Source organism: Opisthocomus hoazin, chromosome 21, assembly GCF_030867145.1.
Source record: "Opisthocomus hoazin isolate bOpiHoa1 chromosome 21, bOpiHoa1.hap1, whole genome shotgun sequence".
Classification (NCBI taxonomy): Eukaryota; Metazoa; Chordata; class Aves; order Opisthocomiformes; family Opisthocomidae; genus Opisthocomus; species Opisthocomus hoazin.
In genome coordinates, this window is record NC_134434.1 from 5,424,712 (window position 1) to 5,680,836 (window position 256,125).

The window sequence follows — 256,125 nt, forward strand, 5'->3', positions numbered from 1 at the left end:
GGAAGCGGCATGGGGCCCCTGGTGGGATGCAGAGACAGAGCAGGCCGGGGAATGCAGCGTGGGAGCAATGAACTGCAGACCCAAGCAGGGGAAGATGAGCCAAACATCTGGTCCAGCATCCGTTTAAGGTCTGCAGCCTGCAAGCGGATTTAGACTCACCGCAGAGCAATGCCAGTGGGCTGCATGGGCTCATGAATTCCCTGAAACAAGCTGATGTTGTGGCTCTAGCTCCCTGTGAGAAGCAGGAACGTCAGAGGTGCTTGCAGCCCACTAACGTGATGTCCCACCTGGGAGGGTGGCAGGACAGCCTGGAATCCCCCAGCAATCCCAAACCATGCATGTGCTTTGGATTCCTCTTGCTGGGGCACAGCAGAGGCGCCAGAATGGGAACAAAGGCAAAGGGTTAGGCACATGTCTTCTGCTGAGTGCTCCATATAGACCCAGCAACACCTGGTATCTCCCCATACCTCCAGGAGCAAGGCTGCTGCTTTGTTTCAGCAACACAGGCTTGGCTGGCCGGCCAAGGGATCTCCCAGCAGGGCAGAGACCACAGAGCAGTATGGTATGGGACCTCCTGGGGAAGCCAACCCAGCTTAGCAGGAGCTAAGGGCCAAGAGCAGCTGGGGTGCAGCCGGCAAGGATCCCGTGAGGCTGAAGGATGGGCTAGAGACATCCCAGCCTCTGCTGTGGGTCTCTCCTAGCTCTTTAGAAGTTAAAATGGGAGATGAGAAAAGCAGTGGCAGACCTTGCTGTGCAGCAGGGCGGGGAGCCCGCTCAGAGCCAGCCCACATCGGGGCCCAGCAAGGCTGTGCTCCCCTTCCCCAGCAAAGTCGCTTGGAGGGTCACAGCCCCAGGTCCTGCAGGGCTGGGTCCTGGCTGGAGTGCCCAGCCCTCCTGAGATGTGGCCAGCACCGCAGCAGAGCCAGGGGAGCCATTGCACATCCCTGCATCAAGCTGCAGCTCCAACGCTGTTTCCTTGCTCTTTTCCTGGGGATTTGACACAAAAATGTTGTTATGCTTTGTCCTTCCCCAACGTCTGTTAAACAATGTCTGTTTTATCCGTTCTCCTGAAAATCACTGGCACACCAGCAGAGCATTGGGCTCAGGAGCCTTCATCTAAGCACTTGGGCTTATAAACCTGTCTGCAGAAAACTGGAGCTGCAAATGTGGGAATTTCTTACTGGGAAGCAGTTGGGAGGTGGCTGCCAGTTCCTATCAGCCATCAGTTGTCAAGGGCATGTGCAGTAGATACTGATTTCCTCCAGGACCTTCACACATCAGCCTGGGTGAAGCAGCTCATTAAAATCAACTAATTGCTGCAGTCAGTTGTGACATGAATTTTTCAAGGTTAATTTAGTTTAGCGCTGAGAATCCTCCATTTATCTCCGAAGAGGGTGAACTGCGCACGCTGCACAGCCACCCCTCTGCTGCATCGCTCCTCTGTGGACAGACTGTCCAGCACGGGGACTTCAAAGCCGGAGCATCCTCAGGGACTGCTAAGAGAGAGCACACTGAGCTGTGGTGGAGAAACCTAGCCCAGAGGATGCAAAGTGTTGGTACCACGCTGGCAGGGTGACCAACAGGCCAGCTTGGTTTGTGCTTGATACAGGCATCAGCTTTGCTTTGTCTTGAGATGAGCAATTCCTTCAAAAGGCCTTTTAACCATTTACCTGAGCTTACAGGATTACTGGGGAAAGCAGAGTCCAAAATGTGATGCGTTCAGCAAAACTTTCCTGTTCACCTCCCTTCTCCCATTTCCCCACGAAACTTCCGTAAGCAAATCTCCCTGTCTGACCAACAGATAGTATTAAAGATAGCACTAACTGTCTTTGGGGGCAAAAAGAGACATTTGCTGGAACTGTGATGGTGCTTGGTGTTGGAATCATTTTCTGCTCCCTGACAGAGTAAAAGCAAGACCAAGGAAGGAAGCAAGCGCAATGCCTTTTTCTGGCCTGTGCAGGGGTTTTGGTATTGTGGGACACCAAAGACGAGGCCTCTGCCCGCTGGCCACGTAGGAGCAGTGGGGACCTCTGTCCATCTGTCTGCTCACCATGCATCAGCAGCCATGTCCCCCATGGAAGGAATCAGCTGCAGAGCCCAACCTTGCCCAGTTTTGGGTGTGCCAGGGCCGAGAGTTGGTGCACAGGGAGCACCCTGAGCCCCAGCATCCCCGCGCCCTGTAGTGGCATGGTGGGGTGCCAGTCCCATGGGGCTGCCCACCACCAGATCCCCTTGGCCAAGGCATGTGCGGCCCCAAGGTGCAACACTGCAGGGCAGCCTGCAGAGCTTCCCTCATCCCACTGGAGCAAAGAGTGGAAGGGAAATAGGCTGTTTAATGAATGTATCCTGTGTTTACAGAGGACCCGCCAGCTATGACAATGCAGATGTTTCCTGTCTCCCTACATCTGCAAGCAGCCATTTGCTGGCTGAAGGCAGTTCCTACCATGAATCTGTGCAGTCGGGCTTTGCTTCTGTGATCGCAGACAGTGACTGACCTCCAGCGAGCAGGGACGTGTCCGGGCAGTGACCGTCTCACCCTCTCCAGGGGCCAGTGCCCGTCTGCGGCCGGTCTGGTGCTGCACCTCCAGGGAGGAAAGCCCAGCTCAAAGCTGGCGCAAGCTTGGCTGCCCTGTGGTGTGACGCAAGCCCTCCTGGGGAGGGATGGAGCCATGTGAAGTGTGCAGGACATGGAGCTCTGCAGGTAGGCAGGAAGATCCCACACGTGAGCAGGATGGGAGGATGTGGCTGTATTTACCCCCCACCCTTGTTGAGTCTCTGTCTTTTCCTTGTCTGCCTGACAGCCCTCTGTCCCCCACAACCTGAACCCCTGGATGGAGTGTTGCTGTGTCTTCTGGCTGAAGACCGCAATCAGGAAACAGATAAAAGCCAGGTTTGACTCCTGTTCTGTCTTGAGGACAGTTTCCTTGTGAGGCTAGGTGGAAACACTCCCTCTCTTTGCCTGCACAAGCCACTGTGCAGCAAAGACACCAAAGAGCAGCTGTAAACACACAAGGCAAATCTGTTGGGAAACTGAGGAAGGGCTTGGCTGTAAGCCAGCATCAAGGACACTTTGGCTAAATGGGAATCCTGGGTGCTGGTCCCTTCTCTCTAGGACGAGTCATGTGAACAAATTCAACAGTTTTTCTAGCCTCAAGACCAGGATCTGGTCTGGGGCTGTGCCTCTGACTAGCCAGATACACCGCCATGGAGTGAAGGCCCAAAGCTCCAGGCGAGGTGGCATTGGTCTGGGCTTTTCCACCCAAAGGCTGTTGGTGGGAAGCTCGCAGAGAGGACTCCCTGCTTTGCCACCTGCCTGGCCTCTGTGAGGTTCAAAGGCCATGGAGGTCAGTAGGAGAGGCAAATCCCTGAGCAAGGCTGGTGCTCTCAAAACACAAGATCTGAGGTTCGGAGGCAACCCTGGAGGTCTCTCGTCCAACCCCTGCTCTGAATAGGGACAACATAGATCGGTTAGATGAGGGCTGTGGTCGGGGTACTTCCAAGGATGGAGATTCCTGATCCTCACTGGGTCCCTATTCCAGAGTCTGGCCACCCTCAAGCTGAAGGGGATTTTTTGTTAAATCTCATCAGAATTTCCCTGTTTGTGACTTGTGTTTGTTGCCTCTTGTCCTTTCGCTGTGCATCTCTGAAAAGAGACCATCGCTGTTGTCTCTATACCCTCCCATTAAGGGTTTGAAGACAGCTGGCCACCAGACCCGCTCTTCACCTTCTCCACGCTGAAGAAACCCAGTTTTCTCAACCTCTTCTTGTCTGTCCTGTGCTCCAGGTCGCTAACCGTCTCAGAGCCTCATCACTGGGCTCTCTCCAGTTTGTCAGTGTCATTCGTGTATTGGGGGCCCCAAAATTGGACACAGTTAATTCAGAACCGGCCCCCACAAGTGCCATATACACGGGAATTATTACTCCCCTCTCTTGATGCTCTCGAGTCTTCGTCAATTATGTGTGTGGAGTCTCTTGGGAACCACAACAGTGCAGAACACCATGATGGGACCATGGCACGTGCCACTCAGAAGCTACCTTCTCTGAGGAAGGGCATTGGGGATGGTTTGCTTTTAACCAGTTCAGCACCTCTACACTTTTCTCTAAATAGAAACGTGTGAGAAGTCTTGCAGCAAAGAAGTCCTATTTTCATCCCAGTTTGTGATGAAAAGCCAGGCCGAATGAGCAGGACACAAGTGGAATGGAAACACTGACTGTTTTGCTTTGCTTTCATATTTAATAACAAAAAATCCAGTGCTCCCTGCTCTCTTGCATCTCCTTTTCCTTCCCCATCTTGCCAGCTTTCCAAGAATCTGAAGCTGTTTTGGAGCCTGCAGTGGAATTTCCCCTCTCTGCTGAGGGGCTCACCACCGTGTCCACCAACTCATTGCACGGGGCCCCTCGTGTTGTGTCTCCCTTGAGGTGTCTGAGTTTCTTGGGCTGTTGCCACCTGGGCTTCATTCAAATTGCAGAGCTGCAGCAAGGGAGAGGCCCTGGGCAGGATGAGGGGGTCCTTTTTTATCGGCAACCTCAGAAACGCTGGTGAGCAGGCATCCTGCAGCCCCAGGGCAAGAGAAGGGGTTACCAGATCCACTCATGGACATGTCATCTGGGTCAGACTGCCCAGGCTGAGTTGACCCACCGCAAAACGAGAAGGCATGCAAGCCCAGGGCACATGCGAGTCTCATCTCCAGCTGGGATATCCCATCCCACAGGATGGGAGAGCCAAATCCTCCCCTCTTCTGAGAGAGGTGCCTATTTGCTGCCATGGAGCTGGGGCAGAGCGAGCAACGAGCCTGCTCCCACCCATCCATGCAGGACTCAGGGCTGCTCTGGTTTCTATCACACTGTGTCAGAGCCCCTCCCAAGGGAGGAAAACAAAATGCAGTGCCAAGAGACGTCTCTCTCCCATCCCTCATGTGGGAGGAACCTTGGACAGCTGATTGTTTTGTTTCTGTCATGGCTTCTTTGCCTCCTCTCATCAAAAACCCAGGCAGATACTGCGAAGAGCTCCTGGTCGGAGCAGAGCGTGGCTGGTGGAGCCCTCACAGCCAACCTTTGCTTTGCAAAGCTGCTGTCTTCCGAAGAAACTTCTGGGGTTAGCCATCTTTTCTTATCTGCACTGCTTCACTGCTAAAAAAGCTTGCCTTTTGGAGGGGCATGGTCAGCCCTGAGCTGATGGGGGGCTTTTAGTTCCAAGTTTTCCTCTTGTGCCCCCGGAGCTACAGCAATCCTCTTCTTGACTCTTTGGTTTCTCTCTCCAGTGACAAACCTCTGGAGCAGGGAGTGTCTGAGCATGACCAAGTCCTCACCTGGGCTGACCTGTACACTTTCCCTAATGCAACGCACCCAGAGCAAGTATTTCCTCTGATGTCTCATGCACTGCGGTGCTGGAACAGGTTCTGGGTAAGGATGCCACCCTCAGTGAGGATTTCTACCTGCGCTATTTCAGATGAACTCTCTTCCTACCAGCATGGAAACACGGAGTCCCCACAGACTGAACAAGGGAATCAGTCTGCCCTGTCCGGCCCCAGTCAGGAGCACCTAACCAGGAGGCCAGGCTGGTCTGTGGGCCACAGGCAAGGCTGGCTTGTCACCAGCAGACCCATGTGTCACTTGGGACAGCCTCTCCACTTCTCCATGCCTGGTTTCTCTAGGCCCCGGGAGGACACAGGATCCAGAGCAGGGTGAATCCCCCCCAGCAGTCCCAGAGGAGGCATGTTGGGTACTTGGTGGACAGTTTCAAGCTGTGGCTGAGCCCAGAGAAACCTGTCCTTGTGGCCCTCTGTGTCTGCAGGGCACTCAGGACCCTGGCTGGGGATGCAGGATCCCCTGAGAGCAGAGACTGCTCTCTACCTTGGTGTCCTGGGGTGAAACACACCCCTTGGGGTCCTTCCCACTGGGGAGGGGACCACTGGCTCCAGGACACCTGTGGACCTGCACTGTGCATCTGGAGCTATGGAGCTGCAAACAGTAGTTGGATGCTGTATGGGTGAAGATGGAGAGGGCCAGGGATTTCCTCCCAAATCGTTCATTTGCCTGCCAAGCTGTGGGACAGCCTCAATGACCTCCAGCCCTCCCTGCCTGCCAGCCGTCGTGCCTGGAGGAGCACTGCATCGTGGTGGGAGCAGAGCCTCAACACCCTGCCCTGGCGCTGTCAGACATGCGGGGCTGTGGATGGAGGATGCCCCAGATGCCTCAGAACCAGAGGAGGTGAAAAACTCATGGAGATTGAAGCCAAAACTGGACAATTTAGCCACTGTTCCTGGAAATGCCTACTTGGAGCCAGGCCTCTGTGCTGGTGGGCATGGCTTCAGCCCCCACCTTCGTTTCCCACCCTTAGCCATGCAAACCCACACGCAGTGATGAGAGATGTGGCAGCCAGGGCTCTGAGAGAGCACTGCTGACGCATCCCTGAGAAAAAGGGGGGTTAACCTCAGAGCACAGGCCACAGCGAAGCAAACAGGAGGGAATTAATCGGGAACGAGAGACAAAAGCACAAGCAGAGCACTGTGGTCTGGCAGCAGGACTGCTGTGCTGGGAAAATCCCCTGATTTATTGCAAGAGGTCTGGCAGGAAAGAGGGGAGCAGGGCCCTGAACAGAGCTTGTAAGAAGTGGCCACTCCCCAAGTCTTTTCCCCATGAAGTTTTCTGCGTGATGAGGCAGAGAGGTGTGGGGACACACGGCGTGGGAGCCTCGGGGCTGCCCTGCTCCCGGTGCTGCAGCCCGAGAGGGGATCCAGCACCCCGTGGTGGGTGTCCCTCGGGAAAAGCCAGCTGCAAAAGCAAACCAGCCATTTGTGGTGGGGAATTTCAGAGGCGGACAGGTGGGACAGCAGCCACGCTGTTCCTTGGCTTGCTGGGGCTGTGGCAGCCAGCGCACCCTGACTGTGCCCGGCTATCCCAACCTGAGGAGCACGGTGGGTGTGAATGTCCAACCCTCTCCAAAACAGACCAGGGACCGCAGGCAGCCGAGTGTCCCAGTGGAGGTAGGTGTCCTGGCCTGGTGGATGTCCGCATTCAGGGTGGCTTGGCTAAAGCTGCTGTGCAACAGGGAGTGACCCTGGAGACCCCTTTGGAGAAATGTGCAATTCCCGTTCCCAGGGAAGCCCATGCCCTCTCCAGCTCTCAGAGCTCCTTGCACCCCTCCTTGGACTCATGCTGCTGTGCAGGGAGGACCACAGCAGCCCCATCCTGTACCTGGATCATCTCCTCCCTGCTCCATCCTGTCACACAGCCCTGTTGAGGCTGAGATGTGCTGTGATGAAGCCATGGCCGTGCAGGGACTCCTCCGTGCCCCGCAGAGGTTCCTCTTGGCAGCACAGTGAGGGTGGTTCTCTTCTGCCATCCACCAGGACACCAGCAATGGGTCAGCGGTGCCACGTACCCCTGGCTGTGGGACAAGGCTGAGTGACAAGGCTGGGCAGGGCTGTCCTCCTCCCCAGAGCCCTGCGGCACGTGGCTGGAACGATCCCAGCAGCCTGGCCGCCGTCCTGCACAAGCCTTGCGCTGGGTCCCGTCCTCCGGGCTGCTTGGGCCCCTTCCAAGAAATGTGCAGTGTAAATGTCACTACTTCCCCGGGGAAACAAGAGCGTTGATTCAGGCTTATAAGTGACATTTTCGCTTAAAAACAGCCCTCTGGCTGCTCCTGCTCCCATTCACCCAGGAGCAGCAGGGCTCTCAGTGCAGGCTCCTAGACCCAGCAGGGCTGGTTTTGCAGCTGTTTTGGCCAAGCACCTTCTGAAAGTCAGGGAAGGGGCTCCTGTTTCTTCAGATGGGCTCCCAAAATCAGTGGGAGTTTGCTGGAAGTGTGATCTCAGGAGTTCAGACTCCAGCGTGCTTCACCCCAGCCCAGGGAAGATGCTGGGGAGATGTCTTGGGTACGAACGGGCTGTGGTGGTCCTGCTATGGGTCTGTTCCTCAGCGTGCAAGGGGACCTGCTGCCATGCCATCCCCTGGGGCTCTTGGGTTCATCTCCAGTCCCACTACCCGTCCCTGGAGCAATTCCCTTCCGAGCTGGGGAGCCAGCGCTGCCAAGCAGAAGGGGCACAGAGCTGCCTGCTCGGGAGAGACAGGAACGTGCTGTGGGTTTTCCCCTGCCTGCCTCCGTGCGCGGATTGCTCCCAGCTCTCTCAACAGGCTCAGCACTTTGCAAACAGGATTTAGCCACAACCCAGAATGTATTACTGAAAAATTAAACAACAAACACATTCTTGTCCTGAATTCCTGGGCTCCTTCTGCTTCTGACCTCCCAGACGGACCCTGCTCAGGGAAGGGCTGGCTTGCTTTCTTGCAGCCTCTGTGCGTGCGAGGTCCCACCCTGGTATGTGCACGGCCTCGCGGGGTGGCCGAAGGTTGCCCTGCAGAGCTGCACGTCGCGTGACCTGCGAGCCGGGCCGTGCTGCCCGCAGGCAGCCCGGCGCATGAACCAGCTGCCAGGAAACCACGGGCAGCACCACCGGGCAGGTCTCAATTCTCCTTTTAAAGGTAGGGTGAGGCATGACCCGCACTCGTTTGCCCTCTGTTCATTCCTAGGCAAGTCCTTTCTTGGCCGGCTTTGCAGGTTTGCTTGAAGGATTCAGCGGGTTTGAGGGCTCTCATGCTCAAGATCTCGAGTTGCTGAGCCCCAGTACCTGTCCCTGTTCCTCAGCTTGGGAATAGTGGTCTGCCAAGCTCTTTGCACTGCATCTTGCTCCTCATGAGAGCCTTCATCCCGCAGAGGGGATGCAGCCACAAAAGGGATGGTCACAGCTGAGCCATGGATGCATGGACCTGTGCCTCCTGTTCCCCCCTGGACCACCTTGATGTTCAGGCTGAGCTCTGGCTTCAAATGTGTCCCAGACCCTGGTGCCTGTGGCCGGGTAGGAGCCCTGGGAAGAGCTTTGCTCCACAGGGAGCGGGAGGGAGTCGCCGACCATCCAGCCCAGGGCTCCCACAGCCGAGGCAGAGCCCTCCTCTCCCGTGCAGGTGATCCGGGGGGCAGCCAGGGAGCGAACAAGCCTTGGAGAAACGGGCGATTGCCTCGCAGGCAGCCCGTTGCGGCAGGTTTTCACACGCTTTTCCACTCTGAAAAGCTGCCGGAGGTTTCCATCCCGGGACGCCCATTTGTGAGCAGCAGCTGTACATAAATCAGAAGGGCAATTGGTGGGTGGCAGGGAGTTCTCACGGGGATCAGGATCGCAGGCCCTGGGGACAGGTCCGGCGCGGGGGCTTTGCCAGCACCGCTCCACCCTTTGCACCTGCTGCTGCGGGTTGCACACAACTGCGCAGTTTTGGGGGAAGGGAGATTTTCCAAGCCTGGGGCAATCCCGAGCAGCCAGAAGACCTTACATCTCAGCATCAAGAGAGGTGGGGAGAGAGGCAGCAGGGAGATGCAGGACCTGCTGCCCCAAAGCCAACTCCAGCCATCTCCCCTGCTTGGGCTCTCCTCGACACTTTCCCTGGGCAACCTCTGTCCCTGTATCCTGGGGATATATCCTCTATAGCCCCTCCAGAAACCCTGTGGATTGAAATCCAAAGGAATGTACAGGCAATATCAGCCCAGGGCTCTCCATCCATCCTGGTCTTGGTAAAGGCTGGAGGGGGAAACACTGGCTGCGTCTCAGCACCTGGTTCTCCTCACAGAATCACAGAATGTTAGGGGTTGGAAGGGACCTCTGTGGGTCATCTAGTTCAACCCCCCTGCCAAAGCAGGGTCTCCTACAGCAGGCTGCACAGGACCTTGAGCTCAGCAGATCACTGTCATGTCTCTACCCTTCACTTGGCTCTATCCTAGCCTTGACCAGCCGGTGCTGTGGGCTGCGGAGGGATCTCAGCTGCCTGCACCAACTCAGGAGCTGAAGTTCCCATGCAGGACCTTACAGAGACCCACCATGGGATGCCGGGAGGCTGCAGCTCATTTGGGAAGCAGAAGTGAGCTGACGCTGTCTCCAAGAGCTGCTGTGCTCCTTGGGATCCATTGCTTGCCTGGATGTTTAGTTTTTGCGTTGCCTCATCTTGGCCAGACTTTTATGGCCAGCTGGGGACTTGGGCTTGTTCTGAACTCTTGCACCCTGTGCATAGTTTGAATTTCCTTGCTGTGATTCAGGGGACATACTGAACCCTGTGGAAGCTGGGGGATGGCAGCTCCTTGCACTCCGTGCTTCCCTGAGCAGCACAGGCACTTCCACGGGTGCCTGGAGGGCTTCCTCAGGGCCCCTTGCAGTGGGAGGGTGGCACGGTGGGCAGCTGGTCCCACAGAAAAGCACCGCAGAAAGTGACCCAGGGCCATGTATATCCCCACATTCCTCGAAGCCTTCAGATGCCACCCCAGAGAGACCACAGCAAGACTTTGGGGGGTTGCAGGCACATCCTTGCCTGCTGCCCACCCAGTGGCAGGGGGACAGCACCCAGGGTGATGGCAGCAGCCCTGGGGTGACTGAACCACATCCTACCCCCATTGCTACCCTCACCTACCCCTGGTGCAGCCTGACCTACTTGCCCTTCCCCAGCACAGGCAGCAGTCGGCTTACCACCGAACCCCTAGATTTTCGTGAGATGAGAGTCACAGAAACCCCAAATCCCATTGTCCCTTGGCCAGCTCAGACCAGAGCAGTTCCTGCACCAAGTGGCTGTGATGGAGAGGATGTGCTTGGGGGAGACAGGACACTTCACATGGACTGGGCACTGGTCGCTGCTCCCAGCCTCCCCCAGCCCACCTGCATCCACACGGCCGCTGGCACACCATCCAGGCTGGGTTTCTCCCCAACCCTGCCTTTTCTGTTCATCTCAGGACTAACACTCAGAGTTGGCTGGTCCCAGGACAACACAGGCCATTTCAACTCTTTTGGCTCCCTAACATGGGAAATGTTTTGGTTTTGGGCAGGATTTCAAGCCCTTGCATCTCACAGACACGTCCGTCCTTCCAGTGGAGAGCTGCTGAGGAGGGAAGGCACCGATGAGACACAGGGAGCCACTGACCAGGGGCTTTGAGCATGGCCCCTGGTTTATTTATGTGTGTAGTGATCAGAAATTCAGAGGCAGTTGCCAGCAAAGGCCCTGCATCCTCTCAGCTCTAGCCCCATGGGACCCCAATCCCTGATGGAGCTGAGAAGAGTGTGAAACACACCACAGAGCCCAGGCAAGCTCTACAAAATCACCCATCATCCCAAGATGGTGGGTAAGGGGTTTTCCAGTGACCAGGGCAGTCACCAAAGACTTGCTGCAGTTTCTTTCTCTGCCCGGGGGATGCTCAGCAGGGACAGGCACCCTTCCTGAGCATCCCTCCTTCCCTGCCCTCCTGGTCCCAGGATTCAGGTTCGAGCATGCTCACAGACTCCCTGGGAGCCTGGGGACTGCTCGTTTCAGAGGCCCAGGGCTTGGGGGCCACGGTGAGGGAGAGTAAGGGGGGGCTGTGCACCAGCCAGCATCAGACGTGCTGCATTGCTTCGGAGGCTTTCTCAGCGTTTCTGCCATCTGTCCTTTCCTGAGCCAGCAGCACAAAACAGCTCGCTCAATGGAAACTTCTCTTTTTTGCAGACACCTTTATGATGAAAAGGTGGTCCTTGGGGAGAAGTGATGCTCTGCTAACTGGAGGGCAACTGATTTTGGTGAATTCGGAGGCAAGAAAGGAGCAGCCTGCAAACCTCAGACCAGCGATGCTATTAAACCCAAGTCAGCCAAGTTTTTACCCCAGGAGCTCACGGCATCCTTGGTCCCAGCCACGGAGACCTGGGCTGGAAACGGGTAACAAATGAGATGCGTGAAGTGCTTGGTGGCTGCCAGCTGTTTGGTGACACTGTCCTCAGCATCTGACCTTTTGGGAGAGCCACTGCTCTCTGTAGCCTGCAGGCTTGCCAGGGTGAAGTCCCAGTGTCACAAGCTCACAGTCCAGCACAGATAAGCGCAAACCAAGGCACAAAAGTCACTCTCCACTTCTACTCTGCCCCCAGCCAAATCCTAGTCCAGTTTGGACCATCCTGGAAATCCCTGGTCTTGCTGTTGGCAACGCAGGACCAGCGAGCAGGGAAGGTCCTCCCAGACTCCAGAGGACTGGAGCCACTTGCTGCAGGATCTCAAGAGCTCGATGGGATGGAGGAGAGACAAATAGGAGAGTCCTGACAGCACCTGGGAGGGCCAGATACATCTGCATCTCTCCAGGTGGAGGGAGCAGCTCTGTCTGTGCAAGGGGAGACAGCCTGTCTGGAGAGGGACCATGCCCTGCCATCAGACCCGCTCCCCTGAAGCCCTCGGACCTGTGCATTTCCCAGCACAACTCATTGCAGTGGAGATCATTAGCAATACTTCCAGCTAATTAATCTGAGCGCTCAGTGTGAGCTCCCATAAAACTGCCTTAATAGACTTCCAGCTGTACACTTGCTCTGCAAAAAAGACTGGTCTACGTGTCTTTAAATGCGAGGAAAACCCCACACCACCCTCGCCCTGGAGGTCCTTCCCCCTTTAAACACTCCAGTGGGGTCTTTAACAGCCAGTGAAGGGATATTGTAGTGGGAGTTGCTGGCTGTACCTGCCACTAACTGGAGAAATCACCAGCCAGTATTGGTTCAGAACCTCAAGATAAAGGGAACTGAGGTAAAAGATGCCTAAACCTCAGGAGTGGGAAGAGACCCCCCATGCCTGTGGAGCACAATCCTGTTTAGAGGGTTGGCCCCAGCCAACCCAAATCCCAGGGGACTTCCCAAATCCCAGAGGCAACCTGGCCACCTCACTGCCAGGGTTGCTGGGTGGGGATGGTAAGGCCTGGGGACTTTAGAAGTGGAGGAAGAGAAGGAAGGGGACAAGAAGACGGAGGGGGGTTTGCAGCCCTACATCAAACCAGCATCCTGGTCTGCCCAGTTTCCTCAGCCCCATCAAAGAATGGTGGAGACACCCGTGGCCAGTGACCGCCCCCTCCTCTGAGCTCCATCCATTAGGCTCAGAGCCCTGTTCACACCAGTAAAACACATGCAAATTGTCCAATCTGGGACACATTCTTCCTGATGGGCTCTGAGACCTCAACTCTGTGTGCAAAACCCGTGCTCTGACTCTGTCTGGGCAGCCGTGCTCCCCCTGGTCTCCACGGATCATAGTGAATCAGCCTACCTTCCCTCTCCATCTGCAGGGCAGGACAAAGCCCTCCAGGTCACACCTCAGCCTACAGCCCGGCAGCCTGAACCCAAGACCTGTCCTCAGAGGCTGTGCACAGTCTCACAGACCTATAGATGGTTTCAGGCATACTAGGGTCTGCTGGGAGGGCACAAGCCTGGAGCAACTAGTGCAAGAAGTGTCCCTGCAGACCAGTACTGCTCTGCCAGTGCTTCTTGAAGGGCACCGGCAGCTCTGCAGAGAGCGTGCAAGATGCTGAGGGATGCTGAGACCCAGGGCTGTTTGGTGGAGAAGACAGCCATGGAAACCAGCACTGGTTCCTCACCCCCAGGTGCCCACCATCGCTGGGTGTGTGCCCCGCCTGCCCATCTCCTTCTCGCTGTTCAAACGCTCTGCTATTTTTCTCAGAGCCTGGGGATGGCATCACCTCCTCATTTTTCTGGATGTCTGGCGAGGAGCTGGAGGCACACAGCTTTCCCACATCCTCCGTACTGGATGTGCCGCGCCCTGCAGAGAGCAAGACTGTGTGGATGAGGCTTGTTTTGGTGGAAAAGAAAAAGGATATGTCACATTTAAATCAGAGCTCCTCACTCATTTTCAGCCCTCCAAGTAAGGGCTGAGCCAGAAAAAGGTACAAATGCAAATTTCAGGGAAACTGCAGCTGGAACATGAAGATTCAAAACACAAGCACAAAAGCCATGCAATATGGATGTCAGTGAAAACAGCAGGCAGCAGCCCACGGGGACTTTCCTGGCGGGGGATCTGTGAGGGCAAGGAGGGCAGGAAAGTCATCAGCATCCGAGCGGGGCTCTATCTCAGCTCCAAGGGGAATGTTCACAGTGCAGAGAAAGTGCACAAAGCTGCACAAGCCCTCGAACACCGGAGCATCAAACACAGAAGAATAAGAGCACACAAGCAAGGCTGAACCTGGAGGGATAACAGGAGCGAGCGGGATGTTGATGGGAAAGCAGAGCCTGCTGTGTGCAGGGGCACAACAGGCAAAATGATGAGCATCTGCAGGGAGGAAGATGAAGAAGAGTTTCAGCTTGCTGCTCAGCAGGAAAGAAGAACAAACACAGGAGGATGTAGGGAATGCAGAAGAGTTTGGTGGTTTCTTTATTTTAGCTTTAATCTTCATAAAAATCCAGTCGTGACCAGACAGTTAATGAAAGGGAAGGTGAGAAAATAGGCCAGGATGGTAGAGGTAGGCTAAAGGAGCATGTAGATGCATGGGATGTGTTCAGGGTGGGGGTCTGGGAAGGCTTAGGGAGATGCTGGAGAAAACAGGAAGATGGGGCGGAGAGGAACAAACCTGGCCGGAAAAAGCGGAGGGATTGTCAACCCGTCATCAGAGTGATATCGGACCATATTGGCGTGAATTATTAAATAGTTTATCAACACTAATACAATCAATTCACACCAAATCAGCCTTATGTCCTCTTTTCACAGGACTGATGGCCTGATGGAAAGGAAGAAGGGATGCTACGAGGTGTTATCAACACTTTGGGCTGCCCTGTGTCTCCAACAGGGACCACAGCCCCAGCATCAGCCCTGCTCTGGGGTGATTTGGTCCAGGCTGAAGGGATCAGCGTAAAGCATTGCCACTGGGCGACGAGCCATCTCCTCCCCTTCCCCACGCACTGCCCCACTTCTCAGACACCCTTCCTTTCCTGGGCACAAGTTATCAACCACACGAGTGCTCCGTTGGCTCTTGAAATGGTCTTTCATGTTAGTCACGTTGTTTTTCAGGCAGTTGGTTACCTGACCCAGTCCAGGGCAGGGCTACCCAGGCACTTGTGCTGGCACGGGGGGTGTGAAGGGCTGGGAATGAGCAGCTGGGAACGAGGGACCAGGCTGCGTCTCCAGGAGGCACAGATGGATTATGGCAGCTTAACACGTTCATCAAAATCCAGCGCCCCGAGGCGACTGTCAGGCTGCAGAAGTGGTTCAAGGGAGGTTGTTGGGGATTTCTCCTGCATTTCTGGGCTGTGTTTTCAATCCTAATTCAGGTGGTGTGGCTCTAATGCACGAGTAACATCAGTGGATTTGGGATTTACAGGTTTGCAAGTGCTCAGGGTATGAAATGAGTGTCTGGAGGATACATGGGCTGCATGAATACAACATGGGGACGTGTAGGGGTGTGCTGTGGGGGTCACAGGCTAAAGAGGAGCTTGCAGTGCCCAAAAGCAAAAGTGAGCAAATCTAGACTGGGGCAGGTCTAATCCTGAAATCTTCCTGTTGTTCACTTGGTACTGATTTCAGCAGGATTTGTTCATGTCTAGGAGTGAGGAAGGATCTGGTGCACCACTACGGAGCAGTAGGAAAGGACTTGAGAAGGCTTCTGCACTGTTGCAGGGCTTTGTAATGAAAAGCTTCATCTCCCAGAGGGTAGCAGATGCCTGAGCATCGCCTTCCCAGAGGTGATCCCAGTCTTCAAGCAGCTCCCATCTCATTGCATCAGCCTGCCCCTGAGGTTGTGTCCTGCGTGGTGGGATGGAGTCAGACCTACGTCAGGCTGCAACTAAGGATGAGGCAACACCATGGAAATGGCATTGCTGGCCAAGCTGATCATGATGCCGGCTGTGTCAGCACTCAGGAAAGCCCCAGCTGCATGCAAAAATGTTCCCTCTTCAGCAACTGGGAGCGGCAATGGAGCCTCTTGGCTTGTGGAGATATCCTGCCTGGCACATCTGTGCTTGGGCAATGTGACTCCAGCCCAAGGCCAGAGCTAATATCGCTTCTGAGCCTGGTCCTTGCTGCAGCACTGAGGGTTGGGAGGCTCTGCCCCGGCTGCAGGCTGGGATGGCCGCTGCCTGGTGCGAGGAGCATGAGTGAGCAGCCTTGGAACTCATCCACGCTCTTTGGCCTCACTGATCTGGGTCTCCCCACAAAGACTTCATGTTTCTCAGGTCTGGTCATCTTCAGGAGTCATGGTCACAGCTGAGACATCCAGACATGCCTCTGTAATGGTCTCTAGGCTCTGACCACACCAGGGTCCTGTTTATCCTCCTGCCCAGCAGCTCTGCCATCTGCCTGGTGTTCACCACCATGATGCCACCTCTGCCCAGGTCTCCTCTGACAGGCTCAGTGGAGTCTCATGTGGGGTCTGGTGCCACCAAGCCTGGCAGGAGGACTTTCAAAGCCCAAGAGCAAGAACCAAATCAGGACTGAGCGCTTGAAAAAGGCTTTGAGATCATCTTGGTTACCAGAGAGCTGTATCCAGCCCAAGAAATTTGAAGACTTCCAGCTTTGCAATTATCCTGCTATGCTTTTGAGCTACTGTGGAGCCGAAATCAAACCTTTGACAGGAAAGAAAGGGAGAGCAAGACCTTTCCAGCAGCTGTGGCAGATGAGGCAGCTTCAGCTGATGTGAGTGCAGGAAGCTCATTATCTCCAAAAATCTCCGGTGCACAGGAAACCAGCTGAGTGCTGGAGCTGGGGGCATTTATTTATGGCAGGTCTCTCTGCAGCTGCGACTCTTCCCAGATGCACCTTGGGGACCAGGTCACTATCTCTGTTCTCTGGCTGGGCAGTATGAGAACAGATTCAGACTGGTGCCACATCCCAGGAATTGGCTCACTACAGAAAAAAAAAACCAAAACACAACCCTAAGATGAAAAAGGAGGCAATTTCTTTTCACCTTGATGCCTCCTGACGTTGCCACAAGGCTGGCTATGCTTGTCAGAGCTTCCCTGGGAAACAACCGTTCATTTGATGCTTCTGGGTTTGAGATCCTTTGCACCCTGAAAGATGAACTCAGATGGTTTGGGGCTTATGGCACCCCTGGGTGTCCCTGTCAGATGAAAAACCAGAGCCATGACAGAGCTATTGCTAAAACCCAGCCAGGAGAGAGGTCCTAGAGGTGTGTGTACAGCAAACACTGCATTGCTATAATTGATGTACGACCTCTGACTGCCTGGGCTAGTGCCACGTCCCCAGCTCTACAGCCTGAATGCTCCCACAAAGGACCAAGTCTCCATCATTCCTGCAGAGGACACAAAGCTGGAGGCAGGCCAGCTTCAGGGCAGCTTGCAGGAGTACACTGAGGGCTGTTCAGAGATAGTGGGCTGGGTTAAACCACAGTGCCCGAACCGAGGGGCTGGTCACCTCCAGGAGCCTGCTCCACACATGCAAGATTTCAGGTGGCTTCTTAGAAGGGGTCATTTTCGTTAGGCTGAGGAAGTCCAACTGGAGCATGAAAATCTACTCTTGCATCCTTGGCAGAGCTCACAGCCAAAATAGGAATCTCAGCAAGGACTGATGTCTGGGCAGGCGTAGTGACCTGCCTCCAGCAAGGCTAGCCATGAAGTCTACCCACACATCAGGGTATCGTTCTCCCCTGCTCCACAGCTCCAGCCAGGCAGATTTCCTCTCCTCATGCTTAGACCTCTTGTTTACAGGTCAATCCCAGGGAGAGCTTGGGGGACCAGGCTCAGTACAGCAATTAGGCAGGTCCCAGGTCAAATGAGGGGTTGCAGGGCCTGGCACGGATACTCAAGGTGGCAAAATTGGATGTGTCTGTGTGAGCTGGTCATGGCAAGTGCTCTGGATGGTCTATGAAGAGCAGCAGGATGCTCCAGAAGTTCATTCAGCCTTAAGGGATCAGACATGTTACGCCCTGCGAGTGCTTATCCCTCTCTCTCACCAGCTACAGTGGGAGCTTGGGATGGCCTGACCCATGGAGATGTCTCCATTCAAGACATCTACCATGAAGCTGGATAATGATCCTTAAATGTGCTCTTTGCAGACACTATCCAGATCCCAACTTGAACTGAAACGGAGTAAGGGCAGTTTCCTGCCCTGATGCCCTTGGGAAGGGGTAGCTGCAGCTGCCTTGGGGCAGACCTGAGAGCCTTCACTATAGTCTAGTAAGAATCCATTTTCTGAGCAGCTCAGGCTGGAAAAAAAGGAACATCAAACTATTCCTAAGAAAAATAAATGTCTGCTGCTGCTTTGATTTTGTATCCAGATGTGTGGGCCTGGGGACCAGCTCTCAAAGCTGGAGAACAGGCAACATCTGAAGGCTGGAAGCAGATGCACCCCTCCTCCTCCAGCTATTGCATCCTCCCCATTGCACAGCAAATGCATGAGCCCATTTTAACACAGTCCAATGACTGCTGCTGCCACGGGAATGTCTGGACACTGAGTCATAGTTTGCTTCGTATTCCTGCTGCATCATCCTTATTTTTTGATTCATGAACCACTCTGTGCATGAAAGAGCAAACTGTCCTTTTTGATCTCATTTACTTGCTGTAAAGATTTGCTCAACAAGTGAGGTCTTAAAATGGAATAATCCCTGGATACCTGTGTTGAATTGATCTTATCCAATTGGAAAGAGTGTTCCCTTTTTCTCTTATTCACCCAAATATCCAGGCTGCTGATCTCTTGCACTGAGAGCTGGCAGCAAATACTCCTTCCTTCACTGCCACACGCAGGCACCCTTCTTCTAAACAGGCTCAACCACACCGGCATGGGAATGAGCAGGTGAAGGACCAGGGATGTCAGGGAGGTGTGGAACAAACCTTTCCAATGAAGCCTACACACCTATTTCATTAGTGAGCTCACCAGTCTATTTCCATTTTGCAACCCAGCTAAGTGAGACCAGAGGTAACTTCTTGCAAGAAAAAAAATGGGCAAATTGAGGGGAGCCTGATGCACACAGAAACCCACCGCAGCAGCCATGGAAGCCAAAATCAACCTCTCCCACTGACACAGGCAGGAAGAGCAGGCAGCTCTGCTGAAAGCCATGTGGTGAAGTGGGATTTCAGGAGGCCCTGCAAAACTGATGGCAAAACCATAGCGTTCGGGGATGGCTAACCTCTAACCTTGTGTGATTCAGGTCTTACAAAATCAAAAAACTAGGCAAAAATTCGAACACAAAATACTGCATCCTGACTACCTATGCACTTGCCTTTGGGGTTATCAGTTTTCAAGGGGTTGTTCTTTAATTGGAAACTGCTGTTTAATGGAGATTGAAGAGCCTTGCATAATCCCACGACTCCAGGAGGTCAGGCTTTAGGAGTTCCTGTAGAAACACGCAGGGACTGACAGTGAAACCTTCATGTAACAGAGAAAATTCCTGAAATCACACCACTGTGCTGGTGAGGTCTGTGCTCCCAACTCACTCTCATCTTCAGCATGTCACCTGCTCTTGGAAAAAGCAATAGGCAGTGGCTGCCCTGCGGGAACCCCAAGGGCAGGCCTGGGGCCAGGGCTAATGCTGGAAGCTGAGTCGCCGTGCCAAAAATGTTCAGCCTGACCCAAATGGCAGAGACAGAGGCACGCAAGGATTTCCCGTGGCCACACAGCTGTCTGGGTGGCAGAGCAGAGCTGCCCTGTGCTTTCCCTTTAGCCCATGCTGTCTCTCAGGTGCCTGGAAATTACTAAGTGAATTTAAGGGTGTGCTAGTTTGCAAATAGGTGGAGAGTCTGGTGTTTGGAAACCAATTCTTAGCTCCTTCTGCTGCTTCTTGCATCAGCCCCCAAGCCCGAGCCTCCTCCTTCCCCAGGCCGCGATGTGGGAGGTGCACCCAGAAGTGCCCTTGGGACTGGGGTGCAGGTACAGATGTTGGGACAAATCCATGTGAGGGAACCCCAGGAGAGCGAAAACATCTGCTCCACAGAGCAGAGCCCAGCCTGCCCAAGAGGCGCAGAGGTTCTCGGAGGAGATGGGCATCTGCAACAGCCTTGGCTTTCTGGGGGTTAAGACAAAATCCTGCTGTGCTGGATGACTCAGAGCAGGTAGCAGGGAGCGCAGTGGCATGGGGGGAGAGGCACCGAGCGGTGACTCAGGCTCCCCTACCCCTTCCCCCTTACACAGCGGCACGTTTAGCCTGCCTTGCCATCAGCATCAGCTGCGGTCACATCGCAGGGACAGGCTGGGATGGGAACAGGGCAGAGGAAGGGTATGCTGTGCAGAAGCACCGGAGCCTTGCCCACCACCAGAAAGGCTGCCTGGAGTTATCCCAGGGCAAGGAAACAGGGCAGGACTGCGACTGCATCTGGGACTGCACACTTGTTTAATAAGTGCTCCCTCTCCTGGGCCATGGCCACACTGTCCCAGAGAAAATTCTAGTGCTTTGGCAAACTGGAAGGTATCTCAGGCTGGGCAGACTCCTAGAGTGGGCAGTGACCTTACCTCGGCTCCAGATGGTCCCAGTTCTACATGGCAACTGCTGCCCAACTCCAAAAAGCACTAGGCACTCAATGAAGATATCATGGTTGAACACCCCCATGCTGTCTCTGCCCACCAAGATACAGTGTCATGCTCTCCCTGGGTAGAAGCTCATCTTCTCCCTTACGCCTGTCCCTTGGGGACCTAAAAACTGGGGAAGGATGCTGGGAAGAGATTTGGCCGTTCAAAATCCTGCCAATACAGAGCCCAATATGATTTAGAGGAATTGGCTGTCACCAAGGGGGTTTTGTGCTGTGCTGGGAGCTTCTGAAGGCCAGAAGGGAAAGCCTGTGTCAGCTTCGCATCAGCCTCCAACTCCAGGGGCTTCAAGAGCAGAAGAGATTTAAAAGAAAAAAAATAAATAATGCAGTTTCCTTCAAAGAGTAAAAAGGTGCAGGATGTACCCAAGGGATGAAGAGAAAAGGTTTCTCCAGGGTATGAATGACTCAGAAATGGCATTTTCTGTATTCTAATAAGGGAGTCAAGTCAGAGGTAATTTATTCATGGCAAGCTGATGCAGTTGCTATGGAGAGCATAATAGGAAGAAACTCTTTATAATGCATAGTGTATTGAGGAGGAAAGCATTTGTCAAAGATAAAACCTTGGTGTGAGGATAAAAGCGGGAAATGGTGATTAGGAACATTAAAAAAAAAAAAAAGCTGTCTGCAAGCACTTTCACTGAAGCTGTGAAAGGCAGGGTCTGATCTCATCCTGCTCCGCTTAGCTCCAGGTGGGGAGAGGACTAATCCCTGCTCAGGGCTTCCCATCCACCAGACATCAGCCCAGGAGGGCCCAGCACCCCAGGAAGCAGGTCCACTGGAAGCCATAAGCCCGTAGAAGCTTCATCAGTTCAAACATGGAGGAACTTAGAAAACAACAGCAAACGAGGCATCCCCGGTAACATACCCAGACAAACCCAGCCACCCTGTCCAGGCTTCTCCTGGGGCTCTCCCAGGAGAGGCTCAGCCCCGTGTGCCACATGGGAAACCCATCAAGGTGAGTCCGTGGGAGCTGCTCTCCAAAGCACCTTCCCAATATCCTAGGAGACATCACTGGTGCCCTGGTAATGAAAGGGCACCTCACACCACAGCTTCTGGGTTTAACAGTCCTGTTTTCAGCAAGCCCACTGTCTCATACTGAAGATGACCTCCCCTGAATAAAGTTTTGGGGACTCCCGGTATCAGATGAGGATATCAGACCCTTTCGCTGCAGTGCACATATTTTATGCTGGTCCTCGTGGCATTGTTGTGGTGACAAGGAGCGAATGTCACAAGGTGCTGTACAGATGGGGCATGCAAAGATCTCCAATCCAAGCTCTGCTGTCTGCCAAAACAGGAGAGGTGGAGGCAGGAGCAGAGGGAATCTGGGAGATAGTGCTGGTGAAGGCTGGTCGGTGGGGTGCTGCACAAGAAAGGCTGAGAGTAGCACAAGCGGTTTGAGCTTGGCTTTCTGCTCTGCTAAGCCAGTGGGCACTGCAGCTCCCCGCTGCCAACGCATGGTGAAAAGGCTGCGCAGGAAGGGGCTTTCACTGGGTGCAAGAGCGGTGGGAGATCCCCCAAACCCCCCTGAGTCCTCTGCCGTTTGGTTGACCCTCCTTGGGCTCAGCCACTACTTCTGCTGATCAGTAATAATAAAAGCCGGTGGTGTCTTCTCCTTCACTCACAACCCTGCAGGAAGCAGTAGCTTTGCTCACAGCATTCGGGAGAATCCCACAGCTGCCTACGGGGGAAGGCAAAACCCCAGGGATTTTATTATGGGCTGCGCCTTCTATCCCTGCTGCGGAAGGGCAGCACCTCCTCGGGAACGCCGAAACACCGTGAAGCCGAAGGGACAGGGGCAGCCCCTCGCCGTCACCTGTGCCTAACAAGCAGGAAGATTACTGATGACTTCACTTGCTCCCTGGAGCCCCTCTGTCATCTGTGTGACAAAATGTCATATGATGGAGAATTCTCAGTCAGACTGGGAAGTCAGCCAGTGCTTCCCCTTGGAAATGTCTGTCTCCAGTTATTCATAACGATAATAAACTTTAATTGCTTGAAGTGCTGGTCCTGGTGCCCAGCACCTGCCTCAGACTGCTCTCCCCAAAATGGTGGGTTTTTTTTTTTAATTCCAGGCAGCACAGTCCAGCCACTGGAGGACAAGGGGACACACAGCTCTGCAGCTCTGCTTGTGGGAAAGAGCTGGCCACTGTCACTTCCAACACAGAATCTGCCCCAGCTCCCGGCTCTGCAGCAAGTACTTGAAATTCAGACATGCTGAAACCCTCCTGGTTGCTCATCTGGTGGGTTCCCATGCTCTGCTGGGGACCAGCAGCTCCTCCAGCCCAGGGGATGCAAGGGTGGACAGGACTTTTCCAGAGAGGACCCTTGCCTGCTGGAGGAAGTGCTGAGCTCCCTCACCTCACAAGCAGGTACAAGCCCCACTCCCAGGCAAGATTTGTCCCACTCCCAGGCAAGACTTATCCTTGCCAAGGTCCAGAAACTGCTCCAGAAGACCAGGTTTAATCTGCCCGACCTGTCAGGGTGGGAACAGCCCCATGAGGACCTCGGGATGGACAGAGGGGAAGTGACCCATCACTGATGTGACCAATTTGAACCTCATTAACAGAATCCAGGCTATTCACCGCTTTGCCTTGGGTCATTTGTCTCTAAATGAAGCATCTCTCATATAACCAATGGTCCCTTCCTGGGCCACACATCTTCTCACAATTTAAAGTGCCAGATGGCTCTGGCAGACTTTCCCCAGCTCCTACTAGTTTGTAACAAGCAAGCGGTGACATCTGCCTGAAAACAGTTTCCCTGATGCAAGTCAGGGTTGTAACAAACACGAAGACTTCCACCCCCCCCACCCCCCCACCGCCTTCCCCGAGAGAGTCACACCCTTTGCCCCCAAGCAGGTCACCTCACTCAAATGCCTTGTTCCGGCGAAAAACAAAAATAATTTTAAAACCCCCCAGTTTTTAGGGAATGGTAGACCTCAGTCCCACACAGAGAGGGAACCACGGGCAGTGCAGTGATCAAGCATCCCTGAGGATGTGCCTCAGTTAAACTCTCTTTCCATCTAGTGTTTTGGGAAAGAAGGAGCAAGCTCCTGCCCTGAGCTCTAAAACAGTGGGATGTGGATGTCGGGGGGCTGAAAGGACAGCAGAGGTCACAGGGCACAGAGGCTGATTTTCAGCATAGGAAGAACCAGAGAAAATGAAAGGAAGGGAAAGAAATCGGCTTTTGTTCAGGTTTCCTTCAGTGCTGATGAGTCCTGGTCCTCGACATGGTAGTCAGCCCCCCTCATTGTTGTGGGGGCACACCCAGCTTCAGTTGCCAAGTAGCCACCCAAGAATTTTCCAACTGCCCCTGGCAACCATTCCATGCCAGCTGGCCACCAGCAGCTAGTGGCCACAGGTACAACCAGGGCAAGGAGGGTCCTGGCAAAGAGGTGGCAAGAGGCACCCAGGGGCTCTTTCCCTGCCTGACTGCCACTTGCCCGCACTGCAAAGCCCTCCGGCTTGCAGGGCAGCTCCTGGGCTGACATGGGAGAGGAGCAGTGCTGGGAGGACCTGGGCTCTCTGGGCTCCTCTGGTGTGATGGCCACCATGGATGATGAGGACCTGGAAGCCTACTACCTCACACAGTACAGGCAGAAGCTCCTGCCCTTGCTCAGGTGAGGGGGATCCTTCATCCACCTCCATCCCCTCCGTCCTCTTCCCCCATCTCCTCCAACCCTCCTTCCCCCACTGCGGCAAACTCCCATCCCTTATTTCCACCACTTCAGTCTCTGCTTGTACTTCCCTGCCCCAACCCTGTTCCTCCCTGCAACACCCCTTGCTCTATCAGTGGGGTCCCTGCTGGGGAGAGGTGGACATGCCATGCTACCAGATGGGATCTGAGACAGTGCTGGGTTGCTCTGCCCCATCACCCCACCCAGGACACAGTCAGGACAGGGCAATCCAACACGCTGCCAAGGTACTGGACCCAGCGTGTAACCTCAAGGAAAACTTCTGTGGCAGGAAACTCAGACTGACAGAGGAGGACTCCCCGTCTACACTTGTTCACCTCCAGGAGACGAAGAAACAACTCCAACAGATGGAAAAGGCTCTGGAGGAGAAGAAACTGGTGAGAAAGATGGGAGGGTGATGGGGCATGGTTGGGAGCTCTTGTGGTTTTTTGCAGGACATCAGCAGGCAGCTGCCTGGCTCCAGGTGTGGGCAGCCATGTCACAATCACTCTGCTGCTGCCAGGCCTTCAAGGAGGGGATGAAAGCCATAGCCTGCCGGTGGAGAGACCTCCATGACAAGGAGGCTCAGCTGAAAACCTACATAGAGAAATCTGGGACGATTATAGAGGTACACCTGCTCCTGATTAGCTTGGCTGACATGATCCTGAGCCATATCACCACCTGCTCCTCCTTTCCCTTGGGGAGACAGTCTTGGGCCACTGCATCTGTCCAGGCCTCTCTTGAGCCTGGTAGTGTGAGGAACAGGACTGGCAGGACACAGGGTTTCATACCACAGATGTGGAAAGCCTGGTAGCACTTGGGTGGGGGAAAGCTTGTCCTGTACCCGTGTGATCTCCTGAGGGCCCCAAGCATCCCCTCAGAAGGGTCTCAGCCTGTCCTCACTGTTGACACCCAGGTGTCTTCCTGGAACAGATATCAGTAGGTCTGAAAATCAGAGTGCCGTCCTAGGTGCCTGTCTTCAAGACAAAACAGTCAATGCAAGAGGCATGGCCCTGTTATACGGGGAGTGAAAATGCTCCCAGGGATGCACCAATACGGGTCTCTCCTCTGTGAGGGTATCTCCTCCCAGTGCTGTTGAGTGACCTAGATCCATCTTCCCTTGCCTTCCTTTCTCCCTGTGTGTGTGTGTGTGCACATGTGTGTGTCTTTTGGTGGGGGAACATCACCAGGAAAGGGAAAAGATGAGAGTCCAAGCTCTGAACAAAGCCATCAAAGAGAGAGAAGTGAAGATGCAAAAGGAGACTGAGCTTTTGAGAGCTAAGAGGGAACTGGAAGCCCTGAAAAATCAGCATCAGAAACTCTACAACAGAGTGCAGAAGTACTCCATCTTCAAGAAATATCTGGATGATGTGGTGAAGATCTCACAGGTGAGTTTGGACATGAGAGAGACAGGTCATGGCCTCAAGGAGGGCCTTATGTGGTTGTTAAACCTAGAGGAGATAAGGTAAGTCCAGGGAAATCATAACACAGACGTCAGGTGGGATGGGAAGAGGTTCCCTGCGACCAAAGTGAGCGAAGGGGACCAGAATTAGGGGTGGAGAACTGGAAAAGCAGGTGAAGGCTTGAGAAAAGCAAAGAAAAAATGTTCAAAGGGGGAAAAGCACAGGGCTGAGGGGAATGGGGACCCCTGTGTGTCACTGTTTTGTGTCACTTTGATGGTTTGGGAGAATTGAAAAGCTTCCTGGCAATCAAAATTCAGGCAGTTGTCAAAAAAGCTGTGCCCTCTCTCAAGGATGCCCAAGCACCACTCCATGCATCGCTTATACTCCTGCAGTCCCAGCTGCCCCACTCCCACGTCTCGGGGACTCGGCGCTGGCAGTTGCAGTTGTGCTTTGTGTTTTTTCAGAGCACTGCTCACCTGGGGAAGAGGTGCAATATCTCCCCTTGCTTATGGCGGTGACAGCTCTGGGACTGGCACAGTGAGATGTCATCACACTGGGAATGTGGCAATGCTCACAAAACAATTGGGGCAATAGTCTCATCAAGAAGGGAAGATCCTTCAGCTGGGGGAGGTGTCACTCCTGGTCAGGGTGGGGTGCCAAAGAGCATGAGACTTGCAGTCATGGTGAGGGGAGGGCAGGGGGATTACTAACACCAGGAGCTCTGCGCTGCAGTTTGAGGAGATGGAGGATGTCATTTGGCGCTACAAGACGCTGGTGAAGATGCACAATGACCTGCTGCACGCACAACATAAGAACAAGGAAATGACTGAGCAAGCCAAGGTGCTCCTGGACCAGTACACAGCAGAGAAAGAAGCTGAGATCTTGCAGTACAAAACTGAACTGGTGCAGCTCCAACTACATTTTGATCAGGCTCGAAGTGACGTCCTCCTCTGGGTAAGGAAATGTGGGGCGGGCAGGCAAAGACCTCCAAGGCCTGGCTGTGTCAAGACAAGCTGATGGCTCGTCTCTAAGCCATGGGCTCATGGCAAGGCCCAGCAGCAGTCTTTTTGATTGGAGGAGATGCCTAATTTCATCCCTCCAAGGGGTTATAGAATGAAGAATGACAGACAAGGTCTGGAGCAGGTTACATCAGGGGTTAAAACAAGGCCCTCGCAAAGCCATCATAATCTTTCACTTCTTGCTTGAAGTCATAGTCAAAAGAGATCAGCTAACCAGGCTTTGGGGAGGTCTGCCTTGGCACAAAACCCAAGCATACTCCACCATGTGCCCACTGGTTTTGTCTAGCCAGGTCCTACTTATTTCCATTCACTATTCCTTGCAGCATAATCACTGTAATGGGGCTTCAGCATGGCATGCCTCGTGGTCTCCACTGTTCACGGCTCAGGCCTCAGATTGAAGTTGGTTTTGCTGAGTTTTGTCATTTGTTTTCATCCTTTGCACAGCATCTGCCCACCAGGGCTCACCCCTTCTCCTCCCCCCTTACCATTCCAAAAGTGACCAGACTGGTGGTAAACTAGGCTGTAATGAGGCACATCAATATGTAGCCATGGCTCGGTGTGCAGGAATGCCCTCAGCTCTGCTGGCCTCTGCTCCCTTTGCATCACTCTGAGAGGGCCTTGACAAATTCCCGTATTGTACACTCCAGGCTTCAGGAGCTGGGCCCCATCAGGCAAAGCTGGAAAGCACCTGATCTGCAAGGGTGGCAGTGGGATGTGCTGCTCCCAGGGTACCAGCTATCACTGCTAGAGTGAGGGCTGCAGGAGCTGGCAGAGACATGGGGAGGTTCCTAGGGCAAGAAGCACCTGTGGTGGTTCCTGGATCTGCTTCCACCACACCAAGCTCAACCACCTCCACCATAGCCCTGGGCAAGGACAGGTTCTTCCGAGCAAAACAGAGGAGTGTGGAAGTTAAGGTCTCCGAGCCAGGGTCTCTGGTGCTGAAGCAGCATCTTTACTAGGGCATGTTCCCATGCTGCATGTCTCCTCTCCTCTCAGGAAACTCGCTGGGCCGACATCCAGAACATGACTGCCAAGAAAAACCAGGAACTGGCGACCATCAAGTTGGCCATCCTCAGCCTCTCCCAGTGCATAAGCATGCAGCTGAAAGCAAAATTGAACATGCCGGTGGATGACAGCCACAGACAACTGGACATGGTAGACGTGGTAGAGCCAAGCCAGACCCCTTCTCCCTGCCCAGAAAGAGGAGCAGTGATGACCCTTAGCTGCCCAAAGGGAGAGGGGAGCGCAGTGAAATCAATGTGCCCAACACACACCTGCCTTTTCACCTGGGCTCTCTTGGGCATGGGGAATGGGCAGACAACACCATGCAAACCCGTCTTTTCCAAGGAAGCAGAGCAGGGTGTAGGTCCCCATGGAGGCAGAAGGAGTGAAACCCAGGCAGGCTGGGGCACGGGATGCAGGGCGTGCAGATCAACCCGTAGCCAAGGTTTGGTTTCATTCACCCTTGCCCTGAACTCAGACTCATCTATGAAAGCCCATTCTGGTGGTGCAGATCCAGCAAGGCAAATGCCTACCCTCCTGCTCTGTTTGATTACTGAAATTTGCCCTCCAAAAGGGCCAACAAGCTCCCCTCTTCCTCCTGTTCACACCCCTGCTCTGAGCTCTGCCATCTCTCTTCCCCACCCTAGATTCAGCAGTATATCCAAGACCACATAGACATCCTTACGGAGGTGTAACGGAAGGAGAGGCAGAACCACCAGTGAGCAGCTATACCTACGGAGCTGTAAGGGACATGCCAACATGACATGCTTTGCCAGCAAAGGCTCAGCAGGTTGGGAAGCGAAAGAGGAGGACAGAGGACACGACAGATATTGGAGACTCCACTGTAGGTTACACCAGTGAAGCTTCATACCTTTCTGGCTCTTCTGTCACACACAGTTGCTAACACGTTTATGCTATTAAAAATAACCAAATATTTTAAGGTGTCTCTTTATCTCCTGGGAGGACTGGAAACATCAGAGCAGCTCAATCCCACATCTTCACCCAGACGCCATTGGGGTGCCTTCTCTGGTAGATGGGATTATGGTTGCAGGAGACAGTGTCCCACCAAAGCCTGCAAGATAGGGAGCACAGGCTGGGACAGGAGCATAGTATCACATAGGCATCAGTACTAGTGTTCACACTGGGATGTCCCGCTCAGCCTAAGCTCTGAGATATCTGAGAGGGATGTTACAATGGGGCAGGGGAGACTGTGCTTCGGGAGAGCTTCAGAAATTTTCCACTACTGAACCCAGCACATCCCTGGATGCGGACTTCTCTGCACAGCCATGTACTACGTACTAAAACTCACTTTTCCCCTCAAGCTGCTAGGGAAAGTGTGGAGAATGGATATAGGTGAAGGGTGAACCAGCCAGAGCTATTGCACTGAGCATTTAGCTGTTCATGGTGAGTGCTAACATGATGAATACACAACAAGAGGACTAAAAACGGCTCTGCAGACACACTGTGGAGCTCCTGCCAGGCTCAGCGTCTTTTGAGGAAGACCTTTTAATGGACCAAGGGCCCAATGACATAAGATTACAGATTTTGAGGCAAGACACCATTAATCACACGCTCTTGCTCCCTTCTCTCCAGTAGTTACTGCTGTCTGGAGCCAGTGGATCCAGCTAGTGCATCCTCCAGAAAGTCTGAGACCAGTTGGCCCATGTTTATAATGCCTGGGGGTTGCTCAGGCACCTGACCCCTACCTTCAAGACTAAGGAAGGCCCAGATTAACCCCCTCCCTTCCCCAGATCTATGTTTTCATGAGCAACAAGGAAAACAGATGCACCCCATGCTGGTGCTGACTACTTGTATGGAAAGCAGAGGAAGGAGGGGTTCAGGCTGCGAACCCTCGGTGCAGAGTCTGAACAGAGGATGCTCCCTCTGTGTCTTTACTGTTGCTATCTGTGCAAGCTTGAATTCATAGGAATAAACTAAATTAGAAACCCAGTAACTTAGGTCAGGTCTCAGCAAGAACTCATCCAGGAAACCCAATTTCCCTCAAGCCCCTGGGCTCAGACCCATGCTGGGTCATTGAAGCTCAGCAAGTCACCATCCATCAGCAGAAAATGATCCTGTGCAGTGTCCTCAGCGTGATGCCGGTGCAGAAGAAAACACAATAGTGAAAGCCTCCATTGCAGAAGCAAGGGCAGTAATTGCTTCTCAGCTGCTCACGTGGAAGAAGAGCTCGTTTCTTTCTGAAACCTTGACATGAAAATGCAGTGTGGGCCACGACGTGGCCTGTGCTATTCTGAATAGATCCCCAGAGCAGTGGGAGGTGAGTGGCAGTTTGCATTTCAGCTGGCAAGGAAAAGTAAAAGCTGTTGCAACTTTATGCAGCCACCATCTGCCTACACGTTAATGATTATATTATGCTCGTTCCGTAAAGCAGGGATAATAACTGGTAGGCAGGGACAGGAGTGGGCTGCTCCTCAAGGGAAGGAGATAAGGTGACAGCAAAGCTGGCAGGAGGATGTCCTACCAACAGGATGCAGCCCTGTGATATGTGAGCAAGAGCAGAGAGGTCCATGGCTGTGTCCAGTGCTTGACACAGAGGTCTGCAGTCATGAGGCAGGTCTAAGGTGAAGCCAGCAAGTCAAGTCAGCAAGGCAAGGTGAGAATCAGCCAGGTACAAGGCTGGGCACAGGCTTACCTGCAAGGCAAGGACGATAGTCAAGGATCTAAGCATAAATGCAGCACCCGAGCAAAGCAGAGGAAGCTCCAGTGAAGGCTCCACACAGCTCCTTCTCACGCCTTGCCTGTTTTTCCAGCAGTCTGATCCCAGGTTAGATGGCCATCCCACAGCAGGGCTGGCCTGGAGTGCAGGCAGCCTGGCAGGTGGGGGTCGCAGAGCCCGGGGGTGCACTGAGAGGCCAGGCATTCATACCCCTTTGCAGGGGGCTGCCAGCCCCACGGTGCTGACATTTGCCAAGGGCCATGTTACTCGTTGTGGCGACAGCCCAGGTTCATGTCCTGTTGAAGTCACAGTGAAAGCAGCACTGTGGTCTGGGTTCTTCTGTACGTGGTGTGTACGTACACATCTTTGCTCCAAGGACTGCAGGGTGCAAGGAAGCAAGAGATGCCCGGTCTGGGAGCAGAAGCAGCGCAGAGGAGCCCAGGGTCACCCAGGGGCTGAATGAGAGTTGGGAAGAGGTTGCTTTTGGGAAGGTGGGGTATTTAGCTGCCACATCAGCAGAGTGGACCATGGCTTAGGGACAGGAGCTGAGGGTTGTGGGGGGATGCTCAGGGGCATAAGCGGGATGAAGAAGAGGTGGGGTAAGGGTAAATGAGAGGCTTTCCCTTGCCTTTGGTAAAGACCCTACACGGGGGCTGTGGGTCTGCAGTGATTCCCTGCATGGCAAGAACTTCCCACAAATCCCAAATGGCATACCCTTCCTGCTGCCATGCCCAGGCCTCCTTCCCCAGCAAGCAGACACCGTCAGCCTGGCTGCGCTCTCTGCCATGGCTGCGACCGCAGAGGTGGCCTTGCGAGGCAGGCAGTGCAGAGCACTTCAGGCCGGTGAAAAGCGATTTCTCAATGGGAAGCAAACATATTTCTTTTGGTTTCCATGGAGTGATCCAGTGCTCAGCGCTGGGACTGGGCCTCATGAGGAGCATGTCACCTCCTCAGAGACAGCAGCTCTCTGTGCCAGGGTTGCCTCTGAGAGCCTTCGCCCCACAGTCAGCAGCATCCTTGGATGCTGGCCTTCCTTGCTCTTCTGTGAAACCAAATACACAGCAGCAGAAGAGAGAGAGAAGAAATCAAGCAGGAAAGAGTGAACATTGCCAAGGCTCTCACGGGTCCCAGAGGTTGGTAAATGTCTCGTGGAAGCACTGGTGATGGTACCAAGAGCTGCTGCCTGCACTGGAAAACTCAACTCATGACTCACCCAAGCAGCGATGATGCTGCACATTTGTGCCCTTGTGTCTCATCTCAGCAGTGACATATCCAAAGGGACCAGGAGCATTTACACCCATCCTGAGAGGTGACTCAGCTGTCCCCTCTCCTTCCATCCACAGCCACCCCCTCACCCACTTTGATGCATCTCACTGGTGGCAGCTGATGGGACTTAATGGGAGCGAAGGGGAGAGGAGCAGCTCTGCCCAGCTGCTGAGGAGTGCTGAGCCTGCCACGCTGCAAGTGATGGTCTGGCTGTCTCCAGGCTCGGCTTCTGGAGAGGACAGACTGATGGGCCAGGCTTCCTGAAGTCTTTTGGACACTGAGTGCTGGCCAGTTCAGAGACTTCTCTCTTCTCTGGATGCCAGAGCTGAGCTCTTCTGAGGAATCATAGAATCATAGGTTGGAAAAGACCTCTAAGATCATCAAGCCCAACCATACCTTCAGCACAGGACACAAAGACAACAAAACACATTGGCCCAACCAGGCACTTTCTGATCTGTTTCAATGTATTTTCTTCCTTTCATTCCGCAGACTGGGCCTGGCAGTGTCTGTCTGTCAGCCAGTACATCGTGCTCAGCATGTCGCTTGTAGCTCTACTTGCAGACCGAGATGAAGTCCTGTGCTCCTGACTGGTCCTGATGTCCTGTCTGCTCCTGCTCAGCCCCAGCAGCCCCTGCCATCCCGAACATGAAGCTGCAGCACGTGTGGATGCTGCTTTGCAACATCATTTGCTGGAACTGCTTGGTTCTGTGGCCTCATCCATGCCTCCACACAGTGAAATGCCTGTTTTTAGAAAGCCAGAGACCAGCAATCGAAACTTGAGGGCAGATTTTGCCTTTTCATATGTGCCATTCGTGCCACACCAGCAGAGCAAAGATAGCAGATACCATATTCACACACACACCCCCCACACCCCGCCCCCCGCCAGTGCAAAGGCCCTACCCTAGCATGAGTAAGCCATACTCAAGTCCCAAATTACTGGGAGGCATTGTAACTAACACTTCCTCCTCCACAGAGCTGGATGGATGGCATTGTTCCTCAGATGCAGCATTGTGACCTTCTGGCCAGCTGAGCAAGCTCTTGAGAAGAGACTATGTCAGGCTGTCTACCACAGGGACCGCAGACAAGCTAGTGGAGGGAGAAACCAGGAGCCCAGTGATCTCTATCTGTGGGCACGTCAGGGGAAGGGAGGTATCCCCGGAGACTTGCCAGATGCCTTTGTCATGAGCAGATGTCTAATACCAGCCTGGATTAGTCCCAGCCAAGCTGCTGGCAGGACAGAGAGGGGTGACACACAAGAAATGCTGTCCCTGGCCTTCTCCTAGGTGAGAAGGCATGACAAACAGGGATTTCCCTGACTGCTCCAGAGGATACTTGATTCCTGTCTGAGCCATGTCTAGTGGTCTTCATAGCGAGCAGCACACTCAGAGAGATGGGACCACCACAAACTGAAGCATAGGAAGTTCCGTCTGAACATGAGGAAGAACTTCTTCCCTCTGAGGGTGATGGAGCCCTGGAACAGGCTGCCAAGGCAGGCTGTGGAGTCTCCTTCTCTGGAGATATTCCAGACCTGCCTGGACGTGGTGCTGTGAAGCCTGCTGTAGGTGACCCTGCTTCGGCAGGAGGGTTGGACTGGGTGACCCACAGAGGTCCCTTCCAACCCCTACCATGCTGTGATTCTGTGATTCTGTGAACAGCACTTTCTGACTTTCCAGCCCAAACGATTCAGTGTCCTTGTACAGATGAGTCTACTGGAGAGGCTCTGGCCAGCCGGGAGGACAGGTTGTGCCTTGGATGGCAACAATATGTCTAAACAACCCAAGTTCCCCACCTCTCTTCACATGACTAGGAGCCCGAAAAGATGCCTCTTCAAGAAGCCTTGGCAAGAGATGGTGCCCATGGGCTAAAGCGGACAAGGTGGCACCCCAGGTGTGCACTGACACTGATATGACTCGGGTGAAGAGATCCTTGGTCAGGCTTGCCTGGAAGGGGAACTAGGGGTTGTAGGGGTGTGGGGGACAGATACTGGCTGCTCCAGCGTATGAAATAATTTCATCCTTCCTCTTCCCTTTCCCTGGGGAGCTGGGAAGGAAGGAAACCCTCTCATCTACGGTACGGCAAAGCCAGCCAAGGCATCCCCAGCCTAGCATAAAGACAAGCTCTGCTCTCATCACTTGTGAGATGCCAGAAGACGCCAAGGTGGAGCTGTGCTGGTCCTGGAGTCCGGCTCCAGGGTTTCCTGGACCATCCACCACGCTCCCCTTCTCCTGCCTGTTGGAGCCATCCTGCTGGCTCAGGGACCTCAGCACCAGCACAGTGTGCTGAGCATCGCAAAGATGCAGCTCCTACCAGCTCTATTCACTTTCTTAGGCAAAGCAAAACTGATGTGACTCATGATGCCGTGGGATATGGAAGCAAAGATTAAAATTATCTAATCAGGTATCAGGGTTTCAGTTCTGTGGTGCTGTGTATAACAAACAACTTTTTTGTGTTAATAGCCCGCCTTCTCCTTCGGGAATTGCAGGGTCTGGATTTGTTTGCGTTGTGTTTTTTGGGTTTGGGTGGGGGTTTTTGGAAGATTTCTTTCTCTTGGCACAGAGAAGAGATGATTAAAGTATTGGCTAAATCTGCAGTCTGTTTTGCCTCTTGTTGATGGGAAATCCCCAGCACACTGAGATGTTGTTATCGGTTTAATCTGGACTCTGCCAATATTTCCTCTGGAGCAGCCTGCTACTCCATCGGTGTGGGCATGAGCTAGCAATGCCGGTACTCACTGCTGCACGCCCTGCTCTGCGGGGCATCTCAGTCCCAGTGCCTGTGGTGGGATTCCCACCGGAGGGGCTTGTGGCTCAGAGCGGCCAGATGCAGAGAGGCCACCACGCAGTCCATGTGACAGGGACATGCTCTGACACCGAGCACGGCTCTACGGAAGGGCACTGTCAGCTCCAGACCCTGTAGGATGCTCTCACCTGGAGAACCTGCTACCTCCCCTTTTTAGGCATTCTGCAAGGAGGCACGGGGACATCCCTGTGCTAGCACTGACCACTGTCTCCAACAGTGACTTCAGAAGACACTGCTGGCCTGTTAACCCCATGATTAGCACTTACCCGGAACTTGGCATGCCAAGCACCACTGGGTGCCAAATGGCAAAGACCTGGAATTCATTAAACTCGAATTAGAGCATTAGTTTTGCACGCGCAGTTTCCAGCCACCTGATCCAAGAGAGGATGTGGATGCCAGAGCTTCCTGGTCACCTCTCAGCAGTCACTGGCATAAAAGCCCCTCATCTCATCTGTGAGTGACTGCAAGCTTCCCTGGTCCTACACAACTGATGAGACCCAGCAAAGCACAGACTCTGGCCTGCCTCTCTGCTCCTACTCAGCCCATCTACCACCTCCTTGTCTTCTCTAGCATGTCCACCATGAGGTGCTTCTCACATACTCTTTAATCATGCACTCCAAGGACAGGAAACACCAAAACCCACAAGATCCTGCAGTTTGCAGCCTGCCAGTCTTGAGAGTACCTGAGGGGTGGGATACAGGAGGGCGAGACTTGGGGGGCTATGAGAAGACATGGTGCAGCCAGACCCCCTTCAGTGCTCCATTAAACAAAGTGCCACATACAGAAGACATTTGATGTTCCACAGCTCCTCTACAAGTGGTACCACTGAGGCTTGGTGAGGACAGAAGGCTGTTCTCAGTGAGCAATTATATCAACAGAGTTTAGGGCTTTGAGCATTAAAGGATATTAACCCAGGGAGGCAGTTTCTTGCCTTTCCAAAGATTTTTTCAGCCTGGTCCAAAAGTGAAATGTTAGATCAGGAGCCAGAAATGGAAGGGCTGGATATCTTGCTGCAGCAGCAGGAGCTGCTCTGTACTGCTGCAATACCAGGGAACTCCAAAATCCAGCCCGACTTTTTAGGATCTTGTTTCTGTTCCGCTTCAACCACCCTGCTGTGACACAGCCTGAGGCCTCTCTCTGCAAAGCTCCCAGGCGGCGAAAATATCTACGAACCCAGCTTCCAACAGACATTTATTTGTTTGGGTTGAAATCAATGCACATGAAACGGTGTCGCTCCCGCGTGCTGCGCACCTTTGCCATCAGTTAAAATACAGGCCAAATAGTATCGCATGACCAGGACAGCAGCCTGTCTCCTTCTCCACGACCAGCCACACAAACACAGCCAGCAAACACAGAATGAAACCTTGCCTGTCTGCCCCCGGCCATCCTCCCTGCCCGCCCAAGCACCGCTCAGCAGCTGAACTTTGGGTCTTGGGGCGTTGTAGCGTGGAGGTAGGGATGAATTAGGGGAGCAAGTTTTGAGTCAAGGGCTCTTCCTTGCCTTTGGCTCTGTCTGGGTCCAACCAGACAGACTGGCTTTGTTACTCACTCTTCCCAAGAAGACCCTGGGGAAGGTTACTCACTCTTCCCAAGAAGACCCTGGGGAAGGTCTGGACAGTGAGAGGGGCCTTCTAGGTCTTGAGCCTTTGGTCTGTGTGGGTGAAAGCAAACACTCATATTGCACCACATGCATGACTGCACAGTGACCAAGCAAAGCAAAGCATCCCCAGAACAGTTTCTGGCAGAGCAGGGAGTGAGTGGCCCAGTCTGTTCCATCAACTCCAGGATGGATGCTACCGATGAGGGCTGTCACCCCTGCTTGTACAACAGCTTGGACTATGTACTGCCCCTCACTCCATGATACAGGGCTGGCAAAGCAGAGAGGAGCTCTCTGTGACTTAATTTGACCCTGTGATCGACAGAGTGTTCCCTCCAGCCCACGCTGAATCTTCACGCAAGCAAGGAGAGCACCAGGAACTGGCAGGTGGTGGCTGTAGGATGCTGTAGGACATTAACAATAAGCAGCACAAAGTAAGCAGGCTTCAGACTGAGACCACTGAAGTCAACTCAGGTGACAAGAACCAAAGTGGAGTCAAGTTCGCTAGAGATGACCAGGTGTCATGTCAGCCCATTCGGGCCTTCCACTCTGGTCTGTGAGTGTGCAGAGGGATTGGTTTAGTCTGTGGACTTTTCTGGCTGCTGGTAAGATCCATATGGGGAGGACATTGCTCAGGAAGGACGAGCGGAAACCCCCTTGCAAAGGTTAGAAAACAGGTTCCTACACACTGGTTTTTCTGGCAGTGCTGATAAAGAAATGCAGGAGGAGCTTGGACGTGCTTACAGCATTGCACTGGGAAGGATCCCACCTGCACTGTGTTTTATAAGGATGAATGTGCTATTAGGTGCAATGGAAAGAGCCAAATGGGTTGTGACCATCTCACTGGCATGGGTATGTTGGACAACAACCCAGATAGGACCACCATCTCAAGACCCTCCAGCAAGCTGCAGCTGGACTGAGCTGGAAGAATCAGCCTTTTGGCCAGAGCCACGCAAATGCAAGGCCATCCCAGGACACCCAGTGAAGCCATATCAGCCTATGGGGCACAGGGGCAGGCGGGGTGGGAGAAGTGAGGGGCCTTCGCACCCAGCAAGAAAGGGAGACCCTCTCCTGCCACGATGGGCATTAGCAGCTCTGGCTGTGCCACCTCAACACGGGTGGATGCTCAGCAGGGACAACAGGAACTGAGACACTGAGTGACCTCAGGGTGCCATGAGTCTTTTGCACAAGACTTTATGTCTAGCTCATGGTGCCAAGCACAGAGGCTCTGGCCGGGGCACTGGAGTGCAGGACCGAATGCCCTCTTGGAAGTGAGAATGTCTCTCATCAGCTGTCTCTGCCCTCCCCTGCCACTTCTCCAGTCTCCTCTTTGGTTTTCATTTCCTTCTGCATGTTGCCCTCTTCTTCTGAATTTTTCTCCTTTTCTCTTTTGCTCTAATTTCCTCCTTTTTCTTGGAGCTGAAAAATGAATCCAGTAATAGTGAGGCGGGGAAAACAACTCATCTGCCTGTAGTTCAACACACCAGGTCTGTACTCCGGTGACATCATCACAAGAATTAGCCCTTCATTCAGCCGGCTCTGGGGACTGCCCTTCACACTTCACTCAGCTCTACCCAGAGCCATAGAGCACCTTGCAGTAAAAGTGATGCAAACACAAGGAAACCCAGACCAGAGATATTCCCCACCAAGGGTCCTCAGGAGACATCCCATAGAGACTCACAAGGTGGTACAAGGCTAAGGATGATACATCATCTGTGGCCACAGCATGTCTTGGATGGTGGAGCACAATGCTTTCTGAACATTAGTTCCCAGTGCTTTTTTTATCACTCTGTCCAGGTGAAGGACTGTACCAGTCCTCTTTGTCACGGACTTGCTTACTGCTGCTGCACACACCTCTTCCAAGCTGAGCTCAGGAGGAATTTGGTGTTTGTTGATGTCATGGAGGAGATGACCATTGATGTAGCACCAAGGACACATGCCATCATTCAAGCTTGCACCAGCCTGCTTGGTAAGTCTCTTCGGTGGTGGTGCTGCAGTGGGAAGCATGAACAATGACGGGAAGTTGAAACTCTCGGAGGAGAGCAGATTGTGGACTCTGGCTGGAGACCTGGGGAGGAAAGGCAAGAGAGAGGAAACCATGGGTTGCGACCTTGGGTTCCCCTTGGTGCCCCCATTCTCCAACGGTTAGAGAGCCAACCCTGCTTTATAGAGTGTCTAATGTCAATGGGACTCACTCTCAAGTGTGAGGCCACCTGCCACAATGGAAGTCTCCAGCAATATTAAGGAGAAGATGTATCCTCCCACAGAGACTACAACCCACTGGACCTCCATTACCATCATAGTCCTCTTACAGAATGCTTGTCACACATGCTATCAGTCAGGACCTAGCACTCAGCTTTGGCCATGCTCATCACATACCGGGTGAAGCCCAGGCACAGAGGAAGGTGGGAGCTCAGTGGGCGGGTGGTTTCACCTCCTTGCCAGCTGCCCCATGATAAGCTGTAAGGTCTGGACTCAGATTTGGGGTGCTGGGGCACAGAATTTCACTTCAACTGTATTAAAGCACATCCTTATAGACATAACTTCATCTCAGCTGTGACTTGTTTCACCTGTGTCCTCACCACACTCTGGCAGGAGTGAGTTCAGCTCACCAACTATCACTACTTCAGCCTTTGCTCCATCCCATACCAAGCTGTTTAGGCCTTGCTTGACTTCTCTGCACCCTACAAACACCAATTTGGGCAGCATGTGCCGTGAAGCACTGTCACGCATAGGCATATGAGTAGGGAGGCAGCCTGAGCCAGGCAGAGGTGGTCCCGTGGGGATCCAACCACCCACCTCGGTGAGCCTGGTCACTTCAGCCTCCTCCCAGGATAAGGCAGGGGAGTCCATACCAGGCTGCACTGGCAAGAAGCAGCTCTCTATGGGTCTGCCACTCCCTCAGACTTCTACAAAGTGACAATGCTTAGAATGAGTTTATGATGTCCTGAACCACTGGTAAATGGGTGGGGCTGTCTGGTTGTCCCTCGGCAGCCAGAGGATGGTCCTGTACAACTGACACAGCCTGGCCCTTAGTATGCTCTGTTCTAAAAATAATGGGCACATCACTTTACGGTTGGCACCTATGGCTGTCAGCAGATGCCAGTGATTTAACCACAACCTGCTGAAAAAGAGCAGGCAGGAGAAGGTGTGTGAGGATCCTAAAGGACAGGAAGGTCTGATGGCTTCTCAGGTTTTCAAAGACGACATTACGAGAAGACGAAGTCGTTGGTGGTGTAAGTCCATGAGCACCAGGTGTGCATAGCAGTGATACTTTTGACCAACAGCTCCCTCCTGTACATGCTTACAAGGAGATGCCTGGGTGCCTGGGGTACGCTACCCGCAGCGTGCCTGGCCCTGCTCAGCCCTGCCCTCCATCTCTCTTCCCACCCATCTCCATCCCCTCGTCCTCCTCCCAGCCACAAACAATGCCGTTTTCCTTCCAGCCCCTCTCTCAGATCTCGGTGGGGCCCCGGCACTTTTCCCCGACGGCAGCCCCCCAGCACAGGGCTGCAGCCTGGTGGTCCCTCACACCCCACCCCTGCAGCACCGGGAGCTGTGCGTGTCCCAGGCATCAGTGCTCACTTGGCCATTTCAGCACCCCAAGGAAGCCCCTCTTGCCCGACCCAGCTTCCCGGGATGTGTACGCTACCTTGGTCATGTCCTGTGCAGAGGAGCCCCAGCTAGCCTACATGATGGAGCAGGTGAAGCCACAGCACTCCTTGAGCAGCGTGAGGCCCGTTTTGGTCATGTACGGTGCGGAGGTTTGCTGTCCCCTGGAAGTCATTTTCTTCTCTTTGACAGGAGCTACGGAAAGAGGAACTCATGTCTGCCTGGTGATAAAGGCACAGGCCCATCGCTTCTTCTTAGAGCTCCTTTCCCTGTTAAGATGCTGACCCTCCTCACAGGATGCTCCTGCATCCAAGAGGCACACCACCATGTGTACCTTGTGGGTGTCCATAGGCAGGACACAGGCACAGGGACCCTGGGCTGGAAATGCCTCCCACCACACTGGGGAAGTGTTCATCCAACCATGATGGAGGCACAGGGAAGAGGGTGGCCTGCTGTCAGAGGCCATAAAGAGAGGAGGACTGGATGGATACCACAACTTGTGACCTCAGGTAATGGTGTGATGAAATGTAAGAAGCTGGTTGGAAAGGGTCAGATGAAGTATATTAAACATAAAAGGACACCTACTCGTCCCCATTCTCATTGGACATGGTGGCTGGGAAATGCCAGAAGGGAAGCATAACATCTGTCCCGATTCAGGATGTTTCCACAATGTGATCTCAAGAACCACCATCCCCCGGCTGCCATTTCCCCACACCCTCCTCCAGCAACAGATGGCCTCCAGGTAAGCTAGCCCCATGCAGAGCAATGAAATCTTGGAGACAGAGTGCTTAGGAAAGTGGAGAAAGAGCCAAGGAGGTTCAACACAAAGTATAAAACTCATCAACCACCTACTTGCTTTCTGGAGGTAGCTTTTGGAGAGCTTACTTTGCAGGAACTCTGCCATTTCCTTGTCTTCTTCCCTTTCCCTATGATAAAAAGACTGGTTACCACTCAGGAAAGGGCCATCAAGGCATCCAGGAGCATCTGGCAAGGCACGATGCCGATCAGAGAACAGACTGCACTGTCCTCAGTACAAGGAATAAAATGCACCCAGCTACCTGAGCCTCTCAAATTCCACATCGTCCACCATGAAATCCCGTGTTTCCACCAGCTTATGTATCTGCTGTACCAGCTCCTCTTCCCTCTGCTTCTCCTCGTTGGACTTCTCGTTCTCTGCAGCACAGGGAACACATTTAACACACCAACAGGGGCCACCCCACCCATGCCAAGGCCAAGCTTCCTCTGCTTCTGCTCAATCCAGGAGCAGATATGAGAGTGGGAGTAAGAGCCAACTCAAGGTAAGCACCTGGATCCAGAGACAGGCCGCTAAATAAGCAACAACCTCATCCCAAACCACCCTGGCTGGGAGGAGACAGGTCTGGTGTCATCAAACTTTGAATTTTTAACTTATCCCAAAATTTCATGGGGCTGAGCACTGCAAGATGCAACTGTGGGCTTTGCAGAGCAGAGAAAGGGCCCCTCAACAAGGTGGCCTTTTTGGTGGGAGACGACCATGGCTCCCCCGGCACCTTCACGCTGCACTGCTGATGAGGCCTGGTACTGGGTCTCAACTCCCCATCGTCCTTCAGCCAAGATGTGCTTAACCCACACTTCCCACGCTGACACACGCCCAACCAGTCTCAGCTGGCCCTGAGCTGGGTAGGGGTCCAGAGACCTCGAGCCAGGACCAACATGTGGCTGAGGAACCGGCTGGGGGTTCAAGTGTGTAGGGAACTGTCAACTATCCCAGATGCCTTGGGAACACCTCACACCACCGTTTATACCATACGTACAGAGACATGAGAATCAATACGATCCACTAGTTTTGTAGCCTTATTCCCTTGCTGAACACAGTCTCTGTGATCCCATCTTGTACATCTGACCTCCCAAACCACTGTCAGCCCCATTCCCACCCCAGCGACAAGGATGACCACAAGTGTCTGCCAGGCTATTTTGAATGTGTCAGCCTTGGTTGCCATCTGAATCCCCAGACTGACCTACCTTGGACACAGTGGGACCCACTTGTGCCGCGCATCCTTGGGCAGTGAGTTAGTGAAGACCTGGAAAAACCCCACATCACTGTGAAGTCATGGCTTCTACAGATTGGTACATAATGGTAAGTGGGATATGTGAAGATGCTAGAGACAGGGCTAAGGAGTGTTAAATACAAATGAAGAGCTACCTTTAGGTGAAAACTATGAGTGTCTGTGCTGCAGCTATTTAACACCATTTCTGAATTCAACAGCCAGCTCCAAAATCAATCCAGCAGAGGATGGATCAATCTCCAGTCTTCCTTCAGCGAAATAAAAATGCAGCGAAATTCACAATATGGAGCACACCCCGTAGGCTGGGTCTCAGCAGTCACCTAAACTACATATTGATTTGTAGTTTAAAGTCTGCTCTATATTGATTACAGGAGCTCTTGCAGCGGTCTGAGTAGGAGGAGGAACTTCTCGTAATCATCATATCGTTAGAAACCTCCCCAGCAAGCAAAGGTTTTTCCTACAGTTATGGTCTTGGGCAGGGAATGAGCTTGAGCTTCCTGGCAGAGAAAGCTGATCTGGACTGAGGTCTGAACCACAGCTGCTGGTCTTCTACCAGCTCTGAGCCACAGCTGCTGGTCACCTGGCCGTGGGCACCATTTCTGTGCCGCAGCTCCCATAGGAGCATTTTACAGTGTCATTTGGATGCCTCGCAAATCGGAAACCTCAGGCTGTGCACAAGCACACCAGCGATCTGGAGCTCATCAACCATCTGCATTCCTGAGTTGCAGCATGTCAGAGGTAACATCCCCGCTGTATGAACACCGCACGGTTTTTTTCCAACTTGCTGATGTCAGAGTCCATCATGACCACGATCTCTCTCTGAATTATTCAAGGCACCTCGGTCTGGTGAGATTGCAAGCCACAGGTCTGGCTGAGCTCTGAGTAAGCACTGACGTGTTTGCATCTTTATCCGAACTAAAGCCCGTTTTTATGAACGATCTGCCGCGACAGTCTCACAAGACCCGCAATTTGCAGGATTTTTCTGGCACAGTCTGATTTAAGCCAAGTTATACAGAAGACAAAAAGAGCAGCCCTGATGCAAGCAACATTTTTGCTATCAGCTGAATCTGAGAATGCTGAAAAGGCTAGAAAAGACCAAAGCAGATGAAGGAAAGTCAGCCACATTTCTGCAGTTTCAGAAAAGGCCAAGTTTATCTCTGGTCCTGGGCCATCGTTTAGGTCAAGTCTTGTTTTATGAACTAGAACGTGTTTGAATTAAAAGCCCACATCAGATTCAGGTTTACTTCACGCAAGCAGCTTGCGTTTTCACGGCAGAATGCTCCCCTCCCCTGTCTGAACCTCCCTCTGGGTGCCGCCAGGTTGTATTAAACTGATCAAGACCTGCATATTAAGCAGCAGCTGAGCTCTGACTGCGTGCTGAGGATTCACAAGCTCACACAGCACAGCGACACTATGGCGTTAGAAAGGGTCAAGGTTTCTTGCCACTTTTGGCTTTGAGATAACCTTGGGTACAGAGCTGATGAGCTGAGGTGCTGCTTTGGGAAACAGACGTGTGCGGCTGGTCCCTCGTCTGCACTCAGGCATTGCCCCCTGCTACACAATTCTTGGTCCTAGCGAGTGCAGCATCTTCAGAGAGATACTGCTGGTGGAAATAACTGAGGGCCAAATCTTAGTGCTTGGACGGGTACAACTAAGAGGGGCTATGTCTCCCACCTCGTTCCAAAAACACACATAAAGTCCTCACCAGGGGCGGAATGGGGATGTCCTAGGAGGAGGCATAGCCTAACGAACAGTGATGGACACAGCTTGTGGGGAAGCCTTTCTTGCTCATTCTCATTCAAACCCTGAGCTGTTTGGTGTGTGCTTTCATTTCAATACTTTGGCTGAGGGGGATCCTTTGGAGAAATGAGGTTTGGCCTTTCCTGTACTGTGAAGGGACAAGGGTGGCTCTGGCTGTGACAGGGACATGGAAGGTCACTGGTCATGGTCAGGGGGGCACAAAAGCAGCATTTCCTCCCAGCTGAAGTTTTCACATACGTTGCCCTGGCCTGTTTGCCTCTTTTCAAGATGCTGAATGGTGAATTCACCTAAATCAGGGACATCACTGACCCCCTTTGGCATGACATCACCCCAGCGCCCATCCTACCCTGGCTGCAGCCAGGAATCCTTCCCTGGCAGCTGCCACCATCTGCCCCGTCACCGACACACAGTTCCAACACAGCCACAGCTACTCCTGCACTTGAGGCCCTTGAAGGCATGTCCCCTCCTGCTACCTCCAAAGGGGCCCCTTCACGGTGTGGTCTGACAATGTCCCCTGGTTCGCCTCTCAATTTGTTTGGGGCTCCTTCTCGGTGTACGTGACAGGTCCCACTGTACCGGCGTTCATTACCACCTAACTCAGCTCCCGTCCTCCCCTTATACCACACCGATGCTCCTCCTCAAAGGACTCATATTTCTTCTCCTTTTATTTTTCCTCTGCCCTTCAGCCCAGGCCTGGACAGGGACTCCCTGGCAGTCCTGCAAGCAGCAAAGCGCCCAGGAAAGATCTCAGGTCAGACCCAAGGAGCCATGCTTCTTGATGCTCACACCCTGCCTGCAGCAGCAGTGCCTTTAGGAGCATCTCAGGGTGGGAGCCGTTCAAGAGCTTCTTGTATCTGATGGATTTTAGCAGCAGGCTGCAGCGCTCTGAAGTTTTACAAAGCCTTACCTGGAAGGGCTATGAGTTTCTGAAGCTCCTTTTTCAGCCGGCTGATTTCTTTGCAAAGCTGAATGTCATCCATCCTGCAAAGACACAAACGAAACCGCTGAGGGAAAGACTGGCAGAGCAAAAGTTCAAAGCCTCCAGAGCAACACCCAGCCAACACCGGAAGGCAATGCACTCAGTGCCTGCGGTGGGGAGCACAGATCTATCTGCCTTCCCACGGGAAACAGCAGCCCACTTCATCTCAGAGCTTTTGTTGGAGCTATATGGGTTGTGTCACTGGTTGTTGGCAATGAAAAAGTTTCATCACTCTACTGTCAATGAACCTTTATTAAAACCCGGCACATCCACCATGCGATAGAAGCTAGGTTTCTTCTTCTCCCAAAAAATTACCCCTAAACACCAAAATCCAAAAACAAATTGAAGCTGCTGCCACATAAAAAGATCTGATATTTCTATACTGCCTTTCTCCAGAATCAAAAAAAGGTAGAAAAATGAAACACCATGGGGGAGGTGGGAGCTGGAAATGTGCAAACTTTGCAGGTGTCCGCTGAGAAACCAGGTCACTTCAACAGGAGGAAAGGAGCCTGCCGAAGCCAGAGGCAATGAAATCATGTGGCTCAAACCACACGACAGCAGCAAGATGCCAGTCAGGACAGGCTCAACTCAAACGTTGGCAGCAGCTGATGATGGAGCAAACAGGGGATGTGTGGCTGTAGCCATGCTGGAGGCAGTTTGATGATGTCTCAGAGGCACCACAGACACTCAGCCCCCTCCATGGGTCTACCACCTCAAGTGCTGCTTGCTGCTCACTAGGGCTGGTAGAGAAAACTTAAACCAATTTATTTATTGATTTATTTTAAAAAATCACTTGCCTATGCCCTTGCTAAAGCCCTGCTTGGACAAGTCCAAGGAATGATGGTGTCTGGCCGTGATAAGCATCAGTGCTTCAGTTTGAAGAGCTTTATGCACTGATCCACGGTGAGGGAAACCCCAAAAGCAGACAGTGCTCATAACTGAGACCTTTCTCCACCAAGAACCAAGCCATCCTTGAGGATGTCCCCTGGGTAGGTGACACCACAGACGACAAGACACAACTCCAGTAACCCCCAGAGCTGCCTCTGGTCTGCCTGCCGTGCTCCCTACCTCCCAGCCTTTCTCATGCCAGCAGCCTCGGCACAGTCCAGCCAGCCAGCAGCCAGCAAAGCACCATTTCCTTGGCATGAAGATACCCAGGAACCGAACTCCCTGACCGAGGATTTTCGCTACTGGCTCATTTGAAAAGAATTTTTTAAAGACCTTGCACCCTGTCGCAAGGCACTGAATGTCCTGATCAGGGCTGGACTTTGAGGTGGGATCTGGGATGCTTCTCTTCTTTCTCCACGCTTACCTTGGTGTGGCTGAGCCACTGACCAAACCATATGGTGTCTCCCCACCTCTTGTTACCTGGCCTGACGCTAAAAGAAAGTGTCTCCATCCAAAACCCAGCTCCAAATTTTCCCACGCCCCCAGGACCAGAAATTGCTCAGCTGGTGCATCCACAAAGCAACCCCTTCTTTGACACGAGTCCTCATGCTCTCAATACACATCTTCCAAGAGCCTGAAGCCAGCAAAGGCACCAGAAGCCCCAAGGCAGAGGGTCTGGGGTCAGGAAGCACATTCAAACGGTGCTGAGCAGCTCCACCAGCAGAAGTGGGGGTTCCAGTCATCACCCTGAGGTAGATGTGGACCCTCTGACCAGAAGCATTTCCTTATCACCGTGCAACTAATCCACTGATATCCTAGGAACACCTGTATCTAAGGGCTCCCCAGATCTCAGAGACTTGTGACTGCAGCCCTGGCTGTTTCAGACAACAGATGTGGGCACTGAACCATGAGCAGTCTGTGCTGGGAAAATATCTGGTGCCACAAACCTCTCAGCTGGAGACCAGATGTGTCCATACAGGATTTGGTCCTGTGCTGCTCTGTGCACGGTGCCTTGCCTACATGGGGTAGGATGAGAAGCATTTGCCCATTAAACGTCCTGTTAAGTGACTGGTTTCATGAAGAAGCTGGTAAGCACCAACACCGCAGGGCACAGTGGTCGACCCATCTGGACTGAGCCTCCAAGAGCAGCAGCATATCCAAACGTTGACTACAAGCAATCAGCCAACCCATTTTCCACATAGACAAAGGCACCATACATCATCCTAAGCCCTACCAAGCACCCCAGCATCTTAGCACAAGGTCATCCAAGCCTTCGATGCAGAAGGACTCCCTGGATGCTTTGCAGGGCACACGGGGAATCGTCCCACCAGGAAGAGCACAGCTGAGATTTCTAGCAGGCTCCGTGGCCATGTGTGATGAGAAACCCAAATACACGATCTGTGCCTACAGATAATACATGACTGACTCACGAGCTGGTGCCACCTTCAACAGATGTGCCTTTGGTTCCCTTTGAAGTGTGCGTTACTAAAAGCCCTGTCTGAATCTTCAATAATCCTGCTGGCCCTTCCACTGACTCACGCCGTCCACCCCTTCTGGGATGAGTCATATCAGCTGGAGCTACTGGAAGATGCAGCTTTGTCAGCTGAGCCGAGAACACCAGGAATATTAATTACAGGAGGGAAAATAAACAGACTGACAAAGAGGGACCCTGTGAGATATCGCTGTAGGAAAAGAACATCCCAGGTGGGGGAGAAGACTTCCTCTTGGCTTTGTTAGATTTTTGCTCCATCTGACAGTGTCTTCACTTGTTTGGACACCGCACTGAGCAGGTCCACTGACGCTGATGTCTGGGAGCTGCACGTGGACAGGGAGGTCTGTTTGTCCTTTTATTGCCTGCTCGTAGTCCTGTGGTGGCTCAGCCCTGAGCTTGTACAAAGAGCATGAGTGGGGAGGTCTGCATGGGACACGTGGGCAACAGGCTGATTGATGGTGACACACTTATGACTGCTAAAATCAACAGACAAATGATAACTGAAATATTATTAAAATGAAATTGGAATTTAATTCTGCAAAAACTGATAATGAGAATCATAAATGGGCAACAATAAAAATTCTCATTTCAATAAAGCTTGGGAGAGATTGCAAAGACAAGCACTCAGGAGGCTGCTGCTGGAGCTGAGATTACTTCTGCCACTGGTGACAAAGCTTCTTACAGCACCAGCCGCAGCTGGGCCACCCCTGTCCGGCCCCACGGAGCAGATCTGAGTGCTGAGCAGGTGAGGTGCAGGGCCCAACCTCCCACGGGAATTTCAGACCTTTCTTTTTGTCCTGCAAGAGGAGGAATATTGGGAGTTTCACTGTTTTCCACAGCACGGACATCTCAGAAATGCTGGAAGGTTTTAGTTTGACATTTCCAACAAGAAGAAAATACCCATGGCTACTGATGACCGGCTGGGTCGCTCCTGCGTTTGGCAGCGCATCAGTGGAGCTGTGCATTGCCCTGAGCCCCACAGCCCAACCCATCCTGAACATCACTTCTTCTTCTTCCGCTGGGAAAAAAGCCCCTTTCAGCCCCAGGTCCCCAACCTTTTGAACCCTGTCCTGCCAAACCCAGGTCTGGGGATCCCTCTTCTCCAGCAGCGATGCTGAGGGAAGCCCTGGGCTTTCCCTGCCTTGCAGAGCCGAGCTTCTCCCCGCCGCTGCGTTCCCCACAGGACCTCCAAACCACTCAGATACATAATCCTGCCCTTTCCACACTTCCAAGTGATCATTTTCGCATCTGTACCCACCCCAGTATGTGGCTTCTGCTGGTGATTTCTTTTTATTTTCCATGTGCAAGCCAAGGAAGAAAACAAATAAAGGGATAAGAAAAAGCAAGAGGTGTTAAGCCTGTGAGATTTAGGTACCGGTTGCCATGGAAAGCATTTAAGAACTGCACCTTTTATGATGTCCAAAAATCCTTTTCAACAATATATTCAGGGGGAACTGTGCCTCAAAGGGGTCATCACTCCAAATCTGAGCCTCTAAGCCGCATTCCAGCTCACAGCTTCCCCAGGCAGCAGATTTACACAGGCATTTCCAGGCTCTGGTGATCCCTGTAGCGCAGGTACCAGTGGGGACCCAGACACACTAAAAAAGCAGCACATCAAGTGCTGCAGCCCAGTAAATACGATTTTTGCCATTTCCAGTAAAAGACCCCAGGCTTTGTGTTGACCTGACAGCGTGGAATCTCAGGACTAGGCTGACTACAGCAATTTCAGAGTATTAAAAAGCTTGATCAACCCAGACTATGAACGCTAGTCAGTCCTTTTCCTCCCAGATATACCCATGGAAAATGTTTTTTATCACCCTGAGTGCTGGTTGGTGCCACTTCAACCCAGTGCCTATTTGATTGCCTTAAACGTGAAAGGCCTCTGGATTTTTACTCAAAAACTGCTTTGATTATTGAAATGGACCCTGGAGAAGACCTTTCCCTCTGCATCTGGCTGCAAAGGCTGTGCTGGGCGTGGAGAGCTGGGTCTGGTGTGGAGATCTGCATCAGGCACCGATGCCGGTCCAGCCCCGATGCATCCCCATGTCCCCCGGCAGCCAGGGGATGGGTGAGCAAAGGAGGAGCCGGGTGGATGTGCAATACTGCAACACCGAGAGAGTCAACTGCGGTCGTGTGGCTGCCCAGCAGCCGGGGATCTGCGTGCTGGGGCAACGCACCAGCTCCAGAGCGCAGCAAGGAGCCACCGAGCCTCAGGTCCCTTCCCAAGGCCAGCCCAAGAGCCGTGACCTGAGGAAGACCGAAGAGCACGGACCCACGGGAAAGACGGGGTGCTTGTAGTTGGTGTGAAACATCTTAGTGTGGTGAAACCCGTGCCATAAACTGCATAGTTCAAAATGTCACGTCATCAGTGGTTGCTTTGCAAGAGGAGCCCCTTCCAAGAGCAAAGCCAGAGCAGCGGGAGAGGCTGCGCTTCCACGTGGAAAATGAGGTGGAAAGCAGCCTCAGCTCTGCTCACCCCCAGGGATGATCTGTGTTTGATTGGGCAGGCAGAAAACGCTGGGGGGACCCTGAGAAGAGGGGCCAGCACGGGAGGAGGCAGGTACTCACATGTACCGCAGCTCCGACTCCCTCCTCACCAGGATCTCCCTGATCCTCTCGATTTTGAAGAGTTCCCCTTCAATGTCGTCGATGGTGGTGGTGGAGTCGGCCATGGAAACAACCTCATCCTCTGCAGATGAAACAGGAGCCACGTTAGCCAGCAGGAGATGTTAAACACGTGCTGAGGACAACGGGGAGCGCAGGGCTGTCACGGGAAGCCCCCCCTGCAAACACCAGACCAGCATCACCACTAAGAATGTGCAGTTTTAAACTCATTTTCAGGCCTCGTGCTACCTTGCTGAGTGCTGCCAGAGGAGACAGCCCAACAGGCACTTGGAATGTCACCAACATGTACAAGGGCATCGAGCTGCCAGCGGCTGTGTTTCGCCTTGATTTATGCTTTGTGTGAGGCTGGGCACTGGAACAGGGCTGCTCGTTGCTGCGTTAGCATCAGAGCTGGTCGGGCTTGCTGAGCGCAGCTCCAAACACGCCTGCAATATGCATGAAGTGTCTGCGTGAAAGAAGACCTCAGAGGCCAGCAGGCCACCTCGTCTGAGCTCGCAGCTCTCCGAGCCTTAGAAACAAGCATCATTTCGCCTGCTTGTGCTGGCTTTGCAGCGCACCCTGCTCACACCGATGTTGTGGCAGGCTCAGCACTGCTGAGAAAGCCCCAAATTTCCAGGGATCTTCCCCTCTGCTGAACAGCAGGAGGTCAAGGGAGCTAAATACTGATGGAGGGAAGGGCAGGAATATCTCTCTCTTCTTCCAGAACCACGTAAGCCTCAGGCATTGTCAGCACATGGACCAAGGACCCAGAGACATGAGCCTGTCCTCCAGTATGTGCCAGGACCAAACACTGGACCCACACAGCTCAGAGGGGCATCCTAAGGAGTCGTGGAGTCCCCTCTACTCTGCCCTAGTGAGGCCCCATCTGGAGTACTGTGTCCAGTTCTGGGCTCCCCACTTCAAGAAAGATGAGGAGCTACTGGAGAGAGTCCAGCGGAGGGCTACGAGGATGGTGAGGGGACTGGAGCACCTCTTGTATGAGGAAAGGCTGAGGGAGCTGGGCTTGTTCAGCCTGGAGAAGAGAAGGCTGAGAGGGGACCTTAGAAATGCTTATAAATATCTGCAGGGTGGGTGTCAGGAGGACGGGGCCAGACTCTTTCCAGTGGTGCCCAGCGACAGGACAAGGGGCAACGGGCACAAACTGAAGCCGAGGAAGTTCCAGCTGAAGATAAGGAAGAACTTCTTCCCTCTGAGGGTGACGGAGCCCTGGCCCAGGCTGCCCAGGGAAGTTGTGGAGTCTCCTTCTCTGGAGATATTCCAGACCTGCCTGGACGCGGTGCTGTGCAGCCTGCTCTGGGTGACCCTGCTTCAGCAGGGGGTTGGGCTGGGTGACCCACAGAGGTCCCTTCCAACCCCGACCATGCTGGGATTCTGTGATTCTGTGATTCTATGAAGCTCCCATACCTGGTCCCTCTCTGTTGCAGGCTGGATGAAGTTTCACCCATCCTTCCCAACTCACAGGCAGAAAAAGCCCCCATGGTACCCAGCAGGCCAGTTCGGCTTCCTCGTCCTCTGCTGTGCTGAGCATCACCTCTGTAACCCACCTGGGGAAACTGAGGCAGGGAGAGGGGATGTCACTTGCTCAGGGCAAGAGTCAAGAGCCTCACATCAAAACGTGGGGAAAAGGGGCTGTAATTATATTTTAGAAGAGTGCAGTGGCAAGCCCAGGGACAGACAGGACAAGAGCCCAGCAACCTCAATCCCTTGCTCTGACCTCCCCCCGCCACTGATTTACACACAGACGTCCCTCTGATGTCCCACTGCTTTACACAAGCCTGTCACACCGATTTACACGAGGGTGCCGTGCCGACTCACATGGTGCCTGCGAGCCTGCACATCCCACAGCAGCTCCCAGCCCATTTTACGGGGATGGCCGAGGTTTTGCTTCCAGGCCAGCTCCCACCCCCAGCCTGGCCTGGCTTTCAGAGACACCTCACTGAGCTTATTATCAGTGACACGCAGCAGCACGCTCAGCACACACGGGCTAATCTGGCTCTCCTGTGATGTGCACACAGCGCAGGGCGGGGCGGGGGGGTGGCTGAACAGCTACCGCAAAGCCAGGCTATGGGAAAACCTCAAAAATCACAAACATCAAGGGCAAATTCTGCTTCTTTTGAATCTCCGCAGGACACATCTCCCCTCCGAGACTTTGCCTTCCTGCAGCCCTGGGACTGTCCCCGTGCAGGGAGGGGGGAAAGCACAGCCAAGGAGCACCGGCTCTGGGAGCAGGATTTTGCGGGCAGCCAAGGTGTGGGAACTGGAGATGTCAGAAATGGACCGCGTGGCTTGGGGATCCCAAACGGGACCCAGGCCAGCGCTGAGCATTACAGGTCAGGGAAGTAAAACACTCTGCACTCACCGGTCCTCTACTCATCACGTAAAACAGACTCTTTTCAGTGGTGCCCAGCGACAGGACAAGGGGCAATGGGCACAGACTGAAGCCGAGGAAGCTCCAGCTGAAGATAAGGAAGAACTTCTTCCCTCTGAGGGTGACGGAGCCCTGGCCCAGGCTGCCCAGGGAGGCTGTGGAGTCTCCTTCTCTGGAGATATTCCAGCCCCGCCTGGCCGCGGTGCTGTGCAGCCTGCTCTGGGTGACCCTGCTTGGGCAGGGGGTTGGGCTGGGTGACCCACAGAGGGCCCTGCCAACGCTGAACATTCTGTGATTCTGTGAGAAATCATTCTCAGAGGGAGGCATGTTTCCGAGGGTTCTGGCAGAGGAGGTTTAATAATCGTAACATGAGTGGTTTGGGTTAGCGTGACTGGTTTGAAGAACAGTTTTCCACTGTTTCTGGCTTAGAAACTCCTGAGGACTACTTGCAGCTTATCCCCCTCTTCCTCCAGCCACAAAGGCCACATTCAGCCAACGCCAGCCTGATGAATCCTCGACCGTTCCCCATTCTAAGCTGTCACGATGCTCTCAGTAACCAGTGTCTGCTCAGGACAGACCAACAAATACACGGGTTAGACGAGGTGTGGGGTTGGACACGCTGCCCTCCAGCAGCTCTTGCTCAATGCCTCTGCTGCAAACGTGAGCAGAAGCCCTCCCTTAGCCTTGTTTCTAGGGGCCTGAAGGGGGTTGCTAGGGGACCGGACTGTGGTTGCTACAGGACCAGGATGCGGTTGCTAGGGGGCCGCACTGCGGTTGCTAGGGGACCGGGATGCTGAGGTCCCTCGTCCCAAGCATCCTGCTGCTCTGCCACCCCAGAGCTCCTCTTGCCCGGGATATTTTGCTGCACCCGCGCCAGCGCTGCCAAGCAGCGGGGCCGGGCAGGAGCTCCTTGAGGGTGCAGGCGGTACAGCCGGCGTGTGTTGTAGGCAGCCACTCCCTGGGGTTCAGCCGGGCTTCAGTGCAGCTCTGGACCTGTCAGGAAAAAACCTGCATCGCTCCAAGTGTCGCTTCTGTGACCAGGCTGCAATGACAAGGCTGATTATTTTACAGATGCTCCAGTAAACAAAGATGTGAGATTACTGCAGCTTTCATTAGCCAAGGACAAATCTAATCACTCTTAGGAGCACAGGGGTGGGTCTGAGCGAAGGGGGACTGTCACTCCTGGCCTGGGTGGGTGGGTGGAAAACCCAGTATATCTTTGATCACTGGTGGCAGAAGTATTTGACTGAGGTTATCCGACAGCTGTTTCCCAGTGGATGAGCGCAAGGACTTGAAACAGGTGTCAGCATCGCTGCTTCTCCCTTCTCATCCCACAACCTCATTAGCAGGAGCCATCCCAGGCAGGAGAGGTGAATCCTCACCTGTCTACATGAAAGGAGGAGGTGGCAATGCTGAGTTGCTCTCCCCTGTCTGCGGCAGGAGGCTGGGATGTGATTTCAGCCCATAGGCAGCTGCCCACAAGAGCAAGAAAGCTCCTGGCTCAGTCGTGGGTGGGCTCCCATCAGAGACGAGGAACACCACATGGCTAGGACCACCCTGCTCAGAAGGAGCTGCTCGCACACAGCCCTCCTCCCTGGTCACCCTTCTGTAGGACACTTCCCAGCAGCCTCCCACTGTAGGTCAGGAGGATCATGTGAAACGGGGATGGCTCAGAGGTCTACACCATGCAGCAATGGGTGCAGGCTTGGAGCTGGAAGCTCCCTGGCCCTTGGCTGTGCCTTCAAGATGGTGTGGTCAGGGTCATGGCTCTCTGCATCCCTCAGGCAAGACGTGTCCTCAGGCATGCCAGGGATCGGCTCACCAAAGCAGTAAGTCCTGGACAAGAAGCTCTAAGAGAACAGTCGTGTGCCTGGAGCTGCTTAATTCAGGGCAGAAGCAGAGGAAGGGCAGCCCCAGGCGAGCGCTCCTGCAAAATGAAGCCCATGAACCTGGGAAGGAGCACGTGGACAAGGGGATGCAGAGCTATGCCTCTGCACCAAAACCTCCCGCTAAACCTCACAAGAACCCAGTGAATCCATACAGGTGACTAATGCGCAGCTCATAGGATGGTGAGATGAACTTGCTGATGGAGACTCCGTCCATCGGCCAGTGTCTGCTCAGGAGTAAGGACTGAACATCTGAGCGAGGGCAGGGGCTGGGGCATGGGACGGGTGAGGAGAGGCTGAGAGAAGCAGGTTTGTTCAGCCCAAAGAAGAGAAGGTGAAGGGGGATCTCATGGCTGTTCTCACCTACCTAATGGGAGCACGCAGAGAAGACAGAGCCAGACTCCTTTCAGAGGTGTAGAAAGATCAGACAAGAGGTGATGGGCACAACTGAAACACGGGAAATTCCAGTGAGATATTACGAAAACGTTTCTCCTCGGGTTGTTCAGACACCGGAAGATGGAGCAGAGAGGTTGTGGGATCTCCATCCTTGGTCCAAAATACCTCCTGGACAAGGCTGAGAGCAACCCGATTTAACTACTAAGCCTGCTTTGAGCAGGGGGTTGGACTCGCTATCTCCAGAGGTCCCTCTCGATCCAAATTCCTCTCATGTAAGGAGATCAGTCTCTGACAACCAACTGCAATGTGCGTGGATCTTCCCTGCTAGCTCAGGAGATGCCTTCTCCAGGCAGATACGGGGTGACGCTGAGTTCCTGAACCCCAGCAGCGACAGGCACGGGCCAGATCGCAGCTTCCCTGAGAGGGTGGTGAGACCAAAGGGTACCACGCACCCATGTACCTGTGCATGGTACCGTACACCACACAGCAGCCACAGATGGCAAGCACAGACACTCGGAGCTCGCGGGGGATTAAAACCCGGCACGTCCCGCAAGAAGAGAGCTGGGCACAAGATCTCACTGGAGATGGCTTTGCCAAACCTGCTTCTTACACCCTGCCTGAGTGGCTGGCACCAGTGAGGGCCTGAGGGATGTTTATTAAAGCCGTGACCAAGCTCGCAGTCCTGCGTCTTCGGGGACGGAGAGGGCTGACACCGGTAGCAGCCACACTACTCGGGGGTCCCTTTGCTCCCACAGCTGCGCCCACGACAGCAGAGCCAGACAGAGAAGTTAACCCCGTGCTGCCCGGGCAAAACGACCCCGGACCGGCACCATTTCAACCTGGCAAACCAAGGAAGGGGAGAAAGCTTCGATTTAAACTTGGAGATGCTCTAATCATCACACATGGCCCAGGGGAAGCAAGTATCGTTAATGAGGAGTATAATAGCCAGAGACTTCCACTCCATACAGCTTCAGTGAAAACATTTAGACAGCCAGCAGCAAGCCTGAGATGAGTCACAGCAGCAACCAGCACAGGGCTGAGTTTGAAGCGATCACTTCGTGATTAAAGTTGGGCGACTGATCGACAGCCCCCTGGGGAGGGGGGGGTCAGACCTCTTTGCTTGGGCTCCATCCCACGAGGCCTTTAACTCAGCCGTGTGCTTTTCTCTGCCATGGAAAGCAGCACGGGCAGGGGGCATCCAGCCCAACAACATCAGCCCTTGCTCCGCAAGCTCGATAAGGAGAGTGATGGTAACCCACTGCCCGGCTCTGGGGCAGCCTTGTCCGAGGCGGTAAAGTCCCTGCCACCCACCCAGCCTGGCAGGGGGGAAACGAGCCTCCAGGACATGGCTAAGCATGCTGGTCCCAGAGGACAGCATCATAGCTACTGGAGAGAGTCCAGCGGAGGGCCACGAGGATGATGAGGGGACTGGAGCATCTCTCCTAGGAAGAAAGGCTGAGGGAGCTGGGCTTGTTCAGCCTGGAGGAGAGAAGGCTGCGAGGGGACCTTAGAAATGCCTCTAAATATCTGCAGGGTGGGGGTCAGGAGGATGGGGCCAGACTCTTTCCAGTGGTGCCCAGCGACAGGACAAGGGGCAATGGGCACAAACTGAAGCCGAGGAAGTTCCAGCTGAACATGAGGAAGAACTTCTTCCCTCTGAGGGTGACGGAGCACTGGCCCAGGCTGCCCAGGGAGGTTGTGGAGTCTCCTTTTCTGGAGATATTCCAGACCCGCCTGGACAAGGTCCTGTGCAGCCTGCTCTGGGTGACCCTGCTTGGGCAGGGGGTTGGGCTGGGTGACCCACAGAGGTCCCTTCCAACCCCGACCATGCTGTGATTCTGTGATTCTGAGAGATCACAGCCATGGGCAGCCCGCAAACCACAGCACCGCATCCCTGCCAGTGCCCCAGATGTCCCCCCCAGTAAACCAGGCAGAAACGTGCAGCCTTGGCCCACTGCAGACGGGCAGGATCTCTCCGGCTGTGTTTGCGCAGCCCCTGGCACAGCCAGCGCCACTGGAGCTACATTAGACAGCCACAAAAAAGACCAGAGCTCACGTGTGAGGCACCCCAGGACTTCTGATGGGTATCACCAGGGGTGTAGCCCCTCTGCAGCACCCCACTGCTGTGTGCACACTCCCCAGGTCACCTCCACAGCACAGCAAAACACAGACACTGAGCGTCGCCGCATTCTCGCCCATGCCGAGGGTCCCCCAGGAGCTGGGAGTCTGCAGAACTGCACTGAACCAGCAAACATCACCGCCACCACAACCCTGCTCGCAGGCACCCGAGGGGATGCCCAGGCCGTAGCCAGCACCCTGAGCCCAGCAAGTGTTTGACCCTTCCCTGGACCACCCCACTGTCACCCGGCTGCTGGGAGCAGAGGATCCAGGCGACAGCAGGGCTCAGACCCCACCAAGGGCGCTCTGGAGAGCAGAGGCTCTTCCCAGGCAGGGGAGGGGGCAGGATGCGTATCGCTGTGTTGGAAGGCACAAAGGAGAAGGACTCAAACTTCAGGCAGCTCACCGAGGAGCTGAGCAGCTTCACGGGCAGCACCCACGCGCAGTAGCACCAAGCAGGGTGCTGGTGTTTTCTCCATCCCTCTTTCCTCGCCTTTCCAGCTGCCTGCTCCCATCCCGCTGGGCACAAGGGGCTGAGGGGGGGCAGAAAGACGGGCAAGGGGGGAGATCAGGGGGATGACACGGCAGAGGGGCTGCAGGAGCCTCCCTTCCCCAGGGTGTTGCCCACAGCCCAGCACTGGGCCCCGTCCTCCCACCCACAGCTGGGGACTCTGCCCTGGATAATTCCCCTGGTCAATGTGTGTGTCCCCTCTCTGCCAATGCTGTTTCTTACTGGAGGAACTGGTCAGGGAGGGGGAAAAGGCAGCGCAGGACAGGGTGGGCACCCCAGGGCTGCGATCACAGCCATGCCCACAGCTGGGCAGGAGAGCGCAGCGGCTCCGTGGCTCTCCGGGCAGGACCAGCCGGATGGCGGCCTGCATCCCTCCTGCCACCAGTTCGTCCCCTCCAGCCATCCCTCCTTCCCTCCATCCCTCCTCCCTCCAGCCACCCCTCTTTCCCTCCATCCTTCCCCCCTCCAGCCATCCCTCCTTCCCTCCATCCTTCCCCCCTCAGCCCATCCCTCCTCCCACCCAGTCCCTTCTCTCCGTCCTTTCTCTCCCAACCCTCCTTCCCCCCATTCCTCTCCCCTCCCCAGCCCTCCCCTCCCTCCACCCCCCCTTCCCTCCATCCCCCTTCTCCTCCGTCCCTGTCCCCCCTCCCCGATCCCTCCTGCCCCGCTCCCCACGGCCGCGGCGCGGGGGCTCCGGCGGTGCCGGTACCGGTACGGGGGCTCCGCCGGTTCCCGCAGCTCGGCCGCCCGGGGAGTGCCGGAGTCACCAGGCTCGGGGGAACGCGGGAAAGTTTGGATCCGTCAGCGAATCCGGCCCGGCCCGGCCCGGCCCCGCCGCGCTCACCTGGCCCCGAGCCGGGGGGCGGCCACCGGGTGGACTCCAGCGATCCGTACCGGGGGGAGGTCCCGCTCCCCTCCATGCCGCAGCCCCGACCGCTCCCGCCGCTGCGCCCCGCCCCACCCGAAGCTCCGCCCCTCCCGCCGCTGCGCCCCGCCCCTCCCGCCCCGCCACCGCCCTGCCCCTCCCGCCGCCCCGCCCCACCCGAAGCTCCGCCCCTCCCACCGCCCCACCCCTCCAACCGCTCCCGCCACTCCACCGCCCCGCCCCTCCCGCCACTCCACCGTCCTGCCGCTCCGCCCCGCCCCTCCCGAAGCTCCGCCCCGACCGCCGCTCGCACCGCACCGCCCTTCCGCCGCCCCGCGCCCTCGCCCAGCCGCCGCCCGCACGCCAACCCCCCATTCCTCCCCCCGCCCCCGTTATATCCCCGGGCCTCGGGCACCGGCGGCCCGGGCCCCCGCTAGCCCAGACCGGTCGCTTCGCCCCCTCCGCGCCCCGCAGTCTTCCCGGGGACCGCAGCGGTGCAGGCAACAACAGCAGCCGCGTCTGGCCCCGGGGGGCGGGGGGTGCGCGGGGGGGCCCACGCGTGGCCTCGGTCACTACAGGCAGCGTGGGACCGGGGGAGTGCGGCGGGGCGAGGCAGGGCGTGGAGCGAGACACCCCACCCCCCCCCGACCGAGCGAGGGGGCAGCCGCGCTTTCCCGTGGAAGTGACTTTTCATCCTCAGGAAGGGGGTCCGGGACATCGTCCAGGCGGGTCTGGAATATCTCCAGAGAAGGAGACTCCACAACCTCCCTGGGCAGCCTGGGCCAGGGCTCCGTCACCCTCAGAGGGAAGAAGTTCTTCCTCATGTTCAGCTGGAACTTGCTTGGCTTCAGTTTGTGCCCATTGCCCCTTGTCCTGTCGCTGAGCACCACTGGAAAGAGTCTGGCCCCGTCCTCCTGACCCCCACCCTGCAGATATTTAGAGGCATTTCTAAGGTCCCCTCTCAGCCTTCTCTTCTCCAGGCTGAACAAGCCCAGCTCCCTCAGCCTCTCCTCCTAGGAGAGATGCTCCAGTCCCCTCACCATCCTCGTAGCCCTCCGCTGGACTCTCTCCAGGAGCTCCTCAGAAATCTTTTTGAACTGGGGAGCCCAGAACTGGACAGAGCACTCCAGATGGGGCCTCCCCAGGGCAGAGTAGAGGCGAAGGAGAACCTCCCTCGACCTGCTGACCACACTCTTCTTGATGTACCCCAGGATGCCGTTGGCCTTCTTGGCAGCCAGGGCACACTGCTGGCTCATGGTCACCCTGTCATCCCCCAGCACTCCCAGTCCCTCTCCGCAGAGCTGCTCTCCAGCAGGTCCGCCCCAGCCTGTACTGGTGCCTGGGGTTGTTCCTCCCCAGGTGCAGGACCCTGCACTTGCCCTTGTTGAACCTCATCAAGTTCCTCTCTGCCCAACTCTCCAGCCTGTCCAGGTCTCGCTGAGTAGCAGCACAGCCTGCCAGTGTGTCCACCACTCCTGCCAGTTTTGTGTCATCAGCATCCCCATTTTGTGTCATAAGCTTATAAACAGAACCTCATCCAGCACCAAGCTCCAGTAATGCAACCTCCCAGGCACTTGAAAGGTGCTGACAAAGAGAATTAAAACGCAGCTTGGAGAACATTAGCATGGACACGGTCATTTGAAGCTCTTCAAAGAAACAACGGGAGCAGGCAACAACAAAGATCAGGTATCGCTGAGGCACATGCAACAAATTCAGAGCCTGCAGAAACGCTTCCAAGGGGACGCTCGAAGGGCCCTTCGCTGCCAGCTCCCTGAGGCACATCTTGGTGAGCGAAGGAGGCTGAGTGTTTTAATCTGTCACTTGTTCAAAAAGGGCCGTGGTCCCAAGGATCTGAATGCGTACTCCTGTGGAGGGATCTACACTCAGAATAAATGATTTGGAGCTATTTGATAAGTTTATTTTCCTTAGGATTTGTCAAAAAATCGGGTTCATGTTTCTCAATTCATGCTTTGAATATTAAAGTTGTTTCAGCATGTGACTGTGTTATCTGGCTCAAAATTCCTTCTGCTAACAATAAAACCCCACGATAACACACGCATACCATTTCTGGTGTAACTACCTCCATAATTCTGACCTTTCAACCTGAGTAGAGGTAGCAATGTTCTCAAAGGTTCAAAGCTGAAGCCGTGTTCCCAGCAGCTTCCCTGTCTGCTGCACTGGTGAGGTCGTGATAAGGTAACGACATTTTCTGCTCCTTGGTTTCTTCAGGCAAGATTTCTAAATACTGAAGGCGAAGCAAAGGTTAATTTTAAAGTTGCCTCATACTCACCTCCACATTTGGGTTCAGAGTTTTATGGTCTCAACACAGCCAATTTAAAGGAAAAAATTGCCCTTGGCCAGAAAAGTCATTTGTATTACAGCAAAATCAGGCCCCTGGGAAAAGCCACACAGCAAAAAATGTACGCGTTCCTGAGAAATGTAGAGTCTAAACGAGCAGAGGTACCTTTACATTGGCTCCCTCTTGATAAATACAGCAATACAGATGCCAAGCCAAGAGTGTTAAGATATTTCAAGATAGGCTCTTTTTTTCCCCCTGCATCAGTACTACTTGGTGCGCACAGCAGTAATGGTCAGGAGCTGCCTAATACATTTAAGAAGTCTATATGGGACTCATATTATAGAGGCACAGGATTTCAGTACCATGTTGTAATCATAACTCACCTAAGAGTTCAAATCAGACCAGTAATGTCTTGTCTGTACTTTAAAGACGAACAAAACGCGGAACACTTTTACTGGCAGCACCTAAGGCAGCAGGGATCGTGCCTCAGAGGCATTACGCCTCGTCACAGCAGAAAAGACAGTTTAAGGGCTCTTGCTTTTCAGATTCAGAACATGCAGAGTAACTCCGCAGCTCTGGAAAACCTCCCTCTCCTGTTCTTGTGAAACTCCAGCTAAACGGACTTACCTTAACCGGACCATACCCACGGGTCTGGGAAACGACTCGCTGCAAAACCACAAAAACCCCTCTGCGAATTCATCTGGGCAGGTTTCACTCCAGCCCACAAAGAAACGCGCTGTGGTTGTTTGCTGATGGAGAACACCGGGAACGACCTTACCACGCTGATCAGACCCACAAGGAAAGTGAACACTTAGAGAGCAGTTTTATCTCATTTTTGAGTTTTACCTCATTTCACATTCTGGCAGTGCCACCCTGTTGAAGTCAATCGCAGATGTGAGGTGCACACAGAGAGGAGCTGAAGGAAACATTTGCAACATCCCATCATAAAATAACTGCCAGAAAGACAGAATCTGCAATTTTAAGTTCCCTTCTAACTTGGAACCAAAATTTTAAGCAGCAAGAGAAGGTATCTGATGCCATGAGTGACTCAGATTCCAGTTCAGCCGCACCAGCTGTGTACCTGAGGGCCTCCAAGTCGTTTCACGATAAGCAAAGAGGCCTTTGTCATTTTTCATCAAATGATGTCTCATCTAATAAAGCTGATTTACGTAGAACCTTTGAAGCCTCTCACAAAGCACACATACATTTAGCTATGTGAAATTTAAAATCTAAGAGCCACAAAGACTGTCATTGTGCGGAACTTGTTCCTCAGCACTAACCATGGTTTGCCTCCTGAGTTCGATTAAATCAAATTCTTTTCAGAGAAGAACAGAGCTCAGCTTAGACCCTGGATTGATACCAAAGGCGGGGAGGGGGAAAGTATTTCTACATATAAGCCTCTGAAATTTGCTTAAAGTTCACCGTGAAGAAGGCAAACAGTAAAATCTTATGCGATTTTATAATCACTTTTTAACTTACAAACTTTTAAGAAAAAAAACTTAAAGAAACAGAAAATTCCATATCAATTTTTTGGCAAAGACTTGCAAAGTAATGCAAACATAACTGCTGATGTGGCTGGAAATACATCATGAGAATCTATTTTCCCCAAAGGCAGTTTGGTTCTTCTCAGTTACATCTTACTCCCAATGGCATTAAATGCCTTAACACGTTCTTAATTCTGCAAGAACGATAAAGCCACGGTCAGACTGAAGAAGTCTCATGCAGAACAATTTCAGTTCACCTCCTGCCTTACTCTTTCAGCTTGCAGGGTCTGGGACTGTCAGAGAAGAAAGGGAGTCACCGTCGGTGTAGAGCTCACACACAGAGACTGTGCAAAGCCAGGGCAAAATGATTTACCCAAACTGGCAAAATTCTTTCAGCAAATGAACCCTCTGTCCACGTCCACAGTGGTTTGTAACTCAGAACATATTTCAAACTGTCTAAATGTGAGTCTCCCCTGAACCAGCACCAAATCACAGAATCACAGAATCCCAGCATGGTCAGGGTTGGAAGGGACCTCTGTGGGTCACCCAGCCCAACCCCCTGCCCAAGCAGGGTCACCCACAGCAGGCTGCACTGCACCGCGTCCAGGCGGGTCTGGAATATCTCCAGAAAAGGAGACCCCACAGCCTCCCTGGGCAGCCTGGGCCAGGGCTCCGTCACCCTCAGAGGGAAGAAGTTCTTCCTCGTGTTCACCTGGAGCTTCCTCGGCTTCAGTTTGTGCCCATTGCCCCTTGTCCTGTCGCTGAGCACCACTGGAAAGAGTCTGGCCCCGTCCTCCTGACCCCCACCCTGCAGATATTTATCAGCATTTCTAAGGTCCCCTCTCAGCCTTCTCTTCTCCAGGCTGAACAAGCCCAGCTCCCTCAGCCTCTCCTCCTAGGAGAGATGCTCCAGTCCCCTCACCATCCTCGTAGCCCTCCGCTGGACTCTCTCCAGTAGCTCCTCATCCTTCTTGAACTGGGGAGCCCAGAACTGGACACAGCACTGCAGATGGGGCCTCACTAGGGCAGAGTAGAGGGGAAGGAGAACCTCCCTCGTCCTGCTGGCCACACTCCTCCTAATGCATCCCAGGAGCCCATTAGCTAAATGTGTTTATTCGATTAATAACTATTTAAAAAAATCTTCTTATGCAAGACCATTACACGCAAGTTAAGCTTTGGGCCATACCTTAAACCCTCCCTGTCCACAGCGGCAGTGGCTGAGCACATCTAAACACCCACGGCCCAAATGGCCACGGCGGCAAGAGCCCGGGGAGTCCCCTCGCGGCTCTGCCCCGCAGCCGCTACCACCCTCTGCCGCGGCTGCCGGACGGATTGCACCACGAGCGCTTTCCTCTTCAAGGTTTCTGTTTGCCAAACTGGAATTACAGCAGCTGATTTTGTGCCGAGCCAGATAAAAAGAGCACATATAACCGATTTCATTGGCTTCAAATGAGGGCACTCACTTCCAGCTAAAGAAGCAACCGCATTTTAAACTATTTCCGCGGCGCTCATCTCACAAAAGCACACACGGCTCTGTGGTGTGCTGCCTGCAGTCAGCTTCTCGAGACTGAAGTGAGATACTCTGTTCACAAGTAATTAGAGTTCCTGAGGTGTTACATGGTAATCAGGCTGGGATAAATTCTTGACACTAAAATTGTTCCTGCGTTTGAATTCCCGGGAGAAGGTAATACCTTGATAAAAAGTTCCAGCTATTCTTGGCACGAGGACAACTCTATCTATAGAGTCATTCTAGTAGCGTATTCTGTACGGCACGGTGATTTGTGCCAGGAAAACAGAGAGCTAATTGCCCTGAAAGCATGTGATGTACAGATAATCTGGAATCGATGCATGCAGAGAAAGCGATTATCTTCAACGGCGTTGCTGTTCCTTGTCTCCAACCACTTTCTACTGAGTCCAGAAGGCAGCAGGGTGACAGATTGCAATGTCACTTACATATTACATTTTAAATACACATTTAAATAAATATTTTGCTTTTTGCAGCTGTTTGTCTCATGGCTTGTAAAACATCCCGAAGGTGTTATTAAAATCTATCGCTCCGCAAAGGAATGATGCAGTCACTTGACCAAGGAAGTACCTAATAAACTGACAGCAGCTTTTGATGGCAGCTGAAAGGACTGTGAGGCTCAAAGTGGCTCCACCAGCCCTGTTTCAGGTCTGACACAGATCTTTTAATGAGATCAGACCACCAAATTTTAATTTTAAAGCAAATCTTACCTATTGAAGCGTTGTTGAAATCTGCGTGCTTTGAGGTTAAGGCAACGCAGATAAGGCAGCTTGAGGAGCCTTCTGGGCTTAGCAGGCTCTGTTCAGGACACAGAGTTAGTTCTAAATAGGAGACGTGAGCAGAGGGCTGCTCTCAGGCCAAACTGACCCAGGGAGGACCACCACCTTCAACCAGACCAACTCACCAAGCGCCCAGTGCCTTCTGACTGAATACCGCCCTACCTTCACTCCCAGCCCACAGAAGCTAACCAGATCAGGAGGGCAGACTGCTTCCTGGTCACCCTGAATGCCCGGCTGCCACCTTAGGTGAACAGACAGGAGGAAGTCCACAGGCTGCTCTGCTGAATCTGGACAGCCGGCAGGCACTGACTGTGAGCAGACACAGTCGGTTTTTTCCAATAGACGCCGATGAAGAAACACACTTACACCCTAAAAAGTGAGAAGACAGATAGTCTGTAGCAAAACCCGATTTTACAAATCAAAGCAGAGCAAATGAACCGTTTTTTCATTCACATCCCTTATTCATCGAAAGAAGTTCAGAGACATAGCACCTGGAAAAAGTTCAGTGTGCTGTTGTGCATTAGAGTAGTTTTCCTGCAATTCAAAGTACCGGTCACAGCTTTCGCTCGCAGTTTCCCCAGCATCAGCTCTGGGGAGCGAGAATCCAATTCAGGTTTGTTTTTTGACTGAAAACTTAGCTACATTCATTTCAGCAAATGTATACCTGAAATACCTTGATACCAGCATTTCAAGGTAGCTTCCTTAGGAAATCGTCATGTTGCTGTTGCCCAGCATGATCTTTTACAGAATCACAGAATCCCAGCATGGCCGGGGTTGGAAGGGACCTCTGTGGGTCACCCAGCCCAACCCAGTCCAACCTCCTGCTGAAGCAGGGTCACCCAGAGCAGGCTGCACAGCACCGCTTCCAGGCGGGTCTGGAATATCTCCAGAGAAGGAGACTCCACAGCCTCCCTGGGCAGCCTGGGCCAGGGCTCCGTCACCCTCAGAGGGAAGAAGTTCTTCCTCATGTTCAGCTGGAACTTCCTCGGCTTCAGTTTGTGCCCATTGCCCCTTGTCCTGTCGCTGGGCACCACTGGAAAGAGTCTGGCCCCGTCCTCCTGACCCCCACCCTGCAGATATTTAGAGGCATTTCTAAGGTCCCCTCTCAGCCTTCTCTTCTCCAGGCTGAACAAGCCCAGCTCCCTCAGCCTCTCCTCCTAGGAGAGATGCTCCAGTCCCCTCACCATCCTCGTAGCCCTCCGCTGGACTCTCTCCAGTAGCTCCTCATCCTTCTTGAACTGGGGAGCCCAGAACTGGACACAGCACTGCAGATGGGGCCTCACTAGGGCAGAGTAGAGGGGAAGGAGAACCTCCCTCGTCCTGCTGGCCACACTCCTCCTAATGCATCCCAGGAGCCCATTAGCTAAATGTGTTTATTCGATTAATAACTATTTAAAAAATTCTTCTTATGCAAGACCATTACACGCAAGTTAAGCTTTGGGCCATACCTTAAACCCTCCCTGTCCACAGCGGCAGTGGCTGAGCACATCTAAACACCCACGGCCCAAATGGCCACGGCGGCAAGAGCCCGGGGAGTCCCCTCGCGGCTCTGCCCCGCAGCCGCTACCACCCTCTGCCGCGGCTGCCGGACGGATTGCACCACGAGCGCTTTCCTCTTCAAGGTTTCTGTTTGCCAAACTGGAATTACAGCAGCTGATTTTGTGCCGAGCCAGATAAAAAGAGCACATATAACCGATTTCATTGGCTTCAAATGAGGGCACTCACTTCCAGCTAAAGAAGCAACCGCATTTTAAACTATTTCCGCGGCGCTCATCTCACAAAAGCACACACGGCTCTGTGGTGTGCTGCCTGCAGTCAGCTTCTCGAGACTGAAGTGAGATACTCTGTTCACAAGTAATTAGAGTTCCTGAGGTGTTACATGGTAATCAGGCTGGGATAAATTCTTGACACTAAAATTGTTCCTGCGTTTGAATTCCCGGGAGAAGGTAATACCTTGATAAAAAGTTCCAGCTATTCTTGGCACCAGGACAACTCTATCTATAGAGTCATTCTAGTAGCGTATTCTGTACGGCACGGTGATTTGTGCCAGGAAAACAGAGAGCTAATTGCCCTGAAAGCATGTGATGTACAGATAATCTGGAATCGATGCATGCAGAGAAAGCGATTATCTTCAACGGTGTTGCTGTTCCTTGTCTCCAACCACTTTCTACTGAGTCCAGAAGGCAGCAGGGTGACAGATTGCAATGTCACTTACATATTACATTTTAAATACACATTTAAATAAATATTTTGCTTTTTGCAGCTGTTTGTCTCATGGCTTGTAAAACATCCCGAAGGTGTTATTAAAATCTATCCCTCCGCAAAGGAATGATGCAGTCACTTGACCAAGGAAGTACCTAATAAACTGACAGCAGCTTTTGATGGCAGCTGAAAGGACTGTGAGGCTCAAAGTGGCTCCACCAGCCCTGTTTCAGGTCTGACACAGATCTTTTAATGAGATCAGACCACCAAATTTTAATTTTAAAGCAAATCTTACCTATTGAAGCGTTGTTGAAATCTGCGTGCTTTGAGGTTAAGGCAACGCAGATAAGGCAGCTTGAGGAGCCTTCTGGGCTTAGCAGGCTCTGTTCAGGACACAGAGTTAGTTCTAAATAGGAGACGTGAGCAGAGGGCTGCTCTCAGGCCAAACTGACCCAGGGAGGACCACCACCTTCAACCAGACCAACTCACCAAGCGCCCAGTGCCTTCTGACTGAATACCGCCCTACCTTCACTCCCAGCCCACAGAAGCTAACCAGATCAGGAGGGCAGACTGCTTCCTGGTCATCCTGAATGCCCGGCTGCCACCTTAGGTGAACAGACAGGAGGAAGTCCACAGGCTGCTCTGCTGAATCTGGACAGCCGGCAGGCACTGACTGTGAGCAGACACAGTCGGTTTTTTCCAATAGACGCCGATGCAGAAACACACTTACACCCTAAAAAGTGAGAAGACAGATAGTCTGTAGCAAAACCCGATTTTACAAATCAAAGCAGAGCAAATGAACCGTTTTTTCATTCACATCCCTTATTCATCGAAAGAAGTTCAGAGACATAGCACCTGGAAAAAGTTCAGTGTGCTGTTGTGCATTAGAGTAGTTTTCCTGCAATTCAAAGTACCGGTCACAGCTTTCGCTCGCAGTTTCCCCAGCATCAGCTCTGGGGAGCGAGAATCCAATTCAAGTTTGTTTTTTGACTGAAAACTTAGCTACATTCATTTCAGCAAATGTATACCTGAAATACCTTGATACGATTTTGGAAGCAAAATCATTAAGTTAAAAAGGAAAAATTATTACAAAAATGCTATAAATTAAGACAATAAAAAGATTTATAATTTTTTCTTTAATAAAAATCTGTCCGGTCAGATAGATACTGTATATATTTAGCACTTTAGAATTAACGGTCATTTCTGGGCAGCGTCATCACACCAGGTTACTACTCCACCCACACTGAAGCACAGATCTGTTGATAGCATGCTGCTGTGACCAATTCCTGCTAAAACTTCCACTCTTCATAGATTTACCAGCCAGCTCTTCTTGTTCTCCTCGTCAGAGTCATATCCCTGGAATCCACAGCCAGGAGATGAGAATAATTAATTAGTTTCTGCTGTGGCAATTTAGATTGGAGAGTTAAGAACAAGAGGAGCCACAGCACCAGGCACATGCAGCATGCCCTGTACAGAACTGCCAAGCCAAAGTGCTTCACGACAAACCCTCCTGCAAAACTGCCCAAGCTTGCTCCTCCACCGTAGAAGAGGCCCTGGAGAACAGCGTGCAGGGGCCTCTCCATGCCTGGAGTGGCTATGTCATCCACCGTCGTGGTAACCACCCACCACAAAGCACTGCTACTGAAGGCAGATAGTATCTGGATAAGGAGAACTGACCACACAGTCCACAAGAAGGAGTAGCACAGAAGCTGTACTGCCAGGAGGCTTAGACTGACTGCAACAATTTTGCTGCCCGAGAAAGTCCTCAGCAACTTCCCCTTGAAGAAATAAAGCAAAATTTCAGCAAGCAGCCCAACGGCCACGGAGAGCCCCATGTACAGCTCACTGCTACCTCGGTCCTGCATCTGCCAGAAGAGAAAGTTCTGCACCGCCGACCCAGCCGCACCGGTGAGGAAGATGGTGATGACGTACAGGATCGCTCGGCCATCGCTCCACAGCAGGGCCAGGGCTTTGGCGGTTTTGTTAACACGGTTGGTTTTCTTGGGAATGTGGACGGGAAAAAAGACGCTGCCAAGCGACGAGAGCATTACCAGGAGAGCACAGACATAGAAGTGGACAGCGAGGCGGGCGACCGTGCTGCCGAGGAAGCAACTCAGTTGATCCACGAATGCGGCAATGCTGCAGGCACCTATAGATGCACCCAGGTAACTCCAAATCCACAGCCTGCCATACCTGTCAGTCGCGTCAATGAAGTCGAGATATTCGTAGAGACCCTCATTCACCATCCACTTGAGAGAAGTAGCCAGCAGCTCCCAAAGCACAACAATGCTCAGTACCATAAGAAAAATGTGATACTCTCTGTCCGGAAAGATGTTTCGCACTGCCTTGAAGCTGACATCTGGAGTGTCTTTCTGGTGGTCTGAAAGGTTTCCAGGCACGTAAGCATCTCCAACAGCAGGAAAAGTTGTTTTAAACACAGAGAGCTCGCTGCTCTCAGTAGAATAAAGGCTTTTTTCAGCATTATCAGCGAGATCTGTTGCAGCAGAAGCCAGACTGCTCGCTTCCTTCTCGAGTCCAGGCAAGCGAGCTCCGGAGGAAGCCGTCACTTCTGGTTCTTGCGTCTCCCGGTTAACCGCTTTCGCAGAAGCCGTCCAGCCAGAGAGACCGGCCAAGTAGCCGCTCGCCTTTGTATCGCCTCCAGCAACCCCTCTGCCTTCTTTCCCAAGCGTGTCCGTCAGCCCAAACGATCCCTGGAAGGCCGCACTGCTCAGCGTCGGCTTTCTGCTCGCCATCAGAACGCCAGCCGTTGTTTTCACCCTTGCCTCTGCGTCGGTGACAACGCCCACGCTCGGACCCGGGTAGCTGCCCGTGGCCGGGCCTGGCGTGGCCGCGGCCCCTCGGTCACGCGGCTGCCGGCTGCCGTTACAGGCCGTGCTCCCTGGGGCCCCGCCGACGGGGGGGACGAGGGTGAGCAGCAGGCTGGCCCCGGCCGAGCCCAGCAAGCAGCCGGCAAGCAGCAGCCGCCGCTTCCTGCGGCCCCGAGGGCAGCGCAAGCAGAGCGGGGCCCAGAGCGCTGTCACCATGTACCTGGCTCCGGCCGCCACCCCCACCAGCGGGGCCGACAGCCCCAGCTGCCGCAGGTACAGCGTCAGGAACGGGACCGCGCAGGCCCGGCCCGCGCCATGCAGCAGACGGAAAAAGGCGGACAGGGCCAAGGCCCGGCCGACGTCCCACTGCTCGCTCATGGCGCTACCGCGTGCTCCTCCCGCGGGTACCGGCCACGCAGCTCCGGGCCCCCCGCTCCCCAGGGCCGCGGTCACCGCACCCGCTCGGCCTGCGCCTCCGCCGCGCGTCCCGGCCCGCCCCGTTGCCAGGAGACGGCGGGCGGTGGGCGGGACAGCGCCTCCTGCCGGCCGAGAGGGGCAGCGCCGCGGCCCGCCTCGTTCCTGCCCCGCAGCGTCCCCCGCCCGGGGCTCCCCCGGCCCCGGGCACCCCCGGCCCCAGCTCCCCCCACCCAGGCACCCCTCGCTCCGGCTCACCTCGGCCCAGGCTCCCCCCGCTCTGGCTCCCCACGCTCCGGCTTTCCCTGGAGGGAATGAGATCGGCGGGCCGTGGGGAAGATCGAGGCCCAGGCCACCGGGGCGTGGGATGTGCGTCTCCATGGACGCGGGGTGTCCGTGGCTGCGGGGTGTCCGTGGACGCGGGATGTCCGTGGCCATGGGATGTTTGCGGTCATGGGAAGTCCATGGCCGCGGGTGCCTGTGGCTGCAGGATGTCCATGGCCATGGGATGTCCATGGTTGTGGGATGTCCATGTCCATGGGATGTCCATGGCCACGGGATGTCCATGGTTGTGGGATGTCCATGGCGGCAGAGCGTCCATGGCCACGTGATGTCCATGGCTGCGGGATGTCCATGGTTGTGGGATGTCCATGTCCACGGGATGTCCATGGTTGTGGGATGTCCGTGGCTGCGGAATGTCCATGTCCACAGGATGTCCATGGTTGTTGGATGTCTGTGGCCACAGGATATCTGTATTCACGGGATGTCCATGGTTGTGGGATGTCTGTGGCCATACGATGTCCATGGGTCACCACGCCTATGAAGGCAACAAGTGGTGCCGAAACCCGGGAAAGACTCACCTGGAATCGGGTGAACGGCGGCCGGAGCGGCAGGACCAGCCCGGCGGGGAGGACACTGCCGGACCAACAAGGGGGGTGGAAGCCCTTGTGAAGGTCGTATTGCAATTACATAAGCAGTGGGGAATTGATTGTAAGCCCAAAGATTTTACGCTCGCAGTTGCGAGGCTTTTGCAAATTGGGGTCATTGACCAGCCGGTGGATATTCTCCACCCTGAAGTGTGGGATAAGTGCACTAAAGCGTTAGCCGAGGAGACGATGTCCTTGGGTTCTGCGAAAAACCTTAAGTCGTGGGGGAAAGTCGTACAGGCCCTGCAAAAAGCTATACAAGAACAGGAGACCTGGAAGGCGGCAAAGAACTGTTTGTTAGCTACCCCAAAATTGGGAATCGGGGCAGCCACACAGACTTTGCACCCCCGGGACGATAACGGCTCTGCTGAGCCGAAAAATCAGCAAGAGGGCGACACGTCCCCTCAACTCCCGAACCCCGACCTGCTTACAGAGGGAGAGAAACAAGCTAAATCCTTCTGGGGCGGGTTAGCCGAGGAGGCTAGGGGTGCCGCAAAAGAAACAGAGTCTGAGGAAGTCTGGCCCACACCACCGCCCTATGACCCCAAGATGGCGCCGAGCACAAAGGGGAAGGGCGGGACGAAAATTCCTTTCGCGATAACAGGGAGGAAGCGCTAAAGTTATCAAGTGCACACAAACGGGAGGCGGAGGAGAACAGAGGGGAGAGGGGCAGTGGGAGCGACCTAGAAGGGGAAAGGGGGGCGAGCGGGGGGCAGAGAGCCAACCAGAGCGTGCATTTCGAAAGGTGCTCCTGTGGGGTGGGCACCCCGCCGAGCGGAGGGCAGGGCGGGCCCGGGGGGGGGGGGGGGTGGGGGGGGTGGGGTGGGCAGGAGGAGCGGCCCGCCCATAGGGGAGGGGGCCGGAGCTCGGCAAAAAGGTACTGGAGACCGGAAGTAACCAGTCAGTCGAGTTCCGACTCCGATTGAAACACTAGCGGGGACGAGTGGCTCGTAACTGATTTAAACTTAGAAGAAAAGAAAACAGAGATAAATAAAGTCAAGACCCAAAATATCCCCATCCAAATTAAAGAGAAACCGCGAGGGGGAGAAATCCCTCTCACGAACTGGAGGAAAATAAAGATTGCGTGCGCCGACTAGGCCCCATCGGCCGCGCTAGCGTTCCCGGTCCGGGTGACGGACGGGGGACAGAGGGTCCACACACCGGTAAACCCTAAGGATATACAAGCGATTGTTAAGGCAACCGCGGATAAAGGCCTTAATTCTGCCATGGTCTCCACCCTCATAGATGGTATATTCGGGGGAGACGATATGCTCCCGTTCGATATAAAACAAACTTGTAGATTAATCTTTGACGGGGCAGGGATGATCATTTTTAAACAAGAATGGGAGGACAACTGCGCGAAGCAACTGGCCCAAGTAACTGGGGCAGACCATCCACTGCATGGCTCCAGCCTGCAGCGGTTAATGGGCACAGATCCCACAATGATTACCCCCCAGGCACAAGCCCAGGGCCTGCGGGCCCATGAAGTTATGGCAACTACTCGTGCGGCCAGAGAAGCTATTCGCACAGCCTCTAGAGTCATTGCCAAACCATCGCCATGGTCCACAATAAAGCAAAGTGAAAGTGAGAGTTTCACGAAGTTTCTGGATCGTCTCCAAGCAGCGGTCGATTCTTCGGCCTTGCCTGTGGAGGCAAAAGGCCCAGTCGCAGCATATTTACGTCAGCAGTGTAATTCGACAACCAAAGAAATCTTGCGATCACTATCAGCGGGGTCGAGTATCGCGGACATGATTAAACATGTCGCGAAGGAAGAGCATCTAACCCCGATCGAGACGGCTGTTCGTACCATAATAGCTAACGTGATGACATGTTTTAAATGTGGCCAGGCAGGCCATGTTGTAGCAAACTGTCCTCGGTTGAGGGACCCATGCCAAAATCGACCCAGAGGACCGTGTTGGGCCTGTGGAAAGAAAGGGCATTTCGCCAAAGAATGCAAATCTACAAACCAGGGAAACGGAAGGGGGAGAGGGCACTTGGGCCGTGCACAGCCCTCTCCCACTTGGGACATCAGGCGGCCCAATTATGCCAACCCCAAGTGGGGCGAGGCGCTTCCGAACCCGCTACCCCCTCGAGAAGCAACCAATTTTATGGTTCAACCGATGGTCCAGCCGAACCCGTCCCCACCTCAGGGAGAGCAAGAACCACCCCTTGGGGGCGAGACCCCAGGGTGGCCCTGGCGGTTAATTGTGATAACCCGCCAGTAGTGTGGGGAATCTGCTCCCTCTATGACACCCCAAACGGCACCACCATTAGTGTCCCCTTTTTAATCGACGCCGGAGCAGATGTTACAGTTATCCTTGAGACAAAATGGCCCCCACGTTGGAAACTGGAAGACGCCCCCATGGTGGGAGGAGTCAGGGGATTAACCCGAGCTCGAAAGAGTGCCCAATTGGTAGCAATAACGCTTCACACTGAAAAAGGACCAGAAAAAACCATCACCCTCTTCCCATATGTCATGTCAGGAGTCCCACCCCTGCTAGGAAGGGACGCTCTAACCCTATTAAAAGCCAGGGTGACAAATTTACCGTAAGGGCCACTGCCGCACACCCACTTCCACCAATTAAACTGACGTGGAAATCGTCTGACCCAGTGTGGGTCGAGCAGTGGCCCCTGTCGAAGCCTCGAATGGACGCCCTTCTCGAGTTAGTTGACCGCGAGTTACAACGAGGTCACATAGAGCCTTCCACTAGCCCGTGGAACACCCCAGTTTTTGTAATACCCAAACGAACCGGCGAGGGGTTTTGTCTCCTCCATGACCTACGTGAGGTAAACAAAAAAATCCAACCAATGGGTCCTGTTCAAACGTTTTTACCCATGAACTCTATGATACCGGAAGGACAACCCTGTGCTGTCCTTGATATTAAAGACTGTTTTTTCTCGATACCTTTGCATGAGGAAGACAAGGAGTGGTTTGCTTTTTCTGTTGTGTTTCCAAACAGCCAACGCCCCAACTTACGTTTCCAGTGGAAAGTGCTGCCTCAAGGAATGATCAACTCATCTACCATCTGCCAGCTTGCGGTGGACCGGGCGTTAACACCAGTCCGACACAACAATCCGACCGCGACCATCATTCAGTACATGGACGATATTTTAATCGCCACACCGTCGGGAAGTCAGGTGGAGCAGCTAGTGTCAACAGTCTCGGAAACTCTGAAAACAAACGGGTTCGAAATCGCGAGCGCAAAAATTAAAAGAGGACCATGCGTAAGCTTTTTAGGAGTGGGGATCACGAGTTCTTACGTGACCCCCCCCAAATAAAAATCCGCCGTCACATTAAAACGCTCTATGATATGCAGCAGTTAGTGGGGTCCTTACAATGGCTCCGCAACATTGTCTTGATCCCTCCTGAAACCATGGCTCCCCTGTATGATCTCTTAAAAGGAAAGAACCCATGGGAACAAAAAACTCTGACAACGGAAGCAGCAAACTCTCTCGACTTTATCGAGCAACAGGTATCGTCAAGCACACTTGCCAGATGGAATCCAAATCTGCCACTTGATCTGTATGTACACTTCACAAAAGGAGGGGGAGTGGGAGCACTAGCACAGGGACCCCCTGAAAAAGCTCAACCAATACAATGGGTAGTTCTGGGAAAACCATCACGCGCATTCTCTCCAGGAGTCGAATGCCTTGGTAATCTCATCATGAAAGGCAGAAAACTCGCCCTAAGACACCTAGGCATCGAACCCGCCAGGATATGCCTACCCTTCCGCAAACAACTCCCTGCGCAATCAGTGGCAACGTCAGAGTATCTGGCCTTAGCCCTCGTTGGATTTGGCGGAGAAGTTAGTTACGCTGCAAAGCCTCCCTGGACTCAAATGATGGCAGTTGTCAACATCGACCTCCCGCAAAAAATCATAGACTGGCCCCAACAAGGACCAACGGTCTTCACAGACGCATCCTCAGCGACCTCAACAGCGGCGGCGGTATGGCAATCGGGAGAAGAATGGCACTGTGTTAAAATGACCGATCGTGCGCTTTCAGTCCAACAATTAGAAGCGACGGCCGTAGTGCTAGCGTGCGGACTGTTCCCAACAGAACATCTCAACATAGTGACTGACTCAATGTTCGTGGCCAAGCTTTGTTTAGCCATGTCGGGGCCCGGCGTGTCAACATCCACAACAGCTCTAATGCTAGAAGAAGCACTTTTCTCCCGAAAGGGCACCATATCAATCATTCACGTTAACAGCCACAACCCAATTAAAGGGTTTTTCCAAATCGGTAATGACAAGGCAGACGCCGCTGCAAAAGGGGTGTGGACGCTAAGAGATGCCCGTCAGCTACATGAGTCTCTCCATATCGGAGCTAAAGCACTAGCAAAAAAATGCGGGATCTCAGTCACCGACGCGAAACACATAGTAGCCACGTGTCCTCACTGTCAGAAAACACCACTGTGGTCCAGTGGAGTCAACCCCCGAGGTCTCAAGGCCTCTGAAGTGTGGCAAACAGACTTTACACTCTGTCAGTGTCTAAAACCTCGAGCGTGGCTAGCGGTAACCGTAGATACATATAGCGGAATAATCATAGCCACACAACACCTTAACACCAACTCTAAAGCAACCGTCCAACATCGGTTAACAGCCATGGCGTGGCTCGGTATCCCTAATCAGATCAAAATAGACAACGGTCCAAATTTCATCTCTAAATCAGTCCAGACATTTACTTTGAAGTGGGGTATCACCCTAACACACGGTATTCCGTATAATAGCACAGGACAAGCTATAGTCGAACGAGCAAATCAGACTTTAAAATCTAAATTAGAAGTGTGAGCGAAAACAGAGGGTTTTGCTAACGCCGTTCCCGCGGGAGACCAAGCACGCCTGTTAGCTACCGCTCTTTTAGCAGTAAATCAATTCCCCAGGGGGGAAGAGGTAAATAGCCCCACCCAAAAACATTGGGCCACCCGAGCACTAGAAGAAGGCCCGTTGGTTATAATCAGAAATGAGCTGGGAGAGTGGGAACAAGGGTGGAGGTTAGTCCTTACAGGGCGAGGGTATGCCGCTGTTAAAAAAGATGGAAAAGTTAAGTGGTGTCCGCTTAAGTCCATTAAACCAGACCTCCAGAATAACACTAATGAAAACTGAGTTTTTGTTCACAGGACCAGATCATCGGACACCCCCGTAACCCGTACAGAATAGCCTCCGTAAAGGGGGGCTACGATGCCTTTGTGTGATCCTGATCTTGGAGCTTGTCACTATAGGACAGGCAGAATTAGGTTACCATCACCATCAGCCATACAGGTGGATCCTGCGGGTCCTTGCAAATGATCGAGTGATAAAAAAGAACGTAACAGTAGGTGCCCCAACTTTTACGATAACGAATTTTGATTTATTCTCTAGAGTTGGAGGACCCAAGTCATTATGGGGAACATATTGGTGTCCCAGTTCAAACCCAGGGAAGAGTTATTGTAACTATCCAGGATATTATTTCTGTGGATATTGGGGATGCGAAACCATTGTGACAAGCGATAGATAGAAACCAAAAAAAGAAGACGAATTTTTGCGGGTAAGATGGGGACCAAATAAGTGTAAACATCCAAAATTCGCGCGCGATGGATTGCTGGCTGAAAGAGGTACTCGTTCCCATTTGATTTTGGAAATCCAAAACCCGGCTAATACGGGTTGGATGATAGGGAAAATGTGGTCAGTATTTATTCATCACAGTCTCAAAGATCCAGGAACAGTGATACAAATCATTAGAACCATGCCACAAACACCCCAAGCAGTCGGGCCTAACCCAGTTCTTAACCCACGAACATCTAAACCTTTAATATCTAACACCAAAAACAACACTAAGAACGCAGCTTCCTCTGACACCGAAACTCTGAATACTTTAGAATTTGAAATGCCTCCCCTATGGAAACTGCTAAACTCAACATACCAGATATTGAACTCTACAAATCCAAATATAACAACAAACTGCTGGCTTTGTTATGACATAAGGCCCCCTTTTTATGAAGCGATAGGTGTACCCTCTGACCCAGAACTAGTGGATGGGCCTAATCCTCCACAATGTGTATGGAACACTGCGAGCAACCCAGGAATAACGATGCAATATCTATCGGGACAGGGCACATGTGTCGGCGATATACCCCTCGAAAAAAGGCGTTTATGTACAAACAAAACCACGTTAAAAGGGGGATCTAAATCTGATTGGCTAGTCCCTGCCAAAAATACTAAATGGATATGTTCGAAAACTGGAGTTACCCCATGTATATCTCTTAAGCAACTCAACAGAAGCAATGAATTCTGTATACAAGCAATAATTATCCCAAGAATCATATACCATCCTGAGGAATTTGTATATAATTATCAAACCCTTTTAACTTCTCATCATATACAAAAACGAGAACCCCTCACTGCCTTGACCATAGCAACCCTACTAGCTATAGAGACCGCAGGGGCAGCAACAGGAATAGCCTCATTAGTCGAACAGAACCAGAAGTTTCACTCCCTCAGAATAACAGTGGACGAAGATTTAGCTCGAATAGAACAATCGATCAGCGCTTTAGAAGCGTCATTGAGATCGTTGTCAAAAGTAGTTTTACAAAACCGTCGAGGATTAGATCTCGTGTTTCTACAACGAGGTGGAATGTGCGCTGCGTTAGGTGAGGAATGTTGTGTATACGCAGATAACACCGGAGTCGTTAGAGATACCATGGCCAAACTTAGAGAGGGTCTAGAAAAAAGAAAACGAGACAAAGAAGCTCAACAAGGGTGGTTTGAATCGTGGTTTAACCATTCGCCATGGTTAACCACCCTGATATCCACCTTGATAGGGCCGATCGCGATGATCGTGAGGACACTAATTTTTGGACCCTGTATACTGAACAAGATCGTGTCATTCGTCAAGAGTCGGCTAGAGAAAGTTAACATTATGTTCGTAGAACACCATCAACTGCTTTAAAAACGTACCTACCCAGTGTTATCCTCAATCGTCCCTAAAAGTTACCTCAGCTTCTACCCGTTTACTGTGCCTTATGTTTTTATTCAAGTTTATAGCATATACTTTTAAGACTACTGTACAATATAGAATAAGAATACCGATAGAATTTTTAAGATTTTAAGATTATAATTTAAGATTATATTTTAGCTAATTTACAAATGCATTTGTTTAAGGTACCTTATCCTTGTTATCGTAAGATTTTAATATTTACATTTTTTAATTGTAGTTAAGGTTAATTAAGGTTAAGTCTGGCCAGATATTAAGTTTAAGTCTTAAGGTTAAGTATTCAAACTTTTATATTTCATATTAGCCTATTTAGTTAAGCATAAGGAGGGGGGAAATGTGGATAGTTAGGGCCTGGCGGTCGGAAGATGTCGCGCTGTACGGAAAGGTGGGCCCCCCCCTCCTCTCCTGATAGCCAATAGCGTTCAGCCCATGATGTAAGCAGACGGAAGTGACGCTGTAAACCTAAGCTATATAATACTGTGCTACTTCTCAATAAACGCCATTTGCTGTCCACCACGTTGGTGTCTGCGAGCTGATGGCCCAAGCGGTGGGGGGTAGGTCGCCGTGCCATTCCTGAACCAGGTCGCCACGCCTGAAGGAAACACACGGGATGTTCGTGGCCATGGGAAAGTGCTGGGCCAAGCACTGTCCCCGCTAAGGGCATGGGGTGCTTTGAAGTGGCAGACTTTGAGGGGAACAGGCTGCAGGGACAGAGGGTCCGGCACAGAGGGCACTCCAGGGGCAGCCAGCGGGGGGGTTGTAGACTCTTGCTTCCGAGTTTCTGCAGTTCAGCCATTTCTGCCCGTCCCTTCGCAGAGGAGCTCTCTGGCCATGCCGTGTCTCTGCGTGACGCAGCGTGAAGGCCCCAGGTGGGGAGCAGAAGGCATCGGCCACAGGGGACCAAATGATGCTGATGTCTTTCTGTTACTGCTGGCTTACTTCCCACCCTCCTCCAGCCACACACAAACATAAAAAAACAACCAAACTTACAGTTGCTGCAGGTTTGTTTGGTTTTTTTAATTGGCATTAAAAGGATTGCACCTTCTGACACAGGTCATCGCTGACACCTATACAAATAACTTACAATCCATCCACATCATTTACAACTGTACAGAGCAAACTCTGGACACTGAGGACCACGCTCCAACCCAGCACGTGGTCTCCTGGCTTTGTAAGCATTTGCCTTGCGTGCCGGGATACCCGAACCCCCTGGTGAAGCCCCGAGGAGGCAGAGGTGTGAAGAGCTGCTGGTCACCCCTCAGACTCTGGGTTGCCCTGTGCAGTAGCTCACGGAGGAAAGCAGCTGGTGCAAGCAGGGTTTCCTGGCCTGTTTCTGAGCATCCTGTCTAACTTCAGCTACCTTCAGGGCCAAAAGGTTTGCTGGCACTGGTGGGCATCAACAATTTTTGACTTGTGAAGTGAAAAACAGTGCTGAAGAACCAAACGCTGTTGCTGAGATCTTGCCGTTTTGTGACTCCTGGGGGGGGACGACGTTAAGTCTTGGGGACTGTGCTTGTCTCAGCTGGGAGCAAGGGGCTACGTCTGCCAGCATTTCAAGGTAGCTTCCTTAGGAAATCGTCATGTTGCTGTTGCCCAGCATGATCTTTCACAGAATCACAGAATCCCAGCATGGCCGGGGTTGGAAGGGACCTCTGTGGGTCACCCAGCCCAACCCAGTCCAACCTTCTGCTGAAGCAGGGTCACCCAGAGCAGGCTGCACTGCACCGCGTCCAGGCGGGTCTGGAATATCTCCAGAGAAGGAGACTCCACAACTTCCCTGGGAAGCCTGGGCCAGGGCTCCGTCACCCAAAGAGGGAAGAAGTTCTTCCTCATGTTCAGCTGGAACTTCCTCGGCTTCAGTTTGTGCCCATTGCCCCTTGTCCTGTCGCTGGGCACCACTGGAAAGAGTCTGGCCCCGTCCTCCTGACCCCCACCCTGCAGATATTTATCAGCATTTCTAAGGTCCCCTCTCAGCCTTCTCTTCTCCAGGCTGAACAAGCCCAGCTCCCTCAGCCTCTCCTCCTAGGAGAGATGCTCCAGTCCCCTCACCATCCTCGTAGCCCTCCGCTGGACTCTCTCCAGTAGCTCCTCATCCTTCTTGAGAACTGGACACAGCACTGCAGATGGGGCCTCACTAGGGCAGAGTAGAGGGGAAGGAGAACCTCCCTCGTCCTGCTGGCCACACTCCTCCTAATGCATCCCAGGAGCCCATTAGCTAAATGTGTTTATTCGATTAAGAACTATTTAAAAAAATCTTCTTATGCAAGACCATTACACGCAAGTTAAGCTTTGGGCCATACCTTAAACCCTCCCTGTCCACAGCGGCAGTGGCTGAGCACATCTAAACACCCACGGCCCAAATGGCCACGGCGGCAAGAGCCCGGGGAGTCCCCTCGCGGCTCTGCCCCGCAGCCGCTACCACCCTCTGCCGCGGCTGCCGGACGGATTGCACCACGAGCGCTTTCCTCTTCAAGGTTTCTGTTTGCCAAACTGGAATTACAGCAGCTGATTTTGTGCCGAGCCAGATAAAAAGAGCACATATAACCGATTTAATCGGCTTCAAATGAGGGCACTCACTTCCAGCTAAAGAAGCAACCGCATTTTAAACTATTTCCGCGGCGCTCATCTCACAAAAGCACACACGGCTCTGTGGTGTGCTGCCTGCAGTCAGCTTCTCGAGACTGAAGTGAGATACTCTGTTCACAAGTAATTAGAGTTCCTGAGGTGTTGTATGGTAATCAGGCTGGGATAAATTCTTGACACTAAAATTGTTCCTGCGTTTGAATTCCCGGGAGAAGGTAATACCTTGATAAAAAGTTCCAGCTATTCTTGGCACCAGGACAACTCTATCTATAGAGTCATTCTAGTAGCGTATTCTGTACGGCACGGTGATTTGTGCCAGGAAAACAGAGAGCTAATTGCCCTGAAAGCATGTGATGTACAGATAATCTGGAATCGATGCATGCAGAGAAAGCGATTATCTTCAACGGCGTTGCTGTTCCTTGTCTCCAACCACTTCCTACTGAGTCCAGAAGGCAGCAGGGTGACAGATTGCAATGTCACTTACATATTACATTTTAAATACACATTTAAATAAATATTTTGCTTTTTGCAGCTGTTTGTCTCATGGCTTGTAAAACATCCCGAAGGTGTTATTAAAATCTATCCCTCCGCAAAGGAATGATGCAGTCACTTGACCAAGGAAGTACCTAATAAACTGACAGCAGCTTTTGATGGCAGCTGAAAGGACTGTGAGGCTCAAAGTGGCTCCACCAGCCCTGTTTCAGGTCTGACACAGATCTTTTAATGAGATCAGACCACCAAATTTTAATTTGTAAGCAAATCTTACCTATTGAAGTGTTGTTGAAATCTGCGTGCTTTGAGGTTAAGGCAACGCAGATAAGGCAGCTTGAGGAGCCTTCTGGGCTTAGCAGGCTCTGTTCAGGACACAGAGTTAGTTCTAAATAGGAGACGTCAGCAGAGGGCTGCTCTCAGGCCAAACTGACCCAGGGAGGACCACCACCTTCAACCAGACCAACTCACCCAGTGCCCAGTGCCTTCTGACTGAATACCGCCCTACCTTCACTCCCAGCCCACAGAAGCTAACCAGATCAGGAGGGCAGACTGCTTCCTGGTCGCCCTGAATGCCCGGCTGCCACCTTAGGTGAACAGACAGGAGGAAGTCCACAGGCTGCTCTGCTGAATCTGGACAGCCGGCAGGCACTGACTGTGAGCAGACACAGTCGGTTTTTTCCAATAGACGCCGATGCAGAAACACACTTACACCCTAAAAAGTGAGAAGACAGATAGTCTGTAGCAAAACCCGATTTTACAAATCGAAGCAGAGCAAATGAACCGTTTTTTCATTCACATCCCTTATTCATCGAAAGAAGTTCAGAGACATAGCACCTGGAAAAAGTTCAGTGTGCTGTTGTGCATTAGAGTAGTTTTCCTGCAATTCAAAGTACCGGTCACAGCTTTCGCTCGCAGTTTCCCCAGCATCAGCTCTGGGGAGCGAGAATCCAATTCAAGTTTGTTTTTTGACTGAAAACTTAGCTACATTCATTTCAGCAAATGTATACCTGAAATACCTTGATACGATTTTGGAAGCAAAATCATTAAGTTAAAAAGGAAAAATTATTACAAAAATGCTATAAATTAAGACAATAAAAAGATTTATAATTTTTTCTTTAATAAAAATCTGTCCGGTCAGATAGATACTGTATATATTTAGCACTTTAGAATTAACGGTCATTTCTGGGCAGCGTCATCACACCAGGTTACTACTCCACCCACACTGAAGCACAGATCTGTTGATAGCATGCTGCTGTGACCAATTCCTGCTAAAACTTCCACTCTTCATAGATTTACCAGCCAGCTCTTCTTGTTCTCCTCGTCAGAGTCATATCCCTGGAATCCGCAGCCAGGAGATGAGAATAATTAATTAGTTTCTGCTGTGGCAATTTAGATTGGAGAGTTAAGAACAAGAGGAGCCACAGCACCAGGCACATGCAGCATGCCCTGTACAGAACTGCCAAGCCAAAGTGCTTCACGACAAACCCTCCTGCAAAACTGCCCAAGCTTGCTCCTCCACCGTAGAAGAGGCCCTGGAGAACAGCGTGCAGGGGCCTCTCCATGCCTGGAGTGGCTATGTCATCCACCGTCGTGGTAACCACCCACCACAAAGCACCGCTACTGAAGGCAGATAGTATCTGGATAAGGAGAACTGACCACACAGTCCACAAGAAGGAGTAGCACAGAAGCTGTACTGCCAGGAGGCTTAGACTGACTGCAACAATTTTGCTGCCCGAGAAAGTCCTCAGCAACTTCCCCTTGAAGAAATAAAGCAAAATTTCAGCAAGCAGCCCAACGGCCACGGAGAGCCCCATGTACAGCTCACTGCTACCTCGGTCCTGCATCTGCCAGAAGAGAAAGTTCTGCACCGCCGACCCAGCCGCACCGGTGAGGAAGATGGTGATGACGTACAGGATCGCTCGGCCATCGCTCCACAGCAGGGCCAGGGCTTTGGCGGTTTTGTTAACACGGTTGGTTTTCTTGGGAATGTGGACGGGAAAAAAGACGCTGCCAAGCGACGAGAGCATTACCAGGAGAGCACAGACATAGAAGTGGACAGCGAGGCGGGCGACCGTGCTGCCGAGGAAGCAACTCAGTTGATCCACGAATGCGGCAATGCTGCAGGCACCTATAGATGCACCCAGGTAACTCCAAATCCACAGCCTGCCATACCTGTCAGTCGCGTCAATGAAGTCGAGATATTCGTAGAGACCCTCATTCACCATCCACTTGAGAGAAGTAGCCAGCAGCTCCCAAAGCACAACAATGCTCAGTACCATAAGAAAAATGTGATACTCTCTGTCCGGAAAGATGTTTCGCACTGCCTTGAAGCTGACATCTGGAGTGTCTTTCTGGTGGTCTGAAAGGTTTCCAGGCACGTAAGCATCTCCAACAGCAGGAAGAGTTGTTTTAAACACAGAGAGCTCGCTGCTCTCAGTAGAATAAAGGCTTTTTTCAGCATTATCAGCGAGATCTGTTGCAGCAGAAGCCAGACTGCTCGCTTCCTTCTCGAGTCCAGGCAAGCGAGCTCCGGAGGAAGCCGTCACTTCTGGTTCTTGCGTCTCCCGGTTAACCGCTTTCGCAGAAGCCGTCCAGCCGGAGGGACCGGCCAAGTAGCCGCTCGCCTTTGTATCGCCTCCAGCAACCCCTCTGCCTTCTTTCCCAAGCGTGTCCGTCAACCCAAACGATCCCTGGAAGGCCGCACTGCTCAGCGTCGGCTTTCTGCTCGCCATCAGAACGCCAGCCGTTGTTTTCACCCTTGCCTCTGCGTCGGTGACAACGCCCACGCTCGGACCCGGGTAGCTGCCCGTGGCCGGGCCTGGCGTGGCGGCGGCCCCTCGGTCACGCGGCTGCCGGCTGCCGTTACAGGCCGTGCTCCCTGGGGCCCCGCCGACGGGGGGGACGAGGGTGAGCAGCAGGCTGGCCCCGGCCGAGCCCAGCAAGCAGCTGGCAAGCAGCAGCCGCCGGTTCCTGCGGCCCCGAGGGCAGCGCAAGCAGAGCGTGGCCCAGAGCGCTGTCACCATGTACCTGGCTCCGGCCGCCACCCCCACCAGCGGGGCCGACAGCCCCAGCTGCCGCAGGTACAGCGTCAGGAACGGGACCGCGCAGGCCCGGCCCGCGCCATGCAGCAGACGGAAAAAGGCGGACAGGGCCAAGGCCCGGCCGACGTCCCACTGCTCGCTCATGGCGCTACCGCGTGCTCCTCCCGCGGGTACCGGCCACGCAGCTCCGGGCCCCCCGCTCCCCAGGGCCGCGGTCACCGCACCCGCTCGGCCTGCGCCTCCGCCGCGCGTCCCGGCCCGCCCCGTTGCCAGGAGACGGCGGGCGGTGGGCGGGACAGCGCCTCCTGCCGGCCGAGAGGGGCAGCGCCGCGGCCCGCCTCGTTCCTGCCCCGCAGCGTCCCCCGCCCGGGGCTCCCCCGGCCCCGGGCACCCCCGGCCCCAGCTCCCCCCACCCAGGCACCCCTCGCTCCGGCTTTCCCTGGAGGGAATGAGATCGGCGGGCCGTGGAGAAGATCGAGGCCCAGGCCACCGGGGCGTGGGATGTGCGTCTCCATGGACGCGGGGTGTCCGTGGCTGCGGGGTGTCCGTGGACGCGGGATGTCCGTGGCCATGGGATGTTTGCGGTCATGGGAAGTCCATGGCCGCGGCTTCCTGTGGCTACAGGATGTCCATGGCCATGGGATGTCCATGGTTGTGAGATGTCCATGTCCATGGGATGTCCATGTCCACGGGATGTCCATGGTTGTGGGATGTCCATGGTTGTGGGATGTCCATGGTTGTGGGATGTCCGTGGCCATGGGATGTTCGTGGCCATGGGAAAGTGCTGGGCCAAGCACTGTCCCCGCTAAGGGCATGGGGTGCTTTGAAGTGGCAGACTTTGAGGGGAACAGGCTGCAGGGACAGAGGGTCCGGCACAGAGGGTACTCCAGGGGCAGCCAGCGGGGGGGTTGTAGACTCTTGCTTCCGAGTTTCTGCAGTTCAGCCATTTCTGCCCGTCCCTTCGCAGAGGAGCTCTCTGGCCATGCCGTGTCTCTGCGTGACGCAGCGTGAAGGCCCCAGGTGGGGAGCAGAAGGCATCGGCCACAGGGGACCAAATGATGCTGATGTCTTTCTGTTACTGCTGGCTTACTTCCCACCCTCCTCCAGCCACACACAAACATAAAAAAACAACCAAACTTACAGTTGCTGCAGGTTTGTTTGGTTTTTTTAATTGGCATTAAAAGGATTGCACCTTCTGACACAGGTCATCGCTGACACCTATACAAATAACTTACAATCCATCCACATCATTTACAACTGTACAGAGCAAACTCTGGACACTGAGGACCACGCTCCAACCCAGCACGTGGTCTCCTGGCTTTGTAAGCATTTGCCTTGCGTGCCGGGATACCCGAACCCCCTGGTGAAGCCCCGAGGAGGCAGAGGTGTGAAGAGCTGCTGGTCACCCCTCAAACTCTGGGTTGCCCTGTGCAGCAGCTCACGGAGGAAAGCAGCTGGTGCAAGCAGGGTTTCCTGGCCTGTTTCTAAGCATCCTGTCTAACTTCAGCTACCTTCAGGGCCAAAAGGTTTGCTGGCACTGGTGGGCATCAACGAGTTTTGACTTGTGAAGTGAAAAACAGTGCTGAAGAACCAAACGCTGTTGCTGAGATCTTGCAGTTTTGTGAATCCTGGGGGGGGACGACATTAAGTCTTGGGGACTGTGCTTGTCTCAGCTGGGAGCAAGGGGCTACGTCTGCCAGCATTTCAAGGTAGCTTCCTTAGGAAATCGTCATGTTGCTGTTGCCCAGCATGATCTTTTACAGAATCACAGAATCCCAGCATGGCCGGGGTTGGAAGGGACCTCTGTGGGTCACCCAGCCCAACCCAGTCCAACCTCCTGCTGAAGCAGGGTCACCCAGAGCAGGCTGCACAGCACCGCTTCCAGGCGGGTCTGGAATATCTCCAGAGAAGGAGACTCCACAACTCCCTGGGCAGCCTGGGCCAGTGCTCCGTCACCCTCAGAGGGAAGAAGTTCTTCCTCATGTTCAGCTGGAACTTCCTCGGCTTCAGTTTGTGCCCATTGCCCCTTGTCCTGTCGCTGGGCACCACTGGAAAGAGTCTGGCCCCGTCCTCCTGACCCCCACCCTGCAGATATTTATCAGCATTTCTAAGGTCCCCTCTCAGCCTTCTCTTCTCCAGGCTGAACAAGCCCAGCTCCCTCAGCCTCTCCTCCTAGGAGAGATGCTCCAGTCCCCTCACCATCCTCGTAGCCCTCCGCTGGACTCTCTCCAGTAGCTCCTCATCCTTCTTGAACTGGGGAGCCCAGAACTGGACACAGCACTGCAGATGGGGCCTCACTAGGGCAGAGTAGAGGGGAAGGAGAACCTCCCTCGTCCTGCTGGCCACACTCCTCCTAATGCATCCCAGGAGCCCATTAGCTAAATGTGTTTATTCGATTAATAACTATTTAAAAAAATCTTCTTATGCAAGACCATTACACGCAAGTTAAGCTTTGGGCCATACCTTAAACCCTCCCTGTCCACAGCGGCAGTGGCTGAGCACATCTAAACACCCACGGCCCAAATGGCCACGGCGGCAAGAGCCCGGGGAGTCCCCTCGCGGCTCTGCCCCGCAGCCGCTACCACCCTCTGCCGCGGCTGCCGGACGGATTGCACCACGAGCGCTTTCCTCTTCAAGGTTTCTGTTTGCCAAACTGGAATTACAGCAGCTGATTTTGTGCCGAGCCAGATAAAAAGAGCACATATAACCGATTTCATTGGCTTCAAATGAGGGCACTCACTTCCAGCTAAAGAAGCAACCGCATTTTAAACTATTTCCGCGGCGCTCATCTCACAAAAGCACACACGGCTCTGTGGTGTGCTGCCTGCAGTCAGCTTCTCGAGACTGAAGTGAGATACTCTGTTCACAAGTAATTAGAGTTCCTGAGGTGTTACATGGTAATCAGGCTGGGATAAATTCTTGACACTAAAATTGTTCCTGCGTTTGAATTCCCGGGAGAAGGTAATACCTTGATAAAAAGTTCCAGCTATTCTTGGCACCAGGACAACTCTATCTATAGAGTCATTCTAGTAGCGTATTCTGTACGGCACGGTGATTTGTGCCAGGAAAACAGAGAGCTAATTGCCCTGAAAGCATGTGATGTACAGATAATCTGGAATCGATGCATGCAGAGAAAGCGATTATCTTCAACGGCGTTGCTGTTCCTTGTCTCCAACCACTTTCTACTGAGTCCAGAAGGCAGCAGGGTGACAGATTGCAATGTCACTTACATATTACATTTTAAATACACATTTAAATAAATATTTTGCTTTTTGCAGCTGTTTGTCTCATGGCTTGTAAAACATCCCGAAGGTGTTATTAAAATCTATCCCTCCGCAAAGGAATGATGCAGTCACTTGACCAAGGAAGTACCTAATAAACTGACAGCAGCTTTTGATGGCAGCTGAAAGGACTGTGAGGCTCAAAGTGGCTCCACCAGCCCTGTTTCAGGTCTGACACAGATCTTTTAATGAGATCAGACCACCAAATTTTAATTTTAAAGCAAATCTTACCTATGGAAGCGTTGTTGAAATCTGCGTGCTTTGAGGTTAAGGCAACGCAGATAAGGCAGCTTGAGGAGCCTTCTGGGCTTAGCAGGCTCTGTTCAGGACACAGAGTTAGTTCTAAATAGGAGACGTGAGCAGAGGGCTGCTCTCAGGCCAAACTGACCCAGGGAGGACCACCACCTTCAACCAGACCAACTCACCGAGCGCCCAGTGCCTTCTGACTGAATACCGCCCTACCTTCACTCCCAGCCCACAGAAGCTAACCAGATCAGGAGGGCAGACTGCTTCCTGGTCACCCTGAATGCCCGGCTGCCACCTTAGGTGAACAGACAGGAGGAAGTCCACAGGCTGCTCTGCTGAATCTGGACAGCCGGCAGGCACTGACTGTGAGCAGACACAGTCGGTTTTTTCCAATAGACGCCGATGCAGAAACACACTTACACCCTAAAAAGTGAGAAGACAGATAGTCTGTAGCAAAACCCGATTTTACAAATCAAAGCAGAGCAAATGAACCGTTTTTTCATTCACATCCCTTATTCATCGAAAGAAGTTCAGAGACATAGCACCTGGAAAAAGTTCAGTGTGCTGTTGTGCATTAGAGTAGTTTTCCTGCAATTCAAAGTACCGGTCACAGCTTTCGCTCGCAGTTTCCCCAGCATCAGCTCTGGGGAGCGAGAATCCAATTCAAGTTTGTTTTTTGACTGAAAACTTAGCTACATTCATTTCAGCAAATGTATACCTGAAATACCTTGATACGATTTTGGAAGCAAAATCATTAAGTTAAAAAGGAAAAATTATTACAAAAATGCTATAAATTAAGACAATAAAAAGATTTATAATTTTTTCTTTAATAAAAATCTGTCCGGTCAGATAGATACTGTATATATTTAGCACTTTAGAATTAACGGTCATTTCTGGGCAGCGTCATCACACCAGGTTACTACTCCACCCACACTGAAGCACAGATCTGTTGATAGCATGCTGCTGTGACCAATTCCTGCTAAAACTTCCACTCTTCATAGATTTACCAGCCAGCTCTTCTTGTTCTCCTCGTCAGAGTCATATCCCTGGAATCCGCAGCCAGGAGATGAGAATAATTAATTAGTTTCTGCTGTGGCAATTTAGATTGGAGAGTTAAGAACAAGAGGAGCCACAGCACCAGGCACATGCAGCATGCCCTGTACAGAACTGCCAAGCCAAAGTGCTTCACGACAAACCCTCCTGCAAAACTGCCCAAGCTTGCTCCTCCACCGTAGCAGAGGCCCTGGAGAACAGCGTGCAGGGGCCTCTCCATGCCTGGAGTGGCTATGTCATCCACCGTCGTGGTAACCACCCACCACAAAGCACTGCTACTGAAGGCAGATAGTATCTGGATAAGGAGAACTGACCACACAGTCCACAAGAAGGAGTAGCACAGAAGCTGTACTGCCAGGAGGCTTAGACTGACTGCAACAATTTTGCTGCCCGAGAAAGTCCTCAGCAACTTCCCCTTGAAGAAATAAAGCAAAATTTCAGCAAGCAGCCCAACGGCCACGGAGAGCCCCATGTACAGCTCACTGCTACCTCGGTCCTGCATCTGCCAGAAGAGAAAGTTCTGCACCGCCGACCCAGCCGCACCGGTGAGGAAGATGGTGATGACGTACAGGATCGCTCGGCCATCGCTCCACAGCAGGGCCAGGGCTTTGGCGGTTTTGTTAACACGGTTGGTTTTCTTGGGAATGTGGACGGGAAAAAAGACGCTGCCAAGCGACGAGAGCATTACCAGGAGAGCACAGACATAGAAGTGGACAGCGAGGCGGGCGACCGTGCTGCCGAGGAAGCAACTCAGTTGATCCACGAATGCGGCAATGCTGCAGGCACCTATAGATGCACCCAGGTAACTCCAAATCCACAGCCTGCCATACCTGTCAGTCGCGTCAACGAAGTCGAGATATTCATAGAGACCCTCATTCACCATCCACTTGAGAGAAGTAGCCAGCAGCTCCCAAAGCACAACAATGCTCAGTACCATAAGAAAAATGTGATACTCTCTGTCCGGAAAGATGTTTCGCACTGCCTTGAAGCTGACATCTGGAGTGTCTTTCTGGTGGTCTGAAAGGTTTCCAGGCACGTAAGCATCTCCAACAGCAGGAAGAGTTGTTTTAAACACAGAGAGCTCGCTGCTCTCAGTAGAATAAAGGCTTTTTTCAGCATTATCAGCGAGATCTGTTGCAGCAGAAGCCAGACTGCTCGCTTCCTTCTCGAGTCCAGGCAAGCGAGCTCCGGAGGAAGCCGTCACTTCTGGTTCTCGCGTCTCCCGGTTAACCGCTTTCGCAGAAGCCGTCCAGCCGGAGGGACCGGCCAAGTAGCCGCTCGCCTTTGTATCGCCTCCAGCAACCCCTCTGCCTCCTTTCCCAAGCGTGTCCGTCAGCCCAAACGATCCCTGGAAGGCCGCACTGCTCAGCGTCGGCTTTCTGCTCGCCATCAGAACGCCAGCCGTTGTTTTCACCCTTGCCTCTGCGTCGGTGACAACGCCCACGCTCGGACCCGGGTAGCTGCCCGTGGCCGGGCCTGGCGTGGCGGCGGCCCCTCGGTCACGCGGCTGCCGGCTGCCGTTACAGGCCGTGCTCCCCGGGGCCCCGCCGACGGGGGGGACGAGGGTGAGCAGCAGGCTGGCCCCGGCCGAGCCCAGCAAGCAGCTGGTAAGCAGCAGCCGCTGCTTCCTGCGGCCCCGGGGGCAGCGCGAGCAGAGCGGGACAAAGAGCGCTGTCACCATGTACCTGGCTCCGGCCGCCACCCCCACCAGCGGGGCCGACAGCCCCAGCTGCCGCAGGTACAGCGTCAGGAACGGGACCGCGCAGGCCCGGCCCGCGCCATGCAGCAGACGGAAAAAGGCGGACAGGGCCAAGGCCCGGCCGACGTCCCACTGCTCGCTCATGGCGCTACCGCGTGCTCCTCCCGCGGGTACCGGCCACGCAGCTCCGGGCCCCCCGCTCCCCAGGGCCGCGGTCACCGCACCCGCTCGGCCTGCGCCTCCGCCGCGCGTCCCGGCCCGCCCCGTTGCCAGGAGACGGCGGGCGGTGGGCGGGACAGCGCCTCCTGCCGGCCGAGAGGGGCAGCGCCGCGGCCCGCCTCGTTCCTGCCCCGCAGCGTCCCCCGCCCGGGGCTCCCCCGGCCCCGGGCACCCCCGGCCCCAGCTCCCCCCACCCAGGCACCCCTCGCTCCGGCTCACCTCGGCCCAGGCTCCCCCCGCTCTGGCTCCCCACGCTCCGGCTTTCCCTGGAGGGAATGAGATCGGCGGGCCGTGGGGAAGATTGAGGCCCAGGCCACCGGGGCGTGGGATGTGCGTCTCCATGGACGCGGGGTGTCCGTGGCTGCGGGGTGTCCGTAGACGCGGGATGTCCGTGGCCATGGGATGTTTGCGGTCATGGGAAGTCCATGGCCGCGGGTTCCTGTGGCTGCAGGATGTCCATGGCCATGGGATGTCCATGGTTGTGAGATGTCCATGTCCATGGGATGTCCATGTCCACGGGATGTCCATGGTTGTGGGATGTCCATGGTTGTGGGATGTCCATGGTTGTGGGATGTTCGTGGCCATGGGAAAGTGCTGGGCCAAGCACTGTCCCCGCTAAGGGCATGGGGTGCTTTGAAGTGGCAGACTTTGAGGGGAACAGGCTGCAGGGACAGAGGGTCCGGCACAGAGGGCACTCCAGGGGCAGCCAGCGGGGGGGTTGTAGACTCTTGCTTCCGAGTTTCTGCAGTTCAGCCATTTCTGCCCGTCCCTTCGCAGAGGAGCTCTCTGGCCATGCCGTGTCTCTGCGTGACGCAGCGTGAAGGCCCCAGGTGGGGAGCAGAAGGCATCGGCCACAGGGGACCAAATGATGCTGATGTCTTTCTGTTACTGCTGGCTTACTTCCCACCCTCCTCCAGCCACACACAAACATCAAAAAACAACCAAACTTACAGTTGCTGCAGGTTTGTTTGGTTTTTTTAATTGGCATTAAAAGGATTGCACCTTCTGACACAGGTCATCGCTGACACCTATACAAATAACTTACAATCCATCCACATCATTTACAACTGTACAGAGCAAACTCTGGACACTGAGGACCACGCTCCAACCCAGCACGTGGTCTCCTGGCTTTGTAAGCATTTGCCTTGCGTGCCGGGATACCCGAACCCCCTGGTGAAGCCCCGAGGAGGCAGAGGTGTGAAGAGCTGCTGGTCACCCCTCAGACTCTGGGTTGCCCTGTGCAGCAGCTCACGGAGGAAAGCAGCTGGTGCAAGCAGGGTTTCCTGGCCTGTTTCTGAGCATCCTGTCTAACTTCAGCTACCTTCAGGGCCAAAAGGTTTGCTGGCACTGGTGGGCATCAACAATTTTTGACTTGTGAAGTGAAAAACAGTGCTGAAGAACCAAACGCTGTTGCTGAGATCTTGCCGTTTTGTGACTCCTGGGGGGGGACGACGTTAAGTCTTGGGGACTGTGCTTGTCTCAGCTGGGAGCAAGGGGCTACGTCTGCCAGCATTTCAAGGTAGCTTCCTTAGGAAATCGTCATGTTGCTGTTGCCCAGCATGATCTTTCACAGAATCACAGAATCCCAGCATGGCCGGGGTTGGAAGGGACCTCTGTGGGTCACCCAGCCCAACCCAGTCCAACCTCCTGCTGAAGCAGGGTCACCCAGAGCAGGCTGCACAGCACCGCGTCCAGGCGGGTCTGGAATATCTCCAGAGAAGGAGACTCCACAACTTCCCTGGGCAGCCTGGGCCAGGGCTCCGTCACCCTCAGAGGGAAGAAGTTCTTCCTCATGTTCAGCTGGAACTTCCTCGGCTTCAGTTTGTGCCCATTGCCCCTTGTCCTGTCGCTGGGCACCACTGGAAAGAGTCTGGCCCCGTCCTCCTGACACCCACCCTGCAGATATTTATCAGCATTTCTAAGGTCCCCTCTCAGCCTTCTCTTCTCCAGGCTGAACAAGCCCAGCTCCCTCAGCCTCTCCTCCTAGGAGAGATGCTCCAGTCCCCTCACCATCCTCGTAGCCCTCTGCTGGACTCTCTCCAGTAGCTCCTCATCCTTCTTGAACTGGGGAGCCCAGAACTGGACACAGCACTGCAGATGGGGCCTCACTAGGGCAGAGTAGAGGGGAAGGAGAACCTCCCTCGTCCTGCTGGCCACACTCCTCCTAATGCATCCCAGGAGCCCATTAGCTAAATGTGTTTATTGGATTAATAACTATTTAAAAAAATCTTCTTATGCAAGACCATTACACGCAAGTTAAGCTTTGGGCCATACCTTAAACCCTCCCTGTCCACAGCGGCAGTGGCTGAGCACATCTAAACACCCACGGCCCAAATGGCCACGGCGGCAAGAGCCCGGGGAGTCCCCTCGCGGCTCTGCCCCGCAGCCGCTACCACCCTCTGCCGCGGCTGCCGGACGGATTGCACCACGAGCGCTTTCCTCTTCAAGGTTTCTGTTTGCCAAACTGGAATTACAGCAGCTGATTTTGTGCCGAGCCAGATAAAAAGAGCACATATAACCGATTTCATTGGCTTCAAATGAGGGCACTCACTTCCAGCTAAAGAAGCAACCGCATTTTAAACTATTTCCGTGGCGCTCATCTCACAAAAGCACACACGGCTCTGTGGTGTGCTGCCTGCAGTCAGCTTCTCGAGACTGAAGTGAGATACTCTGTTCACAAGTAATTAGAGTTCCTGAGGTGTTATATGGTAATCAGGCTGGGATAAATTCTTGACACTAAAATTGTTCCTGCGTTTGAATTCCCGGTAGAAGGTAATACCTTGATAAAAAGTTCCAGCTATTCTTGGCACCAGGACAACTCTATCTATAGAGTCATTCTAGTAGCGTATTCTGTACGGCACGGTGATTTGTGCCAGGAAAACAGAGAGCTAATTGCCCTGAAAGCATGTGATGTACAGATAATCTGGAATCGATGCATGCAGAGAAAGCGATTATCTTCAACGGCGTTGCTGTTCCTTGTCTCCAACCACTTTCTACTGAGTCCAGAAGGCAGCAGGGTGACAGATTGCAATGTCACTTACATATTACATTTTAAATACACATTTAAATAAATATTTTGCTTTTTGCAGCTGTTTGTCTCATGGCTTGTAAAACATCCCGAAGGTGTTATTAAAATCTATCCCTCCGCAAAGGAATGATGCAGTCACTTGACCAAGGAAGTACCTAATAAACTGACAGCAGCTTTTGATGGCAGCTGAAAGGACTGTGAGGCTCAAAGTGGCTCCACCAGCCCTGTTTCAGGTCTGACACAGATCTTTTAATGAGATCAGACCACCAAATTTTAATTTTAAAGCAAATCTTACCTATGGAAGCGTTGTTGAAATCTGCTTGCTTTGAGGTTAAGGCAACGCAGATAAGGCAGCTTGAGGAGCCTTCTGGGCTTAGCAGGCTCTGTTCAGGACACAGAGTTAGTTCTAAATAGGAGACGTGAGCAGAGGGCTGCTCTCAGGCCAAACTGACCCAGGGAGGACCACCACCTTCAACCAGACCAACTCACCAAGCGCCCAGTGCCTTCTGACTGAATACCGCCCTACCTTCACTCCCAGCCCACAGAAGCTAACCAGATCAGGAGGGCAGACTGCTTCCTGGTCATCCTGAATGCCCGGCTGCCACCTTAGGTGAACAGACAGGAGGAAGTCCACAGGCTGCTCTGCTGAATCTGGACAGCCGGCAGGCACTGACTGTGAGCAGACACAGTCGGTTTTTTCCAATAGACGCCGATGCAGAAACACACTTACACCCTAAAAAGTGAGAAGACAGATAGTCTGTAGCAAAACCCGATTTTACAAATCAAAGCAGAGCAAATGAACCGTTTTTTCATTCACATCCCTTATTCATCGAAAGAAGTTCAGAGACATAGCACCTGGAAAAAGTTCAGTGTGCTGTTGTGCATTAGAGTAGTTTTCCTGCAATTCAAAGTACCGGTCACAGCTTTCGCTCGCAGTTTCCCCAGCATCAGCTCTGGGGAGCGAGAATCCAATTCAAGTTTGTTTTTTGACTGAAAACTTAGCTACATTCATTTCAGCAAATGTATACCTGAAATACCTTGATACGATTTTGGAAGCAAAATCATTAAGTTAAAAAGGAAAAATTATTACAAAAATGCTATAAATTAAGACAATAAAAAGATTTATAATTTTTTCTTTAATAAAAATCTGTCCGGTCAGATAGATACTGTATATATTTAGCACTTTAGAATTAATGGTCATTTCTGGGCAGCGTCATCACACCAGGTTACTACTCCACCCACACTGAAGCACAGATCTGTTGATAGCATGCTGCTGTGACCAATTCCTGCTAAAGCTTCCACTCTTCATAGATTTACCAGCCAGCTCTTCTTGTTCTCCTCGTCAGAGTCACTCATATCCCAGGAATCCGCAGCCAGGAGATGAGAATAATTAATTAGTTTCTGCTGTGGCAATTTAGATTGGAGAGTTAAGAACAAGAGGAGCCACAGCACCAGGCACATGCAGCATGCCCTGTACAGAACTGCCAAGCCAAAGTGCTTCACGACAAACCCTCCTGCAAAACTGCCCAAGCTTGCTCCTCCACCGTAGAAGAGGCCCTGGAGAACAGCGTGCAGGGGCCTCTCCATGCCTGGAGTGGCTATGTCATCCACCGTCGTGGTAACCACCCACCACAAAGCACCGCTACTGAAGGCAGATAGTATCTGGATAAGGAGAACTGACCACACAGTCCACAAGAAGGAGTAGCACAGAAGCTGTACTGCCAGGAGGCTTAGACTGACTGCAACAATTTTGCTGCTCGAGAAAGTCCTCAGCAACTTCCCCTTGAAGAAATAAAGCAAAATTTCAGCAAGCAGCCCAACGGCCACGGAGAGCCCCATGTACAGCTCACTGCTACCTCGGTCCTGCATCTGCCAGAAGAGAAAGTTCTGCACCGCCGACCCAGCCGCACCGGTGAGGAAGATGGTGATGACGTACAGGATCGCTCGGCCATCGCTCCACAGCAGGGCCAGGGCTTTGGCGGTTTTGTTAACACGGTTGGTTTTCTTGGGAATGTGGACGGGAAGAAAGACGCTGACAAGCGACGAGAGCATTACCAGGAGAGCACAGACATAGAAGTGGACAGCGAGGCGGGCGACCGTGCTGCCGAGGAAGCAACTCAGTTGATCCACGAATGCGGCAATGCTGCAGGCACCTATAGATGCACCCAGGTAACTCCAAATCCACAGCCTGCCATACCTGTCAGTCGCGTCAACGAAGTCGAGATATTCGTAGAGACCCTCATTCACCATCCACTTGAGAGAAGTAGCCAGCAGCTCCCAAAGCACAACACTGCTCAGTACCATAAGAAAAATGTGATACTCTCTGTCCGGAAAGATGTTTCGCACTGCCTTGAAGCTGACATCTGGAGTGTCTTTCTGGTGGTCTGAAAGGTTTCCAGGCACGTAAGCATCTCCAACAGCAGGAAGAGTTGTTTTAAACACAGAGAGCTCGCTGCTCTCAGTAGAATAAAGGCTTTTTTCAGCATTATCAGCGAGATCTGTTGCAGCAGAAGCCAGACTGCTCGCTTCCTTCTCGAGTCCAGGCAAGCGAGCTCCGGAGGAAGCCGTCACTTCTGGTTCTTGCGTCTCCCGGTTAACCGCTTTCGCAGAAGCCGTCCAGCCGGAGGGACCGGCCAAGTAGCCGCTCGCCTTTGTATCGCCTCCAGCAACCCCTCTGCCTCCTTTCCCAAGCGTGTCCGTCAGCCCAAACGATCCCTGGAAGGCCGCACTGCTCAGCGTCGGCTTTCTGCTCGCCATCAGAACGCCAGCCGTTGTTTTCACCCTTGCCTCTGCGTCGGTGACAACGCCCACGCTCGGACCCGGGTAGCTGCCCGTGGCCGGGCCTGGCGTGGCGGCGGCCCCTCGGTCACCCGGCTGCCGGCTGCCGTTACAGGCCGTGCTCCCCGGGGCCCCGCCGACGGGGGGGACGAGGGTGAGCAGCAGGCTGGCCCCGGCCGAGCCCAGCAAGCAGCTGGCAAGCAGCAGCCGCCGGTTCCTGCGGCCCCGAGGGCAGCGCAAGCAGAGCGGGACCCAGAGCGCTGTCACCATGTACCTGGCTCCGGCCGCCACCCCCACCAGCGGGGCCGACAGCCCCAGCTGCCGCAGGTACAGCGTCAGGAACGGGACCGCGCAAGCCCGGCCCGCGCCATGCAGCAGACGGAAAAAGGCGGACAGGGCCAAGGCCCGGCCGACGTCCCACTGCTCGCTCATGGCGCTACCGCGTGCTCCTCCCGCGGGTACCGGCCACGCAGCTCCGGGTCCCCCGCTCCCCAGGGCCGCGGTCACCGCACCCGCTCGGCCTGCGCCTCCGCCGCGCGTCCCGGCCCGCCCCGTTGCCAGGAGACGGCGGGCGGTGGGCGGGACAGCGCCTCCTGCCGGCCGAGAGGGGCAGCGCCGCGGCCCGCCTCGTTCCTGCCCCGCAGCGTCCCCCGCCCGGGGCTCCCCCGGCCCCGGGCACCCCCGGCCCCAGCTCCCCCCACCCAGGCACCCCTCGCTCCGGCTCACCTCGGCCCAGGCTCCCCCCGCTCTGGCTCCCCACGCTCCGGCTTTCCCTGGAGGGAATGAGATCGGCGGGCCGTGGGGAAGATCGAGGCCCAGGCCACCGGGGCGTGGGATGTGCGTCTCCATGGACGCGGGGTGTCCGTGGCTGCGGGGTGTCCATAGACGCGGGATGTCCGTGGCCATGGGATGTTCGTGGCCATGGGAAAGTGCTGGGCCAAGCACTGTCCCCGCTAAGGGCATGGGGTGCTTTGAAGTGGCAGACTTTGAGGGGAACAGGCTGCAGGGACAGAGGGTCCGGCACAGAGGGTACTCCAGGGGCAGCCAGCGGGGGGGTTGTAGACTCTTGCTTCCGAGTTTCTGCAGTTCAGCCATTTCTGCCCGTCCCTTCACAGAGGAGCTCTCTGGCCATGCCGTGTCTCTGCGTGACGCAGCGTGAAGGCCCCAGGTGGGGAGCAGAAGGCATCGGCCACAGGGGACCAAATGATGCTGATGTCTTTCTGTTACTGCTGGCTTACTTCCCACCCTCCTCCAGCCACACACAAACATAAAAAAACAACCAAACTTACAGTTGCTGCAGGTTTGTTTGGTTTTTTTAATTGGCATTAAAAGGATTGCACCTTCTGACACAGGTCATCGCTGACACCTATACAAATAACTTACAATCCATCCACATCATTTACAACTGTACAGAGCAAACTCTGGACACTGAGGACCACGCTCCAACCCAGCACGTGGTCTCCTGGCTTTGTAAGCATTTGCCTTGCGTGCCGGGATACCCGAACCCCCTGGTGAAGCCCCGAGCAGGCAGAGGTGTGAAGAGCTGCTGGTCACCCCTCAAACTCTGGGTTGCCCTGTGCAGCAGCTCACGGAGGAAAGCAGCTGGTGCAAGCAGGGTTTCCTGGCCTGTTTCTGAGCATCCTGTCTAACTTCAGCTACCTTCAGGGCCAAAAGGTTTGCTGGCACTGGTGGGCATCAACGATTTTTGACTTGTGAAGTGAAAAACAGTGCTGAAGAACCAAACGCTGTTGCTGAGATCTTGCCGTTTTGTGACTCCTGGGGGGGGACGACGTTAAGTCTTGGGGACTGTGCTTGTCTCAGCTGGGAGCAAGGGGCTACGTCTGCCAGCATTTCAAGGTAGCTTCCTTAGGAAATCGTCATGTTGCTGTTGCCCAGCATGATCTTTCACAGAATCACAGAATCCCAGCATGGCCGGGGTTGGAAGGGACCTCTGTGGGTCACCCAGCCCAACCCAGTCCAACCTCCTGCTGAAGCAGGGTCACCCAGAGCAGGCTGCACAGCACCGCGTCCAGGCGGGTCTGGAATATCTCCAGAGAAGGAGACTCCACAACTTCCCTGGGCAGCCTGGGCCAGGGCTCCGTCACCCTCAGAGGGAAGAAGTTCTTCCTCATGTTCAGCTGGAACTTCCTCGGCTTCAGTTTGTGCCCATTGCCCCTTGTCCTGTCGCTGGGCACCACTGGAAAGAGTCTGGCCCCGTCCTCCTGACACCCACCCTGCAGATATTTATCAGCATTTCTAAGGTCCCCTCTCAGCCTTCTCTTCTCCAGGCTGAACAAGCCCAGCTCCCTCAGCCTCTCCTCCTAGGAGAGATGCTCCAGTCCCCTCACCATCCTCGTAGCCCTCTGCTGGACTCTCTCCAGTAGCTCCTCATCCTTCTTGAACTGGGGAGCCCAGAACTGGACACAGCACTGCAGATGGGGCCTCACTAGGGCAGAGTAGAGGGGAAGGAGAACCTCCCTCGTCCTGCTGGCCACACTCCTCCTAATGCATCCCAGGAGCCCATTAGCTAAATGTGTTTATTGGATTAATAACTATTTAAAAAAATCTTCTTATGCAAGACCATTACACGCAAGTTAAGCTTTGGGCCATACCTTAAACCCTCCCTGTCCACAGCGGCAGTGGCTGAGCACATCTAAACACCCACGGCCCAAATGGCCACGGCGGCAAGAGCCCGGGGAGTCCCCTCGCGGCTCTGCCCCGCAGCCGCTACCACCCTCTGCCGCGGCTGCCGGACGGATTGCACCACGAGCGTTTTCCTCTTCAAGGTTTCTGTTTGCCAAACTGGAATTACAGCAGCTGATTTTGTGCCGAGCCAGATAAAAAGAGCACATATAACCGATTTCATTGGCTTCAAATAAGGGCACTCACTTCCAGCTAAAGAAGCAACCGCATTTTAAACTATTTCCGTGGCGCTCATCTCACAAAAGCACACACGGCTCTGTGGTGTGCTGCCTGCAGTCAGCTTCTCGAGACTGAAGTGAGATACTCTGTTCACAAGTAATTAGAGTTCCTGAGGTGTTATATGGTAATCAGGCTGGGATAAATTCTTGACACTAAAATTGTTCCTGCGTTTGAATTCCCGGGAGAAGGTAATACCTTGATAAAAAGTTCCAGCTATTCTTGGCACCAGGACAACTCTATCTATAGAGTCATTCTAGTAGCGTATTCTGTACGGCACGGTGATTTGTGCCAGGAAAACAGAGAGCTAATTGCCCTGAAAGCATGTGATGTACAGATAATCTGGAATCGATGCATGCAGAGAAAGCGATTATCTTCAACGGCGTTGCTGTTCCTTGTCTCCAACCACTTTCTACTGAGTCCAGAAGGCAGCAGGGTGACAGATTGCAATGTCACTTACATATTACATTTTAAATACACATTTAAATAAATATTTTGCTTTTTGCAGCTGTTTGTCTCATGGCTTGTAAAACATCCCGAAGGTGTTATTAAAATCTATCCCTCCGCAAAGGAATGATGCAGTCACTTGACCAAGGAAGTACCTAATAAACTGACAGCAGCTTTTGATGGCAGCTGAAAGGACTGTGAGGCTCAAAGTGGCTCCACCAGCCCTGTTTCAGGTCTGACACAGATCTTTTAATGAGATCAGACCACCAAATTTTAATTTTAAAGCAAATCTTACCTATGGAAGCGTTGTTGAAATCTGCTTGCTTTGAGGTTAAGGCAACGCAGATAAGGCAGCTTGAGGAGCCTTCTGGGCTTAGCAGGCTCTGTTCAGGACACAGAGTTAGTTCTAAATAGGAGACGTGAGCAGAGGGCTGCTCTCAGGCCAAACTGACCCAGGGAGGACCACCACCTTCAACCAGACCAACTCACCAAGCGCCCAGTGCCTTCTGACTGAATACCGCCCTACCTTCACTCCCAGCCCACAGAAGCTAACCAGATCAGGAGGGCAGACTGCTTCCTGGTCATCCTGAATGCCCGGCTGCCACCTTAGGTGAACAGACAGGAGGAAGTCCACAGGCTGCTCTGCTGAATCTGGACAGCCGGCAGGCACTGACTGTGAGCAGACACAGTCGGTTTTTTCCAATAGACACCGATGCAGAAACACACTTACACCCTAAAAAGTGAGAAGACAGATAGTCTGTAGCAAAACCCGATTTTACAAATCAAAGCAGAGCAAATGAACCGTTTTTTCATTCACATCCCTTATTCATCGAAAGAAGTTCAGAGACATAGCACCTGGAAAAAGTTCAGTGTGCTGTTGTGCATTAGAGTAGTTTTCCTGCAATTCAAAGTACCGGTCACAGCTTTCGCTCGCAGTTTCCCCAGCATCAGCTCTGGGGAGCGAGAATCCAATTCAAGTTTGTTTTTTGACTGAAAACTTAGCTACATTCATTTCAGCAAATGTATACCTGAAATACCTTGATACGATTTTGGAAGCAAAATCATTAAGTTAAAAAGGAAAAATTATTACAAAAATGCTATAAATTAAGACAATAAAAAGATTTATAATTTTTTCTTTAATAAAAATCTGTCCGGTCAGATAGATACTGTATATATTTAGCACTTTAGAATTAACGGTCATTTCTGGGCAGCGTCATCACACCAGGTTACTACTCCACCCACACTGAAGCACAGATCTGTTGATAGCATGCTGCTGTGACCAATTCCTGCTAAAGCTTCCACTCTTCATAGATTTACCAGCCAGCTCTTCTTGTTCTCCTCGTCAGAGTCACTCATATCCCAGGAATCCGCAGCCAGGAGATGAGAATAATTAATTAGTTTCTGCTGTGGCAATTTAGATTGGAGAGTTAAGAACAAGAGGAGCCACAGCACCAGGCACATGCAGCATGCCCTGTACAGAACTGCCAAGCCAAAGTGCTTCACGACAAACCCTCCTGCAAAACTGCCCAAGCTTGCTCCTCCACCGTAGAAGAGGCCCTGGAGAACAGCGTGCAGGGGCCTCTCCATGCCTGGAGTGGCTATGTCATCCACCGTCGTGGTAACCACCCACCACAAAGCACCGCTACTGAAGGCAGATAGTATCTGGATAAGGAGAACTGACCACACAGTCCACAAGAAGGAGTAGCACAGAAGCTGTACTGCCAGGAGGCTTAGACTGACTGCAACAATTTTGCTGCTCGAGAAAGTCCTCAGCAACTTCCCCTTGAAGAAATAAAGCAAAATTTCAGCAAGCAGCCCAACGGCCACGGAGAGCCCCATGTACAGCTCACTGCTACCTCGGTCCTGCATCTGCCAGAAGAGAAAGTTCTGCACCGCCGACCCAGCCGCACCGGTGAGGAAGATGGTGATGACGTACAGGATCGCTCGGCCATCGCTCCACAGCAGGGCCAGGGCTTTGGCGGTTTTGTTAACACGGTTGGTTTTCTTGGGAATGTGGATGGGAAGAAAGACGCTGCCAAGCGACGAGAGCATTACCAGGAGAGCACAGACATAGAAGTGGACAGCGAGGCGGGCGACCGTGCTGCCGAGGAAGCAACTCAGTTGATCCACGAATGCGGCAATGCTGCAGGCACCTATAGATGCACCCAGGTAACTCCAAATCCACAGCCTGCCATACCTGTCAGTCGCGTCAATGAAGTCGAGATATTCGTAGAGACCCTCATCCACCATCCACTCGAGAGAAGTAGCCAGCAGCTCCCAAAGCACAACACTACTCAGTACCATAAGAAAAATGTGATACTCTCTGTCCGGAAAGATGTTTCGCACTGCCTTGAAGCTGACATCTGGAGTGTCTTTCTGGTGGTCTGAAAGGTTTCCAGGCACGTAAGCATCTCCAACAGCAGGAAGAGTTGTTTTAAACACAGAGAGCTCGCTGCTCTCAGTAGAATAAAGGCTTTTTTCAGCATTATCAGCGAGATCTGTTGCAGCAGAAGCCAGACTGCTCGCTTCCTTCTCGAGTCCAGGCAAGCGAGCTCCGGAGGAAGCCGTCACTTCTGGTTCTTGCGTCTCCCGGTTAACCGCTTTCGCAGAAGCCGTCCAGCCGGAGGGACCGGCCAAGTAGCCGCTCGCCTTTGTATCGCCTCCAGCAACCCCTCTGCCTCCTTTCCCAAGCGTGTCCGTCAGCCCAAACGATCCCTGGAAGGCCGCACTGCTCAGCGTCGGCTTTCTGCTCGCCATCAGAACGCCAGCCGTTGTTTTCACCCTTGCCTCTGCGTCGGTGACAACGCCCACGCTCGGACCCGGGTAGCTGCCCGTGGCCGGGCCTGGCGTGGCGGCGGCCCCTCGGTCACGCGGCTGCCGGCTGCCGTTACAGGCCGTGCTCCCTGGGGCCCCGCCGACGGGGGGGACGAGGGTGAGCAGCAGGCTGGCCCCAGCCGAGCCCAGCAAGCAGCTGGCAAGCAGCAGCCGCCGGTTCCTGCGGCCCCGAGGGCAGCGCAAGCAGAGCGGGGCCCAGAGCGCTGTCACCATGTACCTGGCTCCGGCCGCCACCCCCACCAGCGGGGCCGACAGCCCCAGCTGCCGCAGGTACAGCGTCAGGAACGGGACCGCGCAGGCCCGGCCCGCGCCATGCAGCAGACGGAAAAAGGCGGACAGGGCCAAGGCCCGGCCGACGTCCCACTGCTCGCTCATGGCGCTACCGCGTGCTCCTCCCGCGGGTACCGGCCACGCAGCTCCGGGCCCCCCGCTCCCCAGGGCCGCGGTCACCGCACCCGCTCGGCCTGCGCCTCCGCCGCGCGTCCCGGCCCGCCCCGTTGCCAGGAGACGGCGGGCGGTGGGCGGGACAGCGCCTCCTGCCGGCCGAGAGGGGCAGCGCCGCGGCCCGCCTCGTTCCTGCCCCGCAGCGTCCCCCGCCCGGGGCTCCCCCGGCCCCGGGCACCCCCGGCCCCAGCTCCCCCCACCCAGGCACCCCTCGCTCCGGCTCACCTCGGCCCAGGCTCCCCCCGCTCTGGCTCCCCACGCTCCGGCTTTCCCTGGAGGGAATGAGATCGGCGGGCCGTGGGGAAGATCGAGGCCCAGGCCACCGGGGCGTGGGATGTGCGTCTCCATGGACGCGGGGTGTCCGTGGCTGCGGGGTGTCCGTGGACGCGGGATGTCCGTGGCCATGGGATGTTTGCGGTCATGGGAAGTCCATGGCCGCGGGTGCCTGTGGCTGCAGGATGTCCATGGCCATGGGATGTCCATGGTTGTGGGATGTCCATGTCCATGGGATGTCCATGGCCACGGGATGTCCATGGTTTTGGGATGTCCATGGCGGCAGAGCGTCCATGGCCACGTGATGTCCATGGCTGCGGGATGTCCATGGTTGTGGGATGTCCATGTCCACGGGATGTCCATGGTTGTGGGATGTCCGTGGCTGCGGAATGTCCATGTCCACAGGATGTCCATGGTTGTTGGATGTCTGTGGCCACAGGATATCTGTATTCACGGGATGTCCATGGTTTTGGGATGTCTGTGGCCATACGATGTCCATGGGTCACCACGCCTATGAAGGCAACAAGTGGTGCCGAAACCCGGGAAAGACTCACCTGGAATCGGGTGAACGGCGGCCGGAGCGGCAGGACCAGCCCGGCGGGGAGGACACTGCCGGACCAACAAGGGGGGTGGAAGCCCTTGTGAAGGTCGTATCGCAATTACATAAGCAGTGGGGAATTGATTGTAAGCCCAAAGATTTTACGCTCGCAGTTGCGAGGCTTTTGCAAATTGGGGTCATTGACCACCCGGTGGATATTCTCCACCGTGAAGTGTGGGATAAGTGCACTAAAGCGTTAGCCGAGGAGACGATGTCCTCGGGTTCTGCGAAAAACCTTAAGTCGTGGGGGAAAGTCGTACAGGCCCTGCAAAAAGCTATACAAGAACAGGAGACCTGGAAGGCGGCAAAGAACTGTTTGTTAGCTACCCCAAAATTGGGAATCGGGGCAGCCACACAGACTTTGCACCCCCGGGACGATAACGGCTCTGCTGAGCCGAAAAATCAGCAAGAGGGCGACACGTCCCCTCAACTCCCGAACCCCGACCTGCTTACAGAGGGAGAGAAACAAGCTAAGTCCTTCTGGGGCGGGTTAGCCGAGGAGGCTAGGGGTGCCGCGAAAGAAACAGAGTCTGAGGAAGTCTGGCCCACACCACCGCCCTATGACCCCAAGATGGCGCCGAGCACAAAGGGGAAGGGCGGGACGAAAATTCCTTTCGCGATAACAGGGAGGAAGCGCTAAAGTTATCAAGTGCACACAAACGGGAGGCGGAGGAGAACAGAGGGGAGAGGGGCGGTGGGAGCGACCTAGAAGGGGAAAGGGGGGCGAGCGGGGGGCAGAGAGCCAACCAGAGCGTGCATTTCGAAAGGTGCTCCTGTGGGGTGGGCACCCCGCCGAGCGGAGGGCAGGGCGGGCCCGGGGGGGGGGGGGGGGTGGGCAGGAGGAGCGGCCCGCCCATAGGGGAGGGGGCCGGAGCTCGGCAAAAAGGTACTGGAGACCGGAAGTAACCAGTCAGTCGAGTTCCGACTCCGATTGAAACACTAGCGGGGACGAGTGGCTCGTAACTGATTTAAACTTAGAAGAAAAGAAAACAGAGATAAATAAAGTCAAGACCCAAAATATCCCCATCCAAATTAAAGAGAAACCGCGAGGGGGAGAAATCCCTCTCACGGACTTGAGGAAAATAAAGATTGCGTGCGCCGATTTGGCCCCATCGGCCGCGCTAGCGTTCCCGGTCCGGGTGACGGACGGGGGACAGAGGGTCCACACACCGGTAAACCCTAAGGATATACAAGCGATTGTTAAGGCAATCGCGGATAAAGGCCTTAATTCTGCCATGGTCTCCACCCTCATAGATGGTATATTCGGGGGAGACGATATGCTCCCGTTCGATATAAAACAAACTTGTAGATTAATCTTTGACGGGGCAGGGATGATCATTTTTAAACAAGAATGGGAGGACAACTGCGCGAAGCAACTGGCCCAAGTAACTGGGGCAGACCATCCACTGCATGGCTCCAGCCTGCAGCGGTTAATGGGCACAGATCCCACAGTGATTACCCCCCAGGCACAAGCCCAGGGCCTGCGGGCCCATGAAGTTATGGCAACTACTCGTGCGGCCAGAGAAGCTATTCGCACAGCCTCTAGAGTCATTGCCAAACCATCGCCATGGTCCACAATAAAGCAAAGTGAAAGTGAGAGTTTCACGAAGTTTCTGGATCGTCTCCAAGCAGTGGTCGATTCTTCGGCCTTGCCTGTGGAGGCAAAAGGCCCAGTCGCAGCATATTTACGTCAGCAGTGTAATTCGACAACCAAAGAAATCTTGCGATCACTATCAGCGGGGTCGAGTATCGCGGACATGATTAAACATGTCGCGAAGGAAGAGCATCTAACCCCGATCGAGACGGCTGTTCGTACCATAATAGCTAACGTGATGACATGTTTTAAATGTGGCCAGGCAGGCCATGTTGTAGCAAACTGTCCTCGGTTGAGGGACCCATGCCAAAATCGACCCAGAGGACCGTGTTGGGCCTGTGGAAAGAAAGGGCATTTCGCCAAAGAATGCAAATCTACAAACCAGGGAAACGGAAGGGGGAGAGGGCACTTGGGCCGTGCACAGCCCTCTCCCACTTGGGACATCAGGCGGCCCAATTATGCCAACCCCAAGTGGGGCGAGGCGCTTCCGAACCCGCTACCCCCTCGAGAAGCAACCAATTTTATGGTTCAACCGATGGTCCAGCCGAACCCGTCCCCACCTCAGGGAGAGCAAGAACCACCCCTTGGGGGCGAGACCCCAGGGTGGCCCTGGCGGTTAATTGTGATAACCCGCCAGTAGTGTGAGGAATCTGCTCCCTCTATGACACCCCAAACGGCACCACCATTAGTGTCCCCTTTTTAATCGACGCCGGAGCAGATGTTACAGTTATCCTTGAGACAAAATGGCCCCCACGTTGGAAACTGGAAGACGCCCCCATGGTGGGAGGAGTCAGGGGATTAACCCGAGCTCGAAAGAGTGCCCAATTGGTAGCAATAACGCTTCACACTGAAAAAGGACCAGAAAAAACCATCACCCTCTTCCCATATGTCATGTCAGGAGTCCCACCCCTGCTAGGAAGGGACGCTCTAACCCTATTAAAAGCCAGGGTGACAAATTTACCGTAAGGGCCACTGCCGCACACCCACTTCCACCAATTAAACTGACGTGGAAATCGTCTGACCCAGTGTGGGTCGAGCAGTGGCCCCTGTCGAAGCCTCGAATGGACGCCCTTCTCGAGTTAGTTGACCGCGAGTTACAACGAGGTCACATAGAGCCTTCCACTAGCCCGTGGAACACCCCAGTTTTTGTAATACCCAAACGAACCGGCGAGGGGTTTTGTCTCCTCCATGACCTACGTGAGGTAAACAAAAAAATCCAACCAATGGGTCCTGTTCAAACGTTTTTACCCATGAACTCTATGATACCGGAAGGACAACCCTGTGCTGTCCTTGATATTAAAGACTGTTTTTTCTCGATACCTTTGCATGAGGAAGACAAGGAGCGGTTTGCTTTTTCTGTTGTGTTTCCAAACAGCCAACGCCCCAACTTACGTTTCCAGTGGAAAGTGCTGCCTCAAGGAATGATCAACTCATCTACCATCTGCCAGATTGCGGTGGACCGGGCGTTAACACCAGTCCGACACAACAATCCGACCGCGACCATCATTCAGTACATGGACGATATTTTAATCGCCGCACCGTCGGGAAGTCAGGTGGAGCAGCTAGTGTCAACAGTCTCGGAAACTCTGAAAACAAACGGGTTCGAAATCGCGAGCGCAAAAATTAAAAGAGGACCATGCGTAAGCTTTTTAGGAGCGGGGATCACGAGTTCTTACGTGACCCCCCCCCAAATAAAAATCCGCCGTCACATTAAAACGCTCTATGATATGCAGCAGTTAGTGGGGTCCTTACAATGGCTCCGCAACATTGTCTTGATCCCTCCTGAAACCATGGCTCCCCTGTATGATCTCTTAAAAGGAAAGAACCCATGGGAACAAAAAACTCTGACAACGGAAGCAGCAAACTCTCTCGACTTTATCGAGCAACAGGTATCGTCAAGCACACTTGCCAGATGGAATCCAAATCTGCCACTTGATCTGTATGTACACTTCACAAAAGGAGGGGGAGTGGGAGCACTAGCACAGGGACCCCCTGAAAAAGCTCAACCAATACAATGGGTAGTTCTGGGAAAACCATCACGCGCATTCTCTCCAGGAGTCGAATGCCTTGGTAATCTCATCACGAAAGGCAGAAAACTCGCCCTAAGACACCTAGGCATCGAACCCGCCAGGATATGCCTACCCTTCCGCAAACAACTCCCTGCGCAATCAGTGGCAACGTCAGAGTATCTGGCCTTAGCCCTCGTTGGATTTGGCGGAGAAGTTAGTTACGCTGCAAAGCCTCCCTGGACTCAAATGATGGCAGTTGTCAACATCGACCTCCCGCAAAAAATCATAGACTGGCCCCAACAAGGACCAACGGTCTTCACAGATGCATCCTCAGCGACCTCAACAGCGGCGGCGGTATGGCAATCGGGAGAAGAATGGCACTGTGTTAAAATGACCGATCGTGCGCTTTCAGTCCAACAATTAGAAGCGACGGCCGTAGTGCTAGCGTGCGGACTGTTCCCAACAGAACATCTCAACATAGTGACTGACTCAATGTTCGTGGCCAAGCTTTGTTTAGCCATGTCGGGGCCCGGCGTGTCAACATCCACAACAGCTCTAATGCTAGAAGAAGCACTTTTCTCCCGAAAGGGCACCATATCAGTCATTCACGTTAACAGCCACAACCCAATTAAAGGGTTTTTCCAAATCGGTAATGACAAGGCAGACGCCGCTGCAAAAGGGGTGTGGACGCTAAGAGATGCCCGTCAGCTACATGAGTCTCTCCATATCGGAGCTAAAGCACTAGCAAAAAATTGCGGGATCTCAGTCACCGACGCGAAACACATAGTAGCCACGTGTCCTCACTGTCAGAAAACACCACTGTGGTCCAGTGGAGTCAACCCCCGAGGTCTCAAGGCCTCTGAAGTGTGGCAAACAGACTTTACGCTCTGTCAGTGTCTAAAACCTCGAGCGTGGCTAGCGGTAACCGTAGATACATATAGCGGAATAATCATAGCCACACAACACCTTAACACCAACTCTAAAGCAACCGTCCAACATTGGTTAACAGCCATGGCGTGGCTCGGTATCCCTAATCAGATCAAAACAGACAATGGTCCGAATTTCATCTCTAAATCAGTCCAGACATTTACTTTGAAGTGGGGTATCACCCTAACACACGGTATTCCGTATAATAGCACAGGACAAGCTATAGTCGAACGAGCAAATCAGACTTTAAAATCTAAATTAGAAGTGTGAGCGAAAACAGAGGGTTTTGCTAACGCCGTTCCCGCGGGAGACCAAGCACGCCTGTTAGCTACCGCTCTTTTAGCAGTAAATCAGTTCCCCAGGGGGGAAGAGGTAAATAGCCCCACCCAAAAACATTGGGCCACCCGAGCACTAGAAGAAGGCCCGTTGGTTATAATCAGAAATGAGCTGGGAGAGTGGGAACAAGGGTGGAGGTTAGTCCTTACAGGGCGAGGGTATGCCGCTGTTAAAAAAGATGGAAAAGTTAAGTGGTGTCCGCTTAAGTCCATTAAACCAGACCTCCAGAATAACACTAATGAAAACTGAGTTTTTGTTCACAGGACCGGATCATCGGACACCCCCGTAACCCGTACAGAATAGCCTCCGTAAAGGGGGGCTACGATGCCTTTGTGTGATCCTGATCTTGGAGCTTGTCACTATAGGACAGGCAGAATTAGGTTACCATCACCATCAGCCATACAGGTGGATCCTGCGGGTCCTTGCAAATGATCGAGTGATAAAAAAGAACGTAACAGTAGGTGCCCCAACTTTTACGATAACGAATTTTGATTTATTCTCTAGAGTTGGAGGACCCAAGTCATTATGGGGAACATATTGGTGTCCCAGTTCAAACCCAGGGAAGAGTTATTGTAACTATCCAGGATATTATTTCTGTGGATATTGGGGATGCGAAACCATTGTGACAAGCGATAGATGGAAACCAAAAAAAGAAGACGAATTTTTGCGGGTAAGATGGGGACCAAATAAGTGTAAACATCCAAAATTCGCGCGCGATGGATTGCTGGCTGAAAGAGGTACTCGTTCCCATTTGATTTTGGAAATCCAAAACCCGGCTAATACGGGTTGGATGATAGGGAAAATGTGGTCAGTATTTATTCATCACAGTCTCAAAGATCCAGGAACAGTGATACAAATCATTAGAACCATGCCACAAACACCCCAAGCAGTCGGGCCTAACCCAGTTCTTAACCCACGAACATCTAAACCTTTATTATCTAACACCAAAAACAACACTAAGAACGCAGCTTCCTCTGACACCGAAACTCTGAATACTTTAGAATTTGAAATGCCTCCCCTATGGAAACTGCTAAACTCAACATACCAGATATTGAACTCTACAAATCCAAATATAACAACAAACTGCTGGCTTTGTTATGACATAAGGCCCCCTTTTTATGAAGCGATAGGTGTACCCTCTGACCCAGAACTAGTGGATGGGCCTAATCCTCCACAATGTGTATGGAACACTGCGAGCAACCCAGGAATAACGATGCAATATCTATCGGGACAGGGCACATGTGTCGGCGATATACCCCTCGAAAAAAGGCGTTTATGTACAAACAAAACCACGTTAAAAGGGGGATCTAAATCTGATTGGCTAGTCCCTGCCAAAAATACTAAATGGATATGTTCGAAAACTGGAGTTACCCCATGTATATCTCTTAAGCAACTCAACAGAAGCAATGAATTCTGTATACAAGCAATAATTATCCCAAGAATCATATACCATCCTGAGGAATTTGTATATAATTATCAAACCCTTTTAACTTCTCATCATATACAAAAACGAGAACCCCTCACTGCCTTGACCATAGCAACCCTACTAGCTATAGGGACCGCAGGGGCAGCAACAGGAATAGCCTCATTAGTCGAACAGAACCAGAAGTTTCACTCCCTCAGAATAACAGTGGACGAAGATTTAGCTCGAATAGAACAATCGATCAGCGCTTTAGAAGCGTCATTGAGATCGTTGTCAAAAGTAGTTTTACAAAACCGTCGAGGATTAGATCTCGTGTTTCTACAACGAGGTGGAATGTGCGCTGCGTTAGGTGAGGAATGTTGTGTATACGCAGATAACACCGGAGTCGTTAGAGATACCATGGCCAAACTTAGAGAGGGTCTAGAAAAAAGAAAACGAGACAAAGAAGCTCAACAAGGGTGGTTTGAATCGTGGTTTAACCATTCGCCATGGTTAACCACCCTGATATCCACCTTGATAGGGCCGATCGCGATGATCGTGAGGACACTAATTTTTGGACCCTGTATACTGAACAAGATCGTGTCATTCGTCAAGAGTCGGCTAGAGAAAGTTAACATTATGTTCGTAGAACACCATCAACTGCTTTAAAAACGTACCTACCCAGTGTTATCCTCAATCGTCCCTAAAAGTTACCTCAGCTTCTACCCGTTTACTGTGCCTTATGTTTTTATTCAAGTTTATAGCATATACTTTTAAGACTACTGTACAATATAGAATAAGAATACCGATAGAATTTTTAAGATTTTAAGATTATAATTTAAGATTATATTTTAGCTAATTTACAAATGCATTTGTTTAAGGTACCTTATCCTTGTTATCGTAAGATTTTAATATTTACATTTTTTAATTGTAGTTAAGGTTAATTAAGGTTAAGTCTGGCCAGATATTAAGTTTAAATCTTAAGGTTAAGTATTCAAACTTTTATATTTCATATTAGCCTATTTAGTTAAGCATAAGGAGGGGGGAAATGTGGATAGTTAGGGCCTGGCGGTCGGAAGATGTCGCGCTGTACGGAAAGGTGGGCCCCCCCCTCCTCTCCTGATAGCCAATAGGGTTCAGCCCATGACGTAAGCAGACGGAAGTGACGCTGTAAACCTAAGCTATATAATACTGTGCTACTTCTCAATAAACGCCATTTGCTGTCCACCACGTTGGTGTCTGCGAGCTGATGGCCCAAGCGGTGGGGGGTAGGTCGCCGTGCCATTCCTGAACCAGGTCGCCACGCCTGAAGGAAACACACGGGATGTTCGTGGCCATGGGAAAGTGCTGGGCCAAGCACTGTCCCCGCTAAGGGCATGGGGTGCTTTGAAGTGGCAGACTTTGAGGGGAACAGGCTGCAGGGACAGAGGGTCCGGCACAGAGGGCACTCCAGGGGCAGCCAGCGGGGGGGTTGTAGACTCTTGCTTCCGAGTTTCTGCAGTTCAGCCATTTCTGCCCGTCCCTTCGCAGAGGAGCTCTCTGGCCATGCCGTGTCTCCGCGTGACGCAGCGTGAAGGCCCCAGGTGGGGAGCAGAAGGCATCGGCCACAGGGGACCAAATGATGCTGATGTCTTTCTGTTACTGCTGGCTTACTTCCCACCCTCCTCCAGCCACACACAAACATCAAAAAACAACCAAACTTACAGTTGCTGCAGGTTTGTTTGGTTTTTTTAATTGGCATTAAAAGGATTGCACCTTCTGACACAGGTCATCGCTGACACCTATACAAATAACTTACAATCCATCCACATCATTTACAACTGTACAGAGCAAACTCTGGACACTGAGGACCACGCTCCAACCCAGCACGTGGTCTCCTGGCTTTGTAAGCATTTGCCTTGCGTGCCGGGATACCCGAACCCCCTGGTGAAGCCCCGAGGAGGCAGAGGTGTGAAGAGCTGCTGGTCACCCCTCAGACTCTGGGTTGCCCTGTGCAGCAGCTCACGGAGGAAAGCAGCTGGTGCAAGCAGGGTTTCCTGGCCTGTTTCTGAGCATCCTGTCTAACTTCAGCTACCTTCAGGGCCAAAAGGTTTGCTGGCACTGGTGGGCATCAACAATTTTTGACTTGTGAAGTGAAAAACAGTGCTGAAGAACCAAACGCTGTTGCTGAGATCTTGCCGTTTTGTGACTCCTGGGGGGGGACGACGTTAAGTCTTGGGGACTGTGCTTGTCTCAGCTGGGAGCAAGGGGCTACGTCTGCCAGCATTTCAAGGTAGCTTCCTTAGGAAATCGTCATGTTGCTGTTGCCCAGCATGATCTTTCACAGAATCACAGAATCCCAGCATGGCCGGGGTTGGAAGGGACCTCTGTGGGTCACCCAGCCCAACCCAGTCCAACCTCCTGCTGAAGCAGGGTCACCCAGCGCAGGCTGCACAGCACCGCGTCCAGGCGGGGCTGGAATATCTCCAGAGAAGGAGACTCCACAACTTCCCTGGGCAGCCTGGGCCAGGGCTCCGTCACCCTCAGAGGGAAGAAGTTCTTCCTCATGTTCAGCTGGAACTTCCTCGGCTTCAGTTTGTGCCCATTGCCCCTTGTCCTGCCGCTGGGCACCACTGGAAAGAGTCTGGCCCCGTCCTCCTGACCCCCACCCTGCAGATATTTATCAGCATTTCTAAGGTCCCCTCTCAGCCTTCTCTTCTCCAGGCTGAACAAGCCCAGCTCCCTCAGCCTCTCCTCCTAGGAGAGATGCTCCAGTCCCCTCACCATCCTCGTAGCCCTCCGCTGGACTCTCTCCAGTAGCTCCTCATCCTTCTTGAGAACTGGACACAGCACTGCAGATGGGGCCTCACTAGGGCAGAGTAGAGGGGAAGGAGAACCTCCCTCGTCCTGCTGGCCACACTCCTCCTAATGCATCCCAGGAGCCCATTAGCTAAATGTGTTTATTCGATTAATAACTATTTAAAAAAATCTTCTTATGCAAGACCATTACACGCAAGTTAAGCTTTGGGCCATACCTTAAACCCTCCCTGTCCACAGCGGCAGTGGCTGAGCACATCTAAACACCCACGGCCCAAATGGCCACGGCGGCAAGAGCCCGGGGAGTCCCCTCGCGGCTCTGCCCCGCAGCCGCTACCACCCTCTGCCGCGGCTGCCGGACGGATTGCACCACGAGCGCTTTCCTCTTCAAGGTTTCTGTTTGCCAAACTGGAATTACAGCAGCTGATTTTGTGCCGAGCCAGATAAAAAGAGCACATATAACCGATTTCATTGGCTTCAAATGAGGGCACTCACTTCCAGCTAAAGAAGCAACCGCATTTTAAACTATTTCCGCGGCGCTCATCTCACAAAAGCACACACGGCTCTGTGGTGTGCTGCCTGCAGTCAGCTTCTCGAGACTGAAGTGAGATACTCTGTTCACAAGTAATTAGAGTTCCTGAGGTGTTACATGGTAATCAGGCTGGGATAAATTCTTGACACTAAAATTGTTCCTGCGTTTGAATTCCCGGGAGAAGGTAATACCTTGATAAAAAGTTCCAGCTATTCTTGGCACGAGGACAACTCTATCTATAGAGTCATTCTAGTAGCGTATTCTGTACGGCACGGTGATTTGTGCCAGGAAAACAGAGAGCTAATTGCCCTGAAAGCATGTGATGTACAGATAATCTGGAATCGATGCATGCAGAGAAAGCGATTATCTTCAACGGCGTTGCTGTTCCTTGTCTCCAACCACTTTCTACTGAGTCCAGAAGGCAGCAGGGTGACAGATTGCAATGTCACTTACATATTACATTTTAAATACACATTTAAATAAATATTTTGCTTTTTGCAGCTGTTTGTCTCATGGCTTGTAAAACATCCCGAAGGTGTTATTAAAATCTATCCCTCCGCAAAGGAATGATGCAGTCACTTGACCAAGGAAGTACCTAATAAACTGACAGCAGCTTTTGATGGCAGCTGAAAGGACTGTGAGGCTCAAAGTGGCTCCACCAGCCCTGTTTCAGGTCTGACACAGATCTTTTAATGAGATCAGACCACCAAATTTTAATTTTAAAGCAAATCTTACCTATGGAAGCGTTGTTGAAATCTGCGTGCTTTGAGGTTAAGGCAACGCAGATAAGGCAGCTTGAGGAGCCTTCTGGGCTTAGCAGGCTCTGTTCAGGACACAGAGTTAGTTCTAAATAGGAGACGTGAGCAGAGGGCTGCTCTCAGGCCAAACTGACCCAGGGAGGACCACCACCTTCAACCAGACCAACTCACCAAGCGCCCAGTGCCTTCTGACTGAATACCGCCCTACCTTCACTCCCAGCCCACAGAAGCTAACCAGTTCAGGAGGGCAGACTGCTTTCTGGTCACCCTGAATGCCCGGCTGCCACCTTAGGTGAACAGACAGGAGGAAGTCCACAGGCTGCTCTGCTGAATCTGGACAGCCGGCAGGCACTGACTGTGAGCAGACACAGTCGGTTTTTTCCAATAGACGCCGATGCAGAAACACACTTACACCCTAAAAAGTGAGAAGACAGATAGTCTGTAGCAAAACCCGATTTTACAAATCAAAGCAGAGCAAATGAACCGTTTTTTCATTCACATCCCTTATTCATCGAAAGAAGTTCAGAGACATAGCACCTGGAAAAAGTTCAGTGTGCTGTTGTGCATTAGAGTAGTTTTCCTGCAATTCAAAGTACCGGTCACAGCTTTCGCTCGCAGTTTCCCCAGCATCAGCTCTGGGGAGCGAGAATCCAATTCAAGTTTGTTTTTTGACTGAAAACTTAGCTACATTCATTTCAGCAAATGTATACCTGAAATACCTTGATACGATTTTGGAAGCAAAATCATTAAGTTAAAAAGGAAAAATTATTACAAAAATGCTAAAAATTAAGACAATAAAAAGATTTATAATTTTTTCTTTAATAAAAATCTGTCCGGTCAGATAGATACTGTATATATTTAGCACTTTAGAATTAACGGTCATTTCTGGGCAGCGTCATCACACCAGGTTACTACTCCACCCACACTGAAGCACAGATCTGTTGATAGCATGCTGCTGTGACCAATTCCTGCTAAAACTTCCACTCTTCATAGATTTACCAGCCAGCTCTTCTTGTTCTCCTCGTCAGAGTCATATCCCTGGAATCCGCAGCCAGGAGATGAGAATAATTAATTAGTTTCTGCTGTGGCAATTTAGATTGGAGAGTTAAGAACAAGAGGAGCCACAGCACCAGGCACATGCAGCATGCCCTGTACAGAACTGCCAAGCCAAAGTGCTTCACGACAAACCCTCCTGCAAAACTGCCCAAGCTTGCTCCTCCACCGTAGAAGAGGCCCTGGAGAACAGCGTGCAGGGGCCTCTCCATGCCTGGAGTGGCTATGTCATCCACCGTCGTGGTAACCACCCACCACAAAGCACTGCTACTGAAGGCAGATAGTATCTGAATAAGGAGAACTGACCACACAGTCCACAAGAAGGAGTAGCACAGAAGCTGTACTGCCAGGAGGCTTAGACTGACTGCAACAATTTTGCTGCCCGAGAAAGTCCTCAGCAACTTCCCCTTGAAGAAATAAAGCAAAATTTCAGCAAGCAGCCCAACGGCCACGGAGAGCCCCATGTACAGCTCACTGCTACCTCGGTCCTGCATCTGCCAGAAGAGAAAGTTCTGCACCGCCGACCCAGCCGCACCGGTGAGGAAGATGGTGATGACGTACAGGATCGCTCGGCCATCGCTCCACAGCAGGGCCAGGGCTTTGGCGGTTTTGTTAACACGGTTGGTTTTCTTGGGAATGTGGACGGGAAAAAAGACGCTGCCAAGCAACGAGAGCATTACCAGGAGAGCACAGACATAGAAGTGGACAGCGAGGCGGGCGACCGTGCTGCCGAGGAAGCAACTCAGTTGATCCACGAATGCGGCAATGCTGCAGGCACCTATAGATGCACCCAGGTAACTCCAAATCCACAGCCTGCCATACCTGTCAGTCGCGTCAATGAAGTCGAGATATTCGTAGAGACCCTCATTCACCATCCACTTGAGAGAAGTAGCCAGCAGCTCCCAAAGCACAACAATGCTCAGTACCATAAGAAAAATGTGATACTCTCTGTCCGGAAAGATGTTTCGCACTGCCTTGAAGCTGACATCTGGAGTGTCTTTCTGGTGGTCTGAAAGGTTTCCAGGCACGTAAGCATCTCCAACAGCAGGAAGAGTTGTTTTAAACACAGAGAGCTCGCTGCTCTCAGTAGAATAAAGGCTTTTTTCAGCATTATCAGCGAGATCTGTTGCAGCAGAAGCCAGACTGCTCGCTTCCTTCTCGAGTCCAGGCAAGCGAGCTCCGGAGGAAGCCGTCACTTCTGGTTCTCGCGTCTCCCGGTTAACCGCTTTCGCAGAAGCCGTCCAGCCGGAGGGACCGGCCAAGTAGCCGCTCGCCTTTGTATCGCCTCCAGCAACCCCTCTGCCTCCTTTCCCAAGCGTGTCCGTCAGCCCAAACGATCCCTGGAAGGCCGCACTGCTCAGCGTCGGCTTTCTGCTCGCCATCAGAACGCCAGCCGTTGTTTTCACCCTTGCCTCTGCGTCGGTGACAACGCCCACGCTCGGACCCGGGTAGCTGCCCGTGGCCGGGCCTGGCGTGGCGGCGGCCCCTCGGTCACGCGGCTGCCGGCTGCCGTTACAGGCCGTGCTCCCCGGGGCCCCGCCGACGGGGGGGACGAGGGTGAGCAGCAGGCTGGCCCCGGCCGAGCCCAGCAAGCAGCTGGCAAGCAGCAGCCGCTGCTTCCTGCGGCCCCGGGGGCAGCGCGAGCAGAGCGGGACCCAGAGCGCTGTCACCATGTACCTGGCTCCGGCCGCCACCCCCACCAGCGGGGCCGACAGCCCCAGCTGCCGCAGGTACAGCGTCAGGAACGGGACCGCGCAGGCCCGGCCCGCGCCATGCAGCAGACGGAAAAAGGCGGACAGGGCCAAGGCCCGGCCGACGTCCCACTGCTCGCTCATGGCGCTACCGCGTGCTCCTCCCGCGGGTACCGGCCACGCAGCTCCGGGCCCCCCGCTCCCCAGGGCCGCGGTCACCGCACCCGCTCGGCCTGCGCCTCCGCTGCGCGTCCCGGCCCGCCCCGTTGCCAGGAGACGGCGGGCGGTGGGCGGGACAGCGCCTCCTGCCGGCCGAGAGGGGCAGCGCCGCGGCCCGCCTCGTTCCTGCCCCGCAGCGTCCCCCGCCCGGGGCTCCCCCGGCCCCGGGCACCCCCGGCCCCAGCTCCCCCCACCCAGGCACCCCTCGCTCCGGCTCACCTCGGCCCAGGCTCCCCCCGCTCTGGCTCCCCACGCTCCGGCTTTCCCTGGAGGGAATGAGATCGGCGGGCCGTGGGGAAGATCGAGGCCCAGGCCACCGGGGCGTGGGATGTGCGTCTCCATGGACGCGGGGTGTCCGTGGCTGCGGGGTGTCCGTAGACGCGGGATGTCCGTGGCCATGGGATGTTTGCGGTCATGGGAAGTCCATGGCCGCGGGTTCCTGTGGCTGCAGGATGTACATGGCCATGGGATGTCCATGGTTGTGAGATGTCCATGTCCATGGGATGTCCATGTCCACGGGATGTCCATGGTTGTGGGATGTCCATGGTTGTGGGATGTCCGTGGCCATGGGATGTTCGTGGCCATGGGAAAGTGCTGGGCCAAGCACTGTCCCCGCTAAGGGCATGGGGTGCTTTGAAGTGGCAGACTTTGAGGGGAACAGGCTGCAGGGACAGAGGGTCCGGCACAGAGGGTACTCCAGGGGCAGCCAGCGGGGGGGTTGTAGACTCTTGCTTCCGAGTTTCTGCAGTTCAGCCATTTCTGCCCGTCCCTTCGCAGAGGAGCTCTCTGGCCATGCCGTGTCTCTGCGTGACGCAGCGTGAAGGCCCCAGGTGGGGAGCAGAAGGCATCGGCCACAGGGGACCAAATGATGCTGATGTCTTTCTGTTACTGCTGGCTTACTTCCCACCCTCCTCCAGCCACACACAAACATAAAAAAACAACCAAACTTACAGTTGCTGCAGGTTTGTTTGGTTTTTTTAATTGGCATTAAAAGGATTGCACCTTCTGACACAGGTCATCGCTGACACCTATACAAATAACTTACAATCCATCCACATCATTTACAACTGTACAGAGCAAACTCTGGACACTGAGGACCACGCTCCAACCCAGCACGTGGTCTCCTGGCTTTGTAAGCATTTGCCTTGCGTGCCGGGATAACCGAACCCCCCGGTGAAGCCCCGAGCAGGCAGAGGTGTGAAGAGCTGCTGGTCACCCCTCAAACTCTGGGTTGCCCTGTGCAGCAGCTCACGGAGGAAAGCAGCTGGTGCAAGCAGGGTTTCCTGGCCTGTTTCTAAGCATCCTGTCTAACTTCAGCTACCTTCAGGGCCAAAAGGTTTGCTGGCACTGGTGGGCATCAACGAGTTTTGACTTCTGAAGTGAAATACAGTGCTGAAGAACCAAACGCTGTTGCTGAGATCTTGCAGTTTTGTGAATCCTGGGGGGGGACGACATTAAGTCTTGGGGACTGTGCTTGTCTCAGCTGGGAGCAAGGGGCTACGTCTGCCAGCATTTCAAGGTAGCTTCCTTAGGAAATCGTCATGTTGCTGTTGCCCAGCATGATCTTTTACAGAATCACAGAATCCCAGCATGGCCGGGGTTGGAAGGGACCTCTGTGGGTCACCCAGCCCAACCCAGTCCAACCTCCTGCTGAAGCAGGGTCACCCAGAGCAGGCTGCACAGCACCGCTTCCAGGCGTGTCTGGAATATCTCCAGAGAAGGAGACTCCACAACTCCCTGGGCAGCCTGGGCCAGTGCTCCGTCACCCTCAGAGGGAAGAAGTTCTTCCTCATGTTCAGCTGGAACTTCCTCGGCTTCAGTTTGTGCCCATTGCCCCTTGTCCTGTCGCTGGGCACCACTGGAAAGAGTCTGGCCCCGTCCTCCTGACCCCCACCCTGCAGATATTTATCAGCATTTCTAAGGTCCCCTCTCAGCCTTCTCTTCTCCAGGCTGAACAAGCCCAGCTCCCTCAGCCTCTCCTCCTAGGAGAGATGCTCCAGTCCCCTCACCATCCTCGTAGCCCTCCGCTGGACTCTCTCCAGTAGCTCCTCATCCTTCTTGAGAACTGGACACAGCACTGCAGATGGGGCCTCACAAGGGCAGAGTAGAGGGGAAGGAGAACCTCCCTCGTCCTGCTGGCCACACTCCTCCTAATGCATCCCAGGAGCCCATTAGCTAAATGTGTTTATTCGATTAATAACTATTTAAAAAAATCTTCTTATGCAAGACCATTACACGCAAGTTAAGCTTTGGGCCATACCTTAAACCCTCCCTGTCCACAGCGGCAGTGGCTGAGCACATCTAAACACCCACGGCCCAAATGGCCACGGCGGCAAGAGCCCGGGGAGTCCCCTCGCGGCTCTGCCCCGCAGCCGCTACCACCCTCTGCCGCGGCTGCCGGACGGATTGCACCACGAGCGCTTTCCTCTTCAAGGTTTCTGTTTGCCAAACTGGAATTACAGCAGCTGATTTTGTGCCGAGCCAGATAAAAAGAGCACATATAACCGATTTAATCGGCTTCAAATGAGGGCACTCACTTCCAGCTAAAGAAGCAACCGCATTTTAAACTATTTCCGCGGCGCTCATCTCACAAAAGCACACACGGCTCTGTGGTGTGCTGCCTGCAGTCAGCTTCTCGAGACTGAAGTGAGATACTCTGTTCACAAGTAATTAGAGTTCCTGAGGTGTTACATGGTAATCAGGCTGGGATAAATTCTTGACACTAAAATTGTTCCTGCGTTTGAATTCCCGGGAGAAGGTAATACCTTGATAAAAAGTTCCAGCTATTCTTGGCACGAGGACAACTCTATCTATAGAGTCATTCTAGTAGCGTATTCTGTACGGCACGGTGATTTGTGCCAGGAAAACAGAGAGCTAATTGCCCTGAAAGCATGTGATGTACAGATAATCTGGAATCGATGCATGCAGAGAAAGCGATTATCTTCAACGGCGTTGCTGTTCCTTGTCTCCAACCACTTTCTACTGAGTCCAGAAGGCAGCAGGGTGACAGATTGCAATGTCACTTACATATTACATTTTAAATACACATTTAAATAAATATTTTGCTTTTTGCAGCTGTTTGTCTCATGGCTTGTAAAACATCCCGAAGGTGTTATTAAAATCTATCCCTCCGCAAAGGAATGATGCAGTCACTTGACCAAGGAAGTACCTAATAAACTGACAGCAGCTTTTGATGGCAGCTGAAAGGACTGTGAGGCTCAAAGTGGCTCCACCAGCCCTGTTTCAGGTCTGACACAGATCTTTTAATGAGATCAGACCACCAAATTTTAATTTTAAAGCAAATCTTACCTATTGAAGCGTTGTTGAAATCTGCGTGCTTTGAGGTTAAGGCAACGCAGATAAGGCAGCTTGAGGAGCCTTCTGGGCTTAGCAGGCTCTGTTCAGGACACAGAGTTAGTTCTAAATAGGAGACGTGAGCAGAGGGCTGCTCTCAGGCCAAACTGACCCAGGGAGGACCACCACCTTCAACCAGACCAACTCACCGAGCGCCCAGTGCCTTCTGACTGAATACCGCCCTACCTTCACTCCCAGCCCACAGAAGCTAACCAGATCAGGAGGGCAGACTGCTTCCTGGTCACCCTGAATGCCCGGCTGCCACCTTAGGTGAACAGACAGGAGGAAGTCCACAGGCTGCTCTGCTGAATCTGGACAGCCGGCAGGCACTGACTGTGAGCAGACACAGTCGGTTTTTTCCAATAGACGCCGATGCAGAAACACACTTACACCCTAAAAAGTGAGAAGACAGATAGTCTGTAGCAAAACCCGATTTTACAAATCGAAGCAGAGCAAATGAACCGTTTTTTCATTCACATCCCTTATTCATCGAAAGAAGTTCAGAGACATAGCACCTGGAAAAAGTTCAGTGTGCTGTTGTGCATTAGAGTAGTTTTCCTGCAATTCAAAGTACCGGTCACAGCTTTCGCTCGCAGTTTCCCCAGCATCAGCTCTGGGGAGCGAGAATCCAATTCAAGTTTGTTTTTTGACTGAAAACTTAGCTACATTCATTTCAGCAAATGTATACCTGAAATACCTTGATACGATTTTGGAAGCAAAATCATTAAGTTAAAAAGGAAAAATTATTACAAAAATGCTATAAATTAAGACAATAAAAAGATTTATAATTTTTTCTTTAATAAAAATCTGTCCGGTCAGATAGATACTGTATATATTTAGCACTTTAGAATTAACGGTCATTTCTGGGCAGCGTCATCACACCAGGTTACTACTCCACCCACACTGAAGCACAGATCTGTTGATAGCATGCTGCTGTGACCAATTCCTGCTAAAGCTTCCACTCTTCATAGATTTACCAGCCAGCTCTTCTTGTTCTCCTCGTCAGAGTCACTCATATCCCAGGAATCCGCAGCCAGGAGATGAGAATAATTAATTAGTTTCTGCTGTGGCAATTTAGATTGGAGAGTTAAGAACAAGAGGAGCCACAGCACCAGGCACATGCAGCATGCCCTGTACAGAACTGCCAAGCCAAAGTGCTTCACGACAAACCCTCCTGCAAAACTGCCCAAGCTTGCTCCTCCACCGTAGAAGAGGCCCTGGAGAACAGCGTGCAGGGGCCTCTCCATGCCTGGAGTGGCTATGTCATCCACCGTCGTGGTAACCACCCACCACAAAGCACCGCTACTGAAGGCAGATAGTATCTGGATAAGGAGAACTGACCACACAGTCCACAAGAAGGAGTAGCACAGAAGCTGTACTGCCAGGAGGCTTAGACTGACTGCAACAATTTTGCTGCTCGAGAAAGTCCTCAGCAACTTCCCCTTGAAGAAATAAAGCAAAATTTCAGCAAGCAGCCCAACGGCCACGGAGAGCCCCATGTACAGCTCACTGCTACCTCGGTCCTGCATCTGCCAGAAGAGAAAGTTCTGCACCGCCGACCCAGCCGCACCGGTGAGGAAGATGGTGATGACGTACAGGATCGCTCGGCCATCGCTCCACAGCAGGGCCAGGGCTTTGGCGGTTTTGTTAACACGGTTGGTTTTCTTGGGAATGTGGACGGGAAGAAAGACGCTGCCAAGCGACGAGAGCATTACCAGGAGAGCACAGACATAGAAGTGGACAGCGAGGCGGGCGACCGTGCTGCCGAGGAAGCAACTCAGTTGATCCACGAATGCGGCAATGCTGCAGGCACCTATAGATGCACCCAGGTAACTCCAAATCCACAGCCTGCCATACCTGTCAGTCGCGTCAACGAAGTCGAGATATTCGTAGAGACCCTCATTCACCATCCACTTGAGAGAAGTAGCCAGCAGCTCCCAAAGCACAACACTGCTCAGTACCATAAGAAAAATGTGATACTCTCTGTCCGGAAAGATGTTTCGCACTGCCTTGAAGCTGACATCTGGAGTGTCTTTCTGGTGGTCTGAAAGGTTTCCAGGCACGTAAGCATCTCCAACAGCAGGAAGAGTTGTTTTAAACACAGAGAGCTCGCTGCTCTCAGTAGAATAAAGGCTTTTTTCAGCATTATCAGCGAGATCTGTTGCAGCAGAAGCCAGACTGCTCGCTTCCTTCTCGAGTCCAGGCAAGCGAGCTCCGGAGGAAGCCGTCACTTCTGGTTCTTGCGTCTCCCGGTTAACCGCTTTCGCAGAAGCCGTCCAGCCGGAGGGACCGGCCAAGTAGCCGCTCGCCTTTGTATCGCCTCCAGCAACCCCTCTGCCTTCTTTCCCAAGCGTGTCCGTCAGCCCAAACGATCCCTGGAAGGCCGCACTGCTCAGCGTCGGCTTTCTGCTCGCCATCAGAACGCCAGCCGTTGTTTTCACCCTTGCCTCTGCGTCGGTGACAACGCCCACGCTCGGACCCGGGTAGCTGCCCGTGGCCGGGCCTGGCGTGGCGGCGGCCCCTCGGTCACGCGGCTGCCGGCTGCCGTTACAGGCCGTGCTCCCCGGGGCCCCGCCGACGGGGGGGACGAGGGTGAGCAGCAGGCTGGCCCCAGCCGAGCCCAGCAAGCAGCTGGCAAGCAGCAGCCGCCGCTTCCTGCGGCCCCGAGGGCAGCGCAAGCAGAGCGGGACCCAGAGCGCTGTCACCATGTACCTGGCTCCGGCCGCCACCCCCACCAGCGGGGCCGACAGCCCCAGCTGCCGCAGGTACAGCGTCAGGAACGGGACCGCGCAGGCCCGGCCCGCGCCATGCAGCAGACGGAAAAAGGCGGACAGGGCCAAGGCCCGGCCGACGTCCCACTGCTCGCTCATGGCGCTACCGCGTGCTCCTCCCGCGGGTACCGGCCACGCAGCTCCGGGCCCCCCGCTCCCCAGGGCCGCGGTCACCGCACCCGCTCGGCCTGCGCCTCCGCCGCGCGTCCCGGCCCGCCCCGTTGCCAGGAGACGGCGGGCGGTGGGCGGGACAGCGCCTCCTGCCGGCCGAGAGGGGCAGCGCCGCGGCCCGCCTCGTTCCTGCCCCGCAGCGCCCCGCGCCCGGGGCTCCCCCGGCCCCGGGCACCCCCGGCCCCAGCTCCCCCCACCCAGGCACCCCTCGCTCCGGCTCACCTCGGCCCAGGCTCCCCCCGCTCTGGCTCCCCACGCTCCGGCTTTCCCTGGAGGGAATGAGATCGGCGGGCCGTGGGGAAGATCGAGGCCCAGGCCACCGGGGCGTGGGATGTGCGTCTCCATGGACGCGGGGTGTCCGTGGCTGCGGGGTGTCCGTAGACGCGGGATGTCCGTGGCCATGGGATGTTTGCGGTCATGGGAAGTCCATGGCCGCGGGTTCCTGTGGCTGCAGGATGTACATGGCCATGGGATGTCCATGGTTGTGAGATGTCCATGTCCATGGGATGTCCATGTCCACGGGATGTCCATGGTTGTGGGATGTCCATGGTTGTGGGATGTCCATGGTTGTGGGATGTCCGTGGCCATGGGATGTTCGTGGCCATGGGAAAGTGCTGGGCCAAGCACTGTCCCCGCTAAGGGCATGGGGTGCTTTGAAGTGGCAGACTTTGAGGGGAACAGGCTGCAGGGACAGAGGGTCCGGCACAGAGGGTACTCCAGGGGCAGCCAGCGGGGGGGTTGTAGACTCTTGCTTCCGAGTTTCTGCAGTTCAGCCATTTTTGCCCGTCCCTTCGCAGAGGAGCTCTCTGGCCATGCCGTGTCTCTGCGTGACGCAGCGTGAAGGCCCCAGGTGGGGAGCAGAAGGCATCGGCCACAGGGGACCAAATGATGCTGATGTCTTTCTGTTACTGCTGGCTTACTTCCCACCCTCCTCCAGCCACACACAAACATAAAAAAACAACCAAACTTACAGTTGCTGCAGGTTTGTTTGGTTTTTTTAATTGGCATTAAAAGGATTGCACCTTCTGACACAGGTCATCGCTGACACCTATACAAATCCATCCACATCATTTACAACTGTACAGAGCAAACTCTGGACACTGAGGACCACGCTCCAACCCAGCACGTGGTCTCCTGGCTTTGTAAGCATTTGCCTTGCGTGCCGGGATAACCGAACCCCCCGGTGAAGCCCCGAGGAGGCAGAGGTGTGAAGAGCTGCTGGTCACCCCTCAAACTCTGGGTTGCCCTGTGCAGCAGCTCACGGAGGAAAGCAGCTGGTGCAAGCAGGGTTTCCTGGCCTGTTTCTGAGCATCCTGTCTAACTTCAGCTACCTTCAGGGCCAAAAGGTTTGCTGGCACTGGTGGGCATCAACAATTTTTGACTTGTGAAGTGAAAAACAGTGCTGAAGAACCAAACGCTGTTGCTGAGATCTTGCCGTTTTGTGACTCCTGGGGGGGGACGACGTTAAGTCTTGGGGACTGTGCTTGTCTCAGCTGGGAGCAAGGGGCTACGTCTGCCAGCATTTCAAGGTAGCTTCCTTAGGAAATCGTCATGTTGCTGTTGCCCAGCATGATCTTTCACAGAATCACAGAATCCCAGCATGGCCGGGGTTGGAAGGGACCTCTGTGGGTCACCCAGCCCAACCCAGTCCAACCTCCTGCTGAAGCAGGGTCACCCAGAGCAGGCTGCACAGCACCGCGTCCAGGCGGGGCTGGAATATCTCCAGAGAAGGAGACTCCACAACTTCCCTGGGCAGCCTGGGCCAGGGCTCCGTCACCCTCAGAGGGAAGAAGTTCTTCCTCATGTTCAGCTGGAACTTCCTCGGCTTCAGTTTGTGCCCATTGCCCCTTGTCCTGTCGCTGGGCACCACTGGAAAGAGTCTGGCCCCGTCCTCCTGACCCCCACCCTGCAGATATTTATCAGCATTTCTAAGGTCCCCTCTCAGCCTTCTCTTCTCCAGGCTGAACAAGCCCAGCTCCCTCAGCCTCTCCTCCTAGGAGAGATGCTCCAGTCCCCTCACCATCCTCGTAGCCCTCCGCTGGACTCTCTCCAGTAGCTCCTCATCCTTCTTGAGAACTGGACACAGCACTGCAGATGGGGCCTCACTAGGGCAGAGTAGAGGGGAAGGAGAACCTCCCTCGTCCTGCTGGCCACACTCCTCCTAATGCATCCCAGGAGCCCATTAGCTAAATGTGTTTATTCGATTAATAACTATTTAAAAAAATCTTCTTATGCAAGACCATTACACGCAAGTTAAGCTTTGGGCCATACCTTAAACCCTCCCTGTCCACAGCGGCAGTGGCTGAGCACATCTAAACACCCACGGCCCAAATGGCCACGGCGGCAAGAGCCCGGGGAGTCCCCTCGCGGCTCTGCCCCGCAGCCGCTACCACCCTCTGCCGCGGCTGCCGGACGGATTGCACCACGAGCGCTTTCCTCTTCAAGGTTTCTGTTTGCCAAACTGGAATTACAGCAGCTGATTTTGTGCCGAGCCAGATAAAAAGAGCACATATAACCGATTTCATTGGCTTCAAATGAGGGCACTCACTTCCAGCTAAAGAAGCAACCGCATTTTAAACTATTTCCGCAGCGCTCATCTCACAAAAGCACACACGGCTCTGTGGTGTGCTGCCTGCAGTCAGCTTCTCGAGACTGAAGTGAGATACTCTGTTCACAAGTAATTAGAGTTCCTGAGGTGTTACATGGTAATCAGGCTGGGATAAATTCTTGACACTAAAATTGTTCCTGCGTTTGAATTCCCGGGAGAAGGTAATACCTTGATAAAAAGTTCCAGCTATTCTTGGCACGAGGACAACTCTATCTATAGAGTCATTCTAGTAGCGTATTCTGTACGGCACGGTGATTTGTGCCGGGAAAACAGAGAGCTAATTGCCCTGAAAGCATGTGATGTACAGATAATCTGGAATCGATGCATGCAGAGAAAGCGATTATCTTCAACGGCGTTGCTGTTCCTTGTCTCCAACCACTTTCTACTGAGTCCAGAAGGCAGCAGGGTGACAGATTGCAATGTCACTTACATATTACATTTTAAATACACATTTAAATAAATATTTTGCTTTTTGCAGCTGTTTGTCTCATGGCTTGTAAAACATCCCGAAGGTGTTATTAAAATCTATCCCTCCGCAAAGGAATGATGCAGTCACTTGACCAAGGAAGTACCTAATAAACTGACAGCAGCTTTTGATGGCAGCTGAAAGGACTGTGAGGCTCAAAGTGGCTCCACCAGCCCTGTTTCAGGTCTGACACAGATCTTTTAATGAGATCAGACCACCAAATTTTAATTTGTAAGCAAATCTTACCTATGGAAGCGTTGTTGAAATCTGCGTGCTTTGAGGTTAAGGCAACGCAGATAAGGCAGCTTGAGGAGCCTTCTGGGCTTAGCAGGCTCTGTTCAGGACACAGAGTTAGTTCTAAATAGGAGACGTGAGCAGAGGGCTGCTCTCAGGCCAAACTGACCCAGGGAGGACCACCACCTTCAACCAGACCAACTCACCAAGCGCCCAGTGCCTTCTGACTGAATACCGCCCTACCTTCACTCCCAGCCCACAGAAGCTAACCAGATCAGGAGGGCAGACTGCTTCCTGGTCACCCTGAATGCCCGGCTGCCACCTTAGGTGAACAGACAGGAGGAAGTCCACAGGCTGCTCTGCTGAATCTGGACAGCCGGCAGGCACTGACTGTGAGCAGACACAGTCGGTTTTTTCCAATAGACGCCGATGCAGAAACACACTTACACCCTAAAAAGTGAGAAGACAGATAGTCTGTAGCAAAACCCGATTTTACAAATCGAAGCAGAGCAAATGAACCGTTTTTTCATTCACATCCCTTATTCATCGAAAGAAGTTCAGAGACATAGCACCTGGAAAAAGTTCAGTGTGCTGTTGTGCATTAGAGTAGTTTTCCTGCAATTCAAAGTACCGGTCACAGCTTTCGCTCGCAGTTTCCCCAGCATCAGCTCTGGGGAGCGAGAATCCAATTCAGGTTTGTTTTTTGACTGAAAACTTAGCTACATTCATTTCAGCAAATGTATACCTGAAATACCTTGATACGATTTTGGAAGCAAAATCATTAAGTTAAAAAGGAAAAATTATTACAAAAATGCTAAAAATTAAGACAATAAAAAGATTTATAATTTTTTCTTTAATAAAAATCTGTCCGGTCAGATAGATACTGTATATATTTAGCACTTTAGAATTAACGGTCATTTCTGGGCAGCGTCATCACACCAGGTTACTACTCCACCCACACTGAAGCACAGATCTGTTGATAGCATGCTGCTGTGACCAATTCCTGCTAAAACTTCCACTCTTCATAGATTTACCAGCCAGCTCTTCTTGTTCTCCTCGTCAGAGTCACTCATATCCCTGGAATCCGCAGCCAGGAGATGAGAATAATTAATTAGTTTCTGCTGTGGCAATTTAGATTGGAGAGTTAAGAACAAGAGGAGCCACAGCACCAGGCACATGCAGCATGCCCTGTACAGAACTGCCAAGCCAAAGTGCTTCACGACAAACCCTCCTGCAAAACTGCCCAAGCTTGCTCCTCCACCGTAGAAGAGGCCCTGGAGAACAGCGTGCAGGGGCCTCTCCATGCCTGGAGTGGCTATGTCATCCACCGTCGTGGTAACCACCCACCACAAAGCACCGCTACTGAAGGCAGATAGTATCTGGATAAGGAGAACTGACCACACAGTCCACAAGAAGGAGTAGCACAGAAGCTGTACTGCCAGGAGGCTTAGACTGACTGCAACAATTTTGCTGCCCGAGAAAGTCCTCAGCAACTTCCCCTTGAAGAAATAAAGCAAAATTTCAGCAAGCAGCCCAACGGCCACGGAGAGCCCCATGTACAGCTCACTGCTACCTCGGTCCTGCATCTGCCAGAAGAGAAAGTTCTGCACCGCCGACCCAGCCGCACCGGTGAGGAAGATGGTGATGACGTACAGGATCGCTCGGCCATCGCTCCACAGCAGGGCCAGGGCTTTGGCGGTTTTGTTAACACGGTTGGTTTTCTTGGGAATGTGGATGGGAAGAAAGACGCTGCCAAGCGACGAGAGCATTACCAGGAGAGCACAGACATAGAAGTGGACAGCGAGGCGGGCGACCGTGCTGCCGAGGAAGCAACTCAGTTGATCCACGAATGCGGCAATGCTGCAGGCACCTATAGATGCACCCAGGTAACTCCAAATCCACAGCCTGCCATACCTGTCAGTCGCGTCAACGAAGTCGAGATATTCGTAGAGACCCTTATCCACCATCCACTCGAGAGAAGTAGCCAGCAGCTCCCAAAGCACAACAATGCTCAGTACCATAAGAAAAATGTGATACTCTCTGTCCGGAAAGATGTTTCGCACTGCCTTGAAGCTGACATCTGGAGTGTCTTTCTGGTGGTCTGAAAGGTTTCCAGGCACGTAAGCATCTCCAACAGCAGGAAGAGTTGTTTTAAACACAGAGAGCTCGCTGCTCTCAGTAGAATAAAGGCTTTTTTCAGCATTATCAGCGAGATCTGTTGCAGCAGAAGCCAGACTGCTCGCTTCCTTCTCGAGTCCAGGCAAGCGAGCTCCGGAGGAAGCCGTCACTTCTGGTTCTTGCGTCTCCCGGTTAACCGCTTTCGCAGAAGCCGTCCAGCCGGAGGGACCGGCCAAGTAGCCGCTCGCCTTTGTATCGCCTCCAGCAACCCCTCTGCCTCCTTTCCCAAGCGTGTCCGTCAGCCCAAACGATCCCTGGAAGGCCGCACTGCTCAGCGTCGGCTTTCTGCTCGCCATCAGAACGCCAGCCGTTGTTTTCACCCTTGCCTCTGCGTCGGTGACAACGCCCACGCTCGGACCCGGGTAGCTGCCCGTGGCCGGGCCTGGCGTGGCGGCGGCCCCTCGGTCACGCGGCTGCCGGCTGCCGTTACAGGCCGTGCTCCCCGGGGCCCCGCCGACGGGGGGGACGAGGGTGAGCAGCAGGCTGGCCCCGGCCGAGCCCAGCAAGCAGCTGGCAAGCAGCAGCCGCTGCTTCCTGCGGCCCCGGGGGCAGCGCGAGCAGAGCGGGACCCAGAGCGCTGTCACCATGTACCTGGCTCCGGCCGCCACCCCCACCAGCGGGGCCGACAGCCCCAGCTGCCGCAGGTACAGCGTCAGGAACGGGACCGCGCAGGCCCGGCCCGCGCCATGCAGCAGACGGAAAAAGGCGGACAGGGCCAAGGCCCGGCCGACGTCCCACTGCTCGCTCATGGCGCTACCGCGTGCTCCTCCCGCGGGTACCGGCCACGCAGCTCCGGGCCCCCCGCTCCCCAGGGCCGCGGTCACCGCACCCGCTCGGCCTGCGCCTCCGCCGCGCGTCCCGGCCCGCCCCGTTGCCAGGAGACGGCGGGCGGTGGGCGGGACAGCGCCTCCTGCCGGCCGAGAGGGGCAGCGCCGCGGCCCGCCTCGTTCCTGCCCCGCAGCGCCCCGCGCCCGGGGCTCCCCCGGCCCCGGGCACCCCCGGCCCCAGCTCCCCCCACCCAGGCACCCCTCGCTCCGGCTCACCTCGGCCCAGGCTCCCCCCGCTCTGGCTCCCCACGCTCCGGCTTTCCCTGGAGGGAATGAGATCGGCGGGCCGTGGGGAAGATCGAGGCCCAGGCCACCGGGGCGTGGGATGTGCGTCTCCATGGACACGGGGTGTCCGTGGCTGCGGGGTGTCCGTGGACGCGGGATGTCCGTGGCCATGGGATGTTTGCGGTCATGGGAAGTCCATGGCCGCGGGTTCCTGTGGCTGCAGGATGTCCATGGCCATGGGATGTCCATGGTTGTGAGATGTCCATGTCCATGGGATGTCCATGTCCACGGGATGTCCATGGTTGTGGGATGTCCGTGGTTGTGGGATGTCCGTGGCCATGGGAAAGTGCTGGGCCAAGCACTGTCCCCGCTAAGGGCATGGGGTGCTTTGAAGTGGCAGACTTTGAGGGGAACAGGCTGCAGGGACAGAGGGTCCGGCACAGAGGGTACTCCAGGGGCAGCCAGCGGGGGGGTTGTAGACTCTTGCTTCCGAGTTTCTGCAGTTCAGCCATTTCTGTCCGTCCCTTCGCAGAGGAGCTCTCTGGCCATGCCGTGTCTCTGCGTGACGCAGCGTGAAGGCCCCAGGTGGGGAGCAGAAGGCATCGGCCACAGGGGACCAAATGATGCTGATGTCTTTCTGTTACTGCTGGCTTACTTCCCACCCTCCTCCAGCCACACACAAACATCAAAAAACAACCAAACTTACAGTTTCTGCAGGTTTGTTTGGTTTTTTTTATTGGCATTAAAAGGATTGCACCTTCTGACACAGGTCATCGCTGACACCTATACAAATAACTTACAATCCATCCACATCATTTACAACTGTACAGAGCAAACTCCGGACACTGAGGACCACGCTCCAACCCAGCACGTGGTCTCCTGGCTTTGTAAGCATTTGCCTTGCGTGCCGGGATACCCGAACCCCCCGGTGAAGCCCCGAGGAGGCAGAGGTGTGAAGAGCTGCTGGTCACCCCTCAGACTCTGGGTTGCCCTGTGCAGCAGCTCACGGAGGAAAGCAGCTGGTGCAAGCAGGGTTTCCTGGCCTGTTTCTGAGCATCCTGTCTAACTTCAGCTACCTTCAGGGCCAAAAGGTTTGCTGGCACTGGTGGGCATCAACGATTTTTGACTTGTGAAGTGAAAAACAGTGCTGAAGAACCAAACGCTGTTGCTGAGATCTTGCAGCTTTGTGACTCCTGGGGGGGGACGACGTTAAGTCTCGGGGACTGTGCTTGTCTCAGCTGGGAGCAAGGGGCTATGTCTGCCAGCATTTCAAGGTAGCTTCCTTAGGAAATCGTCATGTTGCTGTTGCCCAGCATGATCTTTCACAGAATCACAGAATCCCAGCATGGCCGGGGTTGGAAGGGACCTCTATGGGTCACCCAGTCCAAGCCCCCTGATGAAGCAGGGTCACCCAGAGCAGGCTGCACAGCACCGCGTCCAGGCGGGGCTGGAATATCTCCAGAGAAGGAGACTCCACAACCTCCCTGGGCAGCCTGGGCCAGGGCTCCATCACCCTCAGAGGGAAGAAGTTCTTCCTCGGGTTCAGCTGGAACTTCCTCGGCTTCAGTTTGTGCCCGTTGCCCCTTGTCCTGTCGCTGGGCACCACTGGAAAGAGTCTGGCCCCATCCTCCTGACACCCACCCTGCAGATATTTATAGACATTTATTAGGTCCCCTCGCAGCCTTCTCTGCTGGTTTGGGATTAAATATTTCTTGGGACCTGGAGGCTTTTTACACTGATAAATAACCCATCACCTGCCAACAGCTCTAGGGCTGCTGTGCCCCCAGTAGTGTATTTATTTCTGCCGTTGTTTTGGGCTGCGTGGTACATTTAAAGTGAGAGTGAATAAACCTTGAGCTTGGGTATAGGAAGCGAAAATGCCTCCTGTGCCAAGTGACAGCGCGGGACAAGAGCAGGAATACCACAGCCCTGTGCACGTTGGCAAAGAGAGGGACCAGGGAAGTCTGAGATTTGAACCCCTAAAGCCTTGTGCACGTGGCAAGAAGTGCAAAGCCAAATTCTATCGGGCCGAGCCAGCCCAGACAACCCAGAACCTCAGAGCCTTTCTGCGGAAGGGAAGCTCCTCCCCAGTGCCCCAAACTGGGATACCAGCAGGTGGGCAGCTTGTTCCAGGTGTGGGGGATTAAACAGAAATGCCTTTCCAGAGGTGCAGCTCCCCAGGGCTGGGCGGATCTGGCACAGGGGACAGGGGTGGATTTGTCCCCAGCCATCGGGGCCAACACAGGCGTTTGCCAGCGCCACTGCAGCTGGGTCAGCATCACCCTGTAGCACAGAGCCGGCTCCAGGGACTGCCCATCGGTGGCAGCCAGGCGTGACTGGGAATAGTTTCTATGCACGTATACAAACCTAAAGGACACTTTCTTTAGGCTGCTTGACCCAAGCAAGAACCTCTGAGTGAAGGCAACCCAGGTAATGGGTTATCCGGGAACTGAGAGAATAAAATAATGATAGTGTCACAGAAGGAATGCCCCCAAATCCCCTCCAATGTGAATTTAGGGAAGACTCCCTGGAAACACCCCAGAAACCACAGATTGCATTCAGAAAGTCAACAAACACGCACCATGTTTCTTCCGTTATTTCAGTCAGTCACAAACTGGTACAAAGACAGGGTCCTCCTACGCAACCATCCTTAACCCCGGGTGAGTCTGAGCCTGGGTGGAAGCAGGAGCTGTGCTGTCGCGGCTCAGCCTGGCCCACCGGTGAACCAGGGGAGGGTTTCTACACTGTGGTAGTAGCACAGGAAAGGAATGGAGAAGCCTTGCAAGCATCCTGCCCATCCATCAGCCCCAGGATCCCTGCTCCGTTCTTCCACATCTCTTACCCGCACAGCAGACACAGGCCAAACCACGACTGCAAGGCAGGCTGGGACGCAGAGGTATTGCTGGCTGACCTCGTGGAGGAGCTCCACTGCTGCTGGGGTTGGAGGTTGTTGTTCCCGGGATGTGCGGCTGGAGGAACGCATCCGGCACTCGTGAGGCTTCAGGCCAGATGTGGAGAGGTTGCATGGTGAAGCAACAGTGAAATCCCAGCTGGGCTCAAAGGTACAGCTCAGATGCCAAAGAGCTGTTGTGCAGTCTCCGTTGTCTGCCCAAAAGAAGGTTTCTTCTTCAAGCAGATCTATACCCTTCACAGCCAAGCACATCCCACGGCGCTTCCTAGGCAGCCTGAGCTGGTCTTGCCCTGTTCATGGCTGCCAAATATTGCACTGGATTTCCCAGGTCCCTGTTTCACACCATTCCTCGTTGCCCTGTGTGGCCCCTTTGAAACAGCAGCAGGTTTTCCACTGACTTCCACAGAAGCTTCATGAAACACACTTGCTCTCCCAGCTGTGGTCAGGCTTACAATGAGGTTTCCTAAACCAGTCAGGGGAGTAATTGCTCGTTTTCCCACATATATCACCCTGTGCCAGAATGAAGAATTTGCTGTGCAGAACCCCGCACAACAGGCCCCGATCCCCTGCCAGGCCATCAGACACCACCATAATAAACATTATCGATTGCAACTGCTCTGTGATCCACAAGCACAGCAAGCACCATCATCTCAGCTGTGTTTTCCCCAGCCTTCCTGAAAGAAAGAAGCTCAAAGCTTTTCCCTGACTTGTGCAAAATGTTAAAATTCAGTTCTGCAGCGACGCTCTGCCCCTCGGCAGGGGGGCGTTAGCTGTGGTCATCACTCCTTCAGCAGGGCACGGCTGTCCTCCCTGAGCCCTATCCACCTCTGCTATTGCTGCTTTTTACATCATTACCGTTGTAATAGCACGGTTGGTGGCTTTTAGCGTGTTTTCTTTTTCCACCTCCTCTGTGATGACCCAATGTCACATCTCTTACACCAGCTTTTTCTCATTTTCTTCACTGGATGATGCCTGCAAACGTGTTGATAGGCAGCAGCAGAGACTTGGGCATGTATTTCACAAGCCCCACATCTTCTGTTTCATTCAGGTTGAACTTCACTGTCCTTGTCTTTTGCAAGCAGTAGCTGGGCTCCAGGCAAGGAGACACTTCCACACTGCAAGAGCAGAAGAACATAGTTATTGCATGTGCAAATCTGCCCTTGAGGGCCAGAGTCTGATCTCAGGTGTCTCCACTGACTGCTGAGGAAGGCCTGTCGTATTGAGATGTACAGCTGCTTTTATGCTTTTTCAGCTGGGTTTGGCTGGAAAGATGAGCTGATGTGTATTAGTGTTTGACCAGAAAAACAGTGTCCTTAGCCTGGCTCGGTTCGATTCTCAGAAATTCACATTTTGTGTATGTTCCACGTGGCCCATGGACCATGAACCACCTGGTCTGTCTGCTTCTAATGCATCATATCTCACTGCAACTACTATAGGCACATTGGTCCCTGCTGTTTTCACAGGGCTCAAGTCTCTCCCCCTACCTCACATGCTTCAGATAGCCTGGTGAGGAATACAGCCCCTGGAGACAGCATCAGCTGCACAATATAATTAAGGAAATCTAAGATCTGTTTGTCCCTGGAGGTGCCTATCCTACTACTATCTTAATGACAGCACCTTACATAAAATGGAAGAAGCATTTTGTTTCTCACACCATCACCCAAAAACACAAAGGTAGGAGGGCACCACTCTGTCCTGCCTTCCCTGGAGAAGCAATATATTTGCCTGTGGGTCTTTTGTCACGTATGAGGATTGGGACTAGGACTCCCTGGGAAACAGCTCTGCCAGCTTGGGAGCCCTTCGAGGGAGGGATGCAAGGTAACTGGCAAGAAGCGCAGAGCCTGGCACGCATGGCATTCTCACCTGATCACGTTCCTGTAGGCTCTTCTGCTGTCCTTGTCCAGACACACCACGAAGGGCCTCTGCTCTGAGCTCCTGATTTTGATGTTGCGTGTTTTCAATCTGTTTGCCACAGCCTGGATTGAGAGAGGAAGAAGAGACCAGTGAGTGTCTCACTTCCCTTCCCTTGGCTGCACGGTGATGGGTGGTGTGAGCATACTGGGTATGAAAGGCACAAAAGATGACATTTCTCTTTTTTTTCTAACCTCAGATGTGACACAAGATGACTTCTTTAAGGAGGCAATTGTCTTTCTTGTCCTCTTTCTGTAATCACAGCCTGGTCCTATTTTGTGAGGACAAACTTTCCAAATTGGCAATTTTTGCAGAGCTTGCAAGGTTTAGGACATCTGATGTGTGGCATGGTCTGCTCTCCAGGGCTGTGGTGTGCCTTGATGGGCAGTGTGGGCTGCAGTACCCTGGTGTTTCCAAAAGCCAGGTGAAAATCAGCAAAAGCGTGCCGGCTACCTGAAACTGCCAGCTGAGAGACCGGAGGCTCCAGGGCCCAAGTGACCGAGGCACAATCATATTGAATGCTACCCCAACTGCAGTGACACATTCCCATGGGGCAGCATGTCCTCTGGAGCCTGCTTGAACTCTCATATAAAACAAAAAGGACAGGAGTTCAAGTTTTCAGTTCCATCTCTAGCATATCCATCTTTCTGAGTTGGTAATGAGATTTATTGAAGTTCCTGCTTCTTGTTTACGCTGTGTTAAAATATTTCTCCAATGGCCTCTATTCTCGTGAGCTCCGTCGGTGTTAACACATGAGGTCTGGGCAGGGCACTGCAGCTGGAAGAGTGGAGGTAATGGAGCTGATCACAAAACTACAGACCCTCTCCTGTACCCAGGTGGAGCCACGATGACCGGGGCTACGCTTTATTTCTCCACATTGTCCCTCAGGTCACGGAATAACCGTGGCAGCTCAGTCTTTCAGGGTCTCCTGAGACAGGATTCAGTGTAGCATTTACGAGCAGTGATAGCATCTCGGGCTTTGACTCAAAAATCTAGACTTTTCCATGGAATCAAATTGCAAAACACCCTTTGAGCAGGGTGGCCCCAAAGCCTCCTCCTCCCCACAGAGTGTTTCCCCCTTCACTGTTGTTGTAAGGGATTTCCATGGGTTGGACGACCATGAGCATCACAGGTACTTACTGAGAACGACCGTCCCGACAAGTTGTTGATCCTAACGATTTCAGTGATGTTCACATTCAGACACACCAGGTCTGCAACAGAAGCAGCATGTTAGCCTTAGACCATGGCACGATCTCAACTCAGCTTTGAGTGGGGCTGGTGGCGGATCCAACATTTAGGTGCACTACCAGAGCTCCATGGGATACATAGGACAGAACAAAAGGAGGACCCCAGCAAGCTCCGTGGGCTAGGGGCTTGCGTGGGATCACGCTCAGGGTGGAAAGCTCAGAGGCTATGCAAAGGGCAAGGTGAAAGAGGAAGGCTGCAGCAAGAGGAAGATGCTGCTAAGCCTAGATTATGGTTGTGCTGAACCCTGTGTTACAGGGAGCCCCAGTCACTTCATTCATGAGAAAACACACAACCACAGACTGTGGTGACACCAACATATGCACGTCACTGATTCAACCCCCACAGCCCAGGCACAATTTGCACTAACTACCACAGTCAGATTTACTCTATCGAGCACCAGAAAACTCAGCAAACCCTCTTCACGTGGTTCCAAGCAGGAAGAACACACCTTCAGCCTCATCGGCAGGGATGGCTTTCATCACCAGACCTGTGGAGCGCAGGGATGTAGCCAGCTCCTTCGCTCGGTCGCTCACCACAACCTGCAGGAAAGGCTCTGTTAGTTCACCATGGCAGAGAGGGTAGACATGGAGAGGTCTGGGGGCAGTTTTTCACGAATGCAAGGTTAGCTAACAGGCTTTGAAAGTTCACCACGACCTCTCTGTCCTCTCCTGTAGTGTAATTCCAGAAGAAAGTAGCAGGGCCATAGCACTCCTTTTAGGAGATTGGTGCCATGCTGGGGATCCCGGTGAGCAGAGACATTCTGGGCTGCCAAGAGCCCCACTTACCTTTCTGTAGGTTACTGTCAGGTCTATGCCAGGGCCATCCAGAGTTGTTTTCTTCTTGGTCATGTTTAAATCTGCAAGGAGGGAACCATGTAGGATTGAGGTTTCACTCATCCCACATGTCTGTGGTCAGCAGAGAGAGGTCCTCCCATGGGATGAGCCACCCCATCCATCACACAGCAGTTGTCTTCTACGGGAGCTGAGGCTCTGTGCACTCAACAGATCCAGTGAGATGGACTCATCTGAGGCTCTGTCCCCACCCACAAACATCTATTGGATCAGGCACCAGGGTGCACTGATGGAATGGCTGGATATGACCTCTGTAATGGTTCAGCCTTCAAGCACCCTTGTCCCATCACTGGAAACTCAAGGAAGCTGTATTTCTAATAGGCATCTGGCAAAGCGGAAGGCTGTAAGGCCCAGCTTGTTTCTTCAACAAAAATATGGTGCTGGTCCAACTTCAGGGGGTCCTGGAGCCAACCAAAGGCACAGTCTGCAACACCTGGTTGAGACCAGGAACCAGAGACCACAAGGTCTCTCATTCAGCCTCATGTCATGCGCCTGAGAGGGAGATGGAGGTGTTTAGGGAAGCCTGCTGCTTGTCAGGGAACACAGGATATTGCTCCATGGTGTGGCTTTGACTGCTGCAGGCTGAGGGACAGGGCGAGTGGGAACTGGGCAAGGCAGGATCCCCACCCAGGATGGCAACCCTGCTGCAGCCCTCAGCTTGAGGGGATGCATGCACCTTTGTGGGCGATGCTCTCCTGCATCTCTGTGCGCAGCTCCGTGAGGAACACGTCCTCAGCCGGCTCCTGCGCCGGGTCATTGAAGAAAATCTGGAAGAGAGGAAAATCTTCATGAACAGCTCCTTCTCAGTCACCCTATGGCATCACACTGGTCTTGTGACATCAAAAGGTTCTCCAGAGCCCCCAGGTGTGACATCGTCAAAGAAAATCTATGACATCATTGTGGCAGCCAGAGGGCCCATGGGATGGAGAGACCTGCTCTTGCTCTTCATTCTGAAGCCCAGGAGCATAGCAGGCCTTGCCAGGTGGACCTGGCCAGCAGAGCCACGGGCAATGTCCCCTGCCACTGGGTGTCACTGCGCATTCACAGATGGGTCTGTGCCCAGCCATCCACCCACAGGCAGCCCAGGTCAAAGGGAGCAGCTTCCCTGGCCTGGCTGCAGACCCCAGCTTTGCTTCAAGGCACAGAATTTCTACCTGATACACCTAAATCAACTGGCTACTTCAGATCTATTAATTGTTTTCTTTTCATGGGGTTGTTTTGAGAAAAATGTGAAGATAAGGTCCTAGAGAACCTCTCCTAGCCACTCCTAGCCCTACATCCCACTCCTGTGGCACTTGACCCTCACTTCCAGCAAAACTCTCTGCACCCAAAGAGGAACAGCATGGTATTAACCAAAAAAGCGAAACAGGCTTAGTGTTTCCAGATGAAGCAGCATCACACCCTGTGTGACAACAGGGTAGGTTAGGTGCCTTTATCTGAAAACCACATCTGGAGTCAGTTCCTCTTCCTCTGCTTTAGTCACCCACTCTCTTGCTTGCTTTTGACTTTTGTCTTGGAGGAGAAATGAGTGGAATAAAAATGCACCGAAAACCAAAAATCCCCAGCCACGCAAGCTGAGGACCAAGTGCTCCAAGTGTTTACATGTTACTAGTTCAAGTCCTGGTGATGCTCTACCAGTAATTACCAAAGCTCTTCCAGCTCTTTACAAGCCACAGGCCAGTTTGCTCGTGTGATGGCTGCTCCTTTGCTGCAATAGGTTACCACACTGGCTACGAGTAGATTAAATGGAGATATGGGCATCAGTGCCACCCTGAGCTGTGAAAGGGGAAAACTGCCAGAGGAGCTGAAGGGGGGTTGATGTTACGTGACCGAATACAGTAGTTCTTTGCTCTCATATCAAATGGCAGGTCTCACTCTGATACCATTTCAGAGAAAAGCTGGTAGGAAATAAATAGAACGGTGTTTCAGGAAGCCCTGCAAAGTCCCTGCAAGATACAGGAAGGCTTTGGCAAAGCCACTCAGAAAAGTCCTGTTTGCTCACAGCGTCTAAAGCAGCAGGAGGTGCTAACACTCCTGAGCAGACCTGAATTCAGTGGAGCAGAGAATCTGTGTCCTTACGGGGTAATTTCAAGGCTCAGTTTGCTGCCTGGTGTGATCCTGAAATAGCCTTCCTGGGATCATTAACTCTGGCTGAGCTGTGCTTCATGGCGTCCCTAGATCCAGGCGCATGGCAAGGAGGGGACAGGCTGAGGAGCACAGAGACCCAAGCTCCAATCTGCTGAAAGCCCCCAGACCCTGTTGCCCCTGCTCAGTTCTGCCAGCAGTGGGGCTCTGCAAGCCCTTGCAGGGCCACAGGAAGGCACAAGAGATGAGGCACCCACCTTCACGGCGTAGACCTGGAAGCAGACGGGCTGGATGCCCATGCGAACGTAGTAAGCGATCACATCAGTGATGAACAGATCAGTCACAAGATGTTTGCTCGGAGAAGAAGGCTGGGGAGGCAAAATCACATTCTGGATCAGCCACAGTTACTTCTCAAAAACACTGCCACAAACCCTCACGCCTTGCTAGATAAATAATGAGCAATGAGCTGTCGCCCAGTTCTGCCATAACTACTCAAAACAAATGGGAGAAGCAAAGGCTTGCGCCCACCTACCAGCCTTTTTTGTAGGCTATCGATGGTGGCTCAAACTGTCAGGAAATGAGAGCTGGGGCTATTTCAGCAAATGCCTCACTGACATTTTCTTTCTTGAAATCTGCCATTTCCTGTGCGCTGGCCAAAAAAACCCATCGCAGCAAATGGGTCTTGTGGTCTGGGGCAGCGTCAGTCGCCTTCCCGGCTGCTGGGCCCTGGGGCAGATTTTTGGAAAGAAAGCCTCTGTCTGGGGCACGGAGGAGCCCTGCGGGGCAGGAGCTCGTCCTCAGGTACAGCAGATGTGTTTGGGAAACTGGGCCAGGCTGGGGAGGTGGGAAGGTTTCCCTCGTACCATGGTGGCCAGCTTGGGAATCACGTGGCACAGCGTGTTGATGTTGCTCTCGTACCACGGGTCGGCTCTGCTCAGGTACCCGGCCACCTCGCAGAGCTCCTCTTGGCTGGTGGCAGCGTGGTCCTGCGGCAGAAACACACAACTCAGAGTGCGATCATGGCTCAAAATACCAGAAGCCATAGAGGAGGCAGAGGGAGCGGGGGCACGAATGCCCCATGAGCAGCTCACCAATCCCTCCCCCTTCCCTGCTTGGTCTAGAGAATATGGCAAAACTTTTCTTGCAGCACTCATTTAGCAGGTGCTCAAGAACAAAAATTAAGCGAAGAATGAAAAGAAGAAAGAAGAAATACTCATTTCTGTGATGGCATGTTTGTCAGGACTCATAGCCAGCTCTGGGCCAGCTTAAGATCTAATGAGAAGTGCAACTGTTTGTCACTGTCTTGAGGGTGTCAGAGGGGAAGAGATGTGCCCAAGATAAACTGCAAGGTAGTGACTTGCAGAACTAAAACTGGGGCCATGACCAAGCATACAAAGCCGTTAGCAAGGGGCGACTGCTTCCCGTAAGGGTTTGGGAGGTGAGAAAAGCATCGGTCCTTTGCTAAAGCTGGGGCATAGAAGCAAAACCAAATACCATTGCTAGGCTGTGAGTTATCACCCGTCGGGGTGGTTGGAGCAACTTGAATGTTTCTGGTGCTGACGGATTCACAGAATCATAGAATCATAGAATGGTGAGGGTTGGAAGGGACCTTAAAGCTCATCTGGTTCCAACCCCGCTGCCATCAGCAGGGACATCTTCCACCAGCCCAGGGTGCTCAGAGCTCCATGCAACCTGGCCTTGAACACTGCCAGGGAGGGGGCAGCCACAGCTTCTCTGGGCAACCTGTTCCAATGTTTTTCACCACCCTCATGGGGAAGAATTTCTTCCTAATATCCAATCTAAATCTGCCCTTTTTTAGTTTAGAGCCGTTCCCCCTTGTCCTATCACTACACACCCTTGTGAAAAATCCCTCTCCATCCTTCCCAAAGCCAGTCTGCAAATCAAGTCCAGCCACCCTGTCTTGGCTCCCATCCTCCTTGTTCTAGGAACAAGGCATTAATGGCCATGATTTCCTGTAACCCCCCCCCACTCTTCCTCCAAAAACGCTCTCAGTAGCTGGCAGCCGGCAGCAGCACCCGGAGCTACCGAGCCCAAGCTCACCGTGATGGCCAAAGTGTTTGGCTGCTCGGTCACAACTGGGATGTAGTAGAACTGCAGGTTTAGCCTGGGAGTCAGGAAAACTCGCCGCGTTTCTCGTTTCCTTGAAATGGAAAAATAAATAGCTGTGTCACGAGGAGAAGGTGGAGGAAAACGGCTCTTGGCCAAGTCTGGGCAGTGCCAGGAGACCGCAGCTGCTCTGCAAGGAGAGCACGTGTGTGACAGGATGGCAGGAATGCCCCTGGGTCAAGCAAGGGGAGATGGGGGGGTAAGGGGTGTCCCACAGGCAGGCTCTTGGCTGGGACTTGTGGTCCCCTCTGCACCCAGCTCTTCTCCCAAGGCTCCTGTCTGCACTGCGACCTAGGAAAATTTCTTGCCTCCTTTATTGCTCATTTAACTCATTCCATGGACAGAAGGGAAAAAACTCGCTGTGTGCATCATTTGGGCCAAAAGAGCCAAACGATGCCGTGCAGCCAGCGCAGTCAGATGCATTTTATAGAATCATAAATGTCGGAAAAGACCTCTAAGATCACCAAGTCCAACCGTCAACCCAACACCACCATGCCTGCTAAACCATGTCCCCAAGTGCCACACCTACATGTTTTTTGAACATCTCCAGGGATGGGGACTCCACCGCTTCCCTGGGAAGCCTGGTCCAATGACTATTTGGGTGCAAAATACCTGGGTCCCATCCTGCCTCAGGTAACGCTGGAGCCCAACCCCGTCCCCAGCCAGCTTGGCTGCTTCAACAGGCTGAAACGCAAAGCCCCCACTCTGTCCTCCCTTCCCCAACCCCCCAGAGCCAAAAAGGCTGTGGCCACCGGTTACCTCAAAGAGTGGAAGGCTTGTGCCAGGCGCCCCAGGACCCGGTCATCCCCCAGCAGCACGATGCGGGCAGTGTGCAGCCTCTGGAGCGGGGCTGCAGGCTCTGGGGGGACGCCCGCTCTCCTCTGCGGCTTCGCTGGGGGCTTTGCACTGGGACCGTTGCAGCCAGCCTGCAGGAAGGCCACGCTCTCCAGCGGTGACACCTTTTTTTTAATGCCACCCTTCCTGTGGAGCCGGGACTGCTCCGTTTCAGCGCTGCAAGGGGTGAAGGGCTCCTCAGCTGCCACGGGCAGGTCTCGTTCAATGCCGCTGTCGGTGGAGAGCACGGAGAAGCGGGTCTGCTTGCAGCATTCGCAGTCCGAAATGATGTCCTGGATCTCAAAGTTGTCCAGGTCCTGGCTTAGGCAGTCAGGCTCACAGCTCTGCGACAGCGGGCGGACGAACAGCACCAGTTCCTTCCCTGCGGGCAGAAGGGAGCTCGAGGAGGGAAACACAACCAAAGCCAGGCTGAGTCGTGGTTGTCCCCTGGCTCCCCTCTTCTCATGCAAAGCATAGGGCCAGCACCTCCACCAGCGGGTTCTAGAGGAGTCAGTCTTTCACTCCCATTTCACATTGCACCATGAAGAGATCTCAGCATCACTCAGATCAGGTACTTGGGACACATCCTGCTGCAGCTTGCCCCACAGCGGTCCTCTCTCATCTCCTTCACCCCACTGCCCCGCTAATCCCAGGTTGCCCAGAAAGGTTGTGGAGTCTCCTTCTCTGGAGATATTCAAGACCCGCCTGGACGCGGTGCTGTGCAGCCTGCTCTGGGTGACCCTGCTTGGGCAGGGGGTTGGGCTGGCTGACCCACAGAGGTCCCTTCCAACCCATAACATTCTGTGATTCTGTGATCTGACCTCGACACCCCACTGAAGGAAGGCTGGTGCAGTCAGCATGAGCCTCCACGAGCTTGGCCCTTGGGCAGCGATTATGAAACTCACTGCCCAAGAATCAGGGCTAAATGACATGTTTTGCACAAGCTTGCCAGCCTCAGGCAGCGTCCAAACTTGCCACAGCCCCCCCGGGGCACTCACAGAGCTGGTCATCTTCTGTCCAGAGGTGAAAGCTGATGTTGGGGTTGGGCAGAGGGGTACCCTGCAGCCCTTCCATGGGAGCATCGCCTGGGGGAAACAAGGATGCTTGTCACACACAGGAGCAGTTTTCCCACTTGGGTGCACGAACTCCCCAGTGGTGCTGTGCTTCAGACGCTGGCTGGGATAGCCCTTGCTGAGCCCCCAGGGCTCTCCCACCCTGGCTGCCTTCTGGCCAGACACGAGGCTGTAATCACAGACTTCTGCTCTCACAAATTAAGCCATAAGAAGGTACTTACACCATCAGTGGAAGGGAGAAATGAAAACAGGGAAACTGAGGCATGGGCAAATGAAGGACCTTGCTTTGCTGCAGGCAGCAATGGGATTGCAGAGTAAAGGGAACATTCTTCTAGCACTGGGCCTCCAACGCACATGGCAGGACCTCCCTTGGCGATCTCAGCTGAGATGCAATGGAGCCCTCTGACCTTACCATCGCTGGCTGTTTTTCAACCATTATGGCTCTGTGAGAAGCAGTGAGACAATTTAATAGCTCACTGCCACCAAAAGGAGATGGTCCCACTCCTCTCCCTGCACCACTGGCACTCCCCGTATCTTGCACTGGTACAATCTCCAGCTCTTTCTGGGGAGGGGGCTGGGTTGCAGGGACCTTCCACCAGCAGTAGCCAGGAAGAAGGAAACATGACCCCCATTTCCCTCTGGTCTACCCCAGATTTGTGTGAGGAGCTGTGATGGAAGGGGATGTTTGTTACAGTCTGTGTAGCCCCGATGGCACCAGGCTGGAACAGAGCAATGCCAGGGATAGAAGGAGATGGCCGTACCAAGCTCCACCACATCAGTGCAAGGAGGGTTCAGGGAGTGGTGCACGGTGTCTCCCCAGTCTAGGCCATGTCAGGATTGCATCTTTCAACAGCAGAGGACTAGAGGGTCTGTCCAACCTCCCCTGGTTGACATCTATGGCACCCTTCACAAATGATGGAAACATGTCTCTGGGCCTCAGGTCAGCTGAATTAGCAGCAGAGATTGCCACAGTCCCTTTCCTCAGGAGACAAACCTGCCTTCCACTGCCACGTGCATTGTGCCATCCTGGACATCAGGTCACCACAAGGAGCCAGGCAGCAAGGACCTGATCCTGGTGATGGGTGCTGCTAAAGCAGGGAGGTGGGGATGGACAGCTGCGGGAGGGCAATGGTGAGGACGCAGAGGGGAGGCGGTGGCCTGCCAGCCGGCACGGCTCTCTCAACCCACCGTGCGTGGCTGGCCGGGAGCTTACCCGCCTGCAAGGAGCTGAGGACGGCACGGTAAATCTTCTCCAGCCTCGCTGCATGCTGGCTGCGGTCTGCGCTCGCCTCGTTTCCTGCACGCTCGACTGCCGCCACCACTTGCAGGAACCAGTGCTCGACATCGCTCATGGGCATATCCTGTCGTGAGGAGCAGCTGTTAACACCCGGAGGTGTGAAAAGAGGAGATGCTCGGCGGGCAGGGCCGCGGGAGGGGGCAGAAAGAGGGCAAAAGAGACCTGCAAAAATTGTTGTTTCTCAGCAGAGGTCACAAATGTCCTCCTGTCCCCAGGGAAGGCTGGAGGAGGAGATATGCTGGCTGTGCTGTCTGCTTAAAGCTTTTTTCTGGCAGGTCTGCAGCTGATGGGCATGGTGCTGCCAGCTGCCGTGAGCTCAGGGAGTCAGCAGCAGAGCTGGCAGCTCAAGTGGCCCTCAAGAGATGGGGACAGCAGACACACAAAGATGTCCTTGGAGTGGACACTTCTGAGACCCCCTGCAAAGTTGCCTTTCTGAACCAGATGTTCGTCTTACTATGGCCCCACAGTCCTTGAAGGATGTTTTGGAGAAAACTGGTTGAACCATTTCTGCTGAGATGTTTTTGCAATGACCAGTGGCTCACAGAGGAGCCTTTATTTCAGCCGCAGAGCCCATCTCTGCTGTGCAAAACTGAAGGCTCAAACTGAAGATTCAAAACCTCCAGCTTCTTCTCATATTTGAAGAATATGAGAAGTGCTCTGCTCGTAGCCCAGCCTTGTAAGTAACACTGGGACTACTGGGGATGGAGACCAGCAATGAGGAGAGGAGCTGGGGAGGGTTGGGGTGGTCCACTTGCCAAAAAGCTTTCCCCTACGCCAAGGTGCCCGGCAAGAGCAGGACCGTTGGGAAACTGCACGTGGTACTGCAGAAGCGCTGCCGGTTACCTGGAGGCTCGCCTTCAAGGTGCTGACGTCGCAGCCCTGGCCCAGGGCTGCCTGCATGGCATGGATGATCACGTAGCACATGCACGCCCGGGGGCTCCGGGAGATCTGAGCTGCCTTCGTGTCGGTGACCAGTGCATTGCAGATGGCTTCGGAGAGCAGCTCCGGATCAGCAAAGATGAAAATCCTGCGTGGGGCAGGAGGGTTGGAAAAGAGTGAGATGAGACGAGGACTCTCCGTTACTGACATCAGGGCTGGCATGAGCAGCTCAGGTCTCTGTTATCCCGTGCACAGGAAAAGGGTTGCTGCTGATATTCCCCTTCTCTGCCCCATCTCCCCACCAAGGGAAGCTCCCTGCCTCCCAGGACCACAAAAGTAAACTGGGACACGAGAGGAACGTGCTCCTCCCAGTGCAAATCTCATTCTAGTGAAGCACTGGATGCCACCAGACTGTGTTCCCCAAGACCACATATGGCCATGTGGTTTGTGTCCAAATTGCCTGTCCCATCCAACACTAATTCAGAGCACAGGAAAAGGACAGATTTGTTTATAAGACTATAAAAGAAAGAAAAACAACAATACATTCAAAGAGGCACTACTCACTTTTCCTGATAAGGGTATGGGTCGCTTTTGAGACTTTGTTCGGAAATGACCATTCTTTGGTACAACATACCTAGCAAACGCAAGCAGATAAACACGCAGCAGTCAGAGCACGAGCAGAAAACAATGCAACTCACAGGAGCAGCTCAGCGCTGCTCCCAGTTGTGGAGGCTGACGGGGGGTCTGCGAAGGCAGAGAACACCCATTGCTGGAGAGATCTAAAAGAGCCGAGAATCGGGCCCAGAGTTAAAAATAGTTAAGGACAAAAATAGGCCATGCTGCATAAAAAGAAAACCCCTTCTATTCAGGGACAATTTCCTGTATTTCCCTTCCTTTGTTTACTGGATTATGAGCTTCAGAGCAGGGTCAGAAGGAGGAGGAAGAGCCCTACTCCTGGCCTCCGTCCCCGGGGGACAGCGTTCGGGTGGATATGAAGAGCACGATGTCTTTCTGAATCAGGAGAGATATGCCTTGCCCTCACCCAGCTCTGGGGTCGGGAAGATACATCCACCCCACATCGCTCAGGTGCAATCATCTTGTGAACCTTGTGGTGCTCGGAAAGAAGCCCCGCTGGAGATCCCCATCTCTCCACACTGAATCATTGTTTTACCAGAAGTCAGGTGAGATAAAGGCAGACCTTGGAGCTCCAGACAAACCAGGTCAAGCGTGGTCAGGGTGATGGTGGTGGGCTGAGACTACCAAAGATGGTACTTTCTCTCTAATTTCCCACCAGGTTTCTCGTATTCTGCCTCACAAGCTGTCTGCACCTTGCACTGTTTTGAAGGACAGCCTGCAACTCAATTGCAGCTGGACACTTCATTTAGTGAAACGGAGACCTCTGCAAAATTTACTGAGATGCCCAGGCTGGGAGCATAAGCACCTTGTTTCCTAAATAGGCAGAGGGTGCACAAACACCTGCTTTGGATGGGCTGGACTTGACTCCGGTGTTGCCTACACCAACAGCAGGAGGACCCCAAGGTTTTCTGCTAGTAACTGAGGCTCAGCAGCCTGGAATCAGGAGAGGAAGAACCCTCCCATCCAAATGCATCCCTACGACACCCAAGCGTTTGGCCAGCCCCATGCAGAAATCTCTGCCGTGGCTCGCTGCGTTAGGCAAAGGCCAGATCAGGTATGGAAACCCCCCAAAACCCCCACTACCGTTGCCTCGAGCACCCAAGCCATTCACCGTGCTCTGCACAGGCAGAGTGGAGGAACCTTCATACCTGGTGCTGTCCTTTCCATCTTCAGCCTGGTGGCATAGTCCAAACCGATGGTACAGAAAGGCTTGGGCAGGGTGAGCAGCTTCTTACAGAAGTCATACACTCTGCTGCAGAGCTCATCAGAGATGCAAGGAGCCTTGAGTGAGAAAGGGGCAGTTAAGGAGATGCCACAGGCGGTGATCCCTTACGGTGCTCTCCCCACAATAGATCACAGGGTGGGAGGGCATGGAGCTACACCAAATTCAATATACAATGTGTGAAGCAGAACCAGACCCTACAACAGTTTCGAAACCTCCAGCAATACCCTCTGAAGGGCTGTGGGTGCACATTTTTGCCAGGTTGTGGCTTCCTGCACCTAAACACCTCCAGAAAAGGGGGTTAGCTGGAAGGACCTGTCACTCTCATACATGTGACACGTACCAGTGTCTCAGCCATCAAACATCACACTGGGAAACACACAGTTGAGCCCATCTGTGGTAGGCCCATGGCTTTATTGGGCAAGTACTGGAATATTTCAGCACAAGAATAGGTGCTGAGTGACTTCAGGTGGCCCCTCCTGTGGTTTCTGATTCCCCTGGATCTTGCCCCAGCGAAGCCCAGGGTGGGTTACCTTTATCAAGGTGTACATCAGCGTGTGCAGCAAGGGGATGATGTAACGTCTGAAGTCACCTCGCTCCGCCTGTGGGACCAAAAGGCAGAGTCAGCGCAGGCAGAGCCTGGCAGGGTGCTGGGATGGGCAGCAGCACCAGCAGGAGCAGAGGCTGGAGCTGGGGGAGGCAGCAGCCCCCGGGATGCGCTGGGTCCCGACTGCTCAGCGACTCAGACACACAGCGTGGGAACAGGCATTCGCCCTGGCTCAGGGTGATGCGTTCCAGGCCAAGGTGGGGTTTGGGACCCCTCCCCACAGACCATCGTGGTGGTCAGGACGTCCCTGGGGCAGACAGGTTCTGCCCAGTGGGCATCCCATGCGAGACAAGCCTTGGGGATGGGAGGCGGGGGTGGACCACCCTGCCCTGGCCACCACAGCATTGCAGGGCTGGAGATTGCTGTAGGGATGTGAAGGCTCTAGGAGCTGCTGCGGGAGTGTGGTTTTCACATCGAGAGCTGTGAAGAGCATGCGCAGCAGTCATGGTGGGAAAGCGTGAGCAAAATTTTCTGAGCTCATTAAGGAATTCCTTTGTGTTGCAAAAATTCATGTGAAAATATAAAACCACTGGGAAACCTCTGGAAAAATCCTGTTTTACATCTGGTGGGTGTGGGACCAGAGTGGGCAGGGAGGAGAGATGCTCTTGCATCTCCATCCTGGCCCATGGGAAGCCAGATGGACGCTCAAGCCTACACAGCCCTAGCCCCTCCCTGCAGCCTGGATCTAAATGACCACTCCAGCAATGGGAATACCCCTGGATAAACCTGGGAAAGATATTTCCATCCCAAATATATTTCCAGCACATTTCTTCAGGGCTGCCGTGCTGATGGATGTGAGTTAAGTGGAACCGATGGCAGCAACGCTTTAGAAATGATCAATAAAATGAATCATACTGAATTGCTGAGACCAGCTGATATTTGCCCAGAGCCCTGGAGGAACTCAAGCATGAAATTGCTAAATTATTTTCTGTGGTTGGTAGTGACTGCTCAAAGCTGCTGCAGTACCAGAGGAATATATATAAAAAAAAAAAAAAAAAAGAAAGAAAGAAGAGCTTCAGGGAGTTGAAGGGAATTGCAGACCAGGAGGCATGACACCCCTCCTGGGCAAGGAAAGATAAGAGCAGCAGAGTGATAATAGGCATGACGGGAAGGGACAGACACAGCTTTTGCAGAGGAAAGCAGACCTCAAACCCTCTGGGGGAATCCCTGCATCTGTAGCCAAGGGTGATGTGAGTGTTCCTGTCTATCTGGATTTGCAAAAGCCGCTTGATCAGATCCCTCCCCAAGGTGCTGGTGGGAGCTAAACTGCCGCAGGGTGAGGGAGACGGCGTGCAAACGGCCTCAGAGGTGCCTAAAAGGCAGGAGATAAAGATTCAGAAGAAGGCTCGATGTTCGCAGCACTTAGATGTGTGCACAGGGATCTGCGCTGGGCTGACGCGGCTCAAGCGTGTGATACAGGAGCGGTGGTGGGGGGGTGACAGCCTCTGCAGAGGGTACTTCTGCCCCCGCAGCAGCTGACGGGAGACACAGGAGCTGAGCAATGCCGAGCAAGGCGGCTCCATCCTTCCAGCCGGAAAGGAGAAATGGCAAAGATGCAGAGAAAATGGTACGGGGAGGTTTCTGCACAAAGGACGGCTAGCAGGGGCTCCTCACGGGGAGGAGGAGGAGGAGGTGGAGGGGGGACATGGGCTTTTCCTGCCTGGCCCGGAATGAGAGGGCACTGGGTAAAATGAAGCGGGCTTAAAAGAAAGAAAAGATGCTACTTCTACACATGACATCTCACCAAACCACAAACCAGGTTGCATCAGGATGCTGAGGCTGCTAAAGGTTTATGCAAGATCAGAAAATGACAAGACAGATCAATGAAACGAAAACACCATCATGGGGTTTCCGTCAGATGCTCTCGGGACAGGATACTGGGTTAGATGCTTCTGCTCTGACACCCTCCGGGGAGGAAATGAGTGACATGGAGGAGAAATTTCCACTGTACCTGTGACTCCAGCTGGCTGGGGTGGAATGAGGGGGATTTGGGGATGGGTGGAAGAGTTTTGCACTTTGCTGTTTGCAAGCCATAGAGGCCGACTGCCTTTGGCTGCTGCGGCATCGAGGAGCCCGGGGAGGTTCCCTGCTCTGCCCGTGGTTCACCATCGCTTTTGGTGCAAACCCTCGTCCCTGCAGCCATCAGCTGGGGACAAGCCACAGCTTTGCCCTGGTGCCCCTTGGAGTTTTTCACTGTGTGCTATGAGCCACAGCCCCCAGCCAGGCTGTGGACCCCTAAAAGCACCTGTCTGAGGTGGAGCTGAGTCCCCATCCCTTTGCTCCCCCAGGCCCCACACACGCCCCGGGGGGGCTGATCCTAGCGCTCAGGGGATGTCTCTGAGGCAGCACTCACCCTTTCCAGCTCCTTCACCAGGATCCTGACCAGGATGGAGCTGTTACTGGGATTCTGGTCGATTTTTTTGTGCAGGGTCCATCGCAGCATCCCTGAGAAGTGAAAGCCAAGAAAGAGGTCAGGTTGCCAAGCAGAGCAGCGATGGGCCAGGGGCAGATTTCACAGAGGAACCAGGAGACCTGGGCACTGTTGCTGCAAAAATCACCCACTGGGATGCTATATTGATGTCACTGTCACAGCTAAACCAGGCTTCTGTGCCCTCTGCTTCAATCAGTGACCCTCTGCAAGGGACAAGTCATGCTGCTGCCCTGACTCTGGGTGCAACATTGATGTATCATACCTCCGACACTGGGAAACCTTTGGAAAGAGGTCCCAGAGATCCCAGGACTGAGGGGCTGGAGAAAAGGAAGGCAGGGCAATGGATGTGAAGTTTCTTTCCCGTTCCCTCTGTTGCTCTGTTTATGACTGCCTGCTGTCACCGCCTGCCCCGAGGATTTTGGGTTCCTGCTGGTCCCAGCACACAGCACCTGAATGCTGGCGGCCGATAGCTCCCACTCAGAGCAAGGACCACAGAGCCTCTCAGTCCTACAGATGTCAAGGCTCATTCCAGACAAAATCAAATTTAATTAACTGTAAAATATTCTGTGCATTCGAAGTAAAATCAGTTTTTCAAAGTTAAGTAAGTTTCCTAAGGCTATAGCAGCCCATTTGCCTGGTCACCAAAAGTTTTATTCTCCAAAATCAGAACAGAGGTATTTCAAGTGACTCTTTACTGAGGAACTGAGTAGTGCATGGCAAAGTGATATCCCTGCAGAGAGACAGGGAGCCTCCAGCTCAGAGGTGTTAAGTGAGTTGGATGGGGCTGTGCGGCGAGTCAGTCGGTGTCAGAGCTGGAAACAGCGTCACAAACCCTGGCCTGTGATGTCTCATCTCAATGCTGGACCCCCTGGGTGAGTGAAGGGTGAAGGACATAACAGCCATGGGGAGGAGAGATGAGAGCTGCTGAGGTCAGTGCATGGCAGACACCAGGAGCTTGCCAAAGGTTTAGCAACTCCGAGAGCAAGTTACAAAGTGCAGAGCAGCACCGGGGAGACGAGGCCACCCTCTGCCCCTCCACCTTTGAGCCATCGGCGAGACGGGAGCGGTGGGGGTTTGGGGCCAAATAACACCCCAGCGAGGTGGGATGGGGGATGTGGGGAGCTGGTCCCCGGGAGCCGTGCCGGGGTTCTGCCTCACCTCGGTCGCACTGGCAGGCGGGGTGGTGACCGTCCAGCTCTCGCAGCAGCGTCCGGACACGGCGCAGGATGTCTGACTCCACCTCTGCGGGGTACAAAGAGGACGTGAGCAACCAGGCCAGCACCCCTGGGAGACTGGCACCCAGGGACAACCCCAGAGGAGAAGGCATGGGTTTGGGTGAGTACGGGGACTGCACCCTCACCACATCTCTCAGGATAGCTGCCTGAGCAGTTCTGAAGTCTGGATGAGCCTCAATGGAGACAGAGCAGAGCTCTCCCCACGATCTCTGGAGATGGGGGCGAGTGCCACCTCATGGACTGGTAGCCCCTGGAGCCATACTGGAGAGCAAAGTGCTCTTGCAGGTATGTGGTGGTAGAGCACCTCTGCAGAGGACTGCACTCTTCTTGTTCAATAAAAAAAATCACACATTAGATATAGAAATGAAAAAAATTAAACCACAACTTGGCACCATGAAAGAGCAGAAACACCTCTGTGTTTTGGCACTGCATGGATTCAGCCTCAACCTCACACCCGTCACAAGGAGCACTCTTACAACAAGGTCTGCTGCCGCACCGGCAGATCACCACTCATGGGAAACCGAGGCAGAGCCCCCAGGCTGGCATGTCACCTCCTGCCTTCCACCCACAACCCCTCGCAGCTTCTCCTTGACATGCAACTGCCCACCCCGGGGCTCCAAGCATCTTCTGCTCCCCCAGGCAGGGACCCGAGGTTGGTGTGTCTGCCTAGTAACCACCACACACACCTCATACACATCAAAACCAAACTGCATCCTGCTCTCGGCCAAAAATAAGCTCGACAACCTCAGACCCAGCTCGGGGTATGACTCGTACGTACGGCAAGGGCTCATGATCACGAGTGAGCTCGCATGACAGCTGGCTGGCCACGCACACTGACACATCGCAGACATAAAATAAAAGTCAGCCCTGAAAGCACGTGGGGAGTTGGCCAGGAAAGCTGCAAGGTCCCTTTACTCTGCCATGGCCTGTCTTTGTGTCCCTCCTTACACTGCGCTACTCTTTCCCTATCTGCAAAATGATTCTTGCTCCTTTGTAATTAAAAAAAAAAATTATATAAAGTTGGGTATTATTCAGTGATGTTCTCCTTCTGTAGGAAGCTGTAGGCTGGAGCAGCCAGAACATGGCCTCATCCAGTGGAGGATCTCAGACGTTTGTGGTAACTGTAGCCCAGGGCCCTTCCTGGGGCAGGTTCCTGCCTTCGTGTTCACTGGTGGGTTCCGGACCATGACCAGCAGTGGCTGAGCAGGTCTTGCCTGCATGGCTAGGATGCAAGCAAGGAGCGATAAATCCAGGTCCTAAGGGAGCTCCAGACACATACTGCCCGTTCTGAGTTGTCTCATCCATACAGGATTGCCTTTTGGGACTGTTGTCATCACCACCACCTTTCCTGACCAGTTTTGGCCCTGAATTTTCTCATTGCCTCCACATCCTCTTCTGACAGAGCTCCATCTTCTCTAACATCAGAGAGATGGCAGGAGGGCTGTGGTGGGCACTCATCTGTACCTACAAGAAACAGAGGAGGCAGCCTGGGTGACGCTACTGAAGAGCTCCAAACCTGCTCCACAGCCTCCAAACCTGCATCCTTGGCTCTGGAAGGAGACAAAGCCAACTGTGATGGGTCCAGTTGGTGGAGCAGGCTGTGCTTTGGGATTTGCAAGGAATGATGACTGGGGGAGCTGGGTTGGGAGCTGGCTGATTAGGAGCTATGGGGAGGGAAACAGGCAAATACTGGGGGGATTTTACAGCTCAGCTGGAGGATCGGACCAACAGAGGCAACTCCAGCGAGTGTTTCTGTGGGCAGAAGACCATCAAGATATGATCACACAGGAGATGGGGCAGCTTTGAGTATCTGGCCCCTCATCCCGTGCAGACCCATGCACCATCTCAGGATGGATTTGAAGCAAAAACCAGAGATGATTTTTCGCTCTTCCACTATATCTTTTAGTGGTGGCCCAGGGTCATCATGCAGGGGAGTGGACGTGGTAGCCCATGGTTGCTACCATTCCCACTGGTGATACACAACAGAGAGCAGGAGCACTTTGCCCCTCATAGCATCCTTGCTGCCCCCTCGTCACCAGCTCGCAGGGCAGGCAGCATGGCCAGACACATGACAAGCCACTCTTGCCCTCTCCAAGCCCAAGACTGCAGTTCCATGGCTCCAGTGAGATGGTGACCAGAGCACAGGGACAGCAGACATGAGCCCTGCACAAAAGACAACTGGGAAATGCAAAATCTGAAGTATTTCGGATGGCCTATTCCTGAGTACACCACAGTAGCCAAAATAGTTCTCCTATTTACTGACCACAGGGAAGTGCATCCCCTTAAGGATGCTTGTACGGAGGTTTCTTTCAATTCAGGCTTCTTCTGCAGAGGAGTACTTACTACTGCGGCTTCAGTGGAAGCTGCGTCAGAAGACAGCCACACCCTTGGGTTCGCAGTTATTCACTTGTGCTGGCAAAGTCGCCTGTGCGTACGCGGCAAGTCCCACCTCTGCCAGCACAGTTCATGCCATCGTATCCACACGGGGAGAAACTACACTGCAAAAATGACCTTAGAAAGGGGATTTTTCTCCTTTTGGAAGTGTCATTTGAGGAAATGTCTTGGAAATTTGTGTTTTCTCTCCCTTTTGTTTTCTCTCCAGTGATTTTGTAAAGCTCCTCAGTTTCACTATTATGCTCATTGGTTTTGCACTAAGGAATTACGCAATAATGGACTATTTGAAATCTCCTATTCTTTTCATTTGTGTATGTTTTTAATTACCAGGGGAAGTTTTTCCTGAGCACCGATATAAATACTGTACTCTTTTTCTAAATCAAAGCGACTACAGTCATGATACGCTGAGGTTTCTTCATGGGGAGCAGAGCGTCAAAGCATTCGTTCCAACACAAACAAGAGGCACTTTGATCTAAAAACAGTTTCAACCTACCAGCAACAAACAGTAGTGGCTTAGAAATGAAATAAACTGTTTCAGTGTTGATATCCTAAACTTGGGGTGCTGGGAGACCAATACCACCTTGTGAAACAGCGTGAAAATGAAACACAGATGGGGAAAAAAAATCATAGAATCAGAGAATGGTAAGGGTTGGAAGGGACCTTAAAGATCATCTGGTTCCAAAAAAAGTACAGAAAAACATAAAACTGCTTTAAAATTCAGATGTGAATAGTTGCCAGACCTGGTGCTTTAGAAGTGCCCCTCTGCAGCACATCTTTTGGCTGCCCCTCAGCAGCGTCGTGCCACATTTCCCACCTGTGCTGCAGGGTCTGCCAACAGCTTTCAAAGATCAAGGTCTGCCCCACGGCCGAGAACCCTCCAGAAATACCCACGTATTTTGTCAGAGGGTAACTGAGGCACGAGGCGGTGGATGAGGTGGGTTCATTTGGTTGGGATCCCCCCTTCCTGGCATCAGCATCACCCACCTGTGCTCTCCATGGCCGGGCCGATGCTGCGGCACGGGGCAGGCACGGCGGCCGCGGGGCGTCTGCAACGATGGGGTGAGTGCGCAGCTGCTCCTCACTCCGCGCGGGCATGGCCTTGGGTCCTGTCTCCTGCCTGCGAAAAAACAGGGCACGCTTGGCTTGGGATCAGCCTGAACCTTGGGCGGGGGAGCGCAAAGCCACCCAGATATTGGACCTCAGCAAGGAGGACGTCTGGCAGGGAGGCAGAGCCCTGAGGGTGAGCACAGCATGTCACAGGGGCTGCGTTTTGCTGGAAAAAGCTTCAGCTTGAAGCTGAACCCGCCTGAACATTTGGCCCCCAAATCCTCCCAGAGCAAGAAGGTCCCCAGGGATGAGCATCAGCATCACCAAGCAGGGCAGGATCAGCAACCTCATGCTCCCCAGGGTTTAAGAAGAAATGTTCAGGTTATTTCAGGCTGATTCTCAAATGCAAAGTCCAACCAGGAAAAGGAAAAGTATAAAGAAAAGGGCCCAAATTTCCATGAGATTTCTACGCCTGATGTGCTGAACTGCTGCCACCCTGATCCAGCATCCCAGAGAAACAAACCCCAAGGAAAGCTCGGGAGCTGCTTACACTGCAGAGGGAAGCCAGCCTGGAGCCAGACGGCTTCCCTTGCCTTCAAGCATTGTTCTCTCCAAAGACAGAGGAAAAAAAATCCCAAGAGCTGAGGAGGAAGGAAGGGAGATTTGCCTGTGACAGGACTACATGCAGGCTGGGGAGCTGGCACGGGGCAGCCGCAGGGGAGCAGAGGAGACGCCGGCATCTTCTATATGAGATACCACTGCTGAGATGCTCAGCTGTCACCATCTGCCCCACAGCCGAGTCCCTCTCAGCCCACGTCTCCAGCACCTCGTGGTCCTGGACCCCAGCACCCACGGCAAGGCAGCATCTCCCCCCGTGCATTGCTCTCTTGTCTCTCCCAATCCGTGGGCACAGCAGCATCCACAGGACTGTGCTGCCTGCATTTACAGCCTGAGCGAGCTGCGACACCGCTTTCAGTATTTCTAGACTGAGGCTTTTCCAGCCTGCAGGTTTTGCCCTCTCTTCTTGCCTTCGGGGATGGAAAACAGCCAGCCCATAGCTCTGAACACTGTGATTTCACTGAATCACCCACATTAGTGGCTGATAACAGTGGGACCCACCTCCAGCAGTCCCCAAACCAGCACAGGCAGCAATAACAGCACAGTCCCATCAGCCCTCCGCATCCAAGCACCGTCAGGCCATCAACCCACGCTTGTGCTCATGTCTTCGCTCTATTTAGGATTCGCTCTATTTAATTTGCAGATTTAGGACCTAACTTTACCCAGGTAGGTGCTAAATCTGTAAATATCCACCGCCAACCCCAACAGCTCTGCGGCTGCAGGGGGAGATGGACAGACACGCGCGGGAATGCCCCTGCCACGCACCACCCGAGCCTCGAGAGCATCCTGCTCTCAGCAGCTTTCAGAAGCTCATTAAAGGTTTCCTGCAGCACGCAAAGTTTTCAAAACCCACCCCAGACCCGTGTGGCCTTTATTTCTGGTCCCAGGGCTGGATAACAAGGCCTGGCGCCGAGCCACCGTGGCGGATTTCCACCACCCGCCGAGCTGCCGTGCCGCAGGGGCAGCTCCTGGCCACGGCTGAAAGTGGAGAGGACAAGGTTGATGAGGACAGGAGTCCTTCTGCGATAGACGTGCCCCTTCCTCTGGGCTGACCACCCTGGGGTGCACCAAGGGTGCGTAGCAGGGCAGAAGGTGTCTGCTGAGGTCAGCAAACCATTTCCCCCTCCGCACCACACACAGGCGTGTGCCTCCCGGTATGCCAAGGTCTGGACCAGAGCAGGAGAACATCAAATAATCCTTCTACCTTCAAAAATTACAAATCACCCTCTCAAATCACTGATACAGAAGGCGAGTGAATGATTTTCCTAAGCCCTTGCATGCCTAAGATCACCAAATGCCGTTCAGCAGCGTTACACAGCCGGTGAGCTGGTTGGCACGGCAGCTCTCAAAATCATATTTCCTGATGGGAGAAGCGCCTGGTCCCCAGTGCCGTGGGAAACCTCCAGCACCTGCACCGAGCAGCGGAGCCGGGGCTGCACGCCGGGCTCCTTCGGTGCACCAGCCTCGGGGCTCGGCGAGGCCGCCTGCCAGAGTGAAACGCAGCCCGCTGCTAATTGCGTCAGTGGTTTTCCACATCCGCATCCTACCTGCCCGAGCGTGGGAGGGAAGCTGGTGACCAAACGTGGAACCTGCTCACCAGCGCTTAGTTTCCAGATTTAGAAAGGGATGCAACAGGGCCAGAGTGATGTGAGCTCCTCCAGCCTGAGAAACTTTGGTTTTCAGTCCACCTGTCTGCTTAAAATGTGGTGGCTTTCCTCACTGTCAGCAGAGAGGAGCTGAGATCGAATCCATAGTCCACCTGCCTGCTCCAAGTGCTTGGGTCTTCCAAGAAAATTCAACATAAAATGCCAAAAACTGGTCTCCAGCATATCCAGAGTCCAGTCATTCCATCTGCGGGAGGACACGTAAATGTCGTATGACAAGGGAAATGAAAGGACATACATGGGAACAGGCTGGTGAGGACGACTGGAGTCAGTCTGGTTCCTGCCAGGCACCAGCTGCTGGTTCTTGCTTGGCCTGGCCGCAGCCAGCACAGGGACCTAAATGAGCAGAAAATCGCCCATTTTCACTGGAGACATTTTCTGCCTGCTTTGCTCCCCAAGGTTGAGGGTACCAGGGCGACCAAAGAAGCAGGAGGGATGTGGGGCTGAGGGTGGGAAGGGCTGGACAGCATCAGCCCCGGTTCGGAGCAGTTCAGACAGCGGGACCACACTGGCGGCCACAACAGATGGGGATGCTGCCTGCCCTTCCCTCCTGGGCTTCATCAGGACTTTCTCAAGAGCAGCTGGCCCTGCAGTCACCCCAACACAAATCCAAACCCAGTAACACGGCGAGGAAGACTTTGAAGATGCAAGAGCCTGTGCTGTAACCAAGGACTAAATTCAGCCTCTGCGCAGAGCGTTTACACACAGTTCCTTGCCTGTGGAGATGGAGGCTGCTCCCCAGTTGAGGTGTGTGGGTGGCTTCTGAGTGACATTAGTGAAGCCAGGATGATTTATGTCAAATGATCTGACCTTGGCACCTCCTTGGCTGAGCAAGAGTGGCAGGGAGCAAAGACCCAACCTATGCACCCCTGGGAAGGAGACTGCCAGCCCCTGCCCTGGCAGTGACTCTGCTCTGGGCAGAGGTTGACCAGAAGGGGTAAAGCCCATCACCTGGCAGGAGGGATTCCTTGAACACCACTGAGAAGCCATGCATCACTGCAGGGACATGACCACCATCTGAAGCTCCAACAATGCACTTAGAGCTGCTAATTTAGGTGAAAAAGTGTTTTAGCAGAGGGTGTGTGGAACTGCAGGCACACACCATGGAGACCCCAGTGCTAGTGTCAAAGCAGTGGGAGATGTCACCCGCTGGCACCCAGAAACCTGGGGTGTAGCAGGATCCCTATCAGTGCACCAGGCTGTTTCTTGGCCTGCTGAGACAGGATCAGTCCCCAGCACGCACGCTGTGTGCCTCTGCCTGCCAGGCTGTTCCCAGGACACAGCAGCCATAAATCCTCTGGGAGATCAGATGCGACATGCCGGGATGTGATGCAGTGATGCTGGGACCACTCCTTCCCTGGAGAGGATGGAGAGGGATGTCCCTGCATCCTCTGCATGCAGGCACAGGTCCCTTCCTGTTGAGTCCTTTGCCATTGCCACCCCTTCCGGTCACAGACCATGGGGCTGAAGAACCTGGTTACCTCCACCTCTGCACTTTGTGCCCATCAAGCCCTGGCCCACCACATGCTGTGAGCCCACCTCTTGCTCAGGCACTGCGTGGGGATGGCAGGCACAGAGATGTGTCTGAGCTGCGCTGCAGCCCCCCCTTCTCATCCAGTGATGCAAGCGAGCCAGGTCCCCTCTCCCAGGTTTGTGCTGCTGGCCTGGTGTCTCATGCAGGACCACTCTCATCCAAGAGGACTTCACTGAGTCTCTAGGACCAGACCCTCAGCATTAACTGTGCCACATCCCGAGATCCCAGCGCAGCAGACAGGGCTTGCTGCCGACAGCGAGTGTCAGCGCAGACCCCAGGGGAAGGGGAGCACAAGAGGTCAGAGCCCCTCACTACAGACAGCCCCCTCTGCCTGCCTTGTCTCTCCCGCAGGGACTGATCCCTGGGGAAAGCAGAGGGATATTGTCCCCGTTTCTGGGGGTGGGCTCTGCACGGGTGCTAGTGCCTGGTGGGCTAACTCAGACCCTTCACCAGAGAACCCCTGCCCCGCTGCCCTGACGGATCGCCCATCGCAGCCTGGCCCTGCACCGTCCCCACGGCGAGCGGGAGCAGAGGGACCACACGAGGAAGGACCCTGCCCCAAACCTGCTCGACTCCCGGCTGCACTCACCTTCCCTTGCGTCCTTCCAGCTCCCAGGATCACAGCTCCCTTCGGGGCACGAGACCATCCCAGCAGGCACATTGCGAGGAGGAGGAGGAGGAGGCAGCTCAGGTGCAGCCGAAGGGCACCGGCTCCTCAGCCGAGGGAGCTAGACGGCAAAGCAGCCATCCCTGTGGCATCTGCACCGGAGCCCACGCACGATGCTGCTGAACACGGACGGGGCTCGCTTCTGCTCCGTGTGCCTGTGCCTGAGCTCACCGGTGACCACAAGATTTCTGCCCAGAAACAGGAAGGGCTCACGGGCCCCAGGCGACCCAAATGACGGCGCGGAGATGATAGACGAGTCGAGGGGAAATATGACAGCGCGTCGCGTCAAAGCAACCCCTGCAAAAGTGCCAGCAAGAGGCAGAAGCCGCTCAGTTCCCTGATCCACAGTCGTGAGGGCTTCTCTGCTTTCTGTCCCCCTCCTCCCCCCTTGGATCTCTTCCCTTCCCTGCAGCAGACATGAGACACATTTCATCCCGTAACTGGTTATTTTGCTGTCTGCCAGCTCAGCAAGACCAGAGTCTTCTCTGCATTCATCCCACTTCTTTGCAGAGCTGCAAATCCCCGCTTCCTCTCTGCAATTCTTAAAATACCCATGGCATCAGCTGTATTTTATTTCATTTGCAGGAAAAATTTAAAAAGGAAGGGCAAGAAGGGAAGTCACATTCCTCCCTTCAGGTTTCAATAACTATGAGGGTTTTTTTGTGAAAAAAACCCTTCGCGACTCGAAAGCCACCTTTCCCAAGAGTTTGGGGTAGTTATGGGAACCATCTGGCTATATTCTTAAAAATGAAGAACTTTGCAGTGAAAGCAGAGTTCACCCTGGGAACTGGCGGATAAGAGTTTGGTTTAAAGGCTTTGCAGCTTCATCCTCCCTTCCAAACCACCAGGGTGCCGGAGAGAGCATAAGCAGGACCTGGCTGAGCGTTGGGTGCTGAGCATCCCATAAACCTATCCTCAGCATCTCTCCTCTGCAGGGCAGCAGTTAATGGGGACCCAGCGGTGGGGAAGAGTTCGTGACAGCTGCTCTATTTTATCCGAGCAGATACAAGATGAAGCAGAGTGAGGTGAGGCTGCTGGGGCTGGGATCCTCCAGTCTGCCTCCCTCCTCCCCTCTCCATCCTCCCAGTGCTCACCCCGTTGAACCACCTTCCTCCTAAACAGGGGTTCCCCATCTCTGTCGCAGGCCTGCACAAGCAAATAGTCACCTTCCTCCAGGGTTTTCCCCTCCCCGGTGTGTGCAGGAGAGCACACCCATGCCCTCTCCTTTTTCTGAGGGCTGGTCGTTAGCCGGACAGACAGCAAAGACACTGTGACGAGACAGGTTTCACCAGATCACGCATTAACCATTTTGCTTTCTGGATGTGCCTGGAGGGTCCTAGCTGTGGCTGGGTGGGCACCACCAGGTTGTACAGCCAGGTCATTGGTCCCTCTAGGGTCACGGGTCCCTACTGCACGCAGAGACCAGGATGGGCTGCGTCAGCTGCTCTTGGCCTCCATGCAGAAGGATTCATGCTCACTCTGCCCTTGTTAGATTGTTTTACTTATACCATGGGTTGGGACCCTTGTGGGTGTCAGGATATGTCACTTGCAGCCCCAAAGGGCCCTGGTTCAGGCTCAGCACTGCGTGGTCCCTTGCCAGGGAGGGCTTGCCTGGCCCCCAGACTCCACGCACCTCTAAGCGGCCATAGCCTGAGCAGAGACAGTCAGAGCAAGGCATCACACGGTCATAGCCTCACCACCAAGAGAGTTGCAGGGGAATCCAGCCTGACCAGGACCAGAGACTGGTCCCAGGAGGCCACCTGGGCCATGTCCCACCCCACAGCAGCCCAGCTCCTCCAGCCTGTTCCATTCTGCTGACCATTACGACAAAGCCCAGCCAGGCAAACTTCCCAGGGAGTGGATGGCACAGCAGTGGGATTGCCTCCCCAGCCTGGTGCACCTGCTGGACAAAGTGTCCAGCTCTGCAGGAAAGCACATTCCTGTCCCAAGAAAAAGACATTTCCCTCTTAGCTCCGATCTGTGGCAGGAGTTGAAGCTCAGCCCTCAGTATGTGAGGATGCTGGGGTGAGGTTGAAAATCCCATGGCAGAAGGATGGAGATGTGTCCATCCACATGTGTCACTTTAACCCCATCTTACTTGGTGGAGAGAAGCGACTCAGACTGTCCCCTGGAGACATTCAACGTGGGGATGCCACAGCCTCCCCAAAAGCCCTGCTGCCCTGCCTCACAGATCATCAAAAGCTGGCAGAAATCACTAAAAACCAAAACCCCTAGACTAGGTGAGGCACATGAGACACAGACCGAGCGGTGCAGAAGTATCTGAAGCCGTGCAAGAAAACCTAGACCTAAGCCTGTTGGGGGTGGGAGCTGGGCCAGCAGCGAGCGTGCGGGCTCCCTTGGGAAGACTGGTTGTGCCGTCCTGTGCCCGAGCACCCTGCGCTGCCCTGCACACCCTGGCTTGGGTGCCAGATGCCATGGCCTGGAGCTGCGCTGACCATGGCCAGCCCTGGGTGATGTCCCCTCTCCCACCTCCCCTCTTCGCCTGGGGACAGCCATGACACGGCAGGGCAAGCGCAGCCAATGGTGCATGCACGCTTGCTTTCTCTGAGTTATATTTAGTCCCGCTCCAAAGCCAGTCTCTCCACGCCTTCTGCAGCCCTGTATTTAGTTACAAATTCACTACACGGGTACGTCTGAGGTTTCCTGTGGTTGTTTATCAGCTCAACTACAGACATTCGCAAAGAAAAACCCGCGTATTGCGCAGGAAGGGAGCATAGAAAGCTGTTCCCCCAGCAGCGCTCCTCCTCTCCCCACTCCCCCATCCCACCACCAGTTACCACTCCAATCCCAACTCTTCCCATTCCTGCAGCCGACACCCCGGCTTGCTCCCGGTGCGAGGAAGGATCGTACAAATACCATCGGCAGCGGCGAGCGAGCTGTTCAGCGTCGGAGCGTCCTGAAGCGAGACGCGGCGAGTGCTCAGCTGTAGGGGAGACACACGAGCACATGTACTCGCTGCTTTTCGTCATGAGATGACAGATGTCCTGTGGAGCAGACCAGAATTCGCCACCCCCTCGTGCTGCCCTCCCCCTTCTCCCTGCAGTTGCCTTCGAGCGAGGTCGGTTATGAAAGTAGCACATCAGAGGCTTCGTCTAACGTTACAAAGCTCTCATTCCGGGGCGGCCGCCCAGCCCGCGTTGCCTTTGAGCTCTGGCGAGAGTGGCTGGAGCACAAATATCAAATGTGAGCCGAAGGGGAGTTTCTTCACTGTGTGAGTTGAAGGACTGTTTCCCCCAAGCCAACCTGAGTATTTGATATTGCATCCTCGGGGCTGCTCAGAACCGCAGCCGACAGCCCCCGGAACACTGTGCAATTGCTCTGCTGGACCCAGCGTCACTGCTTATACCAGGACAAACCGACGCTGCAGCAGAACCTACCCGGGGAGTCCATCAGAGGCAGCTTTGACATCCTGTTTGCACCGTCCTCTTAAACCATGTCCGTCTGCCAGTGGAGCAGCCGCTATTTTTGGACCTGATCCCGAGCTCCAGCCCAGCTGCACAGCTCAGGTAGGAAACAGGGACAAATGCAGCTTTCCAGCCATCAGCCCTCCATACTGTCCAGGCAAGAGCAGCTCCAGGATCCCCTGAGGACCTGAACCATGGCCATGGGTAGACACCGAGGGCAGGATTTGGCTCCATCTCAAACGCCCCAGAGCAAGGTGTCTCAGCTGAAATGAAAACTAAGCAAAAGTTTCATTATGAAACTCAAAAACCACATAAAGGTCACCTGCCAGATTCTGTTTAGGAGCCTTATTTCAGACCTGTTCAGACAGCCTGCTGAGGCGGAGGAGACCTGCAGCAGAGGCAGGGAGACCGTGCATGCTATGGACCAGCCTGGAGCCCTGCTTCTGGACTGATTTTCAGTTTCATCTCAAAACTTGGCAGGGCTTGTGGTTTCAGACAGCTCTGATACGAAACCAGATGCTCTCCCTCAGGCTCTCACTGCCAAGGAAACACATCTCAAGCTCAGACTCTGCTTTCCAGCAACACTTTACTGCGCCGCTTGCCTGCTGGCTGCTCTGGCAAGGCACCTCCCTTCCAGAGACTCATGCCCATGGAGGGAGAAGGCGAGAATGGCTCTTGCAGCCGTTTCACTAATGAAACACCTTCACAGCTTGCACTGCAGCAGACATTCATCAGCCCATCAGCACTGAATGGGCCCCGAAGCCCTTTGCTAAAGCTGGTGTGGAAGTTGAGCGGCTTCCTGGACACTAACGACTCTTTGGAGACTTCCTCGCCAACGTCACGTTTCATTCTTTCTAAGGAAAGAAATGAGTTTTCCGGAAGCATCAGCTTTTTAGATTTAGCATCTCTCTTTCCATTCCCGGAGCTGACTTTGGAAAAAACAATCAGAGGGAAAAAATAAGTGCTTTTCAAAAACCGCTGCCAGGTTTGCTCGCACAAACAGCCCAGGCAAGTGCTGTCCACCTGAGGGGGAAATAAAAGTGGGCTCCTGAATGCAGCCCGCCTGGGAGAGGCCAGGCAGGGAACCAGCTACTTTCTTGAGATCAAATGGGCTGTGGGATGGCACAACTGCTCCCTACCTCCGTACAGTCCCATTCCCTGAGCAAGACCGCCTTTGTACAGTACCTTCACCAGCAGTCGCTGGTGGTACAGCCCCTTCACTCCACAGGCATTCGTTGTGTCACCAGCTGGGAGAAAGCAGTTGTGTCTTGACAGCAAATCCTTTGCCCCTCACAAAGAAATTCAGGGTTTAAACAGCAGTTTCAGCATGTGCTCAGCATCTCATACTGTGGAGCACGCAGCTCCCGTGGGGCTGCAGTGAGACGTGCCCAAGCAGAAGTTCATGAGCATGGTTGATCTGGTGCCACAACGTCATGCTGCTGTTCCTTGCAGTGCTCCACCAGATCTGGTGCCACAACATCATGCTGCTGTTCCTTGCAGTGCTCCACCAGTGCGGCTGGTGGTAGCACATCTGTACCCATCTGCATTGCCTGACCACAGGCACAATCTGGAGACCAGAGAATGAGGGACCACCAGGGGTCTACCTGCATCCAGAAGCCTCAGTGGTAAATCCAGAACTGTTTATAACTTAGGTCTTTTCTTCCCCAGGTGATGCAGCAGTGTCTCAGTGCCGGCTCTGGGCAGGGACATGGTGCTGTTCCCCTCCATAGCAGAGGGGATTTCACCCAGGCTCTGCTGGAAGCTGCACTCAGGTGGTCACATCTGCCCAACAGCAGAGGGGAAGTCACTGGGGCTCAGAGAACTTGCCCATGGGCTCGAGGCGTCACCAGAGGAAGGTGACCAGAGCCAGAGTGAGCCCAGCGTGTTGTGTGTGGCACCTTCCCCTGGTGTCAGCAGATGACCAGGCTAACAGTGTGCACTTGACATTGCCCTGGCAGTGGGGAACGACCAGTGTGACAATGGCTGACAGGGCTAAGATGGAGTGGGAAGAGAAGCAGATTAGCAAGGAAGGGGGGAGTATATCATGTTGCATTAGGAGTACAAAGTCAATAAAGAGATTTAATTACATGGTACAAGCAACAACAGAAACCACTGCTTTCAGTAGGACCATGAACACTCACCAGTAACACCAGTCTGGGCTGAAGAATCACACTAGAGACTCACAGACAACACCAATCCCAGCACAGCTCTCTCACAACAGCAGCTCCCTTGGAGAGCTCCTGCCCAAACCATATTTGATGGACGGTGCTGTCTTCAAGGCGTGTCACACCTCAAAATAGAAAGACGTGACTCAGCCAACACGGCATCTGCCTTCGGAACAGCCATTAACACCAGCAAAGTGCACAAAAACAAGAAAGGAGTTGGGAAAGCAACTCCCGAGAGCCCCCACTTCTGGGTAGGAGATGTGGTCAGTGTTAGGAAGGCTGGATACAACCAAAATGAGAGTCCTCTTGGGTCAGCTCTTTCCCAAACACTTGGAGCAGAGGAGCTCTCATTTCTCGTGAAAATGAGAGCTCCCCTTTGTCAAATCCCCACCGAAGCTGGGCACAGGGGGGATGCTGGGGAGGGATGCTGCTGCTGCCCATATCCCAATGGCCAGCTGCAAACCCTTATGGTGGTGACTGGTAAAAGGTCTTTATGGCCCTGCCACCACAGCAGCCGTGCCCAACCCATGTATCAGAGGGTGGTGGGGAGCTGGGACCTCAGTTTTTCCCAGTGAGCTGGCGCACAGGGCATCCCCCGCCAAAGGGGCCACCGACAGGTTTTACAGCAAGGTCCCTGTCACCAGTGGAGTGAGATCATGTCCAACACAAGCAGGACTGCTCTGAGATAGCATTCACAGGACTCCCAGAGGGAAACCATCTGAACACAATGGAGAAAATGGAAACTGCTCCAGTGGGGTTGTGCAAGCTGGTGCCTGGCAAGGGGGAGAAGTGGCCAGTCATCTCCCACATAGCGCTTCTGTGAAGCAGAGATTATTTCATTTTTTTTAGCAAAAAGAAAGCAAGGCTTTTGTCATACAACAACCTGAACATGTTGTCCCATAAGGTCCAGGAAACTCCAGTAAAACCATTGCTAGCTGCCCTGTGCCATCTCTCCCAGTGCCAAGAAGTATTCTCCGCTGCCTGATTTGGGGCCATCCAGCCAGGAACATGGGCTACCCCAGACTGATGGACAGGCAGCAGACAGTGAAGTCGCCTAGCTCTGTCTCTTTAGGAAACAGGACCAAAAGAACCAAAATATACGGCAAGCTATTTTGGAATAGAAACACCGTCACAGCTGATCTTCATAGCAGGTCTCCAATACTGGATGTCAGGACAGCCCTGTGCCAGCACTGGAGCCCAGCATCTCACGGCTGGCGGGGAGAGCCTGCAGGGCAGAGCTGTGCAGAGGCCAGCGCCTGCTGCGAGCAGCAAGCCCAGGTCTTCCCAGAACAGGTTAAATTCATGTTTGAAAGCTGTGCAGTTTGAGCAGATTCACATGATGGAGCAGAGGATGGCCATATATTTTACCAGACTGACACATGTTTTCTTCCACTGCAGATGCAGGACATATCTTTAGATGTTCAGTGGGGCCCTAAGCTCTAAACGCTGAATAATGTGCTGTGGATTTGGGCCACCCACAGAGTAACTCAGAAACTGTTCAACAAAGCCTTGGGAGCCACGTACTCACTCTGCAACCAAAGTACCAAACAAGTACACACCTAAAAGTTTGTGTAATACTCAGAGATGATAAATCAGTCCTTGAAGCCCAGAGGAATTTGTTTCTGTGTTCAGACTTAGTCAAAAGGCAGAAAAGAAAAACTGCTGTTATGTTGCATAGAGACTCAGAGAGCTCCCATGGGAGGACCACAGCATCCCAGGGAGGTGACCGGTCACGTCGCGACAACTCAGGCTCAGCGCCTCTGCTGCAGCCAGAGGATGCTGCCAGAGGAAAACGCTCAGCGGGACACAGGGGGGAGGAGGACTAAAACCTGCCTGTTGCACAGAGTTGGCTTATCTACACTTTTTCGAACTTCGGGCCCCAAGCACTACCCTTTTTGTTTCCTTTCTGGACAGGGCTGCTGAACCATCCTCATTATCACCACTACCATCGCTGTTTATTGCCGTGTCACTGGTGCGGTGCTCAGGGCCCCCAAGGGACAGACGAGGTCCCAGGCCAAGGGGAGGGGAAGCGGGGCAAGCTGCAGGATGGCACAAACCGCCAGCGCCGAGCGTGCACTGCGCCGGCCACCCCCACGCTGCAGCAAGAGCCAGCGCGCAGCCCCCCAGGCTCAGGGCTGGATGGATGCCCCATGGTGCAAGGAGCTGGGAGCGGAGAGCCCCAGCAATGCCAAGGCAAAAGCGGGCCATGGCCGGGAGCAGCTCTGGGCAGTTGCCTCTGTTCCTTGCAACTGGGAGTTGTTTCACACAGAGCAAAATGAATAAGCATGAGCTAGTGGTGAAACGGCCCCAAATCAGTGGTGTAATTCACTCACCCCATCTGGGCTGAGCAGGCAGTTGCCGTCTGTCTGCGGGGCGTGCACGGGCGACGCGTGTGCAGCGAGCGGCCGGGAGCCTTGAACGAGTGCCAGAGCAGTAACAACATCAAAACCAGCCACGTCTTCTCCAGGGGCACAGGCAGCAAAGTCCCCATGCTCCTCCCGGGGACAGGCGCCAGGGCAAACCCTGTGTTTCGCACCAGCATCCCGCTCGCTGGCAGGGTGCAGCAGGGGAAGCTTGCACAAATATTCCCTTCCTGCAGATAAGGAGCATGTTCCTCTTCTCCAGCACCTCCAGCATCCCTCCCCTAATTTACCCCGAGAAAGGAAGCCGCACCGACACTGTTCAAGTGGTTTCCAGGGTCCGCGGGGATGTAGGACTCACGTACGCACTGCCAACCTCTAAGGCATGAAGCACCCCCCAGTAAAAGCGCAGCACTGGGGACCCACAGAGCAGCAGATCCCCCTCAAAGGAGCAGAGAGAAGACAAGAGAGAGGACGAGCACTGCGTTTCCCCATGCACGGACCCAGAAGCAACGTGCCCTCCAGGACTCTACCTGCTTCTTCGGGGCAGGCAGCGGGGAGCCCGGCGAGTCACGCGTGTGCCCGAGGTCCCATCCAGCGCGGGGGGGCATAGTGGGGTCCCGGGGAAGTCATCGCAGGGTCCACTCTGCCCGGTGAGGAGGTCGGTGGGTGCCGGGAGAGCACCGGGGCGGCTGTCGGGCTCTGCAGCACACTTCAAAGTCTGCAAAGCAAAAAGGGAAGCACCGGAGTTATTTCAAGTCAACTTCCTCTTTCACAGAGAAGTCCCTCAAGGAGAAAGCTGTCCCCGCGCAGGTCGCACTCGGCCGGTGACGTGCAGGAGCGGGCGAAAGAGGGCTCAGCCATGCCCTGCCTCTAATCCCCCAAAACCAGCCGTGCAGGTCGGGCTGCTCTGGGATGAGCCAGTCCCAAGGAAGCCACGGCGAGCCCCGGCGCTGGCACAGCCTCTGCCGTGCCGCCAGCCACCCCACGCGGGACAACTCCTTCGGCCCTGCCACCTCCCAGCTGAGGCAGAAGGAGCGCTTGAGGCTGCACACCCAGTACCTCCAAATAAACAGTGTTGCTACGAGAGACAAGGAGGAGTCTGTCCAAGGAGACGCTTTTCCAGCTCCCCGTTCCAAGCGTGGCGTTTTGTGCCTCTGCCAGTGCCTTCCGCCCCGAGCATCTCGCACACATCTGCTTTTGCTCAATGCCAGCGTTGTCCCCGCAGCTGCCCAGAGCAGCTCCTGCCTGCTTTGAGTGCCAGCACGGGGACGCAGCCCGGGCAGGGGATGCCCAGCCCCTCCTGGAACACATTCATGGAAAAATTTGCCGTTGCATTGACAGATGTACTGGCTGCAGGTCTGGCTGTGCTCAGCAGGGCATCATGTTGTCACCACTCGTGACTCAGTGTCAGGAGTGCAGCTCCTGGGATGAGCCCAAACAGGGGCCCCAGGCGAGGCTGCTCAGGGCTGCTGGGGTCTGTCCCTGCACCAAGTCACTCTTAGGGCCAAGACCCGTTTTTGCGTTAGTGTAAGCTCAGGCTGGCACACGGGAAGGATGTGTGGACCCAGCCCAACTTGGGACACGAATGCTCATCGCTATGGGATGTGGGGTGAGCTCACCAACTCTGTCACCCCAGCCAGGTGATAGGAAATGTGTGCGTGCCTCAGGCTTCACTGCACCAAGTGCTCAGGAAAGCTCAGCAGCATTGGCCAGCCCCTCCAGCCAGGGATTGCCGTAACCAGTGCTGTCCCCACTTACGGCCAGGGTGCTACTAGATCCGCTCAGCACCCCAGGTGTTATCTAGAGAAATGCTTGAGCCTCTGAGCTTTTTTGGATGAAGTGGGTTGGGGGTGAAAGTACTCCTAGAGGGAGCGTGGGAACAGCAGCTGATACTGCATCACTTCCCATCTTCTTTTACATGAGAAAAAGCATTAGGTATAGATACATACCTGGGCCCCAGATTTAAAAATAACCTACTTCCTTCCTGACTGGGAGAGAAAGGCAGGAGGAGGCAGTTTAACTGGCTGTCAGCGTTACTTGCATTCAATTCCCACTCGTTGCACTGGTGCCAAGTTGCTGCGGTGAGCAGCATCCCCTTCCCCTGGCAGGCTCACCGCCCCGCACGGCCGTCCTGCGGGCAGGAAGGCTCCGGGGAAACAGCAGCAGCAGCACACAACAGCAGATGATAACATCCGCGTTTCCCCTGTCTTGTTTTCATTCACATTCGCTCCCATTCATGAAGGACACACGCACGTGTCCTGGCCCCGGTACAGCATCGCTGCAGAGCGCAGCGGTGCCGATGGCCCCCGGACCAGCCCTGCGGGCAAGCGTGGTTGTGGCACATACACGTGGGATCCTGTCTGCAGAGGCTTTGTCCCTGCTAGCATCAGAGTTAGCTTCTTCAGCATGCCTGGGCTAAGGGTTTGGGCAGAGCTGTTCAATAGCTTGTTGTCCCACCTGTCCATCAGTCCCGATGTCGCATTGCGTCCGTCCTTCCTCAGCAGGAGTTACCCAGCGTGCAGAAGCTCCGGCCACAGGCAGGAACGACCAAGGAGATACCATTTCCCATGCTAATGCCAGAAGAAAGTGAGGTGTGAAGCCAATGCACTGACACCAGCGAGGGTGTGAGCCCCATGAGGTTGCGTAGGAGGGGAAATGGGTGGCACCAGCTACATGGCACCCCTTTGTTGGATCTGCTCTTGCATTGGTGATGCTTCACAAGCATCTTTCAAGGCCGAGAGCTCCCTCTCGCTGCTGGACATTTTGACTCCTCACCTCTCAGCTGGCCACTGCAGGTCCCAAACCTTCACCGTCCCCCTTATTTTCACTGGAATTGGACCCCCTCCCGCTGCACAGCTACAGGAGGAGGATGCCAGTGAGCTTCCTTGGGCAGTGCCCACAGCACACATCCAGCACCCCCCTCATGCCATCAACTTTGGGATCCCAACCCAAAATTCATTTAGCTAGAGGGCTATTCTGGACACCTTCCCCTCCTGCCTTTTCTATACACGGCATCTCTATTCATAGCAGCAGCTGGACTTCAGCGTCAGTGTAGGGTCACTTTCTCTTGTGGCAACACATGTAACGGGAAGGAAGGGGTTGGTTCTCCATGTTTTCTGTGAGGAGCTGCCAGCTAGCAGCTGATATCATTAGACACTGAAACACAGCGGCCTGTCACCTGAGAACAGGATGGGGAACTGTCAAATCACCCCAGATGACATCATGCCTCTGCCAACCTGTGCTGGCAACGGCAAGAGGAAGAGCCAGGTAGGACCCCGCTCAAACAAAGGCTTCAGTCAGAAGACCAAATTAAAAAAAAAAAAAAAAAGAAAGAACCAAAATAGCAGCGCGGACCAGGTACAAAACAGTTCTTTGACCCTGCAAACACTGTCCTCTGTGATTTACAGGTATTACAGGAACACCATGAAGGGCCGTGCCCGTATGCTTCAGTGCATGAGTAGGATACACAACAGTTTTTAACTGGTCTGAAGCTCCCTCACACAGGAGAAGTCTGTCTCCCAAAATAAACAGAAAGAGCTCACCTGAAGCACTAATTCAGCAGGGGCTTTCCAGCCTGAAGAGGAACATACTGCCCAGAAAGGGGCTTTCCTGCCCTGGGAGCAGCACGAAGCCCTCTCTCCTCTGGAGATACTGCAGCCGCCGGCGCCTGAACCCGTGCCAGCAGCAGCAGCTCCCTGCCGCAGAGCACGCTGCACAACCGCCGGCCGCGACGCACCGGCATGGCTCAGGGAGCGCCGGTGGCAATGCCAGGGCTGGCAGCAAGCGGGCTTGGCCAAGACAGTGATGCTTCTCCTCCCCATCGCAGTGCTGACGTTCCGTTTCCATTTTGGCCACTGCTCCACACCCTGCAAACATACAAAGGCTCTTGTCAAAGGGGAGCTCTGGACACCTCTTCTCCTGGCCTGGTTTCTATTTATGGATGCTTTAGTTTTCCCACCTTTAATTTTCCATCATTATGTGGCTGCTTTAAAAACACACCTAGCAAGTCGACCGAGTTTCTGAGGGAAGCAAAGGTATTTGTGCAAAAGTAATGATGCTCTTTGAGCTCTGCTCCTTCTAAAACACCCCTCCTACAGGGAAACCTCCTCCTGGTAGATGTCCGAATCCCCAACGCTTTAGTCAATGGATTATTTTCTTACAGTTTATTAGGGAACAGGTCACAAACCAAGGAATATTTTGATCTATTTTCCACCCTGGATTTCAGCCCTATTCTAGTTTTCCTCCAGCTTCAGCAAATATAGAAGGTGAGGGGATCTGGGGAGAGGGAAAGCCAAGCAAACAGCCAGTTTGATGGTATTTAAGTGGCCTTTTTCATTTCTCCAAACCCACTGCAAGTCGAGGTTACCTACTTGTGCGCAGCAAACAGGTCTGGCGCGTCTGGTGGGTGCTGCAGCCGTCCCGTGTGGACGAGCTGGGCATGCCTGTGCTTGCACGGGGTGTCTGTGACTTGCTAGTGCTGAGGAAGAGATCAGCTTGAAGTGGTGAGAGTTTGCTTTTTGTCCAAAATCTTAAGTGCTGCATGCACTTATGCCAAGGGCTGTAGGGTTCTGCTGCCTGCTGCTCACACCTCCCATGATCTTATTCCCAGAATTTACAGCTATTCTGTGGGTCGCCAGGTGACAGTTTTGGAATGAGATCAAATCCTTGAGCTTATCAGCTCTGCCAGAGATTGCATGCAACAGGAAACAGCTCTTTTTAATCACAGTCACTCTGCTCACTTCACTCGTTGAGCTGATAAGCTGAGTGGAGAAGCTCTTTCTACAGTTGTTTTTCAGGATGGATGAGCAGGGCTTTCGAAAGGCTGCTTGAGCTGCCAGCCTGCTGTGTAAGGCAGAGAGAGGGGCAGGTTGCTGCATCTTCGGAGAATCGCAGGACAAGGCTGGACCCAGAAACCGGTCCCCAGTGCATGCCCAAGGCAGGACAACCATCTCTGCTCCCCCTGCGTGGCCATCCCTGCGCCTTCACCCTGCCTAACGTGAATGTGCCTTGCAACATCCCCTGTCATCAGCCTTCTCCAGCTGAGTCTAAACACCTCCTCTCTGAGGCCACCATTGTCCATCGTTCGGCAGTTCACAGAGGAAAGAGGATCTGGCTGTTCCATGCCGGCGGTGCTCCTCTTTGAGCTGGTGAAGCCTGACCTGTGACACCCAGGTGAGATACAGCAGCTTGGAGGCAACTCGTGACCCCCAGCATCCCCACAGCTTTTCCAGCAGAACCGCCGCCTCCCCAGCCGCTCGCCTGACCCCACCATGTAGCTGCCACTCCTGGCCCAGGGGGAAGCTCAGCGCTTGTCCCTGTTGAACAGCAGTTTATGGAGAGGTAAAAAACATGGACTCAGCTCTGTTCACTTTAAATTCCAGTTCTCCAGTGCAGTCACCATCCTGCTCGGCCTCGCCTGTGAATGTAAGTAAATGCTCCACCTCCCATGAAGGTAACTAAATTCTCCATCTCGCATCTCCTTAACAAATAGATTGGGAAGCCCCAGCAGCGGGACAGGCCCTGCACAGCCACCTTCCTCCATCCTCCCAGCTTGGCAATAAACCTGTGCTCAGACCACGCATGCTGGCCTCCCACCCAGCTTGCACCAGGTCTGTACTACCCCCATTCCCTGACAGACAGCACGGGAGAGGTGGTGGCAGAAACTCTACTGCGCTCAGATGGTTCCTCAAAGTTCTTGGGGTTCATTGTGTTGCCATAGGAGGAAAACCACATTGGTTTAAACTCAGTTTGGTTCTGAAAAATCCCTCACTTCCCTGCTGTTTCCAGGTACTTGCAAAGGGTTGGTTTGTTTGCATTGGCATTTTCCCAGCAGTTGAGTTAAGATGAGAGAGCTCCAGCTTCTTCCTCCTTTTTAAAGGCTGGTTCTTCACTTGACCTTCTCCAGTCATGCAACCTCCCTTTTTCTCCACTCATTCCCAAAAGTCATTCCAAGAGGGAGCCCTTAGCTGAATCATGAAGCATCTTGGCAGGAATTTCTTCATGTCAGGTGATTTAAAGCATTTATCGTTCCTGAGTGCACCTACCTTGCATAAGGGGACCGGTCCCTCTTTCTGAGGGAAGGCACCAACTCCCAGCTAGGCTCTTCCCAGTTCAAGGCAAGCACGCCTTTAACATTTTCGACATCGTCCGTGGATAGCTTTCCCTCTCCAGAAAGGACTCGACCAGCTTTTCCTTGTCTATCTCTCACTGCTAACATGCTCACAGGCGAGCATATGCTGCCATCGTGCTCCTGGAGCCCAGTGCCTCCTTTCCCTTTCCTAACTCTGAGATGCTCCTGGGTTTGTAGTTCGTCACCTGTTTTCATCCCAGCACCTTAGCCATGTCCTCCTTGTAGCAGGTCAGTGAGGAGCGTGCAGCTTAGCCAGGCGGGTCCAGTACCATATGTACTCTCTCTCCTCTACAATGGGATAATCAGAGGTCTGGAGCACCTCTCCTACGAGTACAGGCTGAGAGAGCTGGGGTTGTTCAGCCTGGAGAAGAGAAGGCTCCGAGGTGGCCTTAGAGCAGCTGCCAGTGCCTGGAGGGGCCAACAGGAAGGATGGAGAGGGGCTTTTCCCAAGGGGGTGCAGTGATAGGACAAGGGGGAACGGCTCTAAACTAAAAGAGGGCAGATTTAGATTAGATATTAGGAAGAAATTCTTCCCCATGAGGGTGGTGAAAAACACTGGCCCAGCTTGCCCAGAGAAGCTGTGGCTGCCCCCTCCGTGGCAGTGTGCAAGGCCAGGTTGGATGGAGCTCTGAGCACCCTGGGCTGGTGGAAGATGTCCCTGCTCGTGGCAGGGGGGTTGGAATCAGATGATCTTTAAGGTCCCCTCCAACCTTTACCATTCTATGATTCTATGATCTGTGTGTGTAGGGTGAGGAAAATGATGTTTTCCTCTTGGGTGAATCATGTGGAGATTTACTGCTGTCACCCAGTGAAAGTCAGGGATTGCTGATGCTATCAAAGATACAGAAAGTTGCTTCCTGAAGAAGCAAAATTGTGTGCTGATACGAGCCGCTCTCTCTTACCTTTGTCATCATGAAGAATTTCCCCAGTGGAGTCCCTTCGGTGGTGGTGGCTCATCCCTGTTGGGTCTGTCTCTGCGTGACAGACCAGCGCCACGTTTCTTAAACAGGGATGTCAACACTAGATAAAACAGCTTTGTTTTAAACAGCTTTGTTTTAAACACATCAAGAATATGACAAACTACTTGATTACTATTTCCTTTTTCTCTTCCCATTTCTTCACTGCTGGGGATCTTTTTTCCCTCAAGTGCAGCACTTTAGGGATTTTATCTCATTGGGCTTTTTAAAGCCAGGGATGGAGAGCTGGGGAAAGAAGACAAGCGGGAGAAAACCACAAAAGGGAAATAAAAAATCATGACAAATAACACTTAAAGAGTCCCCAGAGGAAAAAGAAAACAGAATCTGGGAGGAATAGCTGACGCATCTCTTGCTAGCACCCTGCAATGGAACGATTGCACCTTTACTCTTATTTTCCCAGTTTTTTTCAGTCTGCTCCATCTGCTGGCAGCCAAAATTCCTCTTCCCCTGGACTGTGGGAACATCCCAACAGCCTTGGCAGAGGAGATGGGGCAGCTCCTCCGGGGCATCTCGGCGAGGCAAGGAGGTCCCCACTCCCATGGGCTGCGGTGGGGTGGGCAACGCAGGCCCCCACCCACATCCCGCCCGGGGAGAGCTGGGTGTGCACTGGAGCAAAACCTGCACCGTTAGAGGTTTCTCACCGCCTGGCTGCGGCTGCTTGCAGAGCAAGCGGCTGCTTAGACTTCTGGGTTTTTTTGTTTTCATGTATTTATTGAAAAAGAAACCTTACCCAAAGAGCACGTGTATGCACGTGCACCTACCTGCTGTATCTGGCCAGCTCATCTGTGAATAACCAAACCATATCTATTCTAGCACGTTACTTACTATACTTAATAATACACCTGGCAGGGGTGGAGCTGTTTAAGTGACAGATTCACACTGCGCACCGACCCGCACACGTATCTATACATTTCACTATACAAAGTATGTGGAACTACTTTATATGCTAAAAAGAAGCGTGCAGTGTGGATGTATGTATCCACCTGCCCAAATCTGTACTGTATTTGCCATTCATATTACAGGACAGACATGTATACACATGCACACAAGCTGAATATGTATGTTATACAAATGATTCATTGATAGATACATAGAGATAAGCAGGCAGACAGATAAATAGTTATGTGCATTTCCTGGCATGGCTGTACGCACAAGGGGTATTCAAAGGCTAAAAAATGACTAACAGACGACTCAGCTCATGCAAACCCGAGTCCCACAGCTCGCATATTTAGACACACTAGTCATATCGGGAGAGTTCAGACATCTCTTGCTATCTTAAACTATTTGTAAACACATTCTAATAGAAAGTGAGAAACACAAAGATATCGCAGCCTCCATTTGGCCATGTTTTACAACCACTGATCAGCAGCCGTTAGCTACACCCGCTCTGCCCGTCAGCGAAGAGGATGAGTTATGGGCTGCATCCACCCTGCGGGAGCCCATCTCCGCCCGAGGACCTTCAGGCTCCAGCTAAACCAAGGGCATGCCCAATGCAGGATGCAGGAACAGACTGAGCCTGCAAATCCCTCTGTCCCCCTCTCCCTTGGTACAGCACCTGGTGACCATATGAATATTTAGCTGGGCTGTCATGGAGGAAGGAGCCCCACTGCTCAACCCAGCCACCTTGGCCAAGCAAGGTGAGGAAGGGGACAAGGCGACCTGTAGCCCAGCCACAGTGATGGGCTCCAGTCCTCAGCATGCAGCCCACCAGGCTACCCACTCACTGCAGCGGAGGTGATTTCTCCTGACCATCCCAGGGGCAGAGGACAGCACGGGAAGGCTACTGGAGCACCTCAGCTTGGTCCCACAAATACTGTCACAGGTGCATGAGGCAAGTCACGCTTTACTGGTGGCTACCAGGAAACAAAGTGGAGACAAGTTAGAAGCCAGACATCTCCATCCTCGCTTGCACCCAGCCCAGGCTACAGGCAGCATTTCTCCTTAGCACAGTGTCTTTCCCTGGGCACTTTCTGATCAGGGTAGATGCGTCTTCTGCTCTTCCCTTCTCAAGCAAGCAGAGAAGCAGCATGAACACCAGCATCCCCCCACTTTCTGAAGGCTTCAGCCCTCTCCTGTCTGGGCTGTCTGTGGCCTGCAGGACTGGCATAATTACCATAATGTTCTTGGTTACACACAGGCCCGGGTCACATGTTAAAGTGCAAATTGCTCCTTAGAACAGGAAGAGGATGGCTTCTAACTAAAGATGAGCAATATTTCCTTTTGCGATGCTGTTAAGTTAAACAGGGGAGGACTCTGAGCTATCGCTCAATCTCACCCCTTCCCAGACCGTGCCAGTTCTAGCGTGTCACATCTCGGAGGAACCGCACACCTCTCAGTCACCCAGTCCGCAGCAGAAAGGGGTTCAGATGATGATCTGGAGCACACAGAGGTATGAGACGTTGCCTGTGCTCCCTCCGTTCTTTCATCCCTTGCCCAGTCTCCCAGGACTGGCTGCAGACCACTGCATTCGCCACCACAGCTGGAGCTGCCCCATTGCTTCCTGTGCCCAGTGTGCCAGTAAAACTAGCCACAAAACAGCAGCAAAAATTTCATCAGCTGCTTTAGGATTACAGTTCACCTGGGTACCTGGGCAGGAAAACCCCCAAAGGGCTGAACTTTCTTCTAGGAACCTCTCACAAGAGCATCCTGTCCTCAAGCGGTTTAACCTGGACCACTGTTGGTGGTAAGCCAACAGAGAGACGAACTATGGGAGAAAACACACACTATTACACAGCGAAAGTGCTGATCATTCAGGGTCTCATTTCTCCCTGCAAGTCAGCACCCAGCTGGTGCCCACAGACAGTGCGGAGGAGTAGCACCGTCTGACCCACTCCTGGGAGACGTGACAGAACCTGCTGTTAGCGAAGATCTCCCAGTAGACCAGGGTGTGGAGGACCCAGGTCCTGGGTATCCTGACAGATCCACTCACAGATTTCTGACTACAAGGGGTGATGGCTCACCCTGCAGTTCACACACATCTCCTAGAAATACACGCAATCATCAGTGCGTTGGCAAACTGGACTGGGCCAATCTAACATCTCATCACCACTGAAAATGGTGTTTGCGCACTCTCTGGTCACAGCCACACCAGGTCTGCAGCTTCTCATGAGCCATTCAGCTTCCTAAGCCAGTAGGAGACCAAAGCAACAAGAAGCGAATCGCTTTGGCTATAGAGTGATCAGACAGCAGGCCTGATGCAAAATTGGGGACACAGCCAGCAGCAGGACTAGTCCTTGTGAGGACAGAGAATGCTTGACTGGCTGAGCCACCCTGCTTGAGGTCCTCTCTGCGGATGGAAACACCAGCTAAATACACCGCATTACCCTGGCCCACTGATGTCCAGAAAGCTTTCTGTAGTCGAATCCAAGTCCAGGTCACCCTGGAGCTGGGTGAACATCACAAAAGTTTCATGCTCGCTTTGACTTGGATTTCAGTTTTTAGACACATTTTCTCCAGGTTCAACCCTTTCGCTTTTGCATTTCTTTCTGCGAGCGTTGCGGGGAGGTGCCTACACAGGGGAGTGGGGATTATGAGGGCACAGAGGCGAATCCTGGAAGGAGGGAAGTTTGGGACTGGCATGGAAAAGCCCATCACGATCCTCACGCAGTCAGCTGCCGGCACCAACTGGCACAGGCATATGGACTGTAGGACTGCTGCAGCTGAACATATTAATAAGTACACAACTTTGCATCGTTAGCACACCATTACTGTTCTCCAGTAAATTTTCCCTACTTGGAAAACTCAGTTCCTTGTGCAGGCACAGGGAACCTTGTTAACTTTTAATTGATTAATTAGCACAAGTAAGATAAGGACAGTGGAGCAGCAGGCATTGCCAGGAGAGATAAACAGCCGCCTGCAGCCCAGAACTTGTCCAGCTTCGCTCTTGTTAGCCCTGAGCAAAGGTCAGTCAAACAAACAGGGAGTCAGATGCCCTTTTCAGTCACAGGTGCTCGCCAAAAACCTTTAAGAAATTAGCAAAATATGCAGAAATTTCCAAACTTTTCTACTTTACAACTACCTGTATAGCAGCTAAATCATGCGCATGGGAAACAGCCTGATCCACCAGCCCAGAAACCTGCAGCTGCAAGAGGGAACCAGGGCAGGGAGTCTGGGAGGAGAAGATATTCCCTGGGGTTTCTTCCACTTCTCCCTTTTCTTCTGAGAGTGCTGCATTATTGGTGGGTCTCTCGATAAACCCCTCAGACCCTGTCACTGGCGGGGGGGTGAATTTGGCCACCATGCCATGGCTTGGTTAGCCAGTCGCCAACCCACAGGCAGGGAGCCAAGCGCAGGGCTTGCTGCCAGTGGGACATGAGCCGTCCCCAGGCACCTCCGCTTCAGCTGAAGGAATTCAGAGATGCAGCGATGGGAGCAGACAGGCAGCGTGCAGACAGAAAGCAAAGGTCAGGGAGCCTCCTAGAAGGGAGGAGTACGTGCAGATCTCACCTTGCACACACAACCTCTGCTAGTTTCTTTTCTCCTTAAATCCAACACAAAACCAATTTTGCACTTACAGCGTCAAAACCTGCTTTTTGCTTCCAGGACAGAAGCAGCTCAGTTAACCTCTGCAGATCTCTGTGTTGTGCCCTCCGAGACCAAGCTCACGAAGATGACGACTTGATGAGCCCTTTCCTGCTCTCAGGTCAGCTGCTCTGCCACGGTCCCCCTGCTCCCTGCCTTCCTCATGAAGACACAGAGCCTCCTCCCGCATCTCCTGCCTGCTCGGGAATGACTCTACTCAAACACAGTATTTGTACTTGAAATAAATCAACATTTAATATTTTACACTTACTTTAAAAATTCTTTGAACAGTATTTTACAGATCAGCACAGACATGACACAGATTTGGTGAGGCTGCACGTATGTACAAGGATGACCTGAAAGAACCTCGGACCTCTTTCATTTCCAGAAAGCATCAGAGGTCAAAACTTTAGCCGGGATTATGAGTCCCCAGAGTCTGTACTTGTTTTTCTCTATGAGATGGAAATTCTCTTCTCTGGCATTTCTGTGGGGCCAGCTGAAATCAAGGAGCTTTATATCGTTAACAGCAGCAGGGATATATTTAGCCACGGATATCAAGATCACAAATAGCAATGTTTGGACAGGATAAGGTGCTATTTTAAAGTATTGAACAAAAAAAACAGCTGTCCTATTTCAGCCCCATTTGAGAAGACGCACACAAACCTGTTTGGGAAATGAAAAGTCAGTGGGAAAACTTTTTCCAAGTGCATGGAAAGAACCATTAAAATCTGTTCCTGATCCCATGAGCCTATTGGACTTCAAATACTGATGTGCAGAAGTACACAGAAGTGACCCCACCGTGCGCTCCCACATTGCCCACCAGGCACCCCGTGAGAGAGGGGAAAGCCCACCACGACCTGGCAGTGGCTTCGTGTCCCTGCCAAGTCCATGCTGTGAGCAATGGACGGACATGGCTCCATGCATGTAGGAAAAGATGGGTGCTCCTGGAGTCGGTGCATGGCCAGGGAAGGTGGGTCTTTGCTGAGAGTCCAAGCTGGCTTTGCATCGTGGCGGAGCCAGAGCTCCTGCTTATGTTCAAGTGATGCTTCACCCCGCACGAGGGTCTTTTCTTGGAGTCCACAAGGCAACACCATCCTTGGGATGGTTTATTCAAGTAGAAGGATGAAGCGCAGAGGCCTCAGGAGCATGTTCATGTCTCGCTTTTGCTCATCTCTGGCCATTGCCAGAAGCTGCACCCAGAGCTGCTGAGGACACCAGAGACAGCTTGCACCTTCTCAACGCAAGATGTTCACCACTCAGAGCAAGTTGACCCCAAACAGAGGCAGTGGGGACAGAAAACAGGTCCAGCAGCCCATGGAGCCAAGATCAGAGTCGCCTGCACAGGAGGGATCCCCTAAACACTTCCAGGATGTAGAGGAATCCAGCAGACAAGCCTGACTCACGTGCCGCAGAGACAAACTGAAGACCCCACAGGCTCTGGCCCTTTTCCTGGCAGATTTAACCTCAAATGACACTGCTGCTGTGCTACCAGCCCTTGGGGACAGAGCCCTACCTTGTTCTTACTAGTGCTAAGAGCTGACCAGGTCCTGTTTTCTGGAGAATCGAGGGACCCTCATTGAACTGATCACACTGTGGCCGAGCCCTGCATCCCCCCACCAGTACTGGGGGTCTCTTCCAGACATTTTCAGACAGCACATGTCCTCAGCATTAAGATGCTTCTATAGCCTCAGCAGACAGCATGCTCTTCTGCCTGTTATCGTTAGTGCCATCACCAAAAACTACTGAGAAACAGCTTGAGGGCTATGAAATCAGGCAAGGCTTTTCCAGTCTCAGTTTTGCTCCCAGGGTCAGAATACCTCTAAACACCCCCAACTATTGCACCTTTCTGTACCTACAGCCTTGCAGAGAGAATGAAGAGGACGGAAAGCCTCTTTGCAGGGGAGGGGGCATCTCAAATCCTATCGTCGCTTGCAAGTGTCACTAGTGTTTTTGGTGCTAGGTCCTTCTCTAGCAAAGCTGCCTCTTCAGGTAAGCTTTAGGCAATCCTAGTGGTTTTCCTAGTACTTCCCCTCTCTCCTACCAACATGACCGTAGTTCCTGCCACGCTTCAAGCAACCATCAAGGATTCAGCCTCGGGGATGTCTCTAGCATACAGTGCTGGGGAGCAGGACGCAAGAACATGGGCTGAACAGGGAGTACATCTCCTGGATGAACTCCAAAATTCTACAGAAACTGTGAAGTTCATCTCCTGCAGGTCCTGGATTTACAGTAAACATATGCACACATTACAAGCTGTCCATGCCCTGGTATGGCCTACTGCACTCAATCCACTGGAACACAAGCAGCTGTCTACAACTCATATTGGGGTCTTTATGGACCTCAGCTGGATCACTCTGCTCTGCACTGTCTCTCTGCAAGGCACCCAACCTTCATAATTTAAAGGAAACATTGAGAAAGCCTGTCTCCATCCTGAAAGAACTGTCCTGAGCATCCTCGACCTGTTACAGGCAAAATGCCATCAGGACTTCGGCTGGGCGGTGTGCAACTCTGCATGCGTTGAAGGCCACCTACCGCCACCCAGCCAAGGACATTCATTTTCCAAAATGTCCCTCTACGAGCTCCCCCCAGACCACGCTGGCCTTGCACTCACTGTGAAGTACATTTGCTGGCAGGAAAATACCACTATCTTTGCCTTGCCCACTCAGTCCAGGTGTTGTCAGTCTGCTGAACCAGGTGGAGATCTCCAGGAAACCACTTTCCTCCCATTGCTGAGGAACCATGAGAGATACCAGAGCACAATACCAATGTTCCCATTTCCCAACGATGGGCTAAGACCAGACCAGGAGAAGCTCAGCCACCATGCTAACGCTTTGGGCTGCAGGATGTCTTGGACGAGAATGGATGGGTCTCCAGCCCAAAGGAGGACAGTCAGCTTCCTTTTCCTGAGGCTATATTGGTGTTGTATGTGAGTCTGGCTTGAGAGGACGCAGGGTTCTTCTATGGCAGTGCTCCACTGAAGGTGGCAATGGGTAAACACAGGAGAGAATGAAACTCAGAGGGGTCCTGGGCAGGCAAAGAGGACCTTCTCAGTGCAAAGAGATCGCTGTCCCTGGGTTTGTAGCACACAGAGATCTCACACCTGCAGGGGAATAAGAAGAAACCAAGTTATAAGTAAGGTGTGTGGCTGAGTATCACGGTCCTCAAGTGCAACAGAAATATCTGCAAACAAACAGGAATCAGTGCAATCTTTAATAGGACTGGAGTTTGACTGCTGAGAGTTCAGGTCTTTAAGCTGTCTCAGACTGGGACCTAGAGCAGAAGCATCCATAAAGATTAATTTCTGAAACTCATTAGGGAAAACAAGAACTTTTGCATCCTCTAGATTTTGGGGAGAGGGAAGTAGCTCCTTTTCCATGCTGTGCATTGAACTCTCGCACTAGCCCCTTGAGGCGCACAACAAACAAGTTAAGTAAAACACTTCTCTGTAGGGTTATTTAAGAAATAAGATCTTTTTCCCTTGGAGGCAGCATAACCTTGCAGAGTTCTGCTCTCTCTGAGGGAGAAATGAAAATGCTTGCACATTTAAGACACGTGGATCAACTGGTTTGATCTCTCTGTGGTCATGGAATTATGTTGTCTATAGTGAGTTCTATCACCTGAGGAGCCAGCTTGGTGACCTGGGGACAAGGCTGATGGATGTCCAGTCAAACAAACAATTCTTACTCTACCCCAGTCTCTCCCATGAAGATCATGGGTTGCTTCTGCAATAGGTATGCCAAACGTGGTGGAGAACCCAAATGAGGTTTAGAAGTTGAAGGCTCTGCTCATATGCCCAGTGCTCTCTAAACACCTCATTCATGTTGCGTAGCTTTCCTCTGGCTTATGACTGGTCTTGCTGAAGGAGCTGGCTTTACAGAGTTGAACAGTTAACTGGGGACCACCCTTTAGACTGTGGCAGTCATGAAGGTAAATTACTGCTGGGATCTAAAGCAGGACCATCCATCCCATCCGAGTTCAGCTGAACTACAGAGCTTGGAGCTATGTCACCCAGCTTGGGCATCTGGCATAGATCCACCATGGTGCTCAGGACCATATACTCTCTGTGCCCACCCACGCTTCATGGACAAGCCCTTATACACAGGATGCACCATCCCAGGAGCGTTGACTGCAGTGGGCAGCAGCCACATTGCAGTACCTACCTGGTTACACTCTGCAGGATCTTCTGCTCATCCTGGTCCAGGCACACGGCGAAGGAGGACTGGAGACCGATAATCTGGACCTTGTCTACTTTTATCTGGGACACACTGATCTGCTGATGGAAAAAGAGCCTGAGTGAGTGAGCTACCAGGCTCAGTGCATTATCCCTGTGCAAGGAAGGGGAGCTGGGCACCTCTAAGCCAGATCTGATGGCCAACAGTAAATAGATCCCCCAAGGAGCTACTGTCTCCTGCCCTGCTTCCTCCCCAGCTGACTAAGGCTGATATCCTGCTACCAAATATAAAAGCACCTTGATTTGAGTTACCTGATTGAAACTTTTTTTGGATTTGGAATTTTGCCTTTTGACCACCTCCGTCATCGTCAAGTTGAGACACTCTGTCTTTGAGGCTGTAACAAAAGCAAACTGTTATCACTTGGGTTTTCTGGGCCACTGGTGGGAACCCGCGTTGTCCCTCCACCCCTCAAAGCACCCCAGAGACAGTGGTTGTCAGCAGGACTCCACTGTCAAGGGAAACACAATCCCATTCTAGCTTTCCTTGCCCAGTGCTAACCTACACGGAAAGAAAACGGTCAGAGAGACAGAGGTAACTTCAGAGTAATTTCCAACCGCTTTCCAAACATAGCAGCAAAGGGGTTTAACTGTCTTAGGACCTAAACAGGAGAAAACCCATTGCCCCATCATCACGACGAAATTCCAGCTCTCCCAGCATGGCCTTTCCTGCAGTCCACCTGGAGATGCTTTTTCGTGTCTGGAATTACAGTGACATCCTGTGGTCAAGCTGATGAATGTGAAAACCAACACAGACAATTCAAGGGGACTGGTTTTCTCTTGGAAGGAAGGAGATTCATGAAGGAGAAGCTTCTCCCAAAAGTGGAACTCAGAACACCCCCTGAAGCAAACGCACAGAGCTGGCAGCACAAGTGAAGCTCCTGAATCAGTGCAGAAATACCCAACTCAAAATGTATAGAGGAGGCGAGAAATTAATTCCTGCTGGGTGTTTTCCAGGGTTGTCTGCATGGCTGCATGGATGGGGTAGCAACAGGAGGGAGAGGAGGGACAGAGGTTTAGGTTGAGCTCTGTGGGGCATGCAGGAGCTGTCTCCGATGTGGTAGATCACCTGTTCGCCTGGCTACTCTGCTCACAAACCACACATCTGCCAGACACAAAGCATACAAGGAAAGTGGACCTAAAAAAACCCTCAGTTTACTTGGAACTGGGTGTCTGATTGCCAAAACAGCAGTTCTTAACCAACAATGAACAGGTATTGTTTCTAAACACACACACAGAGTAAAAGTCTTGCTGCTTTTAAAAGGCTCAAAGCCTTATTAATACCCCATTGGAAACCTGATTAGAAAAACAAGTTATGAAGCAAAACCACGTGGCCACCAGCTCTCTCTGAGCTGCAGGAAGGAAGCCAGGCTGAAGCATCAGCTCAGCAAGAGCCTGCTGAAAGTTGCTGCAGATGGCAGGACAAGTACCCTCTCCCTTGGTCCTACTTCACTGAACAACAGTTTTACCTGTCTCTCCTCCTTACTAAACAAGTGTTGTTCTGGAAAGCATCACTCTCCAGTGACAATCCTGCTGTTTGGACCGTCCCAGCCCTGTCCCTAATGGACATCCCATTTTCCTGGCTGGAAGCTTTAAAACAATGGGAAATCAAATGCCCTTCATCCCCGATGTTGCTAAGAACAACCAAAGACTACAGTATGACCCAGGGAACACCAGGCACCTTCCATGTATCTTCTGCATTCACACATCCCTGCTTTGCTCCAGCTAGAAGATCCACACTGTCCTCTTGCTCCACCAGTCCCTCCCATTGCTCCCTACGCAAAGCCGCAAAGACCACCTCTACCCACCTAGTTCTTCATACTTCTTGCAGGCTTTGCTAAGGTTAACAGATGTGCAGACCTTCTCAACATCGTTCCAGTGACTTCTTCCGCTGATGGCTGTCTGCAGAGACCAAGCAAAGCCCATGAAATGCCATGCTCCCGGCTGATGTTACCCTGCCTCCCACCCCTAACCACCTGGCTGGACTAGCTCAGGTCTGGAGCCAGAGCTGCATAGACAACATTTTAGTAGGCACTAAAATTCATTTAACCTTGGATTTATAAAAATTCCCCAGGCTTAGCACTAAATAACTGCAGAGGGACCAACAAAATAGGAGGACTTATGTGGCCAGCAGCAGATCACTCCCCCAAAGCAAAGTCCACCAGTGTAAAGTGGCACCCAGTACACGTCCAGTCTGTGGCAACTGGCTGCACATTCTCTGTTTTACTGGGCTAAACAGGAGTGGAAAGCCACTCCCAATTAGCCAGTAAGTAGACAATTAGCTCGAGTTTGGTTTGTCTGGGCTTGGATTCAGGCTCCTCCAGCACACCGCCAGGATTTGCCCCTCTCAGCCCCCAGCAGAGAGACGTGTTTGCCCAGCACTGAAATGGTTTTCTGCCCCATTTGCCTTTGTGCAAGCCCCATGCACTCACCTTGCTGTAGGCGATCTGTAGTGTTAGTGGGATGGCTTCTCTGTCTCCATCTATGCCCAGCCTTTTGCTGCCCGGACCTGCACAAAACAAGGAGCAAATGTCACAGGGTGGCCTTTTAACCCCGTTCTTCAGCAGGCTACTGATACGGCAGCATCCTCAGTACCTACAGAAAGGGGAAAAAAATGGTTTGCTGAACACAGCTACGGAGCAAAAAGGCAGAAAGAAAAGGTGGCTTAAAAGCTGCCAGAAAGCAATTAATCCAGTGCAGAGATTTCAACACAAAGCACAACAAGCAGCTCTGGAAAACTGAAAGCGGTGCTGGCTAAGCCGGTGCAGAGGGGTCAGTGCTCCAGGGAAAACACAAAGCAATAAAAGGCCGCGTTGCTAACCCAGCTCCTGTTTTTCCGGGCATATTTGTGCCCACATTAAATTAGCCTTGAAATACTGTGCCCGACACTTACTAACTTTTTTTTTTTTCCTGGATAATTTTTTGCAGATGTTAAGTGGTGTGCTGCCAGACAACCCAAGGGAGAAAAAAAACCAAACAAAAAACAAAACAAAACCGAAGTCAGAAAGGATTGCTCGTTTCATGAGTTATTGGGAAGAGGTCTCAGCCAAGCTGCTATTTTGGGGGAGTGGGGTAGTGACACTTCATACGGAGGGTATTTTATGAGCACCGTTTAGAAAGACAAGGAGAGATCAGAGAAAAGCAATTGGGTAAAAAAAAAAATAAGCACCGAGTTGAAATGCAGTATTGTTGGTTGGCCGTGAGATGTCTCTGCGAGCTGCGGCACAGCTGACAGCATCTTTTTAGTAGAGACAGCAGTGACAGGACGAGGGGTAGGTTTAGGCTAGATATAAGGAAGAAATTCTTTACAATGAGGGTTGTGAAACACTGGAACGGGTTGCCCAGAGAGGTAGTGGAGGCCCCATCCCTGGAAACATTCCAGACCAGGTTGGACAGGGCTCTGAGCACCCTGATTCAGTTAGCGGTGTCCCTGCTCGCTGCGGGGGGGTCGGACTAGATGGCCTCTGGGGGTCCGTTCTGATCCCAAAACTTTCTACGATTCTGTGATTGTCCTCGGTACCCACCAGAGCTGGAGACCATGCTGCAGGCTGATGCTTCTGCCATTGCTTCTGATCTCTACTAATTTGATAAATTCCTACTGTGAAAGCTCACGGATCTCCCTTGCAGGAAGGCTACAAGTATGCACACAAACCTTGCTTTGCCCCGTAAACTAAGGAAAATGGAAAGAGGGGTTTTATATAAATGACATGCCTGGAGACAGAAAGCAGCAAAAAGAAAAGATGAAGAGCTGCACTTGGCCAGGTGCTGATGAGAGAAAGGAAACGGGCTTGAAGCTGTCTTACTGCAGATGTGTTTTAGAGCTCACAGCACTAAAAACAACAAGGCATTGCCACAGCTTCACTCTTGAAGAGGAATGTGAGAACCGTAACGCCTCACTTCCAAATTTGTGAAGCGAGATCTGGATCTTTGCTCACGATGCAGCCCGGGCTCAGATCTCTCTCGCAGCCCACACTCCCCCCGGCCCCTCTTTGCCGTTCTCCCGCAGCCCAGCGGTTTGCAGACCTCCACCCCGAGGCCGGGGGTGCAGACGCCGTTACAGACCTGACGCCTTGATGGCCCGCGTGGCCGCAGAGTGACCCAGCTCGAGGGAGTGGATGAAGACTTCGGTCATCTTTTCTCCCCCAGTGAAGGTGAGCTGCCAGGGGTAGAAGAGAGGAGATGGGGTGGTGAGGAGACCCAGCCTGCCCCAGGCAACATTCACCCCTCTCAGTGCTTTCTATAGGAAACAGGTCAGTTTGGGAAAATCCTTTCAAGTTTTCAAAATACATCTTTTTACCACTGGCTGGGTGACACTTGCCTTTAGCTGTACTCCCGACTGTTTTAACAGATCAGCAGCAAGTAAAACTGCCCAAAAAAGTACTATTCACTGAAAGAAAACTCCCCAACTCACTGAAAAGAAAGCTGACGATGAGCCTAGCAGCAGGGTCTGGGCATGGCTTTGAGTAACACAAATCCCACGAACAGCAGCAACCCTGCTCGCCACAGTCCCACTGCAGGTGGTCCCACATCACAGCACCAAAACAGTCCTTGCAGCCGGGCATTCAACCTTCCCCACCGCGTCTCCCACATGAGCACACAGTGGGGCGTGGAAAACGGGCTTTGTGGAAGGGCTCGGTTTGGAAAGCAGAGCACTGGAGGGACTTCCAGCCACGCGAATAATCTGTCGGCACTGACAGGAGTCGCTTTGTGTCATGGGGCAAGGTATTTGGATGGAAAACTGCTTGTGTAATTTAAGGATTAACTGGGCAGGACATGCACGCTCTCAATCCGTGAGCCAGGAGCATCAGCCAAAGCACTGTGGGCACCTGGGGAGTAAGAAGAGACCGAGCTCTGCCTCACCAGCCCACGGTGGGTGTGCCATACCCCCATCTGCTTCACAAGTAGGTCCTGAGTTGGTGGCACAGGCAGAAGACCTCCCCTTTCCCCCCTGCCAGTATGGGGCTGAGCCCTTTTGCCTACCTCCGCCTGGTAGAGCTGCAGCAGGACGGGGCGCGTGGCAAAGCGGCAGTAGTAGAGGATCATGTCTGCTAGGATGGGCAGTTGCTCCGGGGAGTCCTCCTGGGGCTCAGTCTCCGGCTTGGCAGACTGTCATGACAGAATAAATCACAAGCCTGATGGTGCATGTGGTACCCACAGCCCAGTGCCAAGAACTGCCTGTCCCACCCCACTGGCGACAGAAACGCTCCTCCTGACCCCCACGAACCCCCCATCTCCATCCCATGTCCATGTAGCACAGCTTGCTGTACAGGATCATGGTGGCCCAGCTCTAAGCAGAAGCTCTCTGCTCAGCTCCCCTGTACCTCGGGGAAGGGGACATACCTGACACAGAACGTCCATGGGCAGGTTCATCAGCCCAAGAACGTTGCGCTCGTACCATGGGTCCAACATGCCGATGTAGTGGGATATGTCGTTGGTGCTGCTCTCCGTCCTAGCCAAGGTGGGATCCTGAAACCAGACACACTGGGGTCATGCCGGGAGGCCCCCAGGCTCCTCACCCCATGCTTGAGGCTGGTGGAAGAGGCACCAATGCTCCCCTCAGCCTGCCCTGCCAGCCTCCTCGCACACCGCTCTTGGGGCCAAGTAGAGTGCTGGTGGCACCGCAAGCCCCATGGCAAGCAGAACACTCACCGCCTGTGCCGAGGCCCGGAGCTGAGGGTCCCCTGGGGACGGAGAGTGATGCATCAGTGGGGTCGATGGAGCCAAGCAGCTCCTCTTCACAGGGACGTAGAAAAACTGCAGCTTGAAGTACCTTGTCAGTGAGGGGCAGGTGCTCTCCTTGAGCCTGGGAGAAGGTAGGAGAGGGCTGGGTGAGTAAAGCTCTCCAGCGTGTCCCAGCAGGGCCAGGTACCTGCAGCTGGGTCCCTCGCACCGCCCAGCTCACCTGAGGTTGCTGTAGGCTCGGGCCACTTTCCCCGAGATGCGGTCGGAGCCGAAGACGACGACGCGCAGCGTGGACACCTTGGCATCCTCATCGTAGCTGAGGAAGGGCCGTCGGTGGAGGCTGAGGTGCCGCGGGGCGAGCGGGGCCGGCAGCCGCTGGCTCAGGACGTGCTGCGGCAGCGAGTGAGCGCGTCGGGAGCGCGCCGGGATGCGGTGCTTGGACTGGGGGGTGCACAGGCTCTCGGCCCGGCGCAGCGGCAGCGAGAGTGAGCCCGTGTATGGGTAGTCCTTCAGGTCCCTCCTCAAGACCAGCTGGCTTTTGCTCTTGAACAGTTTGTAGATCTTGTTGGTCAGCGTGTGTCTGTATTTGTGGTGGGTCTTCTCCACCTTCAGCTCCGGCCTCCCCACCATGTCCAGGGAGCTCTCGTCGCTGTCCTCCGCGTACCCACTGTCCATGCAGTCCTTCAGGCTGGAGACGAACGACTTCAGGGACTTTCTGGAGACCACCGTCAGCTCTGAGATAGAGTCCTTGGAGGCGGTGAAGAGAGACACTCGTGAGGGCTTAGATCCCTCCTCTGACAGTGCCGAGTACACAGAGTCTTTGGAAATGGTGCAGATGGGGGAAAGCAGCGAGTCCCGGTCAGGGGAACAGCCATCAGTTTCCACCTCCTCCTCCTCCTCCTCTTCATCCTCTTCTTCATTCTCCGAGGCCATGGGCTCAACAATGCTGCACTCTTTGCTGAGGACATCATTGAGGATATCTGAAAGGCAACCCAAGGGAGGTCAGGTTTGGTACGGGATCCACCATGGCTGCTGGAAATGTCACGACCCCAGACAATGACATTACTACAGCGTGGCCAACACTCTCTTTGATCCTGCATGTTTTGAAACAAGGAGCTGAAAGCCTCCTCCTGAAGGTTTTTAGATTACCATACAGCACTCAGATATGGCAAAACAAAATGTGTTTCTCTCCTTGAGGTCACATTCTGTTTGGGTTCTCGAAAGGCAAACACCAGTTGGGGTTTTGCGTCCTTCCTACACAGATTTCACAATGTGCCTGTGTCTGATCCGGGTTTATCCAGAGGGCAGGAGGAAAGCAAGGTATCTTGATAATCAAGCCCCAAATCACCCCACTGCAGGTGGCCTCCAGGCAAGGCTGAACTCGCTGCAAAGCCCAAGCCAGAGCTCTGGTCCAGCTCGCTGGAACCAGCAGGCAACAAACACTAAACCTTCATGGGAACAGAAAAGGTCTTCCAGGAATGGGGAAGCTGGAGAGACCAGCTCAGCAGAAGAGGAAGCCACCATTTCCCCTGCAAAGCTGCTGCAGCCGGGCCGAAAGCACGGCGAAGGCACCCATCCCTCAGCCATCCCAGGTGGGGGAAGAGCTGTAACGCCCGAGGGGTCTCAACCCCACAAAGCCCTGACATCTCAGTGCAACCAGGCTTTTCCAGCAACATTTCCAGGGCACAAGCAAGGTTTACTCCTTGCAGAGGAGGTTTCTACCAAACAAGATCTCCATCCTACTAATACCCCACAGACACGGGTGTGACGAATCTCTTCCAGTTTAATAGAAGGCACAGCTTTGCCCAGGAGATCAAGCCCTGCACGATTTGTGTCTGACAACACAACGTGTTTTGGGGCCACCAGTGCCTTGTGCCCAACAGCTCGGATGAGGGCTTTGCTCGAGATCACAGCAGGCATCACGCCCAAGCTGGCACCCATGGCCTCCCCATCTGGGAGACACCGGCACCCACTGCATTACCTCTCCCATCACATCACCACCAACAATTTGTTGCCAGCTCCTTCAGGCTCCGGCCCCAGTTTGTGCAGCGTGCCCGGCTCTACATGGCAGTGCCCGCAGAGCTGAAACGCTGCTCAGCCACCCCCGCGACGGGGAGCAGAGGGCTGCAGTCTCACTAGGGGGGGCGGGGGACCCCCTCCACTTACCAAAGTTATCCTGATCCCAGCTGTAAGTGTAGCAGCGGGCGGTGGGGATGGGAATGGTGTGGAGCTTGCGGGGTTGATCCTCGCCTGGGAAGAAGGAGAGGAATCAGTTTGCAGGGAACACCGATACGGCTGCTGACAGCTCTCCTGGCTGGTGGGAGATGCCGCCCACCCCACGCACATGCTTTGGGCAGTCCAGGTCATGCAGAGCACTGATGCTCTGTCATTACCCCCGTGAAGTCACATGCAATTGGGACAAGGGGACATTTCACACTTGTAAGAGCCATCAGACATCACTGCTGCCATCAGTTTCTGACTGAATGTTCTCATCTCACCCACAAAGGCTGGAGAATTTGTTGTTGTCGTTGTTTTAATGAAGAATGAGAAGCAAGTTCTGGCTCATCACGTGGTTATGAAATAGAACCTGGGTTGGTGGGGTTTTTTTTGTTGTAGTTGTCGTTGCGCTAGGTTGAAACTTTGCGCAAAAGAGGGTTTCACTCGTCCACAGCACAGGGGAGCTCATCGCTGCTGCAGGGGCTGAGCGCGTAGAAAACCCTGGAGGAAAGAGGGGCCAGGAAGGGGGGTTCTCACCCGCGATGGCAGGAAAGGACGCGGCTCCGGCGATGTCCTGCAGCACAGACTGCAGCCGCTCCCGGGCTGGGACAGGGTCGCTGCTGGCAGCTGCGATCTCCTGTGCGTCGGCGGCGCTGGCATAGATCTCCGAGAGCTCTTCCAGTGTCTTGGACTGGGGGGAGCAGAGCCAAGGTGAGAGATGGAAGGAGGTCTCTCTGCAGTTGGGACGCATGGGTCTTTGGGGAAGGTCACTAACCACACCACTGGGCAAATCTCTCTCCCTCCTCTAACTCCTACCCCTTCAAGTCCCCCCTAGACCTCTGCAAAGAAAAAAAACACCTATGTTTGAACAACCTTAGGGGTTTTCTTCACAAGTTTTTCCCCCCCCAGCCACCAAAATAAAGTGTTTCTCTGGTCAAATGAACACTTTTGCTGCATTTCAAATCCAGGGGCTCTTCCTTGCTACACTTAGGGATGGAGAACGGAGCAAAAAGCAAGTTACCCCCCACAAACCCTTCGCCACACTTCACAAGACCGAAGCATAGACCTCACGTCTAACCTGATAACAGACTGGAAAGGCATACTGTTCCTACAAGAAGTGTTATCAAAAACTCTTTTTCCTTTGTCAGTCGAATATTATTTCAATCATGAAATCCACCAGCCAACTGTATGAAACTGTTCCCAGCGGCATCGTGGCATCACCGAAGCCGAAGCTCCCCGAGCCTACCTTCAGGAGGTGGTGCAGGCTCTCCAGGTCGCAGCGGGTGCCGAAGCTGGCCTGGTAGAGGTGCTCGAGGAGCAGGACGAGCGTGGTGCGCTGCGGGTGCTCGCTGGTGCTCAGCTTCTCGGCGATGGAGAGGAACTCGCTCTGCACCTCGGAGCGGTTGAGCAGCAGCACCGTCCTGGGGACAAGGGGATGGTGGTTACGCTGGGCAGCCAGCCTCGGATGCTGGTGGCACACAAAACTCTTGGATAAATTCGCACCACATGGCAGCAGCCTCTCAGTTGGAAAGTCTCGGGGCTCTGCAGGGTGCCAGACCCATGCTGCCATGCCAGCTGCGGGCACGGAGCCGGTAAGGGATGAGCAGCCTCCATCCTACCCCTCGGCACCATCCCTGGCACCATTTCTCCTGCCACATCTGCAATACCATCAGCCCAATAACTGTCCAATCGGGCCCAGACAGGGCTCCAGCCCAGCAGCCAGCTGTCCAAACTGGACATCCAGCACATCCAACAAAGGAGTAAATAGAAAATAATAATGGCCCCTAAAACATCTTCCCCCTGCAAGGTGTGGGTCAGATCACCACTTCTGGGCTTTAAGGAAAAGAACCACATCCTTCAGCTACACTTTTGCCCTGGATCGCAACATGAATACTCACAGACTTTGAATTCCCAAACTTGCAGCCCAGAGAGCACGTGTTTCCATTCACGGAGGAGAGCAGTCCCCCTCACTGAGCAAAAATGGCTCTGAATTAAGGATGTGCTCTGGTTTGCTTGGTTCTAGAAAGCTCAGGCAACAGGCACAAGCTTTCAGTAAGCCCAAGGTTCAGTTGTGTAGAGCTTTGTGCCAGGTTTTCAGGGCTTTTTATGCAAATATAACCACCCTGCTGTAAGTCATCAGTGGTTACACTTGCACCAGTATAAGCGTGTAGAGCAGGGGAGCTGTACTGGGAAAGCAACACAGCAGCACCAGCGCAGCTGGGTGGGATATAGGTGCAGATCCAGAGCTGCACGGCATGAGGGGACAAGGCAGAAGAGCAGGACAGCCCTCCTGCACAGAGTGCAGTGCACGAAGAGCTGTCCCTGGGGCTGGCACTGCAGCCAGGAAGGGCACACACCGCCCAGGCTCATTTTCCTATTTACAAATGAGGTGCCCTGGCAGGAGGAAAGGCTCAGCCCTCAAATAAGGTGCAAAGTCTGACTGCGCTGAGAGCTGCAAGGCTTTTATTAATTGTTGCACTGGGGCAGACTCGCTTCTGTCCACCCTCGGACTGGTGGCTCCCAAACACGCAGATCAAAGCATCTCCTGGCTGTTCTTCAGCCTGTGCCGAGATCAGCAGCTCCCTGCGGAGCAGACTTTGCCTTCCCCGGCTGTTTTCACTCAGATCTGCAGCCCTGCGGTAAACATGGCTGTGTGATAACCGACATTGTCCTGACCCACAGCTGTGGAGATGCCACAGCCACTTTCCTCGACCCCTCCCACAGCTCAGCCCAGCTATCCAGCTCTTCTCCCTGGCACCCACCGCTACACCTTTGAGATGCTGCTCGCTGCAGCCCCACTGCTGCTCAAGCAGCGTGGGATGGTGGGGATGCTACAGAGAGAGACGCCAGCAGTGCCCACGGCCACACTTACACAGTGGAGCTCTGGTAGTTCTTCACGGGCAGCCCCTGCTCTGTCCTCACCAGCCTCTGGAATGAGATCCCTGGAGGAGAGAGCAGAGGACAGGAGACATGGCAGCACTGCAAACTGTCCTGCTTCAGGAGCACATTGATTTTGTCTTCTAACGTGATCCCGACCTGGCCAAGCTACAGCATGGAGCAGGCATGGCCGCACCAAAAGTCCTTATGGGGACAAGGGACTATGCAAGGGGACCAGCCTAGGAGCAAGGAAGCCTTGGAACAGGAAAGGGTGAAAGCCCAAGGGGACAGGAAGGCAACCAGGGGATGGGAAGGGAGAACTGCTCCATCCCCAGTCCCTTCTGCCCCACTGCCGATGTGGGATCGGTTTTGAATTGCATGGGTGGTATTTAGCAGCTTCTGCCACTTGCTTGAGCCCCCCCAGGCCCTGGATCCTACTTACGGACAGCAGGTCACTGCCACCTTCCCTCCCGCAGAGATGGAGCCCAGCCTGGCCCCAACAGAAGCCAGGCCGGCATGAGGAGCCCGTGTCCCTGGATGCCTCCCTGGGACCATACCCTGCTGCCATTGGGAACCCCAACCAGGCAATGTCTAATGGACCTGGACTGGGTGGCAACAGCAAAGCCCATGTCACCCCCAAAAGGCAAAAGGACCAGGGTACATCTTGGGAAAGATCTTACAGTGTCATCAAGATCCAACGCCCTTATTACTGCAAGCAGCCACATCCCAACCCCAGCTGCTGCTCAACAGCCAAGAAGCAGCACCCATGGGGACCCAGCACCCACAGGAAGCTCATGTTGATCCACACAGGCCCCCCAGTTACAGCAGCGCTCACCCCTCTTGCAGAGACATCAGCCCCAGTTTGCAGAGAAAAGCTATTGCATTCTCAGCAAATATTGACAGCAGCTTGTTCTCAGTTAATATTTACCCTCACTTCAATAAAAAGATTTCACTACAGCCTCGCAGTAGGCCACGGAGGCCATGCACCAAGCATATAAGGTCCTGGCCAGCTTTCCAGCAGAGGAGACATTTTTGCTGTTCTTGGCTCCAGTTGAGGGGAGAGGCCACGGTGAGAGGCAGCAACTGGCTCCCCAGTCCCGGCAAGCCAGCATCTCCCACACGGCAATTTTTTGGCAGGGTGGGGGAATCTCACACACTTGTAGGAGGGGAAAAGCCTTTGGACCAAAGTCCCCAGCTCAGGCAGCCCCAGGCACTTGTGATGGCACCAGAGCAGGACGTAGCAAACCCCCCCCAGCACTGGGGCTTTCCCAGTGGTCTGTAGAACACGGACCTGACCGGTGTCACAGCAATAAACAACCAGATAGGAGCTGGGAAAGTCCACGGCTGCAGCAGTGTGGGACGAGCGTTGCCATATCCATGCTGGCCCTGTAGCTCCAAGCTGGAGGCTGGACGCACCACGACAGCCCAGCCAGACTTTGCCTGGTGGCCATGGCCATTTATGCTGACAGAGCCTTGAGCTCGGTGTTAATCAGCCAGTCCAGTGTCAATGTTGCAGAGGGTTTTGGGTTTTTTTTAAATCTTTTTGTTCTTTTGAAAGCATCTTTCATCCCATCTGCACCTACAAGCTCCCACCTCCGCAGGACGTTGTTGCCGTGACGGAGACCCTGCATTTCAGGTCCCCGTCAGGGCTCTCCAAAGCAGCTGCCTGGTTTGAGGATGGGGAGAAGCATCCCCAGCCTCAGCCACAGCCCACAGACCCATCTGAGGCCTCAGAGCCGGTCTCACTGCCGTGGCCCTGTGCAGGATTAAACAAGGGCTGAAGTCTGCTCTGTGTGATAACAGCTCTCCATAAGCCACCAAAAGACAGGAAGAATAGGAGAAAGGGCCTTTTAGAAATAATTGGAAAAGCTGCTCCATTGGGAACAACAGGACATCTACGAGGAGTCCTTAATTAAGAGGAGCACTGCGGCTGCTGACAGATGTGCCCAAAGCCGTATCACAAGGTAGCGTCTCAGCTGTAAAGAAAGAGCCAGGGAGTCCCCCAACCCTATGGAAATCTCCACGCAAGGGCAGGCTTGAAGGCTCCAGCCACCTTGATGCCGATGAATGGACCCAGTGTTATCACCCCAGTTACACCACTAAGCATCTCAAACTGAGCATCTCAAACAAAGCCCAGGGCTGGGTGGGAGCAGCCAGCTCATGCTTTGCCATGGAACAGACCCACCAGACTGAAAGGCAGCCAGGAAATACTTACACGTTTCACTAATCCACACTGGTCTGGAGCTGAGAGTCCTTGGGATGCTCCCACCACCTTGCACGCAAGGCAGCCACCGCAAACACAACCCTGCCTTGCTCCTCTGGAGGAATTTGGTCTCACCCTGTGCTGGACCACCAGGGAAAAACATCCAGAGGATAGAGGGCTAAGGTCCTCGCCTCCCGGAAAAGCTGAGGTTTGGGACGCGCTAGGTAAATGTGGACACCACGCTCAAGGGAGTCATCAAGCAAGAGGGGTATGAGACAGCAACACCAGGAGAGTCCACGGAACAAACAGGGGGTGGTGGTGGCAGTGGGTGTTTGTGGGGAAGCAGGGCCAGCAGCACATGAAAACCCCACGGGCGGGAGAGCTTACCAGGGGCCTTGAGCTCGTCGCTGATGAAGGTGAGCAGCTCGCGGAATATGTTGCAGTAGGGCACGGGCCAGGTCAGGAAGCTGTGGTATACGCTGGCGGCCCTCAGGAGCAGGTCAGAGCCTGGTGGGAAGTGAGGAGCCTGCAGGAGACAGGGAGACCCAGTGAGAACGGGAGCAAGGACACGGACCTCGAGCAGTGCGTGAGAACTCGAGGGTTTAGGCTGGAAGTGGATGGCAGGTCAACCATGAGCCAGCAGCGTGCCCTGGTTGCCAAGTAGGCCAATGGGATCCTGGGGTGCATCAGGAGGAGTGTGGCCAGCAGGTCGAGGGAGGTTCTCCTTCCCCTCTACACTGCCCTAGTGAGGCCCCATCTGGAGTACTGTGTCCAGTGCTGGGCTCCCCAGCTCGAGAAAGATGAGGAGCTACTGGAGGGAGTCCAGCGCAGGGCTACGAGGATGGTGAGGGGACTGGAGCATCTCTCCTACGAGGAGAGGCTGAGGGAGCTGGGCTTGTTTAGCCTGAAGAAGAGAAGGCTGAGAGGGGACCTTAGAAATGCCTCTAAATATCTTCAGGGTGGGTGTCAGGAGGACGGGGCCAGACTCTTTCCAGTGGTGCCCAGCGACAGGACAAGGGGCAATGGGCACAAACTGAAGCAGAGGAAGCTCCAGCTGAACATGAGGAAGAACTTCTTCCCTCTGAGGGTGACGGAGCCCTGGAACAGGCTGCCCAGGGAGGCTGTGGAGTCTCCTTCTCTGGAGATATTCCAGACCTACCTGGACACGGTCCTGTGCAGCCTGCTCTGGGTGACCCTGCTTTGGCAGGAGGGTTGGACTGGGTGACCCACAGAGGTCCCTTCCAACCCCTAACGTTCTGTGATTCTGTCAAGTGGTAGGAAGAGAAGCGGATCGGAGCAGAGCTTCACCCCGTGACACCCCCGGTCATCTCCCAGGGAAGGGTCCCTGCTGGGCACAGCTCCGAGAAAGCTTCATCCGCTCTGCACCCTCCCAACCTCCTGGCTGTGGCTCACGCACCAGAGTCTATATATAAATTTCTTTTTTAACAACCCCATATCCATCCAGATGAATCGCATCACAGCCTGTGCTTTTGCAAGATCTGGCAGCAATGATTTCCTTGGGATAATGATGCATTGTGCTAATAATAATAATAAAAAAAGTATTTCCTGTGAAGGCTCCGCTCCTTCTTTTCATTAGCATTGCCTATACATTTTGCACAAGTACAAAGCATAATGAAAAAAATTTGCCTTCTCTGTGCAGTGATATTGTCCACCTCCCTTTCTGATTAGCCCATCTTTAAATAAAATGATGAAAACCACTGAAGCTCATCTCTCAGCTTGTGCAATGGTTGCCTGGTCTTGATCCCTGTAGATTCGTACAGGATCTTTTTTTTTTTTGAGGTGAATTGATCAAAGTAGACTGTGATGTTGCAGATGAAAGCCACCCTGATTCCAATGACTGTCCTGCGTGGCTCCGTGGGGCCCTGGACCCCGTGGCTCCCTGGGGGCTGGGATCAAGCTACACGCAGCAGCCTCAGGACTTACATACAGGACCGCATAGTAGAAGAGCAGAGCCAGGGGCGTTACGAGATCGTAGTCGCACTTCTCCTGCACCTGTAGGAAACAGCCCGAGGGCAGAAGGGTGAGCTGGGCTGCTCGCCATGAGCCTTACCCGAAGGCATCCTTCGAGGTGCCGGGAGCATCCCCGACAACGCAGATGCACGCCTGACCCACACCATCACATCACTGTCCCCAGTGCATTCCCTTGTCTCCGTAGGAAAATAACCCCTAAAGCCCCAGTAACCCACACTGATGGGACAGGCAGATCAGCACAGGCTGCCGCTCCTCCGCCTTCACCCTGGAGAAGCTGGATTTGCCCAAGCTCCCAGCCCTCCGATGCTCCCGATCCCTGCAAAGCTGCATGAAGTTCTATGAACGTGGCTGAAAGCAGCTGGTTCGGAGAGGCAAGCAGGCAACCCAGCCCCTGCAAGCGGCTTGCTAAGCTCAGCAGCACGGTGCGACCACGGATTTGTGTCCCAGCCTTTGCCAGTGAACAGCCAGCAGAATTATTTCACCAAGGGACACAGTGATGGCTCAGGGATACACTTGCAGACACTCTCTCCCCTTGTTCATGTGCACAGCACAAAGTGGAATAAACCCTTACAAAAACTCTAATGTATAAAACTGCAACTAGACCAATTCCAGCCATTACAAAAAAAAGAGACTAAACCAAATCCTGCTAATCTTAACTGGTATCAGCTCTGCTAGACAGCCCTTCTCTCCCCAAAAATGAAAGGCAGCATTTACCCCATCACATGAATCCCAGCGCTGAGGATTTCGGAAACACATCACTGTTTCCTGCCACATCAAGGGATTCCTCCGAGGTCTTCCCGGCCACAGCCCGAGTCAACCCTGCTCAACCGACGATGCCTCGAGCTTCTCCGGCACATGATGGGACTGCGGCAGGCCGATACGATCGGCCCCGCTGCCGTTTCGCCTCCCCACTGTGCCTGACCCGGCTGTTGCCTGCCGGGCTGCTACACGGTGCAAACCCTGCCCGTGGTCCCCAGTGTCCCAGCTCCACTCCCAGCCCTGCAGAAAACCTGGCAGAGCATCAAAAACGACAGGAAACCTTCAATTTGCTCCAATTTGGACGAGCAGCTCCCAGTTACACCGGGGGAAGGTCTGGGGAAGGCTGGCTCCATCCGTGCAGCCCTGCAACCTGGGCTGCCCCTGCCCGGTGCCAAGCACTGCTCTGGGAAATCAAAACACTTCCCCGTGGATGCACAGTGCTGCTGGAAAAGCAGATATCGGAGCTGGGTTTTTCCCTTGCAGTTCCCATGTGCTGAAAGCTGGTGGGACACACAGGGCTGCTCCCAGCAGTGTTTCGGACCCGCCGACCCAGCATCACCTGCCTCCAAGCTCCAGTGCTCCGGCAACACCTTACCACAACACAAAAATCACTTGCCAAGCTCTGCAAAACTCCACTTCAGGCAAACCCTGGAGCTGACGCCGTCTCAAAGCCTGCAGCCCCCCCCCCCCCCCGGCAGCCCCCCGACTCACCTCTTTGGCCTTGCTGAGGATTTTCTCCACGAGGATGAGGTAGTTGCTGGCGTCTCGGCTCACCAGCTCCTGCAGGCTCCAGCAGTTCAGGCACAGCCCGGCTGCAGGAGAGACAGAGCCACCGTCACTCACAGCCCCGTTCAAGAAGGTGCCAAGGAGGGACGAACAATGTGAAGGGGTCAGGGTGAAGATGTTCGCCGCCTACATCACAGCAGAAGAAAAAACCTCACACCCTCCTTCTGGACAGATCTAATCTCAAACTCATCTCTGTTGCATCACTTCGTACCCAAGTGCCATCTCGCTCGCGCAGCTGGGCTGGATGCCTCTGCCCCGGGGAGGCTGGGTCACCAACACGCCCACGCTGCCAGCTGCCCGCTGCAGAGGCCAAGGGCACGTGCGTGGCGTGGTGGATGCCCACCTTCAGTCCCCCTGAGCACACAAAATCCACTGGTGTGACCCTCCAGCCCTGCTGCCCCCAGGCTCCATCACCCCAGATGCACTATCCCAACCCTCAAACCCTGCAAAATTCAGCTCCCCGTCGGGCGCACATCCAACCCCCTCCAGCTTCATCCCATCTGAGGGAAGATGCTGCATCCCCACCACCACCTTCCCCACGCCCTGGAGACGCACCATCACATCAGCATCGTGGCAGGCAGAGCTCGAATCAGCATCGTTGTTAAGCCTGCCCAGTGTTTATTCTATCTCTTAGCACCTTCAAAGTTTCATTAAATGTATTAAAACCCAACCAGAAGATTAGCCAGACTGAGGGAGGAGAACTGCCTTGCAAAAGGATGGAGGGTCCTTCACCCCAGCTGACTGAAACCCCCTTGACCTCCACCCCCAGAGATCTGCCGCTCGCTGCTGGGACCCGACCGGTGACAACGGCCCAAGGTGTTTCCCGAAGCCGTCGCTTTTCTTGGCTGTCAGGGCCACCTCCCGGATGGTCTTGGAGGAAATGATCTGTGCAAAGGCTGCCGGGCGCCTCCATCCATCCCGGCCCCGCATCCCGGGGGAGGAGGCAGTGCTCTGGATCTGCAGAGCAAGAAGGGAGCAGCACCTCCTCCTCCTCCTCTTCCTCCTCCCTCCCAGGGACCCGGGCACTGCACACAGCCCCATGGAGGAAAATTATGGGGAAATTTCAAGCAAACAGCCTAATAAATATCCAAGAAGGGTCTGTGTTTGCATCTCCCCCATCGCCATGGATTCTGTCACCAGGAGTGGACGCAGTGCAGACACCACACACAGCTCGGTCACCGCCCACGGCACAGTTCAGGGTGTGCTGGCACCAGGGCTCTTCCAAGCTCAGTCCAAAAGCAAAAATTAAGAGAAACAGCGTCTCTCACTGCAGGGAACTGGGGCTAACGATCAGAGAGGAAAAATAAATATAAATCCAGCCGCTCTTCGCTCACGCAGTCTATTAAGTGGCACAGAAACATAACAAACACCAACCCATGTGTGTTGGCTGTCACGTTGGAGCTAACAAGGAAGAAACAACGCTGTGAGCTGGCAAGGGGACAGCAGCCTCCACCACGAATCTACAGGTTACACTGTCTGACCCTCAAACATCATTCCCAGCTGCAGAGGGTACAAATTCATCAAACATACAGACACGTAAATGCTATAAAAGCACCTTTACACACCTTCTAGGTGTTAAACAAGATGAATTTAAACCAGAGGGGAGGTCTGCCACAGCCCAGCTAGATGAGGGACAAGCAGAACTAGAGCTAAGGTTGCTAAAACAGCCTTCCCTTGTGCCCCTCCATGGACAGGCATTTGCTTACCAGGACACACACTATTTGTGTGGCTTTATGCCTAGCTTGTAGTTGAATTAACAGAGCAAGAACCTTTCCCCACAGAAAAGTCCCCCTGCTGCCATGCAACTTTTTACTTTCTATGAATTAACATTTTCCAGCAGAGAAAGATCCTGCTGGAAAGCTTCCAAGGAGCTCAGATGCACTTGCTGTTAATTAGAGTCGCCTTTTTTAATTCGCCTCTGGTGCTCCTGGCGTTTTGCTGGGTTTGCTGACACCGGAGCGCACCCTTAGATCGTGACATCTTGTCAGCGAGGGCACAGCCACAGCGACCCGGTAATTCCGCGATGCTCCCGGTTTCCTCTGAGCCAGCGCAATGGCACAAAGCCACGGCTCTGCCTTGGATGACTCCGGCAGATCCCTCAAATAAATCAACATTGTCCCAGAGTGCGGCATCCTCCAGGGAAAGCCCCAGCACCTGTGAGAGAGCCAAGCAAGCAACAAGCCCAGCAGAACTGGTCAGAGATGCCAGGGGCTTTGCTGACCTCGGCAAGAAGCAGTTGGACTGACGTGGTGCCTTGAAACGACCCGTCCCGCTTTGGCCGGGAAGATTATTTCACCCAAGAGAGCCCGGCTGCGGCTGCCCAGGGCGAAGCCCGGCCGTGCGGAGCGGGATCCGGGAGAGCATCGGCGCTGAGCTCCGTTGGGTGCGTCGCCAGACGGGCAGAACGCCGCTCGCTTCCTGCGTGAGCGTAACTGCCAGTGCCAAGAGCCCAGCACGGCGCAGGCTCTTTCCTTCCTCTCGCTTCTAGCGAGGGAGGAGGAAATCGCAGCGGCTCGCCGCGTTACTCTGCGCTGAATGGGGCAGGGGGACAGGCACCAGGCTGCTTCCCCGGGCAGGAGCTGGGGCAAACCCCCTGGGAACGGGCTGGGGGGACGGGCAGGTAGCAGGGACACGGGTAGCGCTCGAGGGAAGCGTCTTACAAATATGATTCAGACCTGAGGTCTTCTGACCCATTTCTGGGTCTTCTACAGGAACTGTGAGCTGAAGCACAAGGACGCAGCCAGGTATATTTGAATAACATCACTATAAGCAGAATTTCTGTTTAACTCCTGGTCATGGTCATGGCAAGGCACTGGGATTACCCTGGGATTAAGCCAACCAGTGCTGGGATGCAGCAGACTGCCAGAGTCTGAGCTCCTACACTTGGCAAAGCAGCACAAACCAAAGACACACTGAAACAGCTCCGTCCTTGCTAAAAATAGACTCAAGCACAATATGCAGCTTGGATATCCTGGACACAATAAACAAAGACCACGCGGAAAAGTGAAGCGTCCAGCACCACCAGGCATCAGCTGGGACAGGGGATCCAGAGCCGGGTGAGAATTCCCCTCCCTCCGCATACAGCCCAGGTCACGAGCACCCACTTTCCAAGCACTTGGAGCAAAATCAGTCCCTGAAACCATATCCCCTATATCCAAACTAAAAAAGATTTTTAGGGCATCGAAGGTGATGCTCCTAATGTGCACAGGTCAGGAAGAAAACTCCCAGGTGACATTAAAAGCAGAAAGGAGCCACCCACCAGCAAGTGCCCTCTCTGTCCCTCTGCAGATGTCCTGCATCCGCCTGGGACATGGCTGGGTGCTGCGGTAGCACCAGGGGACGTTTACGAACTGCAGAGTAGCACTGTGTTTATTCCCAGGCCAGGGAGAAGCTGCAGCCAGGTAAGAAACCACATCCAGAAAGTTTTATTTGCAGTCACTCCTCCATCTCAGCGTACCCGAGCAGATGGCTCGTTGCTGGTTTGGCGTGATGGAATTGTGCCACCACGCCAGGTCAAGCCATAAATCACAGGGACAACCAGGAGCAGTGTTTTACAGCAGGTCAGAGAGGCACAAGGCATGAAGTCCAACCTGGATGCATTCCACTGTGCCAGGTATGCTCAAAACTGGCAGCACCAGACCATGCCGGGCACCCTCCCCGTGCTGGGGTGGGTGAGGGTAGGATGCGCGCCGAGGGCACGCAGAAAGCTTGAACTGGGCTTTCTCCTGGACTTTGCACTTGCTGTTTAATTCCCCAAAAAACATTTCTTGCTATGAGACACAAGGGAGGCCCCAGATCTGTGGGGAGCGTGCAGCTCAGGGATGCCCTGGGATGTCCCCCCGGATGGGCAGAGGGACGGTCCCTGCCACCACTGCAAGCAGGAGCTGTGCTCCCCGTTACCCCCTCTCTATCAAGTTGTGCAAGCACTGGAAAGTCCTTCACCTCACTCACCTAAGCCCATGACAAGGCGAGGTTTGCAGGGCTCAGGCAGGTGCCTCTTGGCCGAGGGAAGTGAGAAATAAAATCACGCACACAAACCACTCAACGCCTTAAAGGAGAGCGGTCCACACGGGAGCTGTGGGGTGATCTCCGGCACTGGAGGTGTCGAGATGCACCTTGTGCAGGCAGCACAAACTGGAACTTCACCTTCCAGCCCCTAAATCCTATGAATTTCTCACAAGAAGCACCAGAGACCTCCCAGCAGCGGGAAGCCCCACAGCTAAAAAAACTGCTTACATCCACCCTGCCCTCACGCTCATCCATCCGGTTTTGCTCCACTAAAACAGCAACCCAGTGCTATTTTATTTTTTCTTTATATATGGAGAATGAGTCAGATTAATCTGCCAGCAACACAGGCAGCCCAGAGCGCACCGTGGCCCCGGCTGTGGGATGCTGGGGCTGAGACACACGCAGCAGAAGCAGGACTAAGCTGTGCTTATCCCAGCATTCCACACAGCACGCTTAGAATGAGCCCAACATAGAATCACAGAATCAGAGAATGGTAAGGGTTGGAAGGGACCTTAAAGATCATCTGGTTCCAACTCCCCTGCCATCAGCAGGGACATCTTCCACCAGACCAGGGTGCTCAGAGCTCCATCCAACCTGGCCTTGAACACTGCCAGGGAGGGGGCAGCCACAGCTTCTCTGGGCAACCTGGCCCAGGGTTTCACCACCCTCATGGGGAAGAATTTCTTCCTAATCTCTAATCTAAATCTGCCCTCTTTTAGTTTACAGCCGTTCCCCCTTGTCCTATCCCTACACCCCCTTGGGAAAAGCCCCTCTCCATCCTTCCTTTTGGCCCCTTCAGGCACTTGCAGCTGCTCTAAGGCCACCCCGGAGCCTTCTCTTCTCCAGGCTGAGCAGCCTCAACTCCCTCAGCCTGTCCTTGGAGGAGAGGTGCTCCAGCCCTCGGATCATCTTCATGGCCCTCCCCTGGACCCGCTCCAACACATCCATGACCCAAAGAAAAATCTCCCTTTGGGAGAGCAAACCCCATAGCAAAGCCTCTGAGCAGAGACCCAGCGCTAGGCAGAGGCTGCACTGAGACCCCCGCACCAGGAGCGAGCTCGGGCGCGGTGCACGCTCTCGCTTTGATCGCTATCAGCGTCGACGAAGATGCCAACAGCGTGCCGGGAGCTGGGCGCATCAGCCCCGTGGGCGGCCTCGGAAGGATGAGGCTTCGCGATTTCTTTTCTGAGAAGTGCACCGAGACGCTCTCCTCCCAGAGTGGCTCCTTCCTGACCTCAGTAGTTCACATTTCCCCTCCACCGCTCTTCATAGGGGGGCAACTGTCAAGTCAGAAAAAAAAAGAAATAAAGCAGAAATACCGCATGCTCAAGCTGACTTCGCCCACAGCGCTCGGGCTGGGCATCGGCTCCCAGTGCTGTCAGAAGCGACTCGGAGGGGTGAAAAGCAAATGTCTCCGTTTCCTCCCTCCCCCAGAGCTGCTCTCACCATTTCCACTACGTCCTCACCAGAATAAGGTGGTTTTCTCCAAGTGACTGCCCAGAGGAAGGGCCAGCTTGCAGCAGGTCGTAAGCGGCAGGGTTGGAGGTGCCCGAAGCACAGGGGACAGCAGAAGCCCTGCAGTCACGGCATCCCCTTGGGATGCATCCCACACTGCGCGGGAGTCCAACCTGCAGCTCCCATCTCCAGGCAGCTGCTTTAGCCCCCCGAGCAGGGCACAGAGGCACCTCCCAGGGCTGGAGCCACCCCAAGCGCTTCCACCCAGCCTGGACAGCGATTTCAGCACGAGAACCCACCACAAGCCTGGAAAAATCTGTGCAAAGGTTAAAATTTGCAAGGTTTAGTAAGCAGCACAGCTTAATTCTGCGTTCAGAGCTGGAATCATAGAATGGTGAAGGTTGGAAGGGACCTTAAAGATCATCTGGTTCCAACCCCCCTGCCATCAGCAGGGACATCTTCCACCAGACCAGGGTGCTCAGAGCTCCATCCAACCTGGCCTTGAACACTGCCAGGGAGGGGGCAGCCACAGCTTCTCTGGGTAGCCTGGGCCAGTGTTTCACCACCCTCAGGGGGAAGAATTTCTTCCTAATATCCAATCTAAATCTGACCTCTTTTAGTTTACAGCCATTCCCCCTTGTCCTATCACTCCACACCCTTGTGAAAAGCCCCTCTCCATCCTTCCTGTCGGCCCCTTCAGGCACTGGCAGCTGCACTAAGGCCACCCCGGAGCCTTCTCTTCTCCAGGCTGAACAGCCCCAACTCCCTCAGCCTGTCCTCATAGGAGAGGTACTCTCCAGCCATCTGATCGTCTTCGTGGCCTCCTCTGGACCCACTCCAACACATCCAAAAGTAGTTCAGACACTGCGTTTGGCTACTTAGTGACCAAGCTTGAGGATCCCCACACCAGGCTTTTGTTCATTCCCCATGAGGGTATTTAGATGACTGTAGCTGAGCAGAATCTTAAGCTTCTCTTCATTAGAGCTGAGTAGACTGAACTCACCAGGCACAACATGAGAGGTATCACTGAACGCTCCTCTCCTCCAGCTCACCGCTGACCTTCATCCATCCTCCCTCCCCAGCACCCCTCATCCTCTCCAACTCGCACACAGTCCCGTGGCAGAGACACAACAGCTCCTGCCCACCCTGGGACCCTTCAGGCACCCTCCCCAGCAGCTCCCCAGCCACCGCACCCCTCCAGCCCCCTCACGCTTCCGACTCCGCTGTACGGCATCCCCGGCACCACCAGCAGCCAGACCCAAGCCCAGCACTCTCCTTCACCAAAGGCTCCCCGTGTCACTGCTCAACAGCAAGAAATAAAGTATTTTCTTCCTTTAGCAGAGTCTGGTTTGACTGTCATCTCTCTCCAGCAACACGGAGGAATGCGAACTCTCTGAGGGGGGTCTCCACGAGGAAAAGGAGGTTGCCTTTCCTAGCACTTTATAACAGGGGGTTTTTTTGTGAGTCAAAGACAATTAATTTTAATTTTGTTCCTCCAATAAACACTGCAGTTCAGGAAAGATTTTCTGTTTAGACCCCAGTGTTGACCACGGTCCCATCCAGGATATAAATCTATGGTGGCCAAAGCACTCGCACTTCTCCTTTGTGCTGATCTCACAAACCTCAGCTATTCAGTCACTTATAGGGGGGGGAGAGGGGGGGAACAACGCATCGGAAGCAATTACTCACCCACTCTGGGGCAATCTCCTGTAAAATTATCATGGAAAAATAAAGCACTAAATAATTTAAAAACGAACAAAATTCTAGCAAGGTCTCAGCCCAAAAAGCTGCCACACGGTGAGTGTTATTTCAGTGTACGGAAATGGTGAAAAGGGGGGGAAAGCAAATAAATTGGGAAATAGAAGTGATATAAGAAGTTAAAACCAAGAAAGGAGAAGGCTACAGCACAGTTAAGAAGAAGATGGAGGGATTCATTAAGTATATGAGGAACAGAGCCCTGCCATTAGTAACAGCCTGGATCTGACACAGGACAGCAATAATTAAACTGTTGCTTGTAACACAGGGAAGGCAGAAGAATATGAAACATTCCTGCTCTGTTTTTGAAAAGAAATAGGATACACTGTTAAGGGGTGTAGGTAAAACTGTGCATTATGTTCTGTTTTCCCTAATTCGGATATGTTATTGCAATAACGAAATACTTCCTACTCTGACTGCAAGGGGGTAGGATGTGAAACAGCAGCTCTTCAAAGCAAACACATTAAAAGTCAGCAGGGCTGGGCAGCCCACGTGGACGAGCACGAAAGGCGTTGGCCAAGACGCGCTGCCCCGGGGGCTGTCCAGAAGAGGTACCCCAGGGCCGGGGCACAGCACAGCACATCCACCGCCGACTGCGGAAACGGGGTTTGCTGGTCACGCTGAAGATTTCTGGCAACAGCACAAATGCTTTTGATGAAAGGGAACTTTCTGATGTGTAAACGCCTGAGATTCTCCCAGGAATGCCAGGCCATTCTGCCAAAGCCCACAAAACCCACATGAAGAGGACTGAAAGCCAGCGGGCGGAGAGACGGGGGAAAATCGTCAGGAATGAGGAATCACTGGGCAGCACAGATGCTTCCAACAGAGCCCACCACCGCCCAACCCCTGCCCCGTACAGTCTGGTCTTTGCTAATGAGCCGGAAAACTTATGAAATCATTTTTTAAACGCTACCGTAACACGAACACCAGCGCTGAGGGGCTGGGATTAGAGAAAGGCAGAGTTTGTGAATGACATGGGAATTGATTAATTATAATTACAGGAAGAGGTGAGTTCTGCGGTGCACAATGAATTGCTTGGCGAGATGAACTCCTCTGGACACGCAGTGTAACGGTGCCAAACACGAGGTCGCGCTTCCAGGAACCAGGAATGTAGGTCACACTTCGGGGCCTGTTTCCCAGAATGTGGGGAGACAAAAAGCACCCAGGAGCCCTGGTCATAACTGCACAAACTAAGCCCCAGGGTGATGTGACAGCACGGGGAGCTGGCATCGCTCTGGTGGGTATGAGGAAATGGGCACAGCGAAAGGGGTTACTCCAGTACTTGGCAGCAGGGAGGATATCGTTTGCATCTCTGTGTTGACTCAAAGGTAAACAGAGAAGCAGAGGGATTTGGAAGAACTGCACAGACAGTAGGAACTCTGAATCTGACAGCCCCCGAAATTAATTTCATTTCTTTCATCTGCAAGACGATTTGGGAGTGATTTAATTGCAGTCTACAAGTGCGAGTACGAGGAAGGGAGGTCAAAACGACATTCAAAAATTACCTCTGCTTGTTGCTGCTCTGTCCTCACCACTGCCATCCCAAATCCCTTCGTAGGCCTCTGAACATGGCTCACATCTTTATGGCCACTATGGTATCTGATCTAGATTTAAGTAACGTCGATAACAATATCTCCACACTTGCTTCTGACAATGCGGCAGAGATTACGCCCATGGGTTTTGAGGACTATACGCATCAAAGCAAGGCTAGGCTGCCTGATTACACAAAGGAGTCTTTGCTCATGGTGAACAAAGACTCCTCCTCTCTCCATCTCATGCATGGACAACTGGCAAGACGCACAACTTCTCTGCTCAGTCTTTACACATGTAAGAACTAACACGACTTGTTCAGCACCTTGGTACATCTTCCTACAGCAACAAGAGGCTTGGAAAGACTGGCTAGGTTGGATCCTACCTCTAACTCCGAACGTTGGAAGGAAGAAAAGACCTCCAAGCCTCCAGTAGCACCCACAGCTCTCTCTTATCCAGGTGCCCAGGTAGGTCAGCGGATCGTGCAGAGACAGAAGAACAAGTGTTTGGTTAACATGTCACCTACCAGCCCATCTGCTGGAGACAGCATCTCTGCTAAGCCCGTGTAGACATCTTTCCAGTGCGTGGTAGATCCTGTCCTCTGTGCACGTGGTGTGCTGCATTTTAATTCATCTCCTAAAGCAAAAGAAGGCAGAAATTTAGTACACCAGGCCCTTATAGTTAAGTGCAAGGAGGAGAGCACTGCAACTCTTCTACTGTAGTGCAGACACCACCCCATTACTGTGTCCTGTCACCCTTGCCAACCCCAAAGCCAATGATGCACCATGCTCCGCTCGCTGACATCTTCCCCACTGCTCCCCCAACCCCTCCCAACCTTGGCAAAGAAAAGGAGGTGCACACATCCACGACCGGATCATGAGAGGCTGTGGGGCCAAGGCACCCTGCCCCTGACCTGCTGCAGGCATATCTGCCTTCTCATGACTTCCGTCTGTGGGACAGATCAAGTCTTGCTCACGTGTTTGTGGCAAGGAGGTAATCTTGGGTTAGCCTCCATCAAAGATAACACTGCAAGAGATTGCAGCTGCAGCACCTTGCAATGGGCTCGGATGGGAATCATAGATCAGTCCAGGCTGGAAGGGATCTCAAAAGAACATCTGGTCTAGCCTGGGAAAACTGACAGGAGAGCCCAAGCTCCTGCTCCTTACGTTAGGCATGAATTGTCCTTGACAGCTGTGGAGTCCACTGGCGATGGCCAGAAACCCACTCCCAAATGCCAGCCCTGTACCAGCCAGGAAAGCCTCCAGCACTGCCACACAGCTGACACAAAGAAAAGGTCCACGTGCCCTTGTGGCAATGCAGGAAAATACAGAGGGGACCTCAGCCCCAACACCCGAGGACATTGTGCAACTGCGGATTGCCTGCCTGGCCGCAACCTTTTCACAACACAGCTCTGTGCATCTCACCTCTCCTCCACGGCTCGGGGTGCAAACCTAAACCCTGGGCTGGCAGAGACTGTGCCGGGGGCAGGAAGATTTTATCCCACCCACTTCATATGCATCTGTTTGGGACACAATGAAAATAAAAGCAACTTGCCCAGATTTACTTCTCAGATCTGCCCTGACCATAAGCAAAGAGGTGCCCGGGCAGAGATTCCCTCCTGCCCTGCAGTGCCAGCCCGGTGCCGGGGGGGACCCTGGGGTGGGTGTCTCTCTCCTCTCCCAAAGCATAGAGATGGGTCCGTCCCACAGACTCTTCGTCTCTTGGTTAGAGTCAACACAAATGCACAAAAGGAATCAAGGAAGAAGACATAAAACCTGCCAACACTACAAAAACCACCTGTCAAAGAGGCCTTTGCTTGCATCCCAGACAGCACATTCCTGTACTTCTGCCACACATTCATGTAGGTCCCGAAGCTACCTCAGAATGCTTGATTCTCTGCTTATTTGGCCAACGTTTGACGCTCAGTACTGAGCTGCGCCCATCACAGCTCGCCACCTCCACCCCGGCAGGAGCAAAAGCCACTGTGATCTCAGCAGAGGCTCCACCCGGTCCCCTCTGCTTGGTGCACCCAGCATGGCCACCTCCACCCACACTTCGTTCCTGGAAGTTGCCCCAGAGGGCTCAGTAAAGCCATGCCTGGCTGCTGGGGCTCCCCAAAAGCCAAGGGAGCGGTGAGGCCAGCTCCAGCCCTGCCGCTCAGTCCTTCCTGTGCTGGTGAGAAGCCACCAATGGCTCCAAACAGGTGAGAGCAAACCCCCAACAAGGAAACACTGACCTGCCAAATGCAAGCTCTCTCCTTCACCCCAAAGAGGCTCATGGGCTCCTGCCTCTGGTGTCCTGCTGCCACAGCCTGTTATTATTGTCTTCAAAAGTTTTATCCATCCACAGTGGGTGCACAAGGAACACACAAGAAACACTCCGCAGCGGTGCCGAGGACTGAATGAGCGGGGAATCTGCCCATCAGCACCTTAGTCATGACTTGTGGCAAGAGGAAAGCAGTGACTAAGAGCACGGCATGACTCATGAGCACCCTTTACAACACACAGCTCACAAAAATACACCTCCCTGCACGTCAGCTTGTTTGAGAGCACAGCTCGGTCCTTGGAGGGGAACACGTTCCTCACCGCACGCTCGGGGTGAGCCCTGCACCAGCGCAGCCACCCCTTCCCGACACCTCTCATATCCCAAACAGGCAGGGAATTTAAGGACAAAATATGACCAATATAACATAACTTTCAAACCACAAAACATAGTCTTTGGGGTTGTTTTTTTTCCCCTGGTGTGCTATGGACCACACATGAATCTAAACCTCTTCTCCTAAGGCAGTGCTTATGGAAGCATCTTTCATGGGAGAGGACGCAGTTTGTCCACCGCAACCGAGCAGAAAATTTTCAACCTATTCCACTGTTTCTTCCCCAAACTCTCCCTTCCTTCCCACCCACGTTGAGCAAAATGACAAGGCAGGGGACAGTTCTGGAGGATGTAATCAGACTTTCCAAGGAGCTCTGTTGAGCATCTCAAGAACACTGAGAAAAACAAATGTTGAGGTCAAGGTTTTTAATCAATGCTTTGCAATGGCTGATGAGGGTGTTGAGCCACTCTGCAAAAAAAAAAAAATCTGTCCCTTCGTCATTTACCTCCAGTTGGGCTCCCAGTAGCAGAGCTGTTAAACCAAGAGCTGCTTTGGCAACGCTGGAAGGTGCAAGGCATTTGGAGCAGGTAGGAGGGACAGCACAGTCGCTGTGCGGTGAGCTGCCTGCGGTCACGTTTCACAACACACCCGGGGCAAACGCTGCGAGCGGTCATGCCCCAGCACCCTTCAGGGACACCCTCGTCACTGAGGCTGGCTGCTTTGCACATTTCCAAGCAAAGCAACACATTGCAAAAGATGTGGGTTTCCCTGCCTGCTCCCCAGGTCTCAATAACACTTTCAAAAGAGCAAAACCACCACCCAGGGAAGAAAGAAGGGTTTTGATGGACCAATGGAGACAAAACAGCAGGGAGGATAACGAGAGCAGCACTGGATTGTCACAAATCTCCTGACAGCAGCTCCACAGGCAACGCAACAGGGTGCCCACACATCTGCTCAGCCTCCATGTAAAGCACTGAGAAATATTGCTCCTAGGAGGCAGGGACAGAGAACACCGCGGCAGCTGTGAGGAACATCCTCAGGCAACAACTGAGTATCACCCTTCGACAAGGCATTAACCACCTCTATTCAGAAAGCATAGTGTGTGTGGAAAACGTGGCCAGATCGACTGCCACTCCTGCTCTGCGCAGTCTCAGCAAGAGCTGAGCAAAGCAGGCAGAAGGGCTTTATCCCACCACATCTCACTCATGCATCATACCCCAGCCCTACAGAAATCAAGCTGTGGCACTTTGAGCCCTGAATATTCTCCAAGACGAGACTGGTCTCCCTCCTCCACTAACTTTGCACCTTAAAAACAGTCTCCAAACACCATGCAAACCATACAGTCACCATTTAAGAGGCAGAGAAGCCCATGTTTAGAAAAGTTAAGCTATTTTTCTGCTGTCCCACAGCAACTTGTGGCACAGCTGGGAGCAGAAGGCAAATCTCCAACTCTCCATGCACGTTCCTTACCTTCCATGCCATCTTCAGGATCAGCACAGTCAGAAAGGACTGGACTTCTTGCAAGAAGATAGCTAGATCTCACCTAGACAGAGTCCCCATCACCTCACACCGTCTGGTTCATACATGTAGGTGACCAACCAAGACTAACATCTACCATCACACATCCCAAGAAACACTTTCCTCTCTCTCTCTCTTCTACATAGGATGGCTGCCCACCATCAACGGGGTGCATTTGAAGACCGCCCCAACGGAGGTGGCAAAAGGAACTGACAGAGACCGAGAGGGGAACTGGGAACCTGGGAACCGCAACGGCACTGATCCAGGCGCAGGGAAGCAGCCAGCTTGCAAACAGCTCCAGGACAAGGCAGGCAGAGAGCAAAGCTTGCTCTCGTTAACTTTACATCATGTCGGTAATGTTATGGTAACCTCAGCCACAGCGGTGACAACATTTAAGCCCTCTGGTTTTAAGAAACCCGTGTTTCAAAGGAAACCAGTTTGCCTCGAGGTTTTGCCCTGTTTCCAACAAATGGCCAACGTCATAGGCATGGGGCAAAGTTGAACCTACCCCCTCAGAAGGCCTGCTTGCCCAAAAGCCACCAGATAATTTTGAAACAAACAAAAAAACCCAAAAAACTCTTGAAGTGAGTGAGAAAAGGCATAGCACACCAAAGCTCAGTTTGGAAAAGTGTCTTAGAGTATTTGTGAAATTGTCCCAACATCTTGCATGGATGCAAGATCTTTGGAGAACTTCCATCTGAGATTGCTTAGTTGTAAGTCTTCATTCAGCTCTGTATGTCACTGTTAAAAAGTTAGACAGATTACTCACAATTTTCGTGTTAACTAATGTCAAATAGGTAAACATTTATCCCTTGGTGGAAAGTGGAAATTTGCTGATCTTTGTTTTTAGATGCTCATTTGCTGTCCTGCTTTGAGACACAAGGTTTGCAAAAATCTCAAAGTTTTCAAAGAATATGAAAAAAAAAATCAAAAAATAATGTATTTCCCTGCTGGGCTGTGAAGCCTGAGGCCATGGGGAGCCCTCAGGGTGTCACAGCTCCGTGGCAGGGGCTTTCCACTCAGCTGGGACAGACTGTGGCTCCCCCACTTGTCTTCATTGCCCTGAGATCTTTCCCTTTCATGGCTTTTCTCCTGCTTAGCGAAGGAGAACACCTCCACTCCTTCATGTCAAGGATGACACTGCCCAAGAGCAGAGGGTCTCTCTGCACACAGCAGCCAAGTTGAGGAGGTGACTGAGGCCATTAGCAGTTCCCACACCATCAGGACGGGGCACATGAGAAGACGATGGGGTAATGGGCTTTTCTTCTTGTATTAAGGTCCACCTGAGTCCTAACTTCAACATCCAAATGACTTCTCTGATCTCCTCCTGTAGCGGTGGAGCCCAGGACACCACCACTTGATGGGAAGAGAGGGAAACAGCTCAAAGATCAAGTCCAAAGCTGGCGCTGGCCAATGAAGCAGTGAATTAGATCGCTCCCTCCTGGAACACCAGTCACCTCTGATTCAACCGGCAACACAAATCCCTGCCTACTCGTCCCAGACAGCTCCAGTACGATGCCCCGGGGTGGCACCATCCCAGCCAGCATCCTGCCATCTGCTCTAATCCACTCCCCCAAAGAGAGGAAACCCAGGCAGCCATGTAATAAGCTGAGAGTTCCCCTTCCATGGTAGCAAATCCCAGCAGCATCTCCTCGGAAAGGAAAGGACCTGGCTGAAAGTCCTCTACCTTCCCAGAGAGAACCCTGAAGCACAGAAGCAAGGCACCGCTCTGCCTGCACCGGAGAAAGCTCCTGGGTACCTTCACGGCGGGATAATGCCCTTTCCTGTCCCGATTGTTCTGAGGCTGCTGGCTGAGCATCCCGGGCAGGAAACGGGAGAGGAAAAACAAGCCCCTTCACCCACGGGATCAGCTCATAAACACGCTGCCCAGGTTTGCCGGCAATCGCAATGGGTGGAGGGACATGGACCACCTCACAGAGATGCTAACTCACGGGTTAGTGCGGGGAGGTGGCTCAGCATTTGGCTCACTGCTGTGGTTGGGCTTAGGGCACTGGGGAGAAAAGGGCAAGAAGTCTGATGAGGATAAAGAAAAAAGGAGCTTGGGCTGATGCTGCAATAGGAGGAAAACCATTTAATTGGGAATTAAAGCAATTGGATTCTAACCAGAGATTTTTCAGGCCAAGATCCTCATACAAGCATGCCAGTAAGGTCATCATCTCCCTCGAGCTACACCTCAGCTTTCTGCCTCTTCCAGTTCATCTGCAAAATGGGCAGTGGGCAACAGGGCAGCACGGGAGCTTTGGGAGGTACATCCCACTGCAACAGAGGAGCTGGATACGTGGCTGTGCTGTGCAATAGAGCAAGCACAAGCATGGTACCCGCTCCTCCAGTGAAAGTGTCTGTTTTTCTTAGATTACAGAAGAAATTTTGGTTTTACCTATCCGTAGCTTGCAAGATTTTACTGTCTCCTCTACATCCCGCATGGGAGCCAAAGATAGAGCCAAAGACTGTCTCAGAGCCGAGAGAGGGGGCAGCTGGAGGAAGTCTTGTAGAAATCAAGGCAACAAGGGGAGGAATCTGCAGTTTTTAAGATTCAAAATTCAGCCTTCGTGTGTTTACTACTCAAGTCAGTCCTCTGCAAAGCGCAGGGAGATGAAGGTGATAAGATGTTCGTTCAAACCACACAAAGGCAGCGTATCAAAAGATCCAGGAGGCAACTGTTTGACAAACATCCTTTCAGGGCGCTTGCAAAGGAGCGTGTACCATCCAAACACCCCGGCACCCCGCAACGTCCTTATATGGCCTTGGCTTCCTGTCCCGCTGAGCAAGGATGAAAGCTGCTCTTACCCAGAGGAGTAAGAGCACGCTGAGCCACAGCAGGGACCATGAGAGACCTTCGCTCCTTGGACTGCAAAACCTCACCTCCAAGGAGCCTCCACTCCCCAAATCAACAGAAGAACAGGCAGCAGAGGAGCGACATGCAGAATCTTCTCCAAAAACCAGCTGGCAAAACCCAGACCGAGCCCTTACTGAATCTTGGCCATGGAAGAACTGACCGAAACCAACCATTGTTGAGGCCACAGAGGACAAACACAAGAGAAATCCACTTAGGTGCCAGTACCCACTTCTCTGCAAGTCGCCCTGTACACCAACTCACCCAGCCATACTGTGCTGGCTTGCCGAGATCATCACCCCCACCGCTGCCAGGTAGTGGTACAGGCTTGAGAGCAACACATAGGGCTGAAAAATTTGTCATCGGGTCTGATTTCTTGAGAAGTCAGTCGCAGCCGTGCCTGGATACCCTGCGGGACCTCCCCCTTTCCTCAACTATAAAGAGAGGAACCAGCTTACTTGGAACAGGACAGATTACAAACACGAACCACAGAAAGATCCCCATGATGCTCTCTGCTGTACTGACACATAGTAAAATACAACCAACAGGCAAACAAAACATGAAAAAAGATGTTATTCCCCTTGTTTATCTTCCTCCTTTTCTTGGGGTGTGGAGGGAGAAGAGGAAGAGGACGCCCGAAATTAAGCATCCTCTCCCAGGACATGATGGAGAAGCTTAAATAAAAAGCTGTAATTTAATGCTGTCTGTGCAAGCCAGCTCAATCACCTTGTACCATCTTGTCTGACAGCAGGCACAGGAGAGGTGTAAGGGCACGTGGCCATCTCATTCATGCCCAACTCCAAGGCGGGACATGAAGACCTCGGCGATGGGTCTCGGAGCAAGGCACATCCAGAGCAGGATTTCGGGGGTAAACGAACCACACAGGCTGTTGGGAAGGTGCAGCAGGACAGGATCACCCAGCACAGGGCTGGAAAGGCAGGCGAAGGGGTAAACAAATGCCACTGGGGCCAATGCTGTGAATATTTGCTGCCGTGAGAGTACCAATGAATGAATCAGAGCAGAAACAGCTCCAAGGAGCAACGCAGACTCAGGGGTTTGATGGTGAGGATCCACAATACAACTCCGAAGGAAGCAATACATGCCAAGGAAAAGTCACACAGACAGAAGGGCACCGAGTGGCATACTTGTAATAAAGACATCAGGATCAAGGTGGTTTTTCAGAGGACAAAAACCACCAAAAGGTGAATTGGGCATTGGTTTGAACAAGTAACAGAGGAAAGCATTTGGCCCCCTGGACACACAGGGTGTCTGGTGGTCCAATGACCGCATCGATGTGCAAAACCACCACCAGGAACGAGCAGCCCTGCTCATCACTGGCAAACTCCACATCCGAGGTGTCCAGCTACACGGATGCATCTCTGCTGGGAAGGATGGGCCGACCTGTTGGGAGATCCCATCTGAAACCACCTATTTCTTGAACTGCTCTGGAAGGCAGATTTTCACCGCAGTTAGCCCCCTACTCTGGGACGCCTGGAGCAGCACACATCGAAAGTCTTGATGTAACAGATGACCAACAAGCCATTCTATGAACCAGCAACCTTAAAATTGCTGTGGGATTTGCACATAATGCAGGATTCTGAGCAAACAGCAGTATTTGGAAGTGAAACGGGAAATAGAGGTTTAGGCATTGATTTCGTCTTAAAGCGGAAGACAAAGCTCATGGCACAAGAAGAAAACCTGCTTCTGAAATAGTAACAGCATCTGTGCGTACAGGATAACCATGCTAAGGGGCATTACCTCATTACAGGAATGGTGCAGGGCATCCCTACCACGCTAACAGTAGGAAATGAAGATCTGATTTATTAGTGGTGAATGCTGTCTCGGGAAGAAGAGAGGTACCAGCCTGGCAGCTCCTTTGACATGAAGATCTTCAGTGCACAGCAGCACTACGGCAGTTGAGCCCTCCTCGAGCAGAAGGGCAATGTTGTTGTCTTGCTGAACTGCAATGGCTCATTTATACCAGAATACGTGAGAACTGGAAAGCTTACTAAGACGTAGAGATCGCTCCTTGTTCTCACCATGTCTGAGAACCGGGCTGAACGAGAGACTCCCACCACAGAGGAGGGAAAGCACCTAGTGTGCAAAAGCGGTTTCAGAGTCCTTTTAATGTCAAACAGCACCTACAGAAGGTAACACAAAAGGGGCAAAGCAGCCCCCAGGTTTTACATCCAGGTTTGGCTGCCAGCACGCCTCTGGTGCCGGCTGGGCAGCCCCGCTGCGGGCACAGCAGGTCCGGTGGGGCTGGGGACCGGCGGGGCTCCTCGCAGCAGTGCAGGAAGGGGGGCTCAGCCCAGCCCAAGAAATCGAAATGTGAGATGTGATTCATCTCACCAAACTGCCGACAGCTAAATTCAGAGACCTCTTTGTGAGCTGCTTACCTGGGGCGGCTCAGCTTGTGCCCAGGGGTATATCGGACGGTCACTCGTGTCGTGCCAGGACACGCCTGTCCCTCTCCACTAAACGCAAGGTCACTAGCTCCAATGCAGTCACCCAGCTCGCAGCCACGCAGAGCTCGACTGGATGAGCCCAGCCACAGATCACAAGAGGCTACTTTGCAGAAGGAAGACCAAATTAATTCACAATACACATTCACAAAAGAAAATGGCTCTGTGGGAAGGCACAGCGTGGCCACCATATCCACTGCCAGGGCACAGCGAGCGTCCCTAAGCAGCAGTCTTAGCAGACGGCTTGGAAGTTCAGTCTCACCTAACAACCGCATGTCTGTACGGTCACTTCTGCTGCTGCTCTGCCTGTCAGGATGCTGACCATGGACACAGCGTACCAGCATGCAGCAGAAGGAAATGCCTGTGGTCAGAGGGGAAAGGTCTCCAGCTTAGAAAAGAGCTTAAAAACATACTGCAACCAAAGGATGGAGCATTGTTCAAGTTGGGGACAAGGAAAAAACATCCAGGAGAGGCAGAAATAAGGGAAACTGCCTCTGCCATCTTCCTGTAATAAGCAATCTCTGGTCATCAATTTTGTGTCTAGTACCTTGCCTGCAAAAGCAAACCCACCAAGGAAGCACTGAAGGTGCCACACCACAGCTAACATCTGGAGAGACGGAGCACCGAGCAGCCCAGGGCCGTGCTGCGGAGCAACGCTGCAGGCAGGGGAGCAATTACGGATCCAGCCGGGGACTCTCCCTAATGCAAGCCAGGATTGACTTCTTCTCGCCCAGTGTGACTTTCCCAGCCCTGCACCACAGCCCACACTGCTGCTTTGCTCTCAGGGAAGAGCGAATGCACCAGAGGGGTGAATGCAGCAAGCTGCAAGCTAAGAGCAAGACCCGGGGGAGGGCGAGAAAGGGAGAGGGGAACAGAGCAACCGCGAACCTCCGTGCACACACACATCTGACGTCGGAGCCGACGGCGCTCAGCATCACGTAGCCCTGAGCAACACCACCAAAAAAAGAAATACAACGCCCCGTGCATAGAAAGCAGGACTGCCGCGGTCACGGGAAGCAGGCTACCCGGGGCGCGGGTCTGCACGGACGCCGCAGCCCTGCCATGCAAGCAACACCGCTCTGCAGAGCCGCAGGAGGAGGAGAGGCTTCCGGAGCGGTCGGGGATAAATATTTTGAACCTCCGGTGAAGTAGGGCAGCTGGGTTTTGGGCTGTAGATCCCGCAGTGCCGGTGCTTTTCAGTGGTAATCACAAGTGGTTTATCGCCCCAGCTCCCTCCGGTACAGCTTTGCTCTGTTCTGCTGGCACCGAGTGCCCCCAGCTCAGGGGATCGGAAGAGAAAGCCAACGGGAAGCTGAGAAATGCCTAAGACACGTCAGCTCCCCACAAACACCTCCATCCAAGCCCTTCACATTGCTGCAAATGGGAATTATTTAACAAGATTTCCCAAATTCCATCCCCAAGATTACCTGCATTAGCAGCCAGAGCTTAAGGCTAACGCTTATGCGATGAAGACGCCGTGAGCTCCAAAAAAATAAAACCAAGAGGTGCAAACAAACACCAGCTCTGAACTGCAACCACTTCTTGCTTCAGAGACTCAGAGATGGAGGCTCCACGAAGAAAGAAAAAAAAATAATATCAGGAGCAGGGTCCTAATACTGTCCTTTGCTGTCTTTTGCTCTGGGATCTGCTACCGTTGAGCTGGTAAAGCCTCAGACGCGTTTTACAGCCTCAGGAGCAGGACCCAGATCGCTCACCAGCGGCCAGCTAGAAGCAAGCCTGTACACGCTCCAGGCGTTGGGTACGGGCTGCCCAGGATGCAGCTTTGCCACGTCCCACCCACGGGTCGGCACGCGGCGGGGTCTCGGGACCAGCCCAGAGATCCACGGAGATGCGGCTTTAGGGTCGGGTTTTCAGAGGGGTGTGCATTTAACGAAAGCAACAAATTCATTTGCAGTAGGAGCAAAAAACGGGGAGGCAAGAAACTTAGTAAAAGGAATAAAATAACTGGAGAAACTGTTTGGAGGTGAGCAAATTCCTCAGTAAATTGGCCTGGATTTCAGCTCAGAGGGTGCGCAAAGGCGAGGAGTGGAGAGAGGGGGGTCTCAAGGACTCAGAACAAAACCTTTCAACCCATCATTTCGAAACAGTGTTTGCGCTCCTCCGACTGTGATTCAAAAAGTAAAAATCAAGCCAGAAAAAAAAAAAAAAGAAACTTCTCATTTCTGATCAAATGAGACATTTTCCTCCACGCACCAGCGTTCAGGTTCATGTTGCAATGAGCAAGCCCCCACCAAGCCAGCTCTCCCGACAACCAGCATCACACCAGTTTTCAACAACACTGGCTGGGAAAACCAGTACCCAGGTGGGTACCTGCCACCAAGGACGCCTCTGTGCTGGTTCGCCCACTGCTGGCATCCCTAAAGCAGCTGTAATCCCGAGCGCTGACTGCGCTCCTGCGCCTCAAGAGCTCCCCAGCCGCTGCCGCTCAACTCTTCACCTCTTATGGGAACGCTTGTGGCTTCCTTGGAGCTGGGGCAAAGCATGAACCCCACGGCACGGGCACGGGAAACATCTTGCCAGGGTCAGAGCAGTGAACTTAGGGCTGAGCATGCTCAGAGGAAGAGAGCTGGGCGCTCAGCTCACACCCTGACAGTGTTTTGGTGTTTTTTATGAATGGAAAAGCTTTTCAATCGTTTCACAGCTGGTTTCCCTACTGGGAAGGGCTGACCGGGAGAGCTGGTCTTCCCCGAGCCCCACCACCTCGCCAGATGGCTGAGAGCAGGAAGGAGCCCAGCTCAGCACCAGCGGCACTGGAGTATTGTTTATCTGCTGGTTCCTGTTTTTAGTTTTGTCTCTGTTTTCTTTCTTTGTTCTAAAATTGTGTTGCAATGGCAATACCTGGTCTGAATGACACGGGGATTGCTTTGAAGTAAGAACCAGCCCCAAACCTTCAAACCTTCATTTTCTTATCTAATAAAAGAGCAGAGGCCCTAACACCAAAGCAAACCATGATTAACCCCCACACCCTTTGTTTCTGAGCTGAATTGGAGCAGAGATTAACGGCACTGGTACAAAGGCACACCCCGTGCATGTCCGATCCTCCCAAATGTGGGGCCGTCAGCAGGGTTACATTTCCAAGGATGAAGCAGGGCTGCCACCAGCCCTCCATACTGGCAGATCAGTTCAAGCGATGATGGGATTTGTCACAGGCATCTGTCTGGGGGTGAGGAGTCCATCAGCAAGCTGTCATCCAAGTGCATCCTCATTGCAAAAGGTAACTACGGGGCTACTGCTGGAGGTGATGCAGGGTCTGTTGCTGGGCACCCAAATCTTTCTGCGGTCCCACTTGCCAGGGTTTCCTCCCAGTCTCAAGCACGAGGCAGATGTAAATGGGCTTCATCAGGAGGATGCTATTAGTGAAGACCTCTTGGTCACGCCCCTCATGGGCTCATCACCAGGGTCCTCTTCCTCCTCTTGCCAAGCCAAAGGGACAAAGAGTGGCCAAAGAGGTGACCCATGGGCAACCTGGGGATTTGATGCTCCTTGGTTTTGGGTCCCAGCAGGCCAGGAAAAGCCCTTCAGCCCCCAGAGACAGCAGAACCCCTGAAGAACACGGGGACTCTGATGCAACAGGCTCTCCCTCGCCTCCCCTGTGTTCCCATCGCAGCGCAGACACCCTTGAGCAGGGCCAGCCACATCCCCCTCCCCAGGGGGTCCGGGAGAGGGCCGGGAGCGTTTTGGGCAGGCGCGGCAGGGGGCTGAGGCTGACCACACGCTGCCGCAGCGACAGCTCGCAGCTACTGAAAGAACAAGCCCTCGCAGCCCCAAGCCACAAGCACAGATGGGAACGAGTTACGCTTCAGCTGCAGCTCACAAACACACGTCCTGCCGCTTGCCGAGGAGGGGCCAGGCTACGACAAGCTGTATTTTTAGCAAACCATGACTGAGCCCCCAAAAAAACATGATGGCCCAATCATACTCCTCTGCGTGCAGTCCCTGCCTGGCTCTGAAGGCTCTGACCTCGGCTTCAAGCCTGCGGGTCCCCCGCTTCCATCCTGCACCCTCACAGTCTGGGTGCCAGCCTCAAACTTACTCATTCCCATCGTTTTTTCCTCCATTCCCACCTCCGTGCCTGGTGGTCCCCCTGTGCTCACCACAGCCACCGCTCAGGGTGATGCATCAGAGCCCTGCGAGGGACATGGGTTGGAGCAGAGCTCCTCTGATGGGACGCTGGACACCTTCCACTTTATGAGAGAGCTTCAGAAAGAGAAAACAGCCTCGATGCGATGCTTGCAGAGCTTTTAGAGTTTAAAAAAAAATTTACAGTTTCCAGGCTGCGCTTGAGAAACCACGTGCCACTGCCCCAAGGCTGAAACACTTGATTCCCAAAGCCCAGATTAGCACCAGCTCCCCCCAGGAGCCATGATCTTTGGGAATTATTCACTCCACTTTCCCTCAGCACCAGACTGGGACATTATTTAACGCACTTATCCTCAAATCACTCCTCCAAGAAAAAAAAAAACACACTACTACCCATGTAGTGATGGGGAACCAAGGCTGGTGGGAAAGGCAAAGCGACTTTGCCCAGGTCACCCAGGCAGGACAATGCCCACATCAGTCTCCTGGCAGCTCCTCAAACCCAGAGCATCTCACCCTCAGAGCTGCCATAAAATCCAGTCATCATATTTATTCTGTGCTTTTCTCAGCTTTTCCACCCTTTCTATTTCATCTGCAATACTCACCACTCAGGTCACACCTGAATTTAGCTGGTCACTCGGGGGACTGTTTCTTGTTTCTGAGAAGCACCTAGATAGTCTTTTTTGAAAATATAAAAATAAAAAAAATAAACAGCACAGGTTCAGCAAACCAAGGCCACTATGCTCTTCCAGGACACGGCTTTGGGAGTCTCGGAACACATCTGTGGGCTTCCCACTACAGCACTCCACGGCTGGCAGCAACCTATTCCCCTTCTCTCTTACCTCCGGGGAGACCTCAAGTTGTTTCTTTGCTTTTAACTTCAAAAATGTTAACTCAGAACAACTGCGAGGTTATTTTGACAGAGTTTGAGCTTGTGTCTCCCATCTGCCAGCTCGGAGGGATCAAAAGACCCAGAGAACCGATCGGGTCACCTCCCTGGGAAGCCCACCTCCTTTTGGGAATATGCTCCCCTCTCCGAATTAACTGGGGAGGAGTAAAGACCTGTCTAATTAGCTAGGCTGACCCCTCTGCCTTTAGCAGAAAGACCAATTAGCAGGCAATTTGCCTCTAGCAGCGGTGGGTCCTTGGTAGATAAACAATCTCTACTTTTCTGGGAGGGCAACTCTCAAGTGGGTTAAGCGCGAATTGCTTTTGGTCACAGCTTTCTGACATTTTGCAGCTATTTCTGCTCTCCTCCCCCAGCTCTTTGCCTACAAAACTCCTTCCAGTAACTGCAGCAGTTCTCTGTCTCCAAATATCGTGCTGGTTTTTACAAGCACAAGCCATGCTAGCCTCAAATCACCATAGGGTTTTGCTCTTTACATCAGCTAAGGCACAACCCAGCCCAATTTGAAATGAGTTAGCAGGCAGGATAACGAGCTTGGCGAGTACCCGCAGCATCTGTGCTCGGTCTTGCCCTCTGATGCCCTCTGATGCCCTAAAGCTGCAGGGGCCAAGTGGCTCCAGGAGCCAAGGGGTCCGATATGAAAGCCAGCCCGTTCCTCAAGGCAGCGATGCCTGCCAGCACAGGCAGCCTGTTTGGGTCTGTCTGTCAAAGCCGGCACCAAATCTGGCTTTTAAAAATTGCTGAAGACCCTTCTCCCTTCAGAGCCTTTAAATAGTTGTCTTCTGTTGGACACGACACAATAAAGCTAACACAGACAGTCACTTTAGAAAGCCTGTACTAAAAGCACCAGGCTCCTCTCCATAAGCATGGGCTTTGCAGCGCTTCACCCCGCTGCTCCCAGCCAGTGACTGGGGATGCGATGACCAGGACAGGAGGACCTGACCCTCTCACACCCAGTGACACCAGCTGATGGGGCTGACTCTGCACTGGGCACGGACTGGAGCAGTCACCGGTCCGCTCTGAGCCTCCATCGCTGCGGCTGTGCCCAGGAGCGGAGCAGGATCACCTGCCCCAGGTGCCATCTAACAGCATGCAGCACCCCTTCCACACCAGCTGCTGCAAACCTACCTGGGTCAAATGCCCAGCTGAACACAGGCAAAGGGACTCCGAGTCTGTCCCTGTACGTCCCCTTTTGTAAGGAAAGCCTTGGTAATCCTGAGGAACAGGAATCCAAAGCAGAGCCACCCCTTGTAGATCTGCAGGACTGGAGGAGGACAAGCCAGCAAGACGCATCTATCAGTCTTTTACATCACCCCATCCAATCGTGGGCAAGTCATTGATTTTGGTTTTAGATGTTAATACCAACAAACGAAGCGCCCTGTACACAAGGAACTTAAATACTGCCCGTTTTAGCACCGCTGCTCCTTCTCTGGAGACACCCTCCTCCCCTCGTCCCCAACACAGGCTGAGCGACCCCCGCTTTGGCCTCTCCATGTCCCAGTTGCCTGTCTGTAAATGGGAGGACAGCAACAGCAGCACATCAACGTCACGAGCATCCACCAGCTTCCATGGCGTGCCCCAACGCCCTGGCACTGGGCTCCCAGGTTGCCGTAGATGACAAGACCCCCAGCACCTCCCTCCCTCCCGGGCTGCTCAGACCTCGGGCTGAGAAGAAGACAGTGTTGTCTAGTGGTTACAAAGGGAACCGAAAGGCCGCAATAGAAACCAAGAGCACTGGTGCCATGGCATGGCAAGTGACCTCTCCGTGCCTCAGTTTCCTCCTCCGAAAGCAGAGACGGCGGCTCCTGCTGCAGCGTGCTCCATTAGCCACTGGCTGCAAAGCAGTGGCAGATCAAGGTGGAAGGATCATTTTCTTTCATCCTGCTATATTTATTTCCTAATGTAGCCCTCACCATCCCATTTCTAACCCTGGCAGGTAAGGCTAGCAGACCAGGACATGTCAAAATGCATATTTATAATACATAAAAACATACTAATATTTCACAGAAGTTATACTAACCCACAAGAACCACTTGCCTTAACCAAGATATCCTGCCACGGGCACCTCAAGCGCAGAGTACCCAGATACCCATCCTCAAACTTTTCGAACAGTAAAATGATGACATGCAATCAGAATAGTTCAGGCAACAGCAAACTGCAGAAATAAAGCTACGCATGAAAAAAACATATCTTCTCAACGTCAGTGCACGCAGCGGAGCCATAGAGTCAACCGCTAGTACCAGAACTGTCCTGGAGCTCTGTTTTTTTAAAACCCAAATTCCTAAGAAGCAAAATACAGAACTGCCTTGCCCAGACTATTGCTGCAGCAACAGCAACCACTCAGCTCGGTAAACCTAATTAATGAGCCAGGAAAAGTGTCATTCGTTTGCTAACTGCTTTGCCCAGGGTTGCCAAATAGACAGATAAAAGATTTAGCTGGGGCCTGTTCCAGCCAAAGGAGCTGGGAACCTGGCAGGGATCGCAGCAGATTAGAGAGGGCTGAAAAGAAAGAGGGGGGGGAGAAAAAAATCAAAATAGATTAGCACTTTCAAAATGCAAGCATGTAAATCAGCTTACGTTTGATATAATGCCACCCTTGTGAGCGTCTGGCCACGGGTCCGATTACAGCACCGCGCAGCAGGGCGCGAGAAGTCTCGGCTGAGCCGAGTTTTATTTGGGCTGAGGAATCTCACGCCACCAACTCCCTCACAAAAACGGCAGTTTTGTTTTTACCAGCTTCGTAAATTCTCGCAGGAAGCCAATTAGGGGAAACCTGGGAACAGAGGAAGATTCATAATTGCAATTAAGGCTTCAAAGTACTTCTCCCAAGTGCGGCTGTTAAAATCAGAGCTGGGGAAGCAAAAAAAAAAACACACCCTTTGAAACATCGAGCTCTCGGATACCCCACAGGCTGGAAGAGCTTCTCACTCCCATAACAACGCATCAACTGGCAGACACAGAGCTTGCCCTGACAGGGACCGATCCGGATGGGGACCCGAGCGGGACGGGCTCCAGGCTGCCACCTCCCCTGGCAGCACCTTCGCCGGGGTGCTCGGACGCTGGCAGGAGGCAGGCACGCAGGGCGTTTGCATTTACCTCCTGCCTTTGGTTTTGGGAAGAAAGTTCAGTCCTGAATACCTGAAACTTTTCCCCGCTGAAAATTTTGGTGTCCTATAAAGCCTTTGCTTCATCTATTTGATGCTTCCAGCTCCCAGGACCACTCGCAAACCATTGCGGCATCCCTGGCAAGGACAGAATGGCTTTGCAGACGAGGCTGCCTGCTGGGATACACGACATTTGGACTTAAATCTACTGTCAAAGTGATCCAACATTTGTCACTTGGTGCTACAGACCACGATCTTTCACACCATCACAAATTAAGACGTCCTCTTCGAAGTTCAGCAGTTTCAGCAGTAATCTGGATACTAAGAACCAGTGTCTAAGCAGCCCAAACAACTCTGTGCATCATGGCAGAGCTGCTCCGCCTGTCTGCAATCGAACGTACACTACAGCAGCTCAACAGCCCGACACGAACACCGCTGCAGCTACCCAGAGAGCTGGGAAATCTGGCCCTGCAGACACACCTACAGTGTCACCCACATGGACTTCACTGTCATGATGGGATGGAGGTGGCTCTTCTGGTTTTGCTTTGACTTTTCGAGACTAAAGCTTTTTTGTTTTTTTGGTTATTTTGGTTTTGCTTTGACTTTTGGAGACAAAAGCTCCAGTTCAAGGTGAAATATCAATGAGGAGACGCTCCACTTGCTGGAGTTCACCCCCACCCTCTCAGACAGAAAGCTGCAGCCATTTGTTTTTGGCTTGAGATTCACAGCCCAACCAAGTGAGGAGCTGAACCACAGCTTGGCATATTAGCAACCGCGAGACAGACAAAACCTGAAAATACTCTACGATCTGCTCAAATTGAACATGTTTTAGACCATAGCCTGGGCTTGGCCATTTCAGCTTGGAGTAGAGCAGAACAGCCCTACTTGTAGAAGTTCAGCCCTCCAGCAGCTGCTGACCTAGATCAGGGCCTTCTGCATGTCGGAAGATGTCAATGATACTCTCAGAACTGGTCAAACACTTCTAACCAGGGCACAAACTTCTTACATCTGGGCTGTGTCTCTGTGTTGGTGTGTATGTATATTTTCTATAATCTTCTATCTTTCTTTCTATATATATTCCATAACACTGTATCTAGTCCTTCTCTTGCAGGAAAGCTCAAGTAAGGGAAGCACAATTTACAGGAATAAAACCTCTGCACTAGGACATCTTGCAGCCCAGCACTGCCAGTTGTGGATTATCCCCATTCACATCTCTCATCAGCAGAAACGGTGGTGGCAGCCTGTGCCAGGGCCCCAAACACGTGTACCCGCTGCTCCACTATGCCCTTGGCAGGAAAAAGGGTTGAGAAGAGCCAAGAGGAGAAAAAGTAAATCACCCAAGGTGTCAGGGCAAGTCCCTGGTAGGCCTGGGAAGAGACCACACAGGTCCTGCACCAGCTGTAGCCTGGACGCACAACCGCATCGCTCTGCCTGTTCTCCGAGCCAACACTCACAGACACTTCCCTTGTGACAGCACCTCCTCTCTAGACAACACTCCCAACAACAGCTTTTCTTCCAGCCCCTCCCAACCTCATCCTCTCTCTAAATAGCCTGAGAACATCACGCTCCAGCAGACAGCAGAGCCAAGATGAAAGATGGAAAGGCTGCTCTCTTCGGTGGAGATGCATGCTCTTCCTTCCACCCAACACACCAAAGCCCCTGGAGCTGCAGCCACGCTTGTGCCCAGCAGTCTCGAGGAGGAAAGATCTGCTACCGCTGCATGTGGGACCCAGGAGCCCACGCAGGCGAAGTGACTTACCCTCAGTCATCTTCATCCATAGCATGCCCTTAACCGCATCTGCTTTCCCCCACGTGTCCACATCTACCTTCCCCCCATGGCCTCGCACACCCCATCAGCTGCCTTCTGCCACGGCTGAGTCGTTTGCAAGGATTTTGTTGGTGAGGTTTGGAGTCTACTGCAGGATCTGCCACGTGACCTTGGAAAGTCATTTGTGTATCTGGAAATGTATTGGCTCTAGGTATTTTTGCATAAGCTACTTTCCCTGCGGTGTTTTTGCCCTACCACTGAGTACGCAGGACTCAGTAATCAAATGAGGTCAAAGAAAATTCCAGCCAAAACCCCGGCAGCCTCAGTCCCTCCCCAGCAGCAGCTGCTGCAAACAGCCAGCAGCATCCGAATAAGCACAGCCCGGGCTTGGATGATGGCTCTCCCTCTCTGCTAGCACAAGACAAACCATCACAGAAAGTGGGAATAATCCTGTGGGATTAAGCAACCTGTTACGAGCAGGGCTGACATCTAAGACAACACGTCGGCAAGCAAGGGCACGGACTGCTGGTTCCCAAGGGCAGAACTGGAGAAGGCAACTCTCTGGAGCAAGGACTGCAGAGTTGGCAGCCCACCCATCCCACGCCTCTCATTACGCACCGAGTAGACTTCCCGTCTGAAGAGGAAGCCACAAGCCATGTGGCTGAATCCATTCGCACAAAAACATACCCCTCCCCACCGGCTGAAGCCAAGGGCTCCGCCACGGGCTCACCCATTGAGATGGTTTCCAAGAGCAACCCACACTTCTGCATTTTCGACAGAGATCTTCTTACTTCACCTTCCCGCGTGCTGGCGCCAAAAGGAGAAGTGCTCTGGAGCCAGGGGGGAAGTTGTGCCACCGTTTCCTATTCTGAATGATGATTTCACTCTCCTGCCACATCCGAGAGCCACATGTGGCAACCGCCACGCAGCACAAATAAGCTGTGAGGTTGTTAACATGCAAAGGGCTCTGGTTTGGGCCAAGCAGTTCCAGGAAACTCAACAGTCATGTTCAAGAAAATACAAAAATAAAGACCACACACAAATGATCTGGTCAGAAATATCTGTGCAGTCCCTTGGCGCTCGCGAGGCTGCAAGACACCAAAGCAGGGCATGTGGCTCAGAGAAGCTGGGGAAGGAAAGACATGTGAAAGCATCAGTTCAGGTCCAAGCAATGACTTCCAGCGCTCCCCTAAACAACAATCAGCACGTCTAGGTTGGGGTCAAGCAATCCTGGGGCCCTCTCTTCTTGTCTGAAGGGGGTCAGTTCTTTCAGCTCCTTCCCATGGCCACGCAGCACCGTCTAGTGATGGGGGAAGAGCAGATCCAGAGCAAACCAGAGATCTGCTCCTCCCCACACATTCATGGAGCTGGACTCTTCCCACCTGGATGCTAAAGGAACAGCTACATACCAGCTGACCACCGACAAATGTCCGAAGGAAAGACTTCACCATTTTTCACCAGGGTTTCCCCCCCATTTGCTCAGTGTGGGCATGGGGGCCAGGACCTATACTCGCTCCAAGTAGCTTAGGTCTGTCTTCAAGTCTGGATGGCAGATTCAAGCATCACTCCATAGGTAGAAGGCTTTCCTTACACCTGTAATAGCTTGGGTTTCTGCTGACACCAACGGAAATGTCACCCCCATTTTGAGGGCAAAATTTCCTGCCTCTCTTCCCCAAGGGAGTTTGATAAGCCCCATTACCAGAAGCTTTCTACAACACAGCTACAGAGTAGATCAGCTCTTAACATATTCCCTGCTTAAAACTTATTGTCATAACCTTATCACCAGAGAGGCACCTCTAGATATTTTTAGAGGTAATATCTGCTAGCACAGGAATTACAGTGCATTAATTAGCAGAGAGAGGCATACTGACACTCACAAGGTCAAAATACAACATCCATAATTTACACCTTGTTGGGAGCTACTGAGAAAACACAGCATACAAGAGCCATCACAAGATCTGCCATCTTTAAGAGCTCTGAGCACAGAGGCTTGCATCTCCCTAGAACAAACGGAAAATATAGATTCTCAGATGGACCAAATCCCCCCAGACAGCAAAACTCAGGGGGGGCTCTACAGGCATGTTGAGTCAGTCCCTAGAAGGTAACTCATGGGTTTGCAAGGCCATTGTCCAGCAGTCTGATGGCTTGGGGAAGAAAAAAAAAACACTAAGAGGTAGTCAACACTTGCTCTTCTGGGATAAACCACTAAGAAAATTTGTCTGCATTTTGGTATCAGTGGCCATTCACGCTCCTCAACAGACAAGTGTAGCCTCAGCCTTTCAGTTGATGGGGGTACTTTGAATCTAAGAGATGGAGCTGCCTTTTTTAATGACCAGTTAAAAGTAGAGAAAGTCATAAGTTGATTGGTCATACAGATGGGCAGATTCACTTTCCTGAGCCATCTAGATGTTCCTCAAGAAGTTCGTAACCTGACCCCACCCTAACCAGCCTTTCTTCTCCCAGAGCTTCCTCCACTGGGTAAAAGTTATTGGCAAGGAAGCGCCAGAGTAAGCTGGGCTGCGGCAGGACTTCCCGCACTTCCCACTGCGTGCACAGACAGCATCAACAGCGATGATCAGCTGCAACCTCAGAGCAATGGACCAAGAGCAGGTACCACTCGGGTTTCACCACTGCTGAGCAGGACAGCCCTGCTAGATGAGTGGATGAAGGAGGATAACTCAGTTCCCCTCCAAAAAAACCCCCGAAGCGCAGCTGCTCAGCGAGGGAAAGAGAACCACTGTGGGATGCAAGACTGACAGCAAGCCAATACTCACCACCATCTAGAGAAGAAAACTGTGCCATTACTTGCCTACAAAATGCTTGATCATGACAAGGTTTCAGGTGAAATTCAGCCATCCAGAGGTGGTTGATGGCTAGGTCAGGTATACTGAGCTTAGGTCAAGAAGGGACGCATTCATATGCATGACAACAGTTCAGTTAGACTTTCCGCAAGAATGGTTTACACCTTCTTCTCTGAACACCCTGGCCTACCAGCAGCCCTGCTGGCATCCCCATAAAGGCTCTTACCAGCACACCGAAGTGCACAGTGAAATGAAGAAAGTCTCTAACACCCTAAATACCTTTATGAACCAGCTGCACAGCCAACAGTACATCAAGGCAAAGATGACCAGCCAAAACTCTTGGCATCTTCTTTCTTACAACCACATCATTAAGGCTGGCAACTTCAGGATTATCATCCAGAGACAAAAAAGAAAAAAAAGATAGAATCCAAGGCATGAAGCAAGATAACTGAGCAAAAAAATCATCTGGTGACTTTGGAGAACCCACATCAGCTATTTGCTCTGCTGTAAAGCTCCGTGGTGACACTGGGTCTATCCCAGGGGTAGGATTCTTTGCCTCCAACTTTATCTATGCAAAAATGAGGTGAATCTCTAAGCAAATAGACATCTACAGAGCACCTGGTACGAAGGTCTGCTCACCCCATCCAACCTGAACCCTCTTCAGGGCGAGCCCACAGACTAAGTTAAATTAGAGGTCTGAATTTTTAGGCAGGCATCCCGAAACAAGACAAACTCTCATCCTTATTCTCCTAAGCTGCTTCCCACATGCAAAGCGGGAATAATCACACTTCCTTCCTCAGCCAGCAGTTGCACAGCCAAATGTTTCAAAGCCTGTAAGAAGCTCAGATAGTGCAATCACGGGAACATGGAAATTGCAGTAGACTCACTTCATTTAGCTTTCACTTCTTTCACCCCCAAATCTGATTCATAACAAACAAAAGGAGAAGCCAACATTTTTGCAAGCAACTTTGTCACTCAAGATCCCCAGGACTCCTTGCTAGAATTCCACTTCTGGACAGCCAGATGTAAGCTCTGAGGAAGACAGCCAGAGGCTGGAATGAGCAGCTCTCAGTAAACCACCCGTCCAAGTAAGCTTTACAAGCATGCCGCTTTAAAGTCCGTGCTGTAAAAACAGAGAGCTGCTTCCACCTTTGAAGATGGAGTGTGTGCTTTAAAACTGCCTAAAGTCAATTTTCTGGGTCCATTTCACATATTAACTACATCAGAGTACTGATAATCCAGAAAACACAGACAAACGGGAGAAAATCAATGCATCTTTATGTAGTTATTTGGAACACGTGAGGGCTAGCAACAGGTAGTCATAGATACCAACAGTCCAGCCTGTGGGACAAGAGGTCTCATTTCCACACCAAAGCTGTGTTAGCTCTTCAGCCAGTAGCAAAATTTCCATCAGCTGTGGCAGGACCAGTCGTGGGCCCTCCCCGCAGGTTATGGAAGAAATCAGCTGAACCATGCCTACAACCAAGCACTCGCCCCATCCCTCCTGGAGGGAAGGTCCAATGTCTTACCCAGCCTGCTACGGCTGACCAACACAAGCAGGACTTGAAGTGATGGCAGAGGATTGAGGAAGGCTCCAGCACCCAACTGCCCATGGCAGGATCATGGCTGAATGCTGCTGTTTGGGGCTGTCCTCTCTTGAGTCATTTTGTAATAAGAAAAAGTTAGGCAAGCATGTGGGGCTGCCCCTAAAATTTACAAAACACAACCACAACAAAATTTTAGTGATTTCAGAGTGAACTTTCCATCATGTTATCATCCTGGTAATGAACTTCTCATCACAATATTACTGACTAGACTCCAGCTCTAGGGAGCTGCTCCAGGAGTTTGTTTCCACTTTACGAAGCAGGAGAGACAGCCTCCTCCTAAGCCTGGCCGGAGATACCAGGGTAAAGCATACTGCAAAACACTGCAAGAGCTGGAAGCAGACACACAGTACCTGGTGTTGAGTTTGCAGCCAGGCTCAACTTCTGGTTACACCAGGACAAGGCCAGAGCAATGCCCTGGTTCTAGTTTTAGCAAGGAAGTCACAGCAGGTAGCTGTGGACACAGACCGGCAGCCTTGGAGTTGACGGGGCTGAGGGCAGTGCCAGCAACCCCCAGGTAATTCTTAGCTGTTGGAGAGGAACATGGTGATCACAGAAACAAGGTGATGTGCATCTGGCATGATGTGTGTGAACCACCAACCCCATCATTTGAAGGGGATACCATTGGATCACCTTCATGGAGACCATGTGCCACTCATGAGACTCTTAGTGCTCACACAAAACCTCTCCAATCCTCCCAGAGTCTGTCCCTGTGCAGTAATAGCTGTAGTTGGATAAAGTAAAAGAAAAGGAGTCTCAGTGATGTGCAATAAGAGCAACCTGGAAACTGGAATCCAGTCAAGTTCAGCAAGCATTGGATTAAAGACACATACATGCTGGTTTCACAGCATCACTACCACCTTCCCCATCAACAGTCCTGGCAGCAAATGAAGGCGTGGGATGAAAGCAAAGAAGACCCCTTTTCCAGTCCTCGGGTCTCATAGGAGCTGGTGGGAAAGAATGAGAACAGCAGCAGCTCATCAGTTCTGGGTGCTGGGCTCAGCCTTTTGGGTACCAAATTTGCTCTGGGGTCATGGCACCCATCCTCCTTAACAGTGGACACTGAGAAGACAAGTAGCAGCTTTTAGGAAGCCAAGGGACCTCCCAGTGACAGATATTCAACAGTAATTGAGCAGGGGTTACAACATTTTGCATCGGCTTTGCATCTCGACTGACCTGAGCTCAAACCAATCATTTCAAGGTTTGTGGCTTCCATATTCAGGCCTCAGTTTTAGCCTAACGATGCATTACCTTGAGACACAGAAGCAGGCTGCGATGCATCACAGACTTATACAAGCTGAAGACGCTTGCAAACTATTCTGGGCCTTTCTGTAAGCGAGTGATTCCCGTGCTGTGAGGTTAGCAATGTGAACGGGGCAGCTACGTGGAGAGCAAGACCAGCATTAGACCCTAGCAGCAACGCTGAGGAGAAACTGAAACCACAACAGTGCAATAGTGTCCAGCACAGAATTGTCTGCAAACCTCCCTACCACCCATTCTGCAAACTGAGACTTCCTCTTGACTTATTTTTAAAATGTTCTTTTTTACAATTACCATTTTTCAGGACAGGATCTAGTGTATTCTTGACAAACAGATAACAGGGGAATTCCACTTGCTACCCCCTTTAAAGCCATGATGTATTTTGATGCCGAGAAATACAAATCTCTAAATTAGTCCCACCGAGCCATCAGCGAGAAGAACAGTTGCGATGGGACCTTCTCTCTTTCTCCAAAGAGACATTTCTCTGTATGCAACCCCAGTGACTCACTGCAGGTCCTTTCCATCGGAGATGCTCTTACTATCAGCAAGACACTGCCTTCATCTCCATCTCCGGCTAAAAACACAGGCTGCGCCCTCCATCTCCATATTCTGTTATTTTTAGCTTCTGCAATGCAATGCTCTTGAACTGGTCAAGTATCAGGCTTTGGGAAGTGAAGGGCACAGGGAAGAAAGTGTCTCCTTGATGTTGTTAGAATAAGGTCTGTTACTTTTTGCAATGGTTTCTGAAGGAAACTGTGAAAGTCCCATTCCTGGAGATGCTGAAAGACAAGCTTCAAAATGAAGGGCAGGGAGAAAACATGCCCTGCTCCTCTGAGAGTGGGAAATAGGATAACTGCAATCACAGAAAGGCTGCTGTAAAGAGGAAGAGGATCATCTGCGCCCATGTCCTTGAAGGCACAACAAGCAGCAACAGACTCCAATCAAGTGACAGCGGGACAGCGGTCCCCGCTGCTAGGCCAGGGAGAGACCTTCAGCAGCCCTTCCAGTCCTGATGGCCCTTCCAGTCCTGCACTCCTCCGTCCCCATCACCATTCCAATCCTCCTGCCTGAGGCAGGCGAGCAGCTACAGAGGACTGTGGGAATTTCCTGGATTTCACCATTGTAAAGTACAACTTGAAGCTGAACAGTAACTTCCTAAAAGAAATCCAAATGAAGAAAAAAAAAAAAAAATCCAGCCCTACTCTGTGCGTCTTTTTATCTCCCCTCCATCAGCGCTTTGCTCACCTTCTGACACACCAGACCAAGGTGGGCAGGTCTGAGCAGCCGACGTTTTGCTTTCCGGCCAGGAGCACGGAGCCAAGCCCATCTCCTCTCCTCTCGCGCTCCTCGGTAACAGCAGCTCTGCTGCCAGTGCCACGCAGCCAGCAGCACCTCCCCACCTCCCTGGCATCCAAACCCCGCTCTCAGCCAGCCTGCGACGGCTGCGGAGAGATGACCCAGGACACCAGCAATCTCAACCCCATCTACGACCACTCGATGGGCTGCGTAGGTTTGGCAAAACTCAGCCGGGGTAAGAAAAGCCTCTATTTTTCTCCTCAAAAAATAGCAAAAATGACACATACCTGATCTGAGTAAGAAAAGACCAGTTAAATATACGCTCACTTTTCAGAGAGGAAACGTACTTGTTCCTGGCACCAATTATGAAAACCCCTCACCACATGATGCAAGAGTTAATTTTAGCTTGTATCAGTCTTTATCGCAACAGTGAAGGTTAAAGTTTCACGCAACATCACAGACAATTACAAGCTCAGTGTCAAGTTCAGCCCCAAGATTTAGGCTGGAGATAGCGACGGTGTTTGGCACAGCCCAGCTGGGTGCTGTCAGCAGTATGTAATGGAAACTCCAGGGCTGCTCTTCAGGGAAGGTGGAAGTTCAGCAGAGAAGTGGCTGTGTGTCACAGGAGAGGACCAGGGGAAAAAATAAAACATTCAGCAAATGCATAATTTAGAGGGGAAAGAAGAAAAAAAAAAAGTGTTTCCCAAAATAAAGGCAGCAGCCCAAGCTGCCCCTGCCAAGAAGGAAGTGAAGGACAAGACACAGTGTCAAAACGGTTCCTCCCAACGCTCCGTAGCGTGGCTGTTCAACCTGGTGGGACAGACTGAAAGGAGACATCCCTGTTGGAAGGGTCTCACAGCCACTCACACGGGACAAAGCGGATGAGGCTCCAGATATTTCCATGCTCAGCAGGAGACACCCTGCCCAAAAGCACATTGGACACCTGGGGTTGAGGTCCATGCCCAGAGGCAGCAGGCGCTGAGCTCCTTTCCAAGCTGAAGACTCTGGTGCAGCATCTTCGGCCTCAGTGAAGTCTTCAGCTTGGGAGGGAGCTCAGCACCTGCTACCTCTGGGCATGGAGCTCAGCGCTTGTTGTCCCATGTGCTTTCTATGGCAGTTGCTGTGTACATGGGGCTTCTTTGGACATGGCCCTCGGGGAAAATCCATTCTTACTACGCAAGGTTACACGTGGGTGGTAGTACCATATTTATGATAGCATCAAACACAAAGGGAAACAGCGATACCACGATAGCATGAAAAATTCTCATTGGTTATTCTTTGTTCCACTGACCCAGCACTTTCCTGTGCCTCTCAAAACTCTTCCTAAGCCTTCTTGCCCCCAGAAAACCATGTCATGTTGCCCCCTATGCTGCTACACTGGCTCACAGGGAAGGGTGGTGGGTTTTGGGGGGTTCGGTTTGGATTTGTTTTTTTTTCTATTGTAAAATCATCTATTAGCCTCAACAGGGGCAGGGACCATCCCCACTCTGCAACTGAGCAAAGTGGCACAGAGCACACACAAACAAGGGTCTCTCCCAGAGGGGACGCCAACCTCTGCCCCATGCTGCCTTCTCCCAGCAGCTCCGTTGCGATGAAGGACAGCCAGAGCTGATGCTAATTCCTTCAGCCCATTCGGAAAAACAAGTTTACACGTGAGATTTCAGTTGGCTCAGTCTCTGCTTAACTACTCCAGCTGTGAAACAAAGCAAGTGAGAGACAAAGCACTACAAACAAGCAGCGTGACCATTTCAGAAGGCTTTTTGTGAGCTTTAATGCCAAACCCACTAAACAGATTAACTTACAGCATAAACAAGCAAGCAAATCTTTCCCCCAAGGCCCTGTGTATCCAAAGGAACCTTTAGAAGTTGCTTCCTGCCATTGTGGAGGCCCTGCTGGGAACCCAGGAGCCTTTTCAGTCCCTGGCTTGGTTGCCCAAAACTTTCAGTTTACTTCCACCACCGCTGGCTGCAGCACCACAAAAGACAGATGGTGGCAAGGACGTTTTTGGCTGTTCCTCACCACCCTCAGGCCAAGGGCAAGCAGCACCGTGATTCACATGGGCTTCCAAAGCTCACAGAAGGATGCGAGCCCCACTTTGACCAGAGGACTTGGTACAACCACAGCACCACCATCACAATCGGTGAGAAGAAAGCAAGTCTCCAAACGCGAAGACAGACCAAGGGGAGGTGGGCATCCATCCAACAGCGGGATGAACAGCAGTGGCCAGCCCCACCAGGCTGCTCAGCCCCCGAGCACCCACAGCACTGAAATATCACAGCAGCATCCACACTTGCCATTGGAGAGGGGAACGACAAGCCTAGGGCACGAAACCTTTCCACTCCCTGTGTCCACCTCGGGGAAGAAGCAGGCTCAAGCTGTGCTGGAGGCCACTGCTGCATCCCAGATGTGACAAACCCTGCAGGTGTGGAGAAGGGCAGGCTGCACAGAGGGAAGATGCTGGGATTGGAGAGCTCGGGGCCATCCCATCACAGCGAGAGAGGTCCAAGACCCTGGGATTTCCATGGTTGAGGACAGGACCCTAAGTTGGACCATCCTTTGGCCTGGCCTAGTACAGTCACCAGAGCTACATCCCTATCAGCCCAAAAAGCCATGGAGAAGACAAGCTGAAAGGTATTTTCTTCACGTGAAGGCCCTATCCACCACTCTCCATCCCTTCTCCCTGGCATGGTAACTACATTTGACAGTGACATGACACCAAGAGCACCCCATCCCTGAAGTGTCTCCACCCAGGCTGGCACAGCCCTGACCAGCTGGTCTCCCACATGCAGAGCAAGTCCCCAAATCCCCCCAGTCACACATCACAGGTGCAAGGGGTGTAACAGCTCATGCAGCAAATGCGGCCTGAACCCCCTCCAGCCCGCGGTTCCTCCCATGATGGGCAGGAACATCACAGCACACGGGGCCGGTCCCCTGGCTCGGCTCTTCACTAGGAGCCAAGATCTTGAGAACTGGCATCACGGTGACTGCAAGTGCCCAATTTCCGCAGTCAAAGCCTACTCCCTTCATCCTAAAGCTCATGGTGGTTGGAGACCACAGGAAGCAGGTGGGATGCTGTTCAACACCCGCTAGCCTGCCACCACTTCCAAACCCAGCGCCACAATCCGGCAGCTCAGGGCCCACCACGATGGAGGTCCCCAGGCTCTACCCATGCCCTGTATCAGCAAAAGTGGATCTAGAGCCATGTAGCCATTCCTTCACACCACGTTCCCTAAAGGATTAGACACCCACCAGCATTCAGACAAGACCAAGCTGGGAACAATCTGCATTTAACGAGCAGTCCTTGGGGACCTTAGGCTCGTTGGCTTTGATTGCAATCCAGCTAATTGATCCAGCGAGGCAAGCCTCAAGCAGGAGCCCTCTGGGATGAGCAGGATTCACACACATGGAGGAGGAGGAGGAGCAGGAGCAGGGGTGTCGCCCAGCTGAGGTTTGCAAGGCTGGAGTTCGCTCGGTCGGACTGCAAAGCCTCTGCACCCAAGAGCCGCCGTAGCTCCATCACGCAGCCGCGGGCGGCGGGCAGCTGCAGACGGCGTGTGTACCGATTCGCAAGGTTTATCAACACAGACACCGAGAACGAAGAAACATTTGTGAAGTTTCACGTGTACAGATTGCCAGAAACAACAAGAAAAGGGAAATGCCACCTGAAAGGATGAGAGCTTGTTTGCAGAGAAGCCTCCGAGCCGAGGGTTTAAATAGACACAGAGCGATGGGGGAAGCAGCTGAAAGGGGAAGCGTTCCATCCAAATTTGAGGCAACAAAGAATGGGGATGAAAAACACTGTTGTGAGCTCAAGACAACACCGTCTTTCCGAAAGCAGGCACGCAGCAGCCGTACACCCATCCACCCAGCGCTGCATTGCAACAGACGCTAACACAACACTGAAAATGCCTCAGTGTTACAGCACAAAACCCTCCAACATCAGCTAAAAAAAGATGACCAATTCCCTGCTGCAGCAGCTGCTAAGGACAGTCACAAGACTGGGCTGAAGCTGAGCCATTGCTGCTCGGCCGGAGCAGCGTCGGGCAGCTGTGAGCGGCGTGACCGGGGGGACGATGCTCCAGCGTGCTCCTCCACTCCCAGGTGCCCTCATCCAGGATCTCCTCATTTCTGCTTAAACCCACCCCAAAATAAGGACCAGCAGCATCCGAGCCGCTCTCACCCCAAGCACTGCAGGCATTTTGGGCAACGAAACAAAGCATTTGAGGGAAAGCCAAGCCCCATCCCCGCCTCCCTTACGAACACGGATAGTCCCCCTGGGGCACCGAGAGCCGTTAATAATTGTCACAGCACCGCAGGACCGCATCACCCAGCCAGGTAGCGTTTTCCTATTCCCCTTTTAACTCAGCAAGAGGGTCACGCTCACATCTGTTGGCTAAAAAACAAAACACAACTCATCTGGAGCCCTTTTCACTGCCCGGCCAGCCCGGCACAGCTGGGGAGGGAGCGCCGGAGCCGGCTCTTCCCCGGGCACACGCCGGAGGGTTCGCCGGCCCCGTTACGGGAACGGTGTGGTGCAGGTGGGAGCGCTGAACCACACAGCTGCCCCGGGCAGGATCCGGCCTCCGAGCTCCTTCGTACAGCAAGAGACTCGAACCTGGGTGACCTCTCGGATGCGGCAGGTTACGGTCAAATACACCAATCATGCTTGCAAGGAGAGGACATCCGAGATGAAAACAGCCGAGCCTCGAACATGAAACCCCGCCACGCTGTTTCCAAACCAACCGCGCTTCCCGTAGCATCGCGCTGCCTTCGCGCTCGACGGAGCCAGCTCTCGTCCAGCTACGCATCCGCGACCTCAGCCGAGCATCTCCCGCCGCGCCGTGCCGGCGAGGGAGCGGATCAGCCGACCACAAGCCAAAGTGGCTTTTTTTTTTATTTTTTAATTTTTTTTTTCCAGTGGCAGAGCTTGAAATCAGAGATTAACAAATCTCAAGGAGCTCATGCCTGGCCACTCATGTATTCCAGATGCACATGCTATAGTTGCAGCTTGCCAAACAGGATACGAGGCATAAGAAAATAAAGCATTTTATCTTCAAGCTTTTCCAAGAGGGTATTAGAAACAATGGGGAGGAAATACAAAATTAACACTAGAGAAGAGCAATTGGCAGCGGCCCTCGCAAGTCTGTTCTTCATTACAAGGCTGCCTATTCAGTAGCTTTCATTAGGAAAATCGCGTCGCAGAGCCATTCCCAACAGTGTCCCTATTTCCTAATTAAGCCTCACCAAAGAGCCGCGTCTTTTAGTTACAGCACGGCATACAATCACAACAATTGCCATTTCATCGCACCCTGGCTGCTGAAAACCCAGCAATTAAAGCATCCGAGGAGTCACACGGGCGCGTCATCGTGGAGACAAGTTCTCACGTCGTGCTAATTGGCGACCAAAGACGAGATCAGAAAAACAGGAACGTCGCTTTTCGGTTTCCATGCTGGGAAAGGCGCTCGGGAGCTGCAGCCGCTCCCCAGGCTCCCACCCAGGAGGCCAGCGAAGAGGGCTCGGTGCCAGCAGCGAGTGGCAGCGGAAGGTCCTGTCCACCCCTCCGGGCTGCAGCGCAGGGCGATGCTCACCGCGTCCTCGTCACCACCGCACCCTCGTCACACCCCCGTCACCAGCTGCGCTGTCGGGAAGGTGACCACCTCTGACCCAACACGTGCAGCACCAGGTGGATGCAGCCTTGGGTGGTTCGCAGAGGTCACCTGGAGCCCCATGAGCGATGGCTTTGGATGGGTGGGACCCTCGCAAAGAAAGGGCTGGCAGTGGACCTGTGACAAAAATGTCCCCACGCCGCCTCCAGCCACAACAGATAAGGCAAGGATGGAGAGTCCTGCAATACCGAGCGTCTTCGTGAAGCGGGAGGAAAGTCTCGTAGAGAGGAGGGAAAGAGCGTGAGCTGCAGCTACGGAGCCTGGATTGCATTCACAGGTCACATTTTCCTCTGCTGCAGTCAGGAGTGACATTTTCCAGCCCAAAACACCTCCCTGCCTGAGCACGACTGCAAAGCGTGAAGCTGCAGTGAGGGAGGATGTGCGGGGCCGCAGTGCGATGCCTGGGGGGTGGGGGCACAGTTTCCATAGGAACCTCATTCCCCCTCCCCATCCTCTCACCCACTGCCCAGTGCAAGCTCAAAGCGCTGATGGGAGCAGAGCTCAGGCACAGCAGGAGCCTCCCGTCGCTCAAAAGCAACCTCGGGGCACTCACCTGAGCGGCTCTCCCCCAGCCAACTCACGCGCAATTTTTCCACTTGCAGAGTAATAACGCAAAAACAGGCAGCCCCGTCATGCCAGGAACAGCTCAGCGGTCACCCAAAAAAGAGAAGTCGAAACTACCCCAGGTGAGCTGCAGCGTGGCAAGGCCGCCGCGGTCCCCATGCCACCGGGCAGGTGTCACAGCCTGGTCCCCACCGCGCTGGCGGCGAAGCCACCGCCGCGTCTGGCATCCGTCAGCCCCGAGCGCTGCCGCAGCATGGGGAGCACGCCCTGACGGAGCGACGCACGGTACCTCTCCGCCAGGGCTTTTGTCTGGATTCAATTCTTCTTTCTCAGTGCGAAATTCACGTCTTTGTTTTCACCTTCAGCAAGAGGCTGACAGTTTGGGGTTGCTTTTCTCCGACTTCGGGTGCCCCGATCTCCAGGGGGGAAGAGGGACTGGACGGCTGCAGCACCCTCCAACACCAGAGCCGCGGGGCTGCCAGCGAGGAGCCCTGAGCCCCTACCCCACATCCACGCACCCTGGCATCACAGCTTCTCCCTCTGTGCAAACACCTCCGGCGCTTTTCACCCCCTTTCCTCTCACCCCGACCGGGCTGTGGAGCTGCGGGGAGCAGGAGAGCGATGGCTGCAGGATGCTGGGGAAGGCAGACCGGCGAGCCTCCCCTCCCCGTTCCACTTCAGTGGCACCACATCGTGCCAGCCTGGGGCCAAACGCACCGGGGGACCGGGCTCTGCGCTGCCCAGCATCACCCAGCCCAGCTCCAAAGGACACAGCCAGCCATCGCCCCAGCCCTCCGACCGCGCGTAGTCCCTGCAACTGAGGGATGTAACCACTGAAACCACCGCCGCTAGGCTCTCGCTCTTTATCTTCTCATCTTTCTAGGTTTAAGCTCTAATCTGAGCAACACCCGGAGCTCCAAAACACTTTGCAGTCGTGTTTCGGAAACAATTTGTAACTCCATCCAAGTTTTTGCTCTGAACAAGAAAAAAAAACCAAAAACAAAACAGACCCCTTCGACACATGCAAAAATTAAAGCGCTGACATCCTGCATATCCCTGGAGCTTGCAGGCTCTGCATCAAACCAAGATTCAGAAATTTAATCTAAATGGAAAAACTAAATAAATTGCAGCTGTTCAGCACCAGCTTCTTCAGCAGCAGGGGAAGCAGCACCAGCCCGCAGCTGCCTGAGCACCTTTTCGCTGCGTTGAGAGCAGCAGCAGCACCGAAAAACAAACCACGGGCAACCTTAACGGGTGCTGGGGTGACAGCGGCGAGATTTTAATAAACATGAAAACCAAGGTCTGAAATCTCTTTTCTCCCGCTTTCGTTAGCGATTTGAATCAGCCTAGCCTTTTCCTCCCTCAGGGCTTACACCGTTCGAAGCAGCTGAACATCTTTTCGGGGCGGCTGCTGCAGAACCAGCGTAGCAGGAGGCCGGGCTGGGTCTGGGCTCTCTCCGGTCAGCGCTGGCCACTGGATGGGAGCTGCTGGTGACACCGTAAGGCCACGCCAGCACCCGATGGGAGATGCTCCTTCGCGGGCACAACGACCAGCACAGGCTGGTGTGCGAAGTGGGACGGGGACATCTCAGGGCTGGCGCGCGTCCAGACTCCGATGCCGGAGGGACGACACGCTGCTGGGCTTGCCACATCCCAAACCACATCCTGTTGCCCAAGCAGAGCCCTCCCGAGGGTTACACCTCCACCCCTCCAGGGATGCGGGGACCCAGCCGAGGGTGATGGGAGCAACAGGCGACTTGCGGACCCTTGGGTCCCCCCATCCTGGCGAAGATCGCTCCCGCCGCAGCGACGCGGAGTGACTCACTGCCACCCCCGCCAGCAGCCCTGCCAAAACTCCGGGCGGGTGCTGGAGAGCCCCCGGGATTTCCCGAGGACCCAGGCACGGCGGGGTGCTCCCCTGGGGCCGGGCAGGGCCCCGCACCTGGGCCCCCAGCAGCAACTGGGAGGAAAACAAGTGCGCAGTCCCGAAATGAGTCACGGCAGCATCCCCACCCACGGGGTGACACCGGCTCCTCCTGGCCAGGGGCACGGACCCCCCCGGGCTGCAAGGGGACCCCGAGGCAGACATGATGCAGGGTTCCCCCTTCCAAGGCTGCAAGGACCCCAGGGACACCCCCCCCCCCCGCCAAGGGAATCCATCACAGGGGCTCCCTCTGGTTACACACCCCCCTCTGGGATGAAGCAGGAGAACTCCCCATCACACGGAGCTCGTTCCCCCTCCCCAGTTACTTCAACATCCCCCCCCCATCAAAAAAAAAACAACTCAACAGCCCCCTCCGGGCACAGCGGTGCACAGAGCCCTCCCACGGGACCCCCCCAGCCAACCGGGTGCACGGGCTCCCCGGTTACACGGACACCCCGGTTATCAGGAACCCCCTGCTCCCTCCACGGGCATCAGGTGTGCAGAGTGTCCCCCCCGCCCCGGTTACACGGACACCCCGGTTAGCAGGAACCCCCTGCCCCCTCCATGGGCACCAGGTGTGCAGAGTCCCGTCCCCCGCCCGGTTACAGGGACACCCCGGTAACACGGAGCTCCCCGGTTACACCGGACATAGCGGGTGCACAGCCCCCCCGCCCCGCTTACCCGGCCCCCCCGAGGCTCTCCCACCTGGGGGGCGGCTGCCGCCGGGGCTCCCTGCCCATCCTCGGCCCGGCTCGGCTCCCCGCCGGGCTGGGCTCGGCTCCGCTCCCCGCCGGGCAGCACCGGCGGCACCGGGCGGGCGCGCGGGCGGGGCGGGGCTGGCGGCGGGACCCGCCCCGCACGTGTGCGCCGAGCGGCCCCGGGCACCGCCCGCCCCGCCCCGCCCCCGGCCCCGGCCCCGCCGCCAGCCGGCCCGCTCCACCTGCCTGCGAGACACCCCTCCTGCCACCGCTCCTTCATCCGCACACACCTCCAGCCACCCCTCCACCCCTCCACCCATCCATCCATCCATCCATCCATCCATCCATCCATCCATCCATCCATCCATCCACCCACCTATCCATCCATCCACCCATCCATCCATCCTTCCACCCACCTATCCATCCATCCACCCCTCCACCCCTCCATCCATCCATCCATCCGTCCACCCTTCCACCCCTCCATCCATCCTTCCATCCACTCCTCCATGCATCCACCCCTCCACCCCTCCATCCATCTATCCACCCTTCCACCCCTCCATCCATCCTTCCATCCACTCCTCCATCCATCCACCCCTCCACCCCTCCATCCATCCATCTGCCCCTCCACCCCTCCAGCCAGCCAGCCATCCAACCATCCATCCATCCACCACTCCTTCCATCCACACAAACATCCATCCATCCATCCATCCATGCATCCATCCATCCGTCCATCTATCCACCCTTCCATCCCTCCATCCACCCAGCCATCCCTCCTTCCCTCCCTCCCGCCACCCTGCCGTCCATCCAGCTAGCCATGCCCTCAGCCACCCACCCCTCCATCCTTCCATCCATCCATCCTGACACCAGTGTGTCCCCCCACCACTTTCCCTTCCACCCTTCACTCTGCTATTCATCCACCCCTCCATTCATCCCTTCCTCCTGCCCTTCTGCCAGCCATCCACGCATCCATCCCATCATCCTTCTTTTCACTCATCTGCCCATCCCTCCATTGACCTTTCCTTCTTTCCCTCTGTCCATGCACCCTCCCAACCCTCCACCCACTGCTCCGTTCATCCACCTCTCCATCCCTCCAGCCATCCTCCCACCCCTCTCTCCCTCCCTCCACCCCTCCATCCTACGCCTTAGGTGAGCTTGTTCTCCTTCCTTCCCTACGCAGCCCTTCACACTGTCCCTGCTGGAAGAGCCCTCAGCACCTCCCCGACAGCAGAAAGCCACCCAGGGCCTGGGCTGGGTGACACCGGGCTGGGGACAGGCTGCCGATTTCTGCTCCGGTGGCGCCTGGGAATGGCCTTCTCCTGCTGCCTTCAAGGTGACTCCAGAGAAAGGGCCTGTGCCACCTGTGTCACCGGCAACACCGGCCCCCCACGCCGACACTGGCCCGGCTGCCACATGGGGCTGGTGGCCGGATCCGGCCCAGCTGATGTCGCGGGCAGCGGCAAGAACCCAGCTTTGGGTTTCTTTGCGGCTTTCGATTCTTCAGAGGAGAGTGACCGCTGCTGCTGATGCTCCGAGGCTCGAAAGCCGCTCGGGGGCCGAAACAGATGTGGGTTTCACAGTGAGATTCCAGTGAATTTTAAAAAAAAGCAAACCCAGTCAGAACCAAAATCCCCTGTAATTGGTGACCCATGGAGACAACCGGTTGCCGTGCAAACTGCACAGGACACCGGTCCTCAGCGCCCCGGCTGCCTCCCACGGCATCGCCCTGCACCCGGCGAAACCCCTGCCGAGGGGGGGACATGGGCTCGACCTTGGCCAGCTGAGCGGCCACCGACAATTCAGAAGAAATCCTCCAGCAGCAAAAATAGCAGGGAGGGGAAAGTCTCGTGTCTACGTCGTGGTGCCACCTGCCCGGACGCACTACCCTCCAAAACAGCCGAATATTCAAGCGGAGCGGGCTTTGTGCCACAGCCTCCTCTCGGCTTGAACTCTTCACGCGAGCTTTCAAGGCTGGGTTCAGGTTTTGGGACACCAGCCTGCTCTTTCCCATCCCTTCTGCCCCATTCCCACCTCCCAGTTTCAGACCCAGCTTTTCAGGCTTCAGAAGGAACATCAGGAGGGTGAAATCTGCAGAGGCCAAACGTCTCCGGGGTGTCGGAGCTGCAGTGTGTCCCTTCCCGTCCCCTGCCCTCCCCACCCAACGTGCTGTGAGCTGCTTGTTTTGCTCCTCGGGGCTGAGGAAGTCACCAAAGATGGTGGCTCAGGGGGCTCGCGCTGGCGGAAGGAAGCGGAGGAGCGCGGGGAGGTGCCGTGCCGTGCCCCGGCCACCGCCAAGGAGCCTGCTGCAGCTTGCAGGGACAAGAAAGACAAACAGCAGCATGGCGGTCACCGGGCCGGAGCAGCCACCTCAGGGAAAGGGCTCCAAAGCAGAGGCACCTCCGGGGCTGGCAGCACCAATGCGCTCACGGGAGCTCCCAGGAGACAGGCACTGCCCTCCTCCATTCTTCAGTTTTTCGCATTTGAGTGGAGGAGAACCTGAGGACACGGGTGCCAAGCTCTGGGTGGCAGCAGGGCAGCGGGAAGGGATCCCAGGTGGCTTTTAGGGGGAGGGCAGGGGAGGCACCCCAAGTCTCTCCCGTTCATGCGGCAGGGTTGCTTTCAGGACGGCTGCGGTGACACCGGCAGCGATGCCAAAGCGAACCGAGGTCCAGCCGGCGCGGTGCCACGGGGCACGCCGGCAGCCGCATCTCAGCCGCGCGGCTCCGGGGTTCGGCTCCTTCCCCTCTGCTGCCCAGACAGGCACGGCCGGGAGGAGGAAGCTGAGGCTGCGCCCTGACAACGCTCTTGTTTAGACCTTTGGGTTCCCGGTGTGGGAGTAAACACGCCAGCGGCACGTGATGCGAAACGCTGACCTGGGCTAAACCCCCTCTGCCAGGGAAAACACGGGGCCAGCCAGCTCCGACGGACAAGCTTCGCGCCGGAGACACGCGAAGCTGTCAGCACTGCTCTGCCTCGTGCTCACCCGGTCTTGTCTGTCCTTCCACCGCTGATGCAGCGAGATAAAAAGACCCAAATACCAAACTGCAGGTTCCAGCTAACTCGGCAGAGAAGCTCACGCCGATGCAAATTCAGAGGGCAGGGATCTGGCCGCATCACTGCTTCCAGGTGCCAGGGGACACCACCGCTGCTCCGAATGATGCTCAACATACGGGGCTAGAAAGCATTGCAATATAAATGTCATTTTTCCAAAAGCGACTCCAAAGCAACTCAGAGAAACACTTGGTTGAGAAAAGAGCAAAGCAACTGCCGCACAAAGCCTCTTTAGAGACAGAAAGTGATTTCCACCCAGAACATTTCTAAGCAAATCAGGTATCCGATGTATGCAAAGGGCCGGGGGGGCACAAAGGCCAGGGGGCTGTAAATGTTTCCCATGAGAGCAATCATTCTGCTTTGGTCAAATCCTTTTTCATTTCCAGGAACGTGAACTCACAAGCCCGAATCTCCTTTGCCTGGCTTCTGTTTCGGTACCTCAACCTCCAAATCAGCCCAAAGGCACGTCTCAGACGGCGGCTGGAGATGGGACTTACCTCTAACGTGCAGAGGTGCTCGGAAATTCGTCGGTGGCGTGTTCCCATTCCTCTCTACTCAACACATTTCTAAAACCTGTATTTGTACTGCACACATACACACTTTCCTGAAACAACAGCATGTTGCTGAGTCAGGTTAACAGAGTGGAGTATCTCCAGATTTCTATGATAAATACCTGGAAGACAGTCATTCTGCCTCAAAGATTGCAATACAGATTTCTGCTTAGAATAAAGCATTTACAGGCCAAACATAATAATATTTCTCAGGGTGAGATGGCCATCAGTCAGAGTATTCATCTTGCTTGGGAGTGTCCTGTTGACAAAACCACTTAAAATCCAGGCAGAAAAAAAGTCTGTAGGTAAGAAGGACTTGTTGCCCAGCTCATCGCTGGAGAGCTGGCAAACTTCTGCTCCCCATCTCCACACCCTTCACAGCAAACCCAGGAAAGCCTTTAACGTTGTCAGGCAAAGGTGTCTGCACGGAGAAACTCTCCCTCCGCAGGCTGTGATCTCCCTTGGCCAGGTCAAATTCCCCCACGCAGGTCCACCCCTGCCCTGAAACCTCTCCCCCACCCCAGATCCACCCCAGCCTGCCGCCCTTCCCATGGGTATGCTGCTGTCTGGAGACCTGGGCAGGGGCACAGAAACTGGGCAGGAGCCCAGCAGCATCTCCCGGGACGCAGCAGACAGCGGGATGCAGGACTCAGCTGAACATCACCCAGGGAATGGGCAGGGAGAAGGAAAACACCAGGCCAGCTATGGACTGTCCTCTCAGGTAGAGAGGTGCTGGAGCATCCTCGCTGGACTCAGACCAAGCCACACACTAGAAATACGGTAATTCAGCTCCCCAAAACCGCCATGAAGTCATCATCTCCAGGCACGGGCCAACGGCTGCAGACCGTGGCCAGCACATCTCCCCAGGATGCTTTCGCTGCTGTCCAGACTGCGAGTTTCCCAGGATTTGGGGTGGCCGAGTCTGTCCTCGACGGACACTGAGGCCACCGCGTGCTGCTCAGCTGCCACGGCTCTAGGTGTGCTCGTTACTTCCTTCTCCCCGTGTTCACGTAACGATGGAGCTTCACAGCCCCGGCGGAGCAGCCCTGCAGCCTCTCCCCGCTGCCTGCACAGCTTCAGAGGGAAGGGGAAGCAGGGTCCACCGAAAAGGGAACCTGCTTTTTCTCACTGGTTCCCCCCACAACTTGTGTTTTTCATTTCTCTGGTACAGCTCAAAGGATACTGAAACATTGCTCAACACCACCTGAATCTGACCCTTGAGAAACGAAAATGGGCCGTAGAATTCAGTGGTGGCAGATCTGACCCCAGATGTTCCCCTGCCGCCTCCCATGCAGGAGGTGAAAATCTAACCTTAAATGACCCGATCCGGCGAAGCGCTGAAGGTTTCCCAGACGGCTCTGGGGTTGAAAGGCTCCAGCACTGTCACACTTTCAGCAGGCAAATATTTGTCTGATCTGCACTTTTCTGTTCTCCTGCCCCGTGCAAGGGCTTGGGGTGCCTGGAGAAGCCCATGCTAACTCCTGGCTCTCTTCTACCTCCTTTCTCAGGTCCTTTGTTCCACAGAGAAAATCTGATCCCGGTCTTGGGAGATGGTGGCTCAGCTCCCTGCACTGCTATGGGTGTCCTGGGGGATGTAAGCAGGTCACTCGGCGCTCCGTGCCTCAGTTTCCCATCTGTGAGAGGGCAGCACAGCAGGTCTCACTCCAGCTGATCCACCATGTCGCCCTCAGGACCATTTCTATTTTGGTCTCTGACTGAAACAGAAAAGGCTCAAAACCACTCGGATGCCTGCTGGAAGCACCCATCCCCATGCTTGTCACAGGGAGAAGCAAGAAGAATAAAAGTGTGGGTAAACCTTTGGTGCAGTAAACCCAAACATGTTCCCCACTGCAATATTAACAATTATAGTGGTAATCGTAAGAGAAGGAGCCACACACCCCTCCTGCGCCATGGCCACATCGCATTGTGGTTTGGGTTTCCAAGCGAGCTGTGCGCTGCTGTGCAAGCAGCCAGTGCTCTTTCCAGGGCTGGGGTTGTAGCTGGCAGTGGTGAGGCAAAGCTGTGGAAGAGGATGGGGTGCTATTCTCCTACAGGAGAAACAGAGAACAAGAGAGGGGTGCAGAAATCAGGGCTGGGGTGGAAACTGAGCAGACAGCTGGACCACGAGGGTTCATTCTCTGCACCAAGGCAGAACTGCTACGTAACCATCTCCAACAGGCGTTTGTCTGCCCTGTTCTGGAGCCCGCTGAGGACAAGGGATCTGCAACATCCCTGGCCGTGCCAGCATAGCTCTGTCCTTAGCACCAGAAAACCTTTCTCAGTGCCAGTCTTCACCTCCCCAATGCTAAGAAGACCCATAACCCTGATGAAATTCAACAAGGGCAAGTGCAGTGTCCTGCACCTGGAAGGAACAACCCCAGGCACCAGTACAGGCTGGGGCTGAGCTGCTGGAGAGCAGCTCTGCGGAGAGGGACCTGAGTGTCCTGGTGGATGACAGGTTAACCATGAGCCAGCAGCGTGTCCTGGCTGCCAAGAAGGCTGATGGGATCCTGGGGTGCATTAGGAGGAGTGTGGGCAGCAGGTCGAGGGAGGTTCTACTCCCCCTCTACTCTTCCCTAGTGAGGCCCCATCTGCAGTGCTGTGTCCAGTTCTGGGCTCCCCAGTTCAAGAAAGATGAGGAGCTACTGGAGAGAGTCCAGCGGAGGGCTATGAGGATGATGGGGGGACTGGAGCATCTCTCCTACTAGGAAAGGCTGAGGGAGCTGGGCTTGTTCAGCCTGGAGAAGAGAAGGCTGGGAGGGGACCTTAGAAATGCCTCTAAATATCTGCAGGGTGGGTGTCAGGAAGATGGGGCCAAGCTCTTTTCAGTGGTGCCCAGCGACAGGACGAGGGGCAATGGGCACAAACCGAAGCCAAGGAAGTTCCAGCTGAACATGAGGAAGAACTTCTTCCCTCTGAGGGTGACGGAGCCCTGGCCCAGGCTGCCCAGGGAGGCTGTGGAGTCTCCTTCTCTGGAGATATTCCAGCCCCGCCTGGACGCGGTGCTGTGCAGCCTGCTGTGGATGACCCTGCTTGGGCAGGGGGTTGGGCTGGGTGACCCACAGAGGTCCCTTCCAACCCCCACCATTCTGTGATTCTGTGATAACTTCTCTTATCGCTGGTGGCTTATGGAGGAGACTGCTTCATTGTTCTCCATGGTGACCTTTTCTTTGTGTCAAAACATCTGCCTTGGCTTGGTCCTCCCGCCAGCGCACAGCCCCGGTGCTGGTGGGCTCCCCAGCCCTTTGCTCACCTGGCTGAGCTTGAGCCACAGCCCCCCGTGGGGATGCAGCACCTTGGGGACGCTTCCCCAGCACGGAGCCGAGCAGAGGGCTGGTTTGCACAACCTCTCTGTCTGCCTGAACAAAAACCTCTCTCCCGAAGCTGGGATACCCTGTTCCTCACATTTCAGCTCATCTTCTCCCTCCCCAGTTCCCCAGGGCTTTGCAGCAGGGTGATTCCTGGTCCGGGTCCCCTCCCGGGGCCGTGAGGAGCCCAGGCGAGGGCAGAGCCCTGGGAGCGGGTTTCGCGTGGGCTGAGGTTTCCACCCTGTGTCCCGCCGCAGAACTGCAGCGCTGGAGGGGGCTGAGCACCGCTCCGTGGGTGCTGCACCCACCCCCCGCCGTGCACCCCCTCCCTCGAAAGACCCCCCCCCAGCCAGGGCTCTGCCGCTCTCTGGGCTCAGCCTGAAGGAGAGACGATGCGAGGCCCCTGAGAGCTGGTGGGTACCGAGATAGCTGTGACCGCAGTCATCCTCTGTCCCAGCCACCTCTGAGCGTCCAGAGCCACCACCACCTTCCACGCACCAGAGCGTCACAGCTGCTGGTGAACCCCTCAGCAGCGTTCAGTGTCTTCAGGTGCCAAAGCCTGGGGTGGGGAACTTGTTCTGGGCACTGCAATTTGAAAATATGGCCATAACCGGGTGTCCTTGCTCGGTGTCGTGATGGGGTTGAATAAAGCTTCTGGGAAACCACAAGAGCTGGCTGCCCATCGGCAGTGTTCTGTGCTATCCCCAGGCCTGGGCGGGGGGCTAGCCACACTCCTGGGCAGCCCACCCATCCAGATGTGGAGGTGACAGCATCCAAAGGCTGCTGTGAGCCCAAAGCATCTGCAGACTCTGCTTCTTCCCCAGCTCACCACCCAGCTACCCAGAGGAGCCACGAGGTCCCCCAGGCAGTGGCCCCCCCAGCCATAGCCACGTCCCTGTCATCTTGGATGAAAGTTTTGTGATGGACAAGCAAGGCGTCAGGTGTAAATCCAAAAATCAGATCAGCGAGTAGAAACCCCAGGTGCCTGCATCCCTCGGGAGCTGGGGTCTGCCTCCCCGAATATAGGTACCAAAATACTTCTGCAAGCCCCAGCCCGGAGGAGCAGGGGACAAAGCTCCTCAGCTGGGATGCGTGGGACTGCTGGTGCTCTTCAGGGGGTTTGACCCCAAATGACCCCACAGCAGGAGAGAGTCGGATCCAAGACAGCAAAGATGGGAGCTTCACCCTCTCCCCAGCGCCGTGGAGAGGCCCCTCTGCCCCGGGCAGGCCCCCTCCCCACCCAGGGCAGCCCCCCTCCCCACCCCGGGCTGGCCCCGGTGCCTCCATGCTGGGACCCCGGTAGATGGCAGCAGGGCCTCAGGGTGAGTCGCGATGGACCTCGTTATTTTCCCTGAGTTCCTTTTTTCCCCTGTTCGTTTTAACTAAAACTAGGCACCCCGTGCAAAGCCACTGCAGATGCATCTTTGGATAAGCCGGACGGGGAGAGGGACGTTTGCCCTGGTCAGCTCTGTTGGAGTCACCTGTCCAGGTGACAACCTCAGCCTCCTCCGCAGGCATCTGAACTGCGTGCCCGGATTAACGGTGAGGAGATAACGATGTCTGTAGGCAGGGTTTGTCTCACCATCAGGTAGATGGCGAAAATGGGACAGAGCTCTCGCTTTCCGTATGCGCGATCCCATCCAACCCAACCACCCGAGCCCGAAGCGGGGCAGAGCTGGCCCGTGCCAGCCACGGGAGATCTCTGCTGCGCAGCGTAGCTCCGGCTGCCTTCGGGAGCGAATCGGCTGCACAGAGCCAGGTAGCACATGTAAAAAGAGAAATCAAGGCAGCAGCAATGCCATTTGAGGTCACTGCTGTCTTAACAGGATAAGTTTGGGACCACCCCGCTTCATCCAAAAGGACAAAGTCCTGGTGCCAGCATCTGCCACAGATGCTTTCAGTAAAGGACTGGAGAGAACCTGATGTGACAGCAGCTGGGAGCCTTGCAGGACGCAGGGAAATGCTGGTGTCCATCTCCTGAACAGCCCCCAGCACATGCACTCAGCATGCAGTACCCCCAGGGGAAACCTCCCATGGGCAACCGGACCTTTTCAAGCTGGGAATTCAGCTCCACTCCAGCAAACGAGCCACCGCTGAGATCTCACTGACTTCAGCACACCTCTCTGTGTTACAGACATCTCCCTGCTCTCCAGGTCTCAGGCAGTGCAGCTGTGTACCTCCACCTGTGCACTTTGGGATGGCAAAGGAACAGCTTACACCACATTTTAACTCTCACAGCAGTAACGTCTCCTTGTGTCTGTCACCACATACCTATCGATGCCACCAAGTGACCAGGAGACCCGTTCCAGGGACAGAAGGAGGGAGCGCTGACACAGGCAGCAAGGTCCTGGTGCAGCATTTGATGGATGTGAGGTGGCCGCAGCTGGAAGTTGTCCTCAGATGGGCAGCGGCTGCGTGCGTCGATCGAGGTGGCGGGGTCAGGCAGGACCCTGGAGATCAGGGTGTTTTCCAGCAGAATCGAAACCAGGCTGTGTGCTGGGAGAATGGGTTTGCTTTTCTCTAGCACATGATGAAAACTGAAAAACAATAGGAGATTAGTGAAGCCATAGAGGGCAGGGGTGGGGTACTAGCATGCCAGGACAGAAAAAGCTTTTACCTCCTCCTATCCCAGGCATCTGGGGACAGGGATGAGAGCTGCAACCACCACCTGGCAGAAGTTTACAGCACCCTTTTCTGCCACGAATGACAAGGAGCTTTATAAAGGATGTGAGCATCTTTCCTCTGCTAAATAGGGGGAAACTGAGGCCAACCCAGAGTCACACACTTGCCTTCTCTGGCCGTTGCCTCGATCCCCCTCCTTCACGCTTCTCAGCCCCTCTTCCCGCCGGCAGCCCCGGTGCTCGGACACGCAAGGGCGTGCGCTGCGGGGATCAGCTCGCAGGCGGGTGACGGTGCCGCTGAGCAGCAGTCGACAGCGAGGAATTCAGCTCAGCAAACAAGCTTTCCCCAGCTGCTCTGCCCTGTGAGGGAGCCGCGTGAGACAGGGCAGCGCCCGCCGCCCCTAGGCAAGGGGTGTCCCCAATGGGCTTGGGATGGTGCGGACCCCCTGGAGCGCAGGGACGATGGGCAGGGAGTGCTGTGCCAGGGCAGACACGGCGCCTGTTGGCTGTGCTTGCTCAGATGCACCCGTCCTCCTTCACTGACCCTCGCGTGGACACAACACCAATTAATCACAGAATCACAGCATGGCAGGGTCCTCTGTGGGTCACCCAGCCCAACCCCCTGCCCAAGCAGGGTCACCCACAGCAGGCTGCACAGCACCGTGTCCAGGCGGGTCTGGAATATCTCCAGAGAAGGAGACTCCACAGCCTCCCTGGGCAGCCTGGGCCAGGGCTCCGGCACCCTCAGAGGGAAGAAGTTCTTCCTCATCTTCAGCTGGAACTTCCTCGGCTTCAGTTTGTGCCCATTGCCCCTCGTCCTGTCGCTGGGCACCACTGAAAAGAGCTTGGCCCCATCTTCCTGACACCCACCCTGAAGATATTTAGAGGCATTTGTTAGGTCCCCTCTCCTTGTAGGAGAGATGCTCCAGTCCCCTCATCATCTTCGTAGCCCTCCACTGGACTCTCTCCAGTAGCTCCTCATCTTTCTTGAACTGGGGAGCCCAGAGCTGGACACAGCACTGCAGATGGGGCCTCACTAGGGCAGAGTAGAGGGGGAGGAGAACCTCAATGACACTGATAACAGCTGGATGTGGGGAGACAGCCCACAGAGCTCTGCCCTGGCGCTGTGGTGGGAGCCCTGTGTAGCCGGGGTCTCTGCATACCCCAGCCCTGGGATGGAGCAGGGCCAGGGCTCTGTGTCCTCGGGAAGGAGACACAGGCAGCTTCTTGCGATGGAGCTGTTGGTCCCATCCCAACACGCCATGTCCGGGGCTCGCCCGATGCCTTGCTGCCCGGCCTGAGCTGCGCTCCCGCTGCCTGACAGCAAGTTCCCCTATTAAAAGGTTACAGCCACTCAAAGGCCACTTCATCCCAGCTTAATACGTACTTAAATATCATTAGGTTAGGACAGCCGCCAAAAAGAGACCGAATGCTGCAAAGCACTCTGGATAAGGCTCCCAAATACCTGTTTCCTGCGGTCCTGCTGGGGTGACATGCCTTCACACAGGGCCAGGTACAGTCTTGGCAACTGCCCTTTGCAAAGGTGGGTTGGGGGTGCCAGGAAGGCCCCCAGCACTCCCCATGTCCTTTCTTGCGCTGAGAGGGTGCTCTGCTTAAGGAAGGTGTAAATCCAAATCCTGGATGGCCATTTGCATGATCTTTTTCTCCCAGCGACAAGGATAAACCTAGCCTTGCTGGCTCAGTTCCTACAGATCCATCACTTCTTCCCTAAGTGAACAGGATGCTTTCTGGAATACACTTTTTTTTTTCCAATTTTTAAACAAAGAAAGCAACAAAACACCCACTTCTGCAATGCTGAAGTAGAGCTTGCCACAGTTGCGAATGGAGCTGAGTCCTGTGAGCCCACTCCTCACTGCAAAGCAAATGCTGGAGAAGAGTTAATGATTTGACAAAGGGAGTTACTAGGTGGCAGGAATTCAGAAGCTCTGCGGACCCATGTTTCAATAATCCTGCTCCTTAGGTAGCTGAAATACGCCCGGTCCTGTCTGCCCTGGCCCCAGCCTCAGCCACGTGCCCCCTCCCTCTCCCCCTGAAGCTCTGCCCAGGTTGGATCTTTACCTTAACACTGGCTTAAGAAGATCAAATTCCTTTGCACAGCCCTATTCTGAATCAGCGGGGAGGAAAATTCCCAGCAAGACGATCAGCATTTCAGCTTGATGGCCTTCTACAGATCCCACATGAAATTATGATCTCAGGTTCTCTTAAATGGTCTAAAGTCTCTACACGGCCCATTTTCTTATGCCAGAGCCAAACTCCCACAGTGGGCTGATGTCAAGAGTGTTCCTTGTGCCCAGTAAACATTTGTGTAACTTAGGTGAGGAGCTCTCTCTGCTCCAGGTAGTTATTTTAAAGGAACATTGGCTATTTTAAAGGGGCGTTGCTCGGTGTACGTTGCTCACTGCAATGTCCCTGCCCCCAGCAAGGCTGTGCTTTCACCGTCCTGGCTGCTCTCGCTTTGCTCTGGGCAGTGCTTAGCCACTGCCATAACACGGACCAGTTTCCCTCTCCATCTGGGTTCCCCTGGCACCAGAACGCTTGTGTTTGAGTTGCTGCTCAGATTTTGCTAAAGCCAGTCAAAGCAGCGAGTAAAAAGATCCATTTTCTTTGAGTAACACTGGTCTAAACTCAAGAGGAAGGGACTTTGCTGTTATCCCCCCTGAACAGGGCCCAGGGTCAGAAGCTTTTGCATCAAGGCTGTTTTCCTCCCAAAACGGCGGCAGCAGGCAGCTCATGGCGCCTGGGACAGCTTTGAGCTGCCAGGTCAGGCACTGCGGGTCAGGTAGGGAAGCCCTGCTCAGCCCTCTGCTTGGCTTTGCTCCTGCTCTGCTGGGAGCAAAGAAAAATTTCTTTTTTTTATTGTTTCTTTTTTTTCTTTTTGCAAAGAAAAATTTCTTTACTCCCTGCAAAGCAGCAGCATTTTCAAGAAAAAAATAGAAACACTAAAAAAAAATGAGATTTCGAGGACGATTGACAGCAGCAGAGGTCAGGTTGAACCCAGGGAGCCCACCCTGTGTGTCTTCCCTTCTGCTCCGTTTGATGCCAATTACCCATAAAGGGGAGTGGGACGGGCAGGAGTGGGATCCCTGCCAGGCTCTGCCTCGGCGCAGGCAGGCAGCCGTCACCGCGGGGCAGCCGGTGACGGGTCGGTGGCATCCCCTGCCCGAGGGACAGCCAGAGTCAGCAGCTTGAGTCCACCAAGCCTGAGCTGTCTCCTAACAGCACAGATGGGAAAATCAGCAAGCCCCAATGCCTCCTTCCCTGGGGAGCGCAGGGCAGCTGGAGCAGCGACCTGAGATCCCTGTGCAGAATGGGGTGTGCGGAGATGGGTCCTTTGGGGTAAGGGTGATTTGGGGTAAGGGTGCTTACTTTGAGTCCCAGACAGCCAAAGGCAGGAGACAGCAGCTGAGCTGGGTGGTTCCTCAGGTGGGTGCAGAGCCTGGGGTCCTAGGGGAGTTCTGTCTCCAGAGTCCAGGGACAGCGGGTGGGGATTTGTGGATTGCTCTGGCGTCCCTCTGTAAGAAAGATCCACAAATACTTGATATAAAGAGAATAGTCCTAAAAACAGTGGAAAGTTCTTTGCAAAGGGTGGACCTGCTCCCAGGTCCCCTGAGATACAGGCAGATGCTTTGATCATCGAAAAAGATCTGCAGATGGCTTCTGCTGCACCGCTGAAGAAGCACAGTTTAAACACTGCTCTTTTTTGTCCTATGTTTTTTACCGCTCTGTGCCTTCCCAAAGCCCCACAAACTCAGCAGAAGTATCTCTGGACAAAACATTTCACTGAATAAATCAGATTTCCCCATCCCCTCCCCCGCCCACAACTCCCCAGCAAAGTTTGTGCAAGCACCAGCCTCCCCCGAACCAAAATCTGCTCTCTTCACCCCGCATCTTCCATGTCTCAGCCTGGCCACGGAATCCTCCAGATCCACGAAGTCAGGGTTACACCATCGGTGCCCAGAAACACGCAGGGTTCATCTGCTCCATTGGGGCAAGTGGTGCCTCCAAGCCTCCATCGACTGGTTGCAGCGAGGTTTCTTCAGCTGTGCCGGGGCATTCCCAGCGGACCAAGCTCCCAATTCACTGCTGGTGTTTTCTTCCCATTCAGCTCAGAAGGTTGTTGTAAGGTCGCTGTGCTCCTCTTGTCCCGCTCCCTGTAATACATTGCCTAGGAAAGTACTTCTACCTTGGAAATAGCTTGAAAAAATGTAGGGCAGCTTTCTTTGGGAGGCATGAGCAGCTGAAGTCTGGGGGGTTCGAGGTGTTTCTGGGCTATGCCACTCCTTCACGCTGACGATACCTCGGCGGGATGTCCAATGTACAGAA

At 53.5% G+C, this 256,125-nt stretch overlaps 12 protein-coding genes across 17 annotated transcripts; 1 reads left to right on the forward strand and 11 right to left on the reverse strand.

Moving 5' to 3' along the window:
• Window positions 1–23,833: 23,833 nt before the first annotated feature.
• On the forward strand, window positions 23,834–28,083 carry CCDC42 (coiled-coil domain containing 42). The gene is made up of 7 exons (XM_009933503.2): window positions 23,834–23,910; window positions 24,257–24,362; window positions 24,488–24,592; window positions 25,155–25,352; window positions 26,100–26,321; window positions 27,383–27,541; window positions 28,036–28,083. The coding sequence occupies exons 1-7, from the start codon at window positions 23,834–23,836 to the stop codon at window positions 28,081–28,083; spliced, it is 915 nt and encodes a 304-aa protein (XP_009931805.2).
• Window positions 28,084–37,672: 9,589 nt separating this feature from the next.
• Window positions 37,673–57,367, reverse strand: LOC104328482 (bMERB domain-containing protein 1). 2 transcript variants are annotated; one of them, XM_075440773.1, is made up of 7 exons: window positions 57,253–57,367; window positions 49,073–49,193; window positions 44,053–44,126; window positions 40,398–40,512; window positions 40,192–40,265; window positions 39,380–39,534; window positions 37,673–37,795 (listed from the first exon to the last, which is right to left on the reverse strand). In XM_075440773.1, exons 1-6 carry the CDS (start codon window positions 57,326–57,328, stop codon window positions 39,416–39,418), a joined length of 579 nt encoding a protein of 192 aa, XP_075296888.1. In that variant the 5' UTR covers window positions 57,329–57,367; the 3' UTR covers window positions 37,673–37,795; window positions 39,380–39,415. The 2 variants fall into 2 exon arrangements, with proteins under 2 accessions (XP_075296888.1, XP_075296887.1); XM_075440772.1 differs by lacking the exon at window positions 57,253–57,367 and adding an exon at window positions 57,118–57,178.
• Window positions 57,368–66,789: 9,422 nt separating this feature from the next.
• Window positions 66,790–68,872, reverse strand: LOC142363839 (major facilitator superfamily domain-containing protein 6-like protein B). Its single transcript, XM_075440870.1, has one exon. The coding sequence runs from the start codon at window positions 68,766–68,768 to the stop codon at window positions 66,876–66,878; it is 1,893 nt and encodes a 630-aa protein (XP_075296985.1). The 5' UTR covers window positions 68,769–68,872; the 3' UTR covers window positions 66,790–66,875.
• Window positions 68,873–80,983: 12,111 nt separating this feature from the next.
• Window positions 80,984–83,066, reverse strand: LOC142363844 (major facilitator superfamily domain-containing protein 6-like protein B). The gene has a single exon (XM_075440900.1). The coding sequence runs from the start codon at window positions 82,960–82,962 to the stop codon at window positions 81,070–81,072; it is 1,893 nt and encodes a 630-aa protein (XP_075297015.1). The 5' UTR covers window positions 82,963–83,066; the 3' UTR covers window positions 80,984–81,069.
• Window positions 83,067–87,262: 4,196 nt separating this feature from the next.
• Window positions 87,263–89,345, reverse strand: LOC142363897 (major facilitator superfamily domain-containing protein 6-like protein B). The gene has a single exon (XM_075441216.1). It carries the CDS (start codon window positions 89,239–89,241, stop codon window positions 87,349–87,351), a length of 1,893 nt encoding a protein of 630 aa, XP_075297331.1. The 5' UTR covers window positions 89,242–89,345; the 3' UTR covers window positions 87,263–87,348.
• Window positions 89,346–92,645: 3,300 nt separating this feature from the next.
• On the reverse strand, window positions 92,646–95,594 carry LOC104337231 (major facilitator superfamily domain-containing protein 6-like protein B). Its single transcript, XM_009943128.2, has one exon. It carries the CDS (start codon window positions 95,552–95,554, stop codon window positions 93,650–93,652), a length of 1,905 nt encoding a protein of 634 aa, XP_009941430.2. The 5' UTR covers window positions 95,555–95,594; the 3' UTR covers window positions 92,646–93,649.
• Window positions 95,595–99,605: 4,011 nt separating this feature from the next.
• Window positions 99,606–101,802, reverse strand: LOC142363842 (major facilitator superfamily domain-containing protein 6-like protein B). Its single transcript, XM_075440889.1, has one exon. The coding sequence runs from the start codon at window positions 101,696–101,698 to the stop codon at window positions 99,794–99,796; it is 1,905 nt and encodes a 634-aa protein (XP_075297004.1). The 5' UTR covers window positions 101,699–101,802; the 3' UTR covers window positions 99,606–99,793.
• Window positions 101,803–113,901: 12,099 nt separating this feature from the next.
• Window positions 113,902–115,961, reverse strand: LOC142363846 (major facilitator superfamily domain-containing protein 6-like protein B). Its single transcript, XM_075440904.1, has one exon. It carries the CDS (start codon window positions 115,878–115,880, stop codon window positions 113,988–113,990), a length of 1,893 nt encoding a protein of 630 aa, XP_075297019.1. The 5' UTR covers window positions 115,881–115,961; the 3' UTR covers window positions 113,902–113,987.
• Window positions 115,962–120,086: 4,125 nt separating this feature from the next.
• Window positions 120,087–122,283, reverse strand: LOC142363838 (major facilitator superfamily domain-containing protein 6-like protein B). Its single transcript, XM_075440869.1, has one exon. It carries the CDS (start codon window positions 122,177–122,179, stop codon window positions 120,275–120,277), a length of 1,905 nt encoding a protein of 634 aa, XP_075296984.1. The 5' UTR covers window positions 122,180–122,283; the 3' UTR covers window positions 120,087–120,274.
• A 4,110-nt stretch (window positions 122,284–126,393) lies between these two features.
• On the reverse strand, window positions 126,394–128,590 carry LOC142363833 (major facilitator superfamily domain-containing protein 6-like protein A). Its single transcript, XM_075440856.1, is given in 2 exon segments — window positions 126,394–126,590; window positions 126,593–128,590. Coding segments are annotated over 2 exon segments (1,992 nt in total). The 5' UTR covers window positions 128,487–128,590; the 3' UTR covers window positions 126,394–126,492.
• An 892-nt stretch (window positions 128,591–129,482) lies between these two features.
• On the reverse strand, window positions 129,483–161,105 carry PIK3R6 (phosphoinositide-3-kinase regulatory subunit 6). 3 transcript variants are annotated; one of them, XM_075441068.1, is made up of 21 exons: window positions 160,938–161,105; window positions 157,983–158,357; window positions 153,515–153,647; window positions 150,060–150,143; window positions 148,824–148,915; window positions 146,397–146,465; window positions 145,790–145,922; window positions 144,570–144,639; window positions 143,970–144,153; window positions 143,043–143,190; window positions 141,755–141,841; window positions 140,682–141,138; window positions 139,857–139,956; window positions 138,659–138,781; window positions 138,053–138,163; window positions 136,387–136,477; window positions 135,645–135,715; window positions 135,308–135,398; window positions 134,752–134,822; window positions 133,564–133,676; window positions 129,483–132,815 (listed from the first exon to the last, which is right to left on the reverse strand). In XM_075441068.1, exons 3-21 carry the CDS (start codon window positions 153,525–153,527, stop codon window positions 132,659–132,661), a joined length of 2,265 nt encoding a protein of 754 aa, XP_075297183.1. In that variant the 5' UTR covers window positions 153,528–153,647; window positions 157,983–158,357; window positions 160,938–161,105; the 3' UTR covers window positions 129,483–132,658. The 3 variants fall into 3 exon arrangements, with proteins under 3 accessions (XP_075297183.1, XP_075297184.1, XP_075297185.1); XM_075441069.1 differs by lacking the exon at window positions 160,938–161,105 and having other exon boundaries at window positions 157,983–158,434; XM_075441070.1 differs by lacking the exons at window positions 146,397–146,465; window positions 148,824–148,915; window positions 150,060–150,143; ... (1 more) ...; window positions 157,983–158,357; window positions 160,938–161,105 and having other exon boundaries at window positions 145,753–145,828.
• A 16,789-nt stretch (window positions 161,106–177,894) lies between these two features.
• PIK3R5 (phosphoinositide-3-kinase regulatory subunit 5) lies at window positions 177,895–242,322 on the reverse strand. 3 transcript variants are annotated; one of them, XM_075441144.1, is made up of 19 exons: window positions 242,237–242,322; window positions 207,660–207,769; window positions 198,311–198,411; window positions 196,793–196,861; window positions 195,236–195,374; window positions 192,641–192,710; window positions 191,015–191,189; window positions 190,306–190,459; window positions 189,718–189,801; window positions 187,772–188,531; window positions 187,519–187,672; window positions 187,210–187,335; window positions 186,850–186,975; window positions 185,932–186,025; window positions 184,302–184,378; window positions 183,678–183,771; window positions 182,125–182,207; window positions 181,802–181,911; window positions 177,895–180,741 (listed from the first exon to the last, which is right to left on the reverse strand). In XM_075441144.1, exons 2-19 carry the CDS (start codon window positions 207,754–207,756, stop codon window positions 180,600–180,602), a joined length of 2,655 nt encoding a protein of 884 aa, XP_075297259.1. In that variant the 5' UTR covers window positions 207,757–207,769; window positions 242,237–242,322; the 3' UTR covers window positions 177,895–180,599. The 3 variants fall into 3 exon arrangements, with proteins under 3 accessions (XP_075297259.1, XP_075297257.1, XP_075297258.1); XM_075441142.1 differs by having other exon boundaries at window positions 181,802–181,914; XM_075441143.1 differs by having other exon boundaries at window positions 181,802–181,914; window positions 242,261–242,316.
• Between the last annotated feature and the right edge of the window lie 13,803 nt (window positions 242,323–256,125).

What these genes read in the sequence shown, in the direction of transcription:
- LOC104337231 (XM_009943128.2), bottom strand. Translation starts at nt 95,554, where the DNA reads ATGAGCGAGCAGTGGGACGTCGGCCGGGCCTTGGCCCTGTCCGCCTTT.
- LOC142363842 (XM_075440889.1), bottom strand. Translation starts at nt 101,698, where the DNA reads ATGAGCGAGCAGTGGGACGTCGGCCGGGCCTTGGCCCTGTCCGCCTTT.
- LOC142363839 (XM_075440870.1), bottom strand. Translation starts at nt 68,768, where the DNA reads ATGAGCGAGCAGTGGGACGTCGGCCGGGCCTTGGCCCTGTCCGCCTTT.
- LOC142363838 (XM_075440869.1), bottom strand. Translation starts at nt 122,179, where the DNA reads ATGAGCGAGCAGTGGGACGTCGGCCGGGCCTTGGCCCTGTCCGCCTTT.
- PIK3R6 (XM_075441068.1), bottom strand. An exon ending in TGATGTACACCTTGATAAAG is followed by an intron (nt 145,923 to 146,396) that starts GTAACCCACCCT and finishes TTCTCACTCAAG; the next exon opens with GCTCCTTGCATCTCTGATGA. An exon ending in TCCAGGTCTACGCCGTGAAG is followed by an intron (nt 136,478 to 138,052) that starts GTGGGTGCCTCA and finishes CCTCTCTTCCAG; the next exon opens with ATTTTCTTCAATGACCCGGC.
- LOC104328482 (XM_075440773.1), bottom strand. Translation starts at nt 57,328, where the DNA reads ATGGAGGGGAGCGGGACCTCCCCCCGGTACGGATCGCTGGAGTCCACC. An exon ending in GAAACTCATAGCCCTTCCAG is followed by an intron (nt 40,513 to 44,052) that starts GTAAGGCTTTGT and finishes CCTGTGCTGCAG; the next exon opens with AGAACGAGAAGTCCAACGAG. An exon ending in GTGGAATTTGAGAGGCTCAG is followed by an intron (nt 40,266 to 40,397) that starts GTAGCTGGGTGC and finishes TTTTTATCATAG; the next exon opens with GGAAAGGGAAGAAGACAAGG.
- LOC142363844 (XM_075440900.1), bottom strand. Translation starts at nt 82,962, where the DNA reads ATGAGCGAGCAGTGGGACGTCGGCCGGGCCTTGGCCCTGTCCGCCTTT.
- PIK3R5 (XM_075441142.1), bottom strand. Translation starts at nt 207,756, where the DNA reads ATGCAGCACACCACGTGCACAGAGGACAGGATCTACCACGCACTGGAA. An exon ending in TGTCTCCAGCAGATGGGCTG is followed by an intron (nt 198,412 to 207,659) that starts GTAGGTGACATG and finishes TCTCTCCTGCAG; the next exon opens with CCGGGCTGTGCCTGAACTGC. An exon ending in GTCCTTTCCTGCCATCGCGG is followed by an intron (nt 189,802 to 190,305) that starts GTGAGAACCCCC and finishes CCTTCTTCCCAG; the next exon opens with GCGAGGATCAACCCCGCAAG.
- LOC142363846 (XM_075440904.1), bottom strand. Translation starts at nt 115,880, where the DNA reads ATGAGCGAGCAGTGGGACGTCGGCCGGGCCTTGGCCCTGTCCGCCTTT.
- CCDC42 (XM_009933503.2), top strand. Translation starts at nt 23,834, where the DNA reads ATGGCCACCATGGATGATGAGGACCTGGAAGCCTACTACCTCACACAG. An exon ending in AATCTGGGACGATTATAGAG is followed by an intron (nt 24,593 to 25,154) that starts GTACACCTGCTC and finishes GAACATCACCAG; the next exon opens with GAAAGGGAAAAGATGAGAGT. An exon ending in GAAGTGACGTCCTCCTCTGG is followed by an intron (nt 26,322 to 27,382) that starts GTAAGGAAATGT and finishes CTCTCCTCTCAG; the next exon opens with GAAACTCGCTGGGCCGACAT.
- LOC142363897 (XM_075441216.1), bottom strand. Translation starts at nt 89,241, where the DNA reads ATGAGCGAGCAGTGGGACGTCGGCCGGGCCTTGGCCCTGTCCGCCTTT.